The sequence below is a fragment of the Channa argus genome, chromosome 15 (genome assembly GCF_033026475.1).
Source record: "Channa argus isolate prfri chromosome 15, Channa argus male v1.0, whole genome shotgun sequence".
Taxonomy (NCBI): domain Eukaryota; kingdom Metazoa; phylum Chordata; class Actinopteri; order Anabantiformes; family Channidae; genus Channa; species Channa argus.
This window is the reverse complement of record NC_090211.1, coordinates 7,069,975-7,358,332: the sequence shown is the minus strand read 5'-3', so window position 1 is coordinate 7,358,332 and position 288,358 is coordinate 7,069,975. Positions and strand designations below refer to the sequence as shown.

General features: G+C 39.7%; 13 protein-coding genes across 30 annotated transcripts; 7 read left to right on the top strand and 6 right to left on the bottom strand.

Annotated features, from left to right (window-relative positions):
- The first annotated feature begins 8,302 nt into the window (after positions 1-8,302).
- On the top strand, positions 8,303-26,614 carry LOC137100404 (neurexophilin-1). Its single transcript, XM_067478223.1, has 2 exons — positions 8,303-8,978; positions 22,177-26,614. Exons 1-2 carry the CDS (start codon positions 8,922-8,924, stop codon positions 22,948-22,950), a joined length of 831 nt encoding a protein of 276 aa, XP_067334324.1. The 5' UTR covers positions 8,303-8,921; the 3' UTR covers positions 22,951-26,614.
- A 40,640-nt stretch (positions 26,615-67,254) lies between these two features.
- On the bottom strand, positions 67,255-168,159 carry spop (speckle type BTB/POZ protein). Its single transcript, XM_067478297.1, is given in 6 exon segments — positions 67,255-80,059; positions 82,685-82,712; positions 82,715-82,772; positions 82,774-82,824; positions 84,062-84,184; positions 168,084-168,159. Coding segments are annotated over 6 exon segments (345 nt in total). The 5' UTR covers positions 168,090-168,159; the 3' UTR covers positions 67,255-79,980.
- A 24,659-nt stretch (positions 168,160-192,818) lies between these two features.
- On the bottom strand, positions 192,819-194,720 carry ndufa4a (NDUFA4 mitochondrial complex associated a). Its single transcript, XM_067476314.1, has 4 exons — positions 194,559-194,720; positions 193,771-193,859; positions 193,536-193,593; positions 192,819-193,088 (listed from the first exon to the last, which is right to left on the bottom strand). Exons 1-4 carry the CDS (start codon positions 194,598-194,600, stop codon positions 193,032-193,034), a joined length of 246 nt encoding a protein of 81 aa, XP_067332415.1. The 5' UTR covers positions 194,601-194,720; the 3' UTR covers positions 192,819-193,031.
- Positions 194,721-196,082: 1,362 nt separating this feature from the next.
- Positions 196,083-201,752, bottom strand: slc35b1 (solute carrier family 35 member B1). The gene is made up of 9 exons (XM_067476310.1): positions 201,160-201,752; positions 200,217-200,320; positions 199,956-200,086; positions 199,825-199,855; positions 198,974-199,134; positions 198,691-198,817; positions 197,426-197,532; positions 197,104-197,257; positions 196,083-196,697 (listed from the first exon to the last, which is right to left on the bottom strand). Exons 1-9 carry the CDS (start codon positions 201,282-201,284, stop codon positions 196,645-196,647), a joined length of 993 nt encoding a protein of 330 aa, XP_067332411.1. The 5' UTR covers positions 201,285-201,752; the 3' UTR covers positions 196,083-196,644.
- Positions 201,753-202,189: 437 nt separating this feature from the next.
- Positions 202,190-209,715, bottom strand: fam117aa (family with sequence similarity 117 member Aa). Its single transcript, XM_067476304.1, has 8 exons — positions 209,134-209,715; positions 207,834-207,979; positions 205,553-205,648; positions 205,245-205,358; positions 204,781-204,897; positions 204,309-204,534; positions 204,021-204,195; positions 202,190-203,534 (listed from the first exon to the last, which is right to left on the bottom strand). The coding sequence occupies exons 1-8, from the start codon at positions 209,369-209,371 to the stop codon at positions 203,321-203,323; spliced, it is 1,326 nt and encodes a 441-aa protein (XP_067332405.1). The 5' UTR covers positions 209,372-209,715; the 3' UTR covers positions 202,190-203,320.
- Positions 209,716-210,700: 985 nt separating this feature from the next.
- rundc3aa (RUN domain containing 3Aa) lies at positions 210,701-223,840 on the bottom strand. Of its 5 annotated transcripts, none has more exons than XM_067476305.1 (11): positions 223,574-223,837; positions 214,512-214,639; positions 214,113-214,246; positions 213,936-214,021; positions 213,592-213,681; positions 213,271-213,351; positions 213,010-213,175; positions 212,736-212,893; positions 212,314-212,427; positions 212,028-212,134; positions 210,701-211,637 (listed from the first exon to the last, which is right to left on the bottom strand). In XM_067476305.1, exons 1-11 carry the CDS (start codon positions 223,678-223,680, stop codon positions 211,495-211,497), a joined length of 1,314 nt encoding a protein of 437 aa, XP_067332406.1. In that variant the 5' UTR covers positions 223,681-223,837; the 3' UTR covers positions 210,701-211,494. The 5 variants fall into 5 exon arrangements, with proteins under 5 accessions (XP_067332406.1, XP_067332407.1, XP_067332408.1 ...); XM_067476306.1 differs by having other exon boundaries at positions 212,028-212,131; XM_067476307.1 differs by having other exon boundaries at positions 214,524-214,639; positions 223,574-223,836.
- On the top strand, positions 215,888-221,661 carry zwi (zwilling). Of its 2 annotated transcripts, none has more exons than XM_067476312.1 (2): positions 215,888-217,586; positions 219,482-221,661. In XM_067476312.1, the coding sequence occupies exon 1, from the start codon at positions 217,144-217,146 to the stop codon at positions 217,390-217,392; it is 249 nt and encodes an 82-aa protein (XP_067332413.1). In that variant the 5' UTR covers positions 215,888-217,143; the 3' UTR covers positions 217,393-217,586; positions 219,482-221,661. The 2 variants fall into 2 exon arrangements, with proteins under 2 accessions (XP_067332413.1, XP_067332412.1); XM_067476311.1 differs by having other exon boundaries at positions 218,536-221,661.
- Positions 223,841-227,477: 3,637 nt separating the features above from the next.
- rnf113a (ring finger protein 113A) lies at positions 227,478-229,775 on the top strand. Its single transcript, XM_067478039.1, has 10 exons — positions 227,478-227,624; positions 228,016-228,095; positions 228,194-228,292; positions 228,455-228,562; positions 228,665-228,774; positions 228,891-228,997; positions 229,092-229,181; positions 229,256-229,349; positions 229,429-229,535; positions 229,628-229,775. The coding sequence occupies exons 1-10, from the start codon at positions 227,519-227,521 to the stop codon at positions 229,693-229,695; spliced, it is 969 nt and encodes a 322-aa protein (XP_067334140.1). The 5' UTR covers positions 227,478-227,518; the 3' UTR covers positions 229,696-229,775.
- A 19-nt stretch (positions 229,776-229,794) lies between these two features.
- strada (STE20 related adaptor alpha) lies at positions 229,795-238,773 on the bottom strand. Of its 12 annotated transcripts, none has more exons than XM_067478026.1 (14): positions 238,634-238,773; positions 237,764-237,827; positions 237,293-237,350; positions 234,994-235,022; positions 233,448-233,550; positions 232,958-233,079; positions 232,622-232,730; positions 232,368-232,491; positions 231,942-232,113; positions 231,665-231,769; positions 231,149-231,402; positions 231,012-231,054; positions 230,896-230,934; positions 229,795-230,760 (listed from the first exon to the last, which is right to left on the bottom strand). In XM_067478026.1, the coding sequence occupies exons 2-14, from the start codon at positions 237,773-237,775 to the stop codon at positions 230,605-230,607; spliced, it is 1,326 nt and encodes a 441-aa protein (XP_067334127.1). In that variant the 5' UTR covers positions 237,776-237,827; positions 238,634-238,773; the 3' UTR covers positions 229,795-230,604. The 12 variants fall into 12 exon arrangements, with proteins under 12 accessions (XP_067334127.1, XP_067334128.1, XP_067334136.1 ...); XM_067478030.1 differs by having other exon boundaries at positions 230,619-230,760; positions 230,864-230,934; XM_067478027.1 differs by lacking the exon at positions 230,896-230,934.
- Positions 238,762-246,282, top strand: ddx42 (DEAD (Asp-Glu-Ala-Asp) box helicase 42). 2 transcript variants are annotated; one of them, XM_067478023.1, is made up of 18 exons: positions 238,762-238,877; positions 239,560-239,778; positions 239,943-240,093; positions 240,193-240,254; positions 240,655-240,691; positions 241,077-241,229; positions 241,354-241,458; positions 241,658-241,777; positions 241,867-242,043; positions 242,161-242,289; positions 242,399-242,498; positions 242,597-242,644; positions 242,737-242,834; positions 243,071-243,347; positions 243,572-243,798; positions 243,898-244,008; positions 244,167-244,277; positions 244,967-246,282. In XM_067478023.1, the coding sequence occupies exons 2-18, from the start codon at positions 239,567-239,569 to the stop codon at positions 245,561-245,563; spliced, it is 2,715 nt and encodes a 904-aa protein (XP_067334124.1). In that variant the 5' UTR covers positions 238,762-238,877; positions 239,560-239,566; the 3' UTR covers positions 245,564-246,282. The 2 variants fall into 2 exon arrangements, with proteins under 2 accessions (XP_067334124.1, XP_067334125.1); XM_067478024.1 differs by lacking the exons at positions 238,762-238,877; positions 239,560-239,778; positions 240,655-240,691 and having other exon boundaries at positions 240,026-240,093.
- A 394-nt stretch (positions 246,283-246,676) lies between these two features.
- limd2 (LIM domain containing 2) lies at positions 246,677-257,571 on the top strand. The gene is made up of 4 exons (XM_067478040.1): positions 246,677-246,866; positions 254,092-254,136; positions 254,373-254,509; positions 254,613-257,571. The coding sequence occupies exons 1-4, from the start codon at positions 246,864-246,866 to the stop codon at positions 254,770-254,772; spliced, it is 345 nt and encodes a 114-aa protein (XP_067334141.1). The 5' UTR covers positions 246,677-246,863; the 3' UTR covers positions 254,773-257,571.
- A 1,009-nt stretch (positions 257,572-258,580) lies between these two features.
- On the top strand, positions 258,581-275,967 carry map3k3 (mitogen-activated protein kinase kinase kinase 3). Its single transcript, XM_067478025.1, has 17 exons — positions 258,581-259,917; positions 262,570-262,649; positions 264,041-264,162; positions 265,503-265,543; positions 265,946-266,045; positions 266,846-266,959; positions 267,181-267,298; positions 267,647-267,780; positions 268,187-268,260; positions 268,412-268,479; positions 268,985-269,080; positions 269,189-269,350; positions 269,837-269,985; positions 271,138-271,269; positions 271,933-272,062; positions 272,255-272,432; positions 273,013-275,967. The coding sequence occupies exons 2-17, from the start codon at positions 262,646-262,648 to the stop codon at positions 273,239-273,241; spliced, it is 1,851 nt and encodes a 616-aa protein (XP_067334126.1). The 5' UTR covers positions 258,581-259,917; positions 262,570-262,645; the 3' UTR covers positions 273,242-275,967.
- A 6,552-nt stretch (positions 275,968-282,519) lies between these two features.
- Positions 282,520-287,536, top strand: gfap (glial fibrillary acidic protein). The gene is made up of 9 exons (XM_067478020.1): positions 282,520-283,062; positions 284,805-284,865; positions 284,965-285,060; positions 285,153-285,314; positions 285,421-285,546; positions 285,999-286,219; positions 286,305-286,348; positions 286,575-286,657; positions 286,889-287,536. Exons 1-9 carry the CDS (start codon positions 282,542-282,544, stop codon positions 286,928-286,930), a joined length of 1,356 nt encoding a protein of 451 aa, XP_067334121.1. The 5' UTR covers positions 282,520-282,541; the 3' UTR covers positions 286,931-287,536.
- The last annotated feature ends 822 nt before the right edge of the window (positions 287,537-288,358 follow it).

The following is a 288,358-nucleotide window of genomic DNA, read 5'->3' as shown; positions in this document are numbered from 1 at the left end:
ACACACATACATGTAGATAGAAATGTACACACACAAGGCATGCACTCATGCATACAACTGCACATGCAGACAAAATGCTTTGACCAGACAACCAAACTGGCTCCAGTGGCATTAACCCTTAGATACATAAGTTGCCCACATTTCATAGGAAGCTCTTATTAGGTCAGGAACATATGTTCTAATATATATTCTAGTTAGCACACAGACTATAACACATATTCTTTCACACAGTAGTCATGAAAGACAAGCCCACATATTTCTGAGGTAAAAAAAATTAAGCTAACATTAGTGTATTTACTGTGTGTGTGTGTGTGTGTGTGTGTGTGTGTGTGTGTGTGTGTGTGTGTGTGTGTGTGTGTGTGTGTGTGTGTGTGTGTGTGTGTGTGAGTGTGTGTGTGTTTGACTATTGTGTGAGAGTGTGTGTTTCTTATCATCTATCATCAAATTTGCCTATTTTATAGTTTGCAAAACTAGCTAGCTAAGATTACTGTATGTGTGTGTGTGCGTGCATGTGTGGTCATCAATGGTTTGCTTGTCAATTAAAACATTCAAATAACAAAGATCAGAAAGTCCACAGTCAATGTGGGAGATGCAGTGTAGCTGTGTGGAATGTCCACTGGCATAAAATCCTAACACGGTTCATTTTTGATCCACTTATGGAAGAGTGTAGAGTCCATTCACTTGTGGGTTAAATCTGTCTAATCATCTATTTTTTTTTTTTTTTTTTGAGTCTGTAAAAGTGGTGGTGCCGTGTCCTCATCTACTCATGGGAGAAGGAAAGGAAAGTGAGAAGAAGAGAGACAGACAGAGAGGAAGACAGAAGTGAAAAAAGGGCAGCAGTGAGCAAAGCTATAAAACACTTTCCATGTGTGTCGCTGAGGTAAAGTTGTGTGTCTGCTGCTGGATTGCTCACAAAAACTGTGCTAAAAAATAAATTCAGGGCTAAATATAGAAAGGGCAGCGCAGCGGACTGGGTGACTCATCCACTGGAAACAGATAAGTACATTCTCAATTATAGATCTATCCTAACAGTCGAATAAGATTCCCAGTTAACCAAGTGAGTTTATCTGGTGGGTGAGTCATGGCAACTGGGCTTCATTCTCGTTACTGGAGTTTGAAACATTTCTCCTACTCACACCTTTTCTACTGTTCATCTAACAAACCTGGTCAGGTGAGAAACAAAACCACCCTGTAGGATAAATTGGGCTTCGCTAACTAACCTTTCTCAGTTAGAAGAAGCTACTTGGATGAGAAGTCCACTTGTCATGACTGAGACGGCAGAAAAACAAAATGGTGACAAGAATTCTCGTTGAGCTTCTCTGCGACTGCCTGAATGTTGGTTTGAATGCCTCAGAGCCAGGCACAAGATATTTGCCCATAGATGCATAAGTGCAAGTTTAAGTGCTCCCAGGTTAGTTCTACTTATGTGAATGTGTCTGTATTTATTGGATCCCAAGGCCGCCTGGCGTGCGTAAGATGCTAATCTAATTGTCACTGTTCTAAGAGATGTATTGAACCTCGGGGGTCACATTTGCTTCCTGTTTGGACCAATAGGGAGACTCCATCAGTAGTCTGACAGGCTGCTACAGCCACTCTCAGGTTACACTGCAGGGGTCTGAGACCCACAGTGCTCCCAGGGGTAGTTTTTGGAGGTGTCCATATGTGATGTGTGGAAGAAGGGTGGGGTTCTGAAAGGGTCATGAATCCACAGAATTGCAACTCTACCTTATACAAAGAGTCCCTGTCCTCTCTGTCCCTGAGGGCACATGGCTGTTTTCCCCTTCATGGCACCCCCAGCCTGCTGGCCCACCTCACAATGGATCATAACGCAGAGGCACTGAAGTTGGACACCTAACCAGGAGCCCCGACCGGTGCCCCTCCCTCCCAGCTGATGGTGGCTCCTCTTTGATCTACCCTAAAAAACAGTGTAACCTGAAGACTCCGTATCAGGACCACAGGACTCCCTTCACTATAATCGTATAGACCATATGGAACAACCTGTCATGGCTACACTATCTTTAAAAGGAAGCTCTTATGTTATACGTTGGTTGGACCATGTTGCAGGCCCCTCCATTATCATAATGGCCAAAACAAAGCCTCACCTGTTTTTTGGGCTGTAATTGTGCATGTGAGAGGATCTGGTGACTAATGAGCCTTTAAAAACTGAGGAGAAGGATCTACATTACGAGATAACTTGAAGAGATAACCTCTGTGTTTTACCAGTGTGTCCCTAAATTTAAAGTAAAAGTTATTAACTTCTGATTCCTTATTGTATACGATAAACTTCCATTATAGTAAATAGGAGTCTTCATTTTATTACATCAAAGTTTGTTTTATTGCTTGTCACTGCATCAAGTGAACAGATAACAGGATGACTGAGAGAAATGTAGACCAGAATTAGAAGTTAATGGGCTATAACTTTAAACACTGCTCATATTGTCCCTTAATCTCACACTTTCCACGTGATTGATATGTTAAGGAGGCCTAACCACCAAAAGGCATCTTCATTAGGGAACACTGGAGCATGACCCAGTGAGACGGCTTCTATTTTTCTCAGCCCTTTAAAACTGATGGCCATCACTCATGCTGATTAAGTAAACTCGAGTGGTAATAGATTTCCTATGCAAAGGCTTCTGACAAAAGTACAAATGCATTCAGGCTGAGACCCTGAGGCGCTCTGCCGTGATAGACAACGTTCCAGGAAATGTGTCTGAGTGGACCAGCTGGATTGTTTAAGGTCAAAGGTTGTATAAAATGCCAGGTTGATTTAAAACCCTGTCAGTTGGTAGATTTTAGATGGAGTTTGAATAATCGTCATCATGCCTCTCAGTGGGGAATCCTAAGCTGGCTCTCTGGGCTCCCTGCCATGTTTATTTTTAGTATTAGAGGGAGGTTAAACAGTATAGGCAGAGAGAAGGTGCCAGAACTGAAATCCACTGGTGTTAAGGCTGAGTCACTCTCGCCCCTCCATGCTGACAAAACTCAAAGAAGCAGCAACGCAGCACTGAGTCACTAACACCATCAGATACTCCTGGACCCAAAACATAAGCTGCAGACAGATCAGCAGGCAGGGACTCACGACTGATCAGAAGCACACGACCAGACGAGGACTTATTCTGCCTGAAACAGTGGAAATAGCTCACATCAGGAATCATCCAAAGTGAGTGGAGGCCTACTGTACTCTACTTTAATTAAAACTACCTTCCTACCATTTAGAATGAATTGCCAGTTGAGGTTGTCATGCAGTCACAGTGTTGCAAGGATGTTTGGTAAAAAAAAAAAAAAAAAAAACTTTGTTACAGTCTGTTGTTATTGTTGATAAGGCATTTTCTTCTAATTAGACTCTGGTAGATTTATGAGCCCAAAACGCTTTAGGAACTTTCTCAGCCCACAGAGGTGATGTGTAACTTTCAATGTTTTCTTTTCTCTACTATCTGGGAACGATCTAACTATAATTTCTCTTATCGATCAAACAAACATGATTCACCTTGAAACGTACAATAACAGCTTATAAGAAAAGAGTTATGGTCCATATAGCAATACTTGTCTTCTTTCGAAGCTGTGGTGCTCATTAATCAACAGTTTGATGGATGATATAGAGAGAACTTTTCGAACCACTACTTGAGTAAAAATACGAAAGTGATTGGGACCAGATCAAATTTTAATGTCACCTCATGACAAACATTTTCACTGTTCCTGAGCAGGCCGGTCCCTGGATGTGGATCACTGAGTGATAATTTGCTCCTACACTGTTTTTCAGACCTGCTATTAGCAATGCAAAATCTCTGCTGTCTTGACTTCACCAGCTCTGTCTTCACTCTGAGCCACAGTAGTCCTTTCTTCATGGGTATATATTTAATTAGAGAAATTCAGTTGGTAACCACTATAAATAGTATAAAGTGTTTCTCTTTTCAGATCTGTAGGTCACACAATTAAAGCGTCATGCTAAAAATGTAATGGATATGTGCACAGTAGAAAGCTGAAGAGTTTACTGAGTTCGGCTCAACAGCAAAAAAACTCGATCAAACGCAATAATAAACAATAAACATCTTCCTGTTTAATCATCCATCTCTTATGTCAGATCCATCTGTACTGGGGGCTTTCTACAAGTAGCACATTAGTAATATCATTTTGCATATTTGTTTATAGTTTGTGGATGTTTGATGTGAAACACGTCAAATTTAGTTTTGAGATGATTCATCCATTAACAGAACTGCTGCACAAGTGGCAACACTGACCTGTTTGTGACACTAGACAAAGGGAGCAAGGAACATTTCTGGGAACAAGGAACATTAGCTGTCCACTAATTGTCACAATGTTTCACTCTGGACCAAAGTGTGGCCCAGCAGACCAGCCAACAAATCCATCCCACACCACGAAAAGATTGGCTGAAAAGATTTAAAAGAACATTTCGATGGAACCAGCCTCTGTGTCCGATTCTTCTTGTCAAGGTCTGGAAATAATCCACTTTTCTTCAATAGGGAAAAAAGAAGGAAATTTTTAAAGCTTAAGGGTCCCTGGTGTATCCCCTCCTTCCTGTAACTCAACTGGCCCTGTGTGATGCACTAAAGCTTACAACAGTTTTGAAGGCAAAGCTGGACAGAAAAAAATCTTCTTGTAAAACACTTTTTAGTGGGTCTGAGATGGAAATTTTAATACAGAAGACGTATTAAAAACTTAAAGATTAAATTAAAGAAAAAATGAAGTTTAAATGAAGAACTATAGTCTTTCTTTTTCTCTGAGAAAAAAAGAAAATGAAACACAAAGAAAAGGGGAATCTCCACAGGATTAATGGATTCTGCGGGTGGAGACCTCCCCAGAGCTGGAGATTTGATTCTCTGCCGTCCATCCAGACCTCTTTTCATCCCTCAATCCACATTTAAACCTCCGTTCATCCCTCTGTCCTTAGTATTTCGAGTGCCAGCACCTGTCATCACTCTTACTTCCCTCCTGACCTGTTCCTTTATTGTGCTCTGTCCCATTTTCGAGACAAGCATTGATTGGCAGAGGCCACAATGAGTGAATACACTGTCACAGAGCTGATGATAGAGATTCAATCAGTCCATTGTTAGCCTGGAGTGCTTTTATAAGTTCACAGTATATCTATGAGGATTAAAAATTAAGACTGAGGAAGGGGAAAAGACAGTAACTTCAGGTGTTGGTCTGACATTTCTTTACAGTAAAATTTCCTGCTCCCATGTAATGATGGTGCATCAAATCCAGTCACAGTGATACAAGATACAGACTCAAATACAGTGTGAAGCCAGCTAGAAGTAGATGCTTTCCTTTCAGCTAATGTGCTTTTCAAAAAAGACAAAACTGTAGCAGTGAACACAGACTCTACACTATGTAAGACCTCAGTCAACCATGGTGAGCGGATGGACAGTTATGTCCATACAAGATGAGTCTGAACAGAGCCAGATGGGCACAGTGGCTTTGAGAAGCTTTTCTTTGATTGCACCACCCTCTAGTGGCTGCTGGTCTTCAGAATCAGCGTTCACTCTCGAGTGACATCTGGATCCATGCAACACTTGCAATTCAACAAGCACATCTGTATCACATGTGAATTTACACAGTGAGATCAGTTTACAAATACAAATATGATTTACAACATGAGAGAAAAATTTAAACAGAAGAAAAGAATCCTTGAACATGTATGATGGCTTTGGGCTAGTGAAAGGGTTAGTTCCTTGTTTTCTATTTTTTTTTTTTCTGTGAATATAAAAATAAGATTGTAAAAGTTAGATTCAACATATGAAGGCCGCTTTTGAAATAAAGATTTTTTATCTTCAAAAATTTTATCAATATGTTTCTTTCTTTAATTTATTTATTTTTGTCGCAAAAAGGTTTGCACATAAGACTGTTTGCATCCATGTTTTGCGGCTATCAGCATCCACCTTTTCTTCCACTGTCAGGACAATTTTGCATTTTTTGGCACGTTCTCATCATAGATACTACTATACAGAGTGTGCATCTTCGAATTCAAATACCAAATTGGTTTTAATTGTAAATTGTAATTGTAATTAATTGTAAAAGAAACAGTTTGACATTAAAGCACAAAACAAGCAAAGATTTGTACCTTGAACACAATCTGCAGAGCTGTGGATTCAAAACTCCCATCAGGGAGCCACCAAACACATGATCTCACACTAGGACAGTTGTGATTCCTTGTGGACTGTCAAACACTGTTGACAGTGTGTTGTTTAGACAACTCAACGTAACAGGGACACTGTCTCTGAGCTGCTGTTAATTTTATTTTGAAAATATTTACTGCTGCAGCACCACAAACTATATTATGGCAGCAGGCCATAATAGTGTGTGTCAAAACCACGACAAATAAAGCCAAACATGGCTGCATACCACTACCCAGGTAATAAAAGATTTATCCGACATTTAAGGGAATTAACCTTTTAATTGGCCTCGCCATTACTTTCTCCTCTCCTCCAGAGGGTGCAGTTTTTATATAAGGACAGTAGAGGGCAGCCAATACTCATCTATAGACCCTGAGGTCTGGGTCTGTGACATCTCACCAAGCTGTCTGTTGCCTGCAGCTCCTCATTCAAACTGAATTATACTGTGAAATAGGATTACATGTCAAGCAATGCAATGATTGAGCACAATTGTTGGAGTTTGGCAGGAGAGCGGAATAAAAAGGAAATATACAAACACACGTTCCTATTTGTCATGATGATGTGAGTCATCTGTGAAACAACATTAAGATAAGTCGATCCTGGGTGTCAAATGATGGTATCTTAGCATCCGCAAAGATTTCTTTTCTTTTATTTTTTTCAAGTAAGTAAAAAACAGCAGCCGCTTGCCTGGTTGTTCCCCAGAGAGCATACAGACTGAGTTATGGCCCTATAATTATGTGCAAGAGTGAAAGTGTGTGTATGAATGAACGTGCTCCGTTTTAAAAGGCGTTTTATTATGGTTGCTGTTTCTTCAGATTGTGGGCCGGGGAGTGGATCTCCCTTTATAGGTTGCTGTTTCCTCTCCCAGAGAGCTCCCCGATACCCTGGGCAACTGAAGAGGCTGGCTCGAATTATAAAGAGACACGTTTAGCGTCTGAAATAATCTAATAAAATGAGAGAGAGAGAGAGAGAGAGATCAAGCAACCTCCTAAGTCGATGAGCTCATTCCCATTTTCACCAGCATCTTCTGCATCACAATGAGCAGTGAATATGTATGTTTTCATGTAGTCAGATAGGAGGAACAAACCAGCCGTCTTGAAGCCGTTGCTACAGCCAAACCCTTTGATTTCACATTGGAATGACAGGGCCTCGTCTCCTCGGCTGACACCTCAAGGCTAAGCCTGCATCTCTGTGGGTCGGGTCGAGCCAATTAACCCCTGAGCTAAGATCATTTTGCCAGGTTTACAACAGGACAAGCAAATAACACCACATAGATCATTAGGAATCGCACAGGAAAACACTGTAACGAAAGGTTAATACAAGACAAAACAACACAGGCAGAAAAGGTACTGACCTGCTGACTTAGAGAGACAGTGAGGTTTTCTTCTGTGATGCCTGTCAGCTAGACAAGAGCTGCAGAGAAAGAAAAGGGAACTGAAAGACATAGACATGGACAGAGAGAGTAAAGCTCATAAGTCTAATTAAGCAGAAATGGAGCCATTGGAAGCCAGGGGACCTGCGTAGTGATATCTTGCATTCAGTCCATTAACCTGCTCCTAATGAACTGTGCGTTATTGGGGAAAGTCTTTATTAATCACACCCCCACCGAGGTGACAGTCACTGGTTCATTGGTGCTCACGGTGTACATCGATACTCTTCAGCAGGGCTCTGGATCACTGGCTGGCCTGTGGGGAGGACAAACAATGTGATTGCAACATGAATGATGCGATAGTATGCATGAGGATGAGGCTTTGTGACAAATTCCTGTCGCTGCAAGCCTCCGCTTTAACATCCTCAGTTACCATATGACATAGGAGGTGTTTTTGTTGTGACAAGCTTGGTGTGAAAGCAGACCCAGTCTTTCCCAATCAATATTTTTCACCCACCCACAGTGATGATTGTATTTAATGACAGGCTTGGCAATGAGAAATGCCCATAAAGTTGTCAGTGGATTACTGAGGCAGGCTGTTGTGGGATGAAAAACTGATGTCATAAACAGTGGCAAAGGATTGGAAGAAAGACAGAGACACTGTACAAGTAGAACAGATGTTTATTGTTGTTCAGCTACTGCTTATTTATTTTAATTGTTTCTTATTTAACTGTATGCACAATGAACTGAGTGCAAGGGATGGGAAAGTGAGGGAGAGGCTGGAGAGGTGGAGAGAAAGAGAGAAACAGAGGGGGATGACAGAAAAGAAAGGGGGAGAGAGAGAAGAGATTCGTTGAGGGAGAGGGAAGGGGGAGAGGCACACACACACACACACACACAAACACACACAGAGGGAGAGAGAGAGAGAGAGAGTAGAAACTGTTAAAACGTTTGTCCGCTGTTGCCAGTCTCAGCATCGCTCCGTTTCTGCAGGAGGCTGCAGCTTCATCCCTCCAGGATTTCCACTGGCACCGATGACCAGATACCTGCCCACTTCCCAGTCAACCCATTTCACTCTGAGATGGGATCTCCTCGTTTTTTTCTGCATGGATGATAACAGCCTGTCGTATATCCATGGATTTGTCACAACACAACTAATGTGACTCAAACCTCGGATTGTTCAAAAAAAAAAAAAAAAAAAAAAAAAAGACAAAACAGGGTTATTGTTTTTTTGGCTTATGGAAGTAGCACCTTAGCCTGCCTTGGACATGGGAGCGTGCGTCAGCCGAGAGAGATCCGGTGCCGGAGGAAGAGCATCTTCCTGAAGGAGGAACAGCCCGTGTGCGGGAGTTTTTTTTTTTTTTTTTTTTCAATTTTAGTTTTTTTTACTAACGTGGGAGCTGTGGGTTTTACGCGCCGGAATGATGCGTCCCAACCGCGGCTTCATCCTGCTCCTCCTCAACGGAACCGCTTGTTTGGTAAGAAAAAGCTGGGAGTGGGGAAAAGTCACACTGTAGTTTTTCTTCACATTTCTCCTTGTAACTCCTCGCACCTGCGTCACTCTGACTGCACCTTTGCAGCAAAAAACAAACAAAAAAAAACTTCCAAACTTACAATTGTGAGAAGACTAGTTTTCTGTAGACAGACACGTGAGAAATGTGACTGACAGATGAGAAAATGCGGGTTTAGAAATGATCAGACGTGCATCTCAGTCTATGCTGCTTGCAGAAATGCTGTGCGCAGCCTATAGCTTCCCAAGGCAATTTCTCTGACGTCTGTGGGTTTTCTCCACACACTTTTTAAGAACCAAAAGATTTACTTTGACCCCCGCTCTGCTTAGGGACGGCAGGTGTCTGTTCCCAGTGGAAGGTCTCCTTTACTCTGGGCATGTTTGGAGGGCATGTTGGGCATGTTGTCCACAAGAAAGTGGACCTTTAACTTCCAAATAGAACTAATATTTGGGATCCAATTAACTGAACGTGAAGTGTACACGAATCGTCACTGCAGAACCAGAGAAAGGATCGCAAAACTATTTTTAGAAAAATGATTTTAAAGCTTTCCCCAATCTGATATGCATCCTGTACATTCATTCAATCAATAAAACCTTACCAAACCTGCAAACTAAATATTCTTTGCTGAGAAAAGTAGCTTTACACTACAGTGTACACTCCATTGTAAAGCTACCACACACTCAGCTTCAAATAAAAACCTTGAGCACAAAAGACACAAAATATTTGATCGAAAATGTGTTTAATATCATGCTCACTTGATGCAAAAAGCTGCATCATAAGGTTTTATGTGATCATGTGTTTCTACTGAGAGCTACAGTAACTGGGATCCAAGACTGAGGAGAGGTCGCTCTTTCTTATTAAATATCTGTGGGAACAAGCAGTTCTTAATCTGAGGACTCTAAACTTAGACTTCAATAAAAGCCACATTTAGCTAACTGAACTTTTATCAAAATAACCATTCTGAACTGAAACTAACCGATTAACGAATGAAGTGTATTTTACCTGCGCAAACCATGATACCTTCCTAAGGTGACATAACACCCGATGTGCAAACATGGACTGTTTCCGTGGGGGAAAGTTGATTGTAAGGCTTCCAACATTACATAACCTTCAAATCAAAATTGGATCACCCACTCCTCTTTCATGTATGCTTGCAATTTATTAAAAAGCAACCTTTAATGAGAAATCTGCTCTTGATTCACGAGAGGAAATTTGAAAACCTCCTTCTGCTCCGAATCCCCTGAGCTGAGTGCGGCCCCGTCATCGCAGGGCCCAGGAAATGAGCAAGCTCCAAAAAACACGAGTGCATTGTGAGGTTGAGTGGCTGTTTGATGCACCCGTTTGTGTCGGCGTCTCTTCAAGGATGACCTTGTGGTTTTTCATATTAAGGTATTATTCAGGTGCTCAGAGTGAAGTAATGGCCCTTTTGGTGGTTTGGGGTCTAACGCACGGTGGTTTTAAATGACTGAACACACACAGATCTACTTAGCGGAGGCAGAGCCGTGTTATCAGATCTAAGGAAGAAGGGACCACATGCTGATTTAAAATATGAGGGATGAGCGCCTTTTCAGATGTTGTATAACTGGATACAAGAGTGTGGGATAATAGGCTTAACACTCACTTCTGTGCTGTCTTGGTTCTGGGAGCATTTTGTGAGCTGCAGGGCTGCAGCCTATTGTAACCCAGAAGGTCTGTGACTAGTGATAATGAAATTAATTGGGGCTTTTCCCTCTCTCCAGACCATGTTTGTATGAAAAACTTACATGACACCCCTCAGCAGGAGATCTTGGGTAATTCATTAGCCCAGTGACATTGATAAATTATGGAATAATTAATAAATTAAATAAGTTTTTACTACAGAGCCAGTGATTAATAATCGTGTGAGCCTACATTAAAAATTCGATTTGGATGATTCTCTGTTGTAATAGCTCCACAATTCTCAGAGCGGGTTTAGGTCTCAAGGGACGTTTTGCAAATGGCTTGTAATAGAGACGACTATTAACACAAGGTGCCACTCTGGTTGTTGTTTATGTAATGAGTGATGTGTTTTAAATGTTAATTATTCTCCATATTTGAAACGAGGGTTATGAATAATATAAATCATCTCAGTTGTATAATTGACTACTTGAGAAATTGTGTTTATTTTTGGAAGCGGTTGGAGTTATTCTTCATCCTCTCAGCAAGCTGACTGGATTTATTTCAGTGCACTAAATGGCCAATGTGCATATATCAACACAATCATTTGTGGAGAATAGTTAGAGTTTGTGTGTGTGTTTGTGTGTGTGTGCGTGTGTGTGCGCATCCCTGTGGTTTGTGGTCTTGTTATTTTAAAGGATTATTTACATGATCGATCAATCAGTAACCCTCCTTTTAGTTTCTCATTTTTTTCATGAGTGAAAAAAAAGAGTAAAAATTGAGTAAAAAACTCTACAGCTTTTTTATGTCTAACCAACAGTGCAAAACCCAATATCTCTCTCTCTCTCTCTCTCTCTCTCTCTCTCTCTCTCTATATATATATATATATATATATATATATATTTCACATTGAAAATCTTGATGCATCAAATATTTGAGAATTCTGGTTACAAATGAACATTAATAAATAACACATTGTCGCAGATTGTTTCTCTGTTGATTCACTTGTCTAACTGTAATGTGAATGTGAGTGTTTATAAGGACATATTTTACACTAATCAGATGCAGCATGTGCAAGGTGAAATGAGCTCACAATGTAAACAGAGGTAAAGCAGGTGCCTATAGAAGAGAAGATAACACACTGGAAATAGACTGTGCAGGTACAGGGTGGTGTAAAGATGAAGGAAATGTGAGGCAGTGAGAGGAGGTGTCGATAAAGTGCTAAAAAACTGAAGAAGTTTAACATCTGCCTTTATACCGCTCATTGGCAGTCATCACAGATTTTCTCATCCTTTTGCACAAAATTACAAAGGAAATCTATGTAACCCATGTATAATTACAGCTGCAGCAGTGTGTCTGAACTGTGCACAGACCAAGGTTGACAATCTGAATCCTGGGAACAGTGAGGTTAACGATGAGTGCACTTCTCTCCTACAACAATCTGAAAAACTACAAACAGAAGTGTCCTCCAACAGGGCATTGAACTCAACTTCTCCAGTGAACTGCAGGTCCTCTTCCCCACTACAGGTTTTTTCAAAATAACCCAATTTTTTACATAAATCATTACTTTAAATGAAATATGTAACACTTTTTTCCTATATGATACTCACTCAAAAATGAGGACATACTGTAAATGTCTTTACAAAAACCACAAAAGCGCTTATAGGAAATTCTGACATTTCACATGCTGTAACCTTCACGTGGTAAAGATCGCTGGGGATGCAGGGACTTAACCCTTCAAAGTTGCTTAAACAGAGCTCACAGCTGCTCTTTCACACAAGATTTCTCTGGAAGAGATCAGCCTCAGGTAGCCTTTCCATGACCATGAGAGGCAGCACCGCTTTATATTCCCTCTGATTGCTTTCACTATAGATGCAGACACTGGCCATCTTGCTTGATAAGTGAATTTCACCTCTGTAGCTGAGCACAGAATGTCCCTTTTTTTGCAGATTAAATTTCAGTGAAGACATTCATACATATTCCAAGGTTTATGTGCCACACTCTTTTCTGTGCTGTAGGTAATTTCAAAATATGAAGAAAACACGTCATTTGCATTATTTCACATTGATAAATTAAGATCTAGTGCTGCTGTGTTTTTCATTTCTAAACTTTTACCAACATCCTCCATTTGACTTTGCCATTAGCAGCGAAAGACACACTTATTTAACAAGGCACGTCAATTAAAAAAACAAATTATGTTCTGACGCTGAAAGCTTTACAGAGCTCAAATCTCTTTCATAACAAAGAAGGCATTGTAGTTAGACTGTGCACCACAGAATACACACTTGAACCTATTAACATAGCAGTACAACTACCTGTACACATACACTATGTAAAGCTGAAGATCTGTGTGTCATGTTCAAATGCAGAGGCTGTCTGATACTAAACCACATCTGACCCCTTTCTGCATTTTGACCTGTCATAAAGTCTTACATTCAGGTTTCTCAGATAACCTGCCCTGTCCTCCTCGTGGGGTCACTGACCTTGTCCACCCAGATACATCCCCAAACAAAGCAGAAATGCCACCTTAATCCTGAGAAAACAAACAGGAAATACTCGCAGTTTGATTCAGAGAGCATATATTCAGCGTCATACAGCAGTGAGACAATGACAGCAGAGTAAATACTATTTTAGTTTTTTTTTTTTGGCTTTCTTACGCTCTTGAGTTTTCCTCTTTGCCATCAGTTTTTGCAATCTGGATGTCAGAGCTCATAAGCGTCTTCTCTCCTCCTCACATCCCACACAGGCACCGGAAAAGCAAGGCTCATTCATAATTGTCAAATTTCTATCATGAGAGGAGTTGGTGGCAAAACCATGGGAGAAGCGGGCACAATCATTTATTGTGCAGATGACATCTGTCCTGTGCTTTCTCCCTGTGAGGACAGGAGGATGAGAAGGGGATGGCGTGACAGGGCTAAATCACAGGTCAAGGTTTCCTCATCAGCAATAGAACAATTATACTGTATGCACTGAATCTGATTTATTTTTTCTTTTTTGGAAAAGTGCACAGACCAAGGTTGGCAATCTGAATCCTGAAACATTTGTATATTCAAATGGATATATAGATAAATACAATTTACAATAACTATTTTATCAGGAGTAACGTGAAATAATGTATATAGTTTTTAAACTTAAGCCAGAAATCACTGTGGGCTCTGAGAAAACATGAATATAATTTTTGGCTATTTTAAACAATACATAAAATATACAATTACTCCCAACAATTTAACAATGATGAAAATAGCCATTAGTTTCAGCTCAGCTCTGCTGCAACCTGTGTTTTTTTACACTTCAAATAATAGATTTAGAATTTGGAATTTAAATCTCCATTTATTTAAACACTTTTTCCAGAACCTTTGAAAAAATGTTAAGCGATTCCTAATCTCCAGCTACCTGTACTCTTTTACTGTGAATCTAAACTTATAAACATAGTTACTTTGCACAGATAATTGCATGATGGTTTAGTTGGCATTGTTAAATATCTCTTTAACTTTTATGTGTACTCTTACATGGAAGCCGAACTACTGGCATTTTGGCTGATTCGTAGTCTCCCCACACAACTGGTCTTACTGTGACTTTTTACATAGTTTTTAAATTTAAAAAGAGCAGTTAACAAAACCATACATGAACTTTAGGAACAGTGGATGAACAGGGTTTTGATGGACAGCCTCTGGTGCTTTCTGCCTGTGGCCCTAAACACCTTGGATGAGACTAGAAGGTGCACCTCTGTGTCACTGGCCACCCATTGTGGAGCCCAGTGGAGGACTTCCTTATACCCCCACTACCTCCCCCAAACTTATTCCATCACCCCTCAGGCTCCCCGAGTGCATAGACAGAGAGAAAGCCTGAGAGAGGCAGACAGAGAGGAAGCATCCACCCTGACACACTGACAGCCCTTCATAGTGCAGTGCAGAGCTGTCCTGAGATACAATACGTTGCTCAAAACCAGTACAATTTATTGTGGCATTGCTCTCTGGGAGACTGTAGGGAAGACAGAGCAGACCCTGGAACAATATCTGCAGATTTGTCTGCTGGTTCTGTGAATTACATTGCACAGTTTAAAGAAAAATGTCTTGTAGCCTTTGGTAGAATGAGTAGGTGTAACTCCCAGGGGGGTGCAGATAAAGGTGCAGCTGACTTTCACACGGAGGAATAACAAAGAATGGGGAAAATCCATAAAAGATGTTTTAATTTCACAGAACTTTGGCTGTAAGCTTCTGTGATAGAGTCAGCCTATATTGTGAAAATGCAAACTTTTGTTGAAGGTGTCAATATTACATAAAAAGTTCAGTGTTTCAACATCTGCAGGCATCCAAACAATAAAAGGCGATATGGGACCAGGGGACATGGATTTATTTGAAGGAGGCACAAAAGGCTGTCAGTGCAGTTTGACGCCGAAGCAAACCAAAGCTTTTCTGATGCTTCAGGCTCTAAGGTTTGTGGTGACCTCATAGTGGGAGCTACAGGATAGCAAACCACAGTGAGAATGGGTAGCAAGAGCCTATTTATATTCTCGATTCTATCTGTAAACAGTCTGTTCTGCGTGAATGAACATCTAGTGTTCACTTCACCAGTGTGCTGCCCAGTGATGGTACAGTGATTTTCAGGGTCAGAGTGGTGAACATGTCCAGACAAGGCCTGCTGCGTATCTTTTTAGGGGGTTCCAATTAAAACCGTGAACAACCACAGGGATCCGGAAATATAGCATTTCAAGTACAGTAAATGGATATTGTAAACATTTTGCAGACTAAAGTGATTTATAGTTTAATTCTGAACGTAATGCCGTAGAACAGGACAGCAATGGCTTTCAATTATGTTATCCTGTATTACTCCAAGAAACATTTGAGCAGTGTTGCCTCTGTCCATGCCCCAATTCACTGTGGCCCTGTTAAGAGCGGTAGGGTTTTCTATTTTTCAAAGGTCGGCTAACCCGGAGCAAAAAATAGATTTTGTGTCAGTGTATTAAAAAGTGACACATGACAGTTTCAGAAAGGACACATGCAAGCATTTTTTTTTCAACCGCTGATTCTGCAGTTAAAGGCTAAGTTGAGGCAATAGAACCAACTTGGCTATATTGAAGGAAATACTGCCTTCACGATTAAACACCGAAAATACTCTGTGGTGTCAAAGTCTTCTTTGCTAGAAAAAGTTCATACATTTTTCCAAGAGTTTTTGCAAATAAAAGCTTGTCACTCAGGAGATGCAGTAGTTTCTTTCAGCAGTCAGAACAATGTGGCCCCATAGTGACATTTTCATATTGTCCACTTGAGATGGCCTGCAGTTCACACCTGTGGTTAAGATACATATCAGATGTCTCACTAGTAAGCACTTGTGATCATATTTCACTTCCCTGCTCACATTTAATTTGATCTTTTTAAGACTGCTGCTCAAGAAAAGAAGTTTGCCTAGCAGTGTAGTATTACACTGTTTTCCAAGCTGTTTGGCTTTTGCAAATCAATAAATTATGTTTTGAAGTGAACTGATTTTATATGCATGCACCCTGCAAAGCTAGACAGAGCTTCAAAGTATTCCAGGGTGCATCTATATGATTTTCATTCACACCTCGAAATGTCACTAAAACTACCTGAATGACTTTAGATGTAACCAGTTGTTTTTAGATTATCACACTAATGTTTAGATCCTGAGATTCATTGCATGTTAGTGCTGCTCCAAGTGTGAACAGATCCCATTCACACAGTTAAACACATTCCCAGCTGGTAGCTGCACAGTTGAGCCACAGTCGGATCAAACCACTTAACACCTTCACTGAAGCACTGCCTTGCTCAAGAGCATATTATTACATAAGGAAGCATAATTTATTGTATCTGTTTTTGCTCCACATGTTTTTTATTGTTATTGTTGTTTGTTTTGTTTAGGTTTTAAGTACCTGGGCAGGTGCCCAGAATGGAGCAACATTGATAAATTGCTATTTAGTTAAAGGTTTTAATTTAAGGGGGGCTGGTGGATCAGCGGAAAAGCATCGGGTTGGGATGCAGAGGGCCGCGTGTTTGAATCCCACCCCACCAGGTTCGGGCCCACCCAGGCCTGGATAAAATGGGAGGTCGTGCCAAATCAATGTGCGGAACACGTTCCGCTGTGATGACCCCTGAAGGGACGAGCCGAAAGCTGTAGATTGAGTTAAAGGTTTTCATTCCTGAATGTCCATGAGATGATTGTAAGGTCCACGCAACTTTTACCAGACAGGTGTGAATACTGCAGCAGCAGCTTTAATCAGCTCTGCGCCCCCCCCCATGCTTTGCTCTGTGGTCCCTAGGGAGAAACCGTCCCCTGCTGCACCCTCCTTGTACTGCCAACTTGTCGATATCCTATAATGTAAAAATTTGATAGCCAATTCAGAGCCAAGCTTCACTCTCAGCATACGAAATGAGCCTAAATCCACTGGGGCCACACAACTGAACATGTCCAAAATGAGCTGGGAAAGCAGCTAGAGGATGCAAAAAGAAAGAATAGATGAGGAAAAGAGTTTAAGATAAAAAGCCTCTGTGTAGTGTGTTTGTTCACTCACTGCGGATCTAAGTTTCAATGACCCCATAGAAGTCAATTATTCATTAAGAGTCAAATGGCTTGTTATTGGTGAAATTACCTTTCTCTTCCTCACCTCTTCTTTGGCTCTACACTAGCCAGAAGAATAATTAGTTATAAGGGCACCGCCATTTTCAGACTTTAATCATGTAAGAGAGAAGTCTCCTGTAGTGAACATATTAGATCCTCAGACAAGAAGTGGAGACAGAGAAAAAATGCATTGAGCAACACTTTAAAAATCTGTGCTGCCTGGGTCTTTAATTAAAAATTGATGTCATATTAGAGATGAAGATTTTAACTCAACGGCCAGAGGAAAATGGAGTGCTTATTGAACTTGTCAGCTCCCCAGGACAAGTGCATGCTTTCAGCCCTGCTGGGTGGCTCAACAGGCTGATCCTCAGGGTTGGTCAGTCAACCTCTACATCTGCATCCATAAAAATACAAATTCCACCTCATAACAGTCATTACTGCACAGATGTTCAAACACATATCAGGCATGATTAGTTTGAAGGTTTATAAGTAAAAGGATATTTAACATTTAAGTGATTAGTATTTACATCCATCCATTACCATAACAGCATATCCCAGCTGTCATTAGGCGAGAGCTGGGGTACATCCTGGACAGTCTACCTCAGGGCCAACACAGGGAGACACACAGACAGACAAAGCGTAACATCTATAGGCAATTTAGAGTCACCAGTTAACCTAACATGCATGTCTTTGGGCTGAGGAAACTTGAGTACCACTCCACTCCCGTGCTTCCAGTGATTATTATATAGTAAATTCAATTATTGTCATTGAAATGTTTTTAAACAGTATGAAACGTTTCTTTTTAATAAGATACATGTGCCCTAATACAAATGTAGAAATACATCAAAAGATGCACAAATAAAACACATATGTGAGTCCACATATGCCAAAAGCTGACACATTATCACTGTATGTTGATATAGAATACTTGCTTACTGTAGATCATTATCATTCATTAGTCAGAGTCAGGTCACTGGCCACCAAATTAGTGTGACTCTAATATTCACTTTTGGTCTACATCAACTCCCGAGGCAAATTAGCTGCTTTAGCTGCTAAATGTTCCACTGTATTATTCAACTAGTTGCTACTTTAAGTTTGCTTAAAGTAGCTAAGTTTGCTTTTTGGCACTAAAGCCAGTTTTTTAATTCAAACAACTATTCAGAGGTAAGATATTGTATTTTGATACAGAAGTAAAACAGCCAATCTTCACATGCTAGAAGTTGGAACCACAGAGTGCTGACACAGTTGCCAGAAAAATGGCAACGCTGTCATTTGCTCATTTTTAAGAACACCAAATTTGAAAGTGTAAACTGAAGTGTGACTCTAATTTTGAAAAAAAAAAAAAAATCCAACTTCTCTGGTTTACACAACGATCTGTCCTGCTCTTATGTGAGAGTTATCGCACAAATTTTAGTTAAGTGGCTCCCTGATCTCTGTGTTTTATTTTGGCACCGGGGCAAAGGGGTTAAAACGATGTACCTGTCGTTCTAACAGGGTGATTATTGCCCGTGGAGCTGGCGGACTTGTGACGATCGCTTCCCTCCCAACGGTCCCTGCTGGGAGAGAAGCCTGGGGGCCTGTGCTCAATGCGGCTGAATGACTCACAATTACCACAGCGACAGAGCCTGCAGCCACCTCCCATCCTCTCCAGCCGTTTCACTGACTCACTTAGTGCACATGACAAATGACAAAATCACCCTGAACCTTGTCCCCCTCACTAAGAACTGATTGCCCATCGCCCATACTTTCCCTACAACGCACACTAAAGAACACTAAACCTTCAACATTACAGTAAGACTGTCATCACATTGACAGAAACATTTGTTTGTGGTGCATCATCAAAGGACGCGTGTCGGACTGCTTCTTGAACATGAAAGCTAGTTAGTGATATGATTACCCAAGACAAACAACATTAGCACTCGACTTGTAACAAAACAGTGTGAGGGTATGCATGCTAAAATCTTTTTAAAGTTAAATTTAATTTAAAAAATGAGGCGATGCATTAATCTTTTGGCACTGTGGAAACAACAGTGAACTACGTGGCTATTTTACACCGTTTGAACTTGCTTACAATGCATAATTCAAAGTTGAAAGTGTGCTGATAGTTAAATCTTATACCTCATATATTCTGATAGTAAAATGCAAAGAGGCAAGAGAGTTGTAGCAGTGTGCAGGTTTTTTTTTTTTTTTTTTGGATGTACTGAAAAAGCAGTGCTCGTGATAGTATTTAATAGTAAAACACTACATGCTGCTGCATAATGTGTGACCTCCTTAAAGATGCATCACTTACTAGACCTCCTAGTGCTGGAAAACATGGAAATAACAGGTAAAAATCCATACTACAAGCCATTTATGAGAACACTTACCTGCAAAAATTAAAACACAATTGTAGTATTTAGAGGCATCCTGGTGTTTTGGACAACTCCGCCGTATGTGGTCTCTTGCTGCAGTAATTATGACACCACTGGCTCAGTTTTGTCTGCCTTTTTCAGAGCCATATTAAATTCATTCAAAAATTTGTCTTTGACAACGATTCCTCACACTGAATTTAACACCTCCAGCGGTGCCAGACACTTAAATGTTCTGTTCAACAATAGCACAATGCTCATTTCATCTCTCTTCCTGCAGCCTGGCCTCTTAGTCTCTCTGATGATGATGTGCAAGAGAGGGAGGATACCTTGTTCAATATGTAGGCTACAACAAAGCGTACGAACATGTTTTTGGTACCAACTGAGAGACACTGAAGACATCCACCAGACTGGCAAAATGATCAGGATCTTAAAAGTAAAAGACAGTTTCATAAAAATCATGAGTGACATATTTTTTCAAGAACTTGAGAGGGGCCTTTTTGTAGAACACCGCAGGGGCTATTAAGTGCTATCCGGGGAGGCAGACAGAGTGCTACCCTCTGTGCCCAGCAGCCACTGGTTCATTGAAGATGAGAAATCAAACACAAACTAGTCCTTCAAAAGGAGTCATGGGGAATAGTGTAGTTGTCATCAAAGTCATTCTGTCTGGCCACAGTCTCCTTGAAAAACAAAGATGCGTTTCAAAATATTAACATCAATATATCTTTAACTCTTCCAAATTTTTGTTCATTATTAAAGAGTTTAGGATTTTCATAGAAGCTATCAGAATTATCTGGAGGAGGGAGTCCTTGTAAGGGTTGTTATGAGCCCCTTTGGGGACACTGAAGGATCTGAGCTGCAGTGTAGCGTAGCAGCAGACAGGTAACAAGAGGGGAGGGAGTCTGTCCTCCAATGCCCCCATAGGAATAAGGCCAGATTAAGGGAAGAGGGGAGTCCTCTTATCTCAGTCCAAACACCAGACCACAACCACATCAGCAGGAATCCTCGCAAGGCTGTGAAATTTGATACCCGTTGTTATGAAAGGAAATACATGTTTTTAGAGAGACGGAAAATCAATACCACTGACTGACTGTAGTGCAAGTGAACAAATCTGAGCAAGCTTGAAAAACCTGCATAAAATAGAATAAAAATGAGTCAGACTTAATAATCCTGACTAAGCCAGTATAAGAAAGGCCTGGCAGTCAAGACAGTAGATGGATCACAGCACAGACAGGGATGCATGCATTATGCATCATTGTAAAGTCTCTGCGGGTAGCACACGCACACATACACAAACTCACTCCACCATTCATTTGCCTTTGCATCACTTATTGTTCATGTGTACTACAACTCCAAATTCAGAAACAGTGTGTGTTTGTGTGTGTGTGTGTGTGTTCTCCCCTGCCAAATCCAGCGGACATAATAACATTGGATACGTCCATGGCACTTAAAACAGAAGCTACCTGTTAATAGATCATTAACGTTGAATAATTACCCATTACTGTGCTCTCGCATTCGCACACACTTCACAAAGCTACTGCTGAGCACAGCAGTACTATCTTATCTCCTTACTCCTCTTCCCCTCCCCTCAGTTGATATTAACATCTGACAGCTTTGCGTGTGTGGCGATACAGATTTTTCTCCTTTAATTAAAACACTGGAAGTCTTAATTGGACATTACACTTTATTCTTCAGCCCCCCTTCAACCACCCCACCCTCCTCCCTTTGCCCACCTCCCCTTCCTCAAACACTTTGATCCTCCGACCAAATATTTCAAGGCAATAATAGCTTCCCCTGCACTCAGACTTACACGGCAGTGCTTAAGAAGCAAAAAGCTCACTTTAAAACAGAAAACACAGCTTAGCCTAGTTTCCACTTTCAGTTTAAGAACAATTTCTTTATAGTTACCAATCTTCAGGTTAACTTTCTGACATAGGTCTGGTTTTAATGTGATTGCTTCAAAGAGAAACATTAAGCCCCTACTCTGGATGATGTTTCAGTTATGTAGAAACTGTCAGCATGAATCCTGCTCCCTTTGGTGCATCCAGAAACATTGTAAGTGCATGAATCAACCTCTAAAATCTGTTGTCAGGGAAACTAAATGAGAACATCTTACTTAATGACAGAGGTTTATTGTTTTACATGATTACAGCCTTTAAATATTGATTAAACTTTGCAGGACCACAGTAATGCACACTATGTGGATTCTGTTTGGGTGTGGATTTTTTTTTTTCTTTGAATCTCTTCTCTGATCCCCGTGGCCTCACCAGTGGCTCGGAGGAGGCATATGAGCCCATTACCAGTGAGTGTAGGGAATAATATCTGCTCTATGAAAACTAGACATAAAGGAGTTCTCTCACAGCCGATGTAAACAGAAGAATGTAATAACAGCAATACCTGCAAAATTTCAACCATTTATTTATATATATCTAACATTGACAGAATGTCATGGTTACTACCACTAGAGGTATGAACGGTAAATTAAGTATCGATTAAAGCTTTAATTAGTTTTTTGGCCGGGTTTCTTGCTACTTTGTTAATAACTGCCTTTCTTTCTTTCTGTCTTTCTTTCTCAATTTTCTCCTTCAACCCCTACTTCCTCTTAACAGGTGGCCCTAGGTCAAGAAGATGACTCTTCTAGCCCCAAGAGCTCTTCTGACGACTCCTCCAAGATGGATGGCCTCCTGAGCGGGCAGGCTCCCCTCTCTCCCCTGAGCCGCTGGATGCTTCACAGCAAGAGCAGAGCTGCTAATGCCACCTCCCTGGAGCTGCCCTACCGCTCTCCTGTCCCTTTCTCCAAGCAGGAGTTTTCTAAACAGGAGTTCTGGGAGATGTTGGGAAGCGACCTGCTCAAACCCGATGCCTCTAGCTCTAGGGTCAAACGCCGGCCCATCGTTAAAACCGGCAAGTTCAAGAAGATGTTTGGCTGGGGAGACTTCTATTCCAATATCAAGACGGTGCGGCTTAACCTGCTGATCACTGGCAAGATTGTTGATCATGGTAATGGCACGTTCAGCGTCTACTTCCGGCACAACTCCACAGGCCAGGGAAACATCTCAGTCAGCCTGGTGCCGCCTGTCAAGGCAGTGGAGTTTGACCTGGAGCGCCAGAGTGTGGTCTACCCAAAGGACTCCAAGATATTCAACTGCCGTGTGGACTATGAGAAGGTGGATAGGAGCAAGCGCACCTCGCTTTGCAACTATGACCCATCTAAGACCTGCTTCCAGGAGCAAATTCAGAGCCATGTGTCCTGGATTTGCTCCAAGCCTTTCAAGGTCATCTGTATCTACATTTCCTTCTATAGTACGGACTACCGCCTCGTACAGAAGGTTTGCCCGGACTACAACTACCATAACGAGATGCCCTATCTGCCCTCAGGCTAGAAGATTTGTAGAGACAGAAGAGGTGGGAGAGGAGAGGAAAAGGGTGCTGAAAAGAAGTGACTGCAACACAAGGAGGAAACCAGCGCTGTGAATTGTCCTTAATGCTAATGTGGCAGCGAGACACCTTCAAAAACCCTCTCTGTAGCCTAACCATTGTAAGATGTAAAAAGATATGCAAAACAAAAACTACAGTATGCAGATGAAGAGGCATCAGGAATGCTTAAACACAGCATTCATTAACTGGACTGGTAGTGAAAATCAAATACCGCCAACACACATTCTTACCTCAATTTAGTTTTTAAATGCCAACTTCTCGCCAGCTATTTCTCTCCACCATTAAGTCATTTGTGAATGTTGTCTGAATGTCCTTTTAATCACCCTTTACAATATTGCTCTTTTGCAAAGTCACAAGGCAGTATTTTCAGTGAAAGCACACATTTAAGAGCTGTGATACGATTCACTGGAGAGCTGTGTGCAAATTCAGATTTTATTACAATCATCATACAGTGTTTAACATCATACACAGTAGATGCAAAAACAATCATGATTTAGAAGTTTCCAGAGAGACTATAAAACATTGTTTTGTTTTTTTCTTTTGTTTTTTTCCTCCTAGAACAGATGAATGTAAAGAGTAACCAACCGTGGGATCATTCAGGTTACACTTAAGGTCTTTACAAAGGGCATTTTTTTAAATGTAAACTCAAGTTAAACACGGAATAATGTTAAAAGTTCATTTTCTCACTAAATTTACCACACCACTGTCCACATCCTTATATGTAATCATCCCACCATGGCACTGTCAGTCTGTTTACCTGCAAAATCTAATCACCGTATATCCCTCATTTATGTCACATCCACTTGAGTGAAGGAGAGGAAAAGACAGAGGGAGAGAAGAAAAAGTAAAATTTGCAAGAGAAAGCAATTTCTCAACAAAGATTCAGGGCCGGGGCTTAAGACATGTTCGGTGCGAACAAAATAACTAGATTCTGCACAGAGATTGAATTGGCCTTCCACACTTAAGAAAAGGAGAGAGAGGTGGTTGAGTGAGAGAGGGAGAGATTCAGTGAGCTCTTTTAATTAAAAGTGGAGAAGGAGATGTAGAGTATGCAGCTCCTTCTATTGTCCCCTCTGTATGAAAAAGATTACATTTTGTTGCCGTCAGGATTCCTGATTTCACGCCTTGATAACTTTGACTGTGTGAGGGAGATTGCTCTCTCCCGACAAATACTGTGTTCACTAAAGTCAGCCCGTTATCTTGAATAAATGAAATTATTATCATAATAATTACATATAATTTAATCTCCTTTAGAACTAATTAAGGTTTCAACGAGAGGGCGAAATATATTCCTAGAAATCAAGTCAGTGGGTAGTAGGATAAGAGGACGTTCAGGGGGATTGTTTTTGCATGGAGCTGGCAGCAAAAGCTCGGCCAGAGTTAACTGCTCTCATTAAGATAAATGGCCACTGGCTGGCCCATCTCATGTTGCTCTCACAAACAATATCAGTGGAGAGCAGTGCACAATGGAGTTATGAATTAGGAAGCCTGACATTTTGTGCACTGAGAGGTTACCGCTGTCCTGCTTGTGAGGACACAAAGACTTCTCGGTTCATTAACGATGAACAGTCACAAGATGGGTGTGAAGAGCCGTTAAGTGGTGATATCAGATAAATGGTCAGATGATAATATGCTGCGATATCCGTGATGTAGCAAAGATATGTGCATGTGCACGCTTGGTTGAAACTGTGTAACAATGTCCCAGGTGGACTTGTGCAGCCCATCAGGTCACCATGAAGCTGTATTCCTTTGGGGGAGTAGCAAAAAGCTATACATATAGTCATCGCCTTGGCTGCTCTGTGCGAGCTTGGAGAGCGAGAGTATGAGGGAAAAACACAGTCTCCGTGCTAAAGATAGTAACAAAGACCTGTAAATCTGCACATCAAAGCTCAGACTTTTTAATTTACTCCTAAGGAGGGGGGTAGCTCCTCTCTGTATGCGACCAAATCAACTTGTGGCCCAGAGCAAATGGAAGCAGTGCACTAGCAAGTCTGCAGGGGACAGACATCTATGCCACCTGCAGCAATGATTAAGGCTTTTCATTGGGCAAAGTCAAACTTATGTCTCCTTTTGAAGACAGGCATTTTCTTACATATGTATCTGCTTAGCTGCCATGCTAGTTTATCACACATGTTCCTGTCTACGTTGTCTCTAACTGCAAGTGTCTCACATTTAGAAATCCTTGCAGAAGGATTTTCCTAAAGGGACTACCATTTATCAAACAACCAACTATTAGAAATCATGTAGATACAACTTCTGTCTTATGTTCTTACAGTTTTTATTTAATACTGTAGATACAGTGTCCCAGTGGATCTTGCAGTTTAGATGATGGTTGGTAATGAGTCAAACTACACACCTGACATATGCCTGAATGTCATTTTCCTGTAATGCAGTATGAGATAAAAAGCTTCATGGGTGTAAAATGCACCAACCAGCATCAACAAACATTTTATATTACATTTCGTCATCTTGCAATGCTGTCTGCTTCTATCATTCTAGACAACTGTATACTACTCAGCCATATGTCCCACTGTCTGCACACCGCTGTCCTCTCCCTGTATGTGACCCAGCTGACTGACCTCAGCCTTCATACCTCCTCTTCCACCCTTACCCCTGCGTTGAACCCTGCTGTGTGTAGTTCCTCATCGCTGCCCCGCCTGCACTCCAGTGCGCAGCACTGATCTGAGCTGGCTAATCTCTCTGAGCTTAACGCCAAACCAAGTGAACATTAGCAGTGAGAACTCCCCTCTCTCGTTCTCTGTCTATTTCTCTCTATATCACTATCCTGTCAAACAAATGCATGTACGGGCACAGTTTTAAGATCTGCTGGTTTAGGTATTTTCCTCTCTTCTGTTCAAAGCATCTTACATAAGCTCCTGGATTATGAGGACATGAAATCTTTTGAGAACATGCCAATGGAGTGCCCAACACAGATATGCCCCAGTAACCTCAATACCCCACCACCCCCCTCCTGCAGTGCATCCAGAGAGAAGTTGGATACTAACATGTTGGAATCAAAGCTGGGTAACATGAGCCTACAGCACGGTAGTGATGTAGAAAAAACAAACACACATGTTGGGCTACCCATGGAGAAGCTCCTTACTCTGATTTACAGCAATACTCACTGACACTTCACCCTCTCCTCCTCTCCGGGACAAGTTAAAGAAAGAATGCTGAACAAATTTTAAGAGACAGTCATGTTGCTGTGGGATGGAGATTGCTGTTGTGACAGCAGCCTCAGTGTTGACCTATCTAGTGCCAACAGACGTGGATATTTGGCCTTAGAGACTGCAAGACAACACTGGTCCACTCAACAAAGAGTAGTAACAAAAACCTGACTGTCAAAACATAAATATACGTATATATACATATATATATAGATAAAAGCTAAGAGTCCTGAGATGTGAATAAAGTTGTATTTAAATGTGGGTCATGCAGTGGAGGTCGTCTGTTTTATCTTTTTGTTCCTCATTGGTTTGTTTCCCTATGTCATGTGGATGATACTGTATGGATGATTTGACATTTGTTGTGGTTTTCAACATTCTAAAACTCAATAAAGTACACAGAAGTACTGAAACGACTCCAATAGTAGGGAAACAGACTCTGGTTGTACATTACTTCCACCTGATTGTACTTCATGCATTGGACAATTGTGTCAATAACACGAAAGTCTGTGTTTTTGCATATTTGCATACCCATACTGTGTGCCAGGGGCAAAGAAAAGATGTGACAAAGATTTTTGCTGAGGGCTCTCACAGTTATACTTGCAGAGAAAGAGAAGCAGAAGAAGGAAAAAGAAGCAGAGAGGAAAATGGGGCTGAGAGTGAGAGAGGGAGGAAATGTTTCAACTAGAATGATGCATGAACACAAGACCATCCCCTAATTAGCTTCCTCTTTCCTTTTTTTCTTCTCCTCAATCTTGGTTTCTTTGTTGTGCATCTTCACACTCTTGTTCATTTTAAGATGTAATTGACATAAATTCATTCTAATTCTTAATTAAATCCCAGACAACTGTTAACGAGGGAATGGGTTCAAACATTCAGTTCACAACATCCCTTTAAAGAAGATCGATTAAGGCATGGCTGGCGGCAAAGCCAGGCCCTCCACTACTACCCCTCCGCGCCCCTTTGTTCCCATAAAAGTGCTGCCTGCCTCAGGATAACCTTGCCGGAGATGATGAAAGGGAAGCAAATAAGTCAACATGGAGACCGAAGAATGGAAATCTAATTTAGAAGAAAGCAGGATTGAGGTTAATGTGAAATCTGTGATAGCAGCATATTGAGTCAAACACACAAAACATCAACAGACACACACACAGGAGGTGAAAACTGCAACAATCATTGCTAATGGACAAGTGTTTTAACACAAGGATGAACCTTTGGGGTGACCAGGAAAAGAAAAGGGTATGAGAAATGGAAAGCTGGACAACAGTCAATTGAGAAAATAACTAGTCATGGCACAAGGAGGTGGTAGAAGGCGTTCAAAGCTTGAAATGATAAATAGACGTTCAAAAAAATAACCTTGAGGTATGAAAACGAGTGTCTGGAAAAACTAGACAAAAAAATGTAACAAAAGACAAGCAGAGTGAGCAAAGAGAGCAGGATGGCACTGGGTCCTTATTGTGATTAACAAGGCTATCAAGTTTGCAATTTCATCCTGTAGAGTAATAATTATCATTTTCTTCCATGACACGTTACACCATAAACTGCAGCCATCCCCTCAGTAACAGTGTTGACAAAGTTGAAGCTGAAACAGAGTCCTCTCATTTCTATACACATTTTAAATCTTTGACTAGGACTAGGGTTGGTAAGTGAGATTTTATTAAAAATCAAATTTCGTCAGTCATCAGTTACTAATATGTCACGTTTCTCCCTGAGGACAGTCACATTACAGCAGACTGTAGATCCTGCAATGAGGATACTCGTCCGGGCATACTGTAATTATATTTTTTAATCTATTTTTGTAAATGATTTCTTCATTTAAACGACTAATGTATCCTGAAACCAGTCCTATTATTGAATAGATATGTAGGGTCAGCCTACTCCTATCTGAAAATTTCATTAGTCTGGCATTTTAGAGATTTTGGTGCCTCATTATGTTAAAAATGCAGTTACAGAGGCTTTTTCACCCTGAGAAGAAAGAAATTCTGGGAAAATGCAAGGTGAAGCTGAAAGTGCATTGACATGAGTCATGCATATATTTAATTTATTTTAAAAAGACACACTTACAAACCTAGACCATAATTAGTGCCTCTATAATCTCTGTCCATATCATGTTGGACACAAATTGCAGATCTTAAAGAAAGTGATTAGGGCTTTTGTTACCTGGATACCAGCTCCATCCAAATACAATTTATTATCATACCTTTCTTCGCCGCACTCATCGAATTCAAATACACTTGATGTTCTTTGATATTCTGGATTGTGTGTGGAGTTGGTCGTGGTCATGCTCTTGTTATGAGCAAAGATATGTAAATGCAAATATACACGTGCACTTGCTGCCCACACAGAAACAAACACACACAGAAACCTTAAGTGGTTTCGTGCTCGAGCATTTTAATAGTCTCTCTGCCACACCATGCCAATCATCTAACCCCGAGGAGACCGGACAAGCAGGTGGGACGAGTCTCGGCCACAGAGCATCATGAGAGAAAAGCTACATCAGACAAATACCAGGATACAGACTCTCAACCCCCAACCCACTTTCATGTTGAAACACTAAAACCCCAATCTGCAAACCACTGTGTTTTTACACAGACTGGACACATGACTCAGGACACACATGCTCAACGGAAGCCGTGAGAGAGGCTGGAAAATTATAGTGCAATGAAGGGGTTGAGGAAACAGCAGTGGGGGGGGGGGGGGGGGGGGGGGTTGGAGGCTGTAAGAGCTTGTTGCAAGAGAAAGCACAGATGGCCTAGGGATACAGCATGGTGGGAAGAGGAAAGAATAACTGAATAAACTAATTAGGAGGGCAGAATTTCACACACACCTCTTTCGAGTCAGCACTCACTCCCTCCATGTGGAAAACATGTTTTATCTACAAATCATTCTTACACTGAGAAAACAAGAGTTTGAGATTGAAATACTAATAGTTTTACACTTCACTGCATCTTGTAACACAACGACACAGAAGGCAGCGTTTGGTTTGTGGTAGGTGACAGCAAATTGCTTCGCACTTCGATGCCATGGTGGAAATTCAAGCTGGGTGTCTGTGTCATGTAATGTGGCAGTATTAGCCTGAGGCCATGATGAAGACGTTAGGGCAGTGATCTCAGTATTAGCACAAAAAGAGGACATTTCCACTTAACTAAAAGAAGCGATGAAGAGGAGGGGTGATTTAAATTCAGTGACAAGGCTTTAAATACCAACCAGGGATCACAGTTGTGCCCTTTGGCAAAGTAATTATTCACTCCCTTTAGAAGACGATCAGGTGTGGATGTGTGGTCGTGAACACGCACAGGCTTTTGGCCATGAGTGTGTTGGCATCTATGTGTGTTGTGTTTGAGTGAGCTAAGAGGGAGCGAGGGAGGTGTGAAATGTTACAGTTTCTCCTTTTTTTCGTGTAACTGAGAAGTGTTTATGCCAAAATCTTCAGAGGAGAGAAAAGGTGTTCAGCTAAAAGCCCACAACAGGTGATAAACGTGAAAAGGAAGAGAGAAGGAGATGTTAAACAAGACCTGGTAAAGGTTAGCTTTCCACCTCTCCATCACTGTCTCTCAACAGTTTGTTTTCTCCTCGCGTCCATTTTTCCCTCATAACCTTCAACCAGAAGCGACGTGATCTCAGGGGGAGGAGCTCTCTCCTGCTGAGGCCAGACAGAGGTCCTGCTCAGGGGTTGATGGGATGAGGCTCTCATTGGGAAACTGTCCTTCAAAAACTGCAGCCTGATGGATTTTTTGGCCGTCGTGTTGCCTCTATCTTTTCTACCACATCCTCTGTGCTTTCCTCCTGGCACCACTCCATCTCCCTTGAGCTCACTCTGTTGCTTCTAACTGTATCCCCAACACACACATACGCACGCACACATACACAATTCTGCAGGTTTGTTTCTGCTGACATTCTAATCCTTAGTACTGTAGGACTGTTGCTTGATAAGTAAAAGACATAGTTGGGGGCCCCAATGCTTCTCGTTATCTTTGGGGCTGTTCATAAGAAGCTACCTCTCTCCCCATACACACACACACCAATCTTCTCTCCCCAGGCTTGTCATGGGGGTGTATTGGGCTCATCGTTAGCAGCCCTCCTGCATGTGTTCATCACAAACCTAACGATGTGCAGACTCAGCTGAAGGAAACACACAACACCTCAATCAGTCTTCATTTGCCTCCTATTCCTTGTCATATTTTACCATTTTCCCACTAATTTAAAGAAGAGGAACAGACTTTATTTTTCCCCTACTCTTGTCTCAGTATACATTTTTGTCTCCAACAGTTGAATACTCACAAAGGGCTGATTTTGAAACATGTCTGAAGCCTGTGTTCTGTTGGGCCCAGAAGTGTGCTAAAACCAGGAATGAAATAAGTGACAACCTGGGGAACTAACAACTGCATATGACCCAACAGACTCTCAGTGCAATAGCACAGATATGAATGCTGTGGTGCTCACTGGTAACTGAATGGTTACAGTGCATATAATGAACAGTAAGTGCAGCATGCCAGGGTTGTGTCTGGGTAGGATCCTTGCTAAAGGTCATCACCCTTTTCTTCTCCCATGTTTTATCTTATTTCACAAAAACTAAAGCCTTAAATTGCCAAAAATCCTACAAAGGTATAATGCTCAGCAAAAGCTCATATGATATCAGACTAATATGCAGTTAATGGACAAACTGCTGTGTGACCTCAAATTTTTTCAGACTTCTTTCTTATATGAAATTGAAATGTTGGGCCATGGTCCTTGTGTAAAATGTCTGCATAAATGTCTTGCTGCAAAGACCACCTTTTATTGCTCTGAATAAAGTGAAATCTGTGGCTATGGTTGTCCATTTACAACACAGTAAAGAGAGAAAGCTACGATGGAGAACAGGATCATTGCAGGAAGGTAATTGGAAGACTAGACTTTAATGTGACCCTTTCAATGACAAAGAACGGTCATGCAGTAAGTCTGACATTTTAGCAAATTAATAAAGGACCATTGTCTGGAGTTGATTAATTATTTCACATTTAGGGTCTGAATGTCTAAAAAGGAGCCCAAAAGAAGGATAAAACTCAGTTGCACCTTTCTAGCTGTTTCAAAGTAAATGATCTGAAAATAGTTGTAAGGGAATTTTTCAGATACTTACGTAAGTGGAGCAAAATCTGAATCTGAAATTATTCGAATACATATCTACTGGTTTTTCTGTGTTTATGTGTCCTGGGTAAAAAATTATTGTATTGTACTTTGTTATTACACATTCAGTGAAAAAGGTAATAATGTGGTTCTGCAGGATCTTCATAAAGTCCAACCAAATATAACAACACACAGGGGGCATGATGTTTAAAAATTAGCATTATAGAAAATTACTTTTTTTAAAATGTATTCCCTTAATTTGGAATAAATAAAATAAATATATACTGTGCAAAAATATTTTCTTTTGAAACTTAAAATTTAGTAGTTCCTATAATGTTGCTATTTGAACTTCTTAAATCACCAACAATGTTGTGAGTTTGCTGTTGCTATCATTTAATTTAGGTCAACATATAAATTGAAATAAAAAAAATAATCTAAACACTTCATTCGTCATCCATCTCGGACTCAATAGAAACTTGCAGGCTTTTCATGGCACACCACTTCCACTTGTTTCTTTTGTCACTTTCGCTCCCTGGCATCTGCCCTCAGAATGGCTCATATTATGTATAAGCTGCCTTCTTGAGACTGGCAACTCATAAAAACACAAAAAAAGAACATGTGTCTATGGTAATCTGCAAACAGAAGTAGAGTAAATCCAAACTGTATTAACTCGGAGACCTTCAGAGAAAGAACGCAGAGGTCATTTGGTCTCAGAGTAGCAGCTGACACAAATCTCTTACAGTACAGATCCACCGTCATATACTCAATAACTAAACATTCGTGTTGTATTCCCTACATGCACATCTATTATTTAAAGTATTTACAGCAAGCTAATTTTGCTGTCATCCCTGTTCTCAGAGTGTTCTCTTAAATGTGCTGACACTCGTTCAGTGATACTGTGGATATCTCAATTCAGCGAATATTGTTCTGCTCATTACCTGAAGACTAATATCAGCCTGCATGTTCTCAGACTCCTGCTTTAAACAACTTGAAGCCAGTTCAGCAACTGCTATAAACTTTTGAAGGACTTGTGATTTTATGAAGTACTCGGACGAAGTGTGACATCCTTCACTGTTCTGAGCTCCAAAAATGACCTTAGTTCTCTGTACAAGTCTTGATGCTATGAAATATTGCCTTGAGGGAAAAACAGCACACCAGGGAGCTGATGCTTTTTGCCTTACAATGCTGTAATGTGTCGACCTTCACCTTAAAGATTTTAGTATACCACTATAACTTCTATTTTGGCTTTTAAATAATTGGATTATTGAGGTTGCATGGGCCAGGGGATTCTAATTCATCGCTGGATGCCTCCTGCATTATGATGATTAATGGCTGAATCTGCAGAGCCGGCTTATTGGCTTCAGGTTTCTTTCCAGACACATACATATAATATTGCCTCAAATATTTTCTACTATGAGATTTTAAATTCGTGGTCCGTTTTTGAAGATCTAAATCATGGTCAAAACTCATCCTCTACACACACGTACACACGCATTGGAGCTGCTAGGGTAAGGCAATTCCTTTCACACTGAGGGATTTCTTTCTGCATCAAACAAGTCAGGCAATTGGAATTATGACCAGGGTCAATACTCCAGATGAAACAGTGAGCCTTACTTCGGCTGCTAAATTCACTTTCCACTCACCCCCGCCTCACGACTGTCCTTGACTCCTCTTGACCCCTCCACCTTGGGTTGAATTGAGTTATCCAGCGGTACAGCTGTCACCCGGCAGCCATAACTTTTAAAGCTGAGCTTATTGACTCTCACAAACATGGTAGCCAGAGCACGGCCTTATTGATAGAGGCTCTTTAACATGGTTCTTTTGTCTCAACCTGGTGCATAAGGACATAAATAATCTCTCCAATATCGTCTTAATCTGTCTCTACTGTACATCTCGACACCCCAGCAGGAACTAAGAGTTACTCAGTGTCGGGGGCCAAAAGCCACCACTGTCATGATTTCTACATGCCAATCCTAGTGGCTGCCTTACAAACCGATGTACGTTTGATACAGACATCTGATTGGAGGTCTGGGTGGCGAGGGAAGTTGTTGGTGCTGCTCACTCCTATGATTCCATCCAAAATTATTATCATACTTCCATGCAGCAGGTCACAATTTCATGCACAAAAATACAACGCACTTGGACACAAGTGTAAATACTGAACAAATTCCTATACACTTCAACTTAAAGGTATCTGAGCATTCAGAAACAAGTTTGCAGGCAAGGGATTTAGCAGTGATGGTTTGTGTGCGGGTGGAGAAATGGGGACAGTGGGAGGGTGATTGTGGGGTGTGTGGGTGATGGGGGGAAGCATAGGACGAGGGCGGGGAAGTGGATGTTTTATGAGGCCCTTAACATTTACTTCAGCGGCGTTTTAATCCACCGTGTCTATTAAGGACGGCTGCTCCTCCTACGTGTTCCCCATCCATCAAAGACGAAAAGACACGAGGTCCACACTGACAGACAGCTCAATATGATGGAGTAAGAGAAAGTCCGCATTAGGAATGGAGGAGAGAGAAAGTGAAAATACAAAGGCAAGAAGGAAGAGAATCAGGGAAAAAGGGTCATGAGTAGAATGCAGCTGAAAATACACTTGGCAGCCAGAGAAAGGGGTTTGAAAAAAAAGTCTTTCACATACAAGCAAAATAGTTAAGATGAGTTCTACACAATGAGCTGAAGCAGCATTTTTTCTCAGAATGTGCTTTGTTCAAGGTGGGCTGCTGTCCCTTTGCAGCCACGGTCTGGAACGCTACAGAGTTTTGTGACTCTGCACAGTAAACCAAACATATGCTGCCTGCCGAACAACATTTTGCGAGGAGCAGTGAAGTCAAACAAGCCATAAATAAAAAGAGAGCCTGAGAAAATAGATGAGGTCTCCATTCCCTGTGACAGAGTTTGTGAGGTGTTTGTGGGTCAGGGAGGTGTCCAGCTCTGTTCAAGCTTTAGTAATACATGCAGCCACTGCAGGTCACTGTTATTAATTACAAACTTAGCCAGCCACTCTTCCATTAATCTAAATTTTGAGTCTAGACAAAGCTCCCATTTGATGCTGTCGCTACAGAGTGCTTTGCCAACTAACCAATCACATAATAGATTTTCTGCCCTCTGGCTAACTGAAGACAAGGTCCACTATCTGCAAACTAATCATAGCCACAGTCTGACACTCTCAACCTGCTGGCAGCCAAGGTCAGCGAACCACTGACCACCACAACACAGACTTGAGGCGAAAATTGCTGCAAATCACAGTGGGAGACAGTGTGAGCCTGAACATTTTGATCACCTGAAACACATAAAACTACGTCGGTTAATGAATTCATGGTGCTAATGATCATTGCAGTGATGAACATCTGGTTTGCGTTGCCGTTCATCTGCCTTCGGCCCTTCATCTTAATTAACAGCACACATATGTGCAGTGATGGTTCCACTCTGAGGCAGCCCCGGCTGGCACTCACCAGCAACATGCATAGGTCAGACAAGGAAACATAGGGAATTTGCTTTACAACCGATCAACAAGGAGACAGGGGAGAATGAGAGGGTAAATGAGACAGAGATAAAGAGGATGGGATTAGAAAAAGAGCAAGTTGCTGAATGAGAGAAAGTGAGAGACCGAAGGGAATAATAGAAGGATGGTAAGGGGGTGGAGGGGTGATATACCATCCTGTAACCTTGTCTTCCCCCGGCCATACTGCCCCTGGACTGCTGTGCCCCCCTCCAGCAATTAATCATCTGGTACTGAGCTTACCCAACCGACAACTAGCTCCCCCACATCCTAATTAAGAGGGAGAGGAGACGAGAGGAGAAGCAAAAACAAAGCTTAACAAAACAAAACAGCAAATTAAAGTCAATAGATAAAGAAAAAGGATTGTCAGTGACAATACAGAAAAGAATGGTACACATACTGTACATCAGACCCAACTGAAAGCCAGAACACAAGAAAGAAGGAAAAAGGGAAAAAATCCAAAACTCAAGGCCAGTTCCTATGGACTTGTAGTGAACATAATGAAAAGCCTGTGCCAGCCTGTGCTGAGGACCATCTATCTACCAGACTGGCGAAGCAGGCACCACGCTGGTGCCAAGGTTATTCTACAAAGCTCCAAGACTGTGTTTGTGTGTGTGTGTGTGTGTGTGTGTGTGTATAACGGTGAGGATATGCACGTTTCATAAAATACAATAGAAGGAAACAGTATGTGTGGACGTACAGTATGAATTTAATTTGGATTTGTGTGTATTATAAGCACTTGCTGCAAGATGCGTGACTGTATGCATATTTGAATGTGCAGTGTGTGTGTGTGTGTGTCTGTGGGTGTGTGTGTGGTAGGGAGGGGGTAATTGTAAGGAGGGAGTGGGTGTATTGTTATGCTTGTGTGCATGACTTGTTTTCCTTCTGCAGAAGCCTTTTTATCTTTGGTCCAGGATACCAGGAGACTTGATGTCCTTGCTCTTCTTCTTCCTGGCTGAGACACACTTGCTTAGCCCCGGCCACCTGCCAGCCAATTAGCTGAGCGGGCAGAAGCATCTGCCCAGTAGCAGGTGGACATCCATCCCAACATCCCTACCACCTGGTAATGCTAATGGCTCTGATCCCAGGAAGCACTGGACTGGGCCGCCAAGAGAGGCAGGTCAACTGTGAATAGAAATCACTGAGGCTGAGCTAAACTGAAGCCTTACGATGTTACCAGCACGTTAGGACACCAGCATGTACTGTAAATCTAGTGTAAGCACTGGGTATGACTTTCCGCTGCTCAACAGGACTAACACCTTGCAAAGGTTTGGTTTAGGTTAAAATGCAGCACTACAAGTCTGTTTATGACCATCTGCTGTCTCTAATTTACAAGCGTTTTTACTCGGGCCCACGTGTGTTACTTTTTAGCTAACAAGATTGGCAGAGAAGTTGGTAGAGCACCGTGTTCAGCGATACTGTCATAAAAAAAATAAATTTGTGATCATGTTATTATTTTGTTGCTCCTGGCCTGTTGTACTCTCACACTGTTGACTCCTTGTTTCTTTTAAACCCTACACCCCTTTGTTTTTATGCCAGTTTGCCATTACCCCACCATCTGATCCTGCAGAGAATTACTTGTCAACCCCAGTATGAATATATCGCTCACTCGCTCAGACTTTATGACAGAGACTCTCCAGCTCATGCTTTATTTTGCCTCGGACTATTCTGGACCTCACCTGCCCTGCACTTCTAGTGGTGACTGTTCTCATGTTGTTTATTCTTATCTGTCTTTTACAATTTTGCTGCGTTATTGCTAATGCCCACTAAGTTGGCTCTTTTGAAACTGCAACGAAGTTTCTGCAAAGAATAACTTCTTGCTAACTGTTTCGGCTTTTTCATGTTTTGCATCTTGTTAAAGATAAATAAAAACCAATATTACTTTTGAGTGGTTGACTTACGTTTATTTTGTGGCTTTTATTTTTTATCTTCTATTTATGCACACGTCACACATCTCAACAATGTGTTGTGTGGAGAGCTGCGTCAAACAAGTTGATTGGATAATGCTGGGAGTTGGGATCAAAATGGGAAAGGAAACAGAAAGAAGACAAAAATTAGAAGAAGAAGAAGAAACGTAAAGGTTCATAGATATCTAGATGTTCACACACATTATACATAATATTTATATATGTTGTATTATATATTCTATTGTTGTACTTCTGCTTTATTAAGTTTTGTTTTCACTGTCTTGAGTTGCCATGCAAAATAAATATGTCACCATTAAAAGGCTTGTCTGCAACAGGGTCCCATTGAGTGTTTTGAAATGTGTGAACCTTAACTTATGACTTTTTGTTTCCAAGAAAAAAAAAAAATTAAGAAAAGGTACCATACTATACTTTACGGGACACAAACTATTTGGTTAATACTCTTGATTTCACCTTCAATGGTTCAAGATTAGGAAGATATCTAAGGATTCACTGGCACGTTGAACCTGAAATCTTCATATTTTTCTATCTCATTTCAATTAATTTGCTAAACAATTCAAGTGCTCATGCAGAGACCCACATGCAGAATTTTTGTAAGCATGCAGCAGTAACTGAGAGTGAGGAGAAGGGTTCGATGTGGATTTGGAGCACAAGAAATTTGAAGTCCCTTTAACAGAAGCACTAGGATCCTGAAATTCTCCTGACTTTGTCCGGAGGGTATGTATGTTTGTGTACGACGTTACTGGGTTTAACCTGTGAGCCCCGTATTACAAAGTCCACAAATGCTAATGTGTGTTTTGAAAAAGATAATGGCTCTGATGGGCTGTAAACAAAACACTGTTTGCCACAGGCTAGGTTTTCTATCATGTTGTGCCTCCTGTGCCTGCACTGAAATCTGGGGATGCTTTTGACTCGGACGATCCCAATGTTCATATGTAAAAGAGGCTGAAGAGCACATCATCAGTTTTGAGTAAATCTGAGACTAACCAGGAACATTTTTGATGCAAAGGAAGGGTTTTGAAAGAAAACATTACCAAATCTGAACATTAAACCATTGAAAACCATTAAAGTATGTTTTCAAATGAAACAAATTGCTCTTGATATAAGATAGGAATTACTCCTTATTTTGCAGATACCTTGACACTATGTTGAGCAGATCTTTTATGAACTAGGTAGAAGTTTTTATATCAGTCAGGACAGATACTAGCAAACTAGATATACAGTATCTTTTTAAATCCTCTGCAGGCATGCAAATATTTCATGCTGATTTTATGACCTTTTTTTTCTCTACATCTTCAAGCCACTGACACAGATCAAAACATTATCCCTGATTCTGACTCTCAACATCTCAACGTTCTACTCTCCATCAATCCCCCTTTATACTGCACTACTCTGCATGGTGAATAATTAGCTTAGTCTGCAGGTGATGCAGTGGCTTTCTGAGATCACATCCAAAATAGACCTGCTTCCTTCCCACTCGTAAAATGCCTTGACCCTTTTTCAGTTTTTATAGATAGAGGAGTAATATATGGCTTTATTTACGAGGACAGACCCTGACAGATTTAATATTTTAATTCGGTTTTATGACCTGAACATAGGGCTGAGCAGGACTCTTTATGAGCCACCAACATGAATGGATGGAGAAGCGGGGCCACCGGGCGGAGACAGGAGGGCAGGAAGTAACAGATACAGCCATCCGTCATGTATCGCTGCCTAAATACCAAGCATATCTCTGCCTGCTATAACCTCTGCCCACACCATTCCTCCCCTGCATGTCTCTATCATCTGTCCATAGAACAGCCCCCCTGTGCTTCAACCCATAACTTCAATGTGAAGACATGGCCATGGAGCAGACATTGCAAGTCTAATAGAGGGGAGATTGATGGTTCAAACGATTCAAGGCTGGTATTGAGGGAAGATTCATGCCCGAGACAACTCCGAGCTATTGGTTTAAAGATTGATGAATCAGAAGACACAGCCCTAAACTTTCCAAGCTTTTCATGGCTTCAGCGATACCTTGCCAATACTTTCTAAGTTCAGAGTTCAGATTATTAACAGCTGATATTGGAGCAAGGCATGGGAGAGTTGATTGATGAATGTGATGATTCAAACTCTTCTGTGTAGACTGGTGGTCATTTTAAAAGCAAAAGTCAAATAGTTTTTCACAATAAAAAAAAAATTCTCACACCCTTCTAGTACCATGAAAAGTTTGATTACTTTTAATGGAAATCAATAAGGTTTCACCGCTCACACTCCCGGAGAATTTTTAATCAAGAGAAATTCATTATTTTACCGTGCCACTCACACACACCCGCATTCATGCACACACACACACGCACAAACACACACACCACTATCTGTCTTTAAATAAGGAAGCAGTAACCCAGATACCCTCTAACATGGCACCAATTTTTATTCCAGTTTTACTGCCAATTAAAGAGTTTATTATTTGACACAAAATTAACCATCTTCAAAGGTTGATTTAGAAAAACTTCCAAAATAGAAACTTTTAGGAAAAGTCAAAGAGGTTCTCAAAGCACTATATCCGGGGGGACCCATAGCAGTTCCCATGGGAACTGGCAAATGAGCATCTACCCAGCTTCACCCCTTCAGCACAGCACCACAAGAACACAGTGATTATTGATCTGTCTGAGGGCCGAACAGCTCAACCAATCAATGGCTCCTTGAATCCCCCAAGAATTGTGGGATAGACGAGGAAGAGTTTGTGTGAGCGCGGGAGGGGGGGGGTATTGGAGCATTGAAGTGGTAGCGCTAGTGTGATTTTATGTCCAACACAAATCACAAGCTTAATTTACAGGCTTGAAATTGGTTTAAAAGGCCTGGTGCACAAACCCTACACCTCACAGGTTGGCCAGACTGCTGTTTACAGGTATTAGTGTCATTATCCCCCCTGGAGAGGGAGGAGGGGAGCCGGTTAGGACCTGAGAAGGCCAGCACCAATCAAAATGCTTTTCTTCCAGATTTTTATATATTTTTATTGGAGATTTTTTTAAGAACAGAACAAAGCACATAATATTGAAGACTAAACCATGAGTCCACTTAATTCATTCAGTTCAAGAATAGCAGAAGGACGGATGTAATGCATGCATATAGAGTATGATGTAAGCATGAGAAGGTGTTCTCAACTCTTTAGTCTGGAAACAAGTATGTATAAAGGTAGGTGGTAAGAGAAGGGGAAGAAAGAAGCAGTAAGCCAAGGTAAGGAAGAGAGACAAAAGCCAATACATAGATTATAAAAAATAAATGAATAGTAATATCGGAAAATCTGAAGAATAGGGATGACAGGAGGGTGTTGGTAGTGTGCCAAACCCAAGCCCCTGTTATTGAAGTGAGAGTGAGACTTCAGTGGGGACCTCCAGAGCAGCTCATCACGGTGAGGTCTGCTGGGTCAGCATTATATTGTTTACCACAATTTTCATTTAGTTTTGGTTGTTATGACCAACGCTGAGCACAGAGTCACTGCCAGACCTGGAGTGACTCCGGAGTGACATGCTCCTGTCCTACACAGCCCCCAGACCCCAGGGACCTGGTGTTTGTAGAACGTTGGTTGGGAGTCTCTGACCGAAGCACATCACTCAGAGAAATCCTCAAGGGTGCCCAGATTGGCTGCACCTAAACTGTTATTAGTACAAACAAGAGTAGGACTTTGAGTACAGAAACCCTATCATAAGCAGAGGCCAGTGTGCAACCATTCCGTTAGCATTTTCTTGTTTTTAGCCAGTACTGATACTGCACTTGCTGGTTAACATGACAAATGTCTCTGACAGCAGGTCTTTTCAGTTTTTACTAATTAACATTTAGTGAGACAAAGTACTTCACTTCACACTGCTAAAGTACAACCACATGGGAACTCAGTGTTTCTGTAGTTCCAGAAAATCCAGTGGAGAGATACATCTTGACTCTAGAGGGTGACAGTAACAGAAGCTAACTCTTCCCAGCTTCTGTATCATTAATATCAAAATATAGGCTTATAATACTTTTGAAATGGCCTCATCTGTGTACTTGGAAGATGGTTAAACTAGAATGGGTTTGCAGTAGATTTTACGTATTCTAGCTATTTTATTCTTGTATTGAAAATGTTTGTCTAGTTTGTTAGTTACAAATTGTGTGTGTGTGTGTGTGTGTGTGTGTGTGTGTGTGTGTGTGTGTGTGTGTGTGTGTATGTGTGTTTACAGGATAAGCAGCTAAGACAATGGATAAATAAGTTATACTTTGAAGTTGGGTTTTAAAATGGCTAATCCATGTCCATTTTGGGTTTGAGTTTGACTTTTAAGCTCTTAAATCTTTTTCTCTCAGGTAGATTCCAGGTATTACTTATTTGTTGTTTGGCATTCATGATGCAACACTTTCATCTGGGTGCCTGGTGGCTCAGTGGTAGAGTGTTGCGTTGGGATACAGAATGCTGCAGGATCAAATCCTGCCCCGCCCAGCCACAGGGCCACCTTGGTGATGGCCCCAAACCTAGATAAAAATGAGAGTGTTGCATCAGGAAGGGCATCCAGTGTTAAAAACTCATGCCAAATCTATGTGCAGAACACATTCTGTTGTGGAGAGCCCTGAAGGGTGAGCCGAAAGCCATTTGATATATTGTTTTCATCTAATTGCTGCTTTAACTGTCTCAATTAATAGTGAGGTTGAGATTTGTAAAAGCTGTTCATCTTTAGAACAAATGTACTTCCCATTTTTAATAAACTATCAAAATCTGGGTCTTAATTTATTCAAGCGGCATCTCATATGGGTTTGAGTGTTTAGTGTACAAAACACATGATGGTGATTGAATGAATTGCAGTTTCTGTTACCTGTTTTATTTTTTGGGTGGCAGTTTCTGGAGCTATGGGAGAAAATGAGCTGTGAGTTTTATGGTCAATGACTGTGTTGAAAGCTCCAGAAATTATATTATTAGTCGAGTCGGGCAGTATTGGAAAAAAGAATCATTGTTGAATAAATATTGTGTTGTTAATAGATACATAAATAATAATAAATTGTCTGTCTGGGCTGTGGAATTAGAATTGAAACACCTTACTTGCTTACTTTTTTTCAATACTTTTGTATTTAAAAAATGAATGATATTTTCAATAACATACAAAAGTAAGCAAGTTCATCATGCAATCAAAACATTTTACAATATGCTAAGGTACAGTTCATACATTTTTCTGTTAATTGTGTAAACAAGAGAGCAGAGCATAATGAGTCACTCAACCAAAACCAAACCACACATCACAAAAAACTAAACCAAACAAACAAAATTAAATAACAAAAATATAATAAACTCTATTAATGGCAAGGCAAGCCCACTAAAGTGTAAACTTAATATTTGAGTTAATAATAATTTGCACATTAAGGGACAATAATTCTGAAAATTGAGTAATTATGTAACTAATTCATGAAGCAAAACCAGTAAACCTTCTTGCTCACATGCAAAGACTGGCATCCTTTTCTCTTTTGAATATCCCTTTTAAAATTGTGACTTCAGTGTGGAGTGTCTAAGCAAATGACAACTTCTAATATTTCCACAATTAAATTTATTTAATTTGTTTGTATTTTTTCTTTAGTAGTGTTCGAACAATATGGAAAAGAATAAAACCTGATGCAGTATGGGAAAAAAATCTGATTTAGGTGAAATTTTAGTTATTTTCTGAAACTAAAGAGGAAATACTGCTTACATTTACTCGAATGAAAGATTTGATCTATGGACAGTGTATCACATTTTGTTGTGTGTAGCTGCAGATCATGCTGACCATTGTCTTCCATGACATTATTAAGACCACCAGTGGTACTGTTTTGGCCATTTGGTTTACTCTGTATACGTTTAGAGTATCCAACAACTGGAGCCAAATTCCTTGAATATAAGCATAATTGAACAGTGAAGTAGATTCTATTCTATTTTACAACCAAATGTGTAAAACATAAATAAAAACAGAATGCAATTATTTGCAAATCTCATCAACTCATATTTTATTCACAATAGAACATATCAGATGTTGAAACTAGGACATTTTACCCTTACATGGAAAATATTAGCTCATATTTTATGTGATGGCATCTGGGAAGTGAGGAGACCAGTTGCTGGAATTTCAGGAGAGGAATATTGCCCCTTCCTTGTCTGATGCAGGATTGTTGCTGCTCAACAGTCCTTCGCCTTTGTTGCAGGATTTTTTGTTTTATGAGGCACAAAATGTTTTCTATTGGGGAAATGTCTGGACTGCAGGCAGGTCAGTTCAGCACCCGGACTCTTCTCCTATGAAGCCATGCTGTTATGATGGATGCAGTATGTGGTTTAGCATTTCCTTATTGAAATATGAAAGGACTTCCCTGAAAGAGACGTTGTCTGGATGGGAGCATATGTTGCTCTTTTCAGTACATAGAAGTTTGTTTTTGTTTTTGATTTGTAGCAATTACTTTTCCAGCATTTTGTTTGCTGCCAACAATTTCACAATTAGCTAATATTTTCCATGAAATGTTAAAATGTCTCAACATCTGATATGCTGTTTATTTAGATTAACACATCCCCCCCAACTTTTTTTTGAATTGGGTTGGGAAAGTTGTGCTTTCCTAATTCCCAATTTCCCTGGTTTGCATCTCCAGTCCTGTGTATGGTTAGCTTCAAGAAACAAATGCATTTTGGTTTAAGGTTTGAAAAGTATCATTGTTTTGGTACATTTATTATTATTGTTTTGAATGGACAACTTGCAACTTGTTGTTATATAGATTATTGTATTTAATGTTTTATAGATTACATCCTTTGTTACAGAGATGGAGTTTATAAAACCAGAATCTTAATTTTGTACTTTTGGTCATCATTCCTATGTTAAATAATACGACTGTACTTAGTCAGTTCATTTCTTCTATTTTTGAACTGAAACAGTACTTAATAGGGGTCAAACTGTGCAAGACTGATATAAGAAATAATCATACAGTTTTAGTTTTGACAGAGAAAGTAGAGGTACATGAAGTTGCCCGACCTTCTGCTCAACTTCATAGTTTGTCTACCCACTTTGTTGTAGCAATATGGCCATGTTCCCAGACCGGAATATTTACTTGGAAGCAATGTTATAATAACCGAGATCATTTATGGAACTAATGAAAACCTGACATACCTGTCAGTTCCAGGAATTAGCTGGAGAACTAACAAACAAACTAACCAGTGATAATCATTAAGTGAGTAATCATTGTGAACATTCAGTCTGTGGAAGGTACAGGCTCAGTAAGAAACTAATGTTTAGCTGTGGGCCTTTGTCTACACTCAACAAGTCACATACTGATCAAACTGAAGGCCAAAGATGGGCTCACCCCCTGGAGCAGACTAAATAATTAAGTGGCCTTTAATTACACCTATAAGTGAGCAAATGACCCTGGGCCCCCAGGGAGCTACGGGGGGCAGAGGGAGGATAGAAGTGTGTATGTGTGTGGGGGTTAGAGGTAGAAGAATATAGCAACAAACAAGGAGAAAGTGGCCTGATGAGCACATACGGCAGCACAGCCTGGCCAGCTCATTTACTTTGACATTTGAGTACAGCCATCACTGCAGGAAGCGACTGTAAGGAGGCAGATACAGAAGCATCTGACTCACAAGACTGACTGACACACTGAGGTCCATCCATCTGTGCCCAGGTGAATGAGAGGAGAGAGGCCGGTCGATAAGGCAATGGTTTGATAGAGTGTTTGTGAGTGGCTTCGTTTCCAGCTATTGAACTTTCTGCATTTCTAATAACAGGGAAGATTTAAAATGGCAGCTAACTAATTACTGAGCTCTTGAATGATTAGCTGACACCCAGATGATAAGTGGTGATAACCACTTAAGTGAACCTCAAACTTAAATATAGGAATAAATATATAAGAAAAAAGGATCTTAAATGTCTTTAAAAGATCAAATAGTGTCTGAATAACACAACACAATATTACAATATTATTTATGTTTCGTATTATTTTTTAAGTGTTATTTTAAAGATTTATACAAAGTGTGCCATGTAATAAATGTTCATATGAAATGCTGCCCCCTTTATAAATACTGTAATGTTTAATTTCACATTATAATAAAATCCAAGCTCCAAATCTAAGTCATATTCTTTTATCCAGCGACTAATTGTGAAGGACTCACCGATTTACTCATCATTTAAAATAAACTGCATGAAGAAATCCTATATTGTCCAATTAGTTCTCCATTTCCTACATCTCCAATTAGGATCCCAGTAATGTCACACATCTTTCCTCTAACTCCAACAAATATTACAAGACATGGAGCATAAGATCTAAAAATGCCATCCTTTTTCCTCAGCCTAATATTGCAGAAATTGGAGTCAGATCATCTTTCTTATTGGTTACAGTGACAGCATTCTCATTTAATCAAATTAAATCTCAAGAAGCGTGTCTCACCACACATTTCCTACACACACACACACACACCTACACACACACACACACACACACACACACACAGACGTTTCATTCTACTCACATGCCTGCACACTTTTCGCTTCTTTCTTTTGCTTCCCAGTGGCACAAGCACTCAGAAATCCAATCAATCACACCTTTGCTCAAACACACACACACATAAATATATACACAGGGCAAGAGGCGCTTCTGCTCTAAGTTCACTATCTGACGAGTGTCTTACCCATCAACCCCGTGGGTGTGAGCGTGGCAGGCACAGAACAGATCACTCTCTTTCTCTCCATTAAAGGAAATGCTTTCCAAGGCGCATGCGCCTAATTTTAAATTGTGGTAAAGAGGAAATTAATCTCTCCCTGGGCTGCCATGGCAGGATATTAATCTAGCAGCTTCACTCATCTCCTCATCTCTTCTCTCTTTGCCTGATAATCCCCTTCTTATCAACAACATATGCAAACCACAGGTGGACGGCGAGAGAAATTGATTAGGATATGAAACTCCTCTTGCACTTCTTCTCTCCTCTTTTCTGTGCATCTTTTAGTTTCTTCATCAGGTATAACAATTTATTGATGTGACTTCTTATTTTTTGTTGATTTAAAATTGTTTAAAATTGTCTGCAGCTGAATCTCAACCCTCAGTTTAACATAATTTGGACTTTATTCAAAAAGCTCTGTAATCATTGGTCTAATTAGACTAAGTGACATTCATAATTAATTACTATATGCAGGCCTCTTCCATTGCCCCATTCTACTTGCTCAGTGATCATCATGGTCATGTAAAACAACTACAAGACAAAATGAATGAATCCCTCTTTCTGTGGACCAGTCAGAAACATATTTAGCACCTTGTTTAGATCTGTAATTATGGCTTCCCTCCTGTGCTGATCAATAGCATTTTGAAAATGCAACTATACACAGCAGAATGTGGCAATAAGTCAAAAATAAATAAATACACAGGCAAATGACAAAAATGTTGAGATGCAGTGGTGAGAAAGCCACTCAGTGTTGCTTCACAAACAGTACATGTAATAAATGAATGAGTGTGGAGGCAAAATTATTACATTATGAATAGCATTTCTATCATTCCTAACTACATCTTCTCACAGTATGTGCCCCCAGGGTATATTAATGTATGTTTTTCCCGAGCAGCTCAGCCAGAACAGATAAAGTAGCATGATTCTTAAATGAGCATTAACCCCTGTGCTGCTCCCGGAGTTTACACTCGCTGAACATAGTGGGTGAGACTGCTGTGAGGTCCCTCGGGGAGACAAATGGGGCTGATAAAGTTCATTATCTCTCACTGACACAATGGTCAGGGGTCAGGCCTAATCTGAGCCCAGAGGAGCCCAACGGCTTGGCCACCACACGACCTAGCTCTGTTAAAGGCCTTAATCGGATCTGAGGTTAATGTGCTGCCTCTCTATGACAACAGCAGTGTGAGAGGGGAGAAAGCATCTCTTCACCAGGAAAGAAATAAGCACCCTCGTACTCTCCCCTAAGATCCAACACTTAGCCCAAAAGACTGAGCCATGGCTCAGAAGAAAAAGAGCACGCCGCAAAATAAATATCATTAACCCACAATTAAAATCTTGTTCTCTGTCCTGACATCCTTTATTGTTCTCATATCTCTGTCCAATTACAACATGCTGGAGTAATTACGGCTGCATTAAAAAGTAATGAAGTTATATGAGCAGAGCTGTTTCCACAGGGCACGCTGACAGAAGGTAGAGTGAAGGAAATCACTGAAGCTGGTGGAGGGTCTGCTCATCTCTGACCAAGAGGTGAAATGTGAAGAAGATGACTCCGCAGTTCGGTTGATTCTCCCTCGTGGCAAGCGGCAATCAATCACTCAGCCTCCTGGGTATTCATTAAATTTAAGCATTTTAACTGGTCAACATGATGTTGTAGCCATGGAGACAGGGTCCTGCCCAGAGGGCACAGTATATAGAAGGCAGCCTGGTCTTTGTAATGTGTGAAAACAGATTTGATTAATATGGTACGTTTTTGTCTGTTATCTTAACATCATGATGGGGAACATTTTAAATCACATTTCTGTCTCCATGTGAGCACATGTTTACACACGTTGCTGTGTAAACACAGTTGTTTTTGTGTGTGAATGGCCAATAAATTGCCCGGGTGAGGCTGTTAAGTGAGGGTCAGAGATGAGAGCAAGGCAATTTGAGGTTGGAAATGAGCGATGTCCCTTTTCATTTGAGTGGCACAGAGGCCTCAGCTGCTCAGGCACCACCCCCTCTTCTATGTCAACATGCCCATTGTGTTTTAGCTTCCTGTATTTGTATCTCAGTACACTAAAGAGAGCAAAAGAGAGAAATAGAGAAGAGTGGTATAAAACGACTGTGAGCTACAGTGATTTGGAAATGAAATATCAACCCTGGCCTGTGAAGAGGAGGTAATTTTCCTTTAGAGGAAAAGACAGGAGATGAAAATGACAGCTAGGCAGAGAGAATAGGAAGAGACAGAGGAAGAGAAAAATGGAGGAGAGAATAAGAGAAAGAAAAAGTGAGATAGCATTGGGGTGCTCGTTTCTGAGCTGCTCCACACATGAGAGGAGATCTGACACTGACACAGCACTCTCAGATCCCTATGGATGGAAGAAGAACAGATAGATGGGCAGAAGGAGAAAAAGTTTTTGGAAGAAGAAATCATAAAATGACAGTGGGCTGTAGAGGATAAATCGATGAGTTGCCAAACAGGCTGATGGATAAGAAGGGAGAGCTTTGCTGTATTACTACAAATTACACAGGAGTCCTTAAGAAATGTGACCTGGTTAAGATAACGGATTGATGGTTGTTTGTAATAATGCAAAGGAGGGTGAAAGAACATCAAAGATCATGCACAAAAATTGAGACTGAGAGTTCAGAGTTGCTAGTTAGAGATCAAGCAAAGATTTCCTGAACTTAACCTCTGAGAAATTACAACAGTTGCTCATAGTAAACCTCTAAAACAAAATAGGCAGGTTACCGTTAACAAAATATACTAAAAGAAACAGTTAGATGTTCTGAAACAATAGATTGGAGTGACAAAAATAAACATCAATAAAGACGATGGACAAAAAAAAAGAGCAGCTTATGACCCAGAGCATATCATGTAAGCTCTCAGACATGCCTGGAGCACACTAGTCCATGAATGGACCTAGCACACTGGTATGTATGATTAGTTCTGCTGCTTTAATTTATTCCTTTATATTATTTCTAGGGAAATATAAGCATCAAACCTTTTGTACGCTGCCTGGCTGCTTCAAGCTTGAAAGTAGTCAAAGACAATCCTCTGTGCTGGTTATCGTCACTAAGCCTCTCAGATGTCAACAGTTTCTGCATTGAACAGCTTCAGCTTTCACTTGAAATAATAACCACAAATACACAAGTTGCTCTGTGTTCAATCTGTTTTCATTCCAATGTAGTAATGCCAACAACCATTCTTTATGGCTTCCATAAGTTTGTTGGTCCTAGAGTCCATCATGGAGGATATGAAATAACACTCCCTGAGGTACAAATGAGCGAATGTCAGCTATAGGCCTGTCATGGTTGTCTGGCACACCTGCTTCCATATTTTATTATTGACAGTTGTCTGAGATGGAGCAGTAATAATACCTGGCTAACAACATACCGATACAATACAATACCGGCAGCAGTGATGATGACCGGGATTGGAAACACAAGTCAATAACAATGGATTCTTTGATAAGCATCAATCAAGTCGCTGGCCCGCTTGGAGTTTTGATCGAGTGGTTGTGTGTTGTTGTTGAGAGGCTGGCTGTGGATGGAGGTTGGGGGGGAACTGATAATGGGCTTCAGTGAATCACAAGTGATGAACCCCTGTTGAGAGATGGAAGACGGGAAGGAGAAGAGGATGGAGGAGAGAGCAGCAGGGCAAATGAGTGAGAGAGCAGAGAAGAGAAAGCAAGGAGCGGGCTGGATGAAGAGGGAGGCTTGACTGGGCCCTGCCTGCCTCCTCCACTGCCCATTTTCCCCTCAGTCCCCTGCTGGTTGACCAGCACACAGACAGCCAGGCACCATGACGGACATTCCCCTCCTCTAATGAGTCCCAGTCACAGCTGAACACACTGCTGTGCTTTACAGCACTAACAGAAGGCCCTGCCACCATGAAAAACTGACTGGCTGCTACATCACAAACACCATAACAAATACACAGAGTGAAATGAGGTCCTCCTGCAGTACATCTCTATATAATTACACATGTTTGCATCTTTGACGGTGTGTTTTTTCAGGCAGACCAGGACACCTAGAGCATGTTCACAGCCTGCACTAGCTCTGAATTGCTTTCCTCTCTTTGCCACCTTTTCTGTCTGCTTCCCAGGACGAGCCAGCCAAATGTCTACACCAGATAGCAGCAAATCACATAGGCAAGCTCCTTTGGCTACAGGGAGGGGGGAAAAAATCTTGTATCATGGAGCGTTCACTCACATTTCACATTCACTAAATCCGTTCAGTAATCTGCTTACGCGTGTGACATAGTGGTGATATCAGAGCAGGTTGTTGAGGTAACTGTCAGGGAATTTGATGCGAGTTCCCTTGTCAGAGCCACTTTGGCTCGCACCTGTCACTCAGCTCGCCGTGCCCCGAGGGGCCGTTGACAAGAGCGGGATCGACAGGCAAAGAAACGGCCGAGGATGTCCTAGAGGGCATTCATTCTAGATACAGGAGTCTGGATGCAAACTTGCCAGATCACATTGGAAAGATATTTGTGCACAATCTGCTCTGGCTCATGGAAACAGGCTTTGATCAAATAAATGGCATTGATTTTGTGGAGCCCGATTCTTTGTTGCTGTATGTATATTGATTTTGTCCATCTTTGACGTGTCAGGCAGAGGGTGAGCAGTAATGTGAAAAATGACCCTCTTTCTCTGCCAGAGAGCCAATGAAGCACAGCCAAAATACAGCAGGGAACCCCGCCATTAAGGTGATGCCCTCTGCCCAGCCACATTACAGTCTATTATTTTTAAACTGAGGTCTCTTGATGCAATTGGCACTTACACACAAAAAAAGGATGCAGCGACTGCAACTCCCATTTTTCTCATCACCCTTTATAGTTTAGGCCCAAAACACAGAAATGTGCATGCACACTACCACGCGCCATCAAAGAGTATGAGTGTAATCTAGTCCTCACCCTGAGTCTCCTGTGGGTGTCTGTGGTTTGCTGTGCCAGTGAAATGAAAGCAGGCCTCTCTAATAACAGCGAATTTAATACCAGCGCTAGTCCCTTAATGAGAGTGCCCTGTGTTTGCTCTAGGCTCATATCTGCAGCACCAGTGGGAGAGGAGGCGAGGAAGGGAGGAAGGAGGGAAATGTAGTTAAAATCTCCTATTAGCATCACCTCCAGGGCAAACATGCACGCTCCCCAGGCAGTGGTGGGGGCGGTCTGCATGTTGAGCTCGTGGTGGCACGGGGAGGGGGTGCAAGATGCCCATCCTCGCCTCTGCACAGCTGGAGTTCCTCGGATGGCAGTGCGTGCGCCATTAATAACACACAGAAATTACTGTGGCGCTTATTAGAAAACAGCATGACACTGGAGATCGAATGAGAAACAATCTGCTACAATAGGGACCACGAGCCCTCAAGAACGGACGAAGATGATAAATGATGTAAAACGGGGAAACAGAAGATAAATGCAAGGTTCCTCCTTCATCATTTGATGGCGGGTGAAAACCTAAGAGTAAAAGATCAAAGAAGGAGGATTGTGGGAGTGCAAAAGCATTTGGAGTGTGTACAGTATGTGCTTATTTGGTGGGTGTATGTAATATTACATTACATGCAAACATGGACGAGGAACAAAAGAAAACAAGAGAAGGATGAAAAAACTTGCAGAAAAAGCCATAATACCCAGTCAGGTTATAAATTTCCACAATGGTCAAACTATTGGCTCGCAACCCTTTGGCAATTAACATGTCAACCATATCAAGAAACACAACTAAACAAAAACAAACCATTGCAATCATCTCTGCTTTAATAGTCTTGGTGAGATCCCCTGAGTGTTTACTAAACAGAGTGATTGCAGTGGAGATTTGAATATTTAATAACAGGAGGAGATTGAAGAGGAGCAGCGTCTGGGGAGAACAACAATCCGTTTGGACTCGCTGGGCAAATGAGGAAAACTAGGCTTAGCTCATTGAGTTTGTCCCTGTGGTATTAATGAATTTTAAATGAATTTTAGAGAATGGCCATAAATACTTTTTGAAAACAGAGAGCGGGCTCTGTTTCTCTGCTTCTTATGGAGACAGTTTAGCGGCATCTTTACAATGAAGGTGCCCTGAAACCACATCTATGGGTATTAACGAACAGACAGACGGATGTAAGACTCATCATGACTCTCAATTTGATAGATTTGATCGAGACATATGTTCTCCGCTTGCTAGCATAGAACATTTCTATCCTCTGGGAAACATGTATTTTCAACTCAATACATTTCTCAAGCCAACACATCCATCATATTGTGAGCTCAAAGGGATCAAACTGACCTACACATGTAGAGTTTGCCTAAAACAAAATGTAGTTCCAAAGTTTTGAGTACTTTTGTCATTGTTGTTTCTGTTGTTGTTGTTTAAGAAGTTATTTCTGACCAGCAGCAGATTCAACACACCTATTAAAACATCAAAACACCACCAGTGTGCAACCTCCGCAATTGGCGGGGAACCATATATCTTCAACCTCAGTCCAGGGATGTGCATGTTACCATAGAAACAGTTTGGATATTTTTTAATTACGTGCAACTGAAATCCAGCACACACAAACACAACACACACACAAATTAACACAAAAAGGCCAAAAAGCATCATTTTCAAATTTCAAATTAAATCTTCACAGCTTTTAACAGGTCACCTCACAATCAGACTCATCAGAGTTTACAATCTAATTGAAAAAAACAATTTGCTACATTAAGTCTTTTAAACAAGTGCTTTATAACCTTTTTTACTTTTAATTTAAGCAGGCGTAGTTTGCATGCATACGATACTACCACTTGAAGTAGTGGGAAACTGCATGATGTTAAAACTGACAGTCTAGATGAGTTCATGGTTACTGAGACAAGACCACAGACTGTGCGTAATATAATATGCATTCATTTAAATACGATGCATTGTGAAAACTGAGATTACATAACAGAGCCTAACGTCATAGCTATTGTAACCCTATGTGTGTAATTGTTTTGTATTTTTGTATTGTTAATAAATATCAATTCTGGTTTTAGTGTTTCACTGTTTTCTTATACTGTTTGGCAGAAGTGGGTGAAGTACTGATGAAGAAAAGTATGATCCTTTGCCAAATAGTGTATGATTTTGAATAATAATTGTGCATTAATATAGTGCAGCTTGCATAGCTGGGGCTCATTTTGAAGACTTCATAAAGTATTGGGCATCTTCTGAATTTCCCCCTGGGGATTAATAACATTTTATGTCATCTCATCTTTTCTTAACCAAAAATTAAATACTATAATTAAACGTTATAATAAAGTAGCACAAAATAGATATTGTTATAGAATAAATAGAATTGTTCTTAAACCCAGTAAATGTATGTACTTACTTCCCAAAAGCCCAAGTGGTCCTGGGTAGGGTTTGTCTTCTGGTTTTTCTTGGGTTCAGAGAAAACTTGCAGCCAAATATTCATAAACTCTGGATTTTAAATAACACACATTCCAATAAAACACAGTTAACTGAAACAGCAAAAAAACAGTCATGTTGGCATCATGTTACCATATGCACAGACACACACACACACACACGCACACACATAGACACAAACACACTCATGGAGTGAGATGATTTCTAGCAGGCCCAGTCCAGGTCTATTAGGCGGTCATCAGGCATTCGCTGTGGGCCAGGTCTGGCTTGGCTCCCAGGTTAGAGGACGTCTCCTCCTGGCCCTCTCTTACCATCTGCTCCATCCAGAAGGCTTGCACCGCTGGGGGGAGGGAAGAGGGAGCTGGCCCACCATAAACAGCCCAGAGGAGAGGAGAGGGAGGGGAAGATGACACTCAGGACCAGGGAGTGGAGAGGGGTCGATGGGGAAGCAGAAAGGGCTGGATGTGTTGAAAGGACTGGTAAGAAGGGTGGAGGAGGTTGGTGGCAGGACAGAGAGAGAAACAGAGGGGGGGGCAGGTGGGGCAGGGCAGGGCTCAGGTACCCTGTGGGGAGGTACAGGGTTGTCTGTTACCTCTCCACCTCTGACTAAAGCCATCTGCTAGAGTGAAAGGGACAAGCGACAGGGAGCCAGGGTACAGACGCTTGAGAAAAAAATGGCAAAGGTGTAAAAAAGGTGCTGATGTGAGATTTAAATTTGTGTCCTGCATTAAGGGTTTAATTACCATGGACTCGTATTGTACTCTGCATGTCTGTTTTTTGAACAAGGCAGGGCAAGTGAGAAAGAGGAAGGTAATTGAGAGCAGGAGGAAATGATATTAATGATGGATCAAGTGAGTGAAGGAGTGAGGGCAAGAAAGAGGAAAAATATATTCTTCTCTGGATGGATATGAGAGTTTAATTGGACACTGTGCTTTCGACTAGGGAAAATCAAGGGCTGCTGCTGATGCAAGGGTTTTTGGAAAAATTGGGTTTGAAACAAGAGGGAAAATTCTTTGCTGAAATGAGAGATGGGGTGATATGGGAGAGCTAAGACAGGACAAAGAAACAGGTCAGGCACTTCATCTGAACATTACTTTCTCCCCTTTGCCAAATCCCATTTCAAATGAAATGCTCCACAGAGATGGCAAGAGACATTTCTCAAAGCAGAGCATACATGGCTCCTGATCTCTAATCCACAGGCATTTTAATTCACACTTCACACAGGAAAATGCAGTGAGCATGTCCTAGGATATAGAGAATGTATATCCCTGCTTGTATGTCATAGCTGCAGTATGTCCTCAGTTCGTCCTGCTCTTCTCTGGCTCCCTTCGAGCCCAGCACAAAGAAACTGACTCAAAGGTGAATGTGGGAGTAAGATATTCAGCAGGCGAGACAGTGCTGGGACTAAAGGATGGACAGAGCTTAACAGTGGATTTACACAGAGGGCAACTCTGAATGAGGTGAAATGTAGAAAAGCTTTAGCTGCTCTCACTGGACGCGGAAATCACATTTCACATCTTCCAAATGTTTACACTTTCTATTCAGTATTTTTCATTATAAAAGCGTTTAACAAAGCCTATTACAGAAAATGTTGCACATTAACAACTGCCAAACATTTAAAAATGAAAGTAAAAAAAAAAATTGCTTGTGACATCTTAACAAACAGCATGAGTGACTTAATAACTTCATATCTACTGAGGTGAGCTAATTATTTTCAACTCCAGCAGCACTTTAAAATGCAAGCACAGAAACACTGTACACAATTCATCACATCACGGCTACAGACATCATCAGGATTTGTCACGGAGCTGGAAGCTGCCAAGGGTGTGCATTGCACCTTCGGCCTTGACAGGGCTTTCACTCACCAAACCTATCACCACAGGAGCCATTTCCACCCATCTTTTTAAAAAATGAACAGGTTTTGATCATGCTTTTTTGAAACAGGTTTCAAGAGTTACCCATCATAGATGTCACTTGTCTTCATTTCTGTACCTTTAGGGGTACAACTTGTCACTGGGGCTGTACCCTTATGGTAATAGCTGTACTCAATATTCAGCACTTTGCCACTTGAGTGCATATATGTCATTGCTTTTCATTTTACTTAGTCAATGATAATTGTATTTTTGATTTGATAATTGTAACAGCATTTTTTTTTTCAAATCTCTTAGAAAAACTTTCTCTGTCCTGAAATTGTAGATGTTACATATATGTACATTTTACAGCTTGTGAACATAAAGGTACGTTTTGGACCTCAAAAGGTACACATACAGTGGTTTCCTTGAGGTCCAATAACTATGATGATTGTACCTCGGGAGACAGAAATGGACTCTTACTGTACCCCTATGTCTGAGAGTGTATAATCCCAAGTTTATTATGAAGAATAGAATCTACCAGAACATAAATATGTACACATGTTCACAGTCAAGACCATTTTATGCAAATATATGGTATTTTATTGTTCTATTATACAACATTCATTCAAACTGTAGCCACTTTTAAATAGTTTCAACATTTGCTAAGCACTCAGTGCCTGGTTATTTCCTGGAAGTACTGACATTTTTCCCCATTGGCAACAGCATCAGTTGTTCGCTTGAAATACACAAGAAACTCTTGAATTATTGCTTTAAGTGGCTGTAAACTCAGTCTAATGTGACTTGTTTGTCACAGAAAATAGTTTCAAAAGTTGCATCTCTTCAAAGACCCACAGAAGCGTACAGATAGACTATTTGGCATTTTCAGCTTCTTTGTGATAGAGGACAGTGAGAAAGCCACAAGTTTTTAACAGCAAGAAATTGGATTGTGCATGGAATTTCATATTTCCTTATTAGATGCTTCCTGCTTGAACCTCTAATTAATATGTAAATAGGATTATGTTGCTTTTATCAACTACACATCCTTGTCTTTTCCTCCAACGCCACACACCCATCTTACTCTTAGCAGGGCAGAGTTCTTCCTGTGAGGATTAAATGTATGTGTACATTAGGTGATTCCTTTAATTACCTTTCATTATAAGCAAATAGAAAAACAGTCCTGCTTTACTGACAGTAAATGGTGGAACATTTACTTAATATACGTTCACTAGACTATGGGAACATTAGTAATAAAAAAGAACTTTAACTGGAACTGGAACTGGAATCCCAGTATTAGAAAAAAGTAATTTTGATTAATCAATAAGTCTGTGAGTACACAGCTGTAATGATTATCTTATTTCCAGGTCAGTAAGGACGTTTTTACCAATTAAAAGTTTCCCTTTAAGCATAATACTGATATAAACATTGGTTTTCAGGCTGCCTTCCCAAATACACAGAAGTTGAGACAACATCCTGAGAGATGAAGCAGAGAGAGAAAGACCACCAGCCGCCCAGTCGGTGGGTCATAGCGTTGCCAGCCATGGCTAGTGGTACCCGGATTTTAGCATCTCTCCCCTGCTGTGCCACAATTAGCAGTCATTAGCAGCTCTGGGGACTGGAGGACGGTGTGTGTGTGTGTGTGTGTGTGTGTGTGTGTGTGTATGTATGTGTAAGGGGTTGGGGACAGACTTTAGCAGCATGAGGAGAGCTTACAGCACTAATCAGGTCTGCTTCTCTGTGCATTGATGCTATGCCTCCACAGCAAACACAATCGGTCTCTGTGTGTGCGTGCATGTGTGTGTGTTTGTGTGTGTGTGAGTGTGTGTGAGTGGTCATTATCAGTATGCAGTTCCACCACAAAATAACCAGGGACATACATTCAGCGTCTGTCATGTAAAGATTGAAGCCGATGAGATGGAGTACTTAACACAGTCAAGAAATCCCAGAGGATCAATACTTAGCCAGCGTTATAACTCGGTGTATTACATTTATATTGACACTGCTGCTCTGAAAAGCCACCCAAGATGAACCATGTGAAATTGATGTCAAAGGTGGCTCCGCACGAAAGGAACATAAAAGATAATGTGGAAGCCAAACCCAATATGAGCAGAATACAGACTCCAGGTTAGAATTGAATGCGTGCTAGAGCAAACGTAGATGGCCGTTCTCACAGATAAAGACTAGCTGAATGGCTGCATACAGCAAAGTGGGCCTGTGAAAATGACATTGATGCATTAGGGGGGAGCTGCAAAAGAGGAGTGACTTCCCTTTTTTCCGTTGCAGGAGACTGGCAGCTTGTCCTCTGCCGTGGCCCTCCCTGGCTCTCTGAGCAGCAGGACAGCACCATTTCATGTCTCCTGCTGTGATTTGTGTGTCCGATCAGAGAGGCGGCCACTTTTACAGCTGCTATATTGTGAGGGCTAAGCGGGATGTGGCATGTGGAGCCATTGCTGTGTGTATTTCTGTGTGTATGTGGGTGTGTGTGGTTGTGCAGCTATCTGTGAAAGGAAGACATTAATTTGCTGTATCATTTCATGCTGGGACAGTCGCCCCCCCTTTCATGCACACACTTTTTTCCTGCTCTAAAGCTATAGCACTATGGCTGGCCTGTCTGCCATAATAAACAGCTCATGTTGGAGAACTGAATTTAAACCAGGGCCATATCGCATATTTCTGTACATGAGAGGAGGGGGGCTGAGAGAGAAACACATCAATATAGATGACACCGTTTAAGAGGCAGACAACCTTTACAAAAGAGCGCCAGGTTTAATGGGCTGGCCGCGTGGCTCATAAACCACAACCTCATGCGACTCCATTGGAGACCAAGAGCCAGCGTTATTCAAGGCTGCTGCAGAGAAATGTTGCCGCTATGGATGCATAAGTCAGTCAGTCACAACTGCAAGAAATCACACAATCTGCTTCCAAGACATGCAGAGTGATCAGTCAGGTTGAGAACCCAATGTACAAGGCAGTGTACTGTGCTGTGGCTAACAACCACAAAACCACAGCAGCAACACATTTCTCAGGGCCAAAGTGTTATCAACAAGAAACCCATTTTTAGTTTCATTGCTTGTTTACTGCTTTTGTATCTTCAAACATGTGACCAAACAGGGAGCAATCACAAGGAGCCGGGCAATCGCGTCAAGGACTGCACTCAAGTGCAATTTTGAGGCACTTGCTTCTTACAAGAGATTTCGTGTGCAACTTTATACTTTAACTCTGCTACATTTCTACAGGTAATATTGTACTTCGCACTCTGCATTTATCTGCCTGAACTTGCAAAGAACATCCACTTTACGATATAAAAAACCAAAATGTTGACACTAAAGTACACGGAATAAAAATGACCACTATCTGGACCGCCTAGTTAGCTGTCTTTACGTGGTATGCTAAAAGCTGGTTTGCAGGAATTATGTAAAATTGCTTAAATGTGAGCCTAATGTATTTCTTGCATTTTGTTAGAGTGAGTAGTGAGATCATATATTTAGGTTTTTGTTATAGTGGGTAGAGGGTAGGTGTTAGCAGTGAGTTTAGAGGCCGAAGTGTAACAGTTTCACTATAGTACCGAGGTTGAGCACATATCTCTTTAACCACTTGTCTACTTTGAACCCCTTCTCCAGCATTTCCACAACCTCAGCACAAGGTAGCTGGTGTCACTGTTTTGAGAAAAGCTTTACAAAACCCACTTACAGCCATTTCAGTTGTTTTATCAAAACTAATTTTTGCATGCACACAGGCAACACCGTATGTTAGAGAGCGAGCACATCCTAGTGGCATTTCTCTTTAGAATTTACAGTAAACTTTGTGATGATCAATAAGTTGGCTATGAGGAGATTAAGATGTTTTACCGTGCTCAGAAAAATGTCATATATCTATTAGAATTATTTACCAGAAAACTATTTTAAAAAGCGGTGATCAACAGTGTAACCTCTACATGACAGTAAATCAATGCTAAAGATATACTGAAGTGCATGTGTTCACAGCTACAACATTAATGCTTCTCAACTGACAGATTTAGCCCGAATTGTTGCCAAGAGGGAAAGAAAACATGAAAATAACAAATAGCAAATAATTTTGCTCTACCTCTGTCCCATTGTGTGTATGTGAGTTTCATAATACCATATTGGGTATTATCATTTACTTACCAACAATATAATCTAAAAAACCACTGTACTTAACTTAAGGAATTTTATTTTATTTGTTTAAATTTTTTTTAACTTTTCCATTACAGTAATGCTTCGTAATAATGCTTTCTGTTATCTTTGTGGCTTATTTATAGCTAAAAAAAACAAAAAACAAACCTTGAGGTGAAGTCAGTTCAGCCAGAAGATACACAAATTAAATAGTATTTCAGAAAGTGCTGAAATAAAATGTATTGACTAGCATATACAGAATGTGAGAACAGACCTTGCTGATTAGACAGTACAGAGAGGACATTGTTTTTTATACGGGGATGTAAGAACACAGCAATTATAGGAAAATCTCCCGACAAAATGGTGGAAGCTGTGGATGAGGAAGGATTTTCAGACCCTGCTGCAAAAGCAGATGTTTTTAGTGACACTGTACCAGTTTTACTAAACTAATGAGTCCAGCTTCTGAAAAGATGTGACTTACAACTGTACGACCAGCTTCATTAATCATTTACAAGCATTCATTCAAGGTTAATTACTGTATACAAACAAGTAGGGAGTTGTTCAGTTTTTTTGATCAGGGTCATCAGCCAGTATGAAGCACACGCTGAAATCTTACAAATCGGTGTTCAGTGTCTAAACTGTGATAAATGAACCTAAAACTTTGGCAGGGAAAAAGCCACAAAGCCACTGAAATATCTAAGTATATCACATCATTTAGATGTAAATATATGCAAAACCAGACACTGACCTGAACTCGCCAGACACTAGAGGAGTAAATATCCAAAATTCAAAGTTTTAACCATCTTCTGCTTTGCCACCTGCCAAAAAAACTCAACATTTTTCTCATTAATATGCAAATATGGGGAATCAGATTTGTGTGTTGGATTGAATTAATCCCTGCCACCCTTCTGCTTGTGCTGTAATCACAAATTAGAGACAAGCGTCTGATGGCAGGCTAAAGCCTTGAATCCTGTCAGAGGGTCTTTTACCTCAGGGGAGAAATCCCAATCAACACAACTGGTCAGAGGCACAGATACAGCTACAGCATAGTAATTTACCACATCCTCTGTCAGTTTCAAAGAGATATTAATTTTCCCTTTTCTCTTTTCCTTATCTCTCTTTTCCTGTAACGTCATTGTTGAGCGGCTACAGTAGGCCCACACCACAGCAAGCTTCCTGACATGTTAATCAGCAGGCAATTTGTTCACATTTAACAAGGGGAATGTTTAAGAAGATAAAAAAGCCTCGGCCCTCTTCATGCAATTCCTTAAGATTTAAAGTTAATGAGAAGGGTGCATGTAAAAGTTCTGAGATCAGAGGAATGACACTACTATTCATCCTCCTTTATATGGATCCTATATTGTGATCAAGCAACAATACATGAGCGTCACAAGAGTTTAAGGTTCAAATGCAGCAGGTAGTTTTTATCCACCAATATGAATCTTTAAACACAAGCACACAGTGTAAAAATACATGGGTTTTTTTTTGTTTGTTTTAGTCTAGTTGTTTCCTTGTGTATGCACATTTCCAGAAAACCTCTTCACATGTGAAATACTTATAAATCCCAAATTAATTTATTTCTATGCGTATTGTGTCTCTTCAGCAACCTAGACCCGGATGGTTGGATGATAATATAATAAAATGACATGAACATCCACCTGTATGATGATATGTCAGGTAACACTGCTGCGCCACGCTTAAGAGTCGAACAGTATCGTTAGTTACATCTGTGAAAGATGAGAGGTAACATGAGAGGAAATATATCGAGCCTCATTCATATGACAAAGCGAGACACACAGTGGCCATAGTGGCATTATTTCAACTCCCCTCTGACAGTCCTCTAATTTAATGAGGCACACTGTGAGCACTTGCGTGAGCCTCTATCTCACTTAGTCTGGAGCAAGGACAACCTGCAAACACAAGGACACGCAGAGGAAACAACAAGAAAACAAAGCCAAGCCTTGTAAATATAAAATGAAAAACCTCAGATTACAAACCACCGACGGTGCAAACAAGAAAGGCCATGCTGGCAGCTCAGAATATCCCAATAATTAAAGTGTAATAGCAGACATGTTGTAAACAATGTTTGCTGTGCACAGAGTGGTAATAGCATTTTTTACTGAGCGGGAACTCAGCCAGATTATTAAACGTGCTGCTCGATTCCCCTGATGTGCTAAAGTGCGATACTGCTAACACTGCCATCATAGTCACAGTGACGACATCCAAACAACAACAATCTTTTCCAAACAAACACACACACAGACTTAGAGAGACTGTAACTCCAGCCTCTTGGCTTCAACACGTCCTTCCTCCCTCCATCTGTCTGTCACCACAGACATGCACGCCTTTCCAGGCAGCAGTCGCCTGGCAACATGGCTCAGGCTCTGAACATATTTCCCAGTTCGGGTAAGATATACACTTTCAGCTACAGTGTTATTTCATTAGAACAGAGCATGTGGGTTTGCGTTTCTGCATCTCTGTCTCCAGCCACCTGCTTTTATTGGAGTCTGCCCCCGGAGTGTTTGCTGGGGGAATATTAAAAAGAGGACTGCCGTTGAATGGGATATTATAACATAATTAGCAGGGGTTCCGGGCTGGCACACCGCATGAAAACAGATGGCCTGCTAATTCTATTAGCGGGGCAAAAATGACCGTATAGCTCTTAGCACTGGTGGAGTGCTGTGACCTTCAAGCCCTTGGAAGTGCCCTGGTGCACAGTTACAAGACACATTCACTGACCCCTTACACTTCCTACTAGACTTTTTATAAATTAGCACAACCTGTGTGAGAAACCTTAAAGCACAGAGTAGGCTTTCAGATATGTGGATGTGTGTGTATAGTAAGGGCACAATCCTAATTTATTCCTAAAAAACATAGTTAAACTAGAAATACATTTTTTAATCAATTTGAGGTCAAACTACTCTGGGCATTAAACATTCACATGGACCCTGACTAGCAACGATATCAGCTGCTTTTTTCACTTTAGGTGCCGAAAAGAGGTTTTCCAGTCAATGTGTCTCACTTGTCAAGTGTAACTAATAACATTCATGAAGCCTTTGTTCCACTAATAAATGCAATTCAGGCATTTATAATCTAATTAGACGCTCTAGTGTTAGACAAGTCGGTCACAACAGAGAGCGACAAAGCAAACTTTATTCACATGTCAGGTGTCATGAGAAGTTGGATGTAGTAACAGCTTGCAGGTCTTGAGTGGCACCCACTGGAAAAACCAATCCACTAATGTTTGAGGTCACACATTCAAACCTCAAGAATATACAAGATTCCTTACTGTTATTGATGTTTAGTCGACAATTATATAGGTGTACAATGTAGGCTTGACTGTTTCAGTCATTACAAGAATGTCACACTTAAACAATTTTTAAGATTAACATAAAAATGAAAACGCGAATATTTGATATATATATGATAATCAAATTAAATACAAAACATAAAAGCACAATAACTTGAGTGGTGCCTGCAAATGCAATGATCAACCACAACAAAAAAACCTGCAGACTCCTAAACACGGCATCATTCAAACCAATTCCTAGTTTTAATGTTGTGTTGTTTTGTTTTTATGTTTTAAATCTAACCACTCAAACTTACTGTGTTCAAAACTTCAAAATCTTTTGATCATATACTGCTGGTAATTTTAATTTTCACAAAAGGGCCTGATAGAATGTTAAAAAGATTACCCACAGTGTTCATTTATTTAGCATCATAATGGACAGTGGAATTAAACATAGCACCACCATCATTCCTGTCGTTCGAACCGTCGTTGGTATGATATTAAATCATCTAATAAATTCACATAGCAATGGAAGCGACGGAAGCTTTAAAAACACTGCTGCTCTAAAGTGTTATCAGAGCATGAAACATTTTTATTACAAACCCACATTCACACATTCGAGACTACATTCATGTTTGTGAATTTTCATTAAGGCTGTCTGTAATTTTAATCGGGCCGACCACCTTCAAAGCACTTTAGTATTTCACAAAGTATTGAATGAGAACAGTTTTATGCCGCTGTTTGACTGCTGACATCCAAACTGCTGCTCTAGCCCAAAATACTGAGCGGTGTCTCAGCCTCTGACTGTCATTCTCACACCCTCACTTTTCATCTTTACCCCACCCCGTCATTCTCCCTCCTAGGTTTCAATATGTCGCCCTTCATCCTTCATTTCTCAGAAGATTCCATTTACCTTCTCTCTATATTTCACAGACACATTTTTCAGCCGCTTTTGCTCTTTCTTTCAGTGCCCCCCCCCCCAATTCCTTTGCTATCCCTCTCCCTCTAAAGCAATCATCCTTCTTTCTTTCCCTCTTTATTTACATGACACCAAGGTTCTCTCAGAGGCAGGTGTGGATGGCAAAAGGCAGGCTTTTACAAAACGGTTCAAGTTTAATATCTTCCCCTTGCTTTTCATCACAACCCAAGAGCTTCATAACAGAACTAACAGTCCTCTCGTAATCGCATTGTCCTTCTGTAAATATCACGGGCCCGGTCTCATCTTTATTTTATTACCACCTCTATCACTAAAGACCCCCAGAGTGGACCAATATAGTAAAGGCTTGAGGACCAGCCAAAGCCAGTCATCTACCCCTGGCCTGCACAAAATACTTCCTGAGAAACATGAGACTTTGTCACTATGGTTTTACATCCAAAGCCATGGTTTAGTGTAATATTACAATCCTAATCAGAACAATTCATCAGTAGGAATAAAGATATGTAATTATCTCAAACTACAAATAAAGAAATGAGCCTTATTAAGCTGTACTGGCTTTAACAACTCGATAGGAAAGTACAAACGAGTTTAAACAGAGTTGACCAAGTGTGCAAATGCACTTAATGTTTTGAAATGTTCATTTGTTTGACAATTGGTTTGTGCGTCAATGGTTTAATGGTTAAAAATAAATTCCATCCATTCTTATTTATGTACATAGTGTAATAATCCCTCAAAACAATTACAGCAAAGGTAAATTATGCTCAGACTTCTGCTCAATTTACAAAGAAATGCAGAAACACGAGTACTGTGGGCAGGCATTTACATCTTCCTTTCGAGGAAGAACACACAATTTTTTGGATGGATGAACTGCACTAACTGAGTAGCTGCTGCTCAGCAGGTAGTGTGAGTTGATTAATGGCAGAGTTGATAGTTTGACTTCCGGCTCAACGTGTTTAAGCGTTTTTGACCGAGGCACCGAACCTCAACCACTCCAGGCTGTTTGGTCACCATTGGGCCATCAGTGTCTGGGAGGATGAGAATACATTTCTGATTACATAAAAGCAGTCCATCATCCAGTTTTTTTCATACATGTTCCAAAATTGACATGCAATTAAACCTAGATCAGTAAATCCGACAGCCATTTTGTTTTTGCAGATATACCGCTCATGTTGTAATTGATTTTGTTTTTTCCATTGCAAACGGTCCTGCTTAGTAATGTGTCTTGGTAATAACCCTAATAATAAAAACAAATCTCACAAATATCAATATCAGTGTCAATCTCAAAGGCCCAGCATCAGTGTGGCAATACTTATATCTACCGTACTTTGGTAGTATTCATTTACGCTTACATTAAAAATACATTACTTATAGTGAAACAAAAATGTAGAATGTAAAAAATTCACTTATGCAAGTATAAATTCATGTGGCCTTAAAATGAACCTAAGACCATCCATTCATGCATTATCAGTAAATGTTTATTCTATTTAGAGTTGCGGGGTGGGTTACACCCTGGAGAGGCCCCCAGTCTATCTCAGGGACAACACAGAGAGACATACACTGACAACCATTCACACCTACAGGCAATTTAGAATCACCAATTAAACCAACATGCATGTCTTTATGGGAGGAAATCTACATGCTGCCACCTAATAGTAAAAAAATTTGTATAAAACGTTAAAGAGATATTCAACTTTCGGGTGAAATTTATGGAAAATGTAAAAAGTGCTACAATGGTATTGTATCATGAAAATAAGGTATTTAAGGTGAAGCATGCAACATTAATTTCTTCACCTTTTCACCACTATTTATTGAAACAAAAGCTGGTGGGGTATACCAAAAAAAAGTCTCAATAACTTGGCAATTGTTAGGTGTCTTCGTGGTCTCGGGATGTCACAATGATGAAGAGGACTGTTTAAATACAAATTGTCAGAGAACATTTAGTGGTCGATTCATTGATCAGACATGATGCATGAATCACTTTGTTACTTTTGCAGTTAATCACCTTGTTAGAGAACAGCATGTTATGCAATAAGTACTGAAACATTGAACAGGTGGACATGTGCATTCAAAAGTTTAGAGAAGGTCAAATTAGGTTCACCTGCAAAGGTTATAGTGCATTTATGTCCATATTGAAATTTCACCAGAAAAAATATTATATGTAGCCCCAAAAGAACATGACAAACTAGCACAATAAGTTCAAACAGGAGAGAATAATTCAAGGAAACATGTAAAGAGTTGTTAAAACATTCCAATTAAAGATCAAATATGGATATAGGTAGTGATGAGAAAGAACTGAGTTGGAGGCAGAAACGAAAATCAGAGGATAAATAGTCTTCCTGGTTGATCTGACTGAAGGGTTCATAATTGGAAGTCATACATGCACAGGTACAGTAAAGTGAAAGTAAAGCGACCATCTTCCAAAACTCAATGTTTGTCCACTTCAACAAGGTCATCTGGATGATCATACACAAGATCCTGTTTTTGAAAAACAGAGTGACACACTTCATTCAGTTTGCTGTTTATTTCTGTAATACAATAACCCACTAACACACAACAGGTGCAGCAGAGCTGGCCACAATAGTGCATGGATTTTGTGCATGTGCATTTCTTCTTATTTCTTACAGCATTCATAGACTGTATTCATCAGCAATCTAACAATAACTGACTTGTGCACAATAAGCAGAACACGCAGTACTCACATACAGTGCTACATACATGCAAACAAAAGTTTTACTTTACACTTTTCCTGAACTTCCTCAGAGGCTGAACAGATGTTTTGTCCAACGGAGATCAGAGCTTCATCTTTTCCTCAGCTCAGAGGAAAAAAACAGAAGGAAAGAATATTTGGGAAAAAGCAGAGAATACCCATCAGACTCCGTGTCAGCTGTTCTAAATAGTCCGTCAACACCAGCTTCTCACACATTAGTGGTTATCTATCTTTACTTCTAAAAGACACAGCATAGACATGTGCCACATGTTTGCATGTATGCATCAAGAGAGGTGTCTCTGTTATTCTGCTTCTAAAGTCCTTTAATTATAATCAAGCAGAACTGTTTCTCTCTCCTCTTTTTCTGGTTTATGGTGTGCATCATGTCGTCAGCTGTTTATTAATGAATTCCCACTGGAGCAGCACATGCAACTCACTGATTGCTGCAGCACAAAAGTGATTTAACCTACTTACTGTACAGCCAGTTTATGAAAGCTGTCACTCTGGTCCCATTTCTGAGGAAAAAATATGTGTAAAGGCAATTACATGTGTGAAAAAGAAGAAGAAGAAGAAGTGAAGCATTTGCATTGCTCAATAGACAAAAATAGAGCTGAAATGAAAAAAAAAAATGCCAAAATTAAACACGACACTCCATGGTGAAAATTTTGTTTAAATTTCTGACAGACTGAAATTATTGTTGCCTACTCCCTATTAGCAATAAAGCACGGCTACATTGTACAAGGCATCACAGTCATGGTCATTAGGCAGACCAACAGTGCAATGGTAATTATTATTCCCATCATTGCACATACACCTTTGTGCAGCTCCTGCAATTCATTCATGTCTTTATTCACTTCTCATGGTTATGTAGCTCTTTACCGCAACACACATCATCCATTTTTTGAAGTCTGTCTTTAAACAATATTACAGGAAGGAATATAGAAGATTGTTTGAGGAAGAAAAGACTTTGCTTTGCTGTCATATTTCACGTTTTGATTATTGTCAAGCACTTTTAATATTGTTTTCCATCTAGTTTGTTATGTGTTTTTAAATAAATCAGCCCCGATGTTGAGGTCGTGACTTATTAGAAAAAGAAAAACTCAGCCAAGCATCCAATTTATTTTCATAAAAAATATCGGTATCAGTATTTAGTGTCAATTAATTGTTATGTTTTTTTTCTAGATCCATGTTCTTAGGGGAAGAATGGTTTGAGATACAGTATGGGGCCAGGAAGATCTCCAATCACAGCAAAATGCCTATGTTAGAAAATGCAAAGATCCAAAATGCAGTCAGGGTTACTAAGTGGTTCAAAGGTATTTGTATATCACCTGCTGAGAAATAACCACATGCTGGGAGCACCTAAAGAGAAAGAGAGTGAAAAGAAGTGAAAAATAGAGAAAGACAAACTTGCAAAGCCTTACCAGTCTAGATAATTCTCAAGTGCGGTCGGGGAAAATTGGCAGATTGAGGAAGAATAAGTAAGAGAAGCAAAAAAACCTTTGCATTTTAATGAAAACTTTGAATTGAATGTAAATAAAGGAAGAAATACAGTAGTACACAAACACAAAAGCAAGAAAAACAGCATCAGCTTTGGGAGTTTTGATTGAATTTTTAACCAGGTGGCAGTGTGTGTGTGTGTGTGTGTGTGTGTGTGTGTGTGTGTGTGTGTGTGTGTGTGTGTGTGTGTGTGTGTGTGTGTGTGTGTGTGTGTGTGTGTGTGTGTGTGTGTGTGTGGCCATAACACACCTGTGATGAGTAGGACTGACAAACTAACTCACTCCACTCAGGTGTGAGGAGAATGTGTGATGAGTTTGGTTTGGACACATCAGCTCACCTGAGTGATCAGGGACTTCAGGTGGAGGGCAATTGGCCTTCTGAAGAATTCATGAGGTCCTGACAGAAACGTCTCATAAGCAGCAACCATTTCACAGAGTTCGCTGGACACAGATATTTTACAACTAATGAGGGTAATAGCCAAAGCAATGGTCCAACATTCCTCACAGTGACCTTTCAGGTATGCAAAGGCTTGTTTGTGAGGCTCTGTTTGCTTATGTTTGAGTGCTGAGAGAACAACATGCCTGATAAAAGCGGATAAAGCAAAGCTTCTTGAAGGACGACTGACCTCATACATCATGCTGGCATTCCTCTGCACAGTGGTGAAATGAGGGATTTTCTATCCTACTCCCCTCTCCTCACACTTTAGTACACACAAACACATACTTGTGACTGTATACTTGTAAGGACTCACCTTGATATCATGCCTTCCCTAAAACCAAACATGTGTACTGCCTTCCTCTGATACACTAACTATTATACTTTTGTAACTTCACCCATCGGAACATTGACAGTCTTAAAGCTGCACTACTCATAATTGTTTTATTAGAGACTGTGGTTATTGTGAAATGATAGCAACAAACCCGTACTATACTACCTCTAAGTGTTATAATGTCTTTGGTTTTATTTATGTATATTTATTATTTATTTCCTCTCACTAATTATTTTTGGCTGCAGCAGGCGGCTGGTTATTAGCATTAGAGCAGGCTCCCAGAGCAACAGCATTATGAAAAGGTGAATCAGACCAGTTTACAGAAGGGCAGGGTAGCTGAACGCCCAAAGTGTATGCCACATAACCACTGCATCCTGGGATGGAGTCTAGCTAGGGACCTTTGCAGCATGTCATAGCCCCCTTTTTTCCCCTTGTTTCCCATCAACCTCCTCACCTAACATTTGGAGATAAAGACAAAAGATGTTTTAAAACAAACAAACAAAAAAAAGCACGTAGCATTTGGTGGGGGAGGCTGCAAACCAGGCCTCGCAACTGGTAGCTTAGGTCAGTCCTAACAAGCTGGCTACTGAGCAACTGACATTTTCAGGGGTGCCTGTCACATCTACTGTACAGCCATTATCAATAAGCTGCTCAACGAGATATACAGAGAGGCAAGAAATCTGTAACACCTTAACCATATCTCCAACAATGGAACAGCCAACACAACCATTGTAGTGTAGCATTAAATAATGGTAGACTGGAGGTAAAACTGTGGGTTAAGCTAGGCTGGGTAAGAACAGACTACTCTGGAAAACACTCAGGATGTTAGAAAGGAAATCTGAAGGTATATTAATTTACATTATGTATATTAATTAAGTATATTAAGTGAGTAATTACAAAAGCTGGTGTTAAGAGTAAAGACGTAAACACGTTGGATAAAGAACAGACAGATGCTGTCGATCCATGTCACCAGAAGCTGAAGCCAGATGGTTGATGGATGTTTTAAAGATGCTTTAAATGACATTTATTCCTGTCTATAACCTTTAAACGAACCTTTCAAGAATTGAGGACCAGCCAAAAATGTCCTTATTCTCTTAGTCTAAAACTGAAATTGGACCTCACAAAGTTAGAAGTTCACACATACATGCACACAGCCACACACACAGCCACACACACACCTACCCACATACACTCAGACAAGTACACATACATTCCTAAACCTCAGAAGGTCAAGCTACTGTGGGTTTCTGTCTGTTTCCATGACACTCCCATCCCAGAGTCTGCACTCAACCTGACTATCAATCAGCAGACTAACCGTACACAGAGCCAGGCTAGTGTATAAGTAAGTGGACACACACGGAGATGAATCTGTTTCATTTCCCCATTGAAGCTCTCTGTAATATTAGGGCAGTATGGCTATCTGTCAGTAATCTGGAGATGAAGAAGGAATCTCAGCAGCACCTCATCTGAGCAAAAACCTGCTGATTAGTGCTGGAATTATCCTATTAAGAGAAATTATTTCACAAGCTTCACCATACAAATGAGTCACTTACAAAAGTTTAATCTGATACAACTGCAGAACTTATTACATCATTTAATTGTAAGATTTACGTGGACTAATTTGACAAACCATCACTAATCACAAATGACAATGGAGTAGCCTTGGGGCCTGAGAGCAGATTGCAGACTTTCATTTATTTATATATTTTTAATAAGAGCGGGTGTTGGTGAGGAAATGAGATAAACCAAACAGCTGAAACTGCAATGAGGAAAACATGGGAAGGACACAACATGTAATTGCATTTTTATGAGGAAAAAGTAGAGAACATTGATAAGTGCAGTATGCGCATGTGTGTGTTTGGTTGGTCATATCAGGTCAGAGCTAAGCACCAAGACAGTGGGAATAAAGGAACAATTGCTGCCTGGTGAAGCAGACGCACATACTCAAAACAACATGAGACCCAGAGATGATAACGCTGGAAGTGGTGGACTGTGATTAATCAGTGACAGCTAACCACTAATTACAACCCCCAATCAATTACCTCAACACTCATTATCTAGTCAACACACCACCTGGAGAACACTAATGCGCTTTACTTGCTGTTGGTATGAACAGCATATACACTTTTGACGGCACTGATATTGAATGGAAAGTGTGAGAGCCACCTTTGTTCAAGAAGAAAATGTGACCAATGTGTAGTTTCTGTGTGTAATCCTGTGTATTTTTGGAGGCTCATGCATGAGTAAGGCAGGAAGTGAATTATCCCGCTTAATGCATTAATATATTGTGTCTTTATAAAAGAAGGTGTGTATGCAAACATGTGTGTGGCAAGGGGAAAATTCTCTGCTGTAGCCTGAAGCCTCCGGCCTTCGCTTTACATTTTGAGCGAAACTAAAGATTAAAGCTCCTCTACCAGCAGCTCTCTAACAGAGCGCAACCCAATTACACCTCGGCGGACCTGAACCACGAACCAAGGGGGAAGAGTGACACAGATGGAGAAAAGAGAAAGAGAGAGAGAAGTGAGAATGAAGATGAGGGAGTGTGGAGGGAGGGATGACTGGGTAGATGACTCTATGGGGGAAAGGGCTAAAGAAGATATTGGCTTGAAGAAGGGTGAGATTGGGAGGGTGAGAGAAGAGCAGAGTTAGAGGCATGAGTGCAATGCAAAGGGAGGTGTTAAGAACAGAATGCGAAGGGGGAGCGGGGGGGGATGGATTGGTGAGAAGAAAGTAATGTCAGACACCTCCCCAGGGTATCAAATACTGTGCTCAGTTAAAAGGTGCGACTCCAAATGGCAGAAAGAGTTAACAGAAACCTCAAGATCTCAACAAACATGAATCATGCTTCATGATATCAGGAGGCAGACAGTTGCTTGTTTCGCAACCCAACTGGTCTATGATCTTTATATTACAGCATGCCAAAAACAAGAGATGCCATGACGACCACAAAGTGTGATACAGACATTAGAGGGAAGCATTAGGAGAACGCTTCTCCCCTAATGCCAAGCAGTTCAAAATTCTACCTCACACACTACATCGATTTATTACCAAACACCTGTAATGAATGTAATTTATTTCAGTCTGTACTGAACATACAATAACAAAAGCACAGTGTCAAACCTGCTAAAATTAAAAAAAGAAATCTGTTACCATGGCTTTGAACTCAGCAGAAATACCAGCACTGGTTAAGAGAGTACAGACAGCAGATTCAACATCAGAGCTACCTCCTTCTAACAGAATATTTTCATGACTTTTAATGCATCCAACTGTACAGTAGGGCTGATTTTTGTTCATCACGAGTCAGTAATCCTTCTGCCAGGTACCAAAACAAGAATTATATGTGCGCAGATGTGCATGTATAACCCGGCAGCATGTTCCAGACTGACTAGACAAGTGGAATTTGTAAAATTCTTGTATTTATTTGTGAAATAAATACAGCCTTATGAAGTAAGGTCTCCCCTCTCTTACAACTCAAACACACATCTATCTGTAAATCCTGAGCACCAAATGACACAAACATCCTGTTCCTATTTTATCTTAGAGCCTCCCAAAATGCTAACAGTAATTACACAGTTTGTGTTACTAACCAGATGCACCTACCAAAATAGTTTGGTACAATACATCCAAACAGGCAGCGGAGAGCATGAGGAGAGCAGATGAAACTGCAGAGCAATTAAGCATATATGTATGTATACATATATATACATACATATATATACACACACACACACACACACACATATATATACACAGATATATATATATATACACACACACACACATATATATATATATATATGCCCTTTCTCTCTCAGCTTTACTTCTGGTAGCAGACACTCTTTACAGAGCGTGAGTTGACTTTATCAGATCTGTTGTGGGTGAGTGATGATGTGTTTTTTTTGGCCAGCCAACACCAATTCATTCCAAAAGTGGTGTGCTTGCTTCCTTGTACATTTTACAGTATTTTTTTGGGCAGGATGGAACATCATCTGGATGAACACTTAGACCCCAGGACACTCAGGGTGGTTTTGATCCACTCAGGTTAGTATCTTCATATTTATTCATCCAAACCATGTTGCAAGACATTTCCAGTCCAGAAAATCAAAACCAAGAGCTGAATGACACTAAAGTTTTTAAATTAGCTGAGTTGAACCCCTTCACCACTTTATTACATTCAAGCTACCAGCATATGGAGTGAAATAATTCAACATGTGATGAAGATACATTTGCAGAGTGCTTCACAGCTTCCTCAAAGAAAACTCAGACCAGCATTTTGAGGTGGTCCTTAAACCTGTTTTTATGATTGTACCAAAGTTTGATTACAGCTATCACAATCAGGAAATGTACTGTACTGGCCTCATGTCGGGAAAACCTCTCCAATCAACTCAAATGTTAAAACGCTCCAAGAGTCTGTACTAAGTACAAGTAAAATATTCCTCATTACTACAAACATTTTTACAGCTGCAGCATCGACTCAAACTACAACACAGGAATCAGTGTATTGGCTTTCAACAGACAGCCAGTGCTGTATTGATCACGTAGGAGCAGCAGAATAACACTCCTTATGTGTAGAGTATACTTCACTGGAGTTTGAATGAAGATCTCTTTCCCTCCCTCTGTCCCTGTGGCAGGTAAGTTAAAAGGCTAAATAAATAAGGCATGGCTGCGGGGGTCGCAAAGCTATGACCTTTCGGGCCATTTGCTTTGTGAGTGAAGGAGTGCAGCCTCAGCTAGCCGCTCCCACAAACTCTGGAGGGTGAATTTTAATCAGCGCTGTGCCGATGGTCGAGGCAGTGCATCATGCTTAACGAGGCTAAGAGAGGGTTTTCATTTACCAATGTGCAGGTAACAAATGGACCACGTTGCTCATGAAGCGGCCGTTTCCCCTTTTCCTGAGTTGTCCTTCACCCTGACCAGACCACATCTTGCCTCACAAAGTATCTCATTTAAAGGGTTTATGAGCCCGGTTTTCTCTTACTTTTTCACTCGAACAATGTTGTTTTAACTCTTCAGACAGCTATTTTCATTTTATTTTGTGCAGAGTAGTTTCTGCTACTGCAAACATTTATCTGGACAAACTCTCTAGCAATTTGCTTTATATTTGTTTTACACTGCATTTCCAGTTTATTAGGTACACCTTTACAACCTAATACAATCCAATGAAAGTGCTGACATGAAATTTGGTTCAGATATTCATGCTTCCCTTGGGATGAACTGCAATAACTTTGGGGATTTTGTGACATTTCATCTAGTGCAACCAGAAAATGATAGATTTTATTTGTTCAGTACTTGGGTTTATGACCAAATACTTGCAAACCAATCGGGATCCCATCAGCCTCAGCTGTACTTTGTGTTTAGTGGTAGTTTGCAAATGTTGATACGCTAACACACTAAGCAAAGACAGTTAACAAGGCAATAAATATGCCTCCTAAACATCAGCATGTTTGCAATGTGACTGTGAGCGTGTCAGCATTCTGGATTGAGCATTAAGCTCAAAGCACCATGGTGCCTAAGCAGGCCTGCTGTAGACTATTGTTTCTATTTATTGTGTTGTTTTGTCTCGTACTTATATTAATTTAGCATGTTCTGTTAACCTGACTACTGTCTGTAAACCAAATTGCACCTCTGGGATATTAAAGCTCTACTCTGCTCTACCACCCTCCCTCTTGTCTAATGTATGCTGGAATAGGCTCAGGCCCCCATTTATTTTTCATTCATCTCTCCCTCCATTATACTCTATATCTTCAGCCCTATTTGGACAGGATTAATACTCCAGAGGGAGGTGGGTAGTAAAATATTTCCCCTGCTACTTAGTAACTCAGTTAATAATTCCAGACGGAATTTCAGCCATTGCTACAGTTCACAAGGTGGCTTTTAGAAAAGGTCTGGATTAAATTTTGCAGGAAAATAATGTGAGCCCAAATACCAGCATCATATGAAATCACAGCTTGCATGTCTGTACTCTTTTAAAACCACTGATCACGTATAGAAACATTAAGCAAACCGAGCTCAGGCGACCAATATTATACATCATGTTTTGTTTCTTGTGGCCTTGGTAAATCTTACACCATCCAAAATCCCTCTTCATTCTCTACCCTTTCCTGCTACCTCCCTCGTATTCTCTCTGTTGCAATGTGTTGTCCTGATGAGTTCAACTCCATCACTCCTTGGCTCCACAGGTCTCATTACAGCAAGGCCAGTCGGGAACATTCTAATAAACAGATGAAGATGACACTCTTACTGCCTGTGCATACACACATACAACCTTGAGAAAGATTACAGCAGGGACGAGTACAAAATAAAAACCTTTCACTTGATTATTTCGGGTAAAATAAATCACAGCCCTCAGACACACACTCCCACCTCAGAGCAAGAAAAACAGTGATACAATAAAGTCCACCATCGGTTAGAGCGCAAGCAAACCTGCATCTACAGATAACAGTGCTCCTTGTTAAGGAAAAAATGGACAAGTAGACATGCACATTCAAACACACACTCGAATAATGAAATACACACACTAGTGCGCCTTCCTCTGTTGCACTGTGCACAATAAGTCTTGCTTCATTAAAGCCAAATCTCATCCACTATCAGTTTACAACCACAGAAGTCGTTTGAACCGCCAGGGAAATACAATTCCATTCCGTTTCAGGGTTATCTTAATATATGAGCTTGTCTCCGCCACATTGGTCTGTGGTTATGAGCCAGGCAAACACCCACAGCACCGCAATATTGCACCTGCACATTCACAGGATGGATTGGTGCACACAGAGCAATTAGCAGCTCATACATATGCGCGTAATTGTGTCTGTGTATGTGTGTGTTTGTGCGGGTGTTTGTGTGTGTGTGTGACTCAGCTCCTGTGTCTGGTTCTTTTCCTTTTCTAATTTCTTCATCCGCTGTTATTAGCAAACAGTTCATTGTGGATCACAGTTTGTTTGTTTGTGCATGTCCCTTAATCCTTAAGACAATTCTCGCAGAACGGAGGATTCTCCTGAAATGGCAACTCCTAACATTCTCGTGCAGGTATGCTACAGTATCACAGCAAAACCACCACCAGTCAGACTAAATACGTTTATGAGATTTAACTGGCTCGGACACAGTGGAGAAGGAGCAACAAGACAAATGGAGTACAAAGGAGACAAATCTCTCAACAGCGTCAATGTCTGAGGTGCTCCAGCCATCCATCCTGTATCGCTCCTTCATTCACTATCTGTCTGGCCCTATCCCACCTGTATGACACCTGATCAGTCTTCATCCCTCTATCCATCCATTACCTCTGTCACCATCTTCCCATTTCTCTGCCCCAAGGCCTGAGCTTCCCTCGCCTGTCACAGATGATACCATCTGAGTGGATTACTTGGGATATCATGAGGGATTTACGTTCAAATATCTACTCAAACAGATTAAAATATGCTTATAATAGTATAATTGTAATTTAGACAGTACTGTCCGGTAACTCAACCAAGAAGAATACAAATTTAGACACCAGAACATTCTTTTTTTACATCCTGGCACCCAAAATGCATCCTTATTCACATCTTATTACTGAGCTTTCTGAAAAATGTGATAATGCTTATAGTGTTGGTGAGATTGTCTTGGTTTCATCTTGTGAGTTTCCCGAGAACATAAAAGAAAGAAAGAAAATGTTCAAATAAAGTTAATACCATAATTATATTCATATTCTATTTATTGGGGGATCTGACATGAAAATACTGTAGTTGAGCTTTACATTTCAAACTTCTAAACTAGTAACCAAGGCAAAAATTGACACCCCACCCTACAGTCCCCACCTTCCTTCTCTCTCCTCACTACTGTGCTGAACCTCCCCCATTGCCTGACGGGCCGAGCAGATCAGCAGGCATCAATCTCTGGCCGACTCATCCTCATCTTTAGAAATGGTGGGCTAACAGAGAAGCAGAACATGTCGCAGGCTTTCACAGCATTGACCTGCCACGCCTCGTTCTCCTTCCTCCCATAAAAGGAGGAGTGAGTGATGGGGAGGCGAAGGTGAAAGCACAAGAGGAAGAGCGAAGAGGAGGGAGGGAGTGACAGACTCATACAGCATGCATAACAACTGGGTACGCCTCTCCACATGCATCGCTCCATCTATCTCCCAGACTGTCTCATCTAAGGCCAATAGAGGCGCACACACACATACACGCACAGATCTTTACAAAGACACAAAAGGTTGGCTGCAAGCTGCTACGCAAGCTGACTATCAAAGTTAGAAAAAAATAAAATAGAAATCACACCCTGATGCCTCAAATTCCAGCTCGTATGAAGAAGGTCACACTGGCAGGCTCGACTCCAGTTAACAAATCATCTTCCCAACTCAGGGCCATTCCCAAAAAAGCACATTGTGCTGACATGCATGCCCACTCAGAGAGCACCATATGCCTACAACATTCCCACACTCTTTTGGTCAGATGCACACACACCTCCTCAACTTTTTTACAGAGAAATTGTCAAACTCAAAATATTAGCTAGAAGGCTTATTTGAGGGTTATCATACATTAAAAAGTGCAATCTACTGTATCAAACCTTGTTCTCTTTTTCTTTGGCTTCAGGTGAACTTTGCAGTTCTATATAGTGTACATGTAAATCAGGGAGGATTTATCATTTTAAATGTAATATATCCTGAATTTCTAAACTCACAATTACAGTTTACCAATTACCACAAATATGCTCATTAATATTCAGTATATGTGATGCAGATTTCCATCATTTTGCCCTGCACAATAATGTGCTGATATTTTAGGAAGCACTTAAGAATACAACTTTATTGTCCATAAAGATAGATAATTGTTTTTGGCCCATCTGGCAGTTCATTAGAACTCTCGCACTCACACATACTAACACAGCGCGAAACAACACAACACAGTCTGACAGTGTGAACAATATACAATACACACATTTAACTAAAAACAAATGGAATTGAACCTCTGATAACTGAGAAGGGCAATTTAGTTATATACTTTGTGTTTATATTCTTTTACATATTTAAATGTAATGTAAATATTTTGTAATGTGAGGCAACTCAGACATTTGTGTCAATTTAATGCAATACCAGCAAGCATTGAACTGCAATATCAGAAAACACAATTATAATATACATATACACTCACCCCCCACTTTATTAGGTACACCTGTTCAACTGCTAAATATCAATGACATGGCAGCAATTAGTGTGTTTAGGCATGTAGATGTACCTGGGTAAGACATCTGCTGAAGTTCAAACCGAGCATCAGAATGGGGAAGAAAGGTGATTTAAGTGACTTTGAAGGTGGCAAGGTTGTCAGTGCCAGACAGACTGGTCTGCGTATTTCAGAAACTGCTGATCTACCGTGCTGGGATAAAAGGAATGGTCTGAGAAAAGAAAATATCCAGTGACTGGCAGTTTAAAAAAAAGCCTTGTTGAATTACAAATACAATACAACACAACAAAAAAATCATCTTATGATAGTTACTGCATGCTAAGAAAAACTTTAATAATCTTTAAAGTATAAAATAGCAAATGTCTACATGAAAATGTATTTTATGAGAGTAATCCTGACTTGACCTGTACAAGTTTTATGCATTTTATAGTAGTTTATCTAACCTATTTCATTTTCATCTAAAAAGCTTAGCAAACCTGATGAGTTTGATAAGTTTACTGGTCTAAAAATCACCATTGAAAATAAAAGGTAAATCAAAAGTATAGCCAAAATCCTAGTCATTTAAATGTATGAGTATAAAATATTTGTATTTTATATAACTTAAAAATAAACTTGTAAGTAAACTTGTAATTTTGTAATGAATCCATAAACAACATAATGTTCACAAAACTTTTAGTATACTGCAAGGATCCATTTTAAGACCTTCATTTTCTATATATATTAAGAATCTCCTCACAATTTGTAAACTTGTGTGTCTTTTTCTATCCTTTTTGCTGTGATACCAGTAATATAATGTCTGATTAAGATGTACACGCTTTAAAAAAATGACTTGTTCAACTTAATAAGCTTTTATTACATATTCAAATTTCATAATATTCAAAGGAAAGCGCACAAAGTATAGAATCATGCTAAAGTATTGGTGGACGAAGTGCTGATTACTCAGGCTTCTTAGACTTTTTTTTAGCAATACCAATGTATGATAAATTAAAATGGAAAAAACATACTGACTTTGTGGCAGCAGTTTTGCAGCGGTTAGTCAGCTTGACGGTCTCTTGTTCAAATGTACCTGCTGTGGCTTTTCTATGTGAAGTTTGCATGTTCTACAAAGGACAATGTAAAAAAAAATGCATGCAATGATTTGACTTAATCCAAATTTCTCCACCAAATGATCCACTTCTCTTTGAACAACTGAAAAACACTAACATTACCTCTCTTTCTTTTAGAACATATGCTTCCTCACATACTACTTTTTCAAATAAGGAGTGTATATATTCTGCCCAGAGACCCAAGTTCTGTCTGTCCCACATACTAATTTTCTTACACAATCTCTTATCATTCATATAATCAACAACTGTTTTCCTCTTACAGATATAGATATATATTTTATCCCAAAGAGGGTAAATTATTCTACTTAACACGAATAACATTGTGTCCTTAAAGAACTCAATCAAGATTTTATCTTGTTGGTTTATCTGACCCCAAAAAAAAAGATACTTTAAAAATTATGCCCTTTGCATTGAACTGGTGTATATAATAAACAGTATATGATGCCCTACAGAAAATAGGATATAATTCATTAATCATTCTTAGTATTGTGTGCTTTGTCGTCAAGCTACAGTCTCCTGTTTGTATCGCAAATAATGACCTTCCTTCTGTTTGATGAGTGCAAGGAAAAAGCCAGAGTATACCCCAAGGATTGCTGGCCAGGGCTGACTGTTTGATGAGGAGCGATTTGCAGGGCTCAGGGATGAGCTTCATTAAAGCCTGCTGGGCCTCGACTTTGGTCAACACGGAGAAATCCCTGTTAAAATACTGTCCGAGAGAAAGGTCCAACTCTCTGAAGTGATTACAACCTATCTGTTCTCTAAGCAAGGCCATGGAGAAGTCAAACAGGCCTGTGAGCATGACTAAGAGTTTTGTCCTCATAACACACAGCTGTATTTGAGCCTGTGTGATCAGGCGAGGTGAACAGCATGTTCACCCGGGGTTGAACTTTGATCACAACAGGATTAAACCTGAAACCAAAATGTGTTACTCACACACACTGATCTGGCAGCAAGTTGAAACAAGCTGTGCATTAATGAGTCACTAATTGGTCAAACTGCATAATGAGAAATAATAAAGGCATCAGGAACAAAAAAAGATTCAACAAGCCAAAGGAAATTCGAAATATTGTATTTCATCGAGTTAGACGTCAAAACATTGTTTCAACCAGAAGTGGTTAAAAAGAGAATGTGTTTTGTTTTTAATGGGTTTCTTTAATACATTTCTTAAAGCCGGGCAACCCCTGTGCAAATTCAGAAATCTTAAATATAATCTTCTCAATCTCTGCACACAGGGCACTTATATGCTTACATTTACCCGTGTTTGGGTGCTCACAACTTTAGCAAATAACCCATTTATGTCTGGTTTCAGACAAAACCACAAAACTACAAAAAAACTGTCCAAAACAATTCTGACAAAATGAGAAAAATCCACTCAAGACTACATTTTTAGCACAACCTGTAGAATTCCACTCCAGTACCAGTAACAACAACTGACAGAAGCAAATAATGGATCTGTGTAAATGAACTGAACTGCAGAACTGCAAAACAGCCGGCTAAAATGTTTGATCTACAGTGCTGGAAATCCAACTAAAGAGACAGATGATTCAGTCTTGTTAATCAGGTCTAACTTGGCTGCAATTCATCTAGATTCTAAAATTAGCCAGTGACAACCTCGTTCAGGGCTAATATATCTTATACATTGCTTGCATGGATTAAGAAACAAGCAAAAAATTGAATATTAAAACATGTTCAGATTTGTCTTTGTTTTTGTGAGGATCGTTACCACCAAACTTAGCACTACCAATTGCCACTTTGTACAATAACTGTTTATATCATCAACAGTGGAAAGTACAGTCTTACTTTTGGTTTGGTTAATTCTCTTCACTTTTTTAGTCCAGTTTAGGATTCAACTACCAGGTGAGGGTGAGAGACCACAATAGACTTCCAGCCTGAGGTCTCCATCGCATCAGCTGCATGACTGTGGGAAAGAGGGCAAAGAGAGGAGATACAAAGTAAAGTGAAAAAACATTCAAAGAAAACAAACCAAGTGAACAAGCAAATAAAATAAGTACAAATAAACCAGTTTCTCAAGAGGGATTATGTTACTCCATCTGTGTGGAGTGCAGCTCTGTGACATTAAGGATTTGTCATACCAGCTGGCAGAGCTGTTATTTACTTTATATTTTTAAATATTTAACCCCAAAGGTCATTTTTGATAAGAAAAACACCATATAAATATAAAGGCAATAATCAAAGATTATAACTACGTGGGCATATGATGAAAAGCTCTGTTGAGTCATAGTTTCATCCCATCACATCATATCGTATCATATATGTATATATTACAATGGTGTGTACTTTTTACTTTGTAATTGTCAGTAATTGATTACTTTATTGGTTAATAATTATCACTGAAGATTAAACTACCAAACAACGTATGTACATTGTACACGGTAAAATTTTCTTAACCAGCTATTAAAATGCAAAGAGTTAAAATGCCATATGATTATGATGAATAAACTTTTAAATGCAGGACTTTTACTTGCAACTGAGCACTTTAAAACATAGACTAACTCCTATACTTTAATCTCATAAGTAAGTATTAGTATTATTCTCTGTGTTTATACTTTACAATTATACATTCCATACTCTCAATACCTCTGGGACAATAACTCTTTAGTCGTCCTTTAAACTAACAGCATACAGAACGCCCCCCAAAAGTCGGATGAATCTTCTAATTACTGTCTGGTCAGTTTTACTTGTGGTCATTATTTCCCACAGATGTACTAACATCAGCATACCCCATGGCCATCTTTACCCTCCTGACACCCTCAGGGTCCTGGGTTGCACTATCACGCACACCACTGTGTGGCCTTTAATGACATTTTTCACGTTTGTTTGTGTGTAAATAAATAACTCTGTGTATGTGTGCGTTTCTGTGTGGTCACATGCTGTCCACCAAGCAGCTTCAGACATCCAGCTGACCTCTGACCCTACTCTCTGTGGAGCAAGTGATCCCCTGCTTACAGTAATGACGAGTGTGCAGAGACGGAGGCAACACCCCAGCAAAAGGCCACAAGAAGAGCAGCCACAGCAAGAGAAGACGGAAGGAAGGAGCAGTGGAATGGAGCAAGGAGGGAGACAAGAAGACAGCAGCAGTGACAATAAATAAATATATTTAATTTAACAAAAGAAAAAGAAAAGGGAGGTGAGAGAGTAATGAAAGTCCGCAGAGAAAAAGAGGTGATCGATGAAGGGTGAAGAGCAGTGATGTGAAGGTAAATTAAAAAGAGGCCACACTGTGAACTGCACACAGTAGTAATCGTGAGGCAAAGCAGAACAGTTATCAGAAAAATTCAAAGAGGCACTGTTTCTTCTCTAAAAGACCCGAATTTCATATTACTCATGTCACGTCGAAACTGCTTCCTATGATTTCCTCTATGAATTTACTTGGGCCTAAAGATTCATGCTAGGTTAAAAAAGTGGGTAAAATTTTTTCTATAAACTAAATGAATAAAGAGAGTTTGGGTTCTGGCTTTACTCTCTACTACACCCCTGTAGAAGATGAACAAATGAGAAAGAGGCAAGGATAAAGAGGACTCCAATTGTCTCCGCTAAATGACTGTAAGCTGCTTGTAAAGGCCGGTCTGGAAAAAGGTTGAGGTGCTACTGGAGGGAGGATTATTGGTTCCTCCGTGTCGTCTGTTTTCTATATTCGCCCTCTAAATTGATTTTTGTTTTGTTGCTCTTGTTGCTGTCGATTGTGTCCGCAGGAGGAGGGTTGATAATGCTTTGCTGGCCAGGAGTCCCCTGTGGCCAATTTTCCCACCACCACAACAACGCTGTCGCAAATTAAACTGTCATAACGCCCATAACCACAATTAATGATGGGGATTAGGGGCAGAAATCTGCATTACTGAGTACCTTTAGGCACACATGAGCTCTAAGGCACAGATCCGGAGGGAAATAGAAAAGGTAGAGGGAGGGAAGATGGGAGTGAATGGGCAAGGGAGGAAGATGGAGTCCATGCAGGGACAAGGCTAGGAGATGTATTAACGTGGCAAAGAGAGGCCAGAGGAATGAACCAAGGGATGGAAAATGTATCTGTCTTTGAGAAAGAGAAAGAATTCAATATACAGAAGGAATGTGATGAGCAATTTAGGGACACACTGCAACAGAGCTTTTTGTTCCAATCGGGCATTCAAACACTGGATCAATCACCTCTTGAAAGGCATAAATAGCAGTCATTGATGCTAATAGGCCCCTTCATACCTAAACGGTCTTCCTGCAACATGATTATCGCTAAATGGCCCACTATGATACGGCAACAGAATGGTCTAATTTGGGGAATAAATTAAATTTCCTCAGGAGACAAAAATTGCTCCCACTGAAAATTAATGACTTCCTTTGACAAAAAGCTAGGTGTATGGCTATGTTGTTTGTGTGTGTTTGTGTGTGTGTGTGTGTGTGTGTGTGTGTGTGTGTGTGTGTGTGTGTGTGTGTGTGTGTGTGTGTGTGTGTGTGAAACGGAAAAAAAAAATGTTTGCATAGCTGTGGAAATAATTCTAGAGATGGATGGTCTCAGCGTGGGCACATAACTCACTAGTTGATGAAGTCCACAGCCTGTCTCATGAGTCGGTACTATGCAGGTCGGTGAGGATGAGGATCTCTGCTGCGTTTTCCACAGACAGAACCTAAGCCCAGAGCATCCTCACACATCACCTTCAGCCTCACCAGAGCATACTGCCAATAAGAGAGCGAGAGAGCGAGAGTGGAGAGATAGCAGGTAAACTAAATTACTTAAACATCGCTGCCACCAACAACTGTTGTTGCACTGTGTAATGATACCGTAACAGAGAATTACTCCACCACAGCGGCAACAAGGCCTAGATTGAATAAAGGAAAACATGGCTGGGAAAGGGAGAAGTGACAGTTATGCAGACTGAGGGGGAGTGATGATAAAAAAAGGGATCACTTGAGATACAAAAAATAATTTCCACTGAGTTTGATTACAAAATGTCTAGGCATAATAATCTTCTCTCATATTCATACACAGGATGAGCCAGAGTTCAGCAGAGACTACAGGGAAATGTGCATTATCACAATTGTTCAATAACACTAATGCTGTAAAGGAGTTGATATAAATAGACCCACATTAAATAAGGCTTGCTTTCAGTAACAGGTAGTCTAAGGAATTACAATTAGTAATTACACTGCAGTTACTAATTCCAGGAATGGCCAATTACTGAGACATCCGTGGGGCCAAATCGATATTACCTTGGTCTGTGTTCAGTGGGCAGAGTGAGGTATGCAAAAGCCTCTGTCAAAAGAGAAAAAATGTGATACAAAGCAATTCTGAATTTCAATTTCGGGTTGTGTGAAGCCACGCACACACTCTCTGGAGCCACCTCGTTTTTGGAGTTGAAGGGTGTGTAACTACATCTTGTGAGGTCAGGACTTCTGGAGAGCTGTGGGCCATCCCCGAAGCTGAGCTAGCTGCTTGACAGTCAGTAAATACAACTAAATTGTAGGACAAACGACTTGTTTAGCTGCAGTGTCTTGTTTCTTTATTATACGTGTTAAATGCTAAAGATGTAATGTGTGGGCTGTAAAACTAAAGACAACATGTCAATTTTAAACTGCAATTGTGTTCTCAAGTGAAGTAGTGAATTAAGTATGGAAACACCAATATGTGCAATAATGATAACAATGATATGAGCCTCAGAAGATTAGGAGGAGAGGAGTAAACACAGACACACCTATTTGCAGTTTACCTTTTAAGAGGAGAATCACTCAGGACGTGAAAATGGTTGTGCAATATATTCAAACGGCTTTCTGAAGCCTGATAAATATCTAATATTATTTAATATTATCAGGTGGATTTTTGGTTGTCAATATTGTTCATTGGTTGTTAAACACACACACACACACACACACACACACGCACACACACACATACACACACACACCCAGGCTGTACCTTGTCAGCTGCAGCCAGCAGGTCATCAGCCATCTTGTCCAGGTTGGGGGCCTTGCCTGTGTAGATGAAGCACATCATCTCTTTGAAGACATCTGGCTCCACGTCATTTATCTCCACACGATTCTGAACGAGAGGAGAGGACAGGAGAGGAGAATACACACAGGGTTTACGGAAATAAAAGGTAAGAGAAGAAAAAGACAGATGCTTTGACAATCCTTCAAAACCACACGCAGCAGCTGAGTGTTTTTTATTTCATGTGAATATCCTAAGCCTACCTGAATTAAACTCGCTCACCTTGTTTAGCGCACACACACAGGGACAGTCAACCATGCAGTCATACAAAACAAGCTCCAAGTGGCAAATAAGAAAAAAAAAAAAACACTTGAAGAACCTTCTGAACAGTCTGAACACGTTTCAGCAAAACTACATTCTGCTACATTATTTAATTCTTTTCAGCTGATTTCTGAAAATTAATCCAGAGCATTCATTCCTTGACAGTGCCTGCAGCCAGCAAAGTAGGCTTTATCGCTCTCTGGCACAGTGACGGTAACCTGAACCTTTCCCTCGGCACTAAGAAGCAGAACAAAGCAGTAAACCAATTATAACAGTGCTTTATCGTCACAACTGTGACTAGCGGCGTTTTAGCAGGGTCAGGCTGGGTGTACCAACAGCTCAGTGCATTTGTGTCAACTCTGACCAGTCGACAGCAACACAAACACACTGGAAAATAATGCAGAAGAGTCTGAAAAGCAGCTGGGCTGAGCTTACAGGACGCGGCCTGTGTGCAACGCACGATAACACTACCAGTAGTTTGAATCCTCTGCTCACAGACTGGCTCTTCTTAATTCTACAGTATGTCCACAATCCAGCAGTAAGTAGAGGGTTTCAGATACAGATGATGAAAACTTTTTGACATCGGAGTGTTGTGTTGGAGTGTCAATGAAATAAAAAAGGAGAAAATAGCCCCACATAACCACATTGGAAGTCACTTGAGAAAAACTAACAGGACTTCCTTCACTGCTGCGAAGGCGAGCGCCTCATAAACAGACAGCACTTCTGTAGTTACAGTGTCTGAAGCTGCCCTCTATGCACAGAGCAGTCCTCTATTAGAGTGTTGCTTTATGAGCTCATTTGTCTCCCCTCTATGGAGTGCTGCAGAGAAGTGTTAACCCATCCATCTGTTTTCTCTAAATCGTATGGGGATGTGGCCCACCATCTCTCCCTCTCTTTCTGATGAAGACGCCCACTTAAATAGCAATTAAGATGCATTTCCTGGCTCTGTAATTTAATTTCCCTATTCGAGCCTTGCAGACATCAATATTCCACTGACACGATGACTAAATCGCCAAGGTTCAATCTCACAACCACCTCCTATCAGATGAACGTAACTGTGGCATGAAACAAATGCACACATGAAAACAAACACACACACACACACAAACATCACATAAGCAAAGCAATGACATACAGACTGCATGAAATGATGGAACACGTTCTCAAGGACACAGATTGCACCTAAACCAGCCACGGAATTTGTGCATGTTGAAATAGAAGCTTCAAAAGGGCTTAATTCAAGTCACTTTAAAAGCATTTTATGCTAAAACCGTTGACACAAACAACCTAAAATGAGCCTAAATGAACATGGCTGATGTGGTCAAACACAAGGTAGTCGATAAAGTTGTTCCGCCTCTGAACACGCCATAAAAGCAGTCATGAACTCAACTGTGTTAAGTAAAGCACACACAATAGATGAGATGATTTGCATATTGTTCCACACAGTTCTCTATTAAACTGGAGAGTTTGTGAAAATAAACCTGGAGCCACAGCCTGGAAACGTGCTTTTTTTTTCTTTAATCAAATACCACACCAATAAAGCAGCTAGACTGAAACTATCAGGCAATATTTAATTTTCACAGCTGCATAAGTACCAGCATGTACAGTAATACATGTTACATATTTCTGGCAATATGTAAGAAGTAACTGCATTTACATGCACTGGAGAAACCAGCTTGCTCAAGTAATCACGGAACAATGTTTATATGCAATTAAAAAAACTTGCTCACTGTAAATCTGTGTTACTAATATACATGGCAGAGAATTCAGTGTTCTGTGGGAGAAATCTACCAGGGGAAATCAGGTTTCCATAATCCCCTACCTGGATTTCAGAAACGAGCTTTCCTGTTTACATGACAAGCAATCCGCTTTCCTAAGAAAGCTGACTTTAACCTGGTTGCCTAATTGCATGTAAACACACTGTTAAAAGATTTCTGGGCAGAACTCATTCTCAAACCAGCTAGAAAAGGCCAAACCTAGGGTGTCACACAAGCTCCTTTGAGACATGCATTGGAATTCCGACATTATCTAGGCTTTCTCTGAGGTGGGTGTATGTGTGAACGCAAACGCCCAAGTCTATTGGCCATGACATTACTCAGATTTTACCCAGCATGTGAGAATGCCTCTCGCACAGACTATTACCCGATGTTGGCTACATTTTTGAAAGGGAAACTCCAGACAATATCAGGACCTGAACCTCCTGACATTCTCTAGAGTTCATGTCTGAAACAGACTATACTGTTTTGTGAAAGACTGCCTTGCATGTATTGATGAAATGTCACGGGCTGTGAAACGGCATCTTACCATTCTTAAAAAGAACATAACATACACATTTGTCATTCGTTTCTATCTTCTCTCTCTGGAGTGAGCATCAAAATTAAAGTAAACCATAGGGCTGCGTAGCTTTGCACTTGTTTGTAGCAAATAGCTGAACAACTTGATGTAGTTGTCAATAATATCTTTAACCTGATGCTATGTTTTCCTGCATAGCCTCTCTGCCCTGCTATCAGCTTTATGTGTGGAAGAGCTGATATGTTAAACATGAATTAGACATCAGAGAGTATTGACAAGTTAAATTTTCAACTGTAAAATGTACACACTGTGTTTCCAACTCTTAAATAAATGTATCGTGTGCCTATCAAAGCAAATATCACCCAAGAGATAATTTGACTTTTTCCAATTTCCTTCTCTCAATGCAATTTCACCCCCCAAAATTTAGATGTTTTGTCAAATAAATTCCCAATGATCACATAAAAGTGTCTACATATAGGTTTTAAGAAGACCAGATGATAGAGCCGAAGATGTGAAGACGTGAAGAACGTGCAGACAATCTTGGATATTTTGAGAGGTGAGCGCTACCTGACGCAAAAGAGAGAAAGCCTAAAATTTAGACATTTGACTTGCTTCTGTGGCAGCAGGAGCATCCCTATCAAGTGTTCAACTCATCTTCTTACTTTCTTCCATCTTGTGCTCAAACATGGCACTAAACACTGGAGAGCAGGCTAAAAAAGAAAGAAACAAAAGATAAAGAGAGCGGGGAGGGTTTGTTATTGAGTGTGATACTGATACATGTTAAAGTCTCTGATATCTGGTAACAGCCTGCCACAGGGCCAGATCAGAGCGAGAGCCGTGATTGACAGTAGAATAAGCATCACGTGTGACAGGCTCATGATGACCTCTCAGGTGTCTTTAGTCAGACTTTAATGCTGATGGACTGATGTGACTGGAGCTGACTTGCAACAGTATACTTTAATCAAGGTCTGCCGTCCTGTTTTGATAACATGGTCGTCCGCTGCCACTCACCATAGACTATTCCCACATGATGGCACTGTGCCAATACATACGTTGATTTTTAAACCAATATGTGTTAAGTGATTTTTAATCAGCTTTTCTGTTGCTAAACATCTGAAAATCCTCCTATCTTTCAGAGGCAGACACCATCCAGACTATGTAAAAGAAAACGAGAATATCCAAAACAGTGAACGAGTTCTTATCCAACAATATACAGTAACATAAGATTACATTAAATTAGTCTCATATATGTTATTTAAAATGACCACTGTAAGTATGATTCTCACAAGATAATCACCATCTCGTCACTGTAGTGTTGCTTAAAGCGACAACACAGTGTGTTTTCTCTCCTGTTGCCCTGGCCGTGACAGCAGTTTGTTTCAGTGCAGCTGAGGATAAACCTCACAAATGGAGTTCAGTTTGTGTCTGAGCTTGATTGCCAGGCAGTTGTTCAAAAGCGGAGCGAATGCTTAATTAACTAGTGATTAAAATGTATCAAAAGTTTTAACTTATTATTAAGTATGTGTCAAGGTCAGTAATATCCTAATTAATTTGAGTACATAATAATGAGTTATTAACCACAGCGCTAGCTACCTGTTTAATTGCTCATTTAGAAAGACAGTGTCATCCATCAACTCTGCACAAGCCACAAATAAGTGTAATACTGAAAATAACAGCAAATTATGAGCATGAGCCACTACAGTAAGAGAATGACTACATTAACATTGGACATAGTATTTGTAATGTCAACAATTGCTAATGCTGTAGTGATTCGCACACTCAACTAAACAAAGGACATAGTATTTAACATCTACATCTGCACAAGTCTAAGTTCAAGTGTTTTCAAATTTGCTCTGGATTAAAAAAATACTCTAGAAATTGTCCAATACTCTATAAATGAGTCAAAAAAAGAAAAAGAATTCTGGACATAAATGGTGTTTACTTCCATTGAATGGTTTGCAGATAAATCAGCTGACATATTTGGATATGTCTTTCAGTGTAAGAGGGATAGTTACAGCATTGAAAAGACTGAAGCTCAAAAGTTGAATGGACTAAACTAATTCTTTGGCTATCCCACTAGTTTAGATGATCAGTGAAATAGACCTAAATTACTTTTTATAGAACTATGCTACTTTTTACATAGTTCTTTCTCAAGAGTTGTTTTGTTTTGTTCCAAAATGAGAAAAGCGAAGCTGTGAGATAACTTTTGACAGCTGATTTTTAAAAGAAAAACAACTTAGCAGAGAGTAAAAATGTAAAACTATGAAACAGAGGGAGGAGGTTTGTGGGAAGATTCTCAATCCTAATGCTTATCTAAAACAGGTAAGTCAAAAACTGCTTAGCTTTCTGAGGGTCCTAGGTCATTTCCAGGTACTTACAGTCTGCCAGTTTGTCACAATTAGTAGCAAATACAGCCTGTTGTTTATTCTGATTCAGAAAAAGTTTGTGTAGTGACCCATTAATATCTTTACCCTGAATGCAAAATGTATTCACTTTATTTGCATATCTGCCTTGAAACCAAACTTAGTCATGAATGTCCAGGTAGGACTATTGGAACAAACCTACTGTACAGTGAGACGCTCTAGTGCAGCTCAACACTGGTGAGCTCATACTGCAGCAACAAAAGAAAGGGGTGGGCATGTGAGAGAGACAATAAGAAAAGGCTGAAAAGGAGAAAGAGAGAGGTCATAGAAAGTGAGGAGGAGAAGACAAGACTAAAGAGACAAAGGAGGAGAACAGTAGATAGAAATGGTGGGGGGAAAGAAACAAGCAATATTTAGGAGGAGAGAAAGAAATGAAAAGGTAAAGTCTGACAGGAAGACAAATACCAGAGGGATCCAAGGGGAAAACTTGAGAAAGCAGTGAAAACAAAGGGACAGAGAAAAGACGGGGGAAGAGAGAGGCAGGAGAGGGGAACAGTAAAATGAGAAGTAAGATGAAGTAGAAAAAAAAGAAATGAATTGACAAATGAAAGTGAGGGGGGAAGGAGGGACATTGAGAAACAGTAAGCAGGATACAGAAGAAGAAATAAAAGGTAAGAGACAGGAAGAGAGAGAGGCTGAGCCATATAAAGATCACATGGGCAATGTAGAGCCAATTTGAGTTGCTCTCCCTCATTCGTTTGATCCCTCTCTGTCCGCCTCCACGCCGATTAACGGCCGGGAGAGTTGTCACAGGAACGGACGAGAGTGGGAATAACGAGGAGGATGGACGTCATACGGACGAAGTGGAGCAGAGATAGAGAGACGGAGGAAGAAAGAGTGAGAGAGGAAAAAGCAGAGAACGAAGGAGGGGAGGACCCCAAACCACAGCAGCACATAATTAAAATGGCTCCTCACACACACATTTCAACAAATCCAATAATGAACAACCTCTCCTTGCCTCCACAGAGACACACCGTCCACCAGTTTCCTCAAACTTTTCACTATCTGCTGCTGCTTGTCATCCAATATCAGCAAGTTGCTCACGTTTCTTTGTGTACATACAGTAACTGTGTTGGACTGATATGGACTCCTGACAGCCAAGGATGAAGCACAGGTGCTGAGGGTGGATATTCAATGTATTCAAATTTAACCATCCCTGTGGCAATCAAAATTATTCATTAAAATTAAAAATTTGATCAAGTATTTCCCCCGGAATTGAATTCATGTCACTGTGGAAAAGCATCTCAAACAGCATTTAGAGTGAAACTAAAACACCCAAATGAAACCCAGGATTGGTTTTATTGGATATCTCATTAGATTCCTCTTAGCAAGGTAGTCAATCCGGGGTGCAGTTAAAAACAAAAACAAAACTAAACAAACAAACAAAAAATAAACATACACATAATAGTTAAAACAGATCACTAATTACCATCAGAGCCAATTTAATCAGTGATGAAATCAAAATGATCTTTCAATCTTAGGAGTGATTCCCGATAGAGTTTTAATTTGGAGCCAAAAATACCCACATTAATAAAACTCCACAGTGAAACAAATCCTTAAATCAATCAAACCTTTGATGAACTGTTTAATTTAACTTGTCTCTTTAGGCTGTCTCTGAAATGACAACAAAAAAATAAAACTAGCCTCATAATGTATACAAATGCATAAGTATTGCCCTCAACAGATGTGACTGTCATGAATGAATTAAGAGAGAACAATGCTTATAAACCTCTGTAGTACATTCAGGTTTGCGTAATCTGATTTAAAGTTACTACTCCATTAATGTTGCATAGTAACATGAACATTTTGACCGTTACTCCACTTCTTTTGCCTTACGTTTGTTACATCTATGGCTACTGTTAGCACCAACAATGTGTGTGTCAGTCAAGAATTTTCAAGCTGTAAGAAAACTCAAAAACACTACACTAGGTTCAGAAAAATGCATAGGCTGATTCAGAGATATGAAATTCATTATCTATGTGCACAATTTATTTTAATCTCTACATGTGTTGTGGATAAATGTGAATGCAGAAGTTACAAAAATAGAAAATAGAAAAATAGAAATCTTTTGCGTAAATTGGCCATGTAATGGGATCAGATCTTTACAAAATTCACAAATATCAACAAACAATATTTGTAAGCTGATAAAACATCTTTATGACTTTATTATACACAAATTAAAGATATAAAGAGATGGTGGAAAAAGTGATGGCAACAGAGTTTTAATAACTGGTTGAACCACATTTGGCAGCAATAACCTCGCACAAACACTTCCTGTAGCTGTTGATTAGACCTGCACAGTATTCAGGATGAACTGCCTTAGTTCACCCATAGCTTTAGGAAGTCAGGTGGGAATGCATCTCTGGAGGTCATTCCGCTGCATTTCTATTGGGTTGAGGTCTGGGCTCTGAGCGGAGCACTTCAAAAGATAGATTTTGTATTTCTGGAGCCCTTCTGTGTTTAGGGTCATTGCCCTGCTACATCGCCAAGCTTCGTCTGAGATTCAGCTTATGTACAACCACCCTGACATTATCTTGTAGGAACTTGGGAAATAAAATATCCAAGGGTCCACTCAGACAGGATACTTTTAATTTTAGAAAAGGAGAGGCACGTTACACTGCCTTTTTTATGTTAAAAGACCCATTTAGAGTTAAACTAAGGCAGTGGTGAACAGGAGAAGCATAGAGCAGAGAAATGCAAAGTTCACCCCAATGCAAAAGCAGTGCGCAAAATGCTACATTCTCATTCAAAAGAATTAAAGAGAAGTTGTACTTTTCATGGTTTAAGAGGTATTTCTCAGGGTGGCCACAGGCAGGGGGCACCCCAAATGATAATCCTCGTTATATTCATCATAATGCAAAGAGGATTAACATTTTTGTATTTATTATAGGAATTAAAAGTGGTCTATTCAATTAATATTTGCTGAATTAAAAATTTGAACAAATTTTTTTTTGCAATGCCTCACAAACAGCAAATCCCATTCTTTCTCGCAGCAAAACAAAAAATTAGTGAAATCACTAGTCTTCCAACTAGCATAGGTTTTCATGTTCCAAAAACTACCTGCAAGCTAAAGGATGAAGAATTTGAAAAGATTCAGATTCAATAAGTTCTGAATTAGATTTGGATTCTGTGAAATTCAATCAAACCTCATCCATATTCAATCTACATCCCCAAATATCAAAACACTGAATTCCTGCACAAAAATAAAAGAAATGAACAATACACAAATGCACACATTTTGTTGAAATCAAAATATAAACCAAATTAAGTTATCTTAATAATAGCAGCTTATTTTCAAAACACATTTAAAACACAGATGTATAGAAATCCTAAAATATAAAATTTGTTTTTTAAATTATATCTACATTTAAATTCTTAGATTACTAATTACCAAGTTATCAATCTTCAAGCAGACAATCCTCTGAAAAGGAGAGTTCTATAAAGCTTGTAAGAGGATGACACTGACTGCACTATGACAGTTACATCAAGTTTAACACATGCTGCACTTTGAAATTTACCTAGTGCTAAATCCATCGGTTGTCTTAGAGTTATTATATAATGTACGCAGATTTAAATGTTTTATACTGGAAAAATTGCACTTATATTTCACATACAGTATGTTAAATACCTACTTCTATCTTTGATGGTTTTCAATGCACATTATTCTTTTGGCACCACCTTTTTCACTATCCATAATGTTTGTGTATGCAGTGAATAAACCTTTGAAATAGGCAACAAATCAATAGTCAATTGAGAGAAAATCATTACCACAACAATAATTTGAGTAAATTATCTATATACGATATGACTATCTGAGATATATGTTAATGCATGATATATTTCAATTGTTCGCCTGTTTAGGTTGTGACTGTTGAGCATTTTTTATTATTACACATTCCATTCTTTCAAATTAGAACATGATGTCTTTAAATTGTTTTTGTGCGGCTAAATTTACAAGGATGTACAACTGAAGACAAACTATAATATTCAAATGTATGTCGGCATATACCAGGCAGGGCTCTGTATACTATGGCAGTATTGTTGTAAACATATCGATGTGGTTTGTATACTGCTCCATAAATGATGCTGTGTTGATGGAACTATATGTCAGCATAACATGACAGTTACAAGCAACATCTTAGACATGTTCACATTTAAATTCCTTTGAATTTACCAAGACATGACAACAGGATTTTCCTGTGCCTCTCAGTTGCTTCCGAACAGTGCTTTTTAACAGACTTAGGAGCACAATGTGTTAAATGATATTAATATGTAGTGTTGTGTCCTACCACAACCTTGTCAAAAATCATAATAAAACAGTGACTTGAATAATGAGAATTTTTCATGTTTTCATTTATACATCATTCAATAAACTGAATTAACAGTATTGTTTCCATAAACAGGTGAAAACAGGAAGCTTATAGCCTAACACAAAGTGATTTTCAGCTCTCTAGAGTTCAGAACTCCAAGTACAGTGTAAGATTTCATCCATGTTCTTTTTGAGATGGAATGAATGAAAGGATACTCTCACCTGTCAAAATGGCTTCATGTGCCTGGAAATTCTGGCCAACAAAATACAGAGAGCAGTTGGTGAATCTTAGGTTTTCCCACAGATCTCCTAGCTCCTCTAAGATGTTCACAGACATGCACCATACTGACCTGGAAACAAAAGCATAGAGTTCATCAGTTCATTCTTTATTAGCTGGTCTCCATTTTAGAGTTTCTGTTAATTTTAGTGCAAATGGTTCCTGTAACATACACACCGGTTCACAGTGAGGCTTCGCAGTGAGAATTCAAGGTTCATAAAAACACAATAAATCAGTCAATCAAACATGCTGTGAATGATTAATGTCAGTTCTCCTCTGCTGTAATCAATAAACTTGCCACTCAATGTAGAGGATACTTAAAAATAACCTATTCTTCTTTCTTCATCCAATCCGATTGGCTACAGTCACAAATAAGCAAGAAAATCTGCAATGAAGTCAAATTAGGTGTGTGAGTGTGTGTATTTGTGCGTGTGTCTGTGTGTGTGCTTGAGTCTGTATGCCTTCCCTGCTGACTACACCACCTGTTCCAGACAATGTCAACCAGACTCATTTATCTCTCAACAGGACTCAGTGCAAACAAACACACACACACACACACACACACACACACACACACACACACAGAGTAATTACTAAATAATTTTCCGACAGCCTGGATTGACTGACTTGCAGTTTTTTACTTGCTCACTGTGCCATCTAATCAAACAATAACGGTTAGTTAGCTATAGCCCAGTTCAGTTAGTTAATTGTTCTATTATGTATTGGTTTTAAAAGTCTCATCAGAATAAGCACTGCACTATTTGTTTTTCTACTGAAGCAGAATGCAAGAGTAATCCTTGATAGTTAGCACATGTACAAGGTTGTAATACGTTATCAAGATTCCTGAAGGAAAGTATTTGCTGATAAAATAATGTTAGACGATGGCCTTTTAAAGTAGTTCTAATGCTTGGAGGGACATCGAATTCTTTCAGTCCATTCATGAGTACAAAGACTAAGTTTGAAAAGATTCTGGTTGTTTGGAAAAAGAAGTGACCAACTGTGTTCTTACCAACTTTAGGAGAGAAGACAAGACAACTCAGAAATATCACCTCATAATACTTAAACATTTTAATATGGCAACAACCTAACAGGTCAAAAAGATAATTTAGTGACTGACCCCTGACAAGTCTTTAACTGAGCAATATGAGAAACTTGTGGTTACCGTTCTCCTTTACTTGTTGGGCCATTAAGTACTTAACGTAAATAATGCAGCAGTGCTAACTGTGCAGCTGATTATTTTAGTTATTGTTAAGATACTAACATTTCTTCAGAGACCCTCTTTAAAAGTCTCTCTGAACAAAAGTAATGATTTTACCGTGTATGAGGAGGTTAAAACTGAAAAATAAATATAATTGCTCGATGGAAATCATTTACCTTTTGTACATAGGAGTGACATGATTAAGGTCATAATTTTGCTCAAATTTGCAGAATCATAGTTTATTCTCCATTATATAATTCATTCATTATGTATAGTTTTTTTTATTTTTAGACTATTAAATGCAACTGCTGTGCCCAAGTGGAGCAATATGGTGAAAAGACAATTTTTACGTTATATTTACATTACAAATTAACATTAAGATGGGATTTCTGACTTATTTAGGCTTTTAATGTCAGTTATCACATTTTTAACCGTATAATAAAATGAAAAGTAAAACATTTAAAGTAGCTCAGTATAAACCTTGGCAGGAAAAGGTTTAATTAAATTAATTCTGACTGCCCTTGAGGAAAGAAAATACAATCTGACTGAGTATGCCCACAAGACTAGACTTGTATCTGTTAGCTGGTAGCTGTTTGTTGTAGTCAAGACCATTTGGCCTTCATTTGGCAAAACAACCACTTGTCAGACACCAAAGCAAACAAATAAAGTGACATGCTGTAACTACACCAATCCGGCATAACATTATGACCAACTGTGCAAAATAATGCAAGCCAATACAGAAAAGGTGTTTCTAATGTTTTGGCCACCTCATTCATTTTAAATAGGTGGTTAAAAAATTATAATGCATTCCAGTAAGACTCCGCTTTGAGCTCAATAATAAATAATTATCCAATTATATTAACATAATTAACAACTTTCTGACAGTTAAGAACTGAAAACATTTTTATAAGCTTGTGGCAGAGCTGCTGTATTGGATTGCATTAGTTGCACAGACGGTCACACAATGTTATGCGTGATTGGTGTATATGTCTCGGTGGTATAGTTTAGCCTATTAAACGGAAGAAACGATGTTCAAATTCTCTTACGCTTTTTACTTTGTTATAAGTACAAACTTTTAAACATTGTCTATTTGTCTAGTGTAACACCATTAATATTTACAGCCTTCACAATAATTTACTTGGTAATCAGCTAAAATAATAATCAAAACAAATGTATATAGACACTAGCACTAATGTAGATTCTACATACTATATACTATATGTTAAATTACATGTCTATTTTTTTTTTTTACTTAGCCAGACATGTTCCCATAGGGGGAACAACACACCTTACCCACTTGAATATAAATGTCTTACAGTGATTTACACTGATTGCAACTACAGTGTGTTGTCACTCATCTCACCTGACGAAGACACACCTGCCACTTTGGTTCTACAAGTATAGTGTAAAGGCCTTCACAGCCAATTTTCTCAATGCTGAATGTTTATCCTACATACAATTTACAGGTCTATCTTATAAACATGTTTGCTTGTTGAATCCTAAGTGATAATTATATTATTAGGTAGGAAATAACACCAAAAAAACAGAAAAAGTTCATCATCTTTGTTCCCTGTTTTTATTGCTGACAGCTGCTAAACACATTCAATCTATTGTCAACAAAGGGGCTAAAATTCCCCCCTAACCATCCCAGCGAATTGACCTTGCTGTTAAAGCCAGGGAGGCTGACACCCAACACACCCAAGTTTCCTCCTCATCCATCCATTCAGCCGTCTATTCGTCCAGTGTCACATCCATCCACCTATTCAACTCGCACAAAAAGAGTCCTAAAAGGAGGAAAAGAGCATACAATAGAGAAGTGCATGGCAAGCAGGAAATTGAATGTCAAGGAGCCCTGTTTGTTCCTGATGGAGGTTTGAGGGTTCGCCTGAAGGGGACAGAAAGACAGAGAGAAAGAGACAGAAGGAAAGATAATAAAACAGAAGAAGACAGTGAGAAAAAGGAGGAGAGAGAGGGGGACGATATGGGGACAATAAAAAGCAGTGAGAGTACAGATGCAGAGATACCAAGCGACGGACAGACAGTGAATGGAGTGGCCATTACACAGAAAGTGGGGGCGGGGGTGTGAGCGAGCTATTGGTGGGCTCTATGGTTAGAGATGGTTTCTCGTAAGCAGCAGCAGCTCATTTCTGGCGCAGCAATGACAGGGACACAGCGAGAGGAAAATGTGACTTTCTGAAGAAAGGAGCATTCAATGTATCCGTGTGTGTGTGTGTGTGTGTGTGTGTGTGTGTGTGTGTTTATCATGTTGTGAGGACATACATCTGTTTACACAGCTGCAGTATGTGGAGGTTAGGTTAGATTAAGGGTTAGATTGAAGTTACAGTTTTTCCTGGAATTTATAAAGTATCCATCCAGCTATCTTGGTAAGTGGCGGTTATGGATGTGCAAGTCTCCAGGGAATGAATCCAAGTCAATGTAATGTCCTCTGAAAATATGGAAAAACAACAGTGTATGTGAGTGTGTGTGTGGTTTCCACAGCTGGCTCTATTAATCACACTCCAGCAGGATGCAGGTCTGACTGACTGACGTTCATCCATCCCCACACACTCACAAAGGAAAATTCACACACACATTTACACAAGGAAGAGTCAGTCCGGCACATAGACACCGGCATTCATGAAACACGTATTAGCGATACAGAAAGCCTGGGAGGATGAAGGTTGTTATAAGGGAGAAGTGTGAGAAAAAAAAAACAAGAGAGAGAGAAACAGAGGACAGAGACAGACAGACGGACAAAGAGACAGAGGGCAGAGGACAGAGGTTCAGTGAGCTCAACTTGGAATGAAAAACAGCTTTAGAAGAGGAGGAAAACGGTGGCTCGTCCAGGACTGTGTCCTCAGTATACACCGAAGAAATAAACAAGCGCTGAAAAGCGAACTGCAAGGGAAGCCAGAGAGCCTGGTCAATGTGTTTCGGTATAAATAGCCCAATTAGCATGGCAGAGCCGTTGCTGGGCTCTCAGATGCAGCGTCCAGAGCTGGTCTAATTACTGGCTAACTTGACCAATTATTCCACTATTTAACCAGGCGGAAACTAAATCGCAGCACCTGGTTATTTAGACACACTGACTGCCCCGACAGCCTTCACGCCATTTCCTGTCATATTCAGTCACCATCAACTTTATTCCCTTTTTTTCATGCCTCTTTGTCCTCAAACACTCTCATACTGTAAACATAGACATCAAGGTAGTCATTAACACACATGTAAGATCATTAAATATTGATGATGGTAATTTATTGACTACGCTGAAATTAATTGCTTATATTACAATATCAGGTTTGAAACTAAATTCTAGAGAAAGCACCAATATGTATGTGAAGATTCTCAGTCATCCAGGTGTAGTTATCTCTAACGGTTTTTCTTCTGACTGACTATTCAGCCTCTTCAGTCTGAGGAAAGTTGGCAAGGGGACACAGTTATATCCTCCAGTGTGGTCCTTTGTTTCCCACCTGACCTGAATAGACTCATTAGGTGGACAATAGAGGAGCTGAGAATAGGGCGGAGAGGTGTTGGGAACTTAAGCTGCTTTAAAACATGCACTGTAGCTCTGAACCTCTCTACACTTTAACCAAAACAAGTTCAGCCAACATCTGGAAAATCATTGACATTGTCCACATTCTGCATTTTACACATGTATCTCCTGCTGTGTGCTAGTTGTGTGAAATGATAACCCTGGAAAATACCTGGAGAACACTGAGAGACACTGTACAGATTTAACATGTAAAAACAGAAGAAAAAAAAAGAAGTCCAGTTTACAGGACTCTACTTTCAGAGAGAAACATTTAATTTGAAATATTGCTTCGTGATGAACACTAAATAGAGGGTTATCCCTGTAGTTATTTACCTTCATCAAACTGTACGCTATGACAAACAAACACATCAGTCATTTCAGTAAATGCCCAAATACAACATAATATTTGCATTCATTTGACAAACCCTCTAACAGCCTCAACAATTGTAACTCGTTATTGTTTGAAACAAAGAAGGAGGTTGATGTTATTATTAAGGCACAAAATCTGCAGAGGAACATTAATGTGAAATGTGCTTGTGCCTGTTACAGTTTTGGGGGGCACAGACATAAGTAACAACCTAGCTTTTAGCTGAGCTAACATCCAAAGGTGGCAATTTGGCATTTGGCAAAGATGGCACCAAAAACGATGGCTTTATTCTTTTGGTAATATGCTATGTACAAAACAATTTTTACCACCAATTTGGAGATGTGGTATTTGTTTCAATTTCAATTTTGGCTTCATGGTTGCACACAGTTAAATGCAATGTACAAAAAGTTGGGAAAGTTAGTTTATTTTCAATTCATCCAAGTTTCCACAGAAATTTTCACAAATTAGGTTGTTGCTTAAAGCTACAGTGTGTAAGCTTTAAACTTTTAAGAGGTTTTCAGCCTTGACTTTCTAATCAATCTGAAATTTGTAATTATTTTTGCTTGATTGGTAAGTTTTGCATTATTTCCTTTTATTATAATGTGACGGTGTCTAATACTCCAAATTCATGGCAATTCAGCTGCAGCGGGGAAGATTCAGTATCTAGCTCTAAACCAGTCTTGGACTGACCAACCAAGTGATTGGCTGACTAACTCCCCTCTGGTGTTGATCATGATAATTATGATGATGACAGAAACACACTGTGTATACAACCTCAGGTGAAGAATAACAGTAATGAAGAATCATTGCTGCTATATCACCCAAATCATCATTTGTTTTGGTAATTAAGTTCCCAAGATAAGTACTTATTAAAGGGCTCGCCTCCCAGTTAGTTCCTCAGACATCAAGATGGATCTGTCGTAAGCTCCATCTCAACCCTCCAGGCAATGCAGAGTTAATATTGAGTTTTGTTACCCAGATGATTTATTCATAATGCATCAATCTTTTTCTGCCTGTTTATGTGTTTGTTTATGGATTTCAGTGTTTTGCCATGTGTGAAATAGTTTGAAAGAGAAAAAAAAAATCAAATCAAATGGAATCCATTAAGTTATGAAACACTTGTTCATTTACCTCCCAAGTCTCATTTTTCTCTGTTCAGCCCTGTGCATCTCAAACACATAAATACAGGCAGAGATCAGGGACACCAACAGACACATGGACACACATGTCCATACATTCACCTTTTCAAACTACAAACACACACATATCCTCATATGAAACCAAACCACTGTTAAAGTTAAATTAACAGTAGATCATTTGCATGAAGAAAATTTGAATTTGCACATGATTTGGACCTGGGTTCCCTGTCATCCAAAGGGTTGCTGCTGACTTTATGGTCAACTGGATGGCAATCAGTATGAGTACATATCTCTACTAGTGCTATGCAGCTGTCAAGATATGTCATTCCCATATGTCACCTTCTTCCAGAACTCCTTACCACATATTTTCATGACTGTCAACTCATGGTGTTCAATCTTGAGCGACTTTAAGGAACTGTAACTCAATAGTAGTTCAGATGGTCTTTATGTTACAGTGCATGTAGAAAGTATTCAGACCCATTTTGTGTTATAGATTTCATTGTAAATGGTTAAAATAGCCAATTTATATAATACCATATGAGCCATAGTGATATTTTTCTCCTGTGCTAATGTCTTTGACAGTTGTAGAAAACACTGCAAATTTCTAAAAAATTAAAAGCAGAAGCCTCTCATTTATAATAGTGTTCAGGCCCTTTGATGTGACACTCCACATTGTGGTCAGGTGCATCTAGCAATTGATTGGAATCCACTTGTGGCACACAGCATACAGTACAGATCAAATTTTGTTTTGGCACATATAGTAGATTATTACAAAGGTATAAATTTTGAAAGCTAGTGTTTTGTGAGTGAATGTTTTGAGGAGTATTTATAAAGTGGAAGAAGTTTGGATCCACTAGTAAATTAATTGAGCTTTCATAAAAAACAAACCCTGAAAAAATGAGACAAAATATAAACCCTGCCTAGAATGCAAGGTCACTGTGCACTTCTTCAGTTTGTTACTGTTATTTCTTCTTCTTCTTCTTCTTCTTCTTCTTCTTTCTTTTTTTTATCCACCCTCTTCTGTTATAAGATCTATGTTTTGGTGAAATTACTAATCGGCTTTCATTCAGTTTTGGTGGTTCTACTGTGTTGTGGGGTATACATTGTTGTTGACAGGTTATCACTAGACTGTTTTACTCTACACTTCATTTAAGTTGTTATATCCTACAGTGCAAATCAATGCAACAGCAGTTGTCTGATTCACCAAGACAAAGAACAGCTGAAGGTATTCGATACACATGAGAAATGTTTCCTGACAATGGCAGACATACTAAACTAAATGGCTGACAGCAGTCCGGGCAACTGAAAAACCTACTGTTGAGCTCTGTCGAGATAACGAATAAAACATTAACAAATTAAAACCAAATTATTTGCACAATGTGAGTGAAAGTAATGTTTACATATCTTACAACATAAAATTCACTGTTTCAAATAAAACAACACATTGTCTGTAGGTTTAATTCTGCAGCATTTTGTCTGGGAGAAACAAAATGTCTATTAAAATTAATTGCAAATTTAGATAAAGTTAATTACAGAAAGGGAACAGAGGCTGCAGTAATCTAACATGGCTGTATCATGGACTTCACCATCTGGTATTTACATAGTTAATGGAAATTTGATTACAATTTTATGTGAAGCAAATGTTATCACCTATTAACAGTAGACAGAAATATTGTACATTACATATTTTATGCTCATATCAATATACCATATGTATACTGCATACTAGAAACAAGATGGATCTCTGTCATTTAAAAACAAGTGTGACCAGTAGCTCCAGTATTTTCATTAAAACCACATCAATACTCACACAACATACAGACAAACACTTTTCATCTACAATGGCTTAATAGATCTGTGATCTTTAAACTTGTTGTCTGAACCCCCAAGCACAAAACTCATCACCAGCTTTTTATAATGCATGACTTGCCCTCCACTCTCCTGCCAGCCTGCCAGAGTAAACAGGCTTGATGTCGCAGACCCACTCACTGCAGCTCTATTTCTCGCTTTCCCTTTCTTATTCATCCTCTCCACCCACTTTGAGATGTTACTGCTCACAAAAATCAAAAACATTCAGAGCAATGAAAGGATATTTCAGCCAGGAGACAGGGTCTGATGCAGAAAGAGGAGTTAGCAGCCCTTTGGCAGCTGCAACAGGTGACTGAACTGAACCGAGAATAATGGCTGAATCTGATTTGGTCTTGACACCATAATACAAACACTGCCACGGATCCCAAAGCTATTAATCAATAGTAAAAAATAAACAGTTCATTCACAGAAAGACAATAGCTAGGCCCTCAGTATCTTTAATTACAGGCTATTCGTTTCATCCAAATTAATTATTACATTGGCCATCCTTTTAATTGTACTGTTTGGTTGATGTTTCCTTTGATGCATAAAAACTAATTTGTTCTGTATTTGTGGTTTGTGGAAGAAAAACAAACCTTCAGGGGGGCAGTCTGAGCGGCTGCAACTACTCAGGTACTGTAAACCGGAGCAGACAACGCACTGTGTACTGCACACAGTAACACAAAAAACCATACACCAAAGGCTGGCAAGTCTCACCACAAAAAACCCAAAATAAAACTAAATGTTGTGGCACTTACGAAGAGTAACTACCACTACTTCAACATAACTAGAAGGCTGTGGATTTAAATTTACTGACTGTGGCTTTTTGCATGTTTTCCCAATTTCAATGTGGATATACAGTATGCTGTCTAGCTAAACAATGTTACTACAACACTGTGAGTGTCCACCAGCTCAACGGTGAAATGAGCACACTACTATATGGGTATTTACATTCAAAGCAACATCACTGTATATACACACAGCTGCATACCATAGACGTCACAGTGAATCTCCCCACTGGAAGCTCAACTGGGCTTCGGTGGGAGGATGTTTTTGATGTATACAGTACAGTCTCACAGACATAATTTTACTTTTTTCCTTTGAGCAATAACAATATACTCTGAAGGCAGTTTGCACATCACCATGCACACAATGATGTAATTGCTGGGCAAACTTGATGATTTTGGATCAAGGTAACAAAGCAAAGCAAGAAAAGTCAAGTTTTAAAAGTTAGTTGTACAATTTATTGTGTGTGTTATTTTATTTGATTGATAAAAAAAAACTTTATAAGTTTTTTAATTTTATTTTCTAAGCAATAGGTTAATAATACTGTAGGAATTCTAGTCTGTGGCTCGGTCTCCAGTCTACACAGTCTCAGGGCCAACACAGAGAGTCATACACAGAGAGACAACCATTCACACTCGCATTGAAAACTTAGGCAATTCCACTCCACAACCGTGCTGCTCGAGAAGAGTTTGTTATTGAGTAATGACATCTGGTTGATCATACTACAGGGTGCAGTCCTTGTTGACAAGCATCACCAGAATTCCTTCAGATGTGAAGGAAAAAACATGTAAATAAAAACCTTATCTAGAATATGTCATCAGGAGGGGTTTACCAGCTAGGTGTTGAGAGATATCCTAATACAAGCAAGGCAAAGGTAAAATAATTACCATTCACAGACATGTTTTTCTGGAAATAGAACATTAGGATGCAAGTTAAAAATCAGTAGTTTCCCTTTAACAACTTGTTGAATCTCTGAACTATTTGCTGACAGCTAAAAAACATTAACTAGACTGTCATAATTCTTTTTTTACATAATTATTCCACTGTATGCATCTACTCATATGTTACAGTGGTCATTTCATTTATCTGTAAAGGAACCCAGCTGTCTGCAGTCTCAGCCCAGAGACAGCCAGGTAGACCTACTGTTAACCCAGGCGTGCTTTGGTGAAAATACACAGACAGAGGCATCTTTCATGGATCATGTGAAGTGAAGCTGCTGAACAAGCATTGTGGCCTATAGTCCAATTCACAGCCAAGTATGTTGTGTCCCACCAACCGTTTTCTTATTCACATGCGGACAGACACAGGCTTTTAAACACAGGCTCTCCATACACACAAACACTCAGTATCACCGATGGGCAGTGAGCACAATTGCTTGCATCCATTTAACTAGTTTTGTTTTCTCTGCCGGAAGATATCAGACACTACCAGTGATAGCTTTGAGATGCTGCGCCCCGATGTAAAGTGGCTGAAGGAAATGTTTGGACAAAGAAAATAAATAAGTGAGCAGGGAAAGTTGCCTGTTTGTTAGGTCTCTGGATTCCTTGCTTTGGAAGGAGCAAAGTGCTTCTGATGGGCTATATAAGACCTGGTAATGTTGTGATGCTGCAAAAGCACTGCAAAGGCAGTATCATTACAGTAGTTTCAGTTTCAGTATTATATCAAACCCTTCTAAAAAAAAAAAAAAGGTGTCAACAAGCTATAATTTCAGAACAAATTCAAGCGAAAGATTAGGCCTGCACTTTGTTCATCCTATTCCTGTATCTTGTCCTCAATCAAAATTCCTGTTTCCATTTCTTTCACTGGATTTTCAATTCCAACTTAAAATCATCTAACAGATTTTACCTTTTTTATTTTTGCTGCCTCTTTAGGCAAAAACAGCAATCTAAATATACATGTACCACAGATCCAACAAATGGTATTACTTTGCCTTCTTCTGCCAAAACAATCCCAGAATCTTCCTGTATTTCTCCCCACCTCTGCCTCTTGATCCTACTACAAGTACGTGTATGTGTGTGTATGTGTGTGTGTTGTTCAGTGCACAGGGAGGGAGCAGCTGGAGCATCTGCAGTCCTCTCCTCTGACAGCAGCACAGCATATGGCAGAGCCCTGTGAAGGATGGGTGCTGTCACCCAGCAAAGTGCTTACCCACCGACAGAAGAGCCGAGCCACACAACACCATGAGGAAGAGGAGGAAACAGCTGAACATCAGCACTCCACTCATTTATTCTCCCAGCACCACCTTGCCCCAGGAGGGAAGCAACGGAGGAGCTTGAAAGAAAAGACCTCTGACCGGGCAAATGTTGGCCAAGATGCCAGTCGAAATGAATTACGGTAAACTGCATCAAAGATCATCTGTGTGCAGGAGATAAACCAATTGAGATAGAAACTCTGGCTCATCCTCAAGTTTTAACATTCACGTACTGATCCTCAAGCAAACACTCCTCACCCTTTTGTGTCTCATACAGTATCGAAGGAGAACACATCACTGGTTACCATAAAGTATACTGAAAATAGTTAACTAAGCTAACTAACAGATTTTTGACCCTTATCCTGCCCTATATATTACAAATAGTGATTTAAATGAGGTACATCTCCAAAAACTACACACAGCGAAAATGTACATTTGAAGGTTTGGTGTGTAAGATTTAGAGGGACCGTTTACTGGAACTTGAATATAGTATTCATTATTATGTTTTCATTTGTTCAATCACTTAAGAATAAGAATCTTGTTTTCCTTATCTTTTTCCCTTGTCTTTCAAATCTACAAAGGGCGTGACTTAGGGCAGGATTGCCATCGTTATCTCCGCATGCGCTTTGGTCACATGGACGTGAACCCACGTGGTTCTCAATTTACATGACTCATTTACAAGAGATGTTTTCCTGTGCTTTTACTCTTTTATCAACAAGTTCCAGGAGTGCTCATTTTTTAAAAAGTAGATTCCCACTTCAGGACTACTGTATCCTGTTAAACACAAAGTAACTATTAATTCACAGAGCCTGACATGTCAAATAAAAGGTTACAAAAAAGTTCATAATGAGCTCAATAGTTTTTTAGCCATTCACTTTGGCTCTATTTTGCTTTATAGTTTACAGAGGAAATGCAAACTGCAGTAACTCACAAAATCTCAGAATAATGAATTCTTTCCAAACAGAGCTATTTAAGTCATTTGGTAAAGATCTCTGTATTTTTTTATAGCAAGAGATATCACGAGGAGAAAACATTTTACCATGCCAATGTTTTTTTGAGATGTTGTGCATGTTGTGTGAATCTCCCTTTCATGGAGGTCACCATGTAGTGTTGCCATGTTTCTACAGTTAAAATTGAACATACAGGTCATGTTTCAATAAGAGTTTATGTTATACATACAAAAATATTGTAACCCTGGGTCTTTTCACGTTACAAAGTAAATAATTCACAATTGATTTGGGGCATTTAAGTTAAAATGGTCCATTACCTAACCAGACTCATTTCCACGAGGTGTGTTTTTGCATTTTATTTGGCAAAAACACAATATCCAAAAAATTTAATAAATATCTGTTTATTTACACTGCCCCTTGTCCACCTCCGAATTTAAAAATATAGATGAGGACCAACAGTCCTCTACATATCATCCATATAAAGCTGTATTCATTAGACCATGTCACTTAGAAGCAAACAAGTCATACCTCAAGGATCTGAAATAAGTCCTTCTCAAAATTAATCTCATCCAGCATAATCAGTTTAACTTGTTACATTACACCTTTCTAATTTCTACTCTAACTTCTTTATTAAAGTTTTGCGGTGTCAATGAGAAGATGCTGTACCCTCTAAACTTCACAGTATTTTTTACATACCTGAGGAAAAAACATCATAACTATTCATTTCCCTCGTTTTTAATTTAAATTAAGTTTAAATCACACAGCAACCAAACATGCAGCAGTTCTCAATTTCACAAGTGTTCTCAATTTGAAATAAAGGATACTCTGAAATTAATTGTTGTGATTCTTAGGAATAGAATATTCAGACTTTAATAAAATAAAATAAAATGAATGTATTCAGCTCCACCTTTTATAAGAGAGAGTGCTCATTTTATTACTTTTTCCAAAATATACATATATACTTATAAATACTTTTTTCTTTTCACAAGGTTATTTGCTTTAATTCAAATTATTTAATCCACTTGGCCACAATTTAGCAGAAACCTTTATTTTACAACAAATTCAACAGCAAAACAAAAAAATTGTTATGCACCAAAGCGCAGAAGATATCTCTTCTAAGAAATTGGAAATTGGAAATTAACACTTTGACTCAATATGGTAAAATGTTATATTTTTATAAAGTGCCACATTAGAACATATAGATTAACAACATATCAGTATACAAAATAAAGGAGGAAGTATGCTTGGCCTTGACAGTGATATGACAGCAAGCAGGTGTTCCTGATGCACAGGTTAGCAATAAACATCCATTAAAAATAACTATTTGTTATAGTGGCTACACGATTTCAAACAAGTAATATCAACCAGCCACTAGTGTTTCTCGGGGGTCAAACTATCACACACACCTGGGAATTCATTCTCCTTTTACTACCAAACCAATTTAGCAGTATGTCCCTGGCTGAAAATAATACAGATAAAATGCAGCCTATCATTTGCTATAACAGAGCAATAATTGATGCAATATGCCACATCAATTACTGGTACAGAGAATACCAGCGTTTACCCTGCAAGCCACAGAAGAAAAAACCTCCTGTAAAATAAAACAAATGCATCCAACAGCAGTAGATCTCTGACAATTCTCCTGGCTGATTTAAGTGGACCACTACACCCCCCAGCCAATCTAACATGACTGACAGGTAAGTTTTACCAAAAACCTCCCCATCTATAACAACCCCTTTCCCTCTAGTCAATCATAACAGAGTTTAACACGACTCCGCCTGCAGGCAAACCATCACATCACAATATTGTAGAGATATTTTAAAAGCCCCAGCACCCGACATTTGTTGACAACTTTAAGGACATCTGCATTATCTACAGTATAACATGAAGAAATAGATACCGTTACATGGGTCTGACCTTAGAACAAGAGGTTACCTATGGTACTGACAGGGAGAAAGAGAGAGTTAAGGTAAAAGGGGAGATTGTACTTTCTTTACTTCTGTATCCAATTAGGCATGAAAAATAAGATAAAACATCTCTCTTTCTCTAACAAAAATCAAATCAAAGCCAAATTTGGTCTTGTTTTTAATCCTATACTATCTTTGTTTTTCTCCTTTGTCTGCCTAACATGGCCATGGCTCCACGGTACCCAGTATGCCCACTTTTCCTGAGAAAGCTTTTCCTTCAGTCTCTTCTCACTGTGCCTCCTTCCCCTCCTTCTTATCTCTTGCTGTCCCTCATGCTCTTTTTTGACAGCCAGCGCAGAACCTTTAATGGGAGTTATCTCCTCATTAAATACCTGCAGGTGTCTTCTGTGCTCTGGCAGGGATGGGAAGACAAAGAGAGATGGAGACAAAGAGAGGGAGCAGTGAGGGGTGTTGTTCAGGCCTTCTCTGACATGACATATAGCTGGATTACCTGTGCTAAATTTGAATTACTAATGTCTCCAGAGGCGACTGAACCGAACACAGGGACCAAGGTGAGGAGGAGAGGTTAAGCCAGCATCCCCCTCCCTCGGTGATCTGGCCGCACCTTGTAGCCTTTTTGTCTCTTTGGCATTCTACTGCACAGAAGAAGAGATGGGAGACGAAGGAGGGCAAAGACGGAAAAAGCAAAAGCAGAAAGGCTGAGCAGAAATGGGAGCAAGGGACATGGGAGAGAGGGGAAGGTAAAGTGAGGGGAGGAAAAGTAAGAAACTGTGATGCTCAAAGTAGGAGGCAGCAAGAGATAAAAGGAAAATGGAAAAGAGGAGGAGATTGGGTTTGAATGTGAAATAAGATGGAGGCAAAAAAGAGGAAGTGGAGGAGATGAGAGAAGAGAGAAGATGGAGAGAGCTGGGCTCTGGGGCAATGGGGTTCTCTCAGATGCAGGACGGGACCATCTGGACGAAAGCAGAGCCAGGTCTCTGACGGTAAACACTGGGCTTCACTTTCACATGGAAAAAGACCAGGAAAAAAGATTCAAACACCCGCTCCACATTTTCCAAACGCCACCCACCGGCCATAACCCACCCAATAACAAACTCCAGCAACCGTCCTGTCCAAATTGCCTTTATTTCCTGTAAAACATTGCCTTTAACCGGGGTTTACATTTGATTTTAAAACCATGTCTGTCATCACATTACATCTCTGACTTGATTTAACAATATGAACTCTGCAGGCCTCTCAGGTCATTTGGGCCAATCTGCAAACATTTCTTGTTATAAACGCTTGTTATTATACCTCACACACACGTTCCATAGGATCTGAGATTAGTTTAACATTTTTATGGATGTATCTTTTTATTCTTGTAAAGAGTTATTACAGAGATACAGATTACAGAGATATTACACACCTTGATCTTTGAGTATAAAACGAATGCCAATTATAATTCAGGTTTGCTTTATCTCGCTTCTTCATCTGCAAATAGGTAATTACCACATTTCAGCAGATATTTACGGGGGAGAAAGTGGCCACTGAAGACTTGAACCAGCAACCCCACCTAATCCTCTTCAGGAAAGCAGATGAATTCAGAGAAAGAGGACTCTTCAAGTTATTTAGTGCTTCCCTCTTCCAGCTCATTCTCTCCAGCAAACAGTCTCATCTTCAAAATTGCACACCAGCACAAAGACAAATGCATAAGATACTTCTACAGTTGATAAACACAGCCACACACACATTTATATTTCTATTCCTGTTGGGACTTTAAACTGGCAAAGTGCTTTTCCACTGACAGCAAGTGGAAAAGCCACTGTGGAAAGCCGCACAAATACCATGAGGAAGAGGAGGAAACAGCTGAACATAAGCACTGCATTAATTTTTTTCTCCCAGCACCACCTTGCCCCAGGAGGGAAGCAATGGAGGAGCTTGAAAGAAAAGACCTCTAAACAAAAGTACAGATTGAGGTGAGATCCTGGAGATATGTGGACAACATGGCCTGTAGAGGAATATGGAGGTAAAATAAAGTTCTAGTTACTTCGGATTTCCCTTGGTTGTTGCCAAGGTCATCAGTTATAAACATTTAAAATAAACATTTAAAATATTCTTGAGAAACATGGCTATGACTGGATATTAATATTTCAGACCAGATCTTCCATTCAGTGTTACTCTTGTCATTATCCCTCATCTTGAAACAGCTCTTAACCACAGACTGCACTTACCTGTGGAGGTTAACGCAGTACGGGGAGCAGTATCTGAGATGTTTTACATGCAAAAGTACATAAGGACAGTATCAGACCCAATTTCTAAAAGTGATATCAGCATTGGAACATCCATTATTCTACCCCTGACCCTAAAACCAAGTCTAAACCCTCAACAGGCCTTCAAATCTGTTATGACAGTCAAAATGTCCTCATTTGGCCTAAAGGTTCTAACTTAGTTAGGAAAAAATGTTTTTTGCCCTTACAAGGTAACAAATACATGCACGTGCACATGCACACACCTATACTTCACATCCCACATGGCTTTGGAGAAGCAGCACTGCCCCTCCTATCCCTCTGTCAATAAGCCCAGTTTGGAAACACTTTAAACAGACTTGCACATTGCTCTGCTACAAAAAGGGAAAACTTCAAGACATGCTCTCCTCCATACCCGCAGGGTTAATTAGAATTGTTTTAAACTGCCAGTGCCATGCTTTTAAAAATTTATGGCTGCATGCATTACAACTAAGGCATTAACATATCCAGAACGTTTAACCTCTTCCCTGCTCCCTGCCTCTATTATGAGGAGCAGAGGGGAATGAGAGAGAGGACAGTTGACCTCTGCTGCCCCCTGTGTTACAGCTGAAAAACAACAAGAGAATTTTCAATGAGGAGCACAGCCAGTTTAGGATCAGAGGAACTGAAGCCAAGCCACCATGCAGGCTGAATGACAAACAGCTAGTATGTTAGTGATGAGAGATAAAGATCTAAACCCAGAGGCTATGTAGTACCAATAAAACCATACATTATTCACTAACAGGGCCATACAATGAGTGGTAGAGTTGAATAAAAAGATGACTGAAACAGGAATTAAAGTTGTGAACACTCCAAGGCAAAAATTCAAAAACAAACAAGAAACTTAGATATTTCAACAGCATTTGTTATTTTATTAAAATGATATATTCTGGGGTAATTTAAATACTTCTACTAATGTATCACAATTTGGGTTTTAAAGGTTAATCACAGAATTCTGCATTTGTGTGCAATGTTGAAATATCTGATCTAATGAATAATGAGTTGGATCTAGCAATATAATAAGGATTATGATTTTGCAGCCTGTACTATGAATTTATTTTGGGAAGATGTTGAGTTTAAGAAGTGCACGGTGTTTCACAAACAACCTGAGCTCAGACTAACGGTCTAAGCCCTTACCTCACAGAAAAGTATTAGTTTGTCATAGTGCAGCAGACCTTTGGCTGTGTCCCGCAGAAAGTCCCTCCTTTTTAAAGCCCAGTCCTTCCCCTGGATAAAATGGTATGCCCTCTTTCTCTCTGGAAAAGCAAACACACAGAAAAACAAAAAAACACTTTCACAACATGATAAAGCTGTGCATGTGTTAATGTTTATGCGAAAGAGAAAGTTCGTTATGAATCATGGCCATAAGCAACGGAGCCACAAAGGCGAAAGAGGCTGGGTGCAGGAAGTATTGCCTGCAGGGAGCTTTTAACACTTCAGAAGAAAACAGAATCTTTCTCTCTCCATTTCTCTCCCTTGTTCTCTATCCTCCCGCTACCACATAAAGACTAGTGGTAAACATGAGACAGAACTGCTGCGCCTCTTTGGCCAAGAAGTGAGAAATTGCAGGGATCAAAGCAGTCCAATTATCATGTGTTTATGGAGTGCCAATTATCTCTGACAGTGGCAGGAAAGATTCTTTAACACTCAGTTGCACTACAAAGACACAGGAAAGGTGCTGGAGTTGTTGTGTGTATAACAGTCACACGTCGGGGCAGTGACAACTATCTACAGTCACCCAACAGTCACAAATGCTGACATACAAGGTCAAAAGATAATGGCTACTGACTATGATTGCTGCAGAGATCACAGCAAATTAAAGATAATTGGCATTAGAAAAACCAAAATTCTGCAAGAAACTGAAACTCTGATGGAGGGACGCCATTCACTGGTGAAATTACATCATCCGCCATTTTGTTAATGAGGACGAAATGCTTCCCCAGCCACTGCTCTAGGATTTCTAATTGTATTCAGTCACGTTAAGGGTTCAATGACAGACTTTTTCCCTGTATGGAGACATTCTAATAATTTGCGTGCACATGTGTGGATTTCTCCTGGAAAATGCCAATTTTTCTTAATAGGTTTTTTAAGAGAGCACTAGTGCAAAACACAAGGCTGCAGACATGGAAAGTAGCAGAGTGAATGGCCGAAGGAAAGCAGAAAGCACAGAGTGAAGACCTCGTGTTTTGAAGTCCAAACGCAAACTACAAAGGAATCTAACACGGAGCAACCGGTATGGTTGTGTAGGCATGCATAGCCATTAACTGATTACTTTGGTTGTCTAAGTAGTCTGAGTAATCTGTTACTTAAATGTTGGGGGTGTAGGATTTAGGAAGCGACCTATTAGCAGATATGGAATATAGTATTTAGAATTATGTTTTTATTATTGTGTAATTACTATTTTCTTTACCTTAAAATTAGCCTTTCACTGTATGTCTCTGTAGCCCCTGGGTTGCCCATTCAAGGAAGCTTTTTATACTACAATGCACCTTTCATGTGACTTGAAAGAACAGACTCTCCTATGGTGAAAAGATGCCTGCATGTCTTTTCTGGAAAATGCATGGATTTGGTCCTTATCCACACTTTGTATTTTTCATTTCAGTAAAACTACAACCTCCCAGCATGTTGGCACAATCATGTCCGACTTAGCGTCTTCAGGGCGGGGCAGGGAAACACATTAAAACAAACCGACTGGCAGATCACAGTCACACACAGAGGTGCAAGGGAAACCCAAGTGTAGCAGTTTCACTTTTAGAGTAGTTTATCTTTCCACCTAGTAAGCAAACTAACTACTGAGTACCACTGCTATTTATTGACTTACAGTTACTGTTACTGTGACTTAAAGTTACAGCATTTTCAATCACTTTATCCAAAATCTAAGCAAATTTCAGGGCTTGCAAACACAATGTTAAAATACAGGGATTTTCAAGGATTTCCAGCACCCGTACAAACCCTGCAATTAAAAATACAGCTTTTCAAAGAAAGTCAAGTGTAACCTTAAGTCCATGCAATGTAAATTCTGTCTGTTAGTAAAGTGCTAATGTTAAACAAACCACTGTTTTCCTGTGCTACTTCACATTAAAGGCATTTCTTTTTTTTTAATATTGGGTGGCTCTTACTGTGACACAGTCACATGGCAAATGTAATATCTTGTAACTGACTTCACCATAATCAATGACATGACCCTGCTGGACACTTTTTGTTTCTGGAGGAAGAGAACGTTGCAATCTAACCACTAGATACAACTAAATCTTCCACACTGCGCCTTTAAGTGCACATAAAATCAGGGACTATTGCCCATTCCTCCACAAGAAGACATAATCACCAATGATGGGAGTGAATTAAGGTTTTGTGTCTTTTTTTATGTAACTTGATTAATAAGAGTTCAAACAGCAATAGAGGAAAAGCAAAAGAACCACTAAAACAAATAGAAAATCATTCTTAGACCTTTTCATTGACCCCATGTACATGATAATAACATGCATAACAATGGCTAGATTGTTTTGACAATGTGAAAAAACATCATTCTAAAGCAAATTCCCTAATGATCCAATCACCAAAATCACCAAGAAAGATTATCGATACTCCAACCTATGGATCTCTAGTCTACACACAGTAAATGAACATTTGTTCACTGAACCAGACAGAAAGCACATACTGTTTGCAAACCTGACAGGGAGCTACTAGAGTTGGAAGTAAGCTGGTAGCAGGTTAGTGATATGCCTGGCAGGCTGTGATTTGCAAGAGAGACATCCAATTTCTACCTGTCCATGAAGATTTTTTTATATTAATGTTATCATTTCCCTCGAGAAATTAAACATTATGATGTGAAACAGACAATTATTTCAGGCTTTTAAAATGGAAAGCAAAACCAACAACCAACTTGAAAAAGGTTTGAAAAATAAACCTGAACTGAAGAGAATAGAAACTAAATAGAAACATCTGCCTGTAAGTGTAATAATTATGTTCACCAAAACACACCAAGCCATGCAACATTTTAGTCCAATATTAACTGGCTTAATTCAGCACTTTTATTGCTTCTAGGTTACGTTTATTGCATTTTTGACTTGAGCAGGACAGGTAGTCAATTTATAAGAGTCACCAGAGACCAAGAGGTCATCACGTCTCGCATTCATACATTTAAAGTGTGTGCAAACTACATGTGTTTAGCTCGAGCAGTTCAAACATTTCTCTTCTGGCTGCTCTTCCATAGATATCCCAAAAAGAGATCGGCTGACAGATCGCTGTGGGAAGATGAAGTGTCAATGCTGCTGTAAGATCCTGTGTTAAATCCCCTGTTCCAGTGCATATGCGGTTACTCCCACCACTGCTCATGCAGGGGGTCTTTCACTGTAATCCCTTGTCTCTACAGACTGTGTTTGCAAAGAATCTGACAGAAATCACCAACACATACACACACACACCCACACACAAAGGGAAACCAATGCACAAAAATTACAAATCTGTTCACTGTGCTTTTTTCCTGCACTCTATTTGATTCATTGTTCTGCTATTTTTTTGTGATAAAAGGGAAGTGTCAGTGTTCCAAAAAATATTTTTCAGATCAAAAAATTTGACAAACAAAAGCAAATTGGGTGAATAAGAGAATAAAATTTCTGTGGCAGACCATAGGGTTGGGATGCAGAAGGCCCACCCAGCTGCCAAGGGCCAACTTGGTGCTGGTCCCGATAAAATAGGAGGGTTGTGGCAGGAAGGGCATCTGGCGTAAAAACTCAAGCCAAATCAACGTGCGGAACACGTCCCACTGTTGCGACCCCTGAAGGGACAAGCTGAAAGCCATTGAAGAGAATTAAACTTCTGTAGATTTGTTTGTTGATGAGCAAAAGACTTAGTACCTGGGTTTCTCTCAAGAGATTCTTTGTCTGCCGACTTTCACCCAATCTGTGTCCTTTAAGCAAGACCTAGTATGTAAGACCCAAATTTACTCCCAAGGCAAAGAATCTCCTTGTGAAGTAATGTTATTTGGGCATGAAACAAGGCTAGCTGTGATCAGTGAGAACTTTCCCAGTGGCAGCATTTGAAGCTAAACTTGGAGGTGAGGAGACAGAATGGCACGAGAGAAAGATGGGGGAAGGAGAGCTAAGCAGATGAGGTGAGGAGAGGTGAGAGGGAACGCTGAAAGAAGCTCCAGCACACTAGGGGGGAAAAGGAGAGAGAGGTGTAATTTCTTCAGTGCTCACCCGTGACAGTGAGGTACCCGTATGGTGTGTGTGCATGAATGTGTGCATGCATATGGGCGCTGATAATGAGGGTATGTATGTGTGCTGAGCTCAGCTAATGTCATGCTGCCATCTCCAGTGGGGCATCAGAAACCTGTGCTGGCAGAGAATCAACTGCAGGTCAGAGCGCTGGCGCTCACTCTTTCAGTAAGCGGGCCAAGGTAGCGGGAGTGCAGCCACTCTGCCAAAGAACCAAAAAGAGCTGGACAGTGGTGGAAAGGGTCGGTGCAACTGTGATATCCAATGGGAAATGTGTGAGTGATGAAAAAGACTGGTATGAAAGAAAGATTAACAAGAATAGATGAAAGGTTTGTGTTAAATGTCACAGCACATTTGCACGCAACATAAAGATCAGATCAACATACAGGAAAATGTACACATTTGCGTGAATAAGCACAGTTATAATGAAGACGTTCACAGATACCACACAAAGTTTTTACCACAGTGAGATTTACTTTGATGATTGCTTGGCATTGAAAAAAGAAGTTTCTCAACTTGCCAAAAAAGACTGAAGGTGATCAGGAAGGGAAATAAAATGAGATGTGAGTTGGAGACAGAGACACGGAGAGGACACCAGGAGTAATGCCAGAGTGTTTAAGTGAGCAGGGCATCCATATTCACATGAAGGGCTCAGGGGCACTGTTGGCACACAGAACAAGAAGGTCGCCAGAAGACGGGCTGGCATGTGGAAAAATAACAGCCGACAGAGCAGAGAGAGTCAACATCTCTCTTCCCGCTGTCACTCTTCTGGTCATATCTAGCACACATTCAGCTTTAGCCAAATCTCTACTCTAACCGCTGCTCAAAACCGCCAGCAGAACTTTCTCACATCTATTTCCAAATTTCTCAAATCCTATTGATGGGAAAGAACAGTTAGTGTAGCTGTCAACTGACAAAACCTCGGTCTATACAAGTGTGAATTTATCCCACTATTATTACGGTTTAAAAATCTAATTTAGAGCTTTACACCCTCTAGTAATTCACACTGGCTGGCATAAAACAGATAGATACACATATATAAACATGACATGCAGTCATTCAGACAAGAAAATCTAATCTCTATTGAAGATTGAGTTCTATAAGCTAGTGTCAGCACAAACACGTCTATTGACATTCTTTCTACCAATGTCAATACCATCTGTTTATGTAAAGACTGACCAATAGTTTCTGCTCTATTAGCCGTGCTCCAGTCACCCACGCAGAATTCCTGATCATCGCCATCAGTTACTGAGGGCACCAGACTCTGACAAGCTCACACTCAGAGCTTCAATTAGCTGAAACCCAAAAACTCCTGAATCTCTAGCTGCAAAATATAGAAGCAGCCCACACCAAAAACCTGCTGTAACTAGACTCTCTGGCCAATTCATGCACACATACTGTACGCTCATTTAGCCTTTGGCTAGAACACAACAAACCACTGTCTGTAGGGGAGACTTAACAAGGAGACTATTTGAATACAAAACAGCTTGCAGCAGAGGATGAGAACTTTCCATCTCTCCTCTGTGAACTGTCAGAACAGGAATCTGCAGGGGGGCAGCTGTTTTCTCAGGCAAAAGGAGGAAGGAGGAGGGGGTGTCAAGAGACAAGTTACAACCCACCCTCGACAGCCTCAGAGGAGAGAACCAGCACATTAAGCTGGTGAGAGAAATGATGTGGCCAAGCCAAGAGTACGGGAGTATGGTGGGAGGGCTGGGGGTGTTGGTGGTGTTACTGCTGCCTGAATCTATCTCCATTAGCAAGCACAGACCATCAGAGGATCCCCACAGTCGCACACTTTCTATTGGGGGGGCTCAAGGACTGACTGATGCAGGTGGGGTGTTTCATCAGATAATGTCAAGCTTTTCAGGCAAAATTTGCCATCCTAGAGCAGTCTTCAAATCTAGGACTGTATTTATACTTCCTCCTTGATGTACTACAGGGATATTTTAATTTGCAATATGCTCACACTAGTCCACACCTCAACACAAATCAAAATGTATACCTTGTAAGAGCCTGGGTAAGATGAAACAGAGAATACATGGCCAGTGCTTTGCATTTGTGAAACAGACTTGCTTGTACATGACAGTTTCTCAAACGAAAGCTGTTTCCACTATATTTCAATACAGTGTGCTGTGTACAGTTTCAACGGCTTCCTGCCTTTAATCATTACACACTACCTAACTATAATGTTACTATAGTACATAGTTCACCACTGAGACAAGGTGCAAAAACAGGCCAAACAGTGACCTGCCATATTAACAGTCCACAGCCACCCAGCATTCTTAATTAGGGCACTTTGTTATTATTTAGCTTTTTTTTCCTAGTCGCCTGGATTAAATTGGATTCTAAATGATCCATAACCAATAGAGCAATCTTTACTGCCATATTCTTAGACAGAGTGCTCACTAAACTGTCACAAATATGCTGGTAAATGGGTAATTTATCCTGTGACAGGGTGAGCAATGTGGAGGGCCCAGGTCCCTCAGGGGGACTGTGAGAAGATCGGAGGAGGGCATAAGGCAAGAATGGGATGGGGTGTGCACCATAGAGCACACCATTTATAGCTGAAAGCCCCCAGAGACACAAAAAAAGAAAAAAAGAGTAGAGAAGGAAAATGAGATCCTCTTCACTTCACTCGTTATTCCCCACATTCAGGTTTTTCTGAGGTCATTTAGGGGCGCGGTGCTCACAAAATGGTGAAAGCAGTGAAGTCAAACACCTTTAAGGTCTATTTATTACTCATACAACAGGAAAATCCTCTCTGCGTTACCACATAGCCTCCAGCATGCGGCATAATAGCCAGGAGACAGGTTTGAGGACAATAACCTCAGTGCGGTTCAGGTTTCTTAAGACTGCTGCTAACAATTAAAAGGTGGGATTCCAGCACTACAGAAGTGTAAGGAAAAAAGGATCAAACAAAGACATGAATGGGAAGAAGGCAGCAGGAGAGAGGTCCAAGCGAGCAAAGTACACACTGGGAGGGGGGGTGTCAAGTTTACATGGGGGAATATTTTCTCAGCAGGAAAAATAATTTCCTTTTCTACACACCCTGCACCCGAGGGGGGTTGTACAGTTTCACTGTATACGCCTCAGATTTAAACACACTTCCACTTCCCACCTCTTCCCCCCTCTACCCACCTCCCACCTGTGCCATCTTTCCTCCTCCTTGCTTCCTGTACTGCATGCTGCAGGGTACTGGGAGACAGGAAGCCAGCCAGAAAGCTCGATAACCAGGAAGCGGTCACATCTGGCCCTCACTAATTCAATTCCACACAAGTTTGCTTTTCCTCCCCATAACATAACCTAATTAAAAAAAGCCAGGAATTGGAGGCGTATTCATTTCCAATTCATCAACAGGGAGAGAGGCGGACGAAGACTTCTAAAAAGGTTGGGCCTTTTTTTAATTAAAACCAAAATTGCCCCACGCTACTTTGAATTATATATTTACTAGAAATGAATCCAAGCGGCAGTGATTACACAAACCCATATGGCTATCAATACTTCACATTATTAGACACACTTGGAGTATTAGACACACTCCCCACCTTGTACATTTACAAATTTCAGTGCCCTACAGACACAGGTGTGACAGAAGTTTTTAATTTTGAAAAGCTCAAACTTTGAGATAGACACAGTTTACTGCAGAGCATAGACTTCTGTGAATGTTGGCCTTAAACAGGTTTTCAGTTATGAATGCCAACATGTTTCCAATGACAAATTAAGAAAATGATTGTAATGGTGGACAGTTACCAGAAATGAAAATAAGCACTCAACTAAGTGTTTCTGAAGGCTGATTAGTTTGCCCTGGTGACTATGACTTACACATGGCTTTGGTCTCCTCTCCCTTGGCATTGAGGACAGAAAATATACATTTGGCAAGTAACTCACTCTTTTGAAAGCTAACCAAGAGTAAGTAGAGTGAAAGATAGACTTTTCTTTTCTTATCCAGACCTTTGGGATCACGCAAACACCTGACTGGAAGAAAAGAAAGAAATATACTGGTGAGATAGAAAAGTCTACAAGGTAATGTGATGCTTGAACTCCAGAAGGTATTTGTGCAATACACCACACTTCATACAGCATGATGAGCTATTCATGATCTATTTAAGTGAAGTGGCAACGTGCTTCTATTAGCTTACTGTAAGGAGCTGAGATTGTAATGCAACATCACTTATTTAACGCACACAATGCAGCTTTCTAGCTGACCTACAATCCTGACAGATAGCAAAATGCATCAATCTTTTCTTGAAACACATACAGTATGTCTGGCACAAGAGTGATATCATTAAACCATGTCATTCAACAAAGATCTGCTTAGTTATGTAGATCAATGCTAAAGCTTTGGGGTCTTGGTCTTTTCATGATTTCATTGAGCAACAGAATCATGGCATTACATCTGTAAGGTGTGGTTGGTTAGTTGCATAGCCTGTTAAGTAGTTTAAAAAAACACAACATAAAACACATTACATTAGCCATATGGAAAGTTACATAATATTTAAAGCTTTAAGGAGAAAAAAAATTATACAAACAATGCAGTCATGTTAATGTACTGTTACGGAGCTCTATGCATATAGAGTATAGCATATTATGCAATGTATAGTTAATTTTCTAGGAAATTGCTCACTAAGTCTAGTACTTACCTGGTCATGTGTCCCCTAATAAAAAAACAATAGGAGAATAAAGCAAAATGGGAAAGACTCAATTATGTACTCATCTATATGAGTGTCAACATTTCAGATTAGTTTTTTTAGTTGTTGTTGTTGTTTTTATACTATTACTATACTATACTCCCACTTGCTGTAACACCTAAAGGTGTTGGATCTCAATTTGTTTTAACTCTATGAGCATTGGAAAAACGGTGGTACACTCACAGGGAGAAATGGACTAATGACAGAATGTATAAAAAAAATGAACTTTTTGACATGGTCTTTGAAAAAATAATTTTTTTCTAATTAATCAATCCTAGATCTGCTGTTTGTTATGTGCCCCAGGCTAAAACTATGTCAGCCCTCTTAAAATGTTCAATATCAATGTCTTTCATGTGTGTCTTGGGTCTGTCCCACTGCATAACTAATGAAACAGGATAGATGTTTTGTGGGCCCCACAAGTGACATGCAGAAGCACTCATCAATTAAGCCATGCATCCAGCATCGGTCAGTGGAGCTCCAGTTTGTGGTAGAGGCACGCTAATCAGGGTAACCCAGAGCCACTTTCTTTAGTTCCTCCAGTGGGAACCTTAGTGCATGTCCTGGTATCTACCGTTCCACTTCCAATTGTCTAACCAGAGAAGTATCATGAACAGGACCAACCAATCATGACCTCTTCCCAAACTTAAGAGTTCATTCTGTAATGTTATGGTGTATTTAAAACCTCAAGGCATTAATAGTTATCTATGCCACAGGCTTTGACCCACACTAGAGCGCCATTACGACCTCCAACACATCTTCAGTATCAGTAGATGTAGTATGAGAGCCACAACTTCTAACTGCTCTACGACAACAAATATGGCCAATCACCGCATCTGCATCCAAAGGGTAAACCACCTCAACTGACTCCTTTCAATTTAAAGGACAAACATATGTCAAGACTTTTCCCACTGTGACTGTGAAGTTCTGACTTTGTGTCAGCAGAATATGTCACACATACAAGAAGCCTGAGTACTTTACTGAATATACATTTCAAAATTTATGCTTATTTTAGTATGCGTGACACATTCATCTTGATGTTTGTAATGGTTTTATTTTTCACCTATGCCTATTTCCACCTATTCAGCCTGTTACAACGAGAGAAAAATATGATACAGCTAGATCTTACTGAATTCAAGCGTGACAAAGTGCTGCAAAAATTATTATTCTGAGCACGAGCAAGTAAACATTAGTGCTGATACAGACGAGATGAAGGCACAAAAAACACAACTGAAGCAAAAGCACCTAGATGCTGATAGACTGAATGTCTAAAAAAACTAGGTCCTTCGCCTGTGAGATGCAACATGTGGACACTCCTTGAGAAACTTCTTTGAGAAAATGTTCTCAGAGAACTCTCTTACATATTTCTGATAGCTCTGATGGCTGCAATGAAAAGCCTTCACTAACCACTTGAGTTTGTCATTGGTTCCCGAGGGCAAAGTAAATCTTTTGATAACCTGTTCCATCTCATGACAGAAGCTAAAGTTGTTGATGGTCCACATATAGGAGAACATCACCACTTTGATCTGTGTAGAAAAGACACGGGAAGGACTGAAACCAGATGTCTTTATTTATATATTTATCTATTCTATATGGGTAAGTGGTATTTGGTCAGTCTGGACTTCAAAACCACACATCAAAACTGCCTTTCATCTTAATAAACACCGACAACAAACAAAGGAAAAGAAGAAAGGATACTGTAAAAGCAGCAAAAGGAAAAAAAACAACAATTTTTAAAGGACAGAGAGGACAAAAAACAGACATCATCAATTACATACTTTATCTACCTTGCCTCTTAACAGGAGTGTGATTTCTGAACTAGCAAAGCCTGTACTGTAATAAAAAAAGATTTCAGAGTGTGGGTAACCTTTAAAATACCTAAAATGACAAAATCTTTGTAAGAGACACATTAGGTTTGTAATTGTGAGTCATTCAGAAGAAAAAAACAACCAGATATGGTCCATACCCTCACTGCCCACAGACACTCACTGCCCAGACTACAATACAAGTCTACAGTATATCTACGTAAACCCGAGATTACATTACTACACCCTAATTGGTATAAATATGAAGTCAATCACAGACTCCTTGTCATACATACAGAGGTCTTGCAAACTTTCTCACCCGTGTGTAACACCAGCTCCAGAAAAAGGGGCGCTGGACATTTCCGCCAAAGGAAGGGGGCTTGGGACTCTGTACATTGCCCGTCTTTATGAAGAGAGGGCCTGAATGGCACCAGGGCACGAATCAGGTGTGGGGACAGATAGAGTGGGGTGTGTAAGGGACAACAATCAGTCAAACTGGCTGCTTCACTGTAAAGGCAGCTGCAGTGAGATAAAACCAATACACCACAACATCTACACACCATCCTATAAGGAGTCATTAAAACAACACAAACCAGTCAAGTGCATTACTATAAACATCTGTGACCTTGTGTGCGTGTGTGTGTGTGTGTGTGTGTGTGTGTGTGTGTGTGTGTGTGTGTGTGTGTGTGTGCGCACGCTTTAGTGTATGTTACTGTGTCAGTGTCAAGGTAATTGAACAGTTAGTTTAATTGAGCGGTATTTTCCAGTAAGTGGAACATAAGGGGTCTGAATTCATTTTTTTTTTAAAGAGGCTTCAGCATTCAAAGCATAGCAGTGGCGCAGGCTCTGCTTCACTGAGGGAAGCCTTCCTTTATCTGCACGTGGTTTCATCTTTGTTTTGCTTCGAGAGCAGCAGAGTGCTGTGCCAGCCATCTGATTCCAGCCAGGCTGTACCGTCCACTGTCTAAGGGAAGGGCAAGACTTAAGACTTTCATCTCAAAATGCCAGTCTGTGCAAACACACACACACACCCACACCCAGGTTATTCAGCAGTGCTGGCTAAGAAAGGTCAAAGTTGTTTGTTACAAGCATTGACATCCAGGGTTTTTCCATTCTGAAATGCGGCAATTGAGATTTACACTGCAATGGGCATATCACCTCTCCTTTTCTGTTTGTGGGAAAGGGAAACGTCCTCATTATTTTTGTCTCATTTCTGTTCCTTTGCTACACTAGCAGTCTCATGGGATTGAAAATCTTGTTGGAAAAAAGTAAAAAGGAACACACGACAGTTTGGTTTCAAAGCCTCATTTCTCTGCTGCCTAAATTTCTCATTTCCGCTGGTTTCATCCACCGTTGCTCTCAAGTTCCTCTCAACACATTTCATACTTAAGTCATCACAAGGTCTCAGGATCTGGCTTTTTCCAGTCAACCTGCAGGTCCCCCCGAACTCCTGCCAAAGAAAACCTTCCACTCCCCTGCTTAATTAGTGGCTGATTGAAAGAGAAGTTCAGGACCTGAGAAAACTTGGCAGAAACTGCTCAGAGAGAGAAATGAAAGAAGGGGTAAAAAGTGAGAGAGACCTCTGTCTTCGGAAGTAGATTTGAGACAGGAGAGGTGACTTCAAGACCTCAACAACGCCCAGACACAACTTAATTAATGAGATAACGCCTGCATCTGATCTTCCTCAATCCAGTGCCCCCCTTTTCTTCTTATGTGCTATTTGTATCTGATGAAAAACACTGTTGGCATTTTCACTCAGTAAAACAATAAAATATTAATCACAAAAGTTGGGAGAACAAGGCTGCACTGATTTGCAATTTAAATTACCTGAGACTTCCTGGCAATTAATTGTAGTCTATATGAGTGAGTGAGGATGTATACGCAGATTTGTGTGTTTTCCTGCATGTGTGTCATCATACTGGCTTTGTTTCACAGGATATCTGAAGCACAATTTACCAAGTGCTTTTCTTGTATTGTGTTCCTTTAAAGAGCACCAAGAATGCCAAGTAATTACAGGGAATCAATTTAAGAAAACATGACAACACTGGCAGCACGGTTAACAGCATCACGTCTTTCTAAATAGACCCAGATGACACTTAACCAGGATAAAGCTAAGGCTTTTTTTCCCCCACTTTTTATGACAAACATCAAAAGCAGGGCAGCAGGAGGAAAGCAGAAATAACAAGACTTGAGAGATGGAGGATTTCTGTGCTAGTCATAGGACTCCCCTAGAAGAAATGTCTTTGGACAGTTCATTTGTCATGCGAATCAGACGATGACAACATGAATAGAAATAATGACTAATAGGTGATAATGCACAAAGCATAAAGAAAATAAATAAATAAATGGTTGGCAGAGATTTGTTTTGTTCCCAAAAGGCAATTAAAAGACAAAGTATGAAGGTAATAGGGGTGCAGTGGTTCAGATAAGGGTTGAAGTGTTTGCTGCGGCTACTTGGGATCCATCGGGACCTCATATGTTGAATAAATAACATTGGAAATTAGGATAAGGGCAAGAGTGCTTAGAGAGAGCGATACTGTAAGAGAGCAAACAAGTTCAGACTCTGCACAGCACACATCTTAATCTCTCTCCAGCAAAGAAATAACAGCCAACCACATTGCATACAGACATGCAAAGGCCCTGCATTAAATACGAGTATTTTGTGAAGCCTGAAATGTTCAGTACTTGTTGGGATTTCTAAGAGCTTTTGTTATACTGAATTGTATTATGGTAAGAGGCGTTTTATAGAATTTATAGTAGGGCTTTTCATTCAATAGCATCAGATTATCTACGTGTCCATGACCATCCATTCTTATGCAGAGAAGAACTAGTGATTTAGAACAGGATGTAAAGCTGCACAACTTTTTTCCTACAATTAATTCAATTTTATAGTGAGTTGAAACTCACTACAAACCTTTATAAAGTTGAGGGGAGCTGCGGATTTTGGTGATATTTCTATGTCGCTTCATATAAAGTGACACCTTTTAACATTGTCAAAATCAAATGACATTTGATTCATTGTATTATTTAAAAATGCTATAGACACTTTAAAGGTCTGCTGAATTAATGGATTATTAAGTTAGGATGATCTATTGTTGATAAATTCTTCAATTGATTAAGCAGTAATATGATGTACATTACATGTATCTTAAATGATCAAAAGAGTATAACTTTATCGCAGCACTCATAACTCAGGAAAAATCATGATCATCAACGAACATTGATTTACACTAAAAAAAATTAAAAAGATTACAGAGTTGCATGGTTTTGGTCCTTCACTTGAACAACTGATTTAAATGCTGCTACTTTGACAAATTATTAAGACGTTCCATAGTACCGACAGCCACACTTCAACCTATTTAGGCAGAACTGGAACCTTGATGATTACACACAAATGCAAGAAAGAAACAGATTTGTGTGTTTTATATATGCAAGGCAGTGTGTACATTAAAGAGGGAGGTAAAGAGGATGGGCCACCTCCATGCATACTTGCTTTTCTGCCAGGGGAGTCACACGAGAGTGAGACCTGGGCCCATTTATATTCATTACAGACAGACAGTCTGCTCTCACTCTGCCAGTCCAGCCTCCATCTCTCTCCATTTCTCTGTCACACACCTCAACACGCAAGGGAGGAGAGTCTGACAAACCACCAGACAGATAGTTTCAACTTCCTTTGTATAAACAAAAACTAAGGTAATGCTGCATCTGCCTCCCCCATCAGGACGAGAGCTGGGTGGAGCCAGCTGCCCATACAGTGAATGGACCACTACGGCCACACTACAAGCAGACTCCACACCACAAGCACATCATACACTCCAAGTTAATATAAGATACACAGCTCATAGTGTAACAATGTTTATGCGGTGATATTAACCCCATCTGTAATTTTTATATGGTGATAGAATATATTTCTTTGCATATGTTGTCTCCATCTGCAAATCTGATAACGTGAACAGCTTACAATGCATATTTACACCGGAGAACACATTTTTGTTCATTTGTTTTTCCATCTGTGCCCATAACAATCTGAATCGCTGCTGCACATGTCGCCTGCACAGCAATCCCAACTTGCAAGTCTGTCTATTGAGACAATGCATATTTAGCTGGTTTATTTTCAATATGTTAGAATTTGTTTCAATGTGGTACTATAATCTTATTAAAAAATGTGTATCAGTACTGTCAGTGTTGGGTCAACTGTCATTTTGGTAAGTTAGTTTTCTCAGTTGTGCAGAGCACAAAGCTGAACACAAAGTGCCATATACTAAACATCAGCATTCACATGGATGTGGAGTAGTAAGTAGGCCCACATTATCACTTCTTCTTTCATCTGTTTGGCTAGTATCGGATGGTAAATGGTCTGCACTTATATAGCACTTTTCTACCTATTGGCACTCAAAACGCTTTACACTGCTTCCTCACACTCACAATCACACACACACTCATACACTGATGGCAGAGCTGCTATGCAGCTGGCCCACACTCAATTGGAGCAACTAAGTTGGGGTTCAGTGTCTTGCTCAAGGACACTTCGACATGTGACTGGAGGAGGTGGGGATTGAACCAACAACTGTGAGATTGGTGGACAACAGCTCTACCTTCCTGCGCCACAGTTGCAGGATTGGGCATATTAAACTCACCAACCCCCGTCTAGTAAATGCTCACAAAATCAGATGTTGTTGAGCTACTGTGGGACTGAAAGGAAATTTATGCCTGTTTGTGTAAACGTCTTTACTGAAAACTGTCTCCAGATCCTTTTCTTTTGGACCAACCACAGAACATCACAGTATTTGAGCTGGCCGATTAAGAGGCTGCTGCTACACCTGGCCACTGATGCCAGCTCAGAGCAGGACCTGCTGCCTCACTGTCTCAGTTTCTTCCCCTTAAAGTCTGTTGGCTTGATAAGTCAACAAAGTGCAGAGCTTACCCACAGAAAACTGGAGTTTAGGTCCAGTATTAAACAACCATTTGTTGCTTTCTTGTAGCATATGTTGTAAGTTGCGTGACATAACTCATGTGATATGAGTTATGTGACGAATCTGTAAATAAGAGCCACACCATGACATTAGAACTTCCTAATGCTGCTGTAAAATGAGGTGTAGATTAACAGACAAATAATAAAAAATCCTTTTGGGATTCATTATACTCACCAAAAGCCAAAATCCATTTTGAAGGAGAAATAACTGATATTAGTAAGTATGCATACACTAGAATGCACACAAACACTCACTTTAACGTAAAAAATATGAAATATTAAATACACAGAGCCACCCACTAGCTTCTCCTTCAGAAACCTATTTCCTGCTGGGAGGAGAAGAAGGCAGGGAGCATAGTGCTGACACACTGCCGCCAGGTGGACAGGGGATGGAGTTGCATGATATGGTTGCTGCAGAAAAAGCTACGAACACAGCAGGGATCCTGGACTGTTTAGAGGGTCACCTTGTGCAACAACAGGCAGCAAGCGAAACAGTGAGGTACAGAGACAGGCTGCAGAGTTGAGAGAGACAGACTACAAAGACTGAAAACGTGCCAAAAAGCTGAGGCTAAGTGACAGAGTGTTGCAGCTTTGAGCGTAAGTGTGACGCATTTCCGAATGTAAATCAAACGGCCACATGCTAGCTCACATTTCAACAGCTTAGAGTCAACCACATGCTCCACTACCCTTACCCCTCCACCCCCACCACTACCCATCACCATCCTCTTCCCTCCAGCTCTGGAGGGAAGAGGAAATCTGACAGAGGGTTAATGAAGCCTGTTCATTATAAGGTCAGATTCCATTAAAATCAGACAGGAGCGCCGATGAAAGCTTACAGGGAGCATGTGCCGATGCATCTGAGGGAAAAGCAAGATTGATCAAGTGAAGTAGCTGACCCTCATATCTATAAAATTATACACAGCTGCCTGGAAGTGCACTTCTTGTCAAAGAAGAAGCCACACGAGGATCATATGAAGGAAGTGAGTCCAACTGTCTGTTTTGAAAGATTCGCGAGTTTTGGCAGCAGACTAACAGAGAATCGTGAGAGAAGAAAGTAGCAACAACATGTCTCTGATACGAATGGCAAGAAAATCTAAGCTATGTGAAGAGCCGCCGCAGGTTAGACTGGCAGGAATTGTCTCGCAGGTGTGAGGAAAAGACACGTGTGAACAAGACCGGTTGTGAAGCGTGTTTGAAAACACATCTGCAGTAAAATGGTGTCTGTCCATCTTGCCAGAGGCACTGCTGATAGCCCTGACACTCACTCAGACACAGAAAAAAAAAGACGGTGAAAACAGGGATAACAGAATACCAGGAAAGGTGGACACACACACACACACGATAGACCTGAGCACGAACTCAGGGGACACTGGAGTGTGTCGGATGCAGGGCCACAGGAGGTGTGATGGATTAAGCTGCGCTGGCAGAGACAGAGGACCTCCCTGAACCGTGGAGCAAACCCCAGTAAAATGTCATCATCCTTCTCCATATCACTGATGGTTTCCTCTCTCCAACTCTTTTTCTCTGTCTCCTTCTATCTTCTCTTTTTAAACGATATCCTAAATTCCCCATTCACTGCTTTGATTAAAAACAACCCTCAGGATTACTAGAAGATTAAATCCATGCTGTGCGCAAACTTATCCTTACACGTACTGTGTTTTAGTCCCCTGTTTTGAGCACATTTCAATTCAATTAATTTTATTTATATAGCACTGAATTACAACAACAAATATTTCAGTGTACTTGAGGATACATACATTGAGGGTAATTCAGGGTACTACAGGCAAGAAATCCGCCTTTTAGCAAGCACTGGAGGGGGAAAAACTCAGGTTGCTCTCAGGGTGGGGAGCCATCCACCTCAGCCAGTTGGGGAGGAGGAGAAGAAGAAGAAGGAGAAGAAGAAGAAGGAGAAGAAGGAGAAGAAGAAGAAGGAGAAGAAGAAGAAGAAGAAGGAGGAGAAGAAGAAGAAGAAGAAGAAGAAGAAGAAGGAGGAGAAGAAGAAGAAGAAGAAGAAGAAGAAGGAGAAGAAGAAGAAGAAGAAGAAGGAGAAGGAGAAGAAGAAGAAGAAGAAGAAGAAGGAGAAGGAGAAGAAGAAGAAGAAGAAGAAGAAGAAGAAGAAGAAGAAGAAGAAGAAGAAGAAGAAGAAGAAGAAGAAGAAGAAGAAGAAGAAGAAGAAGAAGAAGAAGAAGAAGAAGAAGAAGAAGAAGAAGAAGAAGAAGAAGAATTACAAGTGATGTTAGTATGGCAGCAGTTTTCATCAAGCAATTTCAACAGTGCTGCCACCTCACAGCTAGAAGGTCGCAGGTTCGCATCCCTGACCGACTGTGACCCTTCAGTGTGGAATGTGGAGTGTGCGTGTTCTCCCCGTGTTTGCTTGAGTTTCCTCAAGGTTCTCCAGTTTCCACCCACAGTCCACGGACTTGCATGTTAAATTAATAGTAGACTCTAAATTGCCGATACGTGTGAATGAACATCTGTCTGAGTGTGTTTCCCTGTGTTTGCTCAGAGATATACTGGAAACCTGTCCAGGGTGCCTCTCGCCCTATGACACCTGGGATAGGCACCAGCCCCGAACCCTGAACAGGATATGCTGTTACAGATAATTGAGGGATGGAGATGTAAATATTAATCATTATGATATCTCTATAATAATGCATTTCCTCATATATGCATGCCAAGGTGACACTGTGATGGTGAAAACACTTTGATATGCTCTCATCACAAAATTTAGATTTATCATTTTAGTCGAATGTCATGTATTAATACCGAAGATTCTACTTTGACCAATTAGCCCTCGCCATCATCATTTCTTCTTTTCTCCTTCCCTCTACTCTTTCTGAACATCCCCAAATCTCTGCTCTTGCGTTTTATGATTCAGTGTCTCTGTAGACAGGTGAAATCCTAAATCCAACAACAAATGCAATCCCTTCCTCAACAAAACATTCACTGTTTAAAATCATCTGTACAAGACATTTTGCAACAAAGCCGCAACGTGTGCAGGCACTTCTGATTAACACACCGTGTGGTGTACATCAACACACACACAAATACTCTTACATGAATACTAGGTTTCAGTCTTGGTAAATCACATTATAGAAGCAAATCATTCTCTTTGCATAAGTCCACCAATATCTTTCACAATCAGCTAGAAACATTAAACATTACATATTCAATGAGATAAACTGGCAAAACAGTAAAGTGTTTATTTGACTGGCACATTCATCTAAACCCTGCACTGCTGCTGTACTTAATTTGACAGTGTATCCATTTGCATGTGGTTTGCACACACATTCCTTGTAAATAAGGCCTTGTTTATACATAAACATGAAAGCATTATGCCAACAAATATGAATAAAATGCCAGCATAAAGTCTTTTTCCTTGCATACTACTCCAAAGTGATCAAGTGGCCCTCTACAGTCACAGCCCATTCAGGTGATAAACTCTGCACACGCACAAGACACACACAGACACACACAAACAAACATATATGTATATAGCAGACACACTCGAACCCAAAGTAAAAAATGAAACTTGAAAAAATAACAATAATATACTCTGAGAAAGACATCAAACAACTGAGGGCCCATGAAGGCAGGATAACAACTGAGACGTGTTTTCTAAATGACAAAATGATACTAGCTGCATCAAATCCACATCTCTCTCTCTCTCTAACCGTTTTCTTCAGCACAGTCTGCCTGACCGTCAAAATAAAAAATGTCTTTTTTCACAATACACGTCGTATTTTCTATGAGTTAAGAACATTATTTGTACAAAGTTTGCATACACACACTGAAATAAAGCTTTTTTTTCCACTTTCATCTACAGGACTGTACTGGATGTTCTCTTACATACAACCGAGCTTGTTTATTTTGTGCCCTGCATCGGCTCTGTGTGTGTGATGTTTCATTCTCGTGAAGTGAGCCAAGCTTGAAGCAAAAGGGAGGAGTGAATGGAGGGAGAGCGAGTTGTTTTGTTAACGCACTCGGTGCAATGATGCAATTTATAATTAAAATGCAAATTGAACGACAGGGAGTCTCTCTTCACCTTGTTTTCACTTTAATCCAGCATTCTCAGGGGAGGCCCATCTCTGCCCAGGATCTATGTATCCAAGCCAGTAAATCAATTTTTCATATGAAGCACTAAAATCAATTAGAGGTTTAAGACAAAAAGTTTGTGTGAGCCACTTGTTCGCTGAGAGAAAACTTGAGATGTATGGACAGACACACTCAGACTGTGGCTATAAAACATTTTTCTACTTTGCCATGATGATGTGTGAAGGATTTTTTGGAAGCTCACATCCCTAAACTAAAGGCTAAAAGCAATTATTTTGGCAACAAGAAAACATGGGCTTGGGTGACACATCCGCCATTGGCTTGTCTCTGTTTTGACTATAGCTTATCACAATAGGTGGCTCAAACATCCCCTAAGCTTCAATTTCAACAAACAACAAAGACAAACACCGTGGAATGGATCATTTGGGGGAGTTTTATTTCAAAAGTGTGCCTTACAAAGAAAACAGGGGGTGGGGGGTTTTTTTAGTGGTTGTCCTTCAGTGTGACTTTGTCATGTAACACATTTCCAGCTCAATTATCTGCATCCAGTGGATTTCAAACACATTTAGCAAGGACCAGAGAGCTTGGTAATTAGCAGGAGCCCTGGCTCATAAGGGGACCAAAAACAAAGCCTGTCTTTAGCTCTATCTTTATCCCCACCGGTAGTCTAATCTCTTCTGATCCTTCTTTTTTTCACAGCGAGTCTTGGACATCCTGTATGCACTCAGTCAATACCTTTATTTTCCAACAGGTTTCAGCTTTTATAGACCAAAGCATGGTGCAAAACGGGATACCTGATCCGTAAGAAAAGGCTTACAAAAGAAGTAAACATAACAGTGGATTATTAATGATCATATGGCATATCACATACCTTTATTGGTTCTAAAACACTGAGCAAAGAAAATCAAGTACTTATATTCATAAAAAAACGTTTTCTTTGACTTGTACTGTATATATGACACACAAGGAGTAATGACTCTTTGATGGGACAGATAACCTTTGTTATTCATACATATTGAGAATGTATCAATAACTGCAATGCAATCTTAGCTTAATGTTTTCTATTTGGGAAACAGACCTTGTAGTTGTGATGACATTTTACACAGAAATACAACACTCCGCAAAATCGATTTCCAAATACAAAGGTTAAAACTATGTCAGACGTCGGTCACCAACCTCCTCATTTTGTTTTCCATTTTAATTACAGTTTGAAATCATGTCAGCTCACTTTGGCACAGGAATGTTGCCTTAGGTAAAATTGCTTTCTGTCTATCCCCAGATACCTATAAAGGCTCATTTCAGCAAGGGACAATTTCATCTTCCATTCACCCTCCCCCTTCACTAGAGTGTTCTGTCCACAATTGCTCCCTATTTGCTACCAAGTGTACTATTCTTACATTTAGCCATTTTATCGAGAGTCGGAATTATATGTCCTACATTTATGCACATTAAAGCCATCCAAATCCCTCTGTGGAACAGACCATGTACAAATTCAATAGTTCACTGTTATCAAAATAATGACACATCCTTACAGATACATGATTACTGTCACTGTCATAACAGAGTAAACTATTGAGTGTTTTATATGTTTTATTTGAAAAGAATTGTGGTTGAATAAATGAGGGAGCAATTTCAGACAGTCAGTCTATGCTTGTGTTTTTCCCTATTGTCTCCTCGCTGTATCCTTCCTTATCTCCAACAATTATAATGATGAACAGTGCCAGCAGCAGTACAAGTCACTGAATTTGTGAGATGCCATCTTCGACAGAGGTAGAGTGATTCATGCAGGCAAAAAAGAAAAAAAGGGGGGAAAAAATACAAAATGAGGAGTAGTGTGGTCCAAGTTGTTGTAAACCCACTCAATTAGGGTTGTTGTTTTTAAGAAACGAGAATAAAATTATTTTTCTAAATGTATCCTCAAATTCAGAAAATATGGCTGTAAGTGAGTTTTACCAGACCTCCCATTTGCTGTAGCTGTTTAGTCTCCTCTCATATACACAATACATATCTGTCTCTAGAGACAGGAGAGCTTGTAGGGGGAAAAACTTCAGTAAACCAAATATCAATGAAAAGTAAACATCTTTCTCTTAAATAGATGTGTCCCTACTGTTGGTCTTTCCATTATCATAAAGCACTTCAAACCCAAGAGGACCCACCCGTGCTCACACGCACAAAGACCAAAAAGAAGCCAATTAAGATCAACCGTAACTTGTCATACTGTCAAATCACCATGCTAAAATATGGGGATCAAGGGCAATCTAATGCCAAGGGTGGCAGAGGCAGGGTCGAAGCTGGCATTCTTCCACATATCTTCACCTCAGGGAACGATATTCCTGTGTCTTACCAGCTGTCACATTTAATCTCACTCTCCCTAGATAAGCTTACATGTGAGACACTTCAGGAGTAACAGGTAAGGTAGGGAGACAAAACACAGGGTCATCATAAAAAATATCACTGGGTCGTCCTGAGATTGGCCACTAAAGAAAACCGTCAGAATCGGTTCAACAAGTACCTCAAAATGACGACAAAAGAGTACTCTAGTGGTCGTAGGAATTATGTTCATTGTCTTTTAGGAGAAAAAGAGGAAGTCAGGTTATTAAGTTCTGGTAATGCCAAGTAAGTGTCAAAAAGGGAATTGCTTGGGTTCCCTTAGTGCTGATGTCATTAGTTCCCATTGTCAGTCACAAGTTTCAAACAGGTCTTAAAAAATCTTTACAGCTATCAGCAAATGGGTCCTAATACTAAAGACTAAGATCTTAATGATCTTAATGAAAAATCTTAATTATTAAGATTAATTATCTTAATCTTAATGACACTTATGATCACTTATTGATTCTCTGCCAACTATAAGCAACAACTGATCTGGACTGAAAAGACCAGGACCAATTTGTTTTAAGATTGATTTTAAGAACAATTTTAAGATTGTCACCATCAGGCACCTGATAATACAGCAGCATGGCCCTCCCACCTACCAACCCATGAGCAGCCTGAAGAACCCCCTTACTTGTGCTGTTGGTCTCATTAATCTAATTAACGATATGATAAAACATAATTTTCTGTTTCATACATTGCACTTAAAAAACGTAAATCTATTTTTACAAATCGTTGTGATTTTATTCTTGTAACTCTGCATTTACTGGGCCTGAAGCACTCCATAACACTGGTTCATAAAGACCCTATAAATGAATTTTATTATTATAACAAGCAGCAGTCTATTAAAAGCAAAAAATGCCACACATAAAAGACTTCAATGTCAAGCAAAATGCTGCAGAATGTAAAATGCAATTAGGTGTGTTTCCATCTGCTCTACTGAAGCAAATAAATTGGCTTCCTGAACGTAAAGAATTAGAGTCCATGTCAACAAGAAAAGTGTGACTTCTTCAGAAAAACATAAATACAAGCCACAATGTTATTCTCCTTTGGTGTCTACTCATGCGTGGCAATATTTCATAACACCTAAAGACTTGCACTTAGTATTAACAAAATGCCCTAATGGTTATAAACCACATTTTGTATTTAATTTAATGATTGAATGCATATATCTCACTATTTATCAAAGGACTACTCAACCAAAAACAACCTGAAATTTCCCATTCATTCTAATTCACTACAGATAGAGGAATCATATAAGTGTACTGTGAGCCGACCCTCACAGTCTCACAAACCACTGAGATTTGGAGACAGGTACACACAGTGCCCACAGTCTTATTGCTTTGCTGTTGCTCTTTTCAGTAAAAGGAAAGAAGAGGAAAGGTAGCAGCACTAATAAGTTCAGTTCTATCCATTGGTTACAGTTGGTACGACAAGGGTTACTCTTTTGTGTGCCCTAACGTCACTCTGCCTCCCAATTATCACATTTACGCATACATCTCTCTCTCTCCCTCTCTCTCTCTCACACACACACACACACACACACACACACACACACTTTCATTTATATTCAGGGAGAATTTTAAATGCTCTCCATTAAATTCATAAAAGATGGATTGTCTTTTAAAGCCAAAAGTGATCTCCTCACCTTTTATACATTGTTATCGATCCATTAAAGAACGGATACATTATACAGTGAGAAATGAAAATGAGCCGTCTCCCTCTCAAAAGTGTCAAACCAGAGACTTGATAATAAAAAAGGAAATGCCAGTAATACTAAGCTCAGAAAAATACTTCTGGTCAGATGGGATAATAAGAGTGTGAGTGTGCAAAAAAGGAACTTTCAAAATAGAATCATCAGCAAAACCTGGCTCCAGTAATGCTGATTGCCCTCTTCCACTATTTTATCAAAAATATGCCAGATAAATGCATTTCGCATTTCTAAATACACAATATAAAAAGTACATTGTTGTTTGTTGCATGGTATAATATTTAAAATGGTATTTACAAATATTTTTAGGTGACATTTTAATTTTTACTTTCAGAAGCATCCTAGGTGAGATTGTGGTGGGCATTTGGTTGCTGACACCTAAATGCCTTCCCCTATCCTTGCAATACAAAAGTAGAAAGTACTGCCAAATAACAGCAACAAGATGATGCCCAAATCACCTGTATTAATCAGCCAGCCATCTGATTTGACACAGGAGCTCACAGAAAAACCATCATGGAGGAATCAAATTCGAACTCTCCCAACATTATTAAGATAACACCCACCAAATAACTGCTGGTGTTAGTAAAGGTGACAAAACCCCATATGTCATTCTCCAAACCCAAGCCTTCCTAATTCATGTTAAGGTTACAAGTGTTCCCCTCAATATTCTTTGCTGTGCTGAGCCTTTTGGCGGGTCATCAGATGGTGGCTGGTGCTGTAGTCAGTTTTGAAAGCAGGAAATGCCAGGCAGATAAAGCTGCTAGACTACTACAAACACACAAACACACACATACACACATTGACATTTCAGATCTCCTCAGTGAATCTGGGACCGTAACCAACAGTTATGCTGAATCCAAGCCTTCCTAATTCATCTTCCTCTCTTTCTCTATCTCTGAGAGCACTTCTGCCACTATCAAACTTTCAGCCCGAACACTCGCTTTTCCACCTATTCTGCCAATTGAAATTATTCATTCCACACATTTTGTCTTTTGTCTAAATGGCCCTAAAAATCAGGCACATCAGGCTGCCTTTGGTGGAGGCCACCACTGAGATTATCACTCTCTAATGAAGTCATTTGAGTCGGGCAGGCACATTCCTATCTCTGAACAGCCAATCAAATGCACCACAGAGACTTTCTGTGTTCCAGCAGATGCCAAGATGGTGGCAACAACAAGCAGTGATGGACGGAGCGACAGAGTCAGATAAACAAGACACTGGACTAGTAAAAAGCACAACAGTGGGGAATCAGACAGCATTAATGTTAGACCATACTGAATAAAAAATACATCATAAATACATTGAAAAAAAAGAGTTGGTAATAAAGGAGTTGTACAATAGGGAAAAAAGGAGAAAGGCTAGATGAAACCTGCCCTTTTCTTGCGCAGATATAACAAACACAAACAGGTTTTGTCCACAGAATAATATGAGCAAGGAAGAATACAATAATCAAAAAGCAGGAATGTCCTGACAGACAGAATCTGAGAAAACACAGCAAACAAGGAAGACAGACGTCAAAACAAATCAGATTCCAGTCCCTGTAACATCACAGCGGCAAAATGGGCTTGTCTTGAAGAAGCGACTGTAGTATTCCAGTGTTTCTTTCCTTGACATGTGATGCAAAGGATTTTCAAATACAGATACTTCTAGAGAGTAGTTTTAACTGTGATATCATTTATTTGATTATGCCCATAAACTATAAAACTTCATTCTGGATTAAACTCTTGTCTTTGGTATGTACTCCTGAAGAGCTGCACTAATTCAAAGAATGTAGACACCTGTTTTAGACAGTTTAGTATATCCATTTGAGAGAGGTTATTGAGGGCTATGTGTGGGGGGAAAAAAGACAAACATATGTAGGGAAGATAAGAAGAACAATAGAAAACACCTCTACTGAAGATAGTAAAATTCTATCAAAATGTGTTAAGGCTGAATTGAGGTGCTTAATATATTAGTCAGGTCACTGGGGTATAACATCATATGTAATAAAATGTACATGTATGCGTGTTAAATTGCACATATATCAATTTGATATGTATATTTATATACAATGCATCCAGAAAGTGTTCCCAGCACTTAACGCTCCACATTTTGTTCGGTTACAGCCTTTTTCCAAAATGGAATAAATTCATAATTTTCCTCAAAATTCAACAAACATTGTATTGCAAACAATACCCCATAATGACAACGTGAAAGAAGTTTATCTTTGCAAATTTCTTTAAAAAATCTAAAAGCAATCACATGTACATAAGCATTCAACTCTTTTGCCATGACACTTAAAATTGGTGTCTGTTGCATCATGTTTCCACTGATCATCCTTAAGAAGTTTCTACAACTTGATTGCAGTCCACCTGTGGGAACTTAAGTTGATCAGACATGATTTACAAAAGCAAACACATGTCTATATAAGGTCCCACAGTCAAAACTGCATGTAAGAGCACAAAACAAGCCATGAAGTCCAAGGATTTGACTGCAGACTTCCGAGACAGGACTGTATTGAGGCACAGATCTGGGGAAGGGTATAGAAAATTTTCTGCAGCTTTGAAGGTCCCAAAGAGCAAAGTGGGCTCCATCATTCATATATTAAAGAAGTTTGGAACCGCCAGTTTGGCCAGCTGGCCAAACTGAGCGCTCAAGAGAGAAGGGCCTTAGTCAGGGAGGTGACTAAGAATCTGATGGTCTGAAAGAGCTCCAGCATTTCTCTGTGGAAAGAGGAGAACCTTCCAGAAGAACAACCATCTCTGCAGCACTCTACCACAGAAACCACTACTCAGTAAAAGGCACATGACAGCCAGCCTGAAGGACTCTCAGACCATGAGAAACTAAATTTTCTGGTCTGATGAAACAAAAATTTAACTTTCAACAGGACAACAAGCACACAGCCAAGATAAGAAAGGAGTGGCCAAGGGACAACTCTGTGAATGTCAGAGCGCAGGCTTAAACACGATTGAACATCTATGGAGAGATCTGAAAATGGCTGTGCACCGACGCCAAGTTGAATATTGTAGCTTTAAGGCAACGCTGTGAACATTGGCATCTCTTAAAACATTTAAGGGATGTACATGCTGTAGAAAGCATGTAGGGTTAGTTAGGACAAACTGAATCTACTACATTTGATTCAAAGCTGCTTTCAATCAACAAGTTGTTTTTAGTGAAACAATGTAGTTCTTAGTACTGAACCAATGCAGACACTAAAACTACAGTGTTATAAAAGAACGTTTTGAGCATTATAGTACCATTATACATAGTGTGCGTATGAAACATACAGGCTAAAATACCCATAGAAATGATTGCAAAATAAGTAGAAAAATCCACGTTGCGCCGGTACAGTTTAATACAAATGTGTGTATCCTTATCAATTGTGTGTTTCAATGACATTTTGCAATGAACCAAAGGTTTGGCTGAAGCCCATTTGAACCCGGTCTGCATGAAATATAACAATCAGACAAGGCACACTGAGCAAACAAATTTGCATACACGTATCCCACTGGATAAGTAGTAATAATCCTGGTGTCCTTGAATGACCACAGTTCACTGTATACTGACAGTTAAAAAGAAAACATAGAAAATTCAAAGACAGACTAAAACAAAATAAAAAAAGATAGATAAAGGAAACAAGCCACAACAGAAGAATGACATAAATTGAAGATACAGTAGAAAGAAAACAAGACTTAGTGAACATTCAAGACATGGGTAGCCCCATCAAAAGAAACCCTATCAGAGGAATAATATAAATAAAAAACAGTCATTAACCAGTCCGCCACACTTAACAAGGAGCTCAGAGAGACGATGGAGGAGGCATAAGTGGATGGAGCCGCAGGGTTGCCGCAGCAACTTAAATTAGAACCAAGGATAACAGGAGAAATGAGAATGTGTGGGATGACCCAGGTGAGCCAGACAGAGAGAAGAACAGAGAGACGGACAGAGAGAGCTGCCTTCTCCTGTGAGCAACAGTTATGCAACAATGTGATAAATAAAATGCCTGGGTGTGTTTTCTTTTAAAACCTTAAAGAGGCATGGCAGCAGTTCATTTGACATAAAGCACAAGGAAATCAGAAATGTGTTCTCCTGTGGTGCAGCATCGTCTACATTATAAAAACACACACTTGCATACTGAAAGTGTGAGAAGAGAACTGGAACTGTGTGCAGCCAAGGTGCACAGTGTTCAAAGCAAAAGAACTTTTAGCTATTAAGTCCATTTTATTTATATAGCAAGTAATCACAGTGTGTCTTGAAGTGTTTCTGAATGCCCACATTATAGAAATAATAAATGCAAATAAACCCTCCAGTCACAGGCTCGAACAAATAAAAACCTCAAACACTCCATAAAGGATAAATATAAAAAAACTCTGTCAGAGCTGCTCATCAGTAAACAACAGACATGATACTGTATTCAGATAATGACTTTTACAACACTGTTATAAATTTGAAAGCACCCATCTCACCACAGCTGACAGACACAAATTTAGCTGTGAGCAGATATCAAGAACCTTTCTCCATCTGCTTGGAGGTTGCCAAGAGACCGATAATGCCAACTGGTGGCTGGCTGTTTATAAGGTCTGGGTGTTAAGACCTAAAATGTCAATACTGGTCCCAAGGGAAGGAATAATTAAGGCATAAAGATCTAAAAGACTTGTCACATATGGCTGGCCAGCTGTCACATCTGTCTGTTCATATTCAATCTGGTAACAACCAAACCTACACTATAGCGGCAGCAGCAGAGTATGTAATGGCTGAGCATTAAATGTCAGCTGACTGAGCTACAACTAAAAGCTCTCAAAAGAAAGCACACCAAGTGAGGAGTAGCCTGGCATTTAAAACAATACAGAAGACCCACTTCTCATTTTATATCTTCGCTCCTGAGTGGGTTGTGTCAAGAAGATCTATTCCCTGTGGTTCCATTTCACACATCCCCGATGCTGTGTGTTATGGAAAGCGGCATTGCAGAACCAACAGAAGAGAGCACATTTTAAAAGCTAAGCATTTAACTATGAAGAATTTCTGCCGCATGTGAGATCAGCAACTTTCACCTTTCATTGCGAAGACACTCCTCTAGCATCTTCCCTGTTTATGTGTCATTGAGCATGACACTGAGTTACATGCCAGTTCCAGAACAACAGTCCTTCAAGGGTTTCTTTAACATAAAATGACCAGTTTGTTCAGGTTACTAAAACTACTTACATAAATTTATGGTCTCACAAGCAACGTCTTATAGTGATACATGTAGTGAAATTAGTTTATGTGGTCTTTCAAAGCACATGTGATTTCCAAAAGCAACTACTTGATTACTTGATTTTTTTTTAAATATGACCTGTTGAGAAAAAGAAAAATAGTTCTCTGCAGGGATAATGAAGGTATCACTTTATGGGGTTTGCCAGCTTTAGTCAGCTTGTTTTCAGCCGAATCAGGGGACAAGTTGTTTCTTTCGTGCCTTTAGGCTTTTGTTGCTTTCATGACAAGCAATTTTCATTTCGGCAATAATTTATCTACAAAAGCCATGTGTGAAGCAAATTAAACCAAACAAAACCAATTGCAGTCCGTGTCACTTCAGCTGAGCTTTCTGGACTTGCAGTTCTGCCTCTTTGTTTACTATGTGCTTTCTAAACTTTTCACTATAGGAATGTGCTGTGTATTGAAAAGGCACTTTGTGCATTGCATCATAACAGCCTTTGCCCTTGGCTCATTTTGTAAAAAAGTACTTGCAATTAAATGGAGGTCCACGTTTTTAGATATCTCGATTCAGTTTAAAAACCACTATTTTCAAATTATATGAAAGAAAATGAAAAGAGCAAAGGTTTAAAATGTATTTTCTCAAAACTGACTGGAGCCATTACATACTGGCCTAGAATAAAACTGGGATGGATCTGTGAGATGAGTTTCCGGAGGAGTAAACTGAGCATTTTCCTATGATCTGTGTTAGCAGGCAGCTAGCAGTGTTGACTGATGGGTCAGGTGAGTGCTGTGGTCTGCTCAAGCATGCAGATCCAGTTCCTCTGACTGATCTAAAGTGGCTTTAATTAACTGGTGCAGCCAAGTGTGAGGGAGGGGACTGAGGGGGACAGACCCAAATCAAGGCTTCTGAAAGATTTTAGGGGGGTAAGATGAGTACAGTCCTCTGACAAGATCCTCTAATGCCCCCCAACTCTAACCTTTCTCCTTATCCTCTTAGCTAATTGCTGAGTATCTATGTGGAGACACTTGTCACTGTAATCAGAACAATTTGGCTGAAACTGCAGGGTCAGCAAGAACTGTCTTTGGGTCATGTATACAGACACAGTATTAATTTAATTTATGAAAAACATCTGAGAAAACTGTTTATTTATCATCAACCTTTTTCCAATGACAAAGGCGAGACATAGACAAACATTATGAAATTTACTAACGTGTAAAAATGTAAAATGTAAAACTTTGTGATTGAAACGTGTTGTTTGAGTTTGGGTCAGGGACAGATAAGAAAATGGGCCTCTGGGCACAACTAGGGAATGGCCCCTAATTCTCTCTGTTTGGTCATTCTGAGCCAGTGTGTGGCCATTTCCTATTTTTATTATTTTTTTGTTATTTTGTGCATTTTTTTGGGTTCTGTTTTAAGTTGCTTTGTGTCCGTTTTCGGATAGTTGTATCTTGTTATGCTCATTTTGTTTTTGTTTTTTGTCATTTTGCATCTCTTTTGGGTAGTTTCAGGTCATTTTTATTACTTTTTAAAACATTGGGCTATCTTTTATTGGCATTTTGTGTCTTCTAACCTCTTTTAAACAAGAAATGGGAACAGTAACTTCAGAGGCTCAAAGCGGTCAAAGAGCCCTCCTTTAGCTTTGTTCATGCCCAAATATTACATTATATATATATATATATATATATATATATATATATATATATATATATATATATATATATATATATATATATATATATATATATATATATATATATATATATATATATATATATATATTAAAAACATCTAAATGTCCCTGAAGTGTTCCACAATTTTTGATATTGGAATCGACCATTTTCTGACCATTTCTCTGCACCTTAGTGGATTAATAAGCATACAGCTGTGCACTGTATTATTACTTTTTTTATTTAAAAACAACAGATTTCATAGTTGGTACCAAATAAATACATATTCTGAGCCAGTGAAAACCTTCTGTTTTTGTCTATGCCAGGATGCCTGTCTGGCAAGAATAGGCCCTGTTCTTAATATGAACATATTTGAACCACAACTACGCAGATTTATGTTCCTAAAGTCAATTATGCCACCCATAACATCATTTTTTTCACTGGTAACTTTTCTCCTTGCCAACTTAATAACCTTCAGCTAGAACGAACTGTAATCCTAACACTAAGTTTCTATTCAGGTGCTCCTGCATTAGTGTTGTACTGCTATGCCATGACAGATCAGACCTGCATATTAAGCAGTTTAGACTCTTTAGTCCGTATATGAAGTGCTCGCAAACTCTTCTCTGTTGTAGCTCCATATGATTAGTTGTTCCAGCCGTTTTTAAGAGTGCTAAACATCCAACACATGCTCTGTTTACATGTAGTGATCATTAAAATGAGCAGTATATCATATAAATCGCCAGCTGTTTGATACTTACCTTGTGTTGTGTGCAAACAAAATATTTTCAAATTTGTTAAGAGGAGACCTGCAAACTGGAAATGTAGTGTGGTACAACACTACTATTAATGACTACAAAATTAAAGAATAAAACCAACTCCTTTATGACATGGTCCTTAAACCTGAAAGATAGGTAAACACAGCCAACCAGAATGGACCAAACAGAACTAAGATCTTGCTGAGGCCATCACACTAGCCTAAAACGACAAAACATGACCAAAACTGAAAAATGTCCAAATACAAATAATATGTAACTGAATATAAGTAAAACTAACCCAGGCTCTTGAGCTTAACACTAACCCTAAATGTAAATATAGCTGTTTAAATTAACACTAAACAAACATGTAGTCTGGCAAAAAAGATTTCCACATTTCAGCTTTTCCAATACTGAAACTATTTTGAGTTTCTTCAGAAAACTGAAATTAAGTCGTAACCAGGAAATCCAATATCACAGGCACTGCCTCACAGACATCTGCAAAAGCATATTCATGTTGATTCTGCGTGATGCTCTGGCTGCATGATAATATAGAAAGGAGGTGATTAAAATATCCCAGCATTTCTCAACAAATCCTACACACAGATTTAATGTTTATGGATATATGCAGCAATGCTGATGTCAGAAGACCCTGCCAAGTCTTACTTTTACATTTTTAAGGTAAATAACACTCCAAACAGGTGGGAACATGGAGAATAGATATGAACTGTGTACTGGATTTTTTTTTTTTTTTTTGTGCATGTGTGTGTGTGTGTGTAGCTACATTTGCACAAACGTACTTTAAGTTTAAACCCAAATTAGAATAATTTTGTTAATCTTACATTTCATTAAGCAATGAAACAGTAGATAAACCTGTGCACACCACTAAGATAATGGTGCATCTATTATTGACTACTTCTCGTAAGACTCTGATAAGTTTGTATCTTATGGCCTCTAACTGAATAGTGTGCCATTTTGCACTTCCTTCTCATCTAGCCTTTTTGTTCTTGCTTTCTTGCTGTTCTTGCTAGTTTTACATTACCTAATTAACGTGGAAAAGTTTTTGAGGGAGGCATGAAACACACAAGCCAACATAATTTCCCCTTAAGGATTTATTTTATTCTTTTTTTTCTTATGGCCTCTCATGTTAGAGCATCCTCTGTGCCTCTACCTACATTTCCCCTTTGAAAACCTGATCTCCTTCCTCTTTTCTCACTTTTCATTTTTTTATTAGAACTGAGAGCAATTTGCACTTTTAAATGATGGCTGAACACTACCTGAAACGTCTTACCCGGCTGCCATTTATATGATCAAGTGTCTGCTGCATCTTATGTTCTCTTGCTACTTGGTATTCCTCCTCTGGTAGCCTTTAGATTTTCTGTCACTTTCATTCTATTTGAAGGTTTGTGTTTTCTATTCAAACCATCTAACTTATTTCTGATTCTGGACCATTCATTTCCTCTTACCCACTACTTGGTTTAATACCAGCCATCTGAGAATACTGTAGGTGTTGATTTCTCCAAAAGTAAAATGTACTTAAATACTATATAATATTTGGTTGTCTACACATAAATAAAACTATAACTTAACTTTTTTTGACAATCATGATGCCCAGTACTAAAAAAACAAAACCTGTCTAGAAAACTTGTCAAAGTAGACTATCAAAGATAATACATGCCGTTCAGATTCAGAATTTCCAATTAAAAATAAAGATGTAAATTCAAGAAACTATACACCGATAAAAGAATGTCTGTATATATGAACTGACAGATAAGTGCAGATCACATGGCATCGCTTAGACTGCAATTGTTTTACATAATTAAGACATACAGTACAGCACTTTAACAGTAACACCATCAATTTAAGGCCTTGAGCTGACACAATGTTGTTTAATACATATATCAAGACTTCTCTTGGACTTACAGAGATAAAATGTGTTTTGTTGGTAAAACTGAACAAACTGCCTTGAAACCCCCCCTATCTTCTGCACCCATACTTTCACAGTATACTTGCCATTTTCCAATATTGGTACAGACTAACGCAACCTCTTCCCTCCCCTGGATCCTCACCCCATTTGGTACCCACCTAGATCAAAGTCCCTCGCACATCTGTTCCGCTTGCTGCTGCCATGACTAGCCAGCTGGACTCTGTCCATCAGGTCTTTCTGTCTGTAGGTGTGTCAGTACTGCATGTCTGTCCAAAGCCTCAGCTTTTTGGCAAGCTGCAAACGCACACAGCGGAAAGAATCAACAAGACTATAGTTGTGAGAGCGAGCGTGGGTGTGAGCCAGTGCCTTATCATATTCTTGCAAGAGACTCCTTGTCAAGTTGACTGTTTGCATGCACATCTGCTATGTAGGAGACTTGAATGCAGAATATTTTTTAGATGGAGTGTGTGTGCTTGCATATGTGTCTGTGTGATGAGATATTACAAAGACACGTTTTAGAAAGACTGTAGTGAGGTTTACTCAACGAGGCGGAACAAAGTGGGACAGGGGCTCTCCTTACGTAATTACACCCAGCATTAAAACACTAATCCAAACACAAACTGTACCTGGACTGTGTCCAAACAGCAAACTAAGCCACAGGTGTAATCACAGCTATAAAAGAATGCAGTCTCATTTTCACAAATCAAATGATGGCGCTTATAGCAATGCGATTAAAATCATACTTAATTCTTCCCCATTACTTCTTGGGATGTATGTTCTCTGACCCACAACTCCTGTACAGATAAAAAATCTTTGGGAATATAACTTGGATGTGCATGTTGCATCCCAATGTGATGTATACAGACCCACAAAGACCCCAGTAAACGTTCAAACATCTGACAGTACAGACCAGTGGTGGCACTTAACTCCAGCATAGAGGTGGCAATCTCATTAAAGTCAGATTCTCTTTCATATACCACATCTACTTATATAAACATAACTGAGGATGCCTAATTCCAGGCAGTAGCCATCATTAGCAAGGACAGCAAAAAATCTGTAAACACATCTAACACCACTTTCTCCACCCTATACTTGTCTCTGGGTTCAAAATTTGTCTAAAGCCAAACATCTATAGTGATGCTCTTTAGGCTCATAATAAAGCCAATCCATCCTAAGATGTCTAGCATTTAGGGAATTTAAACTACAAAAACTGGCTGATTTTATTCACATTTCTTTTATGCCCAACTCATAAATTACAAAGGTGCATTTTAAAACAGCCATAAATGCCTTAAATCTCTGACAACAGCTACAAAATGTGAGTCACAAGTTGCTTCAGAAGTGAAATAAATTCAGACTCTAACTAAAACACTAAACCCTGACTTGCATTTATCCCAAACATTGTGTACAATAACAAGGCTTTTTTTTACACTGTTTGTATTCATGACCAGTGTTTAAACTGCCTGAGGGCTTTTACCTCTGGGAGAGAGGAGATGATCTACATGAATGAATGACATATCTTAAGATCCGCATGTTTACACATACATACCAAGGAAATGTCAATCAGATGCAAAATACAGAGGTTGAACCCTGAAGGAAATGTCAAAAAGGTAGCTTGGCTCTGTGATGTGTGTATGTCTCCTGCACCATTTGATCGATAGCTCACATGACATGGGATCCTTCTCATTGACTCAACAATGCAGATGTGCACTGCACACTTGACAAGAAAATAAACCCAGCCCAGATCAATAGGCCATATTTCAAACACCTATTTAATACTAACATTATTTGATGAACAGGGTGAGCACTCATCATCATGTCTAAAAAATAAAGCTCACAATATTTGAAAAAATGCAAAATATTGTGATATTTTTCCTTCCTGCGTTACTGTATATTTTGCTATATGAAACATACAACAATTTTTACTAGATGACTTGCATAGTTTAATTTAGAGCTATTCATTTGGAAAAGCTCAATTGTTATGTTAGACAGATTTAACTTGTAGTCTAATCATTAATTTGAGAACCTTGTGAGTTTTCATTTTATATCAAGCACAACAAAAGATGTAGCATGACGGCTCTTAACTAATTTGCCTCTTTTGACACTGCCTGTCTCTCAATGTGAATCTTGTCCACATCACAATGAAGATGCTGCAACAACAGTTCATGCAGCTCTACTAACAACTCTTTGTGTATCTCAAATGAAGAGTTTTGCTTCTATTCATTTTTCTTATTTACCAGTCAAAGTTGAAGGAAAGTAACAGTATTAAACAGGGATGCCCCTATCAAATTTATTTTTTACCTCACTGTACTTTTGTCTGCAGTATGCTGCACTGTTAGGCCCAGCTCCTTTGCCGGAGAGAACCATTGAGACATGGACAAAACACATGCCCAGGTCTGCACTAAAGGTTATCTATAGTTTTTCTAACGTGCCGAAAACCAAATGACAGACTGATACAGTTAGCTACTACCTAGGGAATATAGCAAAGCAATGAAGAGGTCAAGAAGCAGCTATTTCCCTGAGAAGCTTTTGGAGAAAGACGTATCCAACTGGACTTGAAGACATTTAACTGGTGTTAAATGTCTGTTTGGTCAAGCATGTGACCAAATACAAACTATTTCAAGTTTAAATAAAGTTCTCTGAGGTATTGCTTCCTTTTGTTATTATAATACTACAAATTTATAGGGGTGGTTAAAAATAACAATTGAGCAAGAATATAGAGGTTATTTATATGTTTTCTGAAAATTTAATTTTTGTAATGATAGTGACCAATAGTGACCTTAACTTGACTATAATTTCTGTCTAAGTTGTACATTTTTACGAGCATTAAATTTATATTGTTACCTTATATGACTTCTTAAATACCTTAATAAAAAAAAAAAAAAAAGCTGCACAGTCACACACTCTTATTTCAGTTTATTATCTATACTGATAATGATCCTCATCAGAACCAGTTTGCCTCACTGTCACATATGTTTGATTCACAGCTCAGTGGGCAAAGGATCTATGGTGCACTAGAGTAAGAGCGAAAATATTGTGCTTTTGTATATTTTTATTTACTCTTTATTTTTTTATATAATTGTGAGAGGAAATAGAACAGGGGCGGCTATAGCTCAGTTGGTAAAGGCAGTTGCTTACGGATCACAGGGTGAGTGGTTCGATCCCTGGCCCTGGGGAGGAAATAGAACAGGGGCGGCTATAGCTCAGTTGGTAAAGGCAGTTGCTTACGGATCACAGGGTGAGTGGTTCGATCCCTGGCCCTGGCTATATGTTGAAGTGTCCCCAACCCCTAACTGCCATTCCCCCGACCCAGCGATGCAGTGTCTAAGCCCGGTAGAAATTGGGGAGGGTTGCGTCAGGAAGGGCATCCGGTGTAAAAACGGTGCCAAATCAACTGGCGGACAATGATCCGCTGCGGCAACCCGGAACTCACGGGATAAGAAAGGAGAGTAGTAGTGAGAGGAAATAGAACAAGAAGAATCAGATCTGAATCAAACACTGAGTTTGGCAGAGATGCTCACCCCTATATAGAAGCAAGATCTGATGGTGACAACAATGCCCTTAGCTTGAACTAAAATAGTCTAAAGTGCCGTCCAGTGGTCAGAGGTATGAAACTAGGTTGTGACCACAGGAAATGAGATGTTACCTGGAGCTTGTAACAAACCTATCAACAGTTTGGATGAGCAGAATAGGATTCGGCAAGCCATTCTTATATTTTGTCCTGTGTTATTTGCCCTCCTGTGACTTTAGGAGTATCATGTGGTCAGAAATCACAGGGACAGACAACACGAGACAATCCAACCAGTCATGACACCAAGGCCTTAGTGGTTGATCCCATCAATGTCAGACCATTATGACAGAGCACAGCCTAACTGGAATCCGTGAAAAAGAAGGATTCTGCTGCCAGACAGGGGAGGTGGAGGTGGAACAAAAATACAAGAGCAAGAAAAATAGAAAGTAGAAAACTGAAGAGCAGACAAGACACTGTGAGGGAAGAGACAGCATGAAAGATAGGTCGATGTACAACAGGCCGATGAAATAGAGCGAGAAAAACAGAGAGAAAGGAGTGGAGCAGCAGCTCAAACAATCAAGAAACAGAGGAAGAAAAAAGAAGAGACGTTAAAAGGATAGAAGACAAATTAAACAGAGGGCAGAAAGGGGCACAGTGATATCGGGGTAGCCCAAAACATAAAGAATATGTCATACCCAGTTCATCTCTCAAAGGAGGGGAGAACTAAGGAGGAAGAATAAAGGCCTTTTGCTCTCTGTCTCATTGCTCCTAAAACCTGCACAGACATAAAAAGACCAATATGTAGAAAGGAACAAAACGCCAGGGGGTTACATCAAGCGCTTGACTACATTCAAAAAGAGCCACAGAGGAAGAATAACTGACACAATTAAGAGCATAACTGTCATCACAGCCAATCAAACAAATGCTGCCCACACATGGGCACTCAGCAATAGACCCATCATAAAGAGGGATGAAGGGCTGCTAATTCCCCATGGCTATGCAGCACTGACTGCTATTGGTGGTTAAAGGCTTTAAGGCCTTATGCAACACAAATCAGACATGTAGAAAATCACTCCATCACAACACGCCCCTGCCTCATTTGCATCCTGAGAGAAAAGCTGACATGCAAACTGAGTGCAGCCAATCCCATAACCCACATGTGCATCACAAAAAAGAGTGATGTGAGAATGGGAAACCAGTCACACATGGATGCATATTCTCACTTAATAAAAAACAAACTAATTTTAATAAGTTCCCAAGTTCCTCCACTGTGACATTTTGTCTTCCATTTCGCCATCTTTTAAAGCTAATGTTCACTCTGCCACCATCTTTTTCTCTCTCCATACAAAACAACAACAGCCACTCCTGAAAGAGGGCCATCAATCTTCTTCAATGAGATGAGAATGTGAGAGTGCCAAGGCTACAACAGATTACTATCTCTCCTTACTCACTCAGCACTGTGTAACATATAGAAGGAGAAGATGGGCAGACGGAAAGGCAGGGAGCAAAGAGTGCGTCAAAAAACAATCTTAGATAGAAAGTGGACACATTAGATCTTAAAACCCTCAAACAAACTCCGACCTCTGTCAACAGCGAAGGCTTGTCAAGCAAAGAAGCACAGTAGCTGAATTTATAAAATCCTAACTGGCAACTTCAAACTTGACCTTTGATTTGTCTCCACAGAGGCTTCTGCTAATGGAAAGCCACGAGCCACACTTCTCCCTTAGTCTCTTGTACAAATTGGCTTTAGTGGAGGACTGGAAATCACTGGTTGTTATTGTCCATTTTTCCATCAAAATGGTACAGGTAACAATAAGCTTCCCTAATTTATTAATAGGACCGGCATTTCCACCACAACTCGTCTTTTGTGAAGAAATATTTTCATGGCATTCTTTCATAATAAATCCAAATTAAAATACATTATTTTAATATTTATTTAGTGGCTGCCTTATTCTGTAAAATGTCAAAAAAATATATTATAAAATAAATAATATTTAAAAATACAATAATACAAAAAATCTAAACTCCTGAGGGATCTCAATTATCTAGCATTTGTGCTTGGTAATTTGCACAACATAGTTCTCATGTTGGAGCTACCAGTTCACAACTATTGTTTTAACTTAAAACTAGGCTGTTTTTCAATTCTTACGGGAATTTAACAGAACGTAATAATTTGATTAACAAGTATTTTTATTGAGTATACAGATTCAAAACGATCAGAGAAGCACCTTTGCATGCTTCACATGCACACCTCTGTGTGCATCTGACCTCTGCAGGTGAGACCAGATGAAAAATGCTCAAGAGACAGAAAAGGTTTCTCTTTGGAGCTTTTCCCCATTGTGAAAATGGCCTCAGCAGAAGCAAACCTTAAAATCGACACCGATCCAATTTGTTTTTGACAAGGGGATGTATGACAGGGTTAGGCAGGTTTTGTGCTGAACGTGTCTGACTAAGTGTCCTCCAGTATTAATAAAAAGTACCACGGGGCTTTGTATGACAATTTACACAATTCCAGTGTGTGAGAGCATCACTCCACACAAAGTTGGATCAAAATGGTAAATTTATTTAATTGAGTTCATTTTCAAAGTTGGCTGTGTGTGTTCTGGAGAACATTGCTGTCAGAGAGAGGTGTCAGCCCGCTGGGACCTTGATAACCGTTTTCTCCTTGCCTTGCACGGAGTATGTTTTTTTCCCCGTTTCATACACCGTCTACCTTTTTCTGTGTGCAGGATAGAGAGAAAGTGAGGACGGATATGGAGAGAAATACATTGAGAGCATTGACAGAATAAAAAAGAACAAAGGCATGAAAACAATTAAGAATAAAATGGTTGAATGAATAATGTTGTTTTGACAATGTTGTCTTATGTGTGCATACAGGGTCCACTGAATAATCAGTTGATATGACAGGATCCTTTCCACTTTCCAATATTGTCCTGATTTTAATGTTCAACTGTAGCTTGTGTGCAGTAAATAACATAAAATAAGAGAAACTTTAAAAATAATTCCATATTAATCAAAATCACAAAATTGCTTCACATCACCTTACATTCTTTGCAGACACCAGGTCAAAATTGTCATTATAAGCTTAAACTAGTAACCTAATGACCAGCTAAAAATAAAAATGTGTTACAGAGTCTAAGTGCTTAAAGCCAGCTGATGTCTATACTTGGCCGAAGAAACGCCACGCTGTACTGGACGGAGTTACATATTCTTTCAGTTGCACTCACATTTATATGATAGGCTAACGTATATATAATTTAACATAGTTAAATTCATAGTTTATAACCAGGACCATCAGAAATTAGAAATCGGAAACAAAAAAAGACCTGTTAGGGTCAGAGCTTAGTTATTTCAGGTATTTTACCAAATGGGAAGAGAATTCAAAATGTAATCCTTCCAGACAGCTTCAGCACATGCACATGAATAAATATAAATGAGTGAGGGAGCATAAGGGAGCAGGTGATGTTTATTTGCATGAAAAGACACAAGGCAGTTATTAGTGTGTATGTGAATGTGTGTGTGTTATAACCTTAATTTGCAGTTGATATTTAAAGACTCTAGAAGGTGTGTGTGACAGAGCGCTGACACTCACAAAAGGTAGAGAAGCCAGAGCCGTGACTTTGCAGCTGAGAGGGGTTTTTAACGAGCCGCCTCACTGCCCTGTGTGTTTCAGTGGCAAAAATCCTCACAAACACACCCGCAAAATTCAAGGCCAACGTCTATGGAAAACCCATGAGAGAAAAATACTTAATATTTGGAAGAGTGTGGAAGAGAGGTTTTTGCATGGAAAATTCTCCTTTTAGCAGATAACACAAGTTTGATGCACCAAAGGCTCTATGATCTCTATTACTTATACAATATATTTTTCCTCGAGCAATGTGTATCGCGTTAAACCCAAGGACACACCACCAAGCCACATTTGACAGCTACATCCACAATTGAACATGATGGGGCTAATCGCTATGCAGCTTTCTCAGAGGAGAACCTACATGGGGGAGTTTTGTCAGGCATAATAAACTCTCCTTGCCTTGTCACAGCACTGATGAGGAGGAAGGTTAAACTTAGAGCTGTCTGTAAACCTGTCCCTCTGCAGCAGCACTGCTCTGATGGGGATCAGCGTAGTGTGGCTTCTGCAGGGCCTCTGGGCCACACTGCAAGAAGGAGGAGGCGACGGTGTGGCTCAGCCTGGCACTAAAGACTTTGACACTAACATAATTACTGATAATTGATTCAGCTGCTGAGAAAGGTGTAACTTTAAAGGATAAAAACTGCAGCGGTGGTGGCAGCACAGCACTTTGGCTGAATGTAAGCTGATGGGGCACGACACTGCCTGTCACAGTCCATCTAATCACACAACAAGACAAGATTGTGAAGATGCACACATATCATCAAATCATTATCAGGCCTGGACCCACTCAGCATCCTCAAAGGGGCTTTGATCAGCAGCAAGCAAGCGAGGGGGCACATGGGCCAAGGACGGCAAAGAGACAAAGAGAGGGGGGCAGAAAGAAAAGAAGAAAGCGTCCTTCGTTGTGTCAGGATGGCACTGAAATGTCACATGATGGGACAGAAACAGAAGGGTGTATAAATTGTTACCAAAGCTCCAACAGCATCACAACTTACTGAGCTTAACTTGAGAGGTAACCCAGAGGTAAGTCCAGTATACAAATCATAAAAACTTTATGATTTACGTTTTAATTCTGTTTGTGTGTGTGTTTTGGATGTTGTTAACAACTTAAACTGTCTGAAACTGTCCCACTTAATGCTTTATTTTCCTAATGATTTTATTCAGGCAGAAGGAATGACCACTGAAATACACTGAACCTAAAAACAACTGTAGCTACAACCAATTAATTATTGTAAATCTACATTTACCTAATTCCAGCTTCTCAGGTATGAACCCTGTGATTTTCTGTTGTAGGTATTTCTACAACAGAAACTCACTACTTAGACGGAAACTGAATGCAGCATAACAAATTTCAGAATTTAATGTGTTATATTTACATTTGATCTATGGTGGCAGAGCATAGCATAGCAGTTAAAATTCAGCTTTTAATCTACTTACTACAAAATAGAATTACAGAAATGCTGACTGTATATTAATTTCAAACTGCCAAACTGTACTGTAATCTGTCTACTCTACATTATTAAATCAACATTTTCAGATATAATAATCATATTCTAACCTGTGAATTTAGCAGACCTCTGTCACTTAACATAACATTACACGGAGAGCCAATTCTCACCCTCAAAGCATTGGTATTAACGTTTAATAGAGACACATGAGGTCTCTAGAAGAGTCTAGAAGCAGTGACTGGGCTGTGCCTATCTGCTGAGTGAACTGATGAAGACAGAGGGCTCCCTGTAGCTTTACAGTCAGAGCACTGATAAATTGGCCAACTACCACCCTTTCCCCAACTGCATGAAGGATGTGCGTGCATGACAATCAGTATGGACGCCTGCTAGATTGAACTGACAATATTAGGTGGCAGTGTGACCGATCTGAGGGAGACAGGGTGGCCAAGAGAAAGAAGGAGAAGGGCCTCTGTTATTTCACCATGTATTGGACATAAAAAGGACATGTAGGACTCTCTTATGCTCCTCTAAAGCACCGAAGATTCACAGTTTCCAAATTGAAGAAGGCTGACAACAAACAACATTAGCTTGACAAACAAACATTTTCAGCCTCTGTCACAGACATACCACACATCACTTCATGTTAAGAGTAACGTTGGAAAATCATAATTTTATAGATGTTTAGCAGAGCTTTAAGGACTCCTTCAGAGATAGACTGTAGGGGTCAGATACCTTAAAGGGAAGCAACAGAGGTAATACTATGGATGACAGTGAAAGGGAGTAATGGCAAATAAGAGGGGTAAAGGGAAGCAGAGAAAGCTGCAGGCTGATGACAGTACAGAGTGAAGAGGAAGACTGGGATGACAAGCAAGTGAGAAAATGCAAATGAGAGTCTGCTGAGCAAAAGGGGAAAAGAGAAGAGAGAATGTGAGAAATTACTATAGGAACTGTTGAAAAGAATCTGATGAGCAGAACAAAGCTGACAATGACAAAAGTGTGATGAGAAGGGTGGGGATCGAGAGCACAGGAGGAATTGGCAACACGAAACAGACATGCTTTCTTAAATGTCCTTCACAACACAGGGTTGGCAGCTCCAGACATCACAGCACAAAATGTTCCAAGAAAGAAACTGCAAGAGAACGAAAAGATGAAGAAAGGTAGCAAGAAAGAGGAAGAGGTATAATAAAAAGGGCCCAGATGGCCCCCAGAGAGGTGGCCCATGGCATCTGTTTGTCACATGCCAGGACCACAGGGAAGAAGAAGAGGATGTGGAGGAGTAGAGGCAGCAGCTCCTCTGTCATCTCTGTCTGTCACCCACCAGCAGCTGGAGGTTAAACTTAAGCTCCGCCAGCAGCCACCAGGGACACAGAAGCAGCCCTGGCAAGGGGTCATCCACACTCACCAACCAAAACAAAACTCAGGGACACACACATCTGCATCATTGGCACCAGAGTCTCCTGATGTCTTCCCACTGCACAACAGATCCCTCAGAAACATGGCCACCCCAGTCCCTGTGCACACAAACATCCGCTGCAGAATCGCCATACTGCGATGTCAGCCTCCTCTTCATGAATATTCATCTGCCTCATTAACACCCAAGTGGGGAAACACAGCATATTGCATGAGACTCCTGTTACTTGGAGAGAGTGTGGGGGTTTAGGGAGGGAGAAGGGAAGTGGAAGAAGAGATGGGACACATGGTGACTGTAGAGGAAGCAAAGGGGAAGAGAAAGCGAGTAAGAGGCAAAACCTACTTTTCCGTGCCAGAGAACTTTTTTCAAGTCTCAAGAGTGAAGGCGGAAAATGTCCTATATTGTTCCGGGAGCTGATATCCTCCTGTCGCTTTTCCTTATGAAGCCAGACTAAGGCAATATGCAGTGTCAGCAGCAGAGACAGCAAAGTGGGAGCACAGGCTGGGAATTACAGACCATTTTACCCTGCAAATCCTCCAGCAATAAACACTTTAAAACAGCTGCAATTTCTCTGCTTAATGTCTGGTTCTTCACAATAACTGCTAAACTGTAGGGTATATGTGTGAATACACCTCAACACAAGCTGAAGCCAGACAGACAGACAAAGCTCATACAATGAGACCATCAGTCCACTCAGTCAGACTCTTGCTTTCTGAGCTACATATGGTTACTACCACACAAAAAGAGAGGATTATTTTCTCTTTATGTTGTAATGCCAGTGAATCTCTTAACAGGAAATGCCAACCAGGTAAATCTCCCATCCTGCAGCTGTGTGCTCAGAGAGATTCTGGAAACTGTAGAAACAGCAGTTCCTTGAGGTTTTGTCAGTGGCTTTGATGACTGCCGGCCACTCTCAAAACGCGACAAGTCATTGCTGGACAATGCGCAAATTTCTTGCCCCACCAAAGTCACACTGGTTCTTTAAAGGGCACCGACAAAACCTGCCATATCATAATTGGAGCAGGTCTCTGGAAATCAATACTGCTGCTTACATGAGCAGCTCCACCAAAGCGATTTCATATTCCAGCTTCTACACACACCATTTCTGACAAAAAAAAAACCCTTCAATTTCAGAACGGTATGAACTATTGATTTCACAGCCACAATTCTTACTCTCGCTCTGCCTCCCTCTGTCCTTTCTGTTTTCCAGTTCCCTACCCTTGGCACACTGCTTCTTTTCTTCTCTGTTAAAGGAAAGAAGGTCTGTTTTTTGGGGGGGATGGGAGGGGGTAGTTGTCCTTATACTGTATATGAATTTAATCAATTTAGACAATTCAAATCCCATACAAATCATATTAAACACCTTGGGACAAGGTCCTTCTAGAAAAGGCTTTTCCATTGGTAACATGTATCATCTGAGACGCCCCGTGCCAGCAGGCAGGGCAGGCAACTGCTTGGGGCTTCAAGGCAGTAGGGGACAATAGATAAACTATTAACTTCCACTAGTGTCACATAGTTTCTTTTGTTTACTTTGACATGTGTCCAGCTTTGCTGGAGTCAACCTGTTAGGCTGTAAATGAGCAGCTAACTTAGACAACACTTTCAGTAATGAAAGCTGTGTCCGACTAAGTTAACTTACAAGCTATGAATGCTAAATTATAATATTAAGATGCAAAGAAATCTGGACACGTGCACTATAGATCACTATGTTGTATCACTATGTTGTAAGTTATTTTGCTATGTGCACTGTGGTCTGTATTTTATTCTATTTTCCATATCTTAAGCATAGTGGTTTTTGATGCATGCATTTTTGCCTAGGGCCCCAACAGACTGTGTATCATAGAGACAGCTACAGCAATGACTGCGTTTACATGCACTTAAGAAACCTGGTTACTGGAGAACCGTGTAAACATCCAGCTGAAGAGTATTGTGATTTCTCCTCTACCTCTAACTCATTTTACAAGCCTGGCACACAGGTTTAAACTGTGTAGTGACAAAAAAAGCTGCTCTCTGGCCAGACACACGCAGCAGAGTCAATCTCTCCTTTCATTCAGCCTTTCACTCAGCTGCGTGTTCCCGTTTGCAGTCTTTTTTTATGCGCATGCGCAATTGGAGAGACCTGATTAATGGTTATCCCTAGATTGACTATCACGTACTAAAATATAACAAAGGAGCTGTAAAAAAAGAAGAACAGGTAGTTACTTATTGACTGCGCTTTTAAGATGCATTTCACATTTTTTTTAATGGTCTTCTCTTTCTTTTGACTTATTATTACTCAGAAGATGCAAGTTACTAAAATGTGTATTTAAAAAGACTAACCAACTAACTGGTTAAATAAATTTGAGTCTTTTTGTCAACCATCACTTTATCTCCAATCCTACTGTAAGTATTTGGGGATCATTACCTACATTTTCTAAATAAATCATATTGTCCACAATCGCCATACAGACGCCAACACAGAATTTTCTCTACTCACATTTGGTTAGTTCTCACTGTCCAGACTGCACAATCTTGTTACTGCCTGGAAGTTCAGAAATACTTTTAAAATGCCACTGAGATTTCCAGCATTGTTAATAACTAAAATTCCAATTTCGAGAAGTATTCTGATTCTGCATTCTTAGTTTTGTACCAGCTTCTTTTCATTGCATGACAAAAGAGGCAAACCTGAATTATGTGTTATATATGTTAATAGTTTCTGAAAAACAATGGTTTATGGCACATTCTTCTCTGACACCAACTAATTTCATGTCCTCTCTCACTACATTCATAAATGTCCTCTTTGGTCTTCCTCTAGACCTCCTACCTGGCAGCTCCAACCTCAGCATCCTTCTACCGATATATTCACAGTTTCTCCTCTGAACATGTCCAAACCACCTCAATCTGGCCTCTCTGACTTTATCTCCAAAACATCTAACATAAACTGTCCCTCTGATGTCCTCATTCTTGATCCTGTCCATCCTCATCACTCCCAAAGAGAACCTCAACATTTTAAGCTCTGCTACCTCAGCTCTGCCTCTTGTCTCTAAGCCGAATAACATCTCTGGTCTCACCACCGTCTTGAACATCTTTCCTTTAATTCTGTTGGATACTCTTTTTTCACACAACACACCTGACACTTTTCTCCACCCGTTCCAACCTGCTTGCACTCGCCTCTTCACCTCTTTTCCACACTCTCCGTTGCTCTGATCTGTTGTCACCAAGTACTTTTAAAGTCCTGCACCTTCTTCATCTCTGCAACCTTTAACCTCACTGTTCCACCTGGGTCCCTCTCATTGACACACATGTATTCTGTCTTGCTGCGGCTAAGCTTCATTCCTCTCTTTTCCAGAGCAGACCTCCACCTCTCTAGATTTTCCTCCACCTGCTCCCTGCTCTCACTACAAATCACAATGGCATCCGCAAACATCTTAGTCCACGAAGATTCCTGTCTAAGCTCATCTGTCAGCCTGTCCATCATCAGAGAAAACAAGAAGGGGCTCAAAGCCGATCCTTGATGCAGACCCACCTCCAACTTGAACTCCTCTGTCACACCTGCAGTACACCTCACCACGGTCTGACAGCTCTCATACATGTCCTGCACATACTTCTCTGCCACTCCAGACTTCCTCATACAATACCACAGCTCCTCTCTCGGCACCCTGTCATACGCTTTCTCTAAATCTACAAAGACACAATGCAACTCCCCATGACCTTCCCTGAACTTCTCCATCAGCATCCTCAAAGCAAATACTGCATCTGTTGTTCTCTTTCTAGGCATGAAACCCTATTGTTGCTCACAAATACTCACCTCTGCCCTTAGCCGAGCTTCCACTACTCTTTCCCACAACTTCATTGTTTGGCTCATCAGCTTTATTTTCTTCTATAGTTGCCACAGCTCTGCACAATCCCCTTGTTCTTAAAAATAATCTTGTTAAACAAACTAGTCCGAAACTCTACTGCCTAACCTGCTGTCCATCCTTACCATCTCTCTTTGTCTCGCCAACCTGTACAAATCCACCTGTCCCTCTTTAGTGTCCAACCTAGCATACAAGTCCTCATATGCTCTTTGTTTGGCCTTTGCCACCTCTACCTTCACCTTATGCTGCATCTCCCTGTAGTCCTGTCTACTCTCTTCATTCCTCTCAGTGTCCCTCTTCTTCTTAGCAAACCTCTTTCCCTGTATACTCTCTTGAACTTCCTCATTCAACCAAGTGTCCTTGTCCACTTTCCTCTTTCCAGATGACACTCCAAGTACCCTCCTACCTGTCTCCCTGATCACATTAGCTGTAGTGGTCCAGTCATCTGGAAGCGCATTCTTTCCACCCAAAGTCTGTCTCAGCTCCTCCCTGAAAACTACACCACAGTCTTCCTTTTTCAACTTCCACCACTCCGTCCTCTGCTCTCCCTTTGTCCTCTTCATCTTCCTCACCACCAGAGTCATTTTACACACCACCATCCTGTGTTGTCTGGCTACACTCTCCCCTACCAATACTTTACAGTCACTGATCTCTTTCAGATTATAACATCAACACAAAGATGTAGTCCACCTGAGTGCTTCTACCTCAGCTCTATGTTCCTGCCTACTCTGGATGAATGTATTCACTACAGCAATTTCCATCCTTTTTTCCAAGTCTACCATCTTCTGTCCATCTGCCCATCACATCTATATATATTTTTTACAAACTCCTCTTTCAAGATAACTCCTACTCCATTTCTCTTCCTATCAGACCCATGGTAAAAAAACTTGAACCCTGCTCCTAAGCTCTGAGCATGCCATCTTTCCACCTGGTCTCCTGGACACACAGTATATCCACCTTCCTTCTCTGCATCATGTCAACATCATGTCATAGTCCCAACATTCCAAGTCCCTACTTTCAGTCCTACATTCTTGGCTTTCCTCTTCTCTCTCTGCCTACGAACACGCCTTCCTCCTCTCCTTCTTCAACCAACAGTAGACCAATTTCCACCGGCACCCTGTAGGTCAACAGCACCAGTTGCGGCCGTTGCTAACCCAGGCCCCAACCAATCCGTTATGCAAGTCAGATTCAGTGTGGAAGTCATTACTCACGTTTAATTTGGCATGTGTTTTGCGTCAGAGGCCCTTCCTGACACAACCTTGCGCATTTATCCAGACTTGGGACTGGCACAATAAGACACTGGCTTGTGCCCCCTTGAGGTTGCATTGCACTTTTCTTTGTCTTTATTTTCATAGACAACAAACAACTTAACAATCACTCACTGACCAATCTGTTTGATCAGCCCTTACTGTTTGCATCAACACCTCACCCTTACTCCCACTACCCTGCCAGACTTCAAACACCCGAATTCTTCCGAACACCTGCTGGAGAACACCACCACCCCTATACTAAAGTATGGAAATATAACAAGCAAAATGTTTCTGCATTGTATAGTTTCTCAATGCAAGCCTCTTGCTTCTAGCCAGCCATATACTGTATTTGATTACACTCCCCCTTAGGGGCAGATGTCAGGATGTGTGACTCTTAACCAACAACAGCAGTTAGTATATAACATACTAGTCTTTAAACTTCTATTGTCAAAAGTACAATCTCTAGAATAATAGACTGCCTGAGCTTTCCCCCCACTAAGCATCCTGAATAAGAGAGTATGGTGTATGTAAATTTCCCTAAAATTGGGCTTGTCTCTATGGCCAGTCTCTGTCTCCTGAGCTGTGATGGTGGACAAGCTCCAGAAACTATTGGCCGATGGCATAGCAGTCTGCAGCTTTAGTGTTTGCTTTTCTGGCTTTGACAGTGACTTTTACAATTTCACAAATATGAAGTAAGGAATGTTTTTATAAATATGTTTTAATCTGATTTCCAATTTAGGGTTCAAATCTTGAATTAGTTTACATCTTAATTGAACTACTCATTTGACTGGCATCCTACTGTTAATTTAATGCTCATTTAAATGGTTTGAGTAGTTAAGCTCTTGATAGTAGTGCTGGCGGTGTATGATGTGAATCATGAGGTTTAAATGTAGCTAAAGTAGGCTGAATTGAGAAAATATAAATTTTCTATTACAGGGTTGTGAAAATGGTGCAAAGCACTGATTTTCCATTGCAAAGTGTTACTTCCAAGAATCTATCTGTGTACAGGTCTACTAAGACATAATTGATATAGGCAGAGGCCCACTCAAAATGTCTCTTATTGGGCCTTTTATAGATGCAGTATGAGAAGAAGCTCATTTCTCACATTGCTGATCGCTTGTGAGGGAAGGCAACAAGTATTGAATTAGTTTGCATGAGAGGAGGGAAATTGAAATATGGATTGGGGTCGCAAATGCCTGCCAGTGCTATTGGCAGTTTCGGATATGGAGGATGAAATGTATTTTCTGTGTGTATGTGTGTGTCAGCGTGTGACTGATGCAGACAGTGCTGCCATCGAATAGTTTTCCGTCGTTCCTGCACGAAGCTATTTTCCAATAACAAGTTGGGAGCGCAAGTGACACAGATGAAGTGAATGTTTTAAGAGGAAAAGTAATCTTAAAGACAAGCCAAGCCATTCCTCACTCTAATACACAGCTTCATCCTATGCTTCTCCTATGTCACTGCTTCTGTCTCAGTGCCAGACACGAACCAGCTCTCTCACCATCTGCCATTTAGATGTATTTAAATCATGCATGCATGCTGAGTTTGGACCTGTGACTTCAACTGGTCAGGTCCCCGGTTGCTGCTCAGCACAACTTGTGGCCCAGAGAAGTCATCAGAATATGAATTAACAACAGCACAGTTGGTTCAAAGTGTCAGATGTATAGTGATATTATATGATATTTAAGCATGGAAAACAGTGAGCTATGTTAGTGGTTTGATTAACAGATCCTGCTCTAAATTGCTGTCTGATTTGGCATTTGAGGGAATATTGTTGTCAGCGGTAGCAGGAGTGCTACGTTATGCTCCAAAGAGAAGAGAGACCCAGTTCAACTACAAGTTTTTAGGGCACTGATCAAAACAACAGTCAGAGAAACTAGCTTTCTTGGGTAATCGGGGATAAGTGTTGAGAAGCCAGGTTTCTGGAAATCCTATTAACCTGATTTCTCCTCCATTTCTCTTCGGACTTCTATTAAAAGCCTGACTCACAGGTTTTAACTGCTATTGACAGAAAAATTTGCTTTGTGTGTGTGTGTGTGTGTGGTGGGGGGGGGGGAGAAAGAGAAAACATGGGAGTCAAACACAGCTGGTCTACAAGGGGAACTGCCTGAATTTGAAAAAGTCCACAGGGGAAAGACACTGTTAATGATCTCTCCTTTCATTCAGACTTTCACTCAGCAGCGTGTTCCTGTCTACAGCCTTTTGTTACAAACATGCGCACTATGCGAAAGCTAATTCAAAACCTAGTTATGCATATACGTGGCAGAGAAATCACCGTTCTCAGACAGAAATCTACCTGTAGAAACCTGGTTTCCCTAATCCTTAATCACGTAATCACCCCCCCCCCCCCCCCCCCCCCCCCCCCCCCCCAAAAAAACCTGGTTACTCAGGTCCATGTAACAGCACTCACTGTCAAAGGGGCTATTAACAGACCTGAAAGTAGAACAAAACATCAGCAGTCTCTTTGCTCAGTGTAAGAGGCCATCTGAGGCTGGCTTTGGCCTGTCAAGGGACTGAAGATTGAAATCATCCTCGGCTATATTGCGTATTTACATATATATGTCTAATAATATGCATTGTCCCTTTATAACTAAATGAAATGAAAATCACCAGTAATGGAACAGGATCCAATGAAATAATGTACCACACTTCATAGAGGACACGAATGTTATTAATGGATGGTTGGTGGCTTATTTTAATTCAGTAGCAGCCATTTACACTGGCTTTCAAAGGCAACTGTCTCACTCATCCTTAGGGACAGTCAGACCAAACAGACTTAGTTCTAGAGGCTACCCGCTAGGAAGACTTTACCAAAGCAGAGCTTGCATTCAGCTTTACGTCATTGTCAAATATTAGTAGCTCTAAAGCGCAGACAGTTTTCCATCCCCGCCTACCTGCAGAGGATAACGCGGTGTCTAATGGCATCTGCATCGGGACATCCCTCATCTCTGTAACAGCATGATCACTGCTCTTAAGGTAAATGAGTGTATTATCAATAATGCCTAAATATTGGTCTCTTCAAAATCCTATTACTGATGTGTCCAGTTTGTTGATTGATGATCATCTGCTGTGTTAAATTAAGCACTAGAAGATGATCAGGAACCTGCTTCATGGACCTTCAGAATCTGGAAGTACCTGACTGGGTCCTGGAGCCTTTCTAGTTAGATGTCTTTGAAAAGAAAGTTGTGATCAAAGAGCATCTCAAGGTTAAAATCTCAAGTGGTGTCAAGTTGACTCAAAGAGGCATTCAACAAAGGTAGGTCGAGCACTTCTCCACAGTAATTCTTACTCGAATTCAGGAGCCTGGCTGCAGTTTTCCACACAACTCTTGCTAATATAAAAGGAGGAGCAAGCAGGTAAGAGTGACAAATTTAGGGGCTTAAATACCGACAGCTTTACGGTGCCTGTGTGGCCTCTATGACTCTATTCCTGTCAGATTCTATTAAGTTGGCGTCCACTGTGCATTTCGATTGGTTCCTGGCCTATTCCCTACAGTTACAGAAGCACCTCCCGTAAATAAACCAAATGGCTGCACCTTGTAGTTTATGAAGAGCGGGGGTTCTGGGCAGCTGGGTGCCTGTGTGCAAAAGACAGCCGACAGAGTGGCTGAATAGTTTAATATACAACACCGATCTGAATGGACACAGTTGACTAGAGCGAGAGCTTGACACACATCAGTGCAAGAGTTTAAATTTGACTAGTGTTTAAGAAGAATACAAGCAGCCGGGCGAGGAAAGCACTTTCAAATCAAGACAAGTGGTCTCATTTCACTCCACACACACATTCATATAAACAAAAGGAAAAGTGTGTCTATCTACCAGCTGCCAGGTGGAAGTCTACGAAAAGGCCACCTGTCTAATAACCGTTTTTGATGCACACAACACAGTAATATGAAACAGAGCACCTGGCTTGTCCCCTCCAATCTGATCTTGTTAACAAGATAAGTATCAGTGTTCCTTTTAAACAGAATTTATTTGGAGGGTTCACCTAAATTGATTTTACAACCCAAAATTATAAATTTGTGTAATTCAGCCCTTCAGGGTTTGTGACTGCAATGCAGTTTTGCCACCAACTCCCAACGCACAGTGTTTCCCTTATCGGCTGTTGTCCCCCAAACACCGACAATCATTTAAACTACTTCAACACAAAGTCACTTGTTCTAAACAAATCAAGTACCACTAGAGTAAAACAAAATAGAAAAAAAAATTATAGATTATATTATAGATAAAATTATATATGTTGAAACAAGAAAGGCTAGCAGGGCTGCTCACAGAATAAAAATTAGAGAATTATACAGAAAACAACTTTAGTGACACAATCTATAAAGAATATAGGAATATACAGAACTTCAGTAAGTTGCATATATCCATACGGCGTAAATGGCACAGTAGGAATTATGCAGATGTTTCTTTACCACAGCAGACATTCAAACTTGTCATAGGAAGTATAACAATGGCTATGCTCTGCGCGTGACTATGTTGTTTTTAATCCAGAACATTTCCAATTTACGCTTAAACATTTTCAGTTGATTTCTAGACTAGTTTATTGCTTGACTGAGGTGGATGCTGTCTGTGGAGATTCTCAGTTATTCAGGTCATGGTTATCCCAATGTTGCTGCTTAGCTTGCTTTAATGTCTTGAAGATGTTTCACCTCACATCCTAAAGTCTTTAACAGGTGAAATATCAAATTTTCAAACAGATAAAACGAACAAGAAAAGCAGCAACTCATCTCATTTGAAAAGAAAATGTTTGGAAGGAACATAAATGATCAAAAAAGCTCATACATTTTGTTTGGATTGGTTTGCATTGCAGCTCTACTTTTTAATACTACAGTGGGCTATAGTATTGAAGTAGAATAGTAGCAAAATCATTTGTATGTGTACAGGGATTTGTGTGTGCGTACTTAGACTTGTGTGTCTCAATCTGTGTGTATGTACAGGGATTTGTGTGTACATGAGGATTAGTATACAAAACAAATACACATACACACACACAAAAAAAAAGAGGTAAGTGACACTACATCCAAAGGACTGATCCCTGATGCCTGTCCACCACTCTGCTCTGGTCTTCTGAAACTCTGCAGTGATTTAAAATATTTTAAATAGATGGTGATCGAGAGTTCAGTGTGGACCTTTTCACAAAGTGAGTAGTAAATTTACCTCAGATGCTTGTACATGTTGCCAGTGTGAACAGGTGAACAAGGTCTGGGACTCAATCAAAGTGCAAGCAAATAGACCTGTGAAATACAAAGGCAACATTGCCTGAAGAACTCCAACATCATCTTTTCCAGCAGTGACTATGTAATGAAGGCTCTGCTAAACAAGGAATAATAACTTTTCGTTTCCAGTTTAAACTGCAGTTGTGCGCAGCCTCAGTAATCCCTCCTCCATGATGACGAAGTCAGGGTGAGCAAGTTTCTGCATCAGCTTTCCCATGAAGGACCAGCCTAAAAACAGGACACATTTATTTTGTAATACAATCTGCATCCAATCCAGTCACCCTACAACTACATAGAATTGTTTTCTTCATGAAGCCTCGTGATCAGATGTCCCTCTTGGAAACAATGAATGATGTTTGTGCATATATGTAAAAAGTCTGTTTACCATGTGGAATAGAAGAGCTACAGTCAGTAAACCAGTTTTTAAAATGCAGAAAGGTTAGCATTGGTGTATTTGTATCTTTGCCTATCAGATACAAATACTATGAAAATATAATAGATACATATGGTTGTGTATTGCATTACTTTACTCTATTCAGCAATGGCTAGAAAGCCAATGTAACCATATTACTGCATTTCTGATCATTTATGTGGAGAAACTAATGTGGTACAATCCAGACAGTAACCAAGTTTCCCTCCTTTCATTATAATGTGAACTTGGTTTATGCCGAATAAAAGGAAATATCAGAGTCATAAAGTCACGTTGTTAATATTTTTCATTCGTTGAGGTCTGAGTAACAGTTTTCTTGGTGTTGAAATATGACGTTTTTTGATTACCGCACTTTGGATGGTCATGGTTATCCCAAGGTGCTGTTCAGAGGAAACTGGACTTCTGCATGTAGTTCTCCAAGACGTTTCCTTTCTCCATTGAAAGGCTTGTTCAAGCACAAGTGCAGTTGCCACTGAACAGCACTTTTAGGGGTAAAGTTAGCTCCCACTACAGGTTACAGGTACAGCTACACTAGCGGTACCTGTTGACCTGCCTGCATCGGCTAACGTTATCTGCTGTAACAGTTATCTGCTGCTGTAAACACTGTTTGGCTGAGCAGGAGAAAGTCAAGAGCAAAACACCACGGCCAACTCAAAGACAGGTAAAGGTGAGACTCACCTGAGGGAGTGTGGCGGTGGCTCTGCGCTTCTCCTTTCGGCACTGGCTTTACTGACCGGCCTCGGAGCTACAGTGTTCTTCAGTAAGCCTGAGCGCAGACTGTAAGGCACACTGTGGAATGAACCGTACTCAGCCTGTAAGGTTGAGCCTGGGAGCCCGAGCTAAGGGCAAGGAAAATCTTCCAATACAGACAAATGGCTTTACGCACACACAAATCTTGTAGATGGTAGAACAGCAGCAAAATTCCATACTCACAAATATTATTTACAGTTACAGATTTGTGTACAGACACACAAGTCTGAGTATGCACATGTAAACCCCTGTACACACACACACACCGATTGAGACATACAAGTCTAAGTACAGACGCGCAAATCTCTGTACACATACAAATAATTTTGCTACTATTCTACTTCCATATATAGTCTAGTATGTAATATAACTGCTGTCCGGCATCTTTTCATGTACTGTGCAAGGTAATTCTAATGGTCCGTAGGCACCTGTGACTGAGTGGTGACTGAGCACATAATAGTTTGATGAAGTCAAGTGTTAAAAAGAGCACATACTGCAGTCTGGAAAAGCAAGGGCAATATTTGATTTTGTAAACAAAGCTGCAGCTTACATAAATATAAGTTATTAATTTGAAGCCTACATCAAGAATCCCTTATTATTATCAACTATTTAAAGAATATGTTTGACAATATGACAGAAAAAGTAAAATAAGAAACAAATAAATAAGAAGCTAGCCAATGATTTATCACTGACATTATAATGTTTCACCCATAGAGTGTTTTGAAATAAACAAACTTCCATTCAGACCATTTGTGAACTCCCACGCGCCTGCCTGCTCATGCAATTCCAGGACAGCTGAACAGAAGACAACCAAGTACAACTTTATGAGTAAGCATACATCTGTTCCACCAACTTCTCTCTCATTACTAATCAATAGCCAAGCATTGCTAATCATTTTTTATGTTGCCTTTTAGGGAACTCAATCATTTGTACCATGAAACACTATTGTACTTTGTGACCTAGCACACAAATGTATAGTTGATGTATTTGTTTTAAGTTACTGTGTTCAGCCAATTCATTTTCTAATAATTTGTTTTGAATGCTACCAATTAGGGCTGCAACTGATGGATATTATCATTATGAATTACTTTACAAATTACTTGACAAATTGTTCTGTAGATAAATGTCAACAAAATTATGTAACATGCCAGACATAATTCCAGGGTGTAATGAAACAATTTTCACATTCATTGTATTTTTCAACAGTGGACAAAAATCCAAATAGTCATGTCACATATTATAGAGAAGCATTCAACTTTCAAAAATTTTACTTAATTTTCTTATGATTAACTAATTAAAAATTGTGAAACTCTACTGCTAATTTTTCTTGCAATATTAACTGCTGCAAAAGTTTTCTCAATTTTCTCAATTAAACTTTTGGTCTTTACAAAAACAACAAACACATATAACAAAATGAAATAATTCGAAAACAAGTCTTCATTTGAGCCATAAAGTTCATTTACAAAAATGTAGAACACCAAAAAGAGGAAAAGTCTCGGGTTTGAGAAGCTAAAACCACCAAATTTAATCTTTGTTTGCTTTCTTTTTTAATTGTGTTAATAATTAAGACAATAAAAAATATATTTTAAGTCAGTTATTTATTCATTTATTGACAGTGTGATTGACTTTTAATTTCAATTAGCCTACAATTTTGGCTTATGCGATTGTGAAAAAAAAATATTGAGATAAAACAATTATTGTGCCCCTTTCCATTTCACAGCGATGATGTTGTTTTTTCTTGTGCTATAAATCAAATGTTCTCCTTTCCTTTATAGAAAAAAATGTATCACATTATATCTTTGCATATTAATGTGCAAAAGGTGGATCAGACCCTGACACTGTGTGGCACAGGCAATATGTATTCATTTATTTTTTTCTTTTGGAGTTGAATTATATCAGATTAAGAAAAGCCAGTGCAATGAATGCATGATGTTTTGACTTTTGCTTATAAGAAAATGTAAGTAAATGATTTTAACCGTGAGAAAAGTGTTACGTTTGAGATCTTCCACGGCTTAAATTACAACAAAACAAACTTTCTCTCCGTGGCTCAACACGTTTCCAACCATCTTGTAGAGATGCCGTTGGGACCTCACTCTGCATTGCTGGAGCATATCTGTAGGACTCTTCCCTGTCTGTCTTCAGCTACTTTCTTCATTATTTTACATGTCGCTGTGGAAATGTTCACACGGCAATATTTTTGTCTCAAACCTCGATACAGAAAATACTGTACTGCTATTACCTACCAGCTAGCGGCGGATATTTAAGGATGTGCGATAAATCCCAACTACACTTTAAGCAGCCATGATTACACAGACGACTGAACTACAAGCGAAAAATTGGTGAAGAACAAATCTTAATGCGTTAAAACATACCATCATTTCGCAGTTCCCCTAAGGAGAGAACGAATTCTCGACCAACGCTGCCACCGCGCTTCCGGGTTTTTGTGACGTATACAGGCGCGTAATGAACGTCAGGCCATGCTGGGATTGTTTTGGTTTGAGACACTGGCTGTTAGAGTTGGAAATAAATAAGTTTCTTTTTTAAGCCGCCTTTTCTCAACCCCAGGACTCATATTCACCATAATGTTTAACTTGGGATTGGTTTAGATTGGTAAAATTTTAACTTTTCTCTTCTTATCATTAAGTAAGATTTGATGACAAATTGAGTCCTAGACGGGACACAGCAGTAACCTATGTAGTAGCATCACTCTGCAAAAAGACCACATTATCCCGACAAGGATATTGTAACTTATTTATTGTACCTTAATAAGAAAGTAAAATGAACAGTATCAGATGTACAAGCATAAAAATATGGTGTCAGTTTATGGTGGATTTTTATTCTTTCAGCAAAATTGTATAAGAAGTATTTTATTGTTACTGTCAGCAAACCTTGGAGGTAAAGCTTGGTTTATGTATAAATACAATGTTATTATAATTATGACTACCTTTTATACTACTAGCTTGAATAAATTACTATATGGCCTACCAGACCCAAAGGTAGGGATGATCCATACAGGCAGAGGTTCAGTTTGACAGGACTATTTCCCTTTCTTTTATTAAGCTAATGTGAATTAAAAGGAGGATTGTTGTGGTTGTGCTTTATACTCCTGATCCCAATTAGATTATCTACCAAACACAATAAATCCAATATTTGTTTTTGTCTACTTTATCATTCATATACAAGCTGCTCAACATGTTGAGTTAATATCCTACTTTACTGAATCACAGTTTAGTATGCTGTTATTCTGTATAATATCTATGTAAGGCAGTTTCAGAGTGGATTCACTATAGCAAAGTTTTTAGAAAAAAATAGCCAGTCCTGTTAATCTTCATTGTGTAGGCTACTAAATATTGAAATATCTACAGTATTTATTATGCTGTTCTTTAACCAACAGCAGTGGGCATTCTGGTTCATCCTCAAAATGTCAATGAAAAAGACACACAATGACATGGCTGTGTCACCTGCAGTTTTTAGTGGATTTGTAAGTCCAGGTGTCTTGCTTTTATAAACAAGAGGAGTGTGCAGCCTCATGATGTGTCCATTGCCTGGTAACCCATCCATGACGTGTACAGTATAACTGCCTCATGCCACATGGTGAGTAAATATATACCACTCCACAGTTCCCCCTGTTCCATTAAGATTTTAGCTATTTTCAACCACGACAGTCAGTATAACATATATATTGCTTCCAAAGTCACCTAGTGTCTCAGATCTCAACAACAAAGCCTTTCACCGCCCATCCATCACCAGTAATTGCTTCACTTTATTTCCAGAATAATGGGCAATAAAAGAATGCATTTGGGATTTTTCAGGGCAAACTTTATTAAACACAGTAATTTAGCCATAAGAATGTTTTTTTGTGAATTATTGCCCTCAGGAAAGTGGGGCATCACAGCAGGAATGTAAGCAAGCATGCAAGCAAGATGAGCAGGGATTCAGGAGATCATGTAACAAGCAATGCAAAATGTAATCAGAATATTGTTAAATATAAATTAAAGTGCAGTGTCTTTGTACAGATTTGGAGATTTACTGGCTTGGTGATGTGCTGTAATGTGATTATGATCTTGATACCAGCCTTTAAATTGGCTACGAAAAGAATGGGGTGCAGGCTTGTCTGTGTTGCAGATGTGAGTAGGCAGTGCTGCAGATGTACGTCACCACATGTGGGAAGGTGCCCATGTAGAGTACACTGGCAATATTGCGACGCTATAAGAATATTGTAACATGATTTTCTCGTTTGAAGATTTAAATCACATTCGTCCAACTTCAACAAAAGCACTTGGGATACACCACAAATTTGCTGTGATGCTCATCCAGAATGTTATCTGCTGGGATATTTAGTTTAAGGCAAAGAAAATTAGAAAGATAAACAAGAAAAATGAAGAGGAATCTGGCAATTGAATAAAGAAGTGAAAAGTAAAGTTGTTATGACACCTGGATTGTTTTCCACTCAAGAATGTTTGATCTCTTGAGGAACAAACTGCTCCTGGGAGGATATTCGTAAGATCATTTTACACGTGGAAATTCTGTTGTGTGAAACAGTGCATGCCCCACAGTTTTGAATTACATACATCTGAGCTGAGATCTTTTATTGGTACCTAAGTATTGTGAATAATAATTCAAAGGTTTTTCTCTTTGTTGTTTAATGTTCAGTGCATGCCTACATGATTCATAACATGGGACATTTCCACGGTGGGATGTTTCAGTACATGAGATTGTATTACTGAGTTACAATCCCAGTTCACTCCACAGGTCTGGCACCATGCTCAGACGTGGCTCAGCTCTGGAGTTTAATGCAATTATAAATAAATAAGCATGTGGTCGGGAAGAAGACAGGGCCCTATGGGGACAAGCTGAGAGAAAATAGAGGAAGTTTAATTAAAGCTGCAAACCACACTCCCACACACAGACACACCGACACACAGTAATATAAGAAAAACACACATATACATATATGCACTGCACTTGCCATTATGCATGTTTGCATGCATGTGCGTGTCCACAATTAAACAAACGAGGAAATTTTGTGAGCGTAGTGTGAGTATGTACATGCACATGTTTGTCTATGTGCCTGTATCTCTCTGCGCATATGTCCACAGGGAAACTCATGCAATAAAGACATGTAAGTGTAGGGTTACCTCATATTGTCCTCATATAAGGTTCTCTAAATTTCTCCATCACAGTTTATGGTGTGCTACCTGCCTGATGAGTGAGAGGAAATTCTGTTACGGTATTTCACCTCCAGTAACCCAGCTATCTCACTCTCTACTGCACGGTATAATGATTTGGCGTATGCTTCTATGTTTTTGTTACATTATTTTCTGCAAAATGATTGAACTGCCAGTCTCCTTGTAATTACCTAAGGGGTGCAGGCAAAGGCACATCCAGTAAAAGGCTGATGAGGGAGTATTGAATTTGCACTTCAATTAGAGTGCTTATAAAGTGTGGATTACACAAGGACTCCAGGGCCATAGCTCTCACTCTATTACCACAGTGCACTGTGGGAAGAGGGACGGCAGTCAGGAGGGATGGACAGTGACAGCGTCAAGGTAGAGGAGCAAGAAGGTGGAGAAAAAAGTAGGAGATGTTAAATGTTGTTGCGGCCCAAGCCAAGGCTTCAAAAAGGACATATCCATTCAGAAAGACTAGAGCAGAAAATTATTTAATGAGAAAAAACATCTGGAGGAAGATCCATCCATGTGTGACCCAGGTCTCTCTCTCCAAGTTCTTGCCTGGGATTCAACAAGGACATCTGAAAACACGCAGCCATCTGAGCTATTAAACTTCTTGGCACTACACTGATTTGAACTGCCTGTGCATGTGCATTCATTTCCATTTTCTGTGTTGTCTCCTTCAAGTTGAAGGCTGTATACAGAGGAATCTGTTCAAAAGGAGCAAAAAGAAAGAAAAAAAACAACCTCAACAATGCAGCTGAGTCCCTGAGTAAATTCTCAAATGGATTATTGAGCCAATGAGTGAAAATCACCGACCATTTAGAGTGGATTTGTCTGCGAGGCACCGATAAACTGCAACTCGCCTTTCTGCGGCTTAGCTCTACAATTCTGAGAAGGAGATGCTTGAAGGACATGCTTTTAGAGTAAACAAGCTAATGGTAGCCAAAAAAAATAATCAATTTGGTTGCTTGGCTGAACTTATAAAGACAATGTGAGATGATTGAATGTGAATAATTAATTGTTACAGACCTTTATAAAAGGCATTTGGTGTTTAATTGCTGCTTGTGAAATTGAGAGATCAACGTTTAAGTAAAAGTGTGCAGTGTTAAAGTAAAGACATTTTTTATATTTTCCGGTAAATTGAAATCCTTTTTACAGCACGTATTAGTTACATAAGGAACCTGAACGAGCTCACAGTGCCATAACGTACCTATGGAGAGGTTACCCGAATTCAGCTGAACAAGTTTTTCAGATGGAATGTTACTTACATAAAAGCAAAGCTCACATTCACTGGATATATGGACGTACAAATAAAGAAAAACCTAATAGGTTACTGCAAAAAAATAAGATTTTACATCTGCACGTGCCTACAATTTTCCAGATTCCAGGGCTTTTGCTGTCTGTTTAGATCATCTCCTTCTCTTCTGCGTTTCTCTCCCTCACTCTCTCTCTCTTATTGCTACTGTCAACAAAGAATGTGCAGGCTCCCCACAGGCCCTAAAGGAATCTCTCACACTGCACTCACATAATCACTTCAGACCCGGCTGTTTAGGCTGACATCTCCACTGGGACTTACCAGCCGCTCACTGCAGGCCCAATCAGACCACAGAGTAAAAACAAAAAAAATAAAAAATAAAAAAATCAACTGCAACAGTGAAACAAAGAAGAGCAAGTCAGACAGAGGAGCGTGACCAGTCTGAGAACATTAAGCACTCGTCTTATGGTGGCTGAATGTCATACTCTCCTCCTTTAGTAATGGGATGATTTGGTGCCCTCCTGTATGAAAATGATAGACTGTAACAGGCTCTGAGCGCAAACTATACACCCACACATTGTACATGAACAGCAAGCTCCTGCATTTGTGTGTGCGAGCTGTGTGTGAGGCAGGTCAGCCATGGGTCCAGTTTAAATTCCATCATCCTTTTCAAAGCCCAAATGGGATCTGAAGCCTCATCTACTTATATCAAAGAAGCTGAATTTAATGACATGTTTAATGACTCCTTACATTGGCAAATGGGCTTTGTTTGAAATCTCCAGCGCCGTCAGAAAGAAGCCTTTTCTCCTCCAATTAGAGGCATCCTTTGGAAGACAGATTCGCTGTAGCAAACGAGGATCATTTTTTCAAAGACAGGGAATGAAGAGCTGTTGACGCTTGGTCCCTTGCTAATGTCAGGCCCGAACAAGCTGGAAATACATTAAACCATCAAGGTGGGAAAACATTTTTAACAATGGCAGGCTCATGGGAGTTGACAACGTAAGAAAAAGCAAGTTAAATGCATCTGCTGTATTAGACTCAAGATTTCCTCCCTGTTTGATGGAGGGTATCTTTGCTTTACTTTTTATGGTTTTGAAATTTCTTTGACCTTTTTTGTTTCATTGATTGCTTCATTAAAACCCCTGTGTAGGACAGTGGGTGTCTTAATGTTGGAAAGGCAAGCTTGTCACTGGAAGGACAATCCCAAGTCCCAAAGTCCAGGAGTATTAAATCTGATGGGGACAATTGAAAAAGCAGTGTTTGGCACATTAAATGTGCACATCTCGCACATACGCACCACTGTGGCACCATTAATCTGAGCTGCTCAGTGTCCACAGGTTCAATTGTAGGTAAGGGGCAGCTTCCAGGTATGAACTGTGTAAAAGTAATCAGGTCGCCTCTGTGTGAGTCTCGTTTGAATAAATAGAAGTTTCAGAGAATTCCGTGCCTTTTGGCTACAATAAGTATTAATGATGCTTCTATTTCAACATAAATGCTGCATTGAAAAGTTGCACAATTTTAGTCTTCAGATGCACACAAATTGTTATGTTGAAAGAAGCACATCCTGCTGGGAGCATAGTTTGCCTCAGTGAACCAAATTATTAATATCTTAATTAACAACTACAATATGAAAAGTTTAAGACGCATAGCAGAATGAAAGATGTTTGTTTTTCTCAGGCCGTCACAGGCTGAGCTATGCACCTCAATTTGAACGAGTCAGAAAGCTAATTCCCCTCCAGCATTGACTTGTATGGCTTGGATGATAACTGGAATTTGCATAGCAAAGGGTTATATAGAAGCTGAAAGGTTTTCATGGTGAAATGTGTGAAATAAGACATGTGAAGCACAAGTAAGAAATGCTGTTTAAAATCGTGAGCATTTTTTAAAGCTATAGCTTGTTTTAAAATGAAACTGCTGCATCAAAGAATGGAACTGCGTGTTTTAGCTTTGAAGTTGGAAACAATAAACCCTGAAACAGCTCTAGCAATGGTCGTCTGTAAAGTTGCCGACTTAAAAGTAACTGTCATTCACTCTGCAGAACTTCTAAACAGCAGGGAGGCACCACCAACAACACTCTATTCATTTGTTTTTAGCTGCAGCACACCACGAGGAGGTTAAACTTGCAAATGCAAGTTTTCTCTGGTATGTGTTAGCAAACGCCCTGACCTGCCAGTCATGTTTGTTTTGATTCACAGCTGTTTGCAGCTGAGTTGTACCACACACAGATGCAGACAAATGAATGTCTTTCCCATGATATGCTCTGGATACCACAACTTGAAAACAATGCAAAGAAACACATCACTTGGGAAATGGACCACGGTGTTTTGTACCATCATAGTAATAACAGGCTTGTGAAATGGTTCCAACAACCTCAAGCTTACATTTCCCTTAATGCAACTCACAATCTTTTACTAGATCCTCGGTGGCTGGTAAATGCGCAATGATCCCGCGGTGGTGGAATGAGCTATCAAACTCTGCACGCTCAGCAAACTCACTCCCAATATTCAAAAAACTGCTGAAAACAGATCTCTCCCGCACCTTCCTATACACTTAAATCTATTGTATCAAAAAAAAAAACTTCCTTTCTGCTCTTTCTTGTTCTTGCATCTCATGAAATTTAAACACTTTTCTGATAGAACTTTAATTTGATGTTTTTGGCTAAATGTACTGTAAATGTAAATGCCCACACCCTCACCTTTCAGTTTGTAATTCAGGCTGTGTGTTACGCATTTGAAATTTCACCATGTCATGACACCCTCCTTGTATGACGCCCTCCCGCCCACCCACCAAGGGCCACATTGGTGCCATTCCCGAGCCCTGATAAAATGACCAACGTGTGGAACGTAGATTTGGCATCACACTGTCTCAAAGCGAAATCATTAAGATCAGTGTAAAATTTGATTCACTACATTTACTCAGCAATCATTAGCTTCAACTTCAAGTACTTTCTGATACAGAAAGGACACTGGGTGTATTTCAGGGCTTTAGGATGCTTGGCTCCATTAACCTGTCGAACTATTACACTGTTTTTATTTCAGAATTAAACAGGTACTTGAAACAAATTGCCCCCAAAAAAGTCGCTATATAAAGTAGGTTTCTTTCAACAGCCTCACTTTTTGTTATTTCATTTCATGTTACTTCATCATAAAGTGTTCACCTGTTAGATACCATTTTCTGCTCACTGACGAGCAGCCAAAGCACAGTACATTTCTACACAGGCTTATCTGTTTACCTGACACTTCTGGGACATAATGACCTTGTGCTACAGGTCGAAATATGTTTCTGTCCTCGCACCCCCCAAATGCCTCTGGCCATTAGGAAAGCAGTGTTTTAAAAACATAAAAACAGCCAGCGTTCTGACCATTAAAGATGCCATCGACTTCTTATTTAAGTCTAATAAAGGGCCTATCAATGTGTGAGGGTGGTAATATAAGACAGCGCAAAGCCTGTCCCATCCCATTTCTGTGTTCTTTGAGGCTTTAAGAGATTTGTACTCATTTCATGCTATTAGAAAAAGTCTGGGACTGTAACATTTAACATCTCAGTAGTCTCAGACCTAATTTCTTCTAATGCACCATAATCTAATTTCACCATTTCGACATTTCTTATGACCTTTTTTTTCGTTCTCCAGCGCCATCATGGTAAAGTTTAGATGCACATCGTATTTTTAACACAGAGCAAGATTAAAACATGAGGTACACATTTAGTTGATATTTAAAAAAGAACATGAAAATAAAGCATGAATTGATTGTTTTGAATTTTTAAAGGAAGTGACTTTATTCTTCACTTCAGGCTTCTTTGACACATTTTGCTCTTGCTTTCTCAGTTTGAAGAAGTATGCTTGCACTAGTTGTGAGTAAGCAATGAGAATTCTCTAACCAACCAATAATTAAAGTGAAGATAAACTTTACTTAGTCCCATTCGGACATAAACCTTTCAAATTCTCATCATTGTGACGGTGATTTGCTCGGTAAAATTTTGACTTAGAATTTAAAATTCCATCATTTTGCTTGCTTTCAGGATTGTGCCATGTAGTTTTACGGTGCATTTTTAAAAAGTGTTTGGTTGTGTCAGTTAGACATGTGAGATAGGAAAAAAAAGAGATCAGGACAAAAATGCATGACCTCGATTGACTACTTGATGCTCTCCAGCCTCTAAACAGACTTTGAATCCTTCTTTTGATTCCCTCTGTAGAGGAATCATCCAAAGGGGAGGTTATATTGGAGAACCTTCACTCGTCTCACACATGGGGTAGGTCACAGTGACCTCGAATCTCAACACATGAAGTTCTCAGCACTGTGTCTACCAGGATGCAATAACACGACCACCCTCGTTATCGGCAGTTGGCTCAAGATAACATATCTAATGCTACATCCAGAAGATGTTAGAAAGTCGGAAACTTTCTACATGGAAAAAAAATGCTGCGGAACTGCACTTCTGCAAGGAAATTCAAGTCAGAAACTGGGTTGGAGTCATTGTCAGACTTTCAAGATGCAATTATCTGATATCATGTCAACATGGCACCTTACTGTAAATGTCTGCAATTCCGTCTATAATTTAAATATATATAGTTTTCAAGAAGCAACTTGTGCAATGAATTCAAATCTATTGATTGTGCATTTTCTTCTCATTGTAGCACTTTTGAACCATGCTAATAACATCTGTGATAGGAAATTAACTGTTGCACTAGTGGAAGTTGCAGCGTCCACTGCAAACTTTTTATCATTTTCCTGACTTTGTTCATGTTTACACACTAATTTTAGACATTAATAAATATAGCAATATTTTCTTCCACAAATTAAACAACAGAATGAGGTTTTGTGTTCATATTGTAGTCAGAGGTTTTTCTAGTACTAGGAATCCCATTAAGAATCAATAGAACAAACCTCCAGCTCCCTGTTTCTTTCAGCTTATTGTTCTGGTTTGCTGGTCAGTCTGGTTCAGGAACCCACCCAACCGTATGCAAGTTACTCAATAAGAAATGGTGGAGAGTCTAAATCCAGGTTGTATGTTTTGACCTCTGCCACTAATTAAAAATGCTGTTTTCTTTGAAGAGTAAATAGATTTACAGTGCTTTGATAAACACATATAGTGATTAGCTCCTTTAACCCTAAAAGCATTAAAAGTCAAGCCTGAGTTTTGCTCTCACATATCTGGTGAAAGAGTACAGAACTTCTTTTCTTCCTGAATACATTGTGCTGCTCCACTAATCAAAGACTTTGAGTCGGATCCAGGACATTTTTTTTCAACCAATTGCACAAAGGCAGGGGAAAGAAGGTAATGGGGTTACCAGTATAAATCACAGCACAAGAACCTCTATTGTTGGTATACTAAAGGAGACCAACGTTGTTTGTAAGCTTCAGTTGTTTGCTTAATGGCAGATCTACGAGCAACATTGGCACTCATTTACATATGTAAATTCTAAGCAGGCCAACAGAGCTGTTCTTGGCAATGCTTCTGTTTGCCTGCAGGAGGAAAAAAGGGGCTGTGCAGCGAGAGAAAGAGGGAGAGAGATAAACAAACAGATGGAACCTAAAATAGAAAACGGAGATGGATGGGATCGTTTAAGAAGTGATGAGCAGAAACCAAGGCAGAGCTCTGGGGTGAAGTGATGCTCTAACAGAGGTGGTGGATGGATGAGGAGGAGGGCTTGGACATTAAACTCAAGGCATCATCTGAGCACAGTGCAACTGCCTCCACTTTCTCCTGCATATGGGAGCAGTCAGGAGAAGTAAATAAAAAGACGTGTTGCTCTTTCCTGTAGGTTAAACCTGAGAGCAACCCAACAGGTTGTCTGACAGTTGCAGAGTCCCTAGGGCATAGTCCCCGCTAAGTTCAAGGACTTTCACACTCATACTGATGTACCCAGATGTGCACACATGTTGCAATGCCTTAGTCTGCGATCTGCTAGCATTACTGGCACTGTGTGTTACTAATTCAAATAGACAGCTGGGGACAGTGGGAGCAGCCCCCAAGTGCTTTACCTGCCTTCAGACAACATGTCATCAGCTAGTACAGGCAGGCAGGTGAGTGTTTGTGTACAGTGGAGAAGGTAGAGTCAGGTAATAGTACCAGTGAGTAAGAAGCTACTCTCATGGTCCATAAATGAGATAACAGAGATTTTTGCAGCCAGACACACTTTGATCCTCATTGTTCCTAGGACACATTGGTAAACAGTGAGAGCAAGCCAACATGGGAACATGCAGAAAGAAAAGAGTTCAAACTCACCCATCTGAAGAAAAAGCAAGCTCTGTTTAAAAGAATCTTTGGCGACAGTGCCACAGATATAAATACTTTTCTTTCTATTCTCGATCCCTGATTGGTACTGGCAATGTCTATGTCTGATTATATCAACCACAGGCACAGAAGATATAACATAAAAGTTAATCAACCTACTCCCAGATCATGAATATACATATATTAGCTCTTCCATTCATCCAGGGTCTAGATTGAGGAAAAAAACCCAGTGTGGAGAAAAGCATTTTACTGTATATATGAAATATGATAAAAGAAAAACTTACTGCATGTACATTCTTGACCAGAGAATCTGACTAGTAAGTGATCAGCAACAAAAAGGCAGACAAATTAAATGTTATTGCACATTTTTATGTGTTACATGATGTTTGTTGGAAGAGCTGTACATTAAAGTCAGGTTACAGCTAATTAAGGTATTAAGACCAAAGATAGAATTTACTGAATTTCTCTCTTTAAATAGATGTGATATGCTGTAGATTGGAGGAATTTGAGCTAATTACTGATAAACAATAATTATGACTTGGCAGAAAAGCAGGCTGGTGTCACTGGTCCATCTCTTTCACCTTCATTTCTGTGGTTGCAAAAATGTAAATACAAAATGTAGGTGAAATATCAGTAAGAGTTACTGCCACATTTATCCACACATTTTTGCACTTTGCTCTACCCGGTGTTGACAGACTCCTCCTCTCTCCTTCTGCTAATCTCTAGCTTGTCCTAATTCAAATATCCTCCTGAGTACCCATCAAAGTACTTACTGTATTATACTTTCTCCTTCCCCATTCTATCCCTTTGTGTGCACATGTACAGTCCCACAATTTTTACACATTTGGTGCAAAGAATGCCCATTATGGTGGAGTCTGAATAACAGTCCAGGAATTAATCCTGCTCCCAGATGGCCAAGCTTATAGATTGTACTTGACAATGTGTGCATGTCTGCACCTTCTTTTATAATATCTCACCACCTCTTATCCTCAGTCTAACCAAAGCTTTTCAGTTTGGACATCTGTGATGGATCATTAAGCACAAGTTGGTTATACAAGGGCATGTGTTGTGTTTCAAAGCTGAAAGAGGGGACCATCAGTGCATGAGAAAAGGTCTCCTCTATTCTGCCTTTTCTCCCTCCGGCCCTTTCTGACTCTCCCTTAGATCATATGCAGCCAATTAAGAGCTGACCAATGAGCATCCAAGTACTTTATTAGAGCTCATCCTTTGCTGAGGATGAGAGTGTTCAGTTCTGATGAATGCTGTCTTCCCTAGACATATTTATCTGTTGAGAGTGATTCCACTGGTTCCTGGATTAAATTTCACCTTTTCCATCTTTGGAAAAGTTCTTATAGGACACCCTATGATGGGTCAATTCTCAGTTAACCAGTTGAATAAGTATTTCCCGCTGTGTGTACGTTAATGTGGAGCATTTTACACATTAAAGTCTGTATGGGGATATTTAGCAGTACGGTACCTTTATAAAATTGATGTAATTTGACCAGTGTCAGCTGGAGGTTTAAAACTTCAAGTTAATGAAAAAAATCTAGTGCTGTGGAGTTAGAAAGAAGTGAGCTCACCAAGCCTCTTTGGACTGCTCACCATCACTGCCTCAACAGAGAAGCTCCCACAAACATAACACACCTGAATCTCTGCTTAAACTGTCTGCCGTCAAGTTGCATCATGGGTAATGTGTGCCCTATGTTTTGACAAGGAAGAAGAATGTCTGCAATAAAAAGACAATAACTCTGGTTCTGCAGCATCAATTTTGATCTCGTTTTTCAAATATCCATTGACAGCCTGACAATGTAATAGGGTTGCAATGCACAATCAATGACATGTTCTTCATAGGCTAAAAGAGTACAGATCTCACCTTAGAGTCCGATCTGAAATACAAACGTATCTGATCCAGCACCATGGACAGCTCAAATTTGAATATGTCAAATACCAGCACAGAGTGTCAGATGGGACAACTATTTTTGTCCATTGAACATTTCACCAGGTCACCGATAGGCCACGATGACCATGTTAGGCTTCCACAGACAAATGCGGGTCTTGAACGCTCACAAAAACACATTCCTTCTTCGAATCAATAATCCAATATGTTCAGTCAGAGATAACAGATGATCAGCAGATAGGTGCTACATGGTAACATGAGGCGCCTCCATCACACCTGGCTCACACATTTCAAGTGAAAAGAGGACCCGCCAAAAAAACATCTTGAGGGACTGCCAATCACTTCCAGTAACGTTAATACCAGAGACAAATGAAGGCAATAACAAGCAATGGGATTAGACCTCTTACAAAAGTGTGAAAGGGGGAGATTTGCAGCATTTATCTCCCCCGCTACAGTGCAAGCCTGGCAGTGAGACAGTAGTGTGAGACTGCTGTAATGGGTCAGTTTTGACGTACCCTTTAAAGGTGGACTTTTTCTTGGTCCAACCTTTCAAACACAATGAAATATGGATTATGTGCATACTGCACTTAATGTCTATGCAGTTTGCACCTTAGGTGTTTATGTATTTAAGCACATAAATTAACTCTTGTTTTACCAATCAGGGGAACACGTTCCGCTGTGGAGACCCCTGAAGGGAGAAGCCGAAAGCCTCTGCTTTTTAGCAATCATGAAGTCCAGCTAGAAATTGTTATTTGGTCTATTTGCCCACTTTTGTTTCCCCTTTTATCTAAATGGATGTCAGCAGACGTTTATGCCTATAGGCCTCATCAGATCACTGTCTCTCAGTAGAAGCTAGTCACATTACATTACTATCATATCTGAAATGCTCTCAGGTTTAGGAAGCAAACTTTTACCTCAAAGACTCAGCCTATTTTCACTTCATGTAATTGGTTGTTTCTGTACTCGCAGGAGAAATCAGATGCTGCAGAGCATCTATAATAGTACTGTGTGCTCATAGACGTGTGTTATCACATCTTGAAATACATATTTCCACCTCATTTAACTTTCACTGATTCCAGGGTGTGAGAACTCTTCACATATCATTGAAAATGCAGTGAATATAATGCAAGGCTTTGGGACCCTTTAGGTAATTTGGTTGGAAACAAAACTAAATAATCAGTTTTTGAGACCTTATTTTTCTTCAAAATATGTAAGTTATTTTATTATTCATCACAAATGCTGCACATTTTCCTGCTTTTTGTTCTATATTTAAACCTTTAAAAGAGATTCTAAACATAAGGGCCGCATCCGCATATGAATACACATTTTTTAGCCCTCTGTGTACATTTTGAGTCATCCTGGATGGAAACTATCCTTAATGCTGCTTAATGCATTTCATAAAAGAACGTATCAGGTTTTTGTCAACAAGCAACCTGAGTCATCAAACAGAGCCCAACTGCACATCTATTAGAGCTAATCATTGAGAAGAGATGGACATTGGAGTCCATGGAGAAGTGAGATTAAGCACAGCAGGCAACAGAACCAAACAATATGTGGCACTGGAGTTAATGTGCAGACAAAAACAAATCAGAAGCAATTTTATTTTTGCACTGATCACTCGTTTTCCTCTTTACGTGACCACTGAGGTGTTCGAAAAATGAATTTACATTTTCACAAACAAAGTTGTTTATGACACTGGTGCTGGTGACACAATGTCTTGACTTCAGATAAAAAAATTAGGTCAATTCTTCTTTAATTTGCACTACAGTCCCCATTTGCATATTATTTTGGGTAAGCCTAGCGCCAAATGCTGTTACCTTTTAACCTTAATTTAAAGCTTACAGGAAATATGGTCCAAGCTTTTTAACTAGATTCATGTCACTGTGAAGGGAACAGAGTGGTGAGACATGTTAACTAGCCAAATTTACCACAAACAAAAGAACTTTCATGAGATGAAATGTGGATTAAAACATGTTTGATTCAAACAAAATGATACATACAGTAAAGTGTAGATCCTGGTGTGTTCAGATGGATTCTAAAATGTCAGTGGTGTCTGTGAGTAATCAAACCAGGAATCTCCCGTTCCACTTTGAACTTCAAAACCTCATATACAATGGATCATTAATGTTGGTCTGTAAAATAGAAAGAAATGTTTTTCTGGTGTACACGGGCCTTTTTGAATGTTAGTTCACAAATCATTGGCTACATTTAAATTTGAAGCATAAATCTAATGTGGTTATTAGGTGAGACATCAAAGTGCACCCATCCAAATACACTTGTGTATTGGTTATTGCTAGAGTTAGATGTCCAATTTTGGCCTTTTGGTTTTATTGTTTGTCTGCACTTTAAAAGATCATAAAATCTGTCATGAATCTGATTAAATGTAACAGCATGGGTATAATTATGTTATGGGACAGACAAAAAGCTTCTCCAGTAGGCTAATCTGCCTGTGGTTGCTGCTCAGATGGGAGACAGTAGGCCTAATTGGCTACATATAGCCTAATCAGACTTGCTGGATTGTCTTGCTTAACATTTTATCCCCATCCTTGTATCAATTTTCAACTAAATTAGCTTGGTCCACCAGAGATGTAGCAGATCACGCACGCGGGTGGAGAGGAGGGGCTGCTATCACAATACTTCACTTTACCACAGTATTCACAGTCTGCCAGAGTGAAGTCGGCACAGTGTGTCTCATGCCATTCCGAGGTAAAACAGTCAGGTCTTTTAGGTTAAACCTTTCTCACATGTGGTGAAGGTGCCCTGTGGTCCTGCATCGTTCGAATGACGTATTTAGAGAGGATATACCGCCCCCTATGGGCCAGAACCATTGTGTTGTACAGTTCAGTACCTTGTCCAGGACAAGAGTTTTGAAGGCTCAAAGTGAAATTCTTGTTGCCCATTCCAGCACTGTGTTTGCATGAGATCATTTCAGAGATCTGGTGCTGTGTAAAGCTCTAGAGTGAAGTAAAAAAAACTGAAAAAGCAATGTTAGAGTGAGAACACCCCTTGGTATAATAATATTTTAAACTAAATTCAATCAAACCTTGATAAAAATAAGGGAAACTTTAAAGGGACCAAAGAGGCCAAAACACAAAAACTGTGCTTGCTCTTTCTAAATCTTTCATTGAGATTTATTCGGCTAAAAAGTTTGTCTGCCGTTGTTGATGTTTTAGCCCTCCCAATTTTGTCATTTATCAGAATGTTGTTAAAAAACATAACTCTGCCATTTTGTGTGAAGAAATTGTCATAATATTTTTCACCTGCCTCAAAAATAAAACAGAATTACGAGCTCTTGAATGCCCCGTACTGTCCTTGGGCACTAACCATTCGCAGTGATCAATTGGATGAGCTATGACAACTCTAAAACTTGTACTGTTGTATGGATTTTTCTCAGTTGAATCAAAAAAAACAGTAAATGCAAACTAAAATAATATAATAATAATAAATAAGTGATGGCCATGACCATATATTACCAAAAAAATAAAATAAGCTGATGGCTGCAGGCCAAAGCTCCTCAATTTATTGACATCACCAATATTTAGACCAGAACCGGTCTCGAGAAATTGGTTGTCTCGAGACAAAGATTTTTCTCAGTGCCAGTGAACATACAGCATAAGAGCAGGTGTATTTTCTTAAATCACAGCCCCTTTTTCATAATTTACATGTCAGTTTGCACAAAACATAGAAATATTTGTCCAATTTGTCTTTTTTTTACATCTCTCTGCAGGCCCTTAAGCTTCATTTCTGCTCCTACTGATTAAGTATTGAATTGGAGAAATGTAGAGTGAAAAGAGCAACAAAGGAAGAACAGTGCAGCCAAAAGAGGAACATTTTTGATCAGAATAATCTGCAAACATACAGAAGCTTAAGATTTGCGAAGTACAGAGTAAATAAGTAAATGTAGGGAGTTAAAGCAGTTTTGACTGTGGAAGGATGAGTGAGGAAAAAGCCGGAAGGCAAGGAAGAAGAGGCTGTGAGCTGTCTGAGCAGTGATGACGAGGAGAAAGAAAAGTTGCCTTGGCTGTGGGCAGATGCTGGTTGCAGTGCCAGCTGGTGGGGGGTGGGCCCACCTGTCTCCGGCTCTCCCTATCTCCCTCTTCTCTGCTGTGGAGAAAGCGACAGATGGAGTCCGAAGGTTCTGGTCCTGTCCCCGCACTGCTTCTTCAGTCTGTCCAGCTCTCTATCCATCCTGGCCTGGCGGCACCATGCCAGGGGGACATTGGGACCCTACCAGCCCTCAGCCCTCAATGACCACAAGGGTCAACTGCTTACAGAGCGGGGTCGCCCTGCCGCCTGTTTCTCCCACAAACACTCTGCTGCCTCCTAGTGGATGGGACCAAAAACTGCACCTTTTGCTTTGAAGTCCCGGCTGAGTGAAGACATATCTTTTTCTAGATGAAACATGCCCTCACAAGGTCTCCCGTAGATGTTAGCTTTGAAATGATCAAAACTGGAAGCTTCATGTAAGCAACATTTTCACTAAGAGACAGAGGGAGAGATGCCACAACAGAACTGTACATATCTGTGTGAAACTGAATTATCCCTGGGGAGGGTTTTGATGCATAGTAAGATATAGAGAAAACTGCACTGTTAGGAGCAGGTCAAAGGGTCACGTTAAAGCCATCATAGGGTGGCTTAGTGAACTTTATTTTCAGATTTAGTGATAAATCAAAGCATAAAGTCTCTGAGGACCCACAGAGAGCTCATTAGGTAAAATTGAAGGAGCGAGCCACCTCCATCAGTTGTTCTTACTGAACTTCCTATTAACCTCTTGCTCATTCATTTATAACGATACACAGAGCTCTTGTTAAAATGAGTTAGTCCCAATAAAAGAAAACTGAGAAAATTAAAAATGCTGTCCTTATAAAAGCTCCTGCAAATCTCATATCTATTCTTTATTATCTCTTTGCAGATTAATAAATTCCTCCCTGCTTGGGTTTTATCATAATCAGCCTTGATATTTGTGGGTGTCTGTGTTCATTAACGGCAGAACTGAATTATGACTAAGGTCTTCGCTCCGAAAGCAGCTGTGTAACTGGGCTGTTTCTCCTCCTAGCAGCCCACGCTGCTCCCAGAGGTACCTTTAGAGAACATTAATGGATTATCTGTTATTCAGGAAGAAAGTTATAGGTATAGCAAAAACGTCCTCTTAGCAATGAATAAATTGGACAAAATCCCATGCGACTAATCGATACTGAAATAAAAGACTTCTTAGAACTGCTGTTTTACTGTAAAGAATGACAGCGGCCTCCTCCCGGCTGCAACTCTAAACAGAAACATAGCATTCGATACAAAGATGACCCGGCACGTGATGGGAGGACCCAAAATTTCGTGGGAGGTGGGACGTTACTCATGAGGGGAACAGACTTGGAGGTTTCTTACACTGGCTTTTAAGGTCCCTTTTAAAGCCTTGCGGTTTAGTAATACATTGATTTAATGGAAATTATCAGGAGATTTTCCCACCTCACAAAAGATGAAATGAGTTTTCCACTAGCCCAAAGAATTCTGAGGTGAAAATATAAAAATGGAGGGATGTGTAAAGGCGATTTGGTATTATCTAGACCGACAAAGCTTCTCAATTATCACAGAACATGAAATGAATCTAAAGAGACCAATTTTCACCATATAATCAAGCCATTATCATTCATGACTTGATCACAGTGGAAATTATCAAGTCTCTGCTTGTGCCCAGTGGCAGAGCAAAAAAAAGCTCAGACTTGTGAAAAAACAAAAGGATAATAATGGAGCGCCAACCAGTTTGTTTCTCCAGTGGGACCGGTGTTAAAATGCGTCACTGGGGTTTGCTGAGATATCGGCGCTGTGCTATACCTGAGCTTGATTGAGTGCAAATTAAATGTTGTTTCATCATTTGAATGGGAGGCACAGAATGAGCAAAAAATGGCCAAGAATCGATTTGGAGGCAATATCAGTAAAGAAAATGATATCAGGAGAGTATTCCCTTAGTACAGGACAAGTCACATTTTGCCATTTTGTCTGAGGTTGTTGTCCACTCTGTCTTCAATATAAGGCCAAAGTATAGTTAGGTTGTCTTTTTAAAAATGTCAGATGAAAATAACTCAAGAATGCATGTATCTGCTAAATACCAGACATTGTAAACAATTTCTATAACAGTCCCCTAGTTTAGATGTATGCTGTTAGGACACAAGGTGGTGAAGAGATGTTGCTAATTCTGACCCAACACCATAAAGGCATAAGATCATCCATATCTATAGCCACTTCTCAAGTATAGGTGGCAGGGGTAAGGATTCTATCCCAGCTGTCAAAGGGTGAGAGGCGGGGTACATGCTGGACATGCTATCTCAAGGCCAACACAGAGAGACGTACACAGACAGACAGGCATTCACACTCACATTCACGCCTACAGACAATTTAGAATCACCTATAAACCCAACAGAAGAATATATTTATGTCTGTAATAAAAACATTACAAGTCCATTTTTGCATTAGGAGTCTTCTAAGTGTTTATTTTCTCTACTGTTGCTCAGCATGAATAGACAATTTTGGTTGCACTCTGCCTTCCTGCCAAGTCACCAAACATTTCTTCGCACATCATGCACACTAAATTGAGTTTATATGAGACAGGATTTTACACCATTTTTCAGTTGCCATTTCCAAATTCATTTATTCACATCTTAACAGAGATCAAAACCATTAAATCCAATTGTTCACACTCAGGCTAACAGATAGTTGTGGAGGCCTCAGGGACAGACTGGTGTCCTAAGAGGTTGTTGTGATGTTTGGATAGTTTGTGGTGCGGTTGGTGGTGTGTGGATATGCTGTTTGGATAGCGTGGCTGCTGGAGTCGGGGTGGCTCTAATCAGCTGTTGGCAGGCGGATGAGCGGACGGTCTCTCCCCGCAGCGGCACCCCGGGTCGAAAGCCGGTTTGAAGTTTAATGATGCCAGCTGCCAGCTCCACCAGGCTGTGAGCACTAACGAGCTGGCACTGGCGGCAGACTGGGCCTCGGCGGCAGCACCTGGAAATGTAGCACGTAGGGGCGGGGCTCTACCGGGGGCTGTTGAGGGGCCTGATGGAGACTCGGGACAGCACCGAGAGGGCCGTGTCTCTTTGAAGAGCGCCCCAATTTCCATATTTCATTACGCACTGCTGACTGACAAGGCCCAGCCAGATGTTCTATTTTCAGCTATTTAAATTTTGACCTGCTTTCCTATCATGGATGCAAAGAGGAAAAAAATGATTTCATCAAAACACAGATGCCAAGGCTGATGGGAACTTGGATCTGATGTGTCTGCTTGTTTTTTCCTCCTTTCTATCCTGGTAAAGGATCGAGAGAGTGATCATACATTTGTTTCTCCTCAGCTTAACATATCCTTCTTCATTACACACATTTGGTTGACAGTCTGTGCTGAGGCATTCACTGTTTTGCCCAAGGACACTTTAACAAGACACACGGGTTGTTTCATGGATGAAACCTGAGGCCTTGTATTTATGAGACAGTATCTAACCATCCAGCCAGTCTAGCGCCGAATTGGCTCCCAAAGTGAGTGATGCATGCTCTGAAACACCACATAAAGCATGCTCGCACAGCTCTCCGTCCCTGAGATATCGGGGATGATTAATTTTCGTGGTATTCTTGTTGAAATGGTTGTTAAATTGCAGCGTCCTTACTCAATCCCTCATGGAAAAATACATTGACAACCCTGACCTTTTTGTGCATCTGCTATAAATGGCACTTTGTCATTCTGAGTGACCACGCTCAAGGATCAATGTGATTTTGTCGGAATAAAACTTCTATAGCCAATTTTCTATGGGCCGCCTGCTTGTATGTGTGTACTGTATAAAACTCTAAAACTCTTGAAAGGGGGAAATGAGGAGGAAAAAGAAAGGACAAAGCAGGGGCGGAACACAGCAGGAATGAGTGGAGAGCAGCTCTGAGATGAACACCAAATGGCAAAAACCAAGAAGCTCTCTCTTTGCAAAAATCGGAGGGAGAAAGGCTTTCACTCATTACTCTACACAGCTCCCAGCAGGGAAGGAAAAGCAGTTTAATACATCTGTGAGTGTGTGCATCTCTGTATGATCTGACTGAGTAAAAATAGGAGAAGTCCACACTGCAGATGCCAAAGTGACAGAAAGACGAAAGTAGGTAAAGGATAATACCAAGTGTTTCTTCTCTGTGTGAAATATCTGCAGAATAAAAATTCAAAGAGGGTGTATTGCAGATGTTGATGAAGCATCTGAAAATCTGAAATTGATAGAGAGTGAAAACAGGAATTAAGATGAGGTGGCTTTAAGCTTTTAGTGGTAATATTTTTAGGGCTGTAAAGAGATTAGCACTGACAGCCCATTTAGTGCACATCTAGCTGACTCGACAGAAAGTGTTTATGTATGTGATTTTATTTCTACATGTCAGTATCTTTTTAACAAAGGCAACGTCACAGTTTTTCCTTTTCTGCACAATATGGAAAATAACACATTGTGGAACTTTAATTGTGTTTCGATTCAGTGAAATTTGCTAAATGCAGAAACAGAAACCACTAATACTTTTTTAAAAGAAAGAGCAATTTTAAAAACATGATACAGTGTGTTTAAATTGGACATGAACACATTTTAATATCTGGAAAGATGCTTTGAAGTCATTATTTTATGGATTGGAGCTGTAAAAGACAAAATAAGTCTATTTTCTGTGGTGCAATGATTTCAATTGATAAAAAAAACAGTAATTTCAGAAAGCTAAATGTCATCTGCACTTGTCTGCTGTCTACATGGCTGAAACTGTGTTAATCACAGTGGCAAAATTAAAACAGTCAAGATACAAATATGTCAAAAGATACAACAACCTGAGAGGTTGTCATCACTTTACGTCAGTCTTTTGTACATGTTGTGAACCTGTACAAGGTTTTCAATTTGCTTGATGTCTACAACTTTAAAATCCATAAAACTAGAAACACTTATTAATTTATTTATTGCGGAAAATGACCCAATCCTAAATATCTGTGAATTTGTGTCTTCAGTGACTGGCGTGACCCTGTTTTGCAGTAATAACTTCAAGTCAATGTTTCTAGCAACTGTTCATTAGCCCTGCACATCAGGTGGGAGAGATTGTAGCCCATTCCCCTCTACCGCACAGATTCAACTTAAGAATTTTACTTGGCCTCTTTGCACTCACTTCCTGCTTCAGGTCTTTTCACAGCATTTCTAGTGGATGAAGTTCAGAACTTTTCCTTTGTAACTCCAAAACATAAAATACTCCCTTAATCATTCTTTGGCAGGACAACTTTGGTGTAAGTCATTGCTGCAGGATTCACTTCCTGTTGAGCTTCAAGTTCAGAGATGATTACCTCGACATTTTCTTGTAGAATTTGCTTGTACAGCTCAGAATTCATGTCTCTAACATCAGGGGAAAGGGAATTAATAATTTGATACATATAAATGGACCATTTTCCTAAAAGACTTATAAATCATAATTCAGTTGTGCTGTTTCGGTCAAACAAGGTAAAAACAAACCCTGAAGTAAAAGCTAAAGACTTGAGGGATTCGTTGGAGTTGGTTAACACCCTATCTATAGTAGGACACCACAGAGGAAGCCATTGCTCTCCAAAAACAACACTGCAGCACACATGAGGTTTACCAAAGACCATCCTGACAATTGACGACACTGCTGAGAAAATTGTCTGATGGAGAGATGAAACAAAGGTAGAATTGTTGAGAATTGATAAGAACACACAGCACTATATATGGTGACAAAAGAGTACCAACAAAAAGACACAATCCCACCAATAAAGTACAGTGGAGGGAGCATCATGATTTGAGGCTGCTTTTTGCCTTTGAATTAGACTGCGTGTCACTGTGGAGGAGGAAAATGAATTCCCAAGTTTATTAAGGTATCCTACAGTATAATGTCAGAGTGACCATCTGCAAAGTGAGGCTCAGAAGAATCTGAGTGATGCAGCAGGAAACAAACGCTAAACACTGAAGTAGATCTACTGCAGAATGATTTTGGAGACACAATATGTGTCTTTTGGAGTGGTCCAGAGCTTAGACCTTCACCTGGCAGAGATGCTGTGGAATGACGTCAAGAGACTCGTTCACACCAGACATCCTATGAATAAGCCTGAGCTTTTCTGATTGTCCAGTAGGTTTAATCCACAGCTGCAGAAAGACCTTGCGTGAGGTTAGTGCTGCCAGAGTTGGTTCAACCAGTTATAAAGAGACTGTTGATACAACTTTTTTGACCATTAGTTTGTATGTTTAATGTTTGTGTTTCACAGAGACATGAAAGATCATGACTTTTTGTGTTTTATTATCTGAGAAATATTGTGTTCGTTGATATTCATGAGTTCAGTGAAAATAAGATCATATTTTATGACCAATTTATGCAGAAAACCAGGAAACTGCAAACAGTGTCATTACGTTTTCTTGCGACTGGGTGTGTGTGTATGTGAGTTTAGGATCGCACAGGTGTATCAAGTACATTAATCATTCCTTCTCTTATGCCCACTTTGAGACTTACACAGGCACTATGAAGATGCTTTAGTAAGGACTTTGTTAGTATGAATGGTGCAGAAGTCTCTGTACTCCCTGTTTCTGGACTGCCTGACCTTTGGCATGACCTTTAGAAGACAATTTGCAGCACCAGCAATCGCCTCACGCCATGCCTCACATTATTTTCCCCTCATTATTTTTTCAATGCTACTTTTGCAGTGTAGCAGAAAAGGCCTGGATGCAACAAAGCGGTCAGGGGTCAGAGGGAGGAGGGCAAAGATACAGGTCACATTGGCTCCGAAGTTGTCCTCTGAGATTTCGCCGTTACAAAGCCATTCGAACTTTGAACTCTATAGCTGTCTGTCAAAAGCTGATCCTCAGTGTTACCTACTACCTATTTTGGCAATTAGGAGTGTTCCTCAACCATCAACAAAGATCCAGATAGCTGGATATGGAGCTTTAATGTCAGGTAACAAGATCTTAATATCTTGATTTTTCTCAATTGAAATTCAAAAAGTTTAAGTAGATTGTTGTACTACTACAGAATGGCCACTTCCATTTACCCTTATATTTTTTAAAAATGTGAATGGTGTGTTTACATACATCTTAGAAGGAAATAAAGGTATTTTGAAGTATTAAATATTAAAACACTTTAATGTTAAGCTATGACCTAGACCCAAAAGCTTTAAGTTTTGAGTGTTTAAGCAGTATAAGATAAGTAAATACAGAAAGGTATTTAATCTTCAGGTGTAGCAATACTGACTTATAAAATCAATTATGTAAAAAGTGTACAAAAATATATATATTTATATATAAAAGCCCTTACTGCTAGATTTTTATCTAAATCTTGTGTACTGTAACTACCCTTAATGGCAACCTTTGGAATACATCCAAATCAGATGTTTCCTTTTATAATTTAATTGTTCCTTAAAATGTTTTTTAGTAATTCAATGCACTAAATTCATGAAACATTACATCCCTTAACTTTTAGCTTAACATTTCAGGATGGAAGCACTATTGCTCGGTTATTACTTGGCAGAGGCAAAGTTAGCAGCAGCATAAAATAAGGCAGAAAAGTAAGGTTGCCTTTTCCTCATAGTGAAACATTTAGAAATGTTCTCCCTCTATCATTTGCAGTCCAGCCATTCAGTTTGTTACTTTCATTTTGCTTCCATTAAGCTGAAAATCACAGGAACATCAACAAATAGGAGCTTAGAAAATAAAGGCATTTTTTGTTACATTCAAGACCTTATTTGAAATGGTAGTTATGTGGAGGGGGCTGAGAGTGTAGAGTCAACAAAATAAAGCACTGTTACATGTTGTGCCAGAAGTTAATTTTCATTCCCCAGGTGAATAAAAAAATGATACGTGTGGAGCGCTCTAACCAAGGAGAGGCTGGCTGAAGATTTAGACGTGGGCTTATATTCAAATATGAAGGTCTCCTTGACATTTTCTACTCTGCGTTGGCTGCTCATCCTTGTCGCATTTCTCAAAGCTGCAGATGGAACATTGTGACCTGTTGACATTTACGAACTCATCTGGTTGAAAGCGATGGCATTCTACTGTATAAGGAGAAACAACTCCACGTCCCACCATAGAGTGCTGCTTCCACTGCTCAGTGTCAACACGTGATTGTCTTCCTTCCAGGAAAGACACAATGTTATCTTCATCTACTCTAAATTATTTTCTGAAATCCAAAAGGGCCAGCTGTTGGCGCTCAAACTGGACAAATGATGGCGAGGTTTCATTAACGATCAACAACTTTATTGATCCCGTAGGGAAATTGTGTGGCCGTTTAATGGCCACTGGGAGAAAGGATCTCCTGTGGGGTTCTGTGGAGCACTTGACTGTTTAGGTTTGTCTGTCATACTGATGAAGCCCTGAATAAATGCTATTAACAATGCTGTACTTAACCCAGCAGCTGGATGAATATGGAAAAAGAGGGGAAGCAGAGCACAACAACACTAGAATTTGAGAAGTAGTCTGAGTGGTAATGCAAGTGTGTGCAATATGCTTTTAAACATGGTAATACACTTGAGACACAAACCAAGCACATGAAAAAAAAAATGTTCTCTGTATGGAGGACAAAACACTCACTGACTTTATTGACAACCCTTTAAAATACAATTTGAGACAAGATTACCAAAGGCAAAAGGCCAATGAAATTCAAGGAGTAAAATATGAATTATTGTGCGGGTTTAGCCTCTGCTTCTTCAGGTTGCTCAAGAAAGTCAAAATTGTGTCATGCGGATCAGCTCATTTTTGTGATTTTGGTCCAGCAGATATGATATTTAGAAATCAGGACGATCCTTCTTCAGCTTGCTGTAGTCCATGTTAACTGCATAAAACTGTAAATACAAAAATAGTAGATTGAGGTAAAACATTTTATAATGCCAACAAAAGTGAATTCAGGCAACTTGAAGATTTTGTTTTAAGGTGTGTCGCAAAGAATGCCTTTTTAAATATAATTACAAAATTCAAAGGCTGAATTATGAAATATTTTAATATTTTAAATGCTTTCTAAAAAGTTAAGCAATTAAGGCATTCTGAAAATGTGTTACTTTTGATTAAGCGTGTGTGAACGGTTAATTACTTCATTAGATTTGTTACTACAAGTCAGCATTAACCGGATTACGGCATTTGACTAATTCAACTAAAGGATATAATCCGCAGCTCAGCCACAAGTCTGGCAAATATCCATACTACGATCCCTTAACATAGCCACCTACACTCCAAGGCACAGACATGACTATAACAGTAAGATCAGAATTTCCTGAGCGCAGACTGCAGCATACCTTGTACTGATCATTTGGGCCCAGCTTGTTCCAGGGCTCTGGGTTGTTCTTATCCCAGCTACAGAAGGGGAAAAAAAACAAATTACATCAGATGCTGCAAAACATAAGTGATTGGCAAATATTTAATTTATGCAACATAACTAAAGACACAAAAACTTTTGTCAACAGAACAAAAGAAAACCGAATGCAAGTAAAGATATAACAATGAATTCTGTGCAACGAATGAAGTCCTTACCAGACATCAGGGTTTCTCAAACCCAGACGAGCGAGGTACATCATGGACATTGTGGCACCACCACCAATGAAGATGAAGAGGGGGATAAGCTAAATGTGACAGAAAGGAAGGCAAAAAAATCTTTAACAGCATAAGGGTAAAATGCTCAAGGTAACACTACCCTACAACAGTAAACACACCGGTTGCTGACTGATCGTGTACACTGAAAACACAACCTTGCCTATTGATAATGACGTGGGTAACGTTACACACCATTTGTTTACTCCGCCTTTGTAGAGATGGGCCTATTTAATGCAACCAAAAAAAATACAATGTTGTTTAAGCCTCGTGTGTCTAATTTAGCTTGAGCAGATGTAACAAGTTTGGTGTTAATGTATAGTAATTTCTTTTATGAGTTAACAGTAAGTTGCAATTTGCTAATTGCTAGCAGCTGCTATTTCCAGTACAGCAGACCCTCTAGGTGAACATTCAGGTGACGGAATGCTTGAAGCGTGACACCAAATGCCAGAACTGTCACTGAAACCTGTGGTGCTGGGAATGTGTTTTATTTAAACGTAGCTTAATATTAAAATAAGTAATTTGATGATTTTTCTCCGCCAAAATTTACATTAGCTAACAGAACTTCTCAAAGTCAGTGCGGTCAAAGTCAGAGGGCTAGCTAGCTGAACGCTAACAACGCTACCTACTTCGGCTAAGCTAAGTTAGCCATACAAATTCATGATTAATACTGTTTCACAAAAAAAAACTCTAACACGAGTGTTTTATAGACAAATGTGGACTATACTTACAGCCGGATGACTTCTTAGCTGTTTGCGGACTAAGGCGAGCATTTTGACTTGTTTAAAGGTCGTCTAATCTGAACTCAGAGAAGAAATAAACGGTTTAGGAAGAGCCTCGTCAAAACGGTGCGCAATTTATTCTATGAGATGGGCGGAAGAAAGGCCGAGTAATCTAAAAATAGGCTGCTGGTGATATTGCCTGACCGACAGTGCCCAAAATAAACACATTTTTATTATAAAACTTACTCTGTAGATTATTTATGTCATGCTGCACGCAATGAAAACCGATTTTCTTTACATTTTTATCAATATGCTGCTTCAGCGCTTCAGTCTTTGTTTCCACGCAGCATTTTATTCTGGCAAAGCTAAAGTGGGCTTGAAATGTCACAATCACCAGCTTTACCTCAAAACAAAACTAATCCATACACTAGTGTTGTACGCCCTAGTTGTTAACACGGTAAACGCTGTATATAAATGTGACGTAACGTAATGTGTATTTAATATTATTTTAAGTATCGTAACGCTACTATACCTTCCTTTATTTTAACGATGTAGAATGTCTACTATCACGTTACATTAGTTTTTCATTTTGCATTTGATTAAAAAACAAATTCATTTTATTTACATTTTTTATCATTTAAATCAGTAATGTCATTGACATAATGAATATTACACAAATGTAGCTGTTCTGTCTGTATTTCGACTGAAAGGGACAAGATTTCTTTGATCAGAAAAAAATCATTTTTATAATAATAAGTCCACCTTGACAACTGTTTCTCACTGAAAATATCAACCAGACTGTGTGTAATCAAAATAATTCATCCAACAGTGGGAATCAAATCTTCTACTTAGGCAAAACGATCATTAACACAGAACAGAAATACTGTTCAAAATTAAGCCCTGCATGTAAAAATAACTGTACAACAGAATTAGCATCAAAATATAATTCAAGTATCAAAATAATCATACTTTACCTTTCTACTGTGGAAGAATTTCTGACAAATTTATAATATTGTATTAGAATTATTGGTGGATCAATGTCTAAACATCACTAATGATGAAGATGATAAGGTTCGTGCTAATTGCAATTACTTTGTGTACTGACAGTTGCTTCATCCATAATAATACATGAGATTTCTAATGCATATTCTTTTACATCTGAAATCTGCATCTGCAAAGTAACTGAAGATCAAAGTTGTCAGACAGTTGTGACATTTTAGAATTGTACTATACTTTAGTGGAGTATAAAGTATAAAGCAGCAAAATGGAAAATACTCAAGTATACTGAGTACCTCTACACTACAGTACTCAGTTCCTTTCAACCACAGGCATGGCTTTTAAGAAGACAGATCAAAACACTGTAACACTGTTTTTCTGTTTGGTAAAATAAGAAGTGAAAAAAGAAAGTTGGCCATCGGATACGCAAATTACTGGTGGACAGCCACTTCCAACAAACTGTACCCAAGCAGAGATCTGTAACTAATGTTAACAACCAAGTGACGTATGCGTAATAAACAGAAAATCACCAGAAAGTATCACAATTTCCCTTTTATGGCATATTATTTTCAGCCTGTAAAAAAAAAAACAAGTAAAAATAATTCAAGATTGTACATAAGAGTCTACATAGAACCGTTTATAAACAAAGCATTTTTTGGTGATAGGTTGATGAATTAATGCTGGAAATGTAGATCTTAGGCTTTGTGTGGTTTAACTTCTGCCCAAAGGATGTGAGCTGGTTTCTGAAACAGGGATTTGCCTAAATAGTGTTTTCTGTGGATTTGAGTCAGACCAAATTCCTGCACAAAAACATGGCCACTTGTGGTCAAATAGGATGTTAATGGTTCATCGTGGTTCATTTAGGAGTTTATCCCAGGTAAAACATGTCTCTTCATTACTTAAACAGTACACAACAAAGCTGCATTTGAAAACTATCACAATTCTCCTTTAAATACAGTTACAAATCTGACTGTACTTAAATCATAGGTCACATACACTATGCCTGCACAGAATGTCTTATGAAAATAAGACACTGGCTATAGAGTGTTTGCATTTTTTCTGCAATAGTTCTACCTTCCTACTATGTACCCCAAATGTTTTAGTGTGTTGTCTTCTTGGGGGCCTTGCCAAATTTAGCATCCAATCCAAGACCTAAAATGAAAAAAAAAAACAAAAGGTAGTGATAAAAAGTGATAAAGAAGCAACAAATGTAAGCAGTCAGATATATTTTCAGATATATCAGACATATAGTTGATGTTTGACTATATTTTCAATGTATTGTTTACTAGTCAACCAAGTGACTTAGTCAGAAGCCTAGTAATAAAGTATTTCATATTCTGATTCCACAGCTGGACCGACTTGGTTATCATAACAAGCACATTCTGAACTATCTCAGGCTACAGCTGTTGATGAATTTTACCATGTTTTTTTTTTTTTACAAGTATTTTAAAGTGTAATTTCCCAAGATTTTGCACTGATACACTGCATTAATGAGAAATATCTGAGATCACTGAGTAAAGGTGGGAGAAAAGGGTGTTAAGCAAGAATTCATTCTCACCAAGGAAAACCAGGATGGTGCCAATCCACTGCATCCCACTCAGGATGTTGCCAAACAAAATAACTGAGCCAAGGATGGTGAAGAACTTTCTTGTGGTGGTGACGATGGAGCAAGTCAGGGGCCCAAAGTACACCACGGTCATAAAGATGAAGGTCTGATAAATAATTGGGAAAATAACTAATTTCAATACATGTAGCTGATAATCTCTAAGCATTATTTCCATTTTTAATCACAGTACTCACAATGCAACACAATAAAACATTCCCCTTTCTTCATACTACAAAAACAGCTGTACTGTGGACTGATTAGACTTTCTACTTACCTGGCCTAAAGCGCTTGTCAGTCCAAACAGAAGAATATTGTATAAGATTCTTGGGTTGCGTTCAGTAAAACTGAGGAACTCCCACACCTCCCCTGTCCACAACACAGCTGAAAAACAGCAGCAACAGGAAAAAAAAAAGGAAATAGCATTAATGTCATTTCAAAACACATCTCAGTAATTATTGTCACATTTTTCTGCCTGAGTTGCCTTGTTCTTGACACTGATGTGCTGAAAAAAACTACATCGCTTTTTGGTATGGGCCTATAGTACCACCAAGTGGTTTAATACAGTAATAACAGATGAAGTCTAGGCGTCGATTTTACCAAAATTTAAAACCTTTTGGGATATAATAAATATAGCTGTTATAGGTATTTTGTTTGGTATTCAACTATTTCGGTTGCTTTATAGGTACTGAATCACTGCAGCTATTAATCTTTTAACAGAATATGTTATAAAAGATTTTACTTTAGTGTTTCCTGAAGGTGTAGCATTACACATCTTCAATCTTTTAATCTGTCGTTTTTAGCCTATTTATTTAAAGAAATATAGTCACTCTTGTTTGGTTTGCCCTTTGTGTTGCATTTAAAATATACTGACTTTTATCACTTGTCAGTTTCAAGTTCTTTCAATGAAAACTGAAGTTTTTTTTTAACTGCAGAAGGGCAACAACAATTTTGAACTTTTATCACAATGACAGCAATATTATAATTCAGTTTATAATACAATACCAATCAAATCGATACAAAGCCACTTTAAAGCAATGTGACATAGCTGTAGTATGTTGTCCACCTGTTGAGTGTCAGCTGAGGCTTAATATGTTCAGGACCCCCACCCCAAAAACCAAAAACAAACTAACTGTATTTAAGATAGGATAACTTGCTTTGGACTTTCAGTTCAGATCACTGCAGATGTTCAAGACTTTCTGAGAACATACTGTATATGTAACTGTAAATTAAATGTGACATTGGTTATATTGTAAATATAAGTTTATCAGTAGTTTCAGCTCAAAGATAGGAAATGATGTAAACTTTTATCTTTTTTTATTCTCGCACAACAGGACATTGTGCCAGTGTTTGTGTTTCATGCAGTTCTATGTTGGCAGTACCTAACAATATGAAGGTGATTTAGCTCATTAGTTGCTCTCTCTGACTGTAATCAGTGTGTAGTAATCAGTGACTTATTTTTGGTTGTAATAAAAAACCCCGTGCACCTGGCACTACGTGGGACAGGTTTTGTTAGAAAGATGGGCAGAGAAGACAGCCTACCCAGTCCGAGCACCAGAGTGGACCACACGTTGATGTTCAGCATCATGTGGTTGGCACTTGTCTGGAAGCGAGCCCTCATGTGGTCCTGGGCTACACCAGTCAAACCGTCCAATGTCAGAGAGACTAACTGTGAGACAGTAAAACATAGGGACAAGCCATGAGATAAATGGCTTGGCAGAGCCACATTGTTGCCATGACTACCGAAGAGAGATGCAGACAGAAAATCAACATATAAGAATTGAAGTGATACAAATGGAGTGAATATTAAACTAGGTATACTCACCAGCAGAATCTCTCCAAACCCAAAATTATGATCATCTGCAACAGCTGAACTCTTGTTGGGTTTGTAGAGGAACAGTGCCACACCGCTCACAATCAGCAGCACACACATGTACTTAGCCAATGGGTATTTCTTCCTCAGTATTGTGACACCGAGGATCATAACTGGAACAACACAGCAACGTGATGTATATGTTAAGGTCATGCACCCTATATAAAAGGCCAGGTCATCATCATATGTGAGAGCGGAACATATGTGTGAGTGTGCGTGAGAGAACAAAGATAACAAAGCTCAGTGAGTAGCCCAGACATAACCCTCATATGCAAACAGAACATACTGTAACCAGCAACATATGCTCTCAAATCCTCAGAATCTCTTTTTTCATTAACAACTGTATACACATAAATAATTTGACTTAGTACATATGTACACTGACACATTACACTGAGAGAACTCAGAGCTCATGAGTCAATACTGATACAAGTAGTAGCTAAGACTTGAAATTTGCACTGCTGACAAAAATATGAGTAGATAATGGCAAAAGTACAATGCATATTTTCTGTTTAGTACATTTGTTTGATAGAGCTGTCAAAAATGAACAATTACTTAGCTCAATTTCTTTTTAATTTTGAAGCATATGGTACAGTATGTAGAATCTAACCACAAATATGCATGCATTGTATTACTGCATATACAAATAAATTGCCATTACATGGTACCAGCTCATCTATGAGACAGTATATTAAAATAATAATAATGATAATTTGAATGCAACATTTCTTTGGTAAAAACATACATGTAAGTGGTAAGCATACTGGTGAAGCATAAGGATAAAGTGAAATTATCTCATTTACCTGGTATGGGTTTGCAGGATTTTCCCAATACCTATCACAAAAAAAGAATCAACACAATCAATAACACAAATACATCCAAAAGAATCAGATTAAGCAACTTACTGTCCCCCATCTAAAAAGGGCAGACGCACCTGTGTAGGGTAGTTGACATATTGAAGGGCAGAATTACTGGACACCATGGCTCCAAGATAAGAGAGGGAACACAGCCCATAGAGCCAGCTCTTGGTGTGATCTGGCTTGGAGCCCTCAAAAAACTGAATCACTGATAATAAGAGCAAAGGTGTTTTCATTAAAAGGTTTTCACAAGTATACCTTTGCAACTATATACATATATTTGGGAATTTTTACCCACTTTTGTTAGTGTTGTGTTTTAGGCATCACTGCATACTCACAGATCTTAGCAAACAAAGAATTGATAATGCACTGGATGAAGACCAATGTTCGGGGAAATTTAAATTTCTCCTTCTTGTCTCCTTGACCATAGTCACCTCGAGTGCTGAAAAAAAGAAATGACATGGTGTTAAAAGCAACACATATATAACGTGAAACCCAAGTAGCTTCCATTAGTTCTCTTGGCAGGAGCAGCCTGAGTGAACAGTAGAGAGCATTCATCTAGCTCTAGTCTCAGTTTGTTGTGTCATGGCCCAAACAGGTTGTGAAAAGGTTTTCTAAAATAGTGACATAATGTTTGGCTGCTTCCTAGCTTGCCAACTGTCATCAATATGTCAGTATTGTCAATAACAATATTTGGTGCATGTCAATTACTGAGGTTTGTGAAAAGGCCAGTTTCGAATTACTGGTCTGAAAACAGATACGTACCCTGTCCTTCTTGTGATTTAGGCCACAGCACACCCTCTGTATGTTGCCTCGGTGTGTGATGTTAGAGGAAACATTCCACTTACATCATTTAATCTTTGCAGAGAACCACTATGACTGGGTAATGTGTTACAGACCCACAACTTATACACTATGAAAACTAATAATTTTCATAAATGTAACAAAATCATTCTTTCACCATTGAAGAATAATGACATAGCAAATATAGTAAGGTAGAAAACGAGAGTCCCATTTTGCGATATTAGCAAAATGCCAAACTCTATTCTAATAGCTGGTGATTTATAAAGCATCTTTCAAAACTTTATTTTTCTCATCATTAAATGAAACTGTTCAAAACATAGACCCTTGGACACAGGAGCACATTTTGCAGTCTGTCTGTATCTGTATCAAAGAAAGAGATGTAGTGATTTTGAAAGGTGGCGAAGTGACGTTACGTCCTCGATACGCGGTTCAACTTTAAACAGTCATATATTCAACTGAAACCAGCCAGTTACTTACATTGTCTCTTGCAATATTCCGTAATAAAAGTAGCACACAAAGACTCCAAGGAAACAAACAATGAACCGTATCCGCATACTGTCCCACAGTGAGGTGGGTTTCCCTGCTCCCTTCCCTGCAGCCATACTGCCATCCACTAGCCCGGGTATGGCAATAGACACCGCTCCGCTGCCCGCGCCTCTCACACCGACGTCTCGCTCCACTATAGCCGATGTCACGAGCCCAGATGCAGCGCTCGTGTTTTGACGGTAGTCGTGGATTTAGTAGCAGCCCAAAGCTTTTTCTAATAAATAACGTTTTCACCAAACGCTCTAGTAAACTGTATTTGGTGTTTGCCAATCCTCGCTAACTACATCTTAAATTATTTGGACTTGCACAAAGAGTCATGTCAATATTGTTAATTGTGTGTCATGCCAGTGTGTCTCCTTCCTCTGACAGTCCAAAGATCTCCTCCGGTACAGCTATAATAATCCACAAAATCCCATTTCCAAATAAAAGTAAAAAAAAATCTACTGTCAGGTGAGTACAGTTCGTGTGCTCATTGACAAATTAAAGCCTATAATTAGAGAGAATAAAACCGGTCGCTTCGGAAAAATAGGTTTGTTAGAGGACCCAGGCGTAATGAAGAGCTGCCCGACCAGTTTGGTTTGTTTTATTAAATTGTATCTTGAACATAACAATAAGACGTGTTTAATTCAACTTAGCCAACAAACTCCCTAAACGCTATTGACATTATTGTGCTTGTTCTTTTAATCAACGTTTATTTGCCGTATTTTGTGAAATGGCAGTTGTAAGGATAGCTATTGGGATATCTGAGGTCCTTCCTTGGGAATGTCGCGTGTCTTTTTGTCGTCTTAGGATGTGGATCAAACTGATTGGTCTGTGTAGGGAAACTTAGGTCGACTCAGGCCAATCACGAAACAGATTTGTGTGATAAAGGCGGTCCTCATATTCAAAAACGCCTAATCCACGTGTCAAATGCAGGAACAACAACAACAAAGAAGAATCATCATCATATTCATAATCGTGATTATTATTAAACCAGAACAATTTATTTTTCACATTATTTTCAAAATACGAAATGGCACACTAAACATTTTCAAGTGTCATCACCCTAAATGCAAGAAAAGGGTGGAATCTGACAACACACAGGAAAAGTAATAATTGTTTATTGGTTATTTATACTTGGTTATCTAACTCCTTCTGTGGTATTTGTTTTTTTAAATTTTGCATAGGACAATGATGGCAAAAACTGTGCTTTGTCTATTTGAATATAATCTAAACCAGTGGGAATCAATTCCATATCAAAGTAAATGTTTAAACATTAACATTTAGAGCCAGAGCCACAAAATCCAAAGAGGGTAGTTGGTGCAAAAAGACAGGGTAACACATTTTTGGTTTTTGGTTTGAACAATGCCTGCTCTAGGCACTTAAAGCTAATTAAACATGTATTCTTGCCTTTATACCACCCAAAACTAAACAGAAACACAAGTCATTCTGTTTAGTGAATACAAAAACAGAAACGCCAGCCTTTGTACTCTTACAAAGATACAAAAATATATATCTTCCTAAAAATACATCTGTAGAAAAGTATGCCATTGTAAGGTATGGGCCAAAATGATGTGTATGAAATTTCAGAAACTACTTCAGTACTTTGTTTTTAAAATGTCTCCCAGATTAAGCTGAAAGTTAATCTAAATTTGAAACTTTGCTACAGTAAAATAGTAGTACCTGTATTCTAAGTGCTTGGGTTTTGACTCAGAACTTACAGATTTTTACATACCTAAAAGATTACAGTCCTTCTTTGAGCTGCTGACATACAAGTAAAACAACAGTCTGTTTTTTTGAAGAAAAGGATGTCATTCTTTCCAGCACTTCCCAAGAACACAGGTCTGTAATCTAATCTATACTCTATATGGGAAAAGTAAAGGGCAATTCAAGTGCCGATGAAGTAAATATCACCCGAATCAAATTGTCCTTCAGTCGGAAACATAATCAGTAAGGCAGCCAGATTTTGATCAGTGATCATGTTACATTACAGCAGTGATGAGCCAGGTGATCACAGGTATCTGTTGACATGGTCACTTGAAGAGATCCAGTTTCTCCAGTTCTTGGCAGTGCAGTGTTGGTTAGTCCTGAAGACCTCTGCTCAGATATTCACCTACTGTGTGCCCAAGTGTCTGGTAGGAGAAGCCTGACCTGGGCAGCCAGTGACAGGAGACACTGACAGGCCACGGAAGAGGAGGTCCATTGAGGGCAGAAGGGGCTTCAGAAGACTGACAGGGCAGAAAGCAGAGCCCCCGTGGGGTGTAAAGTTGACTTTATTGGGGTCAGGGCAGGATGGCTGGAGGAAAGGTTCATCCTGACAAGCTGACCTGCAGTTGAAGAAAAGGAGGAAGTAATGGGGTTGTCAAGTGCATTTTTTCAGATAAAATACTTATTTAGATATTTGGGTCAATTTGCAGGTGACAAATTTTTTAAAATTTCTAAATAAGAATGCAAAAAGCAGACACTTTCTGAAATGAGTAACTATGAGCTATGAGGAGGTGAGAAAATGGGCAATATTTAGACTTCTCTCAAAGGACGCCATCACTGATTTTATACTTGCCCATTTTGGTTCTAGTTTGGGTATTACATGCACATAAATAAATTTCTTAGGCTTTGCCATTTTCAGCCATTAGAAATTAGTTTGACCTTTTTCATTTGATCTTGAGTTTGAGCTCTGACTATATAATTCATACTTTACTCCGCTGGTTTACGAAGGGCATTTGTAACATTTTGCTCTAGGGACCCCAACATTGTATTTCAGCCATGATTATATAATGCATGCACAATTATTTAGTCCATAAGGTGGTACTCACATTGTCTCCTCACATACTCTAATTCGCTCACAACCTTCTGGTGGCTCACGCTGAAAGGAGTAAGTTTTGTTTGGGCGAGGAGAGGAGGAGCAGGGCTGCAACAGAGGAGGGTCCAGCGCAAATGAATGAAGAGATGTTGATGCAGATGGACACAGGGTCTCACAGTCCACCGGTTCTGTACACAGGTCCAAAGCATAAACATATTTAACAAGTAATCTCTGATTATACAGAGATATTCATGCTCATTACATTAACAGTATACATTACCAAAATGTGAAGATGCCATACCTGGTTCTCCGATAGAGCAGGGTGATTGCGATGGAGACAAAAGAATGGGGTTGAGTGGACAAGGAGAATTTGAAGGCGACAGAAGTAGCGGATCTAAAGGACAGGGTGACTGAGATGGAGAGAGCAGGGAAGGATCGAGGGGCCCTGGAGAAGGCTCACTCTGAGAGCCACTGCTGCATCTCTGGGCAGGGACAGGAGCCCTGTGACCATCTGGAATATCCAAAATCTGTAATATTCAGGAAACCATTGAGAAGGTCAGACAAAGCAGCAAAATAAACAAGACCAATGACTGAAAATAGATATAAAATAAAATAAAATGGAATACAGCCTTATACATAAATCCACAGAATAACGGTGTACGAAATAAAATATTTTAATGTGAGAGTAGGATTTTTTTTTTTCTGTTCAGGCTTTACAAATATTTTATATGTTTCTTGTTATTATTACTCCTACTGTAGGTCAGTGGCCTAACCTCATGCTGATCATCACGTTTCTCAGATACAAACACCTCTTCCAGCTCCAAGTTAAGGCCTTCAACACTACGTTGCAGCCGTGGGGCAAGTCTGTTCAGTGGCATCAGAGGCATTGTCTGAGGAAAAGTAAAATACATATGTGTTTAGGAGGGGTCTGTGCTTGTTTGTGTATATTTAGTAACTGACTTTTTCACTTCGGCTCCACAGTCCACTGTCTGTGTTTAAATGAATGGTGCAGTGTGCTATTATGGTTCAAACTGTCGTTCCATGACAGCATAGCAGTGTTAGGAGAGCTTTGATGACAGCCGTTCCTAAGAAAAGCACCAGTGTTTTTTTATATCCCCTGTTACTGAGCTCTGCCTAGTCTGCCTGTGAAAGCCAGTTTGGCTTTAGGAGAATTATTTAAAAAATTGTTGTGTGTGTCAACTCAAATATCCTGAAGGGAAAAAGAGCAAACCACTACCTGCGTGACGCCTGCTGCATGACCCGCTGGCAGAGGGCGTTGGGGAAGCTCATATCCTGCTGGAGGAGCAAGGTGACGAGAACGTTTCTGCAACTGGTGCCTCAGCTTGGCCACCTGAGGGCAGAGTGGAGAGAAAAATGACTCCAGATCCTCCACGATTCATTCTGAAAATGAGAGGTTACTCATTTTCGCCTCAGGGGCTGGTAATGTTGCATGGGTAGGTGAACTGCTGCAGAGTTAAGGGTGTGAACATGAGTGAGAAACTGAAGAACTAACAAACTGATACAGCGATAAACTGAAATACTTGCCTCCCTCAGGTGCTCTGCACTGCCCCATGACGCTGAGCGCTTGTGTCCACCAACACTTCTCCTACCCCGGGTCTCCTCCACCCAGGAACTTGGAGTCTTTAAAAAAATAAATACATAAACCTCAGTGGGATGAATGAAGTCCAGTGTTTGCTTTGTCAAACCTTGGGAGGATGCAACAAAAAGCCAGCAGTGGGGACCTTTTGGAAGCTTGTTACATTTATTCTGTTAAAGTCAGTCAACTGCAATCAACACAGAAGTGGAAGTTTACAGCTGTCTTGCACACCTGCTCCAAAACAACTGTTCGGAGGAAAGCGATGAGAAAACCACTCTGAGCTGCAAAACACATCAAAAACATCCAAACCACATTGTTGTAAATACTATAAATACTCTACAACTATCAGCATTGAGCACCTCAGTGCATGTACACACACATTATCACTCATACAGTCGCATGTTCCTCTATAAGTTGCTGAGAAAAAACAGCAACCAGTGAGATATGTTGTGCCCTTCTTTTGGCTATCACAATTCCATAACATCACATTTTCAGTCGTATGACGGTACCGATTTCTTCACATTGACTCTTGATCTTCTACCAGCGGGACCCTGGTTGAAAGCATCTAGTTGTTGGTTGGCAGCAGATGAATCGAAGTTCATCATCAGAAGATGAAATCAAGGTTGATTTGACACACAGGATCAGATACTCCAGGTTCTGGTGCTTCAGTGCTTCTAGTTAACTGCTTCTCAGACTAAAAAAAAAAATTCAAATACGCTCACTGGTTTCTATGACATTCCTAAGCCATTCTCAGCTAAAATTACAAACACTCTTTAATCTCTCACTGCCTGCAGTCACGGCTTTCGTCCCAAGAAATGTTGGGTGTTGTTTAGGTGTCTGCCTGCAGAGAAACACAGAAACCATCTTCTTTCCTGTCCTGTCAACTTCATACGAAGTCCATCGGCTGGCTAAATAAGTCGGAACACAGCATGAGTCAGTCGTACTGTGACATTGGTGTAGAGTTACAGCTGCCAACCCCCCCTAATAATCCAATACCAAAAACCCCACCCACCCCAAAACATGACCAAGGGATCATGGGAGACTAACCTATAAAAAGACTCAAAGGTAGCAGACATTTCATCTGCGTGGCTAATATTTCTAGCTTGGACATCTCGTTAACATGCACTTCATTTTTGCTTGTAATATGAACGCAAAAGCAGAAATAGGGCTGCAACATATTTTTCACTGATATGTTATAATTTTGCAAAATTATTGTACAATACTGTATATTTGTATGAATAATTCTAGATAATATTTTTAAAGAAAAATACTTAAGTGTAATTGTTGAAAACTTCCCTTTTTGCTATTATTTTGTCTTGCATTGCAATGAAAAGTCTCGGATTTGTGGTCCTCGGGGGATAAATCTTACATTAACAACTTCCATGATAACATTCCGGAACAACTTCCGGAACAAATACTGCATTCCTTTTTTCACGGTTTTGGCTCACATACTATAAAGTTTTTTCCATACTGTGCACATATAGCAATAGAATTACAGTTTAGTTGAAAAAAATACATTTCTAATTTAATAGTTTGAATTACCAATCAGTGACGTTTCTGCAGAATTTGCACAAAGGCTGAGAGAGTGCAATAAAATCCCCGATTTAAAAAAATAATCATATCATCTAAAGTAATACAGAGGTGCTGGGTTGGGTGGGGGCGTGCATATATATGTGTGTGTATGTGTGTGCATGCTTGAGGAGAGCGCTGGGGGATGGGGTGTCTGTATAATGAGGTCAGGAGGGGTCTGTTCCTCACAATGGAGGAAAAGGGGGTTCGTTCAACTTAAAATTGTGTCAGGAGCAGAGACGAAGCTGTGGAGCTTGGTGATGGTAGTCAGGGCTTTGTGCACTAGTTAGGAGCAGATACAGTCGAGGGGGGAGCGAGGGAAGAAGAGCAGAGTTTAAAGAAAAACAAAAACGACTATTTCCAGTTGGCTGCCTTCCACCCGCAGCGCCGAACTGGAACCACCAGACACCTGCAGTGCCAACATCAGATATATTGCCTTCTATAGAAATTCTTAACTTGTAAAAGAAGCAGAGCAGAGAAACTTTTGGTTTCTAAACTGTTGATTGACTAAACGGTGTTTTTCTGCAACATAAAGCAACAGATTTTACAGCAAATAACCAAAATATCGCAGAGCGTGTGTACATAAACCCAGTTGTGTTTGATTGCAGTAAGTACCTGTGTTGCAACTAATTTGATCGTGTTGCAGCAAATGGATTTTACCTGTGTGGCTTTGTCATTGACGCAGGTAACTGCTGGGCTCTCTGCCTCTTTGGGCCACTGTCCCTGAAGATAGGGTCCGACAATGGCATCCAAGGAAAGTGTTCTGCGGATGGTGGGCTTTGGTGGACGAGCTGTGGTCCTGTCAGCTTTTTGGAATAGATATAAAACACATTAGGCCATTGAGCATTTTCAGGACTGTATACGATTTGAGTCAGTACATGTCAAAACAATTTCTGCTTTGGAAAAGTGATGAAAACCTATGCCTGTGTGATCATGTTCGACTTGTAGAAAACACTGCTTGCCATATATGCATTCAACACCAGTGGTGGCTGTTCACAAAATTACTCCCAGCCTTCCACTTCACCATGCATGTTGGCAGCCAATAATGAGGTACGGGCCATGCCTTTGACCTGGACCAGAGCTCTCCAACTACACAACATGGGCAACAGTCAGCACAGGCCACTAGTTTATCTTCCACTAACCCAATAAACACAGAGACAATAAGTTGTCATCGCTTGGGGCTGCAGAGCAGACAGGATGTATAAATAAACACACTACAAGCAGAAGTGACTTTCATGGACATAGTTAAAAAACAGACCCCAAATGAAACAAAGAGGCCTTTAAAGCTGCTGCCATCGCTGGGTTAGCATGAAGCATGCAGCAGGGATCCCGAAGGTCAGAGTGCAGAGGGGCGACTAAGTGTCCAAATAACATTATGAGACCAGTGCTGCAGGCCTCATTTTTGGCTTGACTTTCACACAAATCATAAAACACAGCAAATCAAGCCTGATCGTTTCCACCAGTCCTTATAAAGTTTTAGTGGCAACTAACAATTTCATTAGTGATTAATCTGCTGATTTTTAAAGTAATTTAAAAATATTCATTACAGTTGAGGCCCCAGTTTTTGTCCCATCAAATGTCCAAAACCTAGTTACATCTCATTTAACATTTAAAGGATCTTAACATTAAAAATGTGCTTCAAGAAGCAAATGTGGAAAAAGTTATTTTGCTGATTATCAAAATAGATGCCAACTATTATTCTGTCAATCAATCGATTAATCAACAAGTCTGGCCTTTCTGATGAAAAGAAAGAAAGCGATGGGAAGAGAAGTTCACTTTGTTTCGCCTAAATCCTTTTTAGGAAAATTATAAAAGCCATAACTGTAACCCTTGACCAGAGGAAACTAATGATTAATGCTGGAAATAATATTGATATTATGACACCAAACAAACTTCTGAGCTCTAGACCACATGGAAGTGAATGCAGATTTAACCCCCCTCCTCCTGAGTGTGTATTTACCCATCTTGACCTCTCGGCAGAGGAGAGCCGAGCCCCTCTGGAGCTGGTATGGGACTGTGGCTCTGAGGGGCTGCAGGCTGGGGTTGCTGCACCCCCGAGGCGCTGCTCCACTCCTGGCCGACATCCCCCACTCCGCTCCCACGGTCGAGGTTCGCTTATGAAAACACGCACACGCGGTCTTCGCTTTGCTTCTTTCCCGTTGTTCTCTGCAGCCGAGTCTCTCAGTCTGCGCCCACATTCAGTCCGTCCTCAGCGATGATCCGCAGCTGTGATCGGGCCTCTTGTTGGGCACCCTGTTTGAGCTTTCTTTTGTGATGATAACCATGATTTTTGTGGCCTCGCAGCGTATTTTTGAATTGAAAAAGAGAAGTGTGCAGTTCAGGATCTTATAAGAAATAGCGTTTAATCAGTGATCAGCATTAACTACGCGATCCTCTCACACATCTCTCCTCGTTTCTCTCTTCTACAAACTGACAACACAACAGCTCAACTATCTCGTGTAGTATATACTTCCAAGTGTGTTCTGGTTGGTCGCTGCAAAATACTACTGAGCCTTTATTGGTCATCAGATCCATCTGTCTCATAGCATAGTCCCCCCTCCTTCCGAACTTCGTAAAAAAAAAAAGATTTAAAATCCCACCCACTTTGTTGAGATTTTTGCTCCACTATGTGCGGGGCATACCTCTTTCTCTCCAACCCCCCTTTAAAAATCCATATTCAAACTCTGTTCTATTCAGTGTACGTCTGCGTGTGTGCGTGTGTGTGTGTGTGTGTGATCACAAAAGTGTGGTCCAGGGATCTCTGATCATCTTCTTTGAGCTTTAAAAAGCCCCGGATAAATCACTATTAGTATATCTGAATATAGGGCATTGAGAGAAACCTGGCCACTTGGCTGGTGCATACAGGCACATTAAACCACATCAAACATGCATTTTTTTCAACAATACTTTATGATTGGATCGTTTTCCATGAGCAGGTCTTAACTGTAATTTAAAAAGCCAAATGCTGCATATTGTTCTTCAAGAACAGAGGCTACTGAAAGCTTAGGTTGCATTATTTTCCCCTGCTGTGCACTGATAAGGACTGCAGCAGCTCTCCTGAAAGCTTAAAATAAGAGGACTCAAGAAATAATAAATCCAGTGGCATGTGGAAATTTTTTCACAAACTGTATTCTACTGACATTTTGGTGACAAGAATACAGGTTCTCACACTATTTGCTGCTCTGCAATTGTTGGGGGATGTTTACCATCTGCACAATTCGCAGCAGGTTCCTATTGCTGCAGCCAGTAAAATCATATTTTCGTACCAACTACATTAATGATTCATTCTGGCCTGGTCTGTCAGAGAAAATAAATATGTTTTATGTTTTTGTATACACACACATACAAACACTAGGCCATTCCACTAAAAGATCTCACTTTACAATGTTAAGCCACAAGATGGAGCCAGAGCATGTGTCCCATGCAACCAGTTGCAGTACAACCTTTTTGTAACAGTGTTTTTTGATGTCATCTTTCATTTTCTCCAGAAACATACAAAGTTGTGATCTACACAAGCAAACAAATAATAATGGAAAAGGCAGTTTATTGTGACATAAAACAAACAAAATAACCCAGTATGTTCTATATATGTAAAAAGGACACACAAAATGAGTTGGACACAAGTGGTAGCTTAGGATTTGATAGAATTAATAAATAGCTGCACAGATTCAAACATACAGTAACACTTTGTATGTTTTTGTTTACTCAAGCAGGAATGATTAGCACTTTCAGAGGCGGCAGACCCCAGACTCAGTTTCGGTACAGTCAAGAAAACTAACTTCTCACTGTTATGTCACTTTGAGGACTGTAAAAAAAAACTTCCTTCACACTATACAGATAATCTTTAATTTTAAAAAGATCATCACATCTCTGTTTGATCCAAGAGGGGCAAATTGCTGTTTTGATTACTTTTTGACAAGAAAACGTAAAAATAAAATTGGGCAGAGGAGTACTAATATTCAAATAAAGAGCAAGATGAGAAAACTGAATGATTTTGAACAAGCCTAATGGGACTCTGCAGAGCAAATGCATAATACTGGATGAAAGGATTCATAGATACTGTAGTACAAAGTGGTGTTGGGAGTGAAGGAGCTGGGAAAGAACAAACAAACAAAAAAAAATCCTATCCTTTCAGCTTAATGATGATTTCACTCTCGTGTACAAAAATCCGGATGTGATGTCATACTTTCCTTTTGTAATCTCGTAGAGCTGGATGAACATGGGAAAAGGGTTTTGGACAGGTGGTTGGGCATGGTCAAACGCAGCATCACCAGGCAGACAGGCTGGGGGTTAAATCTCTACTGTTGTTGGTGTGGAGCTTCTAGCTGGGAGAGAGCGCAGGGCTGGGTTCAGTGCTGATATTGACCAAACACTCACTGGACTTGAGGCTGGCCAAGGATTTGGAGCTTGGTAATGATGCCAGAGAGCCACACAGACCCAGCATAGAGGGAGTGTTGTCTTTTCCTACAGGGACAAAACAGAGAAAGTCCCAATAAAACTCTCCTTCTGATCACGCATTGCTCAAGCTGCCCACATGGAGAGTCATAAAGAGGCATCACATCTGCCTCTGTGTGATTATATATGCACATGTAAATGGGTGTCTGTCACTGAAAGCTTTTATGCTGTGAAAGAGTACAAATATATTGGTACTCAACAGAAATATGAATTAATTTAAATGCCCTCAGTAAAAGTTCTTAGACCTACTTAGAAATAATGTGCCATTGCATAAAATGGCTAAATTCTCCAAAAGTGTGAATGCAACAAAAAAACGTAATCATTTACAAATCCGTGCATATTTGAATACTGCAGGAAATATTTAGTCATGCATGTATTATCAGAGAAAAGCATTTGAACCTGCTGACGTCCAGGCAGCATCTCCATTCTGTCGCCCATCAGTCTTTTGGGAATCAGAGTTCAGACTGACTTCAGCAGAAAACTGCTCCAGGCTGTGGAAACTCCTTCTAAATGGAAAATAACATCAAGGAAATAATTAGCTGCTGCAATCTGTGCAGTAATAGCAACTACACTCATTACTCTTACATGTTATATTACCCCGCAAGTTAATCTACTGCATGTAGTGAACCACCAAAGAAAAATTATGAATATAAACAAAAATAAGACTCTGAACGAGTATGTTCACCTGCGGAAAAGCTTGACATCACCTTGGTTGTCCGTGATGGTGGACCACTGGTTCACCAGTGGGATGGAGAGGTCTTTAGCCAGATGCGAGGAATCACAAGGCATGAGGGCAGAGCTGGATACGGCACGGAGGGAAAAAAAATCTTTCATTTTAGCAAATCTAGCTTTGATTTTATTTTATGTCAAATCAAATAATCAAAAACAGAATAATACATTGCAGTGTGTCCAATAAAGTAATATATGTAAATATACACTTACAGCCTGATAGTAATGCTGGCAAGCTAATGTGTATTTGGGAGAGAATGAGCAAATATATACAAAATCAATTCAAAGAGGATCTAATGTGATGAGGTGGGGAGCACATGGTTATTTAGGGGGTTTTTAATGGGGTAAAGCTAATGCAAAGATTGTGTGGACTCTCACAGTTGTGCCTGCAGCTCCAGCACGATGGCCTCCAGCTCCTTCTTCTCCTGCTGGCTCTGGACCGTCAGCTCTTCCACCTTAGCCCTCAGACGCTTGTTCTCTGTCTCAACATTCTTCAGCTGTGACTCCCGCAGGCGCACCAGCTCCTCCAGATAACCCTGTACAGCACAAACGCACACACGCACAAGAAGATGGCATTTTTTGTGTAGACGCCCCTCATGAGGAACAAGGACTTTATCTTGATAATGCAATGTTAAAAGTTGTTGTGAGTCACCTTCTGGGCGTAGACGATCTTAAACCTTTGCTCCATCTTGCGACACTTGTTGCTCCAACTCTCCTCGTCAGTCACCAGAGGGATGTAAGGATGCTCTGGGACGCTCTCTTCACTGTTACTGCTATCCACACTGCGACGATCCTCCTCATCACTCAGGTAGTCATAGCTGTATAACATAAAGGCAGAGAATAACGAGAACATTACTGCACTGTACATACATACGAGACATTAAAGGTGGAGTGACAAGATCAGCTGAGTCACCTCTGAGTGAACTTCAGGTAGGGTGTGTAGTCAATCACAGCTGGGGATTTTCCATCCAGAGTCTCCCCCTTTAAACAAAAACTGCACAAAAAAATAAAATGATACATACAAATGTTCACATTTTTAATATAAGATCTTTTTAATAGATCTTCAGAATGCCAAACCTAGTTGAGCCTTAGAAGTAATTAAGAGCCTGCAAACAATTAGGAGACTCAAGCTTTGAATGTTTAAAATAGCTTACATGTATACCTATAATATAAACTGAGGTGTGTTTTATAGTGGAACACACTGTATGCCAGATTTTGCAGTGTATGTCTTCACCTGAAATCAATGGCGCTCAGTCCAATCAGCATGCCTGTCAGTACTGTGGCCTCCTCTCTCAGCATAATGGCTCCGTCATCATAAAACCTCCTGTCAGATAAAGAAGTGATTGCCATCTCTGAACCTATAAATGTATTACTCAGAGAATGGTGATTCTACCTGCAGCCAAATTAAGGACTGATTTTACAGATTTTTTGTTCTCTTCTACTTTGACATAGAAAAACTTTTAGGATAAGCAGATATGAAGCACATCCCAGCAGCAGGGTCCTTATAGTATCACACATGTGGCTAAAATATACATAATCGGAAATTTGTCGATTGTCCCTTTAAATTCTTAGTCTGACCTGGTTGTTCTTGTATCTCTCAGAGCAGTGGACACATATTCAGAGAGACGTTTCTCCATCAGCGCCACTCGAATCCATGCGCGCCCCTGTAGGATAACGTAACGTAAGAGTAGGAACAGAGGGCCTCTTTTGTTTGCTCTCTAACAAAATCCCACACATACAAACAAATATGCTTGCCTTGGCTCGTGATGTGCTGATGTTCTCTATGTTTTCAATGCTGGCGATGCAGTTGTTCGGCACCTTGCTGCATGCCAGCCGGATATATTCCCAGAAACTGCGTTGTCCATCTGAGCTGAACCAGCTTCCTAAACCTGATCCAAGATTTTTGCACAGCAATGATTCATTTCTGCTTTGACAGCAGGCCACAAAGTGAGCATGCAACTACAGCAACAGTACAGTACAGTAAAGGAATATAATTATCTCTGTTTTCAACCTTTAGAACATTTCTATGGTTAAGGGCTAAGAGTATGTTATGCATTTGGCATTTCTCTCACAGTTTTATAATACATTTTAAAGTTTTTACTCTCTAACAACATATGATCTAATTTGTCCATCTTTTTCTGTGCTTTATGTTACCTGCAGTGTTACCTTTGAAGCGGTGGCTGAGGATGTGCTCTAAAATGGCAGCAAAGTTAATAAACTCCTCAGACGAGTCATCTATGGGTTCTGCTGTGTACTTTTCTAGGAGAGTCTTTACAGAGAATCTGAAACAGAAGCACGCAGAGAAAGTGGAATTAGAAAGAAAGACAACGTAAGAGGAAAAAGGTCTACTCAGCAGGTTATGGATTTGATCTTTAACTTGGTTATGCACTGCACAAGCCGATGAAATGCACCCGGGTACTGTATCCAAGCAGACAAATGTAGTACTGTAGTTGAACAGCGGGGAGGGGTGCCTTTTCTTTTGTTGGGAACGAGCCATCTCATCGTACTGAGGTCACCCCAATTGTCTTGTGTACTGCACAATGTACCCCTTCAGTGCTTTGGCAGTGTTATCATGAAAACAATACAATTAATCCCCTGTCTTTTCAGCCTTTGTGCCTGCTGTGCTTCCAAGTCCTTTTGGGTCGTGTCTCTCTGAGGGACCGGCCAGCATCAAAGAATGATCAAATAATTCCCTCCCCCTCATCTATACATGGTGGTCTGATATATTTAGGGCAGCTGCTGCAACGGCTTGTGCTTGGCTTTTGACCTCACACGCTCATGCAAGCAGCTTGCATGTTAGGAACCGGCATTCAAGCACGGGGTCAGGCTAACTGCCTCCACTTCCATGGGCAACACTAGCATCACCGAGGGCAAGACTGCCCTGGCAGTAGGAAGCACCTCCATAGCCAGGGGAAAGACTACCGTCTCCTTGGGCAACTCCTCCATCTTTAGGGGAGTGACCACCACCTCCATGGGAGATTCCACCATCCAAAGGCAAAAGACAACGGTGGCTCTCGGACGGGCCAGCTTCAGCCGGGGAACCACAACCACCTCCTTCCGCAAAGCCTTGACGTCCAAGCGCAGAAACACCTAGATGGAAAGGACCCCTGAAACTAGGGCTAAGGCACCCAAAGCAGTCAAGCAGTCCAAAAATGACTCTAACAATGAGTGGAAAACCACATTCTCGTCAAGCAAAACTTCCTTTACCAAAGGCAGGATTTCAATCCTGAGGACTAAGTACGCCATCTCCTGGGGCAAATCCTTGATATCTTGGAGCAGAACCACAATAACTTTAGGGAGCATCAGCACAGCAGTGGGCAAAACTTCTGTTACACGAGGGGAGACCACAAGCTCTCTCACCACTGTGACCTTCACCCATGGGACCAAGTCTGTGTCTGTGGTTAAAACCACCCTCATCAGGGGCAAAGAATCGCACAGCAACATCTATTGGGATTTTCACACATGAACCCTGCACACACTTAAAATCCCCGGGATGTGTATGTCGATCTTGTCAGTTTTAGCAGGTCAGTAGAATTAATAGTAAACAAACAAGAGCTGCTATGTTTGTGATCAATGTCAGGCATGCTGTTGTCAGTATACAACCTGTAGCTAGATGCCAAATAAAGAAGTGCAAAGTGAGCTGCAGATCTAATGGGTTTGCAATCAAGAGTGTGATTTTACAATGCCACACCAAGTGTGTTATGCAAACGTAACAGTGAAGAGATGATGGTTTATTGTGTGTCGACTTGGCAAGGAGAGGAAGTGTGAAACAGTGTGTGATTTATGTACAGACAAGAGCTTGTGTGTCTGTGCTTTTCATCAGCGCCATTCTCCAGTATATTGTGCATGTACAGTCAACAAACATGTATAAAATATATTTGGTATAAATGTGGGATTTGTGCATGCTGATAAGACTCCATTCATATTCTAAAGTCTGTCTGATGTTCCATAACTATGCTGCAATATGTTTATCAGCCAACCTAGTTTTGAACTAGAAAACTGTTCAAGCTGATTGATGTAACAGTGCTTATAAAAGTAACATGTCTAAACACTGCTTGGCTTGGTTGATTTGTGTGTAGATCTGACTCTTTATGGCTATTCTGTAATCTAAACGACAAAAGGGTCAATTGCTGTTTTGACTTGCACACAGTTCTGCAAGGACACAAATGGATAATAGACTCCAACTTAAGGAACCCCACCCATAGTTCAAATGGTTGGACGACACAAATACCAGAGAGGTGCAATCCCAGCCCCAAATACACCTGGGGAACATGAACACATTCATCCCTCTCTTATCACTTTGAGACTCATTTCACATATGTCACATATGTATATACAGTCGCAAACAAAGGGAATGTTCTACAAAAAGCGGTTATATGGAACAATAGCTCAGAAGAAAGTGATGTCACCACAGATTGTCCCCTTTGCAACAATGTGTCCTTCAACTGTCTGGTGTTGATGTGGCGATGGGACAATTGGTCCACTGTCCCAGTCCCCCCACATAGGCTGTGGCCACCTACGGCTGCCTCTGTCCATTCACAGGGACACATGGGTGGTATGTGGCCTTCCAGAGCCCACATAGAGCAGCTCAACGAAGGCATTATGTGACACGGGGGTCGCACTATCCAGGGTTAGCATTCTGGTCTCTTCTGGATTGTAGCTGATGTTACTATTACCCCTGAAGACTTGCAGAGCAGGGTGTGCCGCATGAGTGTGCGATGCTTTTCGTCAAGTGAGCCCCTAACCCCGCCATCGAATCTGGGTCAACAAGACAATCTTCTCCTCAATGGGCAATACCAGCTTCACCGAGGGGAAGACGGCCTTATCCCTGGGCAACACCACCATAAAGAGGGGGAAGACCAAGCTTGCCATGGGGAACTCCTCCATCACCAGGGGCAGGAGCACGACATCTCTGGGCTCCTCCACCATCACCAGCGGGAAAACCAAGATCTCCCTAGGCAATGCCTCCTACAGCAGAGGTACCACCACCACCTCTTTTCGGAAAGCCATCTTACCGAAACGCAAGACGCTCTAGATAAGAGTGGACCACACTGTGGCACAGGGGATCTGGCAAAGAATGTCACGAGAAAACAGCACCATCATGGCAAAAATATGGACGACACTACAGCATCTGCACAAGATTTAGCCCTACTGATGACGAAAACTGGATTAATTTTAATTATGGGGCTTTGATTTGTTTTGGTCATGCCGGATTTATCAAGGAAACAGGTCAGTGGCATCTAAATTCTTTCATACAATGTTTTCTGTCAAGACATAATTAGGCCAGTCAGGTTTCAAGATAAAATAAAGCTCCAGAGTGTTAGGTAGCTTTTCTGGGAGTTTGTTCCCTACTCTATGACCTACAAACTTTAAAACTGAAATCAGCAATATTGTGTGAATGTTTTTGTAAACAATCTGATCTATGAAAAATTTAGTCTAAGAATTGCTTGTAGAGAAATTAAATACTTAAATAAAATTTAACTTGAGGACTGGGTCCAAACTGTTCATAACACGTGTGGACAGAAAATTGTATGAAATCAAGCGTTTCCTTGTAGTGCTGAACCCTTGGAGAACCACCAAGTTCAGCCAGTGGTTCCCAAGGCCTGGTATTGGTAACAACATGTTTAATGGCAAAGGTACCTGCTGGATGATTTGATATTGTTTAAATAAGCTGTTGAAAGAGGCCCCTCTAACCTGATAGAGTTCCATGTTATGTTAAAAAGAACACTACACCAGATTGTAGCAGGTTGTAAATTAACACACTCACATTCTTAGATCTGAAGGGTAATCGCTGATGTGCCTTAAATGCAAATGGATGCGGTGGAATAGCAACACATTCTTGGTACGATTTGACACTGAAAAACAACTGCAGGGCAATCTGACAAGCTTCTTTTGTGCCCCCTCTCACTCAGCCTGGATTGCCGCCAAGCCCACTCTCAGCTCTTTAAATGCCCGCTTGTTCTCCTTTCTCACCCCTTTACTGTACTTACATAAGTGTGTTTGATCCACAGCACCACCCAGGATAACCAAAACTGCATTTATCTGCAGTGACACCTAACTTATATACACCCAGTGCCACACTAAACCTCCCAGGTTCCATTTGTTTCTGGTTTCCTCATTCCCTCATAAATTTTTCCCTGACTACTCTCTCTTTCTTCTTATTTCTGTCTCTCTTTAGTCTTGGCATAACCAGCAGGATCAGATGACACAGGCGGACTCCTCACTGGGTGCAGCATTGTGTAACAGCAGCAAGTGCTGTGTTTACCATCCTGAAATGTCGGGGGAGAAGTCCCGTCTTGCACTGGATCAGCACAAACATCCAAGAGAAAGAAAGCCTTGTGCTCTGATAAACGTAGTCAGAATTTAGCCCAAATTCCAATTTGCTGAAAGATTAATTTCACCCATCCCCTCTGTGAATAAGCGTCCAGGCAAAGTGTTTTATGGTCAGAGGAGGTGTAGTGGGATCAGGGGTGCCAGATAGAGAGAGTAAGGATGTTGGGCTGAGAAGCACTCAGTATATTAGATGTTTAAATGTGACAGAGGAGGAAATAAATGAAGAATAATAGGAAGTCAGAGTGAAAATGATAGCGAGAGAGGAGGATGCTCCACAGAAGAGTTGCCAAAAATGTTGAACCACAGCTACAGACATTTCTGCTGTAATTTCACATATACTTGATGGTGAAGCAAAACAAATTGTCACTTGGACATCAAGAAAAATGCCAAAGTTGGCTGCACAGAAATAATATCTGTATTCCAGACGTGCCGGTTGAGATTTTGTTGACATTTCCACTAGGTTTTTTAAAATAGAGCTAAGAGAAGTGGAAGCAAAATTATGCAAGTTTCACTCTTTACTATTGCTCAGTATAAAAAACAAAGAGCTACCCACACACAGGAGAATGTCCAAGAGTTGTGAATATGTATTTGTGTTTACTAGAGTACACAACATTTTATTCTCTCCTCTCGAGCCCCACCCCGGAAGAGCTGAGACCTCAGCCAAGATGCGCAACACCATCACCCTCCCTTTCTCTCCCTCTTCCTTTTGTTTAAATGTAGGAAAAATGAAAAGAAATAGCACTTTACATCAGACATGTTAAGTCTCACTCATCTTATCTATGTTTTCTTAGGTTCACCACAGCAACGTGCTCTTCCAGTCATGGACCACGGATTCACAGCTCTTAGCCAGACTAAAGCAACAAAACAGTACACTTTAAACGTTACAGTGAAGCATGCTGAGCCTTACTATTTGGCCAAATTCAGCCCAGATGAATAAGGTTAATGTAGAACTGCATGAAATTTCCCACTGACTGCAGAAGGGCTGAGCCCTGCCATGTTAAGGTAAAACCTGTTGCTAATGGCAACAACACAGAGATACAGTCATTCAAAATGACACTGCTGCCGCTGTGGACATGATAAATACTACTAGGTTTTCTGTACCCATTAAAACTAAATACCTTTGGATATTTTGATGCTGTCAGGTAAAAGACACTGCAGCTGGTGTTCATGTGTGAGCTTCAGTCAGATATGATACTGTTACACAAGATTTGGGCTGCAAAACCATTTGGATAAAATTATAAATGCCCTGTCACAATGCTAAAAACAAGGGTATTTATTTTGAAGTTGCAATGTTTTCACCTGGCAGCAGCAATCTGTTTTTTTCTTTTTTGTCTGGCCTGATTTTTCAAAAAGCCCTATATTCAGTTTATCTTATAGTAACATCTTAAAGTCCAAGACCCAGGCCTCAAAGAGAAACAGTTCCCAAGTGGTGGTGCAATTATTTGATGACTTTTTTTCCCTTTATTAAAATTGTCTGTTGCTGTGCATGTTTATCTAATTAAAATGTTCAGAGTACTACACTGTAAACAAGGCACAGAAACGTGTGTTTCAGGCACTGAAACACACGTTTCTGTGCCTTTACCTGTGACCTGAAAAATGATACCAATGACCATACACCACGTTTCCATAATTACTTGATATGACCAATGTCTCGAAAGCAAATAGTTGTCTCAGAAACTGTGTGGCCATCTTTACCCTTTTTGTAGCAGGTTTCCATGACCAGCTCTTGAATTTTCTTTTTTTTTTCCTCTCTCTTTTTTTTTTTGCATTCACTTGACTGGTTTTATAATTCTTCTGGTGACCCACAATTTGTCAGATTAAGTGAAACACACTTTTAATTGGACTGTGATATGATTTTGTTTTTGTGATCCCCGAAAGTTTGACAACATTTCTGAAATCCCACAAAATGACATAACTTTATCAAACAACCTTTTGGGAAATGAGAGTGTTAATCTCTGTGTGTGCTGATTGTATGTTAAACATTTATGAGGGGGGGAAAAAAAAAAAGAGATCAGACTTTCTATATATACACAGAAAAGTATTAGGGGAAAATAAAGGCTTGCCTTGATGTACTAATAAAGCATTAACAGCAGCTTAGCTACTGTAGCCAGGCATCTGTTCGAGCTGTGGATGTAGCTGTGTCTCAGTCAGCATGACAGAGCCTGGATCCTGTAACCTGCACCAGGCTGACCCGCAGTCTGCTTTAATGCACAGGCAGAGGGCCACTGCTGATACAAATCCTCTCTCCAGTAAAACTGCATGATCACACAACATCCTCTGACTACTTGAATCAACTCTGACTTGAACAACAAAAAAAGACCAGAAGACCAACACAAAAAAGGTCAGAAACATCAGGAATAAGGACATGCAGACACAGACACGACTGGAAGAAATTGCCCTCAAAGTGAATTTAATCAATGTTGCGTTGCTCATTAAAGAACAAAGAAACTGTGTACTGAGCAGTACTGGTGGAAAGCTGTTTTTGAGTTTTATTTCTGTCTTGTCCAGTGTTTTTGTCATTAAAATTATTAAATAATTAAAAGAGGTTTTAGCACAGTGGTCCAAACAAACAACCCCAGTGTTTTTATGCTCTTGCTAATCTTTGTCTGTGTTTCAAGACCGTTGTGAGAAGTTTTCTTTCATTCCAGGCATGCTCCGTGTGATATTGTGTGTTTGGCTCTGAACGTGTCACTAAAAATGCAAAAAAAGACCTTGCATAGAAAAGTACTGAAATAAAAATGCTTAATTGTGTGTCAGTTTTAAAGTGTGAGCATTGTCATTGTAATTAAACACTTTTTTATTTTATTTTGATTCATCTTTCATCACGCATATTCACTAAATAAAACAGGAAAAAGTTAAGGTCCAAATGTCGATGCATGATGTCACTTCTGCCGAGCATCTGCACATTTTACAGAATTTTTACATCCTTGTCTGCAAAACCATTTATGATTAAAGTCAATTTGCAAAATAAGGCCCGTTGTAATGGTATGATAAAATTTATGACACAACAATAAAACTATCAAAGACAAATCTTATGAACCCATATTCTATTCACAATAGAACCTAAACAACATATTAGATGTTGAAAGTGAGACATTTTACCATTTCATGAAAAATATTAGCTCATTTTGAATTTGATGGCAGCAACACATCTCAGAGGTTGAGTTTTACCATTGTGTTCAAGATGTGTAAGCTGCCCACACCATAGGCACTAATGCAGCCCCATACCATCAGAGATGCAGGCTTTTGAACTGTCTGCTGATAACAAGCTGGATGATCTCTCTCCTCTTTAGTCTGCAGAACCAGTGTCCATGGTTTCCAAAAGAATTTCAAATTTTGATGCATGTGACCACAGAACAGTTTCCATTTTGCCTCAGACCATTTTAAATGAGCTTTGGCCCAGAGAACATGGCATTGTTTCTGGATCATGTTCACATATGGCTTCTTCTTTGCATGATACAGCTTTAACTAACATTTGTTCGCAGTTATTTCTGGAAGTGTTCCTGAGCCCATGCAGTGATCTCCAGTAAAGAATCATGTCTATTGTTAAATCAGTTCTGGCTTAAGGCCTGGAGATCACACGCATCTAGTTTTGACCTTCAGCCTGATTCTCTGAATCTTTTGATGATGTCACAGATTGGTGAACCTCTGCCCATCTTTACTCTGTCTCTCTGAGATGCTCCTTCTATACAAAGTCATGTTACTGACCTGTTGCCAATTAACCTAATTACTTGTCAAATGCTCCTCCGTTTGTTTTTGATTAGTGGCAATTACTTTTCCAGCCTTTTGTTGCCCCTTTTCCAACTTTTTTAAGATGTGTTGCTGCCATCAAATTCAAAATGTTTAATATTTTCCATGAAATTATAAAAAAACTTCAGTTTTAACATATGTTTATGTTAAGGTGTGAACTAGGTCACTGCTACTATCACTTTTGTGTTTCAGAAACATGGGAAACTACTAAGTTACAATTATATATTATATTGTATTATATTATATTATACAAGACTTAAACGTCAGTGGTGCAAATGGAAATGACAACATGATGTCATTGCAAATACAACCTCATTCCTTACCCCGTAACATTTGAACACCAGATCTAGAAGGAAGCAATGTCTTAACCGAATCCATATATTTTACATAAAAGCTCTGATCAGATGAGCTTATTTCAGCTCTGACAGTAAAACTCTGAGATGCACAGAAATCTGTGGCCCTATCTCCTCTGAACATCGTACAAGACAGTGATTTATGGGCACCATATAAAGACTGCTCATCCCAGTCCATCAGCTCTCAGTGCACTTTGCAGACTGAGGACCACTGATGGGGGAGGAGTCCTTGTACTGCTCCAAATGTCCTTGTCCCACCGTATTCAACCTAGCTGTGATGGAGGAGGAAACCTGCTGCTGGCTGTTTTTTTTTTCTCTCCAACTCTGTTCAAGGAATAACAACATTAGCTCACTAGTTTCGTTTATTGTCTGAGGCTGCATTTAGGCGTATGGAGTAAAATCCAGTAGATGTCTCAACCTGTTAAAAATAAAGGACGCCATAGGTAGTACAGTTTGGAGAGATCTATAAATAATATCTGGACTAAGTTATTTGAATTTACAGTACAGTGTATACAGGCAACGCAATGACTGATATAAGACACCATGCGATTTTTTTATGTAAAGGTGAACACGCACCTGTCTTCCCCTCCCCAGCCTTCTAGAAATGTGCCCGTTATTCTGCTTGATTTTCCACCTATTTGCCGTTGTTTCGTCGCAAGAATGAGCTCAGAAAGGAACGTGTTAAACACATTTCCTCCACAGGGGTCATGGTATTAAACTGGAATGTGGGTGTTTGCACATAAATGCAGTATGTCGTGTGTGTCGTGATGTAGCATATACCTGCAAACCATGATGAGGTTTTTCCGCTCCACGCCGACGCTTCGAGCAGACGCCTTTTTCGATGTCAGACCCATAGCCATTGCTGTCTGAACGCAGCCCGACTCCATCCAGCGGCGGCCCCGGGGCCTCTTTGGGATCCGTGCCCAGGCCAGGACCACTCCCTCCGCGGGCCTGTGTCCTACAAACACCCGCTGTCCTTTGCAGGAAACCAGGTATGCTGCTGGGAGAGGACAGAAGCGCCCACCGTCAAGTTAGACACGACTTGATGTACAACATCCGGTTTGACGTTTCAAAATAAAACCCTTTCCTTGTATGTGGTTCACTGTGCTGAATGTTAAACAACGATTCTTTTCTCTTTTTTTTTCGTCTTTTTTTTTCAATACGATTTATTGAACCAAGAACAAATACAACAATAACAACAATAATATATAAGGGTACATACAGGTAACAACAGCAATGGGGCCCAAAACAAATACCATGAAAGACATACATCATAACACTCACATAGAAGCCATAGAATTTTTAAGGTAGAGTCCAAACTTTTGTCCAATGGAAGTTATTAGAATACATAACTAGTAAGACTTCACATGAGAAACAGTTACCGTAACATATTGAAATAGAGATCTAACTTTCTTATTGTTGCAGTGAATGACTGGAAAACATAACTGTCCTACATTTGTTTGTCTGGGATCAATATCTGAAACAACAGGAGCTGAGAGAGAAAATCCTTTTAACAGCATGAGCACACCAGGAGGAACCCCATCAAGAACAATGAAGAATTCTCTTGGAGACACACGAATATAATAAGCTGAGAGAAATTCTGTATAATTATAAAACTGACCATTGGGTTTCAACAACTGACCACTATTAGGAGGTTTTTGTTGAACAGGTTTTCAAAGAAAATAATTTGTTTTTGTAAGTAATGTTCCTGTTGGTCCAGATATAGTCAGTGTGTGGTGTAAAATTATGTTTGAAAATGAACCACACACCCTTTGTTCATTAATCCAGACTTCCTAATATACTGATTTCTCTTCTTCCAAACAAAATCCAATAACATTTTGTCAATCTTTTTCAAAGTATAGGGTCATCTGCCAAATGTCTGAAGAGATCTTCAGCATTTGAAAGCACAATTCTGCCTTTCAATGACAAATCCCTCTGGAACCACACATTCGGGTTCTTTTGAGCTTCATCTATAATTAGGGAAGAGTTGGAGGGACATGTTATATTGCAGTCTGAGAAATCCTAACTAGGTTACTCGAACTTTAACAGGAATTTTATTACCAGCCAGCTGACTGATAATAAAAGGTCTTTCTGCCACCATAATACTATTCAAAGAACTCTGTGAACCATATGTGGTAAGAAACTGAGAGGCAAGATTGAGAGGAGATTTGGAATTCTTGTCTAATGCCACGAGATGAATTAAACCATGGGGAAGTTCCATATTTTAATTTAATATAACTGTTGTTATTTTTGTATAAAGACTTAATTGTTTTAGAGAAAAGGCATCCAAATCCACATTTGTGCTTTGAAAATAAAATTATGCTCAACAGAATCAAATGCCTGATGAAAATCAAGAAATAAATTATAACTGTCAGTATCAATGAAATCACTATAATCCAATAAGTCTAATACAAGCCTAATATTATTTACAATACTGTATGTCGATTCTTCATGAATCCAAATTGTGTTTCATCGATAATTGAATTTAGAACATCTTTGACTGTTGGCAAAGAGCAAGGCCAAAATTTTGTAGTCATTGTTGAGAGTGTTATTGGGTGCCAATTATCAATAGAGAGAATATCTTTTTTAGGTTTAGGGATCACAGTAATGATACCTTGTATCACAGAGGAAGGGAGAGAGTAATTTTCAATGCTCTCCTTGAACACTTCAGTCAAAAAGGGAAATAATTCCTGCACAAAGGCTTCATAGAATTCTGCTGTAGTGCCATCATTTCCTGGAGATTTATTATTTTTTTAAGCAACCTGTTGTTTGACTAACTTGCTAAGGATTAAAATAATAATCGCACAATAATCTTTTATCATCATTAAGACTTAGTGAGTAATGGAGTCCAGTAGAGGAAGCAAATTCATCACAATAACTTGAATGATAAAGTTCACCATAAAATTCAGCACAAGGAGTTTCTACAGTCTTATCGTTAACTTTTGGTTTGTCAGTACAGGCATTTGTACAGTGACTTTTGCTCTCCTTTAATCCACTTACTTCGAGATCTAATAAAGGCACCTTCTGCTTTCAATTTATAGATATCATCTAATTTGTTTTGACGCCTTTGGAATTCATATTTTTGATAAATGTGCATGTTTAGATAGAAAAGGGAGTTTTAAAAGAGTATCCTTCTCATCTGCCTTTCAACTTTTTGCCAACTTGCCACCAAATTGCCTGTAGAATTTTCCTACTTGATTAAATAATTCCCAGTTGGTGTTAAATCTCTTTTCAGTTTTTGCTTTATTCCAGTATGTGGTAATAAGATTCATTATTGCCTATTTTACTTCTGAGAACTGAAGAAGTTAATTATTTAATTTCCACATCGATGCCTTTTTTCAGAGTTTAACAAAAGAGAGACAGAAATATAGATTGCCTTGTGATCAGTTAATACTTGTATGTAGACACAAAACAAATGTTCATAACAACATAATTGTTGTTAAAGAACAAAAACTACAGGTAATTTTATATTGCTTGGCATTTATATTTCTTGCCACAGAAAAACTGAAAAATTGCCACTCTTCTTCTTTTTCTAATAAAAAAAATTATTAATTTAATGATAACTATTTTATACTGATTTATGTGGCAGTGGCCGCTTACCCACCATAGGGTTGGAGGTTCGGGCCCGCTCTTTCCGACCACGTGTCGAAGTGTCCCTGGGCAAGACACGGAACCCCCAACAGCCCATCCCCCTCCCCAGCCGTGCAGTGCCGGTGCCAAGCCCGGTATAACATTTTGGAGGGTTGTGTCAGGAAAGGCATGTGGTGTAAAAAATAAAATATGCTAAATCAAGATGTTGACAAAATGATCTGCTGTGGTGACCTCACTCACAGGATAAGCTGCAAGGACAAAAAAATAGTATACTAATTAAAATTACAGTTTTTTTTTACTATGTATATGCACATTTTTCCATGCAATCCAATAAAAATAACTGGGTCTCAACACAGAAACAGATATCATGCATATTATCTGTTTCTATTTCTAAACATGCTGTAGGACTACAAGGAAACTAAACTCAGTGATAAATTGATTTATGCAAAAAAGGGAAAGTTATTTGCAGTAGGGGGAACTTAAAAATACTCATAAAATTTAACCTATACAGTACAACCAATGGCAAGATGTCATATCATCACACAGGCAGAAAAACACAACAATAAACGGTACTTCTTTATGGCCTTTATGGAGAACATAGTGTATTGAGGACACTTTATGGCATCTACTACTAATGACTGCTCTCTAACACATGGTACTGTAGTCCAAAAACGTCCAAAACATAAAAAATAAATTATTATATTTCGTACAGACTAAAACCACTATATATATAACCACTATATATATATATATATATATATATATATATATATATATATATATATATATATATATATATATATATATATATATATATATATACAGTTGTTATACAAATCAGTTTTTATATATATACACACATGTATATATATATACACAACTGCTAAAAAATGATTTCTGCCTGTAGAATCCATTTGTTCTGAAAAAAGTAGTTTTTTTCATATTGCATATGGCTGAATATTATTAATGAAGAGAAATACATTTGGATTGTCATTGTAACATACTGTATTTTTGAGAATGTTTTAGGGTTTTACAACTTTAGTAAAATCAGTTTGGGCCCTAGAACCAAATAAACCGCTCCGAGACACCATGGGGCGCTGTGGTGGCGCCAGGTATTTACATACTGGTGGCAAGATGGCGGAGTCGGAGGAGCCAAAATCGGGCTCTTGCACTTTTCTCTTCAAAAAATCGACAAAGAAATTCTCCGGGCGTAAGAGAAAAGCAAGCGATAGCGATAAAGGTACGAATAACTAATTTGGCTAATGTTTGTGAAGTTTAAATCCGTGTGGCTGTAGCGTTAACATCATAGCTTCAACGTTCCTGAAATATGAAACACAAACTAGCAAGTGTCTGTGTGTGTCCTTGTATCTCTGACTTAGTTACATTTACCTGATAACTTGTTACTAAGGGCAAAAACTCGGCACGTTGTGTAATATTATGTCACAGCTAAAACCAGTTTCCTGAATTGTGCTGCTTTTCAGCTCCCTCGGAATTTGGAGGGATGTTACATGTTAGGGCAACCTACTGTGTTTATCAATAGAGAATTTTGCATAAAAGATTTAAGCGATCACCCCGTATTGGATTATGTTTTTTTTTTTAAATCAAAAGTACTATTTAAAAAATCTTTTTAGATGGCAACAGCGATGAGGACCAGAGCTCTGTGGTCAGAAGAGGAAAGAAAGACTCTCGATCCAATCCCATGGTTCAAAGGGTACTTTTGATTAGAATATTTTAAAATGCGTTTTTATTTTATTTCATCAACAAGTCTCATAATCAGGTAGGCCTGACTTTTATTCCATCCATGTGCAGTCAAAGATAGTGGAAAGAGATGCTGTATCTTCCAGTGAAAGTGAGGATGACAAAGAGAAAAAGAACATCACTGTATCCTACAAGTCTTCACGGTCAGCAGTGAGTTGAGATTTTTTTTTTGTTCATATCATGATTTGTTGAGGTTTCTGGAAGCAGTTTCTGCTTAGGACCCGTTATTAAAAGTGAATCAAAATATTTGTTTTATGGTTTGATGTACTGTAGTGACTCTCCCACTATTCTTTCAACCTTGTCCAAATAAAGAAACCAGAGGGACCAGAAGACATGGGTGCAACTGCTACATATCAGTTAGACACCGAGAGGGACAAGGATGCTCAGGCCATCTTTGAGAGGAGTCAGAAAATCCAAGAGGTAGAGATCTAATATCTAATATGGGAATCATATAGTAGTAGTAGTTCCCTAGTTATTGGATTAATCCCTTTTTGGTTATTTTTTGTTTGTTTTTTTCAACAGGAGTTGACTGGTAAAGAGGATGATAGAATCTACCGTGGCATCAACAATTACCAAAAATTCATCAAGCCCAAAGACACCACCATGGGCAATGCCTCCTCTGGCATGGTGAGGTAAATACTAAAGAGAAACATATTCATGGCATTTGCCACCACACTTAGATAAACGTAACAAATGTAAATATATACTGACTTATTGTTGATGTGTAATTTTCCTCAACCTTTTACAGAAAAGGACCAATCCGAGCCCCCGAACATCTGAGAGCCACAGTCAGGTGGGACTACCAGCCGGACATTTGCAAAGACTATAAGGAGACAGGTTTCTGTGGTTTTGGAGGTGGGTCATCTGTTAAATGACCAACTTGAAGTCAGACCTTTTTCCATACTGACTGTTCTCTTAAGTGTTCATGTTTTTCCTGTCCTGCCTTTAGACAGCTGCAAGTTCCTTCATGACAGATCAGACTACAAACATGGCTGGCAGATTGAGAGGGAGCTGGAAGAGGGCAGATATGGAGCCAACGGTGAGCTCTGGAGGAGGATTTAATCTTTTTTGTGTCCACATCTGCATTTCCTGAACTATACTGCTTTTGTTTAGATGGTGAGAACTATGAGGTGAGCAGTGATGAAGAGGATTTGCCCTTTAAGTGCTTCATCTGCAGGGAGTCCTTTAAGAATCCCATTGTCACAAAGTAGGCCTGTTTTTTTTCTACTTTTTGTGTTGTGCTGTACTAGTTTATCACCAGTTTTAATGAGTAAATTATTTTCCAGGTGCAGGCACTATTTTTGTGAGACCTGCGCTCTTCAGCATTACCGCAAGTCTAAGCGCTGTTATGTGTGCAACACTCAAACCAACGGTGTCTTCAACCCTGCTAAAGGTAATAATGGACATTGAAACATCTAAGAAACTTATGCGATGAATATAACCGAATGGTTCCATTTAATCACGTTTATTTTCTGCTTATTTCAGAGTTGATGGCCAAGATGGAGAAACATAATGCTGCAACTGACCAACCACCATCAGAGGAGGAAGATTAGCAGCATCTGAACCTTTTTCAACTCTCTCCTTATTCTGTGTTTGTCTGTGTAAATTTTGAATAAAATACATTTTAGAAAAATTGCACTGCTGTGTTGCCATTAAGTTAAAACATTAAAGTGAACAATATTTATTGTTAAAAGTCCAGTTAGATATATACAACAATTTGCATTGTCCTCACTTTCAAATACATGCAGACAAAACAAGCACCAATGTAACATTCACTTTTGACATGTGAAGCATAACGCTCAGAGTTCAAGAAAATAGATATTTCTATGGTCTTAAAGTTGAACTAAACAGATTTTAGACTTGATCTATGTGCATAACGCATAAAGCATGGCACGACTACCACGGGCAGACAGCTAAAAATGCACACGTCATTCATTTAGTTGGCCCCTGGTATAAAGTCAAAACCCAAGTGATGTTAGAGAGCTTACAGAACCGGTTGTGTGCACACTTAAGGTGGTCTTACTGAGCAGATGGGCCGAAGCATCTGGCCACATTTCAACAAGAGGTAGATTCCCCTCTCAATATTCAGTAGCAGCTTCCCATTAATGTGTTTAATCTTAAGGATTAAGCTATTGGCCCTCCTGACACCTCTACATCAGTATGAGAACTAGAGGAGTCTTGTTGTGTTTGGTTTAGTACAATCTGAGCAGATGTGTGAAATAGAGAGGCCATCAGTGCAGTGCAGAGTCTGTGCATATCTAGAGAACAAAAGCGTGCAATAGACATAAAAAAGAGGCAAGATGGCTGCTGGCTTTTAACTGTCTCAGAACAGCAACTCTTTTTACTGTTTGTGTGTTAAAGATTTGTATTATTTACAATGAAACCATTACAAAAACAACTCTGTGTTCAGAGAGTTTCCCCATTAGAATCCAACAAGTCTCTTCCAACAGTGTCTTTCACTGTCAGAAGTCCCAGTCATCCACCTCCAGGTAGCTGAGACCCGACTCCAGACTTGCCAGCCCTGAAGGAGAGTCCTGTGGCTGTGAGCTCTCAAAACTGGTTATGGGCGTCACAGGTTGAAGCAGCTCTGGCAGTGCTTCAGAGGGCCGCCGTTTGATCTGACAATGGGAAGAACAATGTTAAACTTAATCCTTCCGATTTATTCTCTATATTGTAATTCACAAAATTTAAAATGTGTTCTTTCTCATATTTCATCATTACACGAAGCATTTTCAAATGGTTGTTTTCTATACCAGGCAAAGACAGTTTGTTGTCCCACAGGTCAAGGATAACTATGGCAACAAAAAAATAATACAGCATTAAGAATTCTTAATAAGTGACAATATCTGTTTTACTCTATTTTACACACCTGTTTGAAAAAGGGGTGAGATATAAGTGTGGTGGCAGAAGGCCTGATGAAAAACACAGAACAAAACATTAGTGTGTTGAATAATAAACTTTATTTTGCCTTTTAAAATATGTAATTGCAGTAAGAGAAACACAAACCTTTTTTCTGGGTCTCGCTGTAGACACAGCTCAACAAAGGCATGAAAGTGTGGGGAGAATGTGCGGTTGTAAGGGTGTCCAGATGAGGAGGAGGAAGGCTCTCCATTTGAGTGTCTGACCCCTCCTGCTCCTGGACCCTCACAGATCCCAGAGTCAGCACCAGAGCGGGACGGTTTCATGGACAGTTCCTCTGGTGGGATAGTAGTGGTGTCCAACAAACACGGCACCGTCCCATTTAGCTTCTCCAGCAGCATCTGAAGTGAAGTGAAGAAAATAGGACGTGTTGGATGGTCATCTGATGGATTTAGGTGGACAGGTCATTGAACATGGGCCCTTTCATTAATATACAATTTTTCTAACTGATTTCTACCTGTTAATAATTTCTTGCACATAAGTAGGTGCAAATAAAATTAAAGATTTTCTTAAACTGACTAGCATTAAATATCTATTTTTGATTATAGGCTAAATGTGGATGATGTGCTGCAGAAGACCAGGCTGGGATTAATCTCTAATCACCTGTGTGGCTGGCATGTCTTTGAAGGGCACATGTCCGTTTGCCAGTTCACAGGCTGTGATGCCAAGGCTGTAGATATCTGATCGAGAATCATAGCCCTGCAAGTTCTGAGAAAAACAATAGAAATATAAAATGACCTGCCCTGCCAATATCTCAATTTTTCATCATTTGTAATTTACTAGTAAATAATGTTTATTTTGTCAGTGTCAGAACTGCATTTCTAAAACAACTTCACTTGAGGCGGAGACAGTATTAACTCATTATTGTGTAATACTGTACCTGTTGCAACACCTCAGGGCTCAGCCAAGGCAACACCTTAACACTGTACTGGGGAAAGTCATGGACCATTTTGGCCCTCTGACCATGACGGATTAGACTGAAGATGCTTCGCAGACCTGACATGCAGACCTGTCCATCTGCTGAGATCAACACGTGGCTGGCCTTCACACTCCTACACACAACCAGACACAGTTAAAACAATGAAGATCCTGTTGATCTAATAAAACGGTCAGTGTATTAAATCCAAGCATAAGCACTAGTGTCACACTGTATATCCACCCTCAGTATCAGATAGTTGCAAGAGAAACACCTAATATTTCTCAAATAGTTACCAAATATGTTGTTGTGTTGTTTGGCAACGAAAATGAAATTATGTAACCCTGAAATGCTCTGAAAAATCAAAGCCAATGTAGACATTTGCCTTACCTGTGGACATATCCCATGTGGTGGATGTATTCAAGGGCTTTGAGCATGCCTAGCAAAATGTATGCGATGGTCAGTTCACCCATTCCATCAGTGAAATGTGTGCAGATTAGATCTCTGGCTGAGCCTGAAAAATTATCAAACAGATATTCATTGTGAGAAAGCTCCTGTAACATTGGTTTCTTTAAAATATTACTGTATTTCAACATGCTTTGGGCATTATATACGGATGTATCAGTTTAAAGTCCATTCCTTACCATAGGCCATGAAGGGTGTGATGACCCAAAGCTCATTTTCAGCTATAAAAACACTTTTGTAGGGCAAAATACTGGGATGGTGAAACAACTTTGACACATGGAGTTCACCCTGAAAGGCGGAAGGTAAAGAAAATTACATTTCCTTATGTCAAGATGACAAGCAGAGAAAAATAGATGATTCTGGATCTAATTAGGTATAGGACAGTAAAGAGTTCAGAAAGTGCAGGTGTTCAAAACATAGGCGAGATTAAAGAACTGTGATTAAAGAAGAAGCATTTTGAAAGCTGAGTCATGCCAAGTTATGGGATCAAGGGAAGATGGCTGAATGATGTAGACCTGCAGGTAGGCGACCATATCATTAGTGCATGACTCCAAGTCAATCCGTCGAATAGTTACGTGGTCCCCAGTGGGTCTGTATCGTGCCAGATTAACAATCATCAAGTCGTCAAGGCCCCGACCTAAAACACAGATGTGGATTCATTAGAAATATATTCATGTCACTGTTAAACTGCTGTCCAAAGACTACAATACACTGAAGAGGGACATTTTTTCCATGTGTATACAATTCAAATCAAAAGGCAGACTGAAGAATTAGCTTTTAAATTTTAACATAATGCTGTGAATTTAACCCCGACCCCCAGTAATAGATATAAGAACAAATCTGTTCATAAAAGTGCCCCAACATGTCAAAAGAGGTTGTATTTTGTACTTGAATCTGTATTTGTATTTTAGCTTTTTGTTTCTGAAAACTTATTGTTAATACAAAAGTCTATTTTGAAATCAGCTCAAACAGACAAGTGCATGTGTGTCTTTGCTTTTAACTTACCAATAATAGCAAGAAGCTCATATGAGCTGCTGTCAGGAAGGAAGCTGCCCATGGTGTCCCAACGTGGGAGAGAGGTCAGACTCTCCTGACTGTCCTCATGGGCCTGAAGGCAGAGAAGAAACAAAGCAAAATCAAGATCGGTTGAGACATCGAGTCCACAAAGCCAAAGGGCTTGTGAGTGACTACCAGATGAACTGAACTGTGTTATCAAGGTGTGTTAGCATGACCTGTCTCACTAGCTACAGAAAAAAAGACAGGAATGAGAAGACAGTTGTAACACATAGTGGCACTCAAACCATCACCAGTAAAATATATGCCAAAATCTACTCACTACCAAGCTGTGCTGTTTTTGTGTTTATGGCCTAAAATATAATAAATCCGTATTTGTAAAAAAAAAAAAAAAAAAAAAAAAAAAGGTAGTTTTTACATTAATGTGCAGATACAATATATCTCAAATACAAAACTACAATGTGTGGCCTAAACATTTCCTGGCTTTAGTAAGCAGTTTTTCAAACTTGTGCATTACAAACATGTGGTGAAGCGTTAATACTTATAGCAGTGAGGACTCCTGAATTCCATCAATTTATCACCATTGAAATGATGGAAATGGACAGATTGCAGAAGCAAGCTGTGGAGGCAAATGAAGGCACGCTGTATGAATATTTGGATTGTTTCCATGGTGACCAGAATGAAGATGCACATTCAAAATTAGAATAGTGCCCTTCTTTGTGCATGTACCTACGAGCCAAATATGACTTCAAGATCAAGATGAGACACACAACTCTGTAAATATAAGTTGCTTTGTGTGGATGAGTAAACGAGTGCCTTCTGTCATAATTAAACTTCGGATACTTAACATTAAAACCGCCATGACAGCAAAGTCAAGCATGCTATGGCAGCCACTGGTTAAACTAACATCTACAAATGCTGATCTGATCACATGGGTTACTGTACAAACTGCTACTGTAATCCGATTCGCAAGGGGTTGCCATGCATTGCAAAAGCACACATGGAACTCCATCCATCTGCAGCACACAGGCACACACAGTGGCTGACATCAAAGTGTGACACTGTATCAGTGCACCACTAACTCAACAACAGGTTGTCATCGTGACATAAAATGTCAAACTAAACAAAACAGTCAATGCATTTAAAGGGACGACAAAAGACACCAAAATCTAAGACTGAGCTGTTACCCAGAGAACAACATGTTATGCTGACAACATGTGAAAACAAGACAGGAACATTTAGTTAGGCTATAGGAAAAGATTTTTATTCCTTTTTAGAGAAAAATAAAACATCACAGAACACTTTTTTAGCAACAGAACCCCTGGTGAGTGAGGTGAGATGTCCTAAGCTACAAGCGTGTACAGCTTGTGTCATGAACCATGAACTGGACACTCATGCATACATAACTGTGCAAAGCCTTGGGGTGAAGGGGTTGTGGATTCCGCTATTTAAATTTGTGCGCACATACATGCATGCACGCACACACACAAAAGGCAAATGAGAGATGATGATGCAGTGACAGGAGTACCACACTTACTTTCCTGTGAGAGAGTCCCTGAGCTTGCTCTGGGGTAGAAAAACCACATCAATGACATGGATATATGTACACACACAAAACAAGAGAAGGTTCTGTGTTTAAAGTAGCCCTTGAACTCAGAAGTGCAGCATGTGGTGGTGAGGGTTTGCTGCTTGCTGGAGAATGTCACAGATGACCAGTCTTTGTTTCCCTATCACTAACAGCATTTGTCTGAACCAGCAGCTTTGTCTTTCAGGTTATGCACCTTACCAGTACAGTTTATATGAATACAAATTATATGAAACTGTACCGCAACTACAAAAATTACATTCTCACCCAAACTGCAAATGTGCTTATGTCTGCATGAAAGTGAAAATATTACTTTATCCCAAAGCAAACAACAAAATGAAAACAATTTATCTAAACCCTACAGCTTCTTTCCTGATAATGTGCAAAGCAATGGGAAGATCATAAAACCAAATCAGATATCATACATTTAAACAAACATGTGACACTTAGAATTAAAAAATGAGGCTTGGAGACACATCACTTATCCACCTCAGAACTTTTCCAAAATAGCCAAAAACCTCAATAAAGTGCCAACCATTAAATGGCTTTTTTAATAAGGAGAAACCCTACGCCCACAAAAGATACGTAAACTACTGAAACACATTTACAAACATTCTGTCTTTTAACGCCAGGTCACCAAGAGAGACCTCACAATTCATCTGTAGCTATCTATAATTCATAACTCAAACTACAGACTGTTGGGGGTTCAGTGTCTTGTGCAGAGACAGTAACGTACATTGCTTAAAACTAAAAAACATTTAGTTTTTTTATTAGGGCCTTAATGTAACTGCTGGAAATATCAGTAAGTAAATAATAAGTAAAAACACTGCCATTACTCATAATGCAAACTTGTAATTTCTGACTTTGGGGAAGAAATCCATGGAAAGTAGTTCTAATGTTCCAGCCCAGCCTTTCAGGCCTTGAGAATTTTTTCTCTTAACTTTGCTTGCTTGGCCTTGTCCATGATTAACGATTTATGCTTACTTTTTAACTATGGGAGAGCCGTTTATGGGACTTGACAGATATAGGACTGGAATGTAGGTGGTTCAAAACAGAATATTTGTAAATGCCAAGCAGGACAAAGTCAATAATGGTACAAAAATCAACATTCAACATGTAATAGTTGATTGCAGTTAACAACAAAAATATTACTAGGATAAAAAGAGCAGCTCAGTAAACTCTCCGTAAACTCTCTCTCAGTCATTACTTGTTAACACACTTGCTTTGCATGATTTTACGACATAATCATGTAAGTAATGTATAAACTGTAAACACGTATGTTGGGCTGAAGTGAGATAAAAATGGAGAGTAAAACATAAGCATATCAAACTCTGGTGTGATTAACTGAAACTGTGGATCATGCAGCCAGCTGATAAAACTATGAATGTTTCTTGAACCGTCCACTAAATTACCACCATTTCATATCTGACCTTTAATTCATGATACCATAGTAGCACATGCAGAATTCAAAACCTCTGAACCTGCAAAAACACTTCAAAACCTGCAAAAATCACTATTAGCCACCAAACAAAGCCGATCTTTCATTATATTTGTTTGAGTAGGTCCATATATATATAAGTTACTTAACAAAAGAATTGAGCACAAGCCTGCCTTCTTGAAAATAAAATGGTTAAATGAACTTAATTGCATTTTTTGTTGGGTTCCTGTATGGCTTACTTTATATACCAATTATAACTGTATATGTATGTGATTAATTTGGACTCATTTAGGTCTGCTAGTTGGTACTATTCTGCAAACCATGTTATCTGTAATTACCACTGATGTGCAAGATTTTCACAGCATTAGTCCGACAGCAAAACTAGCACACACTGGCTAAAACCTAACTGGTATGTCACATTTAATTTCCCGGTATAGCAAAGGTGTTTGGAGACAACATATGAGATAAAGTCAAATTTAGGTCTAATGGCAAATAAAAATACCTGACAGCCAAAAACAAGTGCACAGTATTTTACACACAAGATAAAAACATCAGACTAACAAAAATCACAAGAAGCTTTAAAAATAATGGTACAGACTCAGCACTCAAGACAAGCAAAAGAGGACTGTAGGGAAATCTTTAATAACTGTGATAGAAGTATAATGTCTGAGAAGCAGCAAAGCAACAACTCACTTGGAGCAATGCCTCATCTAGCACTGAATGTAGTTTGTGCTGATGAAGGCCCTAGTGTGTAGGCAGTTGCTTGGGAATAGTGAACCTTTTTGTTTGAAGTTGTTTTGCCATGAACCTCACCTCCAAATAACTCCAAATCCCGCAGACTCTCCACACTCAATTTCTCAGACACCCAACGCTGACAAACACAGGGTTAATAACAGACATGGAAAAAAAGAGAGAAAATGCAAGCAAAAATAAGGAAAGATTTTACAGAAGCATAAATGTGTTTAAAGATGCTGAATAAAGATGGTTTGTGCTGTAATTTAACTATAAATGGTGTCTTTTAAAAGAAAGAAGAGCAATGTCAAGACTTTCTTTAAGAACAGTCTAAATGAAACGGTAGATTCTTTTAATTTCATAATAATATTGATGTATGTCTGCTTGCAGTGAAAGTAATCATAATTGGGATTTAACCTTCACCCAGAACAAACATAAATTAATAGAAATCAAAACTTGAAAACTTTCAACACTTTATATGCCTATGGCTAGATTTAATCAACTGGAAACTGGTTCTTTATCTAAAATAGGAAGTACTTGGCAAACACTTACAAGAAAAGACATGGATCCTCTTGAATGTGTTACATATAATGCTGAAAACACATCCAGGGAATATCTGTGAAGATAAGTGAAAAACCCTGTGAGGAATCTATTTGTTCTTGCCCTCCTGCTGTGCCAGAGTAGTTTATATATTTGATCAACTGTATGTACTTTCTATGCCTCTGGCTTTGGTTTGCAGGTTTGATTTAGTTTCTAATACTATGGCACAATAGTCTATAATTCTGTTTACATTAGTATTTTCCACTTGGCATGTGTTGTAATATGTCCTTCTGTGTTCCATATATTATATAATACCTAAACAATGAATGTAATTATAACTGCAATGTCTTGTTAAAATACAAAAAAACAATAAAAAAGTGACTAGTAGGTATAACACGCTCTTAATCAACTTTATCTACTACACATAGGTATCATATGACAGGAAACAAAAAAGTTAATGTATGAAGAACATAAAGGTTAAAGGGAATTAATTAAAGATTTAATAGACCTCTCCCTACCTGTTATGCATTTAAGTTGCACCTTATTGACGTGATTTTAAAACCCTAAACTGCGAAGCCAGACGACATTTACGTTTCTTATTGCTCAAATTATAACATACTAATTCATGCTCGTGTTGATGTTAAAATGTATCACCATTACGCTTGTATACGCACGGTTATTATGCAAACAGTGATGTTTTGACTTAGTTTGGATACTCTAATAAATAAATCAACAAATATACTTTTCTTTGAACAAATATATTCGTCACAAGCAGTGATCAGTTCTTGCTAATGGTTCGCTAATGTTGCCATGAAGAAGTGCGCAGGCTAACATCTATAAATTACCGCTTGTTAAAGGAGCTAAATACTTATTTTAACTTACCTATATAATGTTTAACAAACAGTAATTCCCCGGTAGAAGTCTTATCCTATGTTTCAGGTAAACCCATTTAGCGAGTCATCCTCCCCAGTAGGATGTCTTAATAGCGCTTCACACAACGCTTTGTTGGTTGAACGTCGTGTCGCACAACAACCACGACACGCCCACACAATATTCGCGCGCTCTGATGACGTTTGCATCACCTCATCTGCGGTGACAACACAGAGGCGCTTAGCTTCAGAAACAGGTAAATATGCGTTTTTAGCCACTGTCACAAATAATTGATAAATTCAGTCAACAGAAAATGTTTTCGATTACTTTACGACGTTGTAAAATTCAGCCCAGCTAAGCCACATTCGTGGCAAATAGTTTCGCACTCTCCGATCTGGGCCTTATTTTGCGGCCTTGTGCTAACGTTCTCGTTGTAACGTTATATATTTAGCGTAAAGTTTGCTTAACGACAATGCTAACGGTACATAATAGTATACATAGTAGTATTAGTATTTTATTGTTAATTCAAGTAACACAAAGTAATTGCTCTAAGGCAACAGCTGAATGATAATCGTGCATTGTCTGGATTTAGGCATAGTTAATTGCTTTAACAGTAACCAGGTCAACGCTGTTACGTCGGTGTTTCAGACAGTTCCCGGGTAAAGAACCTCATTTATTTATGATATAGGCGGTGTTGCTCTCTTGCAAACATGCATGCCTCCATCAACCTTAATGGTAGTGTTTGCAGAATTGTTAGCAACATTCGCCTTGCGCAGCATGTCAGATAAATAACCATTGCAGTGACATTTTATTGGAAGTGCATTAAATACAGAACCTTAGCAGACAAACAAAAGCCATATTTAAAAAATAAAGTTTAGGGTGATAATAGAGTGATTGAGTTTAAGTTTAAGGGCTTGTTTTCACTTTTGTTTTTACAGCATAGCCATGAACTGGAACAAGGGTGGACCGGGTGTGAAGCGAGGGTTTGGGTTTGGAGGATTTGCTCTTGGAGGGAGAAAAGAAGAACCCAGCCTTGCTCAGAAGCCTCACACATCATTTGGTGCCACAGGACCAAGTGGGGGCTATGGGAATAGTCAGCAGCTCCCATCATTTTACAAAATAGGGACAAAAAGAGCTAATTTTGATGAAGAGAATGCGTGAGTATTAATTTGTAATTAATTTGTATTTATTTGACACATTCTGTAAAGTCATTTACAAAATTGTCCAGTCCAACCCATAGAAAATTCCTTATTTGTAATGTGATTTGTGCTATTGAATTAATAACTGTATATAAAACTCCATCTGTGTCATTTTCCAAAAGGTATTTTGAAGATGATGAAGAGGAATGCAGCAACAATATTGATCTGCCATACATTCCAGCAGAGAACTCCCCTACACGTCAACAGATGCAGTCAGGTGGTGGGTCAGACAGTGAAGATGACCCATTAGATGCTTTTATGGCAGAGGTTGAGGTGAGGAAAGAATGGCATAGGTGGAGTCACAGTAGAATATATATTTCCAAATCATTATTGTTTAATCACTGTTAACAAAACTTGTTTTTTATACTCTAGAATCAAGCAGCTAAAGACATGAAGAAACTAGAGGAAAAGGAAAAGGAGAAAAAGTCAGACAAGTAAGACTTATATGACAATTTTTTTTTTTTGTTTGCTTACTTATTTGTAGTTGGTTCTAAGGTCCTTTTAGTAGGTGCTTAAATTAATATCTGACCAGTAAGGAAAAAAGGGATTCCTCGTAATTAAATGTAAAAATTTATGAGTGAAATTATAAAGCCACTGAGCCTATACTGTTTGCTTGCTAAAACTTTGTATTCTACTAATCAGAGTTTGGCTTTATGCAGAAATTATATTAAGTTTCTCCAATTATATTGGCATTATATGTACAGCATTTTATGGTGGCTTAATAGATATAACTAGGCAAGAAAAGTGACCTTAGTCAAAGTATGATGTTTGTGGGCTGTCTTGGGTTTATGAACGAGCCGCAGGGAAGTTTTTTTTCTCCGCTTGTCATTTCAGGGGTATTCGTGATGACATTGAAGAAGAAGATGAACAAGTGAGTGAGCCCTCCAGAGTTCTTAATCCATTACATTGCTGATAAGAGAGGTCTCCAAACCAAATATTTTCTCTACTCTCTCTAATTGTATAAAGCCCCTTGTTTTCCCATCATATCTCACTATGCAGGTTGCATTTAGCATAATTTTGATGAAGCTGATTTTCTTCTGTATATTATTTTTGATCTTTTGATATTGTGAACAGGTCACATTTAATTGTTTATGTCCTCAAATAACAGACAAGTTGGTATCAGATTGTTAACAGTAATTAATCTTTCTCTTAGGAAGCTGAATGTCTCTACAGGTGTTTTTGTTACTGGTGCCTGGATGATGTGATAATCAGCAACCTGGCTTAGTTTTTCACATAAAATGCTGTGCTCTCTGCAGGAAGCCTACTTCCGCTACATGGCAGAGAATCCCACAGCTGGGTTGACCCAAGAAGAAGAGGAGGAGAACATTGATTATGACAGTGATGGTAACCCAATTGCATCTACCACCAAGAAAATCATCTTGCCACTTCCACCCATTGACCACTCTGAGGTACAGTTCTTAAACTCAATGAGCACAGACAACAGTTTTGTCTTAACTACAGATCAAATTTCTTTTTGGTAATGTAATATTTAATGTTTTGTTTGTTAATCTGTTTGCCTTTTTTCCTCTACAGATTGATTACCCACCCTTTGAGAAAAACTTCTACAATGAGCATGAGGAGCTCAGCAACTTGACTGGGACCCAAGTGATAGAGTTAAGACAGAAATTGAACTTGAGGGTAAGTCTGATATTAATGCAAACTCTATATTAACATTAAATATCTAACATTGTACACGTCATTTAAGTTGGTACTATATTCTGCTATTTTTGTTTTGGCCCCATTTTTGTTTTAGCAATTTTATGCAGTAGTGTGTGCAGACATTTTCTCAGTGTTTTTTGATGTCTGCCTCTTCCTTCTCCGACCTTTTTTCCCTCAGGTGTCGGGTGCTGCTCCCCCGAAACCTTGTACCAGCTTTGCCCACTTCAGCTTTGATGAGCAGCTAATGCATCAGATTCGCAAATCTGAGTACACTCAGCCTACCCCAATTCAGTGCCAGGTGTAGTGCAAGTTTTTCTTAAGGTTTACATATGTTAAATGCTTTTGAATTATTTAATAAGCAATCTTTGTTCTCAATCTGGCCAATAGGGTGTACCTATAGCTCTATCCGGGCGTGACATGATTGGTATTGCAAAAACTGGCAGTGGCAAAACTGCAGCTTTTATCTGGCCCATGCTAATTCATATAATGGACCAAAAAGAGCTGGCTCCTGGAGAGGGACCCATAGCAGTTATTGTGTGTCCCACCAGAGAGCTTTGTCAGCAGGTAAGAAGGGAGAGGTGACTAACAAAGATATAATGGTACATCATTGTCTATGTCACTTATAAATGTGATGTAGTCAATATTTGCTGTAGTATGTGTGTCAATTTAAATGTTTCCTAGATTCATGCAGAATGCAAGCGTTTTGGGAAAGCCTACTCACTGCGTTCTGTGGCGGTTTATGGAGGTGGCAGCATGTGGGAACAGGCCAAAGCTCTGCAGGAGGGAGCAGAGATCGTAGTGTGCACTCCAGTAAGAGGAAAAAATGACTGCCTTCTGTCTTTTAACTTTGTTTCATATGAAGAAAATTTACACCCGACTGCAGCAGCAGATGTGAAATTTACTGTTTGTGTTTGCAAAGGGTCGACTGATTGACCATGTTAAGAAAAAGGCCACATCCTTGCAGAGAGTTACGTACCTGGTATTTGATGAGGCAGACCGGATGTTCGATATGGGCTTTGGTGGGTAGGCTTTCACAGTGATGTAAAAAAACCAACTATTTTTTGTACTGTATATTTTTCTTAGTGTGTTTGAATATTTAATTTATGTTTATTTCTAGAATATCAGGTTAGATCGATTGCTAGCCATGTCCGCCCAGACAGACAAAGTAAGTGATTTTCCTCATATTTTACTATTTTGAAATGTAAAGAGTAAGACTACAGAACATGTTTACATGTCTTAATATGATTTCGCTCACAGCTCTTCTCTTCAGTGCTACTTTCCGAAAGAAGATAGAGAGGCTGGCCAGAGACATTTTAGTAGATCCTATCCGAGTGGTGCAGGGAGACATTGGAGAGGTGTGTTGCAATGCACTTTATCTGCCAACACTACTCCAAGAGACCTTTTTTTTTTTTTTTTTTTTTTTATTTCATTGGCTAAATGTGTATTTGTTTATATGTAAAAGATGTATTAATTTTTTTGTTGAAACTAAGAATTTGCAAAGTACAGATGATTTTGTCAAGAGCCTCCTGCTTGGCATTTAGCGTGTCACTAAAATCTACTGTGAAAATGCTGTGCTCTCCCCACTGACCAGGCCAATGAGGATGTGACCCAGGTGGTGGAGATGCTGACCAGCGGGACGGATAAATGGGGCTGGCTAACGCGGCGGCTGGTCGAGTTTACTTCTTCAGGCTCAGTCCTCATCTTTGTCACTAAGAAGGCCAATTGTGAGGAACTGGCTACTAACCTGATGCAGGAAGGATACAGTCTGGGCCTCTTGCATGGGGACATGGACCAGAGTGAAAGGAACAAGGTCATCAGTGACTTTAAAAAGAAGAATTTACCAGTCCTGGTGGCTACTGATGTAGCTGGTAAGTACACAAAAGAAAGTGGTGATGGAGGTGAAAAAGGTTTTCTGCCTTCCATTTTTTTCCATCCTTATTCCTTTGGTTTTCCAATGTAATGTATTTCTGTCCTAAGTCATAAGGTTGCTGTTTGGTATTTCTACTACATTTTAAAAGCTGCGTGACAACATTGCAGTATCACCTTATAACTTACCATCTTTTAACATTTTCCTGTTTTTATTACTTCACAGCTCGGGGTCTGGACATTCCATCCATTCGCACAGTAGTGAATTACGACGTGGCACGAGACATTGACACGCACACACACAGGATTGGTCGAACTGGTCGTGCGGGAGAGAAAGGTGTAGCTTACACTCTACTTACCAACAAAGACACCACATTTGCTGGTGATCTTGTGAGAAACTTGGAAGGAGCAAACCAAGCCGTTTCCAAAGAACTGATGGATTTAGCCATGCAGGTAAGCTAGGGTTAAGTCAAAAGATCATAATTAGGTATCAGGTCAGGTATATTGTAACTTTGGGATGGAATGTTTTTAACTTTGTTCTGTTTTTTCCAGAGTCCGTGGTTTAGGAAATCCAGATTTAAGAGTGGTAAAGGAAAGAAGCTCAATATTGGAGGGGGTGGTCTTGGTTACAGAGAGAGACCGGGGCTAGGGGCCGACAGTTCCGTGAGTTGCTGATTACTAGACTATAAATCTATCATATCAATTACTATAAAATGTAAAACAACAAATGAGCTCAACAATTATTCATAAACATTCCGTTTTTTCTGAAATGAGGAGAATCAGGGTGATACAGACATGAGTACCGCCATGTTGTTTTGCAGGAGCGCAGCAGCAGTGGCTTTTTGTCTTCCTCTAGTAGCTATGAGGGCTACACTAAACCAACCACTGGGGCCATGGGAGATCGCATGTCTGCGATGAAACAAGCCTTCCAGGTAGAATTCTCTCTTTTCCACTAAGCTTATTTTGCAGTTGTTTTATAAGTTTACTTTTTCTTTCATACTGGTTTCTTTCCTACTGGTGATTTATTTATATAAAATATTTAGAACATGTATGTCAGGGGCGGCTGTAGCTGAGTTGGTAAAGGCAGTTGTCCATGTCAAAGTGTCCCTGGGCAAGACACTGAACCCCTTACAGCCCATTCCCCTCCCCAGCTGTTCAGTGGCGGTCCAAGCCCGGTGGAAATTGGGGAGGGTTGTGTCAGGAAGGGCATCCGGTGTAAAAACTGTGCCAAATCAACATGCGGATGATGATCTGCTGTGGCGACCCTGAACTCACGGGATAAGCCGAAAGGACAAAAAATAAATACATTTAGAACGTGTATGTCACCTGTTGTGTTTAAAAGTCTACTTCAGGCTGATTTTCAAAGTCAATTTTCGATGTATTTTCTTCAACTCAAGAGCTTCACAATTCTGATATCTTGGTTTTTTTATTTGTTTTAGCACATTTAAAAAAAGAACATTTACAATAAATTAAAGAAATAAATATAAGAATGACATAGTGAACAGTCTTGTATCCCACCATGCAGATATGCTTTGGTCATTTTTCTATTATGGGGAAGAAATAAAACTTAATTTCCAGATTTATTTGACATCCTTCTTCTCAATGTTCCCTCATCTTCTAGGCTCAGTATAAGAGCCACTTTGTGGCTGCATCCAGTGGCCCTCCAAAGCTTAGCACTAAGTCTAACAGCTCCTCGGGCTGGACCAGTGCTGGCAGCCTGAGTTCGATTCCGACAGAGGCTGCTAATGGATTGGAAAGGTTCCACATTGCTACTTCCTCAATGTCGGGCTTCACTAGCGCTGGTTCCTTGAGCTCAGTGCTCCCGAGTCAAACCAGTTTGCAGCAAAGCTACCCTCCACCTGTACCTCCTTCACCGAGGGACAGCTCGCGGGATAGATACGGAGAGGAACGGGGAAGCCATGGTGACAGTTACCACCGCCATAGCGATAGAAGTGATCGGCACAACAGCGATGACCGTTATGCAGACCGAGATCGCCACGGAGACAGGGATCGTGATCGCTATGGGGACCGGGATCGCTATAGCAGCAGCCGTCACAGTGACAGTCGTAATGGAGACGGAAGCAGAAGGGACAGAGAAGATCGGAGAAGTGACAGAGATGGGGGAGACAGAGGGAGTGGGGAGGGGAGGGACAGAGAAGATGATAGCTTTGCAGTCCCTGAACCACCAAAACGTAGAAAGAGCAGGTGGGACAACTAAACACCAAGTACGTAAATACATTATTGTAATTATTTGTGCAACCATCTGCTCAACGACAAGCTTGTCTGTTGTGTAGGTAGGTAGCAGAGCATATCAGAGACCGACATAAGCAGGATATAAAGGGTGATGTTGTGACTCTAAAATATGGGAAGCATACCAATGCTACAATCAGGTTTTTAGGAACTTGTGATATGATCAGCATTCACCAGAGGTTGTTAGACAGATCAACACAAGAAACTTAGAGACAGCCACTGTATATACACCATTAAGACTGTTATTGTAGGTCAATAGGATCATTCAATAGAGCTGTAATGAATCCTGCTGTCAGTCAACAATTCAAGTTAGGGTGTGTTGTGACTTGTTTCGTCTCACTGAGCTCCTAAGATGCTTTTGTGCTTGCAAACTTTTTTTTCAAGGGATATTTGAAAGTGACTTTGTGTGTTCACTTTTTTAATCTGCAAAGCTAATTGTTGGATCTGTTTAGTTTTGGAAGATACACTGTGGTGATTCACAGTCACACTAGTACAAAATCATACATATGGATACATGTAGCTCTTTTTGTGTCTTGAAATTAAGTTTTAGTGATGTGCCTTTGGCATTTAGTCTATATGCTTTTGAAATGTTTTTCAGGAAGTTGCATTTGTTTGTATGAGAGAAAATCCATGTGTGCACTGAGAAATGTAAAATGTGACTTTTGATTAAAAATACTCCTGCAGTTATTTTGTGTTTTCTATCATATTTGAGTTTTGTTGCCATTTATCTTTTGCCAATGAATTTTTTTTTTTACTTCTATGGGCAATTCGTGAGGCAGAAATGCAACTTTACAACAGATTTCAAACATGGTCTCTTACAACGATGCACCGTGGAGATGGTGCCTTTAATGTCCAGTGGGAAGGGGGGGGGTTGATTACAGTCAGAAAAAGCATACAGATTTTCATATATGCATCAGAGTATTATTTAAAACAAAATTGAAATACTATGAAATCTTCTTTAAAGCTCCTGAAATGAACATTAGTCAAAATATTTACATAAATCATGTTTCTCTCGATTTGTCCGACTTTCCTTGAATGCGTCAGGGACAGATGGGAACCAATAGCGTGCGACATCCTGCTGAAGAAAAAAAAGCCGTTTTATTGAAAACCGAGACGAGGAACTGACCGGAGGACAGAAACTCACCGGCATCGGTGCCAGTTTATACAACAAAGCCTCCGTGAAAAGTGAATGAGAGCAGATATCCACCTCCAGCCACTGAGTGAACAGACTGTTTTACCAGCCAGTGTGTCGTAGACCAGAAGCGCAGATGGTGAGTGCCTTTTCCCGGCTGTTGTGTGTCTGCAGCCTCCCCTCCCTCCGCGGTTCTCCCCATCCGCTGCTTTTTTTGTGAGATGAGGTGAGGTAGTGATGTCCGTCCACTCTTAGATAAATAAGAGCCGGCTTGCTTTGTATGCCCCGCTATGTGTGTTGAATGTAAATGTAGTATTTGTGCATTAAATGAGGATTTTGTTTTATGTATAGCTGACATTAAACGTCGAGTTTCTCTGGATGATGAATGCTAGCAGTGTGCCTCTTATTTCAATGTCTTTTAGTTAGCTAGCCTGATAGCTAGTTAATCAAATCAACGTGTTTTTAAACCCACTGAATAATCCATGTAATAAACAGCCTGCTAATCCTAGTAGCTCCTTTTCTAGCGAACAAACCATGCATTTTTCTTTGCTCTACATCAGCCGATTTGTAAATAGATTTTTCATGTGAAATTATGTGGGGCTGTATTATGTTTTTGCCTTGTTTAAACAACAGTTTTTAAGTCCCAGCAGGTGCATGAGTATTTCGGCAAAGAGATGTAGCTAAAAGCTGACCCAAAGCAGGCTCTAACCTGCTGTGGGTCTAGCAAAAGGGGTTTATAAGTGATTTAAACACAAAACCTTTTTACAGAGTTGGAAAAATAAATACATCAACATACTTTACAATAGAGGTGGGAATTTATTTGATTGAAAGTGCTCCTCACTTTCCTGCTTTTGAATCATGATTTAAGTTTTGATCTCATTCAGTTAATAATGTTCACATGGAAAATGACAAGCCTAGATTTTTATATTTATATGAGCATTATTATAACATAATATAAGGCCTTTATCATCTGTATTTATGTGTGTTTTGGTTAAACAATTGCTCATCATTGTACAGACAATGAGCAGAAACCTGGAAGAAGTGTTTCTACAAACTTTGATACTAACCGCTTATCCAGGTTTGAAACAGGAATGTTTCAGTGTGTGAAGTAACATTCAAACAGAATAATCCAAAACTCTTTTTACAATCACAGCAAACTAGCTTGCCTGCAACCACGATCGTTGACACTGAATGGTTCTTTAAATGCGGCATATGAACTGGACTACAGCCGCAAGCTCATAAGCTAGTACCAACAACCAGTATTACTCAGCTATTATCAGCTGAGTCATAACAAAAGAATGAGTGATTGGTCTTCAACATAAAATGTAGGATTCACTATTGATAGAAATTAATTGCACACACACAGTAAAAACCCTTTTATTCTGTCCAGGGAACCACACCACAAACATTCTTTCATTGTAGCGCTGCCATATGGCGACAAGGCTTAAGTAAGAATATGGTCATTTTCATTTGTTGCCCTTGTCAGTGGGCTGCTGCACTGTAATTTCAGGCAGAATTGACAGCGCTGATTGACACCCTGCTCTGCTGTCTGATTTACGTCAGTGTTCTGGTGGATTTTAGAGGCTATTGTTTCAATTTGAATGGCTTATTTGTCCCAAAATAAATAACATGGATTTAGACAAAGTAGACTCTACAAAGCTGCTCAGTGTGAATTACTGGCATTTATTTTGTTAGACCATATGTTTAGCTGTCAAACAATTACCATTACCGGCACAGAAATCTGATTCAAAGGGGCATGTCAGATTCAGAAATGCCATATGTTGGGAGGTGGGTTGTTTGCCCACTGTCAGACGTGCAGAAAATTATTTAATGGGTCGCCACCAGGTTCAAGTCACAGCGCTACAAGCAAAAGTGGTCAGAGAAATATATATATAATAGATATATTTACCTAGCTTCATACTTGTCCCTTTTTAACTTAAAAGCTGTTTTAAAAACAAGAATGAAGGAATATCTTACCAGCTTTCTGACTTTTAAAGGGTTAAGATTTTTTTGTTCAGCGTGATGTATTTTAACAGATAAAAGTGGCTATTAATGCTATATAATGTTATACGGGACTAGTTTTGTCTTTTAAGTACTGTTTTCTGATGTGCGCAGGACTCACAGTTTTTCAAACACATTCAGATGTTTGAAGAAGTCATTTTTTTCCTGTTATCTAACAAATGTCTACATGTAATGTATACAGTATTTGTGGTATGTGAATGCACCCCATAAACCATACAAATGTAAAAAAAAAAAGAAAGAAAGAAAAAAAGATTTTTACCTTGCCTCTTTTTCTCTTCTCTACTAGCGAATACAAATCTCACTTTAGTCTGTGTAAACCTGTTTTAAATGTATTGCGACTAAGACATAGAAGGCAAAGACTTTAACTTTTACCCATTCCTTTCACTTTCATTTGTCATTCACTTCATTTCCTGACTTTAGTTTTTCCAGACCTTAGACAGATACTTTGTAGAGAAGGTTTGTAGTAAATTATAGAGCATTTTGATTTTATCTTTTTTTCCAAATCATTCAATACAGACTCCAACAACCCCTTTATTGTCAACTTTACACTTTAAAATTTTCTTTGTAATAAATGTATGTTTGACCTAAACAACAACAACACTGCCTTGTATCTAATGCATGCACATTTAATATTTGTATATGACTACTTAATAAGCCTTATGTGTGGAAAAGCAGTTAAAATATTCAGTCCCTTTGCCTTCATTGTCCCTGTTGATAATGTCTGTCCACATTAATGGAGCCCTCAGTGTACTGGAGGGATGGGGCACGATGCCCTAAATTCCACTCTGATAACTTCTGATCATTTGTAGTGCAGGTCACAGATAGCATTGAGTGGCTTCTTATATTGTCAAATTAACACTGGCTTCAGGTTTTCAACACCTTGTTCCACATTCCATAACTAGTTTGATTCAGAGCAGTTACTGCAGCATTAAAAAAACGCAGAGCATTAGTTTTCTTGAACATCACGGTTGTGTCCACTATATGGTTCAGGTTTACTGGAAAAGAACAAGAGCTGTAATACATTTTTCTTTAAGAACAGACATTGTATTTGGCTTTCTGACATAATGATTAGTAACAAATTCTAGATATTGGCAGTGTCAAGGGTTATGTTTTAGTTTGATACTGTACAGACCTCTGACAGTGATGAAGTGAAAAGGTTTAATTGTGCCTTGAGGCAGCTTCTTAAAAGGAGTACCAAGAGAAACACTTTTTTTTAACAGATATAGTTCGATATCTAAGTGAAGAACTTAAGGTCATGTGAGCCGAAGTAGACTAACAAGTAGTTCAACTTTCCTCTAGCAGAAAGGACAAGCTGCGTTTCAGTAATGATATATGCAAATAATTCTTAGTAAAAAGAAAAATCTGTTTTGTTATCTAACAGTTAGGAGGGGCACCTCTTCCTTAAATCCACAGAAGCACAAAGAAAAAGAAAATGTCTTAAAAATGGTTAATAGTAGTAAAACAATACTAATTTGTTAGGTCGATTGCTAAAACATTAATGAGCAGCTCATATTAAGTTCTTTTAATTGGAAAACTTTGGGCTATGGACTGTTGATCAGAAAAATCAAGACATTTGAGAATCATGTACAGTAGAAAATTTTAAGTGGCACTTATCAAAATTCCTTAAGATTTAATAATAAAACAAAGTATTTATTGAGAATATCTGAATGAAGACATGAGGGCTGCAACTCGCTTTATGTCCTAAGTTTTTGTTATTCTCCATGCGTTTTTGGATCGGTCCTATGGTTTTATCTGGACATTAACAGCCTCCCCAGACAGGAAGTGAAAAAAACAAGTGTCTCTCAACTGACAAAAGAGACTGACAGACATTCAGTGGCCTGTGACTTCAAACAAAGTAAAATGCAAAATGGAAGAGAAGTAGCAACTGGCCAAATACTCCCCAATGTGAATTGTACCAGTCCACAGTCCTCTGTTTTATTCTCACTTTGTTGACATAATTTACTTGTTTTCTTCATGTTCATGGGTTTTTGATGGAAGATTGTTGTCAGAGAGAGGCAATATATCTTCCCTGCAGCTGTTGTTTTAGTCACTGGATTGGTGCCATGGCTTTCAGGTCCAGAAAGAACTATGTATGCAGGTTTAGTGTCCCGAATAATTAAACAGTGATCACATTTCTAAAAATAAGCAATGAGAGTTTGTAGGAATCTTTTTTTGGATTAATGACATAAGACATTTGGTAACATAGTGCCTGCATTTCCTTCTAGGGGCTTGTTGCAGAGAATTGTGCACCACATTGTCTCTTCAGTGCTGATCAAGTGTAAAGAAGGGGGAAGTTGTCTTGAAGTACTTAGTCAAAAGAGAAGAAGAAATACATCGATTCATCTAAGCTCTTCGTATACATATTACCCTAAAGCAGATTCAAAGAATTGTTTGCACAATGCATTCATTTGCTTATTTGAAAATAGTTGGATGAGGAAGATTCCACTCTTGTGCCTGTTGGGTGAAGATGTAGCTACCACCAGCTTGTGGTTAGTTTAGCTTAGCATTAAACATTACAACGGGGTAAATAGCTAACATAGCTGAGTTAGAATGTAATGAAAACCACCCACCAGAGCCTCTAAAGCTCACTAATTAACAGTTTGTATCTTATTTAACCAGTAGAAAATCTAAAGTTATGTTTTCAAAAGTGGTTCTGTCCCAGTTTTTTTAACAATAGTTTTTTTTATGCTAAACAGCTTTCTGGCTGCTGACTGTTGTTTCATATTTGCTGTACAGAGAAGAGAGTTGTATAAAAATGTGCTCTTCTAACTCTCAGCAAGAAATCCAAGAGCGAACTTCCGTAGATCTGTTCCCTTAAACAATTTTAAAGGGAAAAGCGAACCTCAGCATTAAAAAGAAGTCCTGGGTGATTGCACAAACACGCACACACTCACAGGCAGACATCTGCAGGTGTGGTTTAAAGCTGAAGTGAGGACTGGAATGAGTGAGAGAGATTGATGCTGTGAGGTAAGAGTTGAACCTCTGTTGCAAGAAGATTTCAGCACTGGTGTGAAAGTAGTCTTTGTTTGGTAAAACACCACGGTCCAGCTGGCTCTAGCTTCTCACACACTAAAATGGCAAATTTACTTTGCAGTTACAGTAATGTTGGGTAATAGCGTAATAGAATTTATTAATTACACTACAAACCTGGTGTTAAGTGTAAACAAAAGGCCTTAATGTGTGATTTGCATGCTTCTGAACAGAAGTCATAATTTTTGTAGTTTATTCTGTCTGCACGTGAAGTTATACACATACTTACATACTGTATGTACAGCCACACAGAACATGTGACATTTATTGGAATGGAAGTCAGACAGGGCCTGACCTGATGCTGTCCCTGATGACAATCTGTAAAACAGAGGAAGCCAGATGTGTCACAACAACTTCCTGCCACATTCGTGCTGTTTGGTGATAATTGACATTTATGTACATATAAGGCAAAAGAAGATGTGAGGGCACTAACCAATCTGAAGTCTTGCAGGATGTCTGCGTCTGTGTGTTTGAAATGCATGCCTACCCTCTAACTCGCTAACTACTCCTACTGCATTGTTTTTACCAGAAGAAATAGCACTTCTATGTCTTCACTCAAATCACTTCCTTTTTTTGGTTACATTCATTTTATAATATTACATCTCCAAATTAAACCCTTACTGACCTCTGTTTCCATGGCCAGCCCTCTTCCGCGGTTACCTTCTCCACAGATGTACTGAGAGACATTTAGACTTGAGTTTTTGATGCTGTTCAAACAACTATGAGAAGATCAAAGTCATGTTAGCTCAGCACATGTACTGTAGGCAACAGGAAGTGGTCTAGGATGCAGCCTGCTGGATGACTAGCAAAGAGGGAGCTGCTAACAGCCACTTTAACTTAGCTCAAGAGGAATCAAGGATAATTGCAAGGCAGCAGTCAGTTGGGATGTGATTGCATCTACAGGAAGCTCCATGGCCTCACTGTTAATGAGACAATTATTACTAAAGCATGCCATCCTGTTCCAACACACTTGTTGTTGATTGCTGCTGATTTAGGTTGCCACTCTTAATTGCTCCAGCTAAATTTACAATTCGTGTAGAGATAAGTTAAGATGATACGGCAATATATAGTATACACGAGAGGTATTGCTACTTGTACTGTGACAGGCATGATATTAATGTCTCTGGTTGTATTAGGTAGCACATCAGTTAGCAGACGTCTCTGTCAGCATGAATTGTGTGGCTGAGAGACTTTGGAATTTAAATGCTTATCTTAGCAGTGACTTCAGTACTTTGTATTACACACAATTAAACTATAATTGGTCTTTTTTACTGAAAGTTCAATATCATGTCTGAAATGGACTTGAATGTGACATTATCTACATTATTGCAGCCATCACCCTGATGGCTGCACATTCCTCATGTTGTTCTGTCATTTTGGTGGACTGTTGATTTGCTTTTATGCCTATAGAGCTAGACAATTTGCAATTCAAAGAGTACTAGATCTGCTAAAATTGAGATGGCTTGTGTCTGATTTCAGTGAGCTCCCTCTCTGTGGAACTCTGATAGCGGCCCCCAAAGCTCCACCACCTCCACCCCCATTTCCAGCTCAAGCCAAACTGCCTTACATAACAGGGTTTTAGCAAAGTCTGCAGGACTTTTCCCCTGCCTAGACATAGACTGCCCTTCCCTGCACACTGGCTTTTCCAGGGCAATTACTGTGTCTGTAGCTGACAATCCTTCTCTATCTCAGAGTTTTATGGACTTAAACAAGGTGTTAGCCCTGTGTATAGATAGGGCCATAACTGGGGACTGACAGTAGCACTCCAGAGGGCAGATACAGTACCTTTATCCAACTAGTGACTATGGAAGTTTTTCTTCTTCCTCCTAACCTTCTGTATGTGTTCAGGATACTGTAATTTTGTGACAAAAACATCAAAAACCACAGTGTGCAGAGACATGTGGTGATGCGCATTAAATGACTGAGAATTAAAAGGTAAACCTACAAGAGTGGATAATTGATGGGTTGAGTGAAAGCAACCCTTCACTACATGCATGGATTACAAAGCTTAGGTGTGAGACTGGTTCTGAGCTCTTCTGCTATGTTGAGGGCAGAGTGTCCCACAGCTCGGCTCATATGACCAGAGCGAAGGCACCTGATCCTCTCCCAGGGGTGCAAGAAAACAGATGGAGCAACTACAAAAAGGGGGAGAGAAAGAGACATCAGATTGTCAAAACAAACCACTGATATAAGCAATAAAGAGGACAGTGCTAAGTATTAATGTTATAGGTCAAAAAACTTTTTTGTTGCACTTCAGAGGATAATAAAAGTCTGTACACACATTTAAGCACATTTGTTCCTTGCTTTCCTAGGACTCCAGAAGCTCCAATGAAGACAAACCTGTTCAGCGATCTAAGGTAAGTATGCTTCATATGTTTTTTTTCCCCATCCCTTTTTCACAGTCCTCTGTTCTTCTGTGTACACTACTCTTGCCCCATTTCCCTTTGATCAGCATTTATTCTCAGAAGAGAGCAGAGTCTGTCCTGTATTTTGTGCCTTTTGTAAATGTTGGCTTTCATCTTGCCTAAGATCATGGCCTAGATTGCCACGTGTTTGTGTGACCGGTAGTAATTCATTATATTTATGTGCTCAGTCCTTCAGCTTTAAGACACAAAAAGAAGTGTGTTCATCATGTGGGAAGACGGTCTACCCAATGGAGAGATTGGTCGCCAACAACCTGGTCTTCCATTCAGCATGCTTCTGCTGCAAGCACTGCAATGCCAAACTCAGGTTACTATATATAGTTTACTCCTCTGCTGTGGTTGACTTGTTGTTTTGACTTTTTTCTTGCCCTGGTGTGTATATGAATACTTCTTTCCTCCATTCCTGGCAGCCTTGGGACCTTTGCCGCCCTTCAAGGTGAATTTTACTGCAAACCCCACTTCCAGCAGCTGTTCAAGAGCAAAGGCAACTACGACGAGGGCTTTGGACGCAAACAGCACAAAGAGCTCTGGGCCTCCAAGGAGGGCGATAATATGACAAAGACGGCATAATTGTGTCTGCCTGTATCCCATCCTTTTCCCATTTCACCCCTGCCTCTTCCTTTGCCTCCTCCTAACACCTCCAATACATCACAATGAGCACATGTCTCATTTGCTAGGGCTCTGTGAAATCACCCACACGCTCACTCACTTTTTAAATCCCATCAGAAAAGATACATGCACAAACAGCTAGGAAATGACTGGCCAGTCTTTAGTCAAGCTATGTAAACATTAATATTGGGAATATATTTGGGGTTTTTATTTGATGTTTCGTAAAATTATTTTCCTATTTCCAGTTTGGAGTTGGAAGTTGATTGTGACCAAAAGCACCTCTGGTATAGGAGGTGAAATAATAATTAATTTACTCATTTTTTAAATTTTTTTTAATACACCTTGCTTTTTGGTATAAATACAGCTGTATGCTCAGGCAAACATATCACAGAATTTACAGATCACCTACGTTTTGTAATAGAGCATACACTCAGGTCAATTTTTGTCCAAGGATTTTTAATAATATTCCGTTCTGCATTTTAATCATGTTAACAGAACACAAATTAAAATCATAGTCCTCGGTATTGTGACTCTACTGTCAAAGACAATTTTGTCATTTTGTCAGGTTTCATATAATTGAGGGACAAACAGGGTACAGAGTACTGTAAAATAACAGCACACATTAGCAACAGCTCACCTCTCACAAATTCATGTTTTGTTTGGTTTTATTGTTGTTTAGTTCAATCATGTTGATATTTTAACTGCCCATTTGAGTCTTATCCTTGCATGTTGGTGTGAATGGGTCTTTATAGCCTTATCTTATGACTGTATTGATTGTGTTGTGATTGATTTTATTTTTCTCACTGATGCATAACAAATCACTTTTAAAGTTTTTAGAAGCACTTGAGTTTGAATTTCATTGATGTCATGGCATAAGTTGATCCTCTCTAAGCTTTTAGGATTGAAATTGGGTGGAATTCCCAAATTGTGTTTTCTGTATATTGTCTGTACATAGAGCTGTAGTATGTGTTTGATTAATATTCCCCACCCTACTGTACTATTGTCTCACGCGTACAGCCACACGTGATCACCAGACAAGACACCGATAATCGTGGGGAAACTGAGGCTTCATTTGAAAACATCCCTTATGCTGTTTTATGAAACATTTTAAAGGGAGCTAAAAAGGTTGTTCAATGGATTTACCACAGTTACAGTTCTTTGTCACAAATGAGGGAGTGGGACGGAAAGAGTTTAAGCCTTGTGGGAAACCACACAATTTTGTTCCTTTGCTGTTTCACAGCTGTTAGTTGATGGTGTGTTGTGATGTTGATCCCCTGCTGTATATGAGTGTGTACATGTAACTGGACAGTTAGTTTATAGGGACATAGACTGATTCAGTCCAATCACAGTGTCTTGAAAATCCATTGTTATTTGTTGCCATCGTCCCATCGAAGAAGCATAAACAGGTTTCTTTTTTTAAATAAATGCCTTCCTGTTCTAATATACTGTTTTATTAACTTAATACGTCTTAGCACTGGGACCTGTTTTTTAATATGGAATTTACAATAGTTGACTGATTAAGGGTTTGACAAAACATTGGTCCCCGGTGGGGTGATGACTGCTGCATGCAAAAAACAAATACAAAAAAACGGTGCAGAGCGCCCTCTGTTGGGGAAAGTGTGACAGTAGTGTTTAGTGTGAGAGAGTGAAAAAAAACTTTGCAAACTTCTCGACATAGCTTTTATTTGAGGTGTTTAAGTATGTTGCCTCAGTTTGCAGCACGGCTGCTGAACTCCACTTTTTATTTAATTGCAACACCTAAGAGTAATGAATCCTTTTTTTCACATCTATATTTCATTCTATTCAAAGAATGAGTTTAAAGCCATTTAATCTCAATTTAGAAAATGTTTTGAGTGCCACTCCGACTTGAACGACACAAAGTACTTTTGTGACTAAAGGTTTACTGTGAAGTTGAGCTTGCTTTGCTGAGTAGAGAAGCTAAACCTAACATATGGATATTTGCTACTTTTTTAAGAGAAGCCTTAGAAGTAAATAGCTGACCTTATTTCTTATTCAAACAAGACATTTTGAGCACACAAATCTTTACTAAAAAATCTGATCATGGCTTTTTAAATATCAGACCTACTTACTGTTGAATCTTATTATTTTAACACAATTACATCAGTCAACCAGCAGCCATGTTTCATACCTAAACACTTGTTTATCTACATGTACTGAAAAAGAATTAGGATTCTGAGTGTGGTGATGGATATTTTTCCAACTTTGGTTTGCAGAGGTCCACTGGATCCATGAAAATGCTTTAAAATTAAGAGTATTGTATCTAAACATGCTTTATCTTTGTCATTCTCCATGAGCAGTTAGCCAAGGTAAAACTGCAAAATCTGTGAATTTCATCTTTTCCGTTTAACAGAACAGTCAAGGTATACTTGAAACTGGTGCCAATAGGCTGAGGTACATGATTGCAGTGTAATGTTTTTAAACGTAAACCTGTAAGTCAGTTTATTTTGTGCTAAACTTGATGTGGACTTACTTTTCAATGCTGTTGTCAGAGACATTTTAAATGTATCTAATGTATTCTGTATTACAGAGTTGACCTGTGGATTGAGGTGGCCTTATAGCGAAAGGACACTTGGACTGTTTAAGCAGTCTTTCTCCTCTATTCTCCCTTCTTTCTGTTGCCTAGTTGTGGTATGAAATATTTAAACTGTAAGCGCCCCTCTGCTACACCAGAATTATTTAGTGCAATTTCTTTTTTTACATGCTTTCAAAAAATAAAAAATAAATGCTGGGGTTGAATAATTGCAGCCTTTTTTGTGCGTTTGAGGTCAATATGTGGCAAATGGCATCATATGTACCTAATGAAGAGCCAGAGTCCTAAACTGCTTAGATGGTCAAATTATTAAAATTCTGGAAGGTTAATACTGAATGCCAAGGAAACTATAATTTTCTCTCTTGTAAGTTTATGAATTGCTAATATTCTTCCATTAGTTTTGAAATACAACCAATGTGCCATAGAGTCTGTACTTCTCTCTACTTCATTGGGAGGCTGTAGCTCATTTAAAGGCAGTAGTCCATGGACCACAGGGTCAGTGGTTCGATCCCTGCTCCCGGCTACATGCCGAAGTGTCCTTGGGCAAGACACTGAATCACAAGGTACTCCCGGTGGGTCAGGTGAGAACCTTGCATGGCAGCCACTGCCATCAGTGTGTGAGTGTGTGTGTGTGAATGGGTGAATGGGAATCAACATTGTAAAGTGCTTTGGATAAAAAGCGTTATATAAGGAACCATTTACTTCATCATATTTTATGTTAAACCTTTGCACCTGACTCAATCACAATGGAGTGGAAGAAGTAAACTTGGAGTAAGAAATAGCACTGCATTGGTGCATTACTAATTTACAAATTTCCCAAAAGTAGACTAGAAATGTCTTTGTAATGTGTTAAAGTATCAAATGTGAAAGTGCTCAATGTTGATGGCCCAATGTAATGTTATATTAGCTTATACCTAATGTATGCAGCTTGTCTTAATTAATTTAGATATAATTGATAATAATGAATAATAGCGTATGAAGTGGTCATAAATGTGTGCAATCTAAATATTAAAAGTGACTAGGTGCGAGAAAGAGATAATTTTAGTAAAAGAAAGGTGCATTCTAAAAATCGTACTCCGGTAATTGAGATAAATACTTGTTGGATGTAATTCCTCGACATGATGCAAAAGATGCAAAAAGGTTGAAATTCCGATTTTCCGATCATTGTGAATGCCGCACAACTCTTGTCTACGTCACAGCTGGTCCGCCTCTCCAATACTAATATGATGCGCGCTCGAGAAGAAAGACTTCGACCGAGCGCGTTCCCGCGGGTGTACGGCGCTAATTTACATAGTTTAGTGATCAGAAATTCTCCTGGGAAAAAAAATCCATGTTGTTACATACGGACGGACGGCAGATAGTGATCGGTGTTAGAAAACGTGGACAAAACACTGGCGTGCAGTTTTCATGACGTGTTTGGGAGAATAAAAACTGGTTCCGGTGGTGGCGATATTTTTCTGTCAGGAAGTTTGACGTATTCGATTGAAGACTGTGTCTTGCTTTGTTTGGGTTGGGGAAAGTTGTAGACTATGGTTGGACACAGACATCGTACATAAAACTTTGTGCCCATTTCGCTGAAAAAGACTGGGTTTTGTCTCCTTGCATTCAGTTTGCGTCTCCTCTCACGAGCACTCCAGGAACCGCAGGACAAGACAGTGAAGTCTAAACATCGGTGGGGATTATCCAACTTGACTTCGCAACAAATGAGTCTGTGTATGACAAACATATGCAGCGGTTGTCTCTTTGTTTTCTTTTTGCTAGTGTCATTTTAGTCTGTTTTTACTACGAGTCTAAACTTGCATCGCCACCTGAACCAAATTCCTCTTTACTTCTGTTACAAGTCAGGCTTTTGTGTGTTTTTACATGCTTGTATTTAGATTAATTGTCAAGTTACAATGCTTTGCAGTTGTATGCAATGCGTTATAAAACTGTAAAAATGTGTTATACACCAGACTTCTGCGGACTCAAAGCTGGCAACACAGAGGGGGAAAATCTGCAAAGTTAGCAGGAAGAGAGGCCATCAAAATCACGGAAATTGTACGGTCGTTTTCTTTGGCGAGCTGTTACTTACACATGGCTTTCATCCAGGCCATGCAGTTGTTGTTACACCTTGTTTAGTATCTTTTGTTCGCACTTAACACGGTTATGGGCTACAAGTCGTTGTCCTGCACCCCTGAAATCGCTGACATGTAGCGTGACTTCATAAAAAAATGTTCTGGAAATTTGACTTTTCCAAAGATCAGAGGCTGCAGCGGCGCAGAAGTTTGTCTTTGGGCGACAGCTGGAGCTGTCTGATGTAGACTTTTCCATCGAAACATTTTCTGTGTAAAACTCACATCTGTCTGATGTGACCCTGCTTGCTTGTTTGTTTGTTTTTTACCACCTGGAAAGCATCTGTTTGCTTAACTTTCCATTGAAGAAGACAAGTCCCGGTTACCTGGGGGGTCAGCCCCGCCATGACGCCCACTCACAGATGCACACGCTCCGGTGTGTCGTGTGACTGAGGACACCGATGGACGTGAGCAACTGTTGTCCCGAAAGAAGTGAGGCGGCAGGTGAGTGTTGTCGTGAGCTATGCACGTGACAGGGATGACAAGGATGCCAGGGGTGAATTATGCTGCATTCATACGATATAAGAAAAGCCAGCATTTTGCTTGAAGGGGAAAAAAAAATGAGTGCACGTATTTAGTGCATGGGTTCCGTAAACTTATAAAATAATTTTGTAACAATGCGATTACAGATTTTGGAGGCACACTCACATGTGGGATTTAGCAATAACAACTCAACACTTGTTACAGAAAACATAGGTTAATAAATATTTCTATGTAACAAAGTTCGAATAGCACCAGAAAATAATGATTTTCTTAATCACTTTTTGTGATGGTTGAGTTCTAAATGAGGAAGCAGGGTTGCTCAAGTTAATATCTGCCCACAAGTTGTTTCTTTTAGTCTTGAACTTAGTTCCTTCACATCTATTCCTATATGTTTTCAAAGCAGTTAGGCTGCCTGTTATGAATAAAGTGGAACAATTTGAAGCCATGCTGCATCACTAGAACACAGAAAAGCCACATTTTCACAACACCTATTATCTATGCACTTTCTAAGATAATCTTTTCAAAGGTATATTTGAAAGCACCAGTGTGTGTCTACAAGAGACATTTGAAACTTTAGCCAAGGCAAGCTCTTGCTCTTTGCTGAGATAGCAATATTTAAATGTGGTGGCGTGCTCTGAATCAAAAGCACATGTGCACCTGAAACAAGGAGAGACGTCAGGCCAGGGGATTTTGCTGTGAAGCCTCGAGTCCAGATGCATCACTGGCCAGAGACAGAGTGAGGACTGTGGCTGGGAAAAACAGCCTCAGACTAAACACCTCTCGAAACAGACAGAGAAGGGAGGGGGGGGGAGAAAAATCCATGTAAATCCTGCTAGTCCTGGAAATGTGATACAAGGAAAATACAGCAGGCACAGCTGACTGGACTGGTAGAGCACAGCCTTCTTCTCCATTGAATTCCCTGCATTCCACTTGGGAGGTAATTAAAATCAGGAGATGCAGGAGAGAAGATGGTAGCCTGGGGATTTGAGACAGAGGCTAATTGTGGTGTTGTTGACTACATCAACCCCTTGAGATGCACAATTTGAGTTTTCTTTCACAGATCCAGAACTGTACTTAATGAAGAACACTGTGTAGGAAGAGAGAAGATAATGGCTGCGAATATATTGAAGTTACTGTATATCCATGCAGCCATTGGGGGAGTTACAAACCTCATAAACTCTGTGTTATTTAGTAGGGGACAAAATGTCATGAGCATCAAGTTCAAAGGGGTTGAAGGACAATAGTCTTTGGCATCTACTCTGTTGGCAGGGAACATGAGAGTGGCAGCTGAACGTGGCAATGCTCGGCTGACCGCAGATGGACATGCCTGGAGTTCCTGTGGGTGATTATTACCCAGAAATCCACAGAAACCATGCGTTGCCTCAGGTGCCAGTGCTGCCCATTTCATAAACAGATGTAGTTTCCTCCATGCTGTTTTCTTCTCAGCCTTTTACGTGTCCCTTAGTCATTGAGAATTACTGACCTGTGATATGACTAACAAGTTAATCTTGTTTGTAGTAACATAATTTGCTTTACTAAACCTGGCATATACAGTACATATTAAAAGGTTTCTCCATGACTTGTGAAACTAAACATGTCCTTTTCATCCTAGCAGGCTTAAAACACATGCTGTGCCATAACAAAGCTAGTTAAGGTTGAGATAAGCAATCCATCTGTCTTGTTCAACAGAACTGGTGCCAGTGCTGATCATATTAAGCAGGTGTCAGCCATAGATGACAAATAACATTCATTCAGGAAACCAGTTTTAAGTGTTTAAAAAAGAGAGCACTGGTAATGTTTAAGATACTTGGGAGACAAAAGGTCAAATCAGTGCACAAGGTCTCTGATTTACTAAGTCATTCAATCATATATGCTTTACCAATCAGTATCATCCATCATCTGCAGAGTTAATGAAAACATAGATTGTGTTTAAGGACCTCAAAGTCACACGAACACAGGAGTTCTTTTATGTTTTTCTTTGTTGACTCAGTTTAAATTCCACACTTTATTTGTGCAAATGTGGGAGAAACCCTCTCCCCTGAAGCAAATGTATCAGTTTTAAATACTGTTGACACCTTGAACAGGACAAAGAGAATTCACATTGCCACATTCACATCCACAATGGAGTTATAACACAGCCGAGTTAAGTTTCTGCAGCTCGTGCAATCAGAGATGTTTAAGCCTGGTAGATATTTAAAATGGCAGGAAACTCCCCGTAAAAATCATTCTTCCCATGTGAACTATGCCAGACTGATCTCTGCCAGTGCAGCTTGAGTTTCAGCCGTTTCCAATTGTAATTTTTTCTCATCTGCAAAAAAACACATACACACATCCTCACATGCACTGCACACTTTCCCATTCACTCAGGGCCTCAGTCTTTAGGCCTGTGTTCTACTAGTTTGGGCTACATTTTTTACATTCCTGCAAAGAATTGATTTTAAGAGGGGGCTACGGTGTTGTGAACTTGGCTAATGATTACCATTTTCAAACGTCATCTCCTGAGTCATGAGATAAAAAGTTAAAAATTTTCTCCATCGAGATAAAACCAGTGCTGAACCCAATTATTACAAGCATTTTTCTTGTAGCTAATTGATTTTTGTTTTATCTCTACAGGCTGTAGGTGGGTTGGCACAGCAGAGGCAAGTTTCTGAAGACTGGTTCACAGATCACGTACGCAAACATCACCAAAATGAGTAAGTCTCTGATGTTAGACAGACATCCAGTGCATGGTTTCCTCACAGCATGAGATAAAAACAGACCTATGCATTCACACCAAACACCATCCCTGAGGCCAAAGCCTGTGCGAGCTGCTGCTCTATACACTGTCGGGTGAAGGATTGCTTTTCTGCATTGTGTAGATGGGGGTCTGGTTCTCTTTGCTGCCCCAGGGTTTTATGATGTCTGTCCAAACTACACAAGAAGAATATTTTCTCTTAGTAAGTTAGTCCAGTCAAAGCAGAGCTTGCCCTGAGATCAAACGTGGGAATAGGCATATCAAAAACACTCCGTCTCTGGCTCTGACACCATGTCACAACATAGTCTCAATATGTCTGTACTTAAAAATGACCAATTCTTTCCGAACACCTTTTCTATAAAATTAATGCACATAGGAAAATATATAGTGGACTTGACCATGACCTGAAAGCAGCTGGTAGGAGCAGTAGGATTATGGAAATTTTGGATGAATTTAGTTTTAGTTCTGAAACCAGGTTAGAGTTATGTGTCAAATTTCTGTAGCTACAGTGTTACACAGAGTCACTAAGCTGGAAGTGTAGAGCCAGTCAACAATTCAGGTTAGCTTCTTTTAAAGGTGTTTTCTGGTCTTTCTTCAAACATGATGAAAATGGAAATACATTAGACCCACACACTGAAACTGCAAAACTGTGTAGTGTAGTGTTGCATCATGCTGAGTATGGACATGGACGGCTGTTACTTTATATGTATCAATAATAGTGGCCAACATGCTCTTATAATGTTGAATGGAAACAAATTTGATTAAAACATGATATGCTACATACAACACTAACATGGAGATTATTGGAAATAGGATAGGGTAACATATTTTAGGAAAAACTATCAAAATTAACCTTTCAGGAAAATAGTTTTCTGCATTAGATACACAGGTGATTGTGGGTCTATTGCTGAATAGTTTCTGTAGCCATTGTTGCCAGATTTCTTTATTTTCAGATTTTGTAGTTTTGTGGTGAAGTGAATTATGGCCATTGGCATCACATTGTTTCTTATGTGTGTTTTGTCTGTTTGTGCTCTCAGGCACTTTTAGGGGAAAATGTGGTCCCACCACAACTGCAACAGCAGAGTCAATTTGTTTCAGGGTCATTTATTATCAAACATTGTCTTGGTAAGAGAAGCCCTTGAGTGCATAGCGGGTAGTGGGATTTTCCTTATTAAAGGTCCTGATGGATTTACATTCAGAGATCAAGTATGGCCCTTGCTCTGTCTGGCTATTTGGTCCCACAGTGCTTAGGGATACGATATCTTTCTGTCTTTTACTATACACAGACACCATCAATTTTCCAATCTGCTCTCTAATTGTGTATTTTTCCTAACCTGTTATCTGCACCAGATGAGAGGCAGGCTCTGCACTCAATAATGAAGGACCTGGTCGCCCTTCAGATGACGCGGCGCCAGCCTGTGTTGTCATATGACAGCGGCAAACCCAAGACAACAGTTCAGACCAACAGACAGGTGCAGTATAGCTGCGTCATCCCAGACTGATTTGAGGTCTATTTCAAAAGGCTGTATGTGCACAGATTATCTAAAGTAGATTTTGTAGTGTTCTTTTAAAGCAATGTAGCAATGATGGTTACCACTTGGGTAAGATGTTCCCAGTGGCTCAGCTTGCATAGCAGCTGCCATCATTGTTGTTTTGTGTGTTGCCTTGAGTGTGTGAATGGGGGGGGTGTGATATAAGCACTATATTTACCAGACCATTTACCAGGACCCTAAAACCCAACTTTAAACCAGACATGAACAGCCAAGTGTTTTGTTGTGCCCCATAACAATGTAGGATCATCTACTAAAAAGTAAAACAAAAATCTTGATAAAATTGCTTTGAGTACTAAATACTTAAGGGGAGATTAAAACATGAAAACAGAATCAATTTTAAAAAATTTGCAAAGCTAAAACTAAACATGCAGGATGTGATTTGATGTGATATTTTTTTTAGCTGTGTCCAATATATACTATTTAATGTATATAATCCATGCATTAGATTCAATTAAGAGGTCAGGATGACTTTGTAATTTATTTATCCCCAGTGTGGAGATTATCTGTTATTATCAAGGACACCTTGAAATGTGGCCACTGAGCCACAGCTGTCCCTCCTATATGCTGAAAAAGTATTACTTTAGCCTCAGTACCATAGGTGTGTCAACTCCACATTTTTTAAATATGGACTGCTGCTGTAAAAAAGCGCTATGTATTTTGGTATCACCCATTCATATTCCCTTTGCCAGTGGTATTTCCCCTTGGCCCACACACTTAGCTAATTTTGCATAATGTCACATGAAATCCCACGATAGCCACCCACTATGAAGCTCCTTCATCTGAAATGTATTAAATCCATTTATTTTCAAGTCATTTTCTAAAAATATATTCAGAGTTTGTGGAAAATTGGCCAGTAGCCCACCTACCCTCCCCTTTTACCAGTATGATTGAGGTGCAGCTGCAGAGAAAAGCCAAAGCAAAGCATACAGATCATGTTCTGTGTAGTATTTTCTTAAAACCAAAGGCTGTCCCTCTGGGAAAGACAGTGTCTATCATTTCCTTAGTTTAATAACTCAACAGTTGTGCTTATTATGAGTTGAAGTGGGTTTACATAAATGTTAAAGCAGCGAAAGACATAAAGTGACATGTTTTTCTAGTGAACAAACTTTGTGTAAGATCTACAAATGAAGACATGACATGCACAACTTAGTCTTGAAGTACTGCAGCTCTCAAACATCAAGTTGTTTAAATTGTATAACATCAGAAATGTTAGAAATCCTGTGTCTGCTCCCTAACCTGCCTTCTCTGCTTTCCCTCAGGATGATGTCAGGATAAAGTTTGAGTTTTCAGGAGAGAGGAGGTGAGTTTATTTATATACGTGTTGTGTGGGAAGGTATTTTATATTAACTCATCTACACAGAGTATCTATATGCAATAGATGAAGAGATATAAACACACTCACTCACACGTACCAGTTCATGAGAAAGAACACATCTCAGCGTCAAACAGACCCTCCAGCACTTAATTCAGACTGGTATGTGAGCTGGAGAATAGAAGAGGAAAGGACTGTGGTTAGTCTGTGGCCGCTAGCACAAACCACAAATATGTAAGGTGTACTTAGAGGAATCTGCACTCGCTAAAAACAGCAACTTGTATGTGTTTTACTTGCATGTGTGCATCCAGCTCAAAAGCAGTTTCTATAGCAGTTTCTATACAAATGGCTTATAATCCATCTGTCTGTATGATATCTTTTTTTTTGTAGGATCCTGATGTTTGGACGACCTGTGCAGTTTGAGGAAATACAGCAGAAAGTCAAGACTGTCTTTGGGCAGCAGCTAGACCTTCATTATATGAACAATGAGGTAAGATGGTGTCTCTTGTGTTTTTACTTCCTTATTCTGGCTCTTACCTTCAGCTCTTTCTGTTCAATGTCTGATCAATGAGTCTAGACATGCTCAGACTGAAAATAATGGACTGAGTGATTGTAAAAAGGTAAAAATAATTAATTAACCTGCCTTTCATTTTTCAGTTAATTGTTAAGTCTTAGAGATGTCTAATAAAAAAATCAGTAAATTAATTTTTTCACTTGCCGTGCATAGCATCATTTCTGTAATTTCATATCTTTTTACAGTGTTCAAAGATAGCATGTACGGATGTTCTGTTTAATCCAACTAAGAATCTAAAGGTTTCTAAGATGTTTAGTTTCCACTACAAATAAAGCAGAAAACTTCCTCATTTAAGGGAATATTCATGTCGAAATACTTGGAGCCCCTTTGTCTGCTTCCTTTTCTTCAGGACGATGTTTGTTTAGATTGAGAATGGGCTAATTTTTTTCAGCTACAGGCATGACATATCTGTAAACATGCCTTCATTAGTCTTAATTGTTATGGTACGATTTGCATTTACATTCACTTTATTAGGTACAGAAGAGATGGTTCTAAAGTTTTGGCCACCCTATTTACAATAAATGAGGGGGCCAAAAATGTCAGGACCACCTCTTCTTATAATGCACTCCAGTACGAATCGACTACCCACCATAACTTCAATAATAAACAGAGTGTAGAATTATCACATTTCTGACATTTCCAACTTAAAAACAGAAACAATTGTTAATTGTGTTATGTTTGTTCTTATGTGATTTTTATAACTTGGTTCCTGGCAGTTGTCCATCCCTCTCAGAGTTCAGGATGACTTGGACAAGGCAATCGACCTGTTAGATCGAAGCTCCAACATGAAGAGCATCAAGATCCTGCTGATCACTCAGGAGCACAGCAATGTGAGACACACTCATTCTCAAGCACACACACACACACACACACACACACACTGGGTGTGTACTTACAGTGTAGCATTGCACCACTGCCATTTCTTCACCACAAAGTCATGTTGTGAAAAATCAAGGTTCCTCATTCTACCTCCTGACATGAGGCCATTGTTTGATTGTTTGTTTTGGTCTCGTTTAAACCTCCTGTCCTCCCTCGCTGTTATTTAATGTAGGCCTCCTCACCCTCCCACCAGTCCAGTAAACAGGTGAGGATCAAGTCCTCCCAGTCCACTGGAGACGTCAGCACGGTGTACCAATCCGCTGAGCCCAGAGGGCGCCATCTATCAACTGGTACATATCTTTAAAGTGCATTCAAAGTTCTTCTCTAATCTTACTGTACTAACATGGTTCACACATCTATTCAAAAGAGGAAATGGAGACATATACTTTCAGAAGCCTCATCAATTTGTTAATTTCCCTTTCTGCCACCCTCTCTCTTCCTCTGTCGCTGTTCTCGTATCACAAAAGTCAAAGACTGGATGTGAGTTTGAGTTGTATGAATGTAATCTCAGCTAATACTTGGATGCAGTTATGTTACCTGTACACCCTGGTAAATCAAGGGGTATCAAAGGATTATTTTCATGTACTGTTCAGTATATGGCTGACAATGTTTTGCTCATAACTGCTGTGTTATCCCAGGTTCTCAGAACACAGGGCGTAGCTCACCACCTCCTGGGTATGTGCCTGAACGACAGCAGAGGATTGCCCGCCAAGGTTCTTATACCAGCATAAACAGCGAGGGAGAGTTCATCCCTGAGACCAGTGATCAGTGTGTGAGTCATAGCTGCACAAATAAAGGGGAAAATTCACCTTCATGTAGTCTCCATGTTTATGATCTCAAACTAGTTTGTTCAGATTAACAACTCACCTTCAATAGCTATAAATCTGATTTCTGAAGTTGCATTATTCACTAACAATTTAAAAGGCACTGAAAGTGCTTTAACTGATATTTAAGCAATTTTGTGCACATTTTGGGCAGGAATGATGAATGTTAAAAAGAAATGTATTTGTAGGTAAGGTATTTATTGAGTCTCCAGAACTATTCTCCTATATGCACATTGGAAGCAAGTGTGTTTTAATGAAAAAAAGTTCCAAAGTTTTTATTCATTTTTAAAATTTTGCTCTAAACTAAGCACAAGTGCATACACAGCCTTCATTTTCCATTGTGCCACTATATAGGTGTTGGATCCTTGGAGCAGTGCAGAGAACTCGGTCTCTGGAAGCTGTCAGTCTCTGGACAGCAACTCAGACAGGTGAGCTACGAACAAACAACATTAATACCTAAAACTGCCCGTCTACAGGAGCTCACTACTAAGTAGTTAGTAAACACTTGAATACAGCCTGAGTTATATTTTAGGAAGCCTCTCAACCACTCTCTCTGCCTTCTTGGTTTTCCTCTTACAGCCCTTCTTTGAGGAAGTCTCGAATGCACAGAGCCAAAAGTTACCCTGATAATCGCCAGGAGTGCTCAGGTGAGAGAAGCTTAGATAAAATATCTTTCTATTAGCACCAAGCTCTAACTTTCACATAGACATGTGAATGGAACACATTCACATCTTAGAGGATAAAGATTAGTAAAAAGCACTTTTAGATTTCACAGTGGTTTATGTTAAGAGAAAACAAAGCACTGCATTATCGACTGCTAACAAAAAAAAACTTTGTTAGCCCAGGCCTCGAAGCATATGAAAACTGAGGTTAAAGATTTGCTAATTTGATAAATAAATCTGCTCTTTAAAGTCAGTGTTTGCTTGTTAGTGACTTCAGAATTAATTTAAATACTGTGAACCAGCTGAAAGCCTCTGTGAAATGTATTTTTAAGTTTATACACACTGTGCCTCTCTTTTAAATATGAGCTACACGACAGGTGATAAAGTAGCAAGTGAATGATGTATGACACACTGTACAATAGCTAAACAGTGGTCGGTTGGGGTAATTTTTAATCCTGCTGACGTTTGACCTTTGAATTTTTGCTTTCAGACAGGGAAAATCATGTGTATGACAGGGTAGTGGGAAAGGGAGGCACCTTTCCTCGTAGGTATCACGTCTCCTTACATCACAAAGACCACAGTGAAGGTAGGAAAATTAGTTTATCCCTCTCTTTAGTTTTTCTCCCCTTTGTCTGTGTCATTCATTCATTATGTGAAATTAACCTTGGCCAGCCATTTGTTGGGTCTCTGTCAGGTCGTCGAACATTTCCACGGATTCGTCGCCCCCAGGGAAACCTGTTCACACTGGTGCCCTCACGTCGGTCACTCAATGGCAGCGAAGACAGTCTGGGCAGCTGGCAGCTAGTCGATGCCCAGGGCAGACTGCGTCCCCAGGACCGCTCTGTTGCCCATAAATGTGAGATTTGATCCAGCCGAAGTCTAATCATATAATCAGTTTTTCATCACTGTTTACTCTTAGCAAGATAAAAGATCTAAATAAACAATTAGTAACACTTTGCAACTATAATGCAGGGCAGTACAATAATAAAAGTAAGAAATGCTTTGTTTTAAAAAATGACTAAATGTGGATCGTTAAATACACATCAGTTCAGGTCAATGGAACACTCCAACATTTTGTGAATTACAGCTTGCATTCTTACCCGAGAATCAGATAAAAGGATCGATAACAAATTAAATTTGGGGCAATTTGCACAGTTGTTTAGCCTAGCTTACCACAAAGCCTGCAGGCTGGGGGGAAACTGTCTCATAAGGAAGTGTGTTTAGAAAGTATAAATTCATATGAATTTGAATTTTTTCTTAATGTTACTGTCTCTTTCCTGTGGCATGTTGAATTGTAGTATATAAACAAACAGCTAAGAGCGTGTGTTTGTTTCTTTTTCAGCACCCAGTGCTCCATTGACGTGGCGGCGTGGGAAGCTTCTGGGCCAGGGAGCATTTGGACGGGTTTACCTATGTTATGATGTAGATACTGGGAGGGAGCTGGCTGCCAAACAAGTCCAGTTTGATCCTGACAGTCCTGAGACCAGCAAGGTGAGATATGAATAGTTAGGTTACAGCCATGTTTTCACACACAGCAAGTTCAGTTTCTCTACACATGTTCACTCTGTAATGCACCCAAGCACAATTGAGCATTGGGCCCTTTGTGATTTGCTCCATTTGTTCTCCAGTACTGTTCTGAATCTTGCTTTTGCTTTTAAATTGTTCTTCTTGCTGCACTGTTGACATTGAATGTATACATTTTGCTACAGTACTTCTGGAGCACAAAGTACATCATTTCCTTGCTATTTTTACAGTACAGCTAATGTCTTAATGTCTTATAACTGGAACATATTAAACCAATAACCAATTACAAGTCTACATGACTGTTTAAATCAAGAATGAACTCATATGTTATGCACATTAATCCGTTTAGTTCATTATGCTGCAATGCAGGTAGTTGTCATGACAGACTAACCACCGTAAAAAAGAACTGTTTAAGTAGGTTTTAGTTGGGATTTAGCCACATTGAAAGAGAAAATATTCAATACACAGGAAATAAATTCAGTAACTCAAGAAGTGAAGCGTATCAAAGAGGTTTCCTTCCCCCCCCCCTTCTCCATTTTAATTTCTTTTCCTGTCTGCCACAGAAAAAACATGCACTGTCACTTCCTGTGTCTAAAAGCAGCTGAATGTTTTGGTGGTGGTGGAAGGCGACCGGTCAGCGTTGCCTTGGCCCTCTACCACCTCCTCATACCCCCACCCCCCAGCTTGTAACAGATGTGAATAAGCTGTTTCTATTGAACCAGCTTCTGTTTTGGGACTTAGGAATTACATTGTGTGTCACAAATTTCCCTCTGCCCCCGCCTATCTGTTGTGGCCTTGTTTTCTGAAGTAAACACAGGAACTTCTTTTGAGGAACTGTGCTGTTGGCTTTGATTTACTGCTCTGCTTTATTTTTCAGTTTTGGCAGATTCCACATGGAGTCATAAATTACTGTTAGTCATCCCTGTGTTTATGGTTATGTTAGTTTGTCATCAGTGGTAACAGATAAAACAGAGCATGTGGGGAATGGCCATATCCAACAAAATGGAAATGTTGTTTCCAGATCAACAATGACTCACTGCTTTTATTTCATTTTTATTAATATTGGTAAAATGTTGTTTGAAGTGTATAACTTCCCTTTTTCTAATTGTTTTGGTATAGGAGGTCAGCGCTTTGGAGTGTGAAATCCAGTTGCTAAAAAATCTGCATCATGAGCGTATTGTTCAGTACTACGGTTGTCTGAGGGACCACAATGAGAAGACTCTCACTATTTTCATGGAGTACATGCCAGGGGTGAGTCCTTGCAGGTTTTACATCACAGCTCCAAACTGGGTGTTTTCTTAAGTTAAAAGCTAGAAATAATTTTAGAAACCTCAGCCAATGTGTTCAGTCATGTTGTATCTGATGTTATTTTGAAAAACTATTTTATTTTAAACTCAGGCTATGACACAGCAGGAGAGGAATCAAAGGACAGCAAATACTTACTGTGTTTTAAATTAATATTAAGGTAGTTATGCAGCCAGCTTCTTCTCTCTTCTTCGAAAAACTAGAAACATGGGGGTAGAATATGAAATGTACAAACTAAAGCACAAAAAGAACTTAAACAATTCCTTTGTTTTCAAGTTTAATCACTGAATAACTAACAATAGAACTTTCCAGCATTGTTTTCGCTTCTTCCAGCTTGCCTGGCTATCACAGACCCCATTATTTTGCTGTCCATTTTTGGTCAAATCATCGGATGTGATAAAAATGCAGACCCAAATGTGCTAAAGGAAAAAAGGGGATTACATTGGTCAGGCTTTAAAGGCCTTAAAAAATGACAGAGATCTTTCAGGTGCCAGATTCAAGGTGCATGTGCCAGGTTACTCCATGGATCCTTAGCTCAGCCTTAGTCTTTTGGTTACACTGGTGTCCTAAATCAGTATAATACAATGCGTGTGCCTTTCTTTATATTAGGGCTCTGTCAAAGACCAGCTGAAGGCTTATGGGGCCCTAACAGAAAATGTGACCCGGAAGTACACAAGACAGATTCTGGAAGGCATGTCCTATCTGCACAGCAACATGATCGTACACAGGGACATCAAAGGTATTCATGTTTGACTACAGAGGCCCGAGCATTTTACTGTTTAGACAGTTTATAAATGTTTATAACGTGTTTTAATATATATGTTGTATATATATATATATATGTTATATATGATGTTTGGATCTTTTTGTGTGTGGAGGACAGTTGGTGAGATAAAATATTTACATGTTTCCCATCAACTCTGGCTCTTAGGTGCCAACATTCTACGGGATTCAGCAGGCAACGTAAAGTTGGGAGATTTTGGTGCCAGCAAAAGGCTTCAAACCATCTGCATGTCTGGCACCGGCATCCGTTCTGTAACCGGCACCCCTTACTGGATGAGCCCGGAGGTGATCAGCGGAGAGGGCTACGGCAGAAAGGCTGATGTCTGGTAAGACGTAGCTAATGCATAAGTACTGATGCATTCGAAATGCCTTCACTCAAAGAGATTATCGTGAGTTGGATCCCAGATCACCGTGGGTTGAGGGGGTTTGAGGCGAGTGTGAGAGATGGCAAAATACTGCCTGTTACTCATAAAGTGGCAGGAGTAGTGTTCTTAAGGGAAAACAACTTAAATAGTGAGGAGCTGCTGTGTGTAACCCTCTTCCTACCACACTCCCACACACAGAGCAGCAAACATTCCCTTGTGCAATCTGACTGAGCGGTAACCAGCCATTGATGTGATTGGCTGAATGCCAGTCAGACAGGTCGTAACAGAGTTTGGTATGTTCCAGGATGACAGCCTGGGCTGGAGGGGGGTAATGCTCCCAGGAGGGTCTCAACCTCCCAAACAGGTGGAGTAGGCCCTCTGCAGACAGCAAGTGTAAAAGTTTCCATCCAAAACAGTCCCTCAAAGCTTTAGTGTTGTTTTTAGTGTAGCTGAGACATTCTATGTGGCATCTGTTTCAGCTTGTTATGTTAACTCAAGTGGAGAATAAACATATTCAAAACCAATCATGTGCTTTTTACAGGAGCCTTGGTTGTACAGTGGTGGAAATGCTGACAGAAAAGCCTCCATGGGCTGAATACGAGGCCATGGCAGCCATATTCAAGATCGCCACCCAGCCCACCAACCCACTGCTGCCTGTAAACACCTCTGACCAGGCACGGGACTTTATTCACTGCATCTTTGTGGAGGCCAAACACAGGCCAAGTGCTGAGGAGCTGCTCAGACATCCCTTCTCCCAGATTCTGTGCTGAAACCTGCATTGTTTCTGAACTTAAAGCACAGAGTAGCAGAGTGGCCTCAGCAATATCTGCAGCAACAGAAAACCAAACATGGCTTGTGGCAAGTGGCATGGACATCACCGTTGTGCCCACTGATCTTCTAACACAATTCTGATGCTTTAAAGAGTCGATGCCGACACAAGTTCGAAGAACAGACAGTTTGAAAACTGCATTTGATGCCTTTAAACCAATGCCAGTACATTGTCTTATGAGTCACCACCAGGGGGAAACAAAACACAGACTAAGCATCTGTTCCTGTTACAGTTGCAGTATCAAGTCATAGCTCACGCACCAGCTATATCTTCATTAAATATCCACTCCTGTGTTTACATTCACTTAGTGGGCAGTTATGACACATGACAGGAAGCGCTTAAGTGTTTGACTTTTAGATATTTAGTTGAGCTGCATTAGTTAAATTAAAGCCGGATTAAAGCTCTCTTTAGCCCTGAGGATGTTGTCTGCCATTGGTGCACTACAGTGTTAATTAGTTTGGTTTTTCTCTTGGCAATACTGCTTATTCCTATTCCTGCTTTGTAACAAAGGAAACACCAACCCTAGAGCAAGACCTCTGCTAAAAGATATTTAAGCTATTTGTGATGCACTTTGCATACATTTGTGTAAATTGAATGAAACACAGATGAAGCAGTGTCACATAGACATATGTGTAGAGTAGCTACACTGGAGATAAATAACATATAGTTCAGCTAATCAAAAATTAAATAGTAAATAAGCTAATGCATATTTTGGTTTCAGCCCCTCCGAAGATGGAATACATAATTTTGCATGGCTCAGTAATCAGAAATTCATGACAAGATAAATGCAAAATATCAATAACTGCAGTAGCACATGAACTGTAGCTCAGTTTTTGCCTCTTGTGTATTACCACTACAATCAAGTCTCTGCAAGCATTTTCTGTGAGAAATACAGTTTATTCATGTGACTCTGAAGGAGAGAAAAGGCTGTGAAGGGGTTTCCAGAATCATCAAAGACTCATTTAACAAACTGAATGAAAAAATATTCAGCCTGTTAGTTTTGCTCATTTTGTGCCTGTTTGGATCAGGAACCTAATTTTATTTTTTATTTTTTTTTATCCCTTTGGGACTCTTTCGTAACAGTGATGGGATTTGTTGCATGACCATATGGATTTCACTGTATTTAGTTTTCAGATAAATTTTTTTTGCTCTGTGACTTGAAAGTAATTGTAATAAATGAAAGACAACAACTGAAGCTATAGAGCTTCAGAGATATAAATCTTAATCCTTCACGCTATCAGTACTGCTGTCCACTTACCTGTAAGCGTAAAAGGAGAGTCTGGGGCCACCTGAATGCATTTGGGGAAATTAAGAGAATCAATATTTTACAGGAGATTTCTTAAGAATATCAATTTAACATTAAAGTAAATTATCATGTAATGCTGAAGAAAGACTTTTTAAAATACCCCATCCCAGCCTTGTTCTACCTATCGCCTCAATGTGACTTCTACTTCTGCTTGGCATCTTGTATTTCCTCAGTATCACAGATGTTCTCGGGCTACAAAGTGCCAATGAATTATCGTATGGACCTGGTATCCGCTGCATGTGAGAGGAAATCAGACAATATTTGTTAGTTATACAAATGTAAAGCTTTATTTGAAATTGAGTTCTGTTGTATTTGCCTAAGATGACATTGTCCATGTGTGTCTGGCCAAAACATCCCTGACTGAGCACCCTTAGTTTAAGGATCAATTTCAAATCAGATGCACTTTTATGTAAAAAGAATGTTGTGATGCTATTTTTGTCTTTACCAAATTGATTTGTTTTTTTACTTCCAATGTGAATATGATTTCAGTTTTATTTATGTCCCCATGCCCATTTCAATTAGATTTTATAAGCAAATATATATAAATATATATGTATAAATATATTTTTTATATTTAGACTGTGTCAAATTAAATGATACTTACAGTGACGTGAAAAGTAAACCATTAAAAGAAGCAGCTGGTTTTGCAGGCAGTACAGAATTGGGGTTTATAAATATAAAATGGGTGGAAAACGAACTCTGGCACCACGGGTCTCAAAATGCTCACATCCTTTGCTATACAATTAAATGACAGTATTACCGTTTTTTGTTTTTTTTTACTCAAATGCTTTGAAGCATCTGAGTTCTCATGGGTAAAACCTTTAAATGCTCACAAACTCACAAAAGACACTGCTAAGATAGTTTTTGTGTAATCTCAGTGTTATTAAAATGGTTATTAGTATGTAATTGTGTGTGGGTGCTTGTGCTTTGTTTTGAGCCAAAGGATAAGTGCCAGAGATCAGAGGATGTCAGAGTTCGCCGTTCAACCCAAGTGACGACTTTGTTTATCCCAGCGTTCAGACAACAAGTCCAGTAATGAATGAATTTCTGGGCAAAGGGCTTGCTGCTGTTGCCTCAACGCTAAATTGAGAACATTTCTACAGGGCTGCTACACGCTAAAGGCAGCTAAAATATGTTCAGTGTGAAATTAATGTGGTTCTGAGAAAAAGGACCCTGGGATAAGCAAATGAATACAAACTAGTTGTTAGAAATGTACCTTACTTGTAAATGTATGACTATGTATCATGACAGGACTTGCAGTGCAAAGTCTGATGTATCAAATCTATTTTACAGCAAGAAAAGAAAAAAGTATATAGTGTCATTTCCTCTTTCCAAAGCAAATAAATTGTTTATAAAAATTCTGTCAATTTGATGTATACTGATTTGCGTAGGAGATTAGTTAGGACAATAGCTCATACAGGCTCAGTGAGTCCAGTAAATGAAAGGACACAGGAGACTGGGCTCATTGTTAGCAGTAAGAAGCTTGTTGATTAATGCATTTATTTTTCCTCTCTTTCTCCCTCTCTCTCATTTTTTTCTTCTTCTCCTTTGCTCTTTCACTCTTCTCATGAGGAAAAAACAGGAGACAGACACAGGAAGGACAGATTTTGTGCAAGACACATTGTGTTTAACTAAAGGCCTTTTCCTGGACTTTGTGTCATACACTGCTTTTGATAGTTGGGTGTTAATTGCCTTTATTTTATTTATTACATTGTACATAAACGACACAGTGTCCACCATTAAATATAAATGTTGCCATTTGATGCAGTGAATCAGAGTTAGCTTAAAGCTACTTTTCCTCTGCAGTTTCCCTTTCAGATCACATCAAAAAACAATCATCAAAATAACCAACTTTTAATAAAACAAAATACACCACATGATAAACTATCAAAAACAGCAATAACCCTGATTAGTGTCCACAGATTTGAACATGAGAAGAATTGGTTCATCCCAGTTTGCCCTCATTCTTCTTTTTAAACAAGAGGTCAGGTCTGATCCTTGTTACAGAAGAAAACATTACTTACATTTTTTACAGGAAACATAAGTAAATGAACATGATGAAAATATATTCAACATGCCAGAGGTGGGTGATTCTAATGTGTAATATCTTTAAGATTGAAGAAGAACACAGGGAGCTGGTATCTGTGTAGTGTTGAGGTTATCTTTTCTGTCCCTGTTGCTCTTTATCCTCCTTTTCTCAGGGCGACTGTGATTCAGGAGGTAGAGCAGTCGTCAAGCATTGCCTGGATTGATGGTTATGTTCCCGACCACGCTTTCACCTTTGGAAGTGTGCTTGAGCAAGACACTGAACCCCAGACTAGTTGCTCCTGGTGACTGCAGGCCAGTCCCCGTTGGTTTGTGATTATGTATGCAAATAGGTGAATGACAAGCAGTGTGTAGTGCTTCCAGTACCAATAAGTTAGAAAGGTGTTACATAAGTGCAGACAGTTTACCTTCAGATATCTGTGTAAGGGAAGAGCCGAATTCTTTCGAACCGACCAGCGATGTTTAGCTTAGTCAGGCTATAGTCTCTTGTTTGATGAAACCCTTTGTTTTCTGGAATATGGTCATTACAATTTACAGAATATTTTTTTATGTGTGAGATTCAAACGTGTGGTTTTGACAAAGGTTTACAACCTGAGTTAATTGCTCTACTCATTATGTGCTGTATTTGTGTGGTATGCAGATCTGTCTGTGTGGTTCGTTTGACCCCCAGCATTCCTGCTGACAAGCAGACTCTAACTTCAGGCCAGAACTGGCTCTTCACCGACTCTCTTTGTGGCTGTGCTCTGTTTGGACCCAGTGGTGCTGAGTCATATCTGCAGCCTGTCTGTCCCAGTTAAGCCCCTTGATTTTCATCTGCCCATTCCCGTAAGGCCTTTTAGAATGACACAAGCATTCAGCTGTGTAGCCACAATGGGTCTCACCTTAGTCAGTCAGTTCCACTAATAGAGGAATAATTCGGATCATTAATTTCTGTACTAAAAACTAGCCGCATGTTCTTTTCAGTGTTTGTTCCAATTCTCATCAGTTTGATGTTGGATTTGTACTAAAATAACTGCATGTGGTAACAAAACTTCATCAATAAGGTGTAACCTCACCTCACTTAATAGGTGCGACAATAATAAGAGAATGGTCTGATGTATATTAATAAAAGTCTGCATACAGTCAAGATCTAATCAGTCAAATACAACCCCAATTCTTCAAACCCATCTTCCCAAAAACTTGGGAAAAAAGTTCCCAAAAAACTTGAGAAGATGGGTTAAAAACAATTAAAAACAAAATGCAATGATTTGCAAATCTCATCAACCCTTATTTTATTCACAATATAACATAAACAGCACATTAGATATTAAAACAGAAATTTTAACATTTCATGGAAAATATTAGCTCATTCTGAATTTGTAAACATCTGGGACTTGAGGAGACCACCTGCTGGAGTTTCAGGACCGGATTGTTGTCCCATTCGTGTCTGATCCAGGATTATAGCTGCTCAACAGTCCTGGGCCTTTGTTGCCGGATGTTTTGTTTTATGATGCACCAAATGTTTTCTATTGGTGAAAGGTCTGAACTGCAGGCAGGCCAGTTCAGCACCTTTCCCCTGCGAAGCCATGCTGTTGTTATGGATAGAGCATGTGGTTTAGCATTGTTTTGCTTAAATATGCAAGGTGTAACCCCAAAATATTATTGAAGTTGTGAATTACACAGTGTCCGTAAACGCACCATGAACAGTTTAGCGGCAGCTACTCTCTGTGGTTCTGTTTCCAGTCTGCGACATTAAGCAAAGGACACTAGCAACTGACAATTGAATAGTTTGGTTGACATGGCAATATTCATTATAGTGTTAATTGTTTTCTTGTCATTTGGTAGAACTTCTGATAATTTTGGTTAAATTGCTCATTATTTTTGTTTATACACTTGAATTTGACTTTGTGATCTAAAGGAAGTTACTACATTGCTGTGGCTATTTTTATAAGTTGTGTATGGGTAGATTCCTTGTGGGATGGAGGTCTCTCTATACTTTTTTTTACTCTTGATGTAGACTTGCTGCTGCCACCCTCCTTCCTGAACTGAGTGGTTGATGAACCCAGAGCCTTGAACCTTGAAATCTTAGAATCTCACCAGAGCTGAACATCTCTGCAACTAAGACTCGGTAGAGGACACAGTAGCAAATACCTCAGGTACTCAGCAGTATAGATTCTCATAACCAGGTAGGACATGGGCCTACTGGGAGGCTTTTCCAGCCTTTTGTTACCCCTCTTACAACATTTTTTGAGATTTGTTGCTGCCATCAAATTCAAAATGGGCTAATATTTTCCATGAAATGTTACAAATTTTCAGTTTCACCATCTGATATGTTGTTTATATTCTATTCTGAACAAAATATATGTTGAGATTTGCAAATCATTGGATTATGTTTTTATTTGGATTTTCACACAACTTTTTTGGAGTAGGGGTTATACATGGAAACTATACTCGTCACCACGGTGATTGGTGCTTTATGATATACTGTCATGTGTGTTCCCTCTTCAGTGGGTATTAAGTTTTATTTCTTATAAATTAAAATAGGTCTGATATGTAGCGCTACCACTTCTTTTGAGGACGACATATAGTTTATATATAAGTTTCCAAACAGGGCATAGGTGTAATTGTAGACATAAGTGAAACCAGACCAACTCAGAATGCATTTGTATGTTAAAAAAGTTACTAAGCTGAACTAGTGTCCTAGGGCAAAATAACAGTTAGGACCTAAAAGTACACTAGTTTAGCTTAGTAACTTTTGTAGTACATGCATGCCAAAAAAAGCAAAATTCCTTAGCTGCATACCACATTTGCATCTGTGTGTCAAACTGGAAAACCTCAGTGCTGAGAATGTAACAGTTTTTGTGAATGTCCATTTAACGGCTTTCATTGTCATGTCCGTTGTTACTGTTCCAATATTTCCAATTATGAGGTTTTAAGGGATTGTGGGGGCATTTCTGGCAGCCTTAGATGAGTGCAGGTGGTTAAAAGTAATCATTTAACTGAAGAGATGCGTTTCAGTATCACTACTTGCTACTATTCTGCATTCAGGACTCCTCATTTAATTTACATTGTCTAGGAAACATTCGATGTAGTGCTAAAGGTGGCGCTGAGACACTGCTTCAGGCTCGTTGGTCAGGATTCAGTTTGGTATGTGGCCACATACTTTCAGCCATCAGTAGGGTTGAGGGATGGTAGCTGAAAGGCCCACACTGGGGATTCTCGGTCTAAAATGCCAGAGCACAAAGCAAGCGTTGAGTATTACTCAGTCAATCTTTACTGGCAGCCATGTTGCCTTGGCCTACCATCAGTCTGGGTCCAGCACCATTGAGATTCAGCCCACATCTTTTTTTGCTTGTCCTACAAAAGATATGGTCTTGTCATGTTAGACTAATGAATCAGCTGTTTGACTTGGCCCTTCTCTGACTCCACCAGCAGGGAGGTAGCTAGGAGGAGGATGGGTCTGCCCCACCCCTTTTTTCTCTTTCTGTGTGGATGTTCCATCTTCAGGACATATTACCTCAGTGACCAGATCTGAGGCAACTGCCGCGACTGTCTAAAAAATCCAGAGAGCTAAAACAATTAGTGTCAGTGAATTATGCAACTGTGCCATAAATCCTTAGAGATGGAGCCTTTTAAAATCAACAAAGCTCTGCCAGACTTACAGTGTGCCATCTTGTTTAACCTCTATTAACAGAAATCAATTGGAATTCAAGACACTGTGTTGTTGTTTGTCTTCTTTAAAAGTAGCAACACTCTAAGCCAGATAGTAAAGTCATAAAGGGTTTTATTCACTGTGTCCTGGTACCACTGGTTTCCACTGCCTGTGATTTTATGAGCCAGTAACAAAGAAGTCCTTTGTGTCCCACTGCTGTTCTGTTGTACTACCTGTAGCACCACAGCAGTGTTTATACAAGTTCTCTGAAGTTTGTAGACAATTCACATTTCTGCCTAAATCATTTTCAATGCTCACTGCACAGTTATAACTTTATAAGCGTATTTTTCCCAACGGTCCTCAGTTTCCATTCACGTCTGCAAAACTCTTAAAACTCAGTTGAGTTATGTGAACCATCACTATATCGATCCAGGCCACTTTAGTTCTTGCTAAAGTTGCGTTTATAGTTTTCATTCATTACTGTTTACATTACATTTAGAAAAATGTATGACTGAATGAATATTGAAATGAGCTAGTGAAAGATTGGTAGAAGAGTAACCCCAAGCTTGTATTTTATCAACTTATGTATAATGGTTTTGTGTACTCTTTATGATTAATTTGTGTTTTGTTGAACTACCAAATTTTTGTATTTAACTGGCAGCGTTTACTTTATTGATTGTTTAAACTACATTGTAAACAATGATTATTGTAAACAATGCAGTAAATTTGTAAGTATTTAATAAATTTATTTTGTAAATGAGATAATATTGTCACACAAACATAAGAGTTGTGACAAAGAATTTTCTTCTTCAGGGATTTTCAGAAAGACAGCTGATGCTTGGATACAGTTAGTCCCTACAAATTACATGCTCTTTACAAAGAAGCTGAAGTACTCTGACGTAGCCGACCCTGCGGTTGTCAAGGTAATGGGTGAAATTGGTTTTGTAACTTAGCCTGTGTTATACCTCCTGGAGTTCCGATTAGGCCTGAACTCCCCACACCCCACTCCTCCTCATCTCTAACATCTATCTGTTCGGAGCCAACAAGATGTCTGGTAACCTGAACATAATGAACACCCCAGAGTCTCGTGTCAGTCTCACTGGAGCCTCTGGCTACAATCTACCTCTGTGACAGTAAAAGTGGAAGTGTGCTCCTGCAGTGTTATGGTGGTCAACAGTCAGTTGATGTACAGTCACAGTATGTAATGTGAGGGTCGCTTGCTCTGGTGTTTTTTGCTGATATGTTGACACAAATATTAAGAGGTGCCAAGTACCAAACACAAGACTTTTCACATACCATGACATAAAAGTTTGTAACATTTTTTCATATATTTAAATTAATTTCATGTCACAAAAGTAATTTCTTACAAAATGCTGGTTTGTTATACCAGCATAATTTATAACTCCTGGAATGCTCATACAATGCTCACCAGTGTAAGTTGCCGACTGTTAACTGTTAAGACACCCAGAACATGGGTGAAAATGTAATCGGTTATCTGTTAACCATCCTCTACTTTAACAAACCTTCAAGTCATATTAGTCCCATTAGAGTAAACAGGTGTTTGGTGCATATTTGTGGGCTGTTATGTGCTTGTTATATAACTATGCTATAAAAGAGTTGAAATGGCAGCTCTGAGGCTTTGCCACATGCTGTTTGTCTCCTCACACAGTGGGACATCAAGTGTAATTCCACTAACAGGTTTATGATGCTTGATGGATATTGTCCTCCAGCCTGAACTAAATTTACATTTACTCTTGGGATAGGTTTATAAAATATCTGCTTTATCTGTCAGTCTTCTTTTGCTTTCTCTGATTAGAGCTTCATCACTTTGTTTGATCAAACTTTGTTTCAGTGTTAGTGAAAGTGCATGTGTGGTCGGGATGAATTGGTGGCCAGACCCTGTCACACATTCCTTTTCATTCAGCTGGAACAGAAAGAAAGAGAGAAAGACAAAAAGGGGTGAAAGTAAGAGTGAGAGAAAGAGTGAGTCAGAGGCTGGGGAGATGGGAGGAGAGGGGGAGAGAGGGAGAAAGCCAAGAGACATTTGTAGATGAGTGGACAAGCACACACAATCCCTGGCACACAGCTTTTTGAGTGTCATGTAAACCACCCCTTCGCTCTCCCTTTTTGTCCCATTCATTGCCTGCCACCCTCCCTTCTCTCTGCCCCACCCTGTGGCCCCTCTACTTGGGATTTGGGGGGTTTGCCTGCCTCTATAAAAGCTTAGATTGTGCCCTGAAAGAGTTTCATTCACTATCATGGAGAGTCAGAGAGTCCAGTCCTCTTACAGAAAACGTTTTTTGGTGCAGGGCTCGAGCACCCCAGCTGTCCGAATTGGGAGCCTTCCCTCCAGCCGTCTTTCCTGGCATGGCACCTCTCGCAACCTCACCCACTCCAGCCCTGTGTCTCGGATCTCCCTGGGCTCATCCAGCACGGCCCTTTTGCTGGGGAGCCCTGTGGACCGTCTGGACTTCTCAGCTGATTCCCTGATGAAGGCCCAGTTCAAGGAGACACGCACCAATGAGAAAATGGAGATGATGGGCCTTAATGATCGCTTTGCCAGCTACATAGAGAAGGTGCGCCTGTTGGAGCAGCAGAATAAGGTTTTGGTTGCAGAGCTGAACCAGCTAAAGGGAAAGGAGCCTAGCCACCTGGGAGACATCTACCAGGAGGAGCTGAGGGAGCTGCGACGGCAGGTGGACGGTCTTACTGCTGGCAAAGCCCGGCTGGAGGTAGAGAGGGACAACCTGGCTGCAGATTTGGGCACACTAAAGCAAAGGTAGGAGGAAACAGGGTGGGACTGTGGGTGGGGGCTCATCTTGATGTCATGCACACAGCAGTAAAAGCAAATATGCTATTAGTTTTTTGTTTTCTAGTCACAGAATCAGTGGTGGTCCTGTCCTTTCTTATTTTGTTTGACCATAATCTTTGATTATGTAGGAATGAACATTTATGTTAAACTTTAGTTTCCTATGCAACCGGAGCTAAAATCTGAGCTAATATGTTTGTATATATTTAAAATAGACATTTATTTTAAAATTTTCTATTTTATTATTTAAAATAGAAATTTATATGAATCTTTCAGGGTTTCATCTCCACTGAAAAGACAAAATTCAAATTACCCTATAGAAAGACATACAATGGAAGGAAGGGAGACGAGAGACCCCTGGTGTATTCCTTCTTTCTGCATATGCTTTTTCTTCCAGTCTGATGTATACAGCTTTTTATACTCACATTTTATTGTTTTTCACCTTGTTGCTTTAAAGACAAGTAGCACCAGAAGAACAACCCATAAAATCTATTTGTGCATGTACTATCAATTGTTTTTCACGGATGTGTAGACATGAGCTGTTCGTTTAGCTTTGGCTCATTTGATGCTATGCACCGGCTGTTTGGGGATTTTGTTAAAAATGTGGAAGAGGAAGAATAATGAAGTCAGGTTAGTTACTACCTTTGAGGTTTTTCAGAACATAATCATAACATAATTTGTTGCATTTGTTGTTGCATAGCAGAATTTTTTGTCTGTTTTAAATTATGAATGCATTTACATGCAGATTTGGTTTGTTTCTGATTTGGTGGAATGAAGACCACTGTGCTCCGCCCAGGCTTTACTCATGGACCCTTCTTTACAAACTTGATCCTAACTGAACCCCTCGCCTCCATTGACTGAGTGTGGAGGAATGAGGGAAACACAATGGTAGCCTTTTACAAAAGGAACAGACAGCCAAGCAGATGTTCTATTATCCCCTGTTACTCCAAAATACTGATTTACGGCTGACACATTCAGCTTTTTCCAATTAAGGTGCATACATAAATCTATCATTTAATATCGTCAGTAGACTGAGTGAATGAAAGTCTCTGAAAGTGGAAAGTCTACTTCACACTCCCCTCTGCCCTCTATCCTGCTGCTGCTGGTCCCTGAAAGAACGTAGAGTGAATAGTGATGGTTGTGGCTGAGAGGGTCAAAGGTCATCTTTGTCATTCCCCCTACTCTCTTTGAACTGCTCTATTCAGCAAACTCTCTATGAGGCTGTACAGATGTCATCCCAAGGATTTTTGTTTTAAGGATGGTGTGCTTATATGGACCCATTTTGGTGTGTGTGTGTGTGTGTGTGTGTGGGTGTGGGTGTAGGTGTGTGTGTGTGTGTGTGTGTGTAAACTCCCTCCCGTGGGAAAGACCTCTGGCTGTTAGGTCGAAGTGAATGTGTAATGATGCGTAAGCTGCTCTTTCAGCTGAGCCCCCGTTGTTCCCTGCAGCATGTAGAGCAGCACTGATGCTCACAGTAAAATATGATAAAAATGCTGACAATATGTTTTCACTCCATACGAGATTTGTGATGCATAATTGGTCTTGTTAATTAATTAAATTTTTAATTTGTTATTCAAAATCTGGAAGTAACATTTTTAAAATATGTATATAAAAAGTTAATGTTAATCATGGCAAAGAATTAATCTGTTCATTTCGATTTGGCTTTGCTCGTAATCATGTATCAACAAGCTTCATTTATCCATCTTACTCAGGTTGCAAGATGAGATTGGCCTCCGACAGGATGCAGAGAACAATTTGAATGCCTACAGACAGGTAAATCAGTCTACTGGAATCATGCTCTAAACAATTTAGAAATTCAGTTTATCTGACTGTCAGCGGCATCCTTCTGTGTGCCTCATTGTTTGCATGTAGGATGTCGATGATGCGTCTCTAAATCGCGTTCAGTTAGAGAGAAAAATCGATGCCCTGCAGGAAGAGATTAACTTCCTGAAGAAGATTCATGAGGAGGTAAGAAACTATCATTACTTGTACCTACAATCATATTTAATCATCTCTTTTGAATGTCTAATTTACTTTGTGTTCTACCTTTCCTCCATTAGGAGTTGCGTGAGTTGCAGGAGCAGATCATGGCCCACCAGGTGCATGTTGACCTGGATGTATCCAAACCAGACCTCACTGCTGCTCTGAGAGACATCAGGATTCAGTATGAAACCATGGCCACTTCAAACATGCAGGAGACAGAGGAGTGGTACCGATCCAAGGTCAGAACACCCACAAATGCCTATTATCAAGCATAATTAAATGTAACTGATATAAAGGACATAACACAGACTTACAGCCTCTTGGACTGTTTTCTTTCATGTGCAGTTTGCTGACCTGACAGATGCAGCCAATCGAAACACAGAGGCCCTGCGCCAAGCTAAGCAGGAGGCCAATGAGTACCGGCGCCAGATCCAAGTGGTGACCTGTGACCTGGAAGCTCTTCGGGGAACAGTAAGTCCACTGAATAACAGAAAACACAATGTGAAATTATAATTAGTTTGTGATAATGTGCCTGTGCCTAACGGTGAGCCCTTAACTTGAGCTCATTCCATTAAGATGTGACCCCACAACATCACAGTGCAGTCAGGAAGCAGTAGTTGGAGTAGTTTCAAATGATGTGCAGGTACTTGTGAAGACTGTGAACAACAAACACTATCACTGTCTTCTGTGGTGACTGCATCCTCACTTCTTGTTTGTGTTGAGGACCTTCAGCCCTCAGTGATGGGTTTAGAGTAGCATTAAAACAAAAGAAATCTGTGATGTATGAAGTAATTCTAACACTGTTAGTGTTTGCTGCACTAAAACTAACCTGAGTGGAACATGCTAGACACATCAGAGTCTGATGTTTATTACTGCCTCTTAAGTTACAGACTTCATTACTTGTCCTGTCTTTTCTCGTTGAGAACGAGTCTCTGGAACGCCAGCTCAGAGAGATGGAGGACCGCTTTGCCATGGAGACTGCTGGTTACCAGGATACAGTGAGTCGTCTCGAAGAGGAGATCCAGGCACTGAAAGAGGAAATGGCAAGGCACCTGCAGGAGTACCAGGACCTCCTCAATGTCAAGCTGGCCCTGGATATAGAGATTGCTACCTACAGGAAGCTGCTGGAGGGAGAAGAGAGCAGGTGAGCCAAAGCAGGCATCGAATCTGACGCAGCAAACAAATATAAACAAGCATACATGATGCTGTTGTTTCTCCTGTTCCTCCAGGATCACCATTCCTGTTCAGAGCTTTTCTAACCTCCAGTTCAGAGGTCAGTATCAAATGTGATCAATTTTCTGTAATAGTGCAGTTGTTTTTCCTCATGCATGCATTTTCTTCATAGAAATTTTTGCCTGATTGTGGCTTTATAAGAAATTCCGTTTTTCATTAGTGATTATTCTTTTTTACTTCTCAGAACAAACACAAACAAAGTTCACAGAAAAGTTGTTGGAATGTACTTAATGTTCCCTTTTTGTTCTCTCTCTGATCAAATTTAGAAACTAATCTGGACACCAAAACCCCAGAGGCCCATGTGAAGAGGAGCATTCTGGTTCGAACCGTGGAGACCAGAGATGGAGAGGTACGTATGAGTTCCCACAGAAAAACACTCTTTGCTGCTGAACAGGGCGAATGTGCAAATTGCAGCTCTCCCTCATTCCCTCTGGAGGGCAATGTTGAACCCTTCTGCAAGTTTTCACACACATTAACTGTGGCTCACCACACCTGATGCCTTCTGAAACTAATACAAAAACCCACCAGAGATCAGTTGTTTTTTTGTTCTGTTTTTAACTTTGATCTTCTTTCTTTTCAGATCATTAAGGAATCAACCACTGAACACAAAGATGTGCCTTAAAGTTTTACCATGAGCTCTCCAATTTCATTCTCACTCATAACCTGAGGAATTTCAATGCATACTATTACTTTTTAATGTTTCCAACACCCCAAAGCTACCCCATCAGAATTGTATTTTTCTTTCACAATTTTCTATTCATCTAGTAGCAGTTCTTCTTTGTTGTAGGCTGGTCATCCTTAACAGTCTGTAGCAGGTTTTAGTTAACAAAGCGAAACTTACTTGTAAAATGTTTAATTTTAACCTTGACTGACAGACCAGATACATTATTTAGCATTGTTTAGAATTAGCTGCCATAGAAGTGGCCTTGAAATGTAGCAATTGTGTTCAGCTAATATGTAGTGTGGTGGAGGTTGACGTGTGGTTCTTGTGTATGTGAAATGTTCCAATGGAAGTATAAGAGGGAGTTGGGATTTGCCGATTTCAGAATTGGATTTAGACAGGAAGTGAGAGACGTGTGTATGTTAGAAGAGGTTTTTGCAGGACAACTGGTGAATCTGAGCTGTGTTTTAACCCTTGAATGGTGCTATATTACTTTTCATTTGGTTGCTGTAGTGATCACCTCTGCTCGTGTGTTGCTTCATGTATTAAAGTTGCTACACAAACACACAGGTGTTTTCAGTCAGTCTCACTTTTTGCTGATTAGACCTGTTCTCGGGAGCTGTTGGGATTTTTTAGTGATCTGAGACAAAGCTGCATTTAATCAGGAGCAAAACAAACAAACAAGAAGAACTAAATGACATACAGTACTAGACAGCTAGTGATCCATTGCTTGTGGCCAGGAATTGAATTTACCAACACATCTACCTTATTAGTAGGTATATAATAGGTCTTCAAGGTATTTTCGTTTACCTCATGCACACACTGATTGAGTTGCACTGCAAGGAACTACACTCACCACCTGGGAGCAACTGGAGGTCCCAACTTACTGTACCTAACAAGTCTGACACATGGACAAGAATCCTGGGGAGCAAACTGTTGAATTGTGACTAGAGGGCAATCTACTGATGCTAGTGAGCAACATTGCACTACACAAAACCTGAAAGCACACAAAGCAGGATTTATTGCCACCACCAGAAATACAGAGATGCTGTAAGGCAATCAAGATGAAATAAGTGCAGAGCCTGAAATGAACCGAATGAATCAAATATGATTTAAATTCAAAAATGCACCCATGTTCCAAAGTTTTAGCATCAGAACTTTAATCATCTTGCCAGGTTGCAGTCTTGTACTTATTAGCCTTCAGCAGTCAGCAAAAACTGAATCACACAAAGTTGCTTTACTAGTTTAGTTATGATTTCTTCGCATGTGAGCGTATCGATCATACTAAATGTGTGTGCGTTTGTTATTTTTAGAGCCCAATAATCTTAACGGTTTTGTGTATATACAGTGCTGTAATTCTATGAAAAAGAGTCAACAGAGTCTGCACAA

Excerpts from the sequence above, each read along its gene's own strand:
- LOC137100404 (XM_067478223.1), top strand. The coding sequence starts at position 8,922 with ATGATGCGTCCCAACCGCGGCTTCATCCTGCTCCTCCTCAACGGAACC. Across the intron at positions 8,979-22,176 it reads TCAACGGAACCGCTTGTTTG|GTGGCCCTAGGTCAAGAAGA; the intron begins GTAAGAAAAAGC and ends TCCTCTTAACAG.
- ndufa4a (XM_067476314.1), bottom strand. The coding sequence starts at position 194,600 with ATGCTCGCCTTAGTCCGCAAACAGCTAAGAAGTCATCCGGCT. Across the intron at positions 193,860-194,558 it reads AGCTAAGAAGTCATCCGGCT|CTTATCCCCCTCTTCATCTT; the intron begins GTAAGTATAGTC and ends TGTCACATTTAG. Across the intron at positions 193,089-193,535 it reads GCCCAAATGATCAGTACAAG|TTTTATGCAGTTAACATGGA; the intron begins GTATGCTGCAGT and ends TTGTATTTACAG.
- slc35b1 (XM_067476310.1), bottom strand. The coding sequence starts at position 201,284 with ATGGCTGCAGGGAAGGGAGCAGGGAAACCCACCTCACTGTGGGACAGT. Across the intron at positions 200,321-201,159 it reads GGAATATTGCAAGAGACAAT|CACTCGAGGTGACTATGGTC; the intron begins GTAAGTAACTGG and ends TCTTTTTTTCAG. Across the intron at positions 197,258-197,425 it reads TGACAAGCGCTTTAGGCCAG|ACCTTCATCTTTATGACCGT; the intron begins GTAAGTAGAAAG and ends ATTATTTATCAG.
- fam117aa (XM_067476304.1), bottom strand. The coding sequence starts at position 209,371 with ATGTGGGCGCAGACTGAGAGACTCGGCTGCAGAGAACAACGGGAAAGA. Across the intron at positions 204,535-204,780 it reads AACGTGATGATCAGCATGAG|ATTTTGGATATTCCAGATGG; the intron begins GTTAGGCCACTG and ends TGAATATTACAG. Across the intron at positions 204,196-204,308 it reads CTGCTCTATCGGAGAACCAG|AACCGGTGGACTGTGAGACC; the intron begins GTATGGCATCTT and ends ACCTGTGTACAG.
- zwi (XM_067476312.1), top strand. The coding sequence starts at position 217,144 with ATGGGCAATACCAGCTTCACCGAGGGGAAGACGGCCTTATCCCTGGGC.
- rundc3aa (XM_067476309.1), bottom strand. The coding sequence starts at position 223,680 with ATGGAGTCGGGCTGCGTTCAGACAGCAATGGCTATGGGTCTGACATCG. Across the intron at positions 213,352-213,591 it reads CTGAGCGCCATTGATTTCAG|TTTTTGTTTAAAGGGGGAGA; the intron begins GTGAAGACATAC and ends TTTTTTGTGCAG. Across the intron at positions 213,176-213,270 it reads TACCTGAAGTTCACTCAGAG|CTATGACTACCTGAGTGATG; the intron begins GTGACTCAGCTG and ends TATGTTATACAG.
- rnf113a (XM_067478039.1), top strand. The coding sequence starts at position 227,519 with ATGGCGGAGTCGGAGGAGCCAAAATCGGGCTCTTGCACTTTTCTCTTC. Across the intron at positions 228,096-228,193 it reads CCAATCCCATGGTTCAAAGG|TCAAAGATAGTGGAAAGAGA; the intron begins GTACTTTTGATT and ends ATCCATGTGCAG. Across the intron at positions 228,563-228,664 it reads GGAGTCAGAAAATCCAAGAG|GAGTTGACTGGTAAAGAGGA; the intron begins GTAGAGATCTAA and ends TTTTTTCAACAG.
- strada (XM_067478026.1), bottom strand. Across the intron at positions 232,114-232,367 it reads CACATGGGATATGTCCACAG|GAGTGTGAAGGCCAGCCACG; the intron begins GTAAGGCAAATG and ends GGTTGTGTGTAG. Across the intron at positions 230,935-231,011 it reads CTCACCCCTTTTTCAAACAG|TTATCCTTGACCTGTGGGAC; the intron begins GTGTGTAAAATA and ends TTGTTGCCATAG.
- ddx42 (XM_067478023.1), top strand. The coding sequence starts at position 239,567 with ATGAACTGGAACAAGGGTGGACCGGGTGTGAAGCGAGGGTTTGGGTTT. Across the intron at positions 240,255-240,654 it reads AAGGAGAAAAAGTCAGACAA|GGGTATTCGTGATGACATTG; the intron begins GTAAGACTTATA and ends TTGTCATTTCAG. Across the intron at positions 243,799-243,897 it reads TGATGGATTTAGCCATGCAG|AGTCCGTGGTTTAGGAAATC; the intron begins GTAAGCTAGGGT and ends TGTTTTTTCCAG.
- limd2 (XM_067478040.1), top strand. Across the intron at positions 254,137-254,372 it reads AACCTGTTCAGCGATCTAAG|TCCTTCAGCTTTAAGACACA; the intron begins GTAAGTATGCTT and ends TTATGTGCTCAG. Across the intron at positions 254,510-254,612 it reads CACTGCAATGCCAAACTCAG|CCTTGGGACCTTTGCCGCCC; the intron begins GTTACTATATAT and ends CATTCCTGGCAG.
- map3k3 (XM_067478025.1), top strand. Across the intron at positions 271,270-271,932 it reads TCATGGAGTACATGCCAGGG|GGCTCTGTCAAAGACCAGCT; the intron begins GTGAGTCCTTGC and ends TCTTTATATTAG. Across the intron at positions 272,063-272,254 it reads CGTACACAGGGACATCAAAG|GTGCCAACATTCTACGGGAT; the intron begins GTATTCATGTTT and ends TCTGGCTCTTAG.
- gfap (XM_067478020.1), top strand. The coding sequence starts at position 282,542 with ATGGAGAGTCAGAGAGTCCAGTCCTCTTACAGAAAACGTTTTTTGGTG. Across the intron at positions 285,061-285,152 it reads TGAAGAAGATTCATGAGGAG|GAGTTGCGTGAGTTGCAGGA; the intron begins GTAAGAAACTAT and ends TTCCTCCATTAG. Across the intron at positions 285,547-285,998 it reads TGGAAGCTCTTCGGGGAACA|AACGAGTCTCTGGAACGCCA; the intron begins GTAAGTCCACTG and ends TTTCTCGTTGAG.